This window comes from Parasteatoda tepidariorum, chromosome 1 (assembly GCF_982258835.1).
Source record: "Parasteatoda tepidariorum strain Cologne lab strain chromosome 1, Ptep-v5.0, whole genome shotgun sequence".
Lineage (NCBI taxonomy): Eukaryota > Metazoa > Arthropoda > Arachnida > Araneae > Theridiidae > Parasteatoda > Parasteatoda tepidariorum.
The window spans coordinates 80337147-80625504 of record NC_141755.1 but is presented as its reverse complement, the minus strand read 5'-3'; the positions used below and the strand labels follow the sequence as shown (position 1 = coordinate 80625504).

General features: G+C 28.9%; 3 protein-coding genes across 4 annotated transcripts; 1 reads left to right on the top strand and 2 right to left on the bottom strand.

Annotated features, from left to right (window-relative positions):
* Positions 1 to 11996: 11996 nt before the first annotated feature.
* On the bottom strand, positions 11997 to 19881 carry Fsn (F-box synaptic protein). Of its 2 annotated transcripts, none has more exons than XM_016067573.4 (3): positions 19264 to 19881; positions 14892 to 15164; positions 11997 to 12981 (listed from the first exon to the last, which is right to left on the bottom strand). In XM_016067573.4, exons 1-2 carry the CDS (start codon positions 19843 to 19845, stop codon positions 14943 to 14945), a joined length of 804 nt encoding a protein of 267 aa, XP_015923059.1. In that variant the 5' UTR covers positions 19846 to 19881; the 3' UTR covers positions 11997 to 12981; positions 14892 to 14942. The 2 variants fall into 2 exon arrangements, with proteins under 2 accessions (XP_015923059.1, XP_015923060.1); XM_016067574.4 differs by having other exon boundaries at positions 14892 to 15128.
* Positions 19882 to 20062: 181 nt separating this feature from the next.
* PolE2 (DNA polymerase epsilon subunit 2) lies at positions 20063 to 42607 on the top strand. The gene is made up of 11 exons (XM_043050750.3): positions 20063 to 20278; positions 20367 to 20594; positions 22322 to 22595; positions 26575 to 26631; positions 29126 to 29247; positions 31760 to 31901; positions 33071 to 33191; positions 33956 to 34070; positions 35079 to 35274; positions 37060 to 37236; positions 42446 to 42607. Exons 1-11 carry the CDS (start codon positions 20217 to 20219, stop codon positions 42539 to 42541), a joined length of 1590 nt encoding a protein of 529 aa, XP_042906684.1. The 5' UTR covers positions 20063 to 20216; the 3' UTR covers positions 42542 to 42607.
* Positions 42608 to 105422: 62815 nt separating this feature from the next.
* On the bottom strand, positions 105423 to 282393 carry LOC107451469 (uncharacterized). Its single transcript, XM_071179648.2, has 4 exons — positions 282211 to 282393; positions 127192 to 127388; positions 121391 to 121526; positions 105423 to 107172 (listed from the first exon to the last, which is right to left on the bottom strand). Exons 1-4 carry the CDS (start codon positions 282260 to 282262, stop codon positions 107084 to 107086), a joined length of 474 nt encoding a protein of 157 aa, XP_071035749.2. The 5' UTR covers positions 282263 to 282393; the 3' UTR covers positions 105423 to 107083.
* Positions 282394 to 288358: the final 5965 nt, after the last annotated feature.

Genomic DNA, 288358 nt, shown 5'->3' with positions numbered 1-288358 from the left:
AATTGTTTGATCTATTTTTCGTAAACTTTTCTAATTTTTTTCATAAAAAGGATATTTCTCTCTATATGATAAAAATAAGTCTTTTTACTGTTTTACACATACCCCCCCCCCCCAAAAAAAAAAAAAAAAAAAACTTTGGATAAGACCATTAGTAATGGTCTTATCCAAAGTTTTTTTTTTGAATTGAAGTATATCCAGACATTTTTGTCAACAGTATAAAACTAATAAAAGGTTATTTGATACTAAATATGACATTAATTCTTTATTTAACGGAAAATAACAATAAAATTTAATTATTATCCCTTCTCATTATTATTTCTTTTTTAAATTACAATTTTGATTATACCTTAAAATAAGGACAATCTATCCCTACTATAATTTAATTATTAATGTGCTTTTTAAGTTGAATTTTTATTAATCAGGATTCATTGGTCTTCTAAAATAAATTAATAGTAACAAATTATTCTAAAATAAACAACAAATATTACTTACTAATCTTAGGATTGTGGAAGAGAAGCCAAAGGATAGGAAATTTCAGTTCCTTACGGCGTTCTTCTTGGGAATGATAGTGAAACTAGGTTTCACTTTTAAATTTTCCGTGTACCGGCACTTGCTACGTAACGCATGCGAGTGAAAGTGAAACTAAACTATTATTTAAGCAGAGGCTCAAGAATTCAGTGTCGTAAGCATTTTAATCCTACCTCCATTTTGTCTTCTTCTGTTGGAAAACAAGTTTATTATGCTGCACAATTTTTGCAATTATTCTTGAGTTAATTTTTATAAAATAAATTAAAGCGAAAATTTTGTATTGTTTTATCTTATTATTCGGAATTAATCCAAATAATTCTAAAGAATCTCAGAAAAAAAAATGTTTTAAGTAGCAAACAAGGAGTTAATTTTTATAAAATAAATTAAAGCGCAAATTTTTGTATTGTTTTATCTTATTATTCGAAATTAATCCAAATAGTTCTAAAGAATCTCAGAAAAAAAAAATGTTTTAAGTAGCAATCAATGGGGGGGGGGGGGAATTTCGACACTTTTTACATAAGTATTTGTAGTTTATTTTTCTTCGAAGGAAAAAAAAGTGTTAATTAAATTTTTTTTAATAACTTTTGTTATTTCTTATAGCTCTCTATCAGGATTTGAGGAGACGATAAATTTATACAGGTTTAAATCTACAGCATAAAATAAGTATAAAAATTATTTTATTTTTGCCAAGAATATAAATCGCAATAGTGTTTGCTTAAACTGTGAGCTAAATAAAGTTTTTTTTTGTAATTAATAAACTAATTTTCTGTTTGGTTGCAGAGTTTTACTACGTAAAAGCTCAAGAAATGTTAAATTTTTTGGCTGTTGCGTAAAAAATTGAGCACAGAAGAAATTTGCATTGAACCATTTATATGGAATCCAATATTTGAAAGAGTGCCTTTTTCAATATATCAATTATGCTATTATAATCCAATTTAGGTTATGGAGCATTTCTTTAAGGTGAGAATTATTTAAACAAATAAAAAAAAGATCGTTCAAAAATATTACGTAAGCTCCTGTAGAGGGAGTAGTTAGTGATTTATTTTTGCTAATTAGGGGGAAAAAGGAGTATGAGCAATGCTAATATAAGACACTAAAATTTTATTATTTTAAACTACTTTTAAAAGCAAAAAAAAAAAAAAAAAAAAAGAAGTTACAAAAAATTAATTTTAAAGAAATTTCTAACTTGAAAAAAAAAAGTTAAATTTCTGGGCTGAAAAAAAAATTGGATTTTTTTTTTTTAAAGCGTTTAAAATTTTTATAACAATAATTTAAGCGTGTAAGCGGTTTATAATTTACTAATTTTTGCTTACAAATGGAGAGAGAGCGTTCTGAAGAGCTAAAACTAGGAGTATTTTTTTTTTCATTTCGTAAAATATGATGCATTTCCTTGTCATGTTTATACAATTTTTAATAGAGTCTAATTACTTCTTCTGGTGGACATTTTTATTACGAAGATGCATTACCTCGCCATGTTTACATAGTTTTGTTTAGAGTCTGATTATTACTTTTTCTGTTGGTGGACATATATATATATATATTTATGTAAAATTTTAATGACCCCAAACTAGAGAAGTTTGAAAGAATAACCAGAAATAAATTATTTTTTATTGATAGAATGAAATTATCTGATTAATCAATTTACATATGAAACTGCATCATTATAACTTTTTTGATCCAAAACAGCAAAAAAAAATATTTATATATATATTGAATTGGATACGAAAGTATGAATGCTACGTTGACTTTTTTTAACAGTTATAACTCATTGTTTTGCTTTCTTTTTTCTTCTAATGGACATTTATTTTAAAGAATTTTTTTGTTTTGCAAATTAAAAAAAAATGTACAATTTTATTTAAAAAATCTATAATACTTGTATTCCTAGACAATACGGAGATAAATTTATGTACTAACTTTCTTATGGTAATTACTCAAACTAATAAATCATTTGATGGCAAAAAAAAAAAAAAAAAAAAATTAAGGATTTCCACCTACTTTAGTAAGCCGTCAAACGCCTTGATAGAACTCCTAAAATGTCATTTTAAAATGGCAAGATCACTCTAATTATAAAAGCAAACCTGATTTATTTCCGAAATATTTGCACTATTCAATAAAATAATACTCAGAGGTGAACGGAAGGGGGGGGGGTGCTTGGGCATGACGTTGACGAAAGGGGAGTAATTACAATTATAGGTGATGTTTAATGCATGTAAAAAAAGGATGGGGTATAATCTGTGTTGTGCACACTAAATAATAATAAAAACAAACATGAATGAAGCACAAATGAAAGGGGAAAAAAAAGGACATAATAAGAACCATCCGCAGTGTCGAAACACCAAATGACAGTTGCTAGGCCTGATTTAATGTTAGGCCCAACCCCAGAATTTAAAATTTTTTTTCTCCTCAATATTTTAACTTCAGCGTTATCTATTAGAATTATAAGTTAACAAAAATTTCTTTAAAATTAAGTCCAAATTAACTAATATATCATAATTTATTTCAATTACAAACAGCTTAAAATCATTTTGTGAATGAACAAGTTAATTTATTTAAAGTTTCGACAAGGGAGACCCCTAATTTCTAGATCAGTCTCTGGATAGTTAAGAACTAGAGAGATAATCATGTGTAAAGTGGTTAAAACAATAGGGGCAGAGGAACATGTTTGAACAAGATAATCAAAGAGAGGTAGATTTAGATTAGAGAGATTATCCAAGCTATGTCCGAATTCGTTTTTTTTTTCTTTTTTAAAGTTTAGAATACTTTTTAACTTATCAACAACTTTTCTAAATTTCTGAACCAGTAGATCTTCCGGATGAAAAGATGCCAGGTTATGCAGCAGAAGAAATAGAAGACTGGTGTCGAGACACTGAAAACGTCCCAGAATTTCAAATGAGGATGAAACTGTTGCCAAAATTTTGAATGAAATTCGGAACTCCACAGACGAAGAAGTAGGTGATCAAGTTCAAGATAGTGGACCTTTTCATATAGAAGAATACAATGCATTAGATATTGCAATGAATGGGCTAGGACGTCAAAATGATGTTGATCCAGTTCAATTGATTTATTTAAAAAGAATAAGGCATATGGCTGCCCAAAAAAGTGCATCTTCTTTGAAACAAAAGTCTTTGCTGGATTTCTTTTGCAATGAAAAATAAAAAAAAATGTGGTAAAAATCAGTAATTAACAAAAAAAAAAAAAAAAGTTGAAATATGATAAAAAAATTCTAAATAAAAAGTTTTAAAAAAAATAAAAAATAATTAAAAATTGAATAAAAAAGAAAACTTTAAAACATAGTTATTTTAGACAGTACTGCTATTCCTAAACCTGGAAAAAGTGCGAAGGGAAGTTAGTGCATAAATAATAATCATTTAAACTAGATTTCAAACAACTTTCCAATTATCCGAACCACGTTTGGATAATCGGCGCTCTACTGGATTGTGAAATGGCGGGATACTAGAAAGATCATTAACGGAATTTTTCAGAATATGGAAGGATTCCCAGAAATCAAGTTTGGTAGATTAAGAGCAGTTTTGAATGATTTTAGCAGAAGAAAACTCAAATCTGTGATTAGAATTCCAAATATGGTTGTCTCTTCTCCGATTATCTTATTCAAACTTGTTCCTCTGCCCTATTGGTTTTGCATGTGCTTGTTTCTTTACTTCTGAATTATCAATTAGGGTTTAGACGCTTATGAAGGTTTTTGTTTATCGAACTCAAACCATGGTATATCCATTTCGGCATTTCATTTAGTTTAATGCATGGCTAGTACTGGTTTCCCCACTGGTCTTTGGTAAAATCTACTTTGGTAATCGGAAATCTACTTAGTTTTAATTTCTACATCTTTGGGTGGAGCGATACTTCGAAGTACATTTATCACTCAACCTTAACCACACTTTCCCCCCCCCCCAATCTTTTGTTGTTGGCTGATTTGTTAGAACTTGTTCCCCTTCCCTATTCACACACCTTTTTGCAACTTGTTTGTAATTTGTTCTGCATCTTTGTGTTGCTATTGAAAAAGGCAATTCATTATAATACCAAACAATCATGTGCCCATTTTTGTGACTTTTTTTTCTTTTTTTAAAATAAACATGAACAAATGTTTTCTTCAAAATTTTAATGAAAGGGTAAAAAAAAAAGTTAAAGACAATAAATAGTGATCACAAACTCACTGAAGGGTATGATACACATTTTATGTAATATAACAGATCTGAGAGCAAACCTAACAACTTATGGGATTTTATTTCAGGGATTAACAGCTTTCTTTTTAAATATAGATGTGTATAAAGATTTTTCTTATCTACAGTTATAGCATAAATAACCATGTAAATTTCAATTTTGCAGAAGTGAACATGAAACACTTTCCAAAAAAAGAAAAGTTTATAATTATTATGATCCTCTTAACTCATTAATAAGTTTGTTAAAAATAAACTGTCATTTTATTTTGTCGTGCAGCCGTTAAGAGCCAGCAAGCAATCTAGTAATATAAAAATATTGAATTTAAACAGTCAATATGTCGCTATGATAATGTGATATGACTATGTAAATATTGTCGCTATGATAACTTAAAAGGCAAACTTTATTTACCTCTGGCTCATTTCATGTTAAACAACCCAAAAGATTTATCTTTGTTCCCCTCCCAGATGAACAGGCAAATTTAAAAGACTCAAATTTTTACACAAAAATATTTTAAAAAGTTTCAAATGTTTCTATAACATTTATCAGTTTAACATTATTTTCAATGTAGTGTATTTCAAGAGAGGTAGATAATTTTTTTTTTAAAATTGAATTCTTAGTTTCCGATTATTTTAAAATTGCTATTTACTATCCAATTCACAGCAAAATTTTCACAATTTTGTTGTTGTATAGAGATTTATAAAACATGGTAATAAGCAAACTTAAAAATCTTTTATAGCAAACAGAGGCCAATCTTACCTAAGGCTCACTTAAGATCCTTTAAAAAAAACAAAAAACTGCAATGAAATTTGAACGCATAATTTAAATTTTTTTCAGGCACAAAAATCAAAAATACATGTTAAAAGTTTGGTTAAACATATGTCAAAAATTTGGGTTATTTAAGCTGGAATGAACCATAAATATACTGACTATAAATATAATATTTTAAATCAAAATATTATGAAAGATGGAAAAATATATTACACAGAAATAAAGCCTGCTTTAAATAACAAATTACAGTAGAGTCCCAATTATCAGAGTTTCCCCTTTAACCGAGGTATCAAATATTTCAAGGATTTTTCCGTTCTAATACATTTTTTATTTTTAAAACTATCACTAAAAAAGAATTTTATCTTCCAAACACTCAGCAAAACAAGCTGACAGGACAACACGAAATTACTGATGAAATGATCGTTAATATCGTCAATAATGAACTTAGCGAAGATGATGAAGACAGTGACGATGAAAATCAACATATAAAAATCTCCCACATAGATGGACTAAAAGCTATCGAAAGTTTTTTGAAGAACAACACGAGGGGACATCAGCCATCCTGTTATTCTTAAAAAAAAAAGAAAAAGACGAAACATTGTCGCAGAAAAGCGCCCAAGTAATGCAAAAAAAAAAAAAAAAAAAAATTAAGGATTTTTTAAAGCAAAAACTTCTTAATTCTTGTAAAATATGCTCTTTCAGTGCTTTTAAGTAAGCTTTTTTAATTATAATATGAATTGTAAATGGTGTACCTGTATAAATTTTGTATTTGTTAGCATATTATATTTATACCTGTCCCGCAGTCGACTGATCGTTAAGACACGGTCCCAGCAGATCAACGAAGTCAAGCATCACTGGCTGCGGCCAGTGTGGGGGTGGGTGACCACTTGGATCAGCCTGCGTAGGGACCGAGGGTGTGCGGTATAGGTCCTCGTTAAACTGTTCTACCGTAAAGTGCTCAACTTCGCGTGCAGGTCGTCGGGCTACCGGAGCAGGGGTATCACCCCCTCTGCAGAGGATGAAAATTGTGATGGCATGTCTTCGGATCATCCTCAGGGATGCTTCCCAGACCGTCGCCAATACCCTATTGTGCAGCTCTAGTGCGACGGAAATGAACTACAACAACATTATACCAACCCTTTTTCTTTTATACTCTTTGCTTTAACCGAGTTAGTCGTGGTCCACATTAGCTCACAGAATCGGGACTCTACTGTATATAATACATATGCAAGGGCACGATTTGTGGAGGGTATACACTAGAATGCTATATTGTAACATTTCAGAACATAAATATAATAATGAAAAAACTACTGAAATGACTAATTGAAGTTGTGTGACTAATATACTACCAATAATAATGACTAATTGAAATTTGAAGTAAGAAAAAATTATGAAGCTTTAGCATCCACGACATGATACCATTCCGTTCTAAATGGGCTGTATGAGGAACTATTTTTTTTTTTTTAATAAAGCAAGAATATAAAACATATCTTCCAAACTGGTTTTATATTTAAACTTATGATATTTCTATATAACTGTAAAAATTGTACTGCAGCACTTGCTGCTTTAGGAAGTTACATTACAGTCAGTTTCAGAATATTTCTTCTTACAAATCAGGCCCCAGATATGCATACATAAAATATTAAATTTTGTTTTATGTAATTAAAACACATTCTGACTTGCAATAGATAAAATATGTAAAGAATTTAAATGATTAACTTGCCGCTACCTTTCGATGCATGGTACAGTTTAATAAAATAACAATAAAAATAATCTTCTCGGATGGAAATATAAAAATGATTAATTGAATAAATATTGAAGATCAAAAACATATCTTGTATAAGTTTAAAATACATTCATATGTAAGTGCTTCAAATGAAAATTAAATCTACTAAATATTGCACTTAAATTATTACTTCAAATGAAGAAAATAATTTAAATCGCACTAACAAATGTATCCATTAAGCTTATAAATCAGTAGAGGATATTACTTTGGCGTTAACATTAGTTAAATTTAATTGCTAGAACATAAATATAATTTCAATACAAATTTCATTAGGAGAAATTACTTTATTATTGTCGTATTTTATTTGGAGAAATCAACATTATGCTATGAAACAAAACAATTTTTGCTCAGAAAACCATAAAACACTTTTTTCTTTAAATGAAGAAAAAAAAAAAACTTATAACAAAGCACGTATGAAATAAGCATTTTTAGATGGTTAATCTTATGTTTTTTTTATTAGCTGGAAAATAAAGCAATATTAAACAGATTTCTCCACACAATATAAATTACTTATTAAGAAACTAATTATACAAGTTGTTTTAAATCTTAGTATAATTCTTTTTTATTTTAGCTTAGCCTCTTGATAATATTTGAGAAACAATATTCCTTTAAAAGTACAAAATGATGAAAAACCTAACACAACTATTCAATCTTAAATACAAGAAATGTTTTTAATGTAATGCAAGACAACAATTATTAACTAAACAAAAATTACTTATTGCCTTAGAAATTTTGTTCTCTTATAAAACATTTATAATATCAAATATTTAACTCATAGGGTGAAAAATTTGTAAATATAGTTTCTTAGAAAACTAAATGTCATTAAAAAAAGGAAGGGAAAAAAAAAAAAAAGAATTTTTATTATTTTTTTTACCAGCAGCCTTTACTACTAAACATCGGCTAAATCTATTGCATTATGTTACGAAAGAAAAATGTGAATTAGGTCAAGAAAAAAAACAATGAATAAATCTTTGAGAAATGCTATAGCATATCCACTCTACTGTTTTATTAGTTCAATGAATGTACAGGATAACATGAATCAACAAAAGTTCAAAATTCTTATCAGGTACTTGATGTTTGGCAGTGAAAAACTTAAGTCAAACTATAACAATTTAAAGTTCAAAAAGTAGCATATCAACAATGAAAAGTCAAATGGAGACATTAAACTAACTGCTCCAACTATAATATTGATCATAGAGAATATAATTTGAGTAATTTTAAAAATAGCTATAGAAAAAACTTGATAAAACAATGTAAAATTGAAAAACAAACAATTTATGTATTAGGTTGATGCAAAAGTTTAAGAGTTCAATTAATCTACAATTGTTAAGCACTATATTAATGATCATCTGACAATTTTAGAATCTTAATTTTGTTAGCATGATAGTTTGAAGAAGACATTATACCTAAACATTGTGGTTGGTTAATTTATCTTGTTATGATAATCAGTAGTAGGAATTGCAAGGGCATCTGTTACCGGGATATTTAGCTTTAAAATACAGCTAGTATTAAAAGGAACAACTTCAAGGTACAAAATAGACTTCATTTCATTGCTCTGGTCTCCAGACCCCAATCTTACAGAAATTTTGTGGGCTAAAGTTGAAAGAACCATCCGTCACCTAGAATCCCAATCATAAAGTCTGCCACTGTCGGAAAGAGCCACAAATGACTTACTAAAATTTTGTAGATTCCATATTAAGTGCAATCAATTTTGTACTAAAAGGAATTAAAGGGAGCATAATATTTAGGGGGTATTTACTTTAAGTGTATGGCATCTTTTAATTATTTTATTTCAAACCAATAACAAATAAAAAGTGATATTTTAACAACTTTTTATCACTGCTCAAAACACAAAATGTCAATTATGACCAGTTAGGTAGAAGTACAAAGAAAATCTGTACTTCCTATAGCTTATTATTAGATGTGAAGAAGAACTTTTCTAAATCTGCAGCCTTAGAAAAAGAACTACAGCTTAGTTTTCCATTAACTCTTAGTAAAATAACCAAAAGATTACAATGCTAAAAAAACTGGTTCACCAGCTTAAAAAATATTTGCCCGATAAATGACAAAAAAATGTCTAACAATTACTTTTCTTTTCCCAAAACATTTTATACAAATACATTACAATTAATTTTTAATGCATTAAATAGTAATCTTTATAGGCAGTTTAGTCACATTAATTATTTCCTAGTATAACCTTGTTAGTTATTATAATTTCAGTTGGATCACTTTTTCTAATTTAGTTGAACCTAACGGCTAAACTCTGACAATAACTAGTTTCCCTTAACATTATTTAATAGTTTTGGATGAAAGTTCTCTTAAATTAGATTTATTTAAACGTTTAAATTAATATTTTTAATACAATATCATGATTAATATCCTAATATGAAATTACAAAAAAACTGAGATACTTTTAATAATCATCAAAAGTTTATTCCACAAATTTATGCATCAACCTAATATTATAGCTACCATGAATATGCATTGAAAACTTATTTCAAATCACATTATTTTAATAAAAAGTTATAAATTGTCACATAAAATAGAATAAGCCTTAGTTATCTAACAATTTATCATCTATTTAAAAAAAAAAATTACCAAAAAAAAAGGGTTGGTTAAAAATTAACAATTCAAGAACTTCAATAAATAGAACAAAAAACTTTAGGTAATCAACGTAATGTTTTTTTTACATAAACATTTTAAAAAACTGCAATTATTAAAATTAACTAAGTAGTAAAAAAAAGAAAAAAATTATATATAATTTTATAATAATTAATAATTTTATGATTCATTGATTTTAATCCAATAATGAGATAGCAATAAGCAGGATGTAATAGTAATAGGTAAAGTTATTTATAAAAAATGCAAAGATAGTAACATCTAAATTTATGAAAGTGAGAAATTAACTGTGCCTATTATTATCTCTGGGTAAACTTTCTTCAACAGTAATATAGTTAGAAGCATTAAAATACGTTTAGAAACAGCTTATACTTTCATAAAGGTGAAACTCAATAGCTCCCCTCAAAAAAGCTTTGATGCTGAAAATAATAAAAAAAGCTTATGATCCTTAAATTCATTACCATAGAAATTTGATAAGTAAAATAGGTAATTGAGCTTTCCTTTACATAAAATGACCAAATTTCCAGAAAGCTTGAAAAAAATTAATACAGTGGCTTAGGCTATTTGTCTCATAATTAGTGAAAGGTACTACTAGCATTAATTAAAATACAAAAAATGTTGGATCAAAAATCTAATTTTTTTTTTTGATTCCTAAAATATATTTCCAACTCTGCATTTGTATTTGCAAAAAAGAAGAAAAAAAAAGGATGTTCTATAGCACACAAGAAACAAGAATATTAGGATGAAAAGCTAAAAATCAGGACAAAATATTTTTCTTCAAGAAAATCAGGACAACTACGTACATTGCAAACATTAATTCTAATTAAGGCAGTTCATGTAATAATTCTTCAGATGGATTTTAATTCCTATGTAATAATATTTTTAGTTTTTATAATTAAAATAAATCTTATGAATCAATTAAAAAAAACATTTAATAACTACCACAGCACTTTTTAAAAAAGTAATAAATACTTTAAACATAGTCTTATAACTTAAAACAGTACCAAGGAATCATTTTAATATTATGCCTAATCAATCATTTCATATTTCAATTAAAGCTTTAGAAATCCATAATATACTAGATGAAATATATATTAGAGGGAAAGGCATTTCATTTGAATATTTTTTTTGTGTAATTACCTATACTTTTCACTGTATATATAATTGTATGCCAGCTGTTAAAAGTCAAACCCATTGGACATACCTTATTTAAGCATAGCTCAAGAAAAAATATCTTAAAAGAATATTTTATTTAAATATTTTGCAAACTATAGCTCACAACCCAAATTCTCTTGGTCTTTAAATAATTTATTATTTTTTGTGTGAACAAAATTGCATGCATACTTTATGAGGCAGAAACTTATGTGAAGCAATTATTCAATACCAGGTTTCTAACAGATTAATTATTAATTAGCATTATATGTGCAAAACGATTCTACAGGATGCTGTTTATCCTGCCATGTTCATTTCCATTCTGTTTGAATTTTCTATCAATTAGGGGAGATTCATTTTAAATTTTTCCTTCGAAGGGATGAAATCTAACTCATGGCCATTGCCACACCTTCATCAGAGCACTCAGATTATTAGAGTATCTACAGATTATTTTTCATGTAAGTTTTCTTTTTAAAAGTAAACAAAGAAATTGAGAAAATGGCTGAGACTCCTTTTTAAAACACCTTTAAACTTGTTTTTAAATTAAATTAAAAAGCTGATTTGAGCGAACACTTCAAAGAACTAAAAGTGGAAATTTTTACTTGATTACAGGCCTAACTTTATAGGGATTTATTCCATTTTTGTTAACAATGTAGTAAAAATTATACTTAAATTTAAAGACAAAATTCTTATGCATAAGAACCTTACACTCGCTAATTTTTCTACATATATGTTAGATTAAACTGAGTTTTGTACAATAATCAGTGTTGAAGTTGCAGCCACATTTGAATTAATGAAGATTCTGCTACCAGATGTACACTATGAGAACAAAGCACAAAATTTTTTTTAACTCTTTGGCTGTTAAAACTTAGCCACTAGTAAGCAAATGATTAAATACTTCTTTTTTTAAAAAAGTGCAGATATTGTCTTAAGTAAAATTAGTTGCTCAATTAAATAAAATGTCTCCAGAATGAATCATATTTTTATAAGCAGAGGGAACTGTACTTCACATTAAGAAGATATAAGATATACTTTTAACAATATCGAAACACAAATATTGTTTTTTAATGCAAGAAAAGTCATTAGACATAAAATTTTTTAATATTAGAATAAATGAAGAGTATACTTTATGGATCGCATTAAAGTTAATACCATTATAAATTGCAAAAGTCTAATATAATTTATACCTAGGGATTTTATCAATCATAAAGTAGGTTTTATATTATTTAAAATAAAATTAAAAAAGAAAACTTATTGCTTTTCTGTCATGAAAATGGAGATTTTTAAAATTCATTATTAGATTTTCAATTTAAATCATCAATCACAAAACACAAATGAGAAAATTAAACCAGAGATAACAAACGAGTACATAAGTTAACATCTGTACTAAAGGAAGTGATAAAAGAGATTAAAACAATTTCATTTGTTTAATAAATATGGTTCAAAATTCGATTCCAATTCATAAGAGGAAAAAAAAAAAAAAAACAAAAGCTACTTAAGACATAAGTAAATTCATAAATAAGAAAATCATACACAACACAAACAACATGCACATTTGGAACTAAACTGGAACACAGATTTTGAGCAAATGGAATGGTTTTGCTTCCTTTAAATGCTCTAACAATAAATATTAGGTAGTTCCATTTACAAAATAAATATTTTCATATTTAAATATAGACTTAGATTCACATTTCCTTATTAAATTTAATCTCACTCACTCTTCCTAGATGCCATTTAAGGATTTAAATTACCTTACTGATGCATGGAATAATATACATTTGAATTCACAGACATGAATAAGCATGATCAAGTGAATGAATTCTTACATTCGTCAAAATAACCAATAATTTAACTCCAAACAACCTTTTCAAGCATACTGAAGACAGCATTTGGTATCAAACATGGCACTGTGAAAGCAGTCTTAGTTAAAAATCCAAATTATTGGAGTCAACCTGTTTGGAATAAAAGGTAAAAGAGTATTATTAGTGATTTTTAAACAAATGAGTATCTTCTAAAATTAACTAAAAATAGGCACTCAGGTTAAACTTATTTAGGTAAAATATAGGATGGGCTTCCTTTTATTTTTAGAAAAACGAGTCACATGGAGTTGGAGAAAAATTCTTAATATTCATTAAGTTAATGATGGCTTATGGATGGGCTTAATTCATTAAGTGGCACCTCAATTATAAGTAACTTCCACTGAAACTTCCATTAGGGCCGATTCAGTTACTAGTTACTAGACCGAACAAGTACAACAAGTTTTATATTATTAGATACTACTATAATTATGATATATATTATATATCATATATAAAGAATGTTGACAAAATTATTGAAATTATTAATGGTTTTTCTAATGGTAATCTTAATACTTTAAGAGCCATATTATAACTATTCGTTTTATATTACAGATTATAGCTATGAGTTTTTAATTACTATCAATCTAAATATTAATTTTAATCCTTTTATTGTTACAGGCAGATTTTTTTAGATTAAGTAAAATTAAACTGTTTTCCAATAATTGATCTCAATGTACAATTTTTTTTTAATTGATTCTCAATATATGTAGTTATTAATTATATTCAAGGGAGCAGAATATGTTTAACCACCTAAACAAGACTTTGGAGTAAATTCTGGCAGTCATTGGGAAATTTTTGGTCTAAAAAAAATTCCAGAACATTTTTCTGCAAAAAATGTGTCGTTTTTCAAAACTTTTTCTTGTTAAAAAAAAAAAAAAGCATACATCAATTTGTATATTTATTTCTTTAAATGGAAGATAGTACGTAGGACCTTTAATTTAATAAATTATTACTATTACAATATATTTTGAGTTTGATTATTTTTATTCTCTAACACATATGCTTGTTTATTCAAGAATTGTGTAAAATCGAATGAATTTTTTACGATATAAACTTTATTTTCAAAAATACTTTGAAAACATTATTTTACTGGAAAAAAAAAGCTAAATTTTTGAGGAAATTTGATCCAAAAACAAACTTTGTTCACAGGGAATATTAGCACTGTGAATTTTCTGCAATCTCGCTTACATGTACATGAATATTTCCAAAATTAGTGAACTAATCTTACATTAATGTATAATTAGTTCACTGATCAGGAAATTAATTTAAATTTATAAAAAATATAAATGCTTGTTTAAATGAGTTAATAATTTTTCAATCACTCAATTTAAGGGTTTAACTTAATAGCTATTAATATTTAGTACAGTTATTAGAACAAATTTCCTAGTTACATGTTATTTAATTATGTTTAGCCTTAGTATGTCAACTCTCTAGACCACGCAGCTCAGCATCAATCGAAAGAATAATTTCAAAATTTGGTCTTAGTTCTTTTTATTCTTCTGTAATTGTATGCTTTAGGGGAAGGAGAAGTCAAAATGGGAGTAAATGAAAATTGATTTTACATATGATGAATGAGATGATTGTTGAGTGTCTCTTACTAAGTTGTTTTTGCATTTTTATTTTCAATAATTTAACATATGGGATAAATTTAAATTTTACACATTTTCATGCACAATTATTTAATATTTTCTACATTAAATTTTTTTTTTACTGTAATTGTCAAAACAAAAAGATACTTTACTATCAAATTAATTCAAGAACATGACTTGTAATTTTATATGAATGTTTATAAATACTATAACTATACTAAGTACAAATACTATACTATATTTATAATGGCTAATAACTATGCTTACACTAAAACTTCAGGTTCTTGACGCTTGTCAAAAAAGTGGTTTTTTGACATGACAGATAAAACTATGTTTTAAACTGTCAATTGTGTGAGGAGGAGTTAAATTAGGAAAGGAGGGGTGAGAGGGATAAAAGAAAGTAGCAGACATTACCACTAATTTGGGTTCCAAATAGAAATTCTCCTAAAACTAAGTGCAGTTTTGTCAGCCATCTAGTGGATTGCCAAGGTAAACCATAGATACTTCGGTGTTCCCATAGACAGCAGAAATTGCAGGATATAGTTTCTTGTCAGGCAGTCCCCGAAAAGCAACTCCCAAAAATTCATAGTTTCTTTCAAAGGCAAGCGTATTATCTTCACAGTCGAGAATCACACGTATTCGTTCTCCAACCTGCACAGGCACCATGGGAGCAAAATCCATGACTTGCTACACAATAAATGAATGCACAGTCAAATTTCAGAGTGCCTCACTAAAGATAGTTGCAACAAAAAAAGCTTACTGTAACTTTTTATTCTTATGCTACATTATCTGATAACAAGAATGAAATACAAGCAGTTATGATAAAGTAACTGTTCATTGAATTAATAGTTTTTATTTTTAGCATATTTTGGGAATAAAAATACAGAAACATTTTAAATGCAACGATCTTTCTTACAGACACCCTTATAGAGAGTAAGATAACTCGTACATATTTTAAGTATTTAAATATTATTTTGCAATTAAGTTACTTAATCGTAAAAATAACAGGTCTTGATATTTAGTTTATTTTATTCTCATAGGTAGAAATTATGATAAATTTTAAAGTTCCAATTTTTTTAACCATTTGCTTCTGAGTTACGCAATTTTAAAAACTCATTTTATTTTTGCTGTTTTTAAACAATTTCATTTAATTAACATGAGAACTAATTGACTTAAAGAGTTAAATTTTATGCCTTTTTGCTGAGTTTTAATAAAATGCATAACATGGCCAAATTATTATAAAAAATATCTTAATCTTTTCAAGCATTGTGTGCACCAAATTTTCAAAAGGTATTATTATGAAAGAAATTCTTTTATTTATTTCTCATTTATGAGTGACGAATCATGCAGTAAAATCCACATCTACTATTTTAAGAGCAATATTAGCAACAAAAAAAAAGTTGCATATTTTTGTTACATGATTAATATTTAACAAGAAAATATAAATTGAGTACCTTAAAACTCATGGTACATACATATGGGGAGATGGAAAATGACGAAACAAGCATTAATCGCCCTACAATCCATGGTCAAAACGAAAGTCATAATGCACTAGAGGACGCTTCCAAGCAACTGTCTTAAAAAGGCTTAAGGACATAGCAGCTGTCCTCATTCGCTCTGTGGATTGCTGATGACACAGATGAGCACTCTAATTAGAAGGCCGAGATGCATTACAAGTACAGAGAATCCCAGATACTGCAGCTGTTGACACCACAAGAGATGCCCGGTGTTTAAGTCAATGTATGGAGGTCACTCCTTTGATGGTGTGATGCCCTTGTTAATGCAATTTCCCAGCAACTGCTTTAAAGAAGTTGCTCACAGCAGCTGCCCTCATTTGCCCTGTGTATCACTGTTGATATGGATGTTCATTCAAATCAGAAGACAGAGATGCATGACACGTATGGAGCATTCCAAATACATGCCCAGATATTGGAGCTGCTGACAATTTAATTTTGTTGATTAAAATGTTTCCCTTCATTTTATCCGTTTCTTCTTTGTTGGGTTTCCTATCATTCCGTGCTCTGGCGCTTTATGACTTGCACTTCGATCATGGATAGTATGGCGATTTGCGTATGTCTAGTCGTCCTCTATCACTTCCTAACATATGTACAATGAGTTTTAAGAGACCTGCATATATTTTTCTATATGATCCATAGAAATAAAACTAAAATTTGGCACAGACATTGCAAAAAAGAAGTTAAATTAACTGTATTAATTTCAAAATATTAAAAATGTTAAATTAACACTGCCATGCTATCTATTTTAATGACATTAAACCATTGAATTCTGAGTCATGAATTTTTAAAATTTGCGAATTTTTGACAGTTTTTAAATTGCTATAACTGAGAACTAATGATTAAGGGAGCAAAATTTTGAGTTATTTTGTTTAGTTTTTAACAACATTTTATAAAATAACACAGCTAAATATTAAAATATATATATATATATTTAATAGTTTTACGGTAATGTTAGTCAAATTTCAGATGGTACTTTATGTAAAACAGAGAAGAAAAAAAATATTTCCATGTTATACATTGAGCTAAATCATTACATGAATATGCCAAATATCCATCAAAATTGTTTTGAAAATATCACAAAATGTGTAACTGTTGAATCAAAATATTATTTTTTCTCTATATGATCCCATAGGAATACTATCTAGAAATTTGGCACAAACATTGGTAAAAAAATATTAAATAAGTTAGTTGAATAATTAAACATTTCAATTTGATTTTTTTAAAATTTTAATCTAATTATTTAATAAAAACATTTTTTATTATTATTTAGCCAAGTTTTACAGATTTTATAAAATGCCATTAAAAACTGAACAAAAATAACACAAAATTTAGCTCTTTAGGTCAATTAATTCTCAAATTATAACTGATTAAAAATTCCAAAAAGTTTGTTAATTTTCGAAATTGCAAGTTTGAAAATGTAAAAATTCTAAAATTTCCTTATTTTTTATTTTAGAAGTAGGTTTTAAACATGCCAAAAATAATTGAAATAAGAAATGTTGACCCAAAAATTCTTTTTTCTTATTGGTTGATTTTATTGGGATTACCCTGACCTCCTTTAAACTCTGTGGTAGGTAATGATTTTTTAAGAAAACAAGTCTTTTAAGTGCAAACCTAATAAAATTGCTTAGAACTAATATAATCTAATTTATAACTGAAATTTCAGACTTGTCACACACTGAGGAAGTGAAAGAAAATAGAGGAAAATATGATCACCATATGTTTGCATAGTAAGTATGCAGGCATCGCTTTTTTCTTTTTCATAGCACACTTGCCATAAAAACATAACAGGAATCAATATTTATATTCTTTAGTATTTCTTTCATTGTTCAAAGGGTGACTAGCCTCATAAGAACTACCATCAGGTGCCATTCATTGACAACCAGGCCTTTCACAAATCAGTAGTTGTCAGTAATTGTTAACATCAAAAGGTTTATGTACTATTAATATTTTATAAAATTTTTTTTTTAGTTGTTTGCCCATAAATGACTTCTAGATGGTCCTTTTCCATTTATATAATTTTTTTAAGCTTGACGCAAGCCACCTTCTCTTCCTGGTAACTTTATAGGTTTGGTGCAGTTACCTACAGACCTGCGAATCTTCTTCCAATGAATTATTAAACATTTTAAGCACTTGTTTTTACTCTTTCATGCAAAGAAATGAGCAAAAAAATAAAGTATTCTCTCTGTAAGTTAAAAAGATTATAGAGGTTAAGAGCATGCCAAATCACGGGAGAAACTTTTTGTTGTAAATTTTCTTTCACCTCCATAATAACTAATTTAAAGTAATAAATAAAGTGAATTCAAACAAATCAAGAGTAAGCTATGAAGTCTCAAATACTGAAAAGAAATTTTGAAAATATCAAAGATATATTTAAATGAATTACAAGAAGATAACTTAGGATTATGCAATGGACGGAGAAGTTCTCTTCCAATAATTTATTAGCATCTTGATATTTAGACATTTTTTTTCAGCAATTGAAACTTTTTGCTAGAACACATTTTCTCTCTCTTTTAAATTCGTATTGGAGGTGAAAGAGAATTTGCAACAAAAAGTTTCTCCCACGGCATGGCGTTCCTTAAAGCTCTTCAATTTCTTGGCCAATGGCAAGATTGTCAGTAAGCAATATGCACAGGCCACTTTTACGTTGGAACCTATGGATCTGGAAAGGCTGGAACCTATCTATCTAGAACCTGGGAGGGTATGATGTCACCCCTGAGGATCAAACAAGGATCCTTCAGCTCTTTAATACATTATATGCAACATAACTTAAAATAACACTGATAACAGCCTTCAATAGTTAGTCATTGTAGAGGGATTTGTGTCTAAACATTTTCATAAAGACTAGCTAATTAAGGGGGATATTTCCGTATCGTGATCTGTCTCGTCAACTACAAATGCCAAATAGATTTAAACTTGCAATTTTTTTAAAAAAAACATGAGATGTTTGCCTGGGGGTGGCTATGAGTTATACCTTTCGAGTTGATCTCTTTCCGTGATATTTTTTTTTTAGTTTCTAGCAGGCCACTACCCGGAAGTTTCCAAGACTTGGCAGTCATTCTGCCACAGATCACGTAATTAAGCAGGTCATACGTAATGTAAGCAGGCCTTCTAGAACATGTAGGCAGATTTAAATACTCACTTAAAAACCATATAAATTACATACATATTTATAAATATACAGTAACGTAAATAAGTTTTCTCTTAATCGACAAAATTAATCGCAATAGACAATTCTGACTACTTTCAATTAACCTCACGTTATAACAAACCTGATATTTTGGAGCGTTATTAAGTTGAGGATAGTTTCCTTGGCTATCTCCATTATGGAGCAAATGATTGTCCACCAAATTCCATCCCCAACTTTCAGAATTTGATCCTAGAAGAGCAACATATCCTGGACATTGTACAGGAGCTTCTTTAGTCGCTATACCAATGACAGCAACAGTCCCAAGCGGTCCTTCCCACCACACTTCCCAGCAGTGCCGACCAGTCCTAAATCCTATTTTACCTTTGGCAGCATCTGTACTTTGCGCTACTGGATTTCTGTGCAAAGTAAAACCGTTCGGTTTAATATAAACATTTCGCGAACATTCGTGTGGGTCCCAAGCGTGATAAAATGCTCTAAGTTTAGCTTTATAAGTTGGTACACTAGAAAGAATGTCAGATCGCAAAGCTTCCTCTGCGAGTTTGCGGACGCAATGCATTCGCCACACATCATTGTCCTCATCATTTAGGAGTTTATACCAATTTTTACAAACCAGCGAACAACCACGTAAATCAGACAAATCAAGATAAGAGAATATTATTTCTAAAATATTGTGTGTCAAACTTCCCCATTTGCTTTCCGCCATAGCGGAATAAACAATTCCCCCATTACTGAACGTGCTGCCAAAAAATATAAACATATTCTGGATTTAATAAATAAATTATGATAAAATAAAAGTTAATTAAAATCAAATTTCTTTTATTTTTATCAAAATCAAAATTTTTATCTAAAATTCAAAAAATATGTATCGAATGAAAACAATAAATTTTTAATAAGCAAACTACTTTTTTTGTTAACTGTAAACTGCAAAAAGTCGATCGCGCCAAAATTCGTCTGTTTTGTTTATTTTAAAGTCTATTTTATAATTGTTTTAGTTATCGTGTTGTTTAGCAATTTTTAGTTTTAGTTTGATTATATATAATAAATTTTAAACGTTGATTTAATATTTAAAACAGGATGAATTCTTTTAAAGCTAAAATTATCTCTACTTTCAGTATGTATGGTTTTACGCTTCGAAGGTTAGTCTCTTTAAAGTGTGTTCTCTTTATTGACATGGGCAAATTATTATATTTTATTATTATACTTGTATCTTATTTTTCCCTATAGCGAAGCTTTGAAATATATTCATGAACAACTAGAAAACATTAACGAATCTCAGATAGATGAAGTAATCCAAAGCATAATAGATCAAATAAATTCACAAAATCTAACTTGTTCATTGATTGAAAAATCTCATTTAGAAGAAGCCTTTCAAAATCTTGATTGTACTTCAAACAACGATGGAGACTTATTGAAAATTTTTGATGCATTTTCCTTGATACGATTCACTTATAAGTAAGTTTGCAATTATTCATACTTTTATTTATTAAATTCGTAAGTGTGTCTCCCATTCGTGGGAGTAAATGATTTAATATATATATTAAGGGATTTTTACATTCAATATTTTTTATAAGAGAATATAAGATTTTTGATTGTTACAAAATTATTTTGATTATTACAAAAATTAACTTTTATGTGTTTTTTTTTGGGGGGGGGGAAGGAATAAAACTTATTTGATGTTTTCTATTAGTGCTGGGGAAAAAAATAGGTATATTAATTTAACAAGTGATTAAAGGAAGAAATGAAATATAGTTATTGAAATTAATTATTTATATGAATAAAATCTGGAAAAAAAATGATATCACACCCCAATGTTACGCTTGTAAAAAATTTGACGCTATTCCCCTTCCAGGGGCTGTAAAGAATCACCTATTGTTGATGCCAATGACATTTTATTAATAGGGGTAATACATGCTGTTAGCATTATGATAATAATTATGTTGCACATTAATTTAGATGCAGTGATAATGTATTAATACAGGTACTGTAGTAATGGATTTTGAAAGATTGCCATATCAATACTTTTGGCAGAGTAATTCACAAAGTTTTGGTGAGTTCCAGCTAGTGGCCCACTAGAAACTGGAGAAAAAAAAAATCCCAGAAAGCGATAAATTCTAAAAGCTAAACATGTAACCATCCCATCTATGTATTTTTCTTTAAATTACTCCAAGTAAAACAACCAGATGAATTCATTTGCATCTTGATTTTAGTTGGGTGGAATATATACTGATATAGTAATATCTTCATAGGTTTTTGCGATACTGGAAACAGAATAATATCAATAAGTAATAGGTAGTTTCTAATAATTCTATATAAAAAAAATTGTGCCTCTGAAATATATGTAACATAATTTAACAACATTAATTTAAATTTATGCGATGTCTTGAAAAAATAATTATTGTTTTTGATATTAGTTCAAGAAGATTTACATATCAGCACTTGAGCAATAGCAACTAGAAACTAAAAAGAATGAAGCAAATTCTTAGCTTTCACCTTTTGAAAGCCTATATTTATGTATTTTTTAAACATTTTATTCTGAGTACAACAACAGTTCCTCCTTTCAGTTGGCATGAACAGGTAGTAATAAGGAAGCATCAAAAAGATAATTAAGTTAAAAAAGGGAGATAAGGTATATTATTTCTGGCTATAAATGATTTCAAATTAATGCGATGCTTTATGACATTTGCAACGAAATTTGTTTTAAATATCATATAATGCGATTCATTTCACTGAAGTTGACTGGTGTGTATTTTTTAAAGACTATATTTTCTGAGTTTTATAAATCTCTTTAAATTGTAACAAACATTTTCATCACAGTAACAATTTCTTAATTTTTTTTTAAACAGAGTTATGTATTTTATTGATTTTAAAATAATTGTACAAATTGACCATCTACTTTCGTGGAATATAATGGTGCATTGATTTCCATCTTTTCAAACTGAACTAAAAAAAAAAAAAAAAAAAACGATGGAATTTTATTTCTTTATTATTTTTTTTGGTTGATTTAAGGGAAGAACATTTATATGAAAGTCAAAATTTTTATTTACGTAGACTTTTATGTACTTTCTTTTCTATATATTATACTTTTATGTTATTACAAGTAGGTATATTATAAATTTTTTCTTTGTTAATTACCATGCCTTTTAACTGTTGTACTATTTTTTAATATGTATGTTTTTCAGTATTGATTCAAAAAAATTTCTTACATGGAGCACCCTTCATAAGAAACCAGTTGTTTTGCATGGAAATCCAGACTCTAAAGCTGATATGCTGATTGAGCGTTATAAAACAGTACACCAAAGAACAGCTCGACATCGACTTTTCTCTGCTCAATCTATTGTTAGCAGTGCAAATCAGTCCCAAAATTATACTCTCAAAGCAGTTGAACACCTTCTTGGATTGTCCTGTACTGAAAATAATATAATTGTTTTGGGAATGCTAACTCAACTTAAGGAGGTGAATTATTTGATGAATTTAATAGGATGCAAGATTTTATAAGTTTTTCTTCTTTTTTTTAATCAATACAATTTTGTTATTATCTCAAAATTGTGTCGTTTGATAAATTCATTATTATTTGTTGCATTTAGAGTAACTTTATCTTAGATAACTCTTTAGATAACTTAGTAAGTTATCTAAGACAAAAACAAGTTTTAAAACTAACAGATAGTTAAAAATATTGTTTATAATATTGTACAATATTGATAAAAATATTGTACAAGTTTTATTGCTATACTGGAACATCATCTTCAGCACACTATCAGATATTGAAAAAAGATAAAGTAAAACACTACAAATTAGAATTATAAAATAAATTAAATATTAAACTAAATCAGACTGTTAAAAAAGTGGAAGTTTTGAAGACTTTATATGCCAGTGATTCTATCTCATTGGTGAAAAATAGGTGGTGATGATAAAAAGCTCTCATGTACTTGACAATATTAAATTTAAAGACTAAACATTTTAACTAAAGATGTAGGGTTATTGATAATATGATATGCCTCATCGAAAAGTACACTTTTGAATAATTGTTTGTTGACAAAAGTATTTGTAATTTGTTATTCTTTTAAGTCAACAATCAGGATTTGTTCATTTAAATCAGCTTGATTTAAATCATGATTTAAATCAAATGATTTTTTTAAAAAAATCATTGATTTAAATCAATTATTTCTTTTTAAATATATATATTGATTTTAAAAGTCAAAAATCAGTGTTTTAAATTATTGATACTTCTATTATTTTGTTTTCTTAGTTTTAAAATTTATTTTAAATAAATTGCTGCATTAATTAATTTTAGTTAACGAAATTACTTTCGTTCTTGGTGTTTGTTAAATCCCAACACATTTGAAATTACATTTTTAAAAATGTTTTGATTCTTGAGATTGAAAGTACAGATTAAAGTAAACATTTAATGCTGTCTTAATATAGACTTGCATAGCTGTAGAAAGTAATTGATAAGCATGATTTTTTTTCAAAAAATAATGCAAATAATGTTAATTAAAATTCCACCTTTTGAATGAAAAAGTGTGGAATTAAAATTTACATTAGATTTTATTGGTGGAAAATGTATATTTCTGAAGCTTGAGGTTGTATTAAAAAGAAATTACCCTAATATGCCAAAAGTGAAAAAAAAAAGGCTGATGAATTCAGATATTTTTCTCCTGATATAGTGTCATTCTTCTCTTCAAAGTTTATTTGAAGCAGTAGGGTTATGTTAGCAGTAGGGTTATAATATGTTTACAGTATCTTTGACATTATCTGATTTTCTATAAAGAAATTTTGTGAAAAAAATTCCAATGAGTACATAGAATTAAAAAAAAATTTTTTTTCTCTTAACTTATCTATTTTGATATAGAATTAAAAATAATTATTTTAATATAAAAATATATAGATTAAATATTTATTTATTTTTTGATGAATGTCTACATTTATAAACACAATCTGTTACATTTATTTTGTCAGTTTAAAAATCAAGAAAAAAAGAGAAGAAATCACAATTTTAAATTAAAATTATGGTTTACTAATTGAAACTTTGTTTTAATAGTTAGTGGTACCTTCACAAATTCAACTTTAGGAAAAACGGTAGAATAATTTGACAAAATACTTTTCTCTTAAAATTTTATTTTTGTGTCTCGTAAGAAACGATAAATCCATATTTTTACCATATTTGTGTTAATTTTTTTATCTGATTTTTAATTTTCACAAATTATGTCTGAATTTTCACAAAATAGGTATACCTCTCAGAAAAACTTAGACAGACCCCTGAAGTATTCTTTAAATTTTCTATTTCATCTACTCTTTAAATTTCAATTATGCATTTATTTCAGAATGGTTGCTATGCATTCAAAGCTATGTATTATAATGAAAGATTATTTTAATAAAAGTTAGAGCTTCTAAAATATTGTTATAAATATGCTTCTAAAATATTGTTTTAATATTAATTTAATTTTGATTAAACATTTACAAAGTTTTTTTAATCATAAATGAAAGTTCTTACAGTGTATTTGAATAAAAATCAAAAAAATCTGATTTAAATAAAAAAAAATCTGATTTAAATCAAAAAAATCACGAACCTTGTCAACAATGTTATGCAAAAGGTGACTGGTGTAATTCTTCATTTTTGACATAATGAAAATTCTCTTTTAATTTGAATTTTTGTTCGTGCTTAGTTTAACAAATATAAAACAGTTGGCATTCACAAGAAATTTCAAATTTATTAGATGCTTTAAATTTGGAAAAGAGCGCTTCTTAATGTTAACCTTTCCTATTGAAAGAATAGAAAATTGTCCTATGCAATATTTAAATTATAGGTTATTTTGTTAGCTTCATATCGATCAGTATTCTTTCAAGATCGTTCTTTAGCGTGATGGTAACTAGAGTCATTTTAAAGTTAACTTCCTGCCTCTCAAAATTTATTTTTATAACTAAATCTGCTTTAAAATAGATTTTCCTATGGTCAATAAACATGGAGTTGAAATTAAAGGTGATATAAAAGCAAATATGTCAGTATTTATTATTATACTATTATTGTTATGCATATTATTTTTATATATTATTATATACTATTATTTATTATTATTATTCATTATTACTTTAACTTATTTCGTAAATCTTCTAACTGTCATGCCATGGACAGGCACTTCTTAGTATTTTGGAGTCACAAAATTCTCAGGCTCTTGACCATTTTGCAAATCACTCTTTAAACCCTTACATAAAACCCCAAATCATCTAGTGAATAGATGATCCTTTAAGATTGCCTTGCATGAATGGTTCTCATTAATTTTAGAACATAAGAAGTTAGAGAAGGACTTGTTATGTGGAGCTAATAACACATGGGTCTCAAGCATATTAAAACTAGAAAGAGGTGTTTTTTTAGTGCCTTGATTTAGGCTTATTAAATCTATATATGAAATAGAATTTCTCATTGAAAAATTTCTCGTTAATGTGCTTCTTTATGTAAGTAAATTACAAAAGCAAATATGTGAATCATTTTTTCCCTATCTAACTTATTTTGAATGTCTTTCCCCATGTCAATAATTCATACAATTTTTTGAAAACATAAAATCAAGAACATAATCTGAATGGAAAGGTTTGAGATTGAATAAGCCTTATTGTTAATACTATGCCCATTTATTGTTAATATGTTTCTAATTATTATAACTTCATTTTACAGTTTATTCTAAAATTATTAATTAGTAATTTACTTACATAAAGGTGGCACACATTAATTTCTCGTTAATATGTGCCTGTAAGTAAATTACAAAAACAAATGTGTGAATCATTTTTTTTCTTTCACCTAACTTATTTTGAAAGTCTTTCCCCATGTCAATAATTCATACAATTTTTTGAAAACATAAAATCAAGACCATAATCTGAATGGAAAGGTTTGAGATTGAATAAGCCTTATTGTTAATACTATGCCCATTTATTGTTAATATGTTTCTAATTATTATAACTTATATTTTACAATTTATTCTAAAATTATTAATTTGTAATTTACTTACATAAAGGCACACATTAATTTCTCGTTAATGTGTGCCTGTATGTAAGTAAATTACAAAAACAATTGTGTGAATCTTTTTTTTTTCTTTCACTTAACTTATTTTGAAAGTCTTTTGTCAATAATTCATACAATTTTTTGAAAACATAAAATCAAGAACATAATCTGAATGGAAAGGTTTGAGATTGAATAAACCTTATTGTTAATATGTTTTTAATTATTATAACTTCATTTTGCAATTCATTCTAAAATTATATCAGTCAGTCTTATGGAATAATCTCTTTCCAAGATAGGATCAAATTTAGTATGTATTTCTATAAACATGCCGATTTTTGTAATGTATCACACTTCTAATCATTTATAGTACTTGATTTATAGTGATTAATTTGTTATATTTTTAAATATTTTGTCTCTATTTAAATATTTTTATGTTTTTAGGGCCAGTTCTTTCTTGAAGATCCAACTGGAGTTGTACCATTGAATTTAAGCAAAACAGTATCCTTTTGCAAAATATGTGACAAAAAGAAAAAAAAAAAAAATAACTGTGTTTTTTTTTTTTTTTCAGTTGAAGTCCCTATGTCTAATTAAATGTTAGAGAACTGACAATTCTAAAGTGTATTGTTTTCTTTTATTAAAATTTATTAACTTCACATTAGGTAAGATTAAAAAACTTTCAAGGATTTTTAAATTATTTCTTAACTTCAGGATAAAGCCTTATGATTTTTGAAGGATGAGTGAATGAAGTTACATTAATTAAAACTGTATTCAAGGGCAGAGAGGTTGAAACAACTGTCCTGGGCCCGAGTTTGTTGAGGGCGTAATTAAATTCCTTGCTGGAAATAAAACGTTTTCAGTTAATATTTTTTAAAAAATTACTAAATATTCCTTTATATATATATATATATATATATATATATATATATATATATATATATATATATATATATATATATATATATATATCTATATATATATCTATATATATCTATATATATCTATATATATATATATATATATATATATATATATATATATATACACAGTTGGACCCCGATTTAACGAATTCATCGGGACCGGAAATTTTATTCGTTAAATCGGGGTCATTCGTAAAATCGGGGTTTAAAAAAATTGTTTTTTGTACATATGTATTATTAAAAATTACTAGTTATAAACGACTATCTAAGATAAGAAAGGAATTTCCTGTTTGACTCATAGTCCACGTGACAAACCCCTGGAAAATGACCTTGCAAGTGTAATATGTCTTATTGACTCTGCTCACCTACCCGCGACGAATTTTGTTTTTCCCTGTTGCGAGCGTTTCTTTTGTTTGAAACGAATATACTTTTTCTACTTTATTCCTCCCAGGAAAGATTTTTTTCCATTTTGAATCTGCCAATTACAAAAAAATGCAATATTTTTCTGATCAAAATTAATGAAAAATATTTTTTCCGGATGCTGAAATAATTCGTTAATTCGAGGTTAATTATTCGTTAATTAGGGGTTTGTTAAATCGGGGTCCGACTATATATATATATATATATATATATATATATATATATATATATATATATATAATGATATAAACCCGTTAATTTTGTGTGGTTTTCATTAGAAATAATAAAACAAGGCAAAGTTAGCATTTTAGAATATTTGTGAAAGTAGATGTTCATAATAAAATCAATGTGAAAACAATTTTGAAAAGGAGTTTCCAACTATCTTGCAAAGTATGTGAATAAAACTTTTCGTGTTTCTCAGAAAGGGCTCCAGAGCCGTTGAACCTGTGCCTGACTTTGCCATTACCCCTCAAATCATTAAGTCAAATTGTGTAAATTTTTACAGAAAATTCCTTTATAAACACTAGTTTGTTTGACAGGAAAGGATGTTGCTGAGGCAATGAAAGATGGTGGACCAAGTGCTCATAAGTTTAAAGGCTTGTTGAAGTCTTATAAATAATTTGTTTTATATAATGTCTTGTTAGCTTTAATTTATCGTGACCTTCAATTAAATTTTTTTTGTTAAAAAAGACTCCCATTAAACAAGTGTACTATGTATTACAGTGGTCAGAAATTTTTTTTTTAGTTAACTATAACTACTTTAAGTGTAGTTAGCTACAACTATTTTGTTAAATGTAATGATTACAATCTGCTTTCAAAATGCTGTTATTAGCTCATTACTTTTTGGAGACAAACTTTGCTTTAAAACTTGTTTTTCACCCGTCAATGTATAATTAAAAACCATTTCACCAAAATTGTTTCTAATTTATTGACTTATCTAAACACGAGGAATTATTGAGAAATATTTATTCATGTTTACTTGAGCCAGTTTGTAATTTTAAACAACTTTTTATGAGTTTGTTCTTTTAACCTTCAACATTTTATCCCCTTTTCAAATATTTAATTTAAGAAATACTAGGAAGCTATCAAATATTTGTAATTTTGTTATTTGTTTAGTGCTCTTATATTTAAAGTACAGCAAAAATATATTCTCTTACATTGAAATAATATCTGGAATTCTTTTAGTGTTGTGAATACTCTCATTTGAAGGTATGGCTGAATTGATAAATTAGTTATTATTTATAATGTCTAGTTTGAATGTTAGACATAATATATAGTGTCTAAAAAAGCACTGCTCAGGAGCATCTAACATAATTTTTATTTACGCTTGGTCACAGGGGGCATTCTTGTTACGTCCATTGACAGAGCCAAATTTGTTATGTTTAAACCTCCTTACTTTACTTAACTAACAATATTTTTCTATTACTAAGTATTCTAAACTGTGAAAAGAAGCATATAAATTTCAGTTGCTTTTTGTATTAAGTTGAAATGAATTACAAAAGATCCCTTGTTTCAGTTTTACAGAAAATTTTGTAATCTGTAAAAGTATGGAAAATTGTTTAATGGATCCTTTCTTATTCCAAATACCTCAGTATTGTTAAATTTATTTACATAGCATATTATACAATTTATTATATTTCCTGATGACATATTAGGTATATAAAGGAGGCCTTTTTACAGAAAACAATATTGTTCTAGTTGAAGGTTTCAGTGACGATAAAGTTTTCCATGTGACTGCAATGGGTTTTCCTCCTCCTGAACCTGCTGAAGAGACTTTGTAAGTAAGATGTATAATTTAATCATTTAAAATTAATGTCTGAATAAAACTTGCGTATGAGTTTATAAGGGTTTAGGGTTGCCCTTTTTCGACACCACGAAATTAGTACCTTATAAGAAGCAAACAATGCTACATAGACATCCTGTTAATTTTTATCCTTGCATAATTATTTTACATTTGCAAAGTCCGGCTACTAAATGTAAAGTTAATTTTAAGAGTGGCATAATTAGATGTTGAATAATAGGCAATGATTATTTTACAATTGCAAAGTCCGGCTACTAAATATAAAGTTAAATATAAGAGTGGCATAATTCGATGTTAAATGATAGGCAATGATTATTTTACAATTGCAAAGTCCGGCTACTAAATATAAAGTTAAATATAAGAGTGGCATAATTAGATGTTGAATGATAGGCAATGATTATTTTACAATTGCAAAGTCCGGCTACTAAATATAAAGTTAAATATTTTTTTTTTAATTACATGCATCATTTGCTCTCTCGAGCATGAGAAGTCTTGCAGTCCAATATAGCAAAGAAATATCTCCAGGGGTGGAGAGCGTCTTGAAACTAGAAAAATTGCGGGCCTCCTGGAGGGCTTAAGATAAAGACGAAGGCTATAACATATTTAGCGTTATCCAGGGTGCACCACGAGGAGGCCTGTTACACTACACCCCATAAAGTTAAATGTAAGAGTGGCATAATAGGCAATGATTATTTTATAATTACAAAGTCCGGCTACTGAATATAAAGTTAAATATAAGAGTGGCATAATTAGATGTTGAATAATAGGCAATGATTATTTTACAATTGCAACATCCGGCTACTAAATATAAAGTTAAATATAAGAGTGGCATAATTAGATGTTGAATAACAGGCAAAATGCTAACCGTAAAATAAATATTGATGATTAAATGGATAAGTGACACAGATAATGGTCATGATGTTATCAAACCAACAATAAGTGAGCTTTAATGAACCCAGAAATATCAGCATTATTAGTGCTAAAGGAAATAAAATGATGAACAGTAATAGCTCATATTATTGAGGTATTTATGTTTACAAGTATATTTGACATGACTGCCTGAGTGAACATCTCCGTGAAATTGGTATTTTTGACTCCCCTCTTTGTTCATTATGCGATTGGGAGAACCTCTGAATAGAGCTCACCTGCGTCGATGCGGGGCACTTCGTGACTCTGCCGACTCCAAGACCGCCCTGTATTGGAGAGCTAGAGAACGCCTGAGGCTTTAATAACTTCGGTCAATATTTGTAATTGCTTGCTCATTGTTTCGCAGTGGCTTGTTTTTATAAATGTAATATGCCTTGCCATTGGAAATTAAAAAAAAAAGTATATTTGCTTATGAAAATGATTTCTTTTAAACAGTATTTCCTTTTATTACAGTTACTCAAGAAATTTCAATAGATATGATTCAGTTAGAGTTTCTGTGGTCGAAACTAGCATAAATGATTTAGCTTAAGCTTTCTATACTAAAAACCTCTGAATGCGCAGCAATTAGATTTTTTATTCATACTTATTCTTTTATTTCTAATTTTGGAATTTTAAATTGAGGTTGTGATAAATTTGTATAAAGCAAAACACACTAATATTCTTTTTCCAACAAGTTAATAAAAAACAATAATGAAGAAGAGAATGTCTTTTTTTTAATATTTTTCATTACTTTTATTGTTTTCTTTAAAATTTTCTATAAGTTTCAATTTTCTAATGGAATTTCTGCTGTATTGTGCAACTTTCCTTTGGAATTGTAGTATTTAACTGCTTTACAACATGATTTTTGATTTCTCTTTTTATTAATAAAAAACATTTTGTTTGAATTCTTATTCTAATAGTTGTATAATCATTATATAATATAGTTGTTATATCTTATTTTATCTAAAATTATAAAAATGTAATTTGATTGATTTGGGCTTTAAATAATAGTTTAATTTTTTTTTATTTAAAGATTTTTAAATCACCTTTTTTATTTAACTTTTTCAAATATTAAACCTAAATATTTGATTGTGCATTAAATTGCGAGATGTTGGCATTGTAGTGTTTTTCCGCATTTTTCTTTTTCAAACTTGGCAGTTGAAGAAGGATTGAAAAGGGGGCCCAGCTACTGTTAATAGAACAACATCTGGAAAAAAAAACTCACAATGAGAGTCATACAAGACATGAAAGAAGGCAAACACTGACTTATTGGTCTGACAGAATCTGATTCATTCACCGTATTGTACTATATGTACTGTATTGTACTATTTGTCATTCAAAGCGCATCAATCCCTATTCATTTTAAGGACTATTTAAAAAAACGTATTTACAAATTTTAAGCAATATTGACCAATACATAGTTTTTATCTAGGCTTAACTGAAATATAAGTTTTGTTAAAAGTGAATGTAATTGGCTTTAACTTCATGTAAATCAAAAATATAAGCTTAATACCATAATATTGTTAAGCTTAAACCATAATATTGTTTTGTATTATTCTAAAAAAGTAAATGTTACTTTTAGATCATATTTTCCTAATTTTTGTGCGACTCCATGCCCAACAATAAATTCACATAGACTTTCTATAAAGCTTAGAGAAATTGAAGAAGAAAATAGCAATGCTATGTTTGTATTTTTATCTGACATTTGGTTGGATCAATTCAAGGTAAGTAAGTTAAACTATTCTAAAATTTCAGTTTTTAAAATTTGATTTTCAAAAGAAGTCAAATCTGTCTTTTATTATTATATCAATTTAACCCTGTTATTCATGAAACCTACTGACTGTTATGTTTCGCTCTTATTTAAATTATAATTGAATCGCATAATGATATTTCTATTGCTCGTTAGCAGCTTTATATTTTGTTTTCAAAAGCACTGAGCAATATTATTATATACAATAGAGTTCCGATTATCTGAACCCCAATTATGCAAGTTTCGTCTTTAACTATGCTATAAAATATTTCAAAGATTCTTTCGTTCTGGTTTATTTTTTATTTTTTAAACTATCGCGAAAAAAATCTGAATTTTATCTTCTAAACAATCAGGAAAACAAAATCCAACAACTTGATCTGATGACAGCATATTAAAATCGCTCATACAGCTATCACTAAAAGCTATCGAAAGTTCTATTGAATATATAGAACAGCAAGAAGAGGCGACACCAGCCTTCCTGTTATCCCTAAAAAACTGGTGAAACATTACTACAGAAAAGCGCTAAAGTAATGTAAAACAAAAAATGATTTAGAACTTTTTTAAGTAAAAACTCTTTAATTCTCTTGAAGATGCTCTTTAAGTGATTTTAAGTAAGCCTTTTAATTATAATAAGAATTGTATGTGGTGTACTCATATAAATTTTGTATTTGTGAAACATATTAAATTTGTACCTGCTCTTTTTCTTTTCTTTTTTATGCTCTCCCCTTTAACTGAGATTTTAGGTTATCCGAGTTAGTTGTGGTCCACATTAACTTGGATAATCGGGACTCCACTGTAGTTGTATTAAAGTGCAATAAATAAAACTAATTTTATTTAAAATTAAGATATCAATCCTTTTTTTTTCTTTTTGATCATGATATGCATACTTTTTCTTAAAATTTATTTCTATGTCTATAAAATTTAGATCTTAATAGAACATAGTGACTATAAAATTTAGAATCTATGCACTTTGCGTGCTAAAGTCTGCTATTTTGGCCCATTCGTACCAGCTGTAATCAAAATTTTTTTATTAAATCTAAGAATTATGGAATTGTTTATTCATTTTTTCCTCAATGATTGGACTTACTGATTTTTTGTATGTTTTATTTTTCAAGTGCTAATTTATCTGTAATTTTTTGTTAGGTTATGCAAAAATTACAAGTTCTGTTTGCAGGCTATTCTCAAATGCCACCAACTTGTTTTGTTCTTATAGGAAATTTTTTATCATTACCTATAGTTGGTTCTCAAAGCAAAGTTTTTGAAGGTATGAATACTGTTTTGGATTGTCATAAATATTTACGTTAAAGTTTCCAATCGTAATTAATATATTTAACAGCTATATATTTTAACATTGCATACTCTTATTTATCCAAGAAACTTCCTAGTTTTCACAAACCTTTCCAAAACTCTTAAAAAAATATTCATACTAATTATACTTTTTATAAAAATTTTCAAAAATTCTTAGAAATTTTTTAAGAATTCAATTTAAGATTCTTTTTAAAAAAACTAACTATATTAAAATAACTATTTAATAATTAAAAAAGTTTTTTCAAGCTGAAAATAAATATGCAGTGAAACAAAAATTTTCTAAGCAACTTATTTTTAAGAATAGCCAAAACGTGTTTTTATTGCCAAAACTATATCTATTTTATTTATTTGTAATTTATATGTTGTTGATTTTAAATTGCTTTAATTTTATTTGTATTTCATTATTATAATGTATTATTATATATTATTATAATATATCATTATTATAATATGCATACATAATATATTAAAAAAATTGTACATATTATAAATATTTTTTATATATTTCTAATTGAAAATTCTTTTATTACTTACATAATTGCAATTACTGTTAAAACATTAAAATTTTGTTCTAAAAAAAGATGTCTTTAATTTGAAAAATTTCTTTATATAGATTTTTAATAGTAATTTAGTAATATAGAAAACTCTTTAAGTGTTATTGTTAAATGTTGGTACTTATGTATTATTTTAGCATATTCTTATCACCCTTTCTTTTTTCAGATTGTTTTTCTCAGCTTGGTAGTTTAATCAGTGAATATCCTACCTTGATTGAAAACTCACAGTTTATATTCGTTCCTGGTCCTAACGATCCTGGTCTACCTTACATATTACCAAGGTTCTTATTGTACAAATAGATTATTTTAACTATATTTATCGAACTCATTGTTAACGTTTAGTCCGCGTTCATAATTTTTTTTGCTTAACTTTTTATTTTTATAATTTTTTTTAGGTTTCAACTTTATTTTTCACATTTTTTTTAATTACACTAATGTATGTTTTTTTTTGTGTGAAATTACTGTATTAAATGTTGGGCTATTAAGTTGTCTCTACAATTTCTAAATGTACCATTTCTAAATGCATAATAAATGTACCATAATACCAAACTATCTCCTTTAATTATAATTACATCATGATTTAACAATTAATAAATTATTAACAGTTTATCATGATTTAGTAGTCTAACAATTATCAAGAAAAAAAATTTTTCAATTTTTTTTTTTTTTTTTAACATTCAATTATTTGGTAGTTAGTATTTTTATGCTCCCATTTATTTTAAATATTGTTTTTAATTATTTGTAATGAAGTGAAGGTATGTTTAAGTTTTTACTATTTCATATAATATTAAATGTAACTATATAATTTTTAAATAAAATAAAAAATGGAGAGAATTTTGCAAAATTTTTGTATATTAGAAAACTTATTTAAATATGTCATATTAAAAATTCCAAGTTTTTTTTTTTAAGTGAAGGGGCAGAATAATATATTTATCATTTGATTACTTCTTTATTTGAAATATATTTTTGTGTATATTGCATAAGTTCTATTAAGTAGTATCTACATTGCCCCATATTTGAGCAATGTAAATTGCAATCTAGTACATTGAGCAATGTTTAAAAAAAACTAGTTTTGTATTTAAAAAAAAAAAATTAAAAAATGAACAAGTGACAAATTGATAAATGGTATGTTATTAAGCTTGATAAAACTCTTATTTACGTAATAGAGTTATTTTACATAAATAAGAGTTTTATCAAGTTTATATTATTTGTTTGACTATAAAATTATTTTATTTTTATGTTTAATATGTTTTTTGCCTTTTAACAATGTTATTTTTATTTTTTATCAGGCCACCAATACCTGATACGTTTCTTGGTGACTTCATGAAAAAGGTTCCAAAAGCAATTTTTACTTCAAATCCATGTCGAATACAGTATTGTTCTCAAGATATTGTTATCTTTCGGGAAGACATAATATCTAAGTTATGCCGTAATAGTATATATACTCCCTGGGAACATGAAGAAAAAGTTGATATTCCAAATTTGGTAAAATGCTTCCTGATACTTTTTTTCCCCGGTAAAATTAAGAGTTATACTGTTCCTATAAATTTAATTTTTGTTATATACTAATCATTACAACAATGTATGGGTGTGCAAAAAAGTTTTCAATAATCCTAAAGGTTACTAGAAATTTCAAGACTTTATGTACTACAAATTATGAATTATCCAATTAGTTATATTAGTTCATTAGTTACAGAGTATGAATACTATTTATGTTTCTTATTTCTATGAAATATGTAATATTTCAGTTATTTTATCTTTATTTGCTGTTAAATTATTCTAAAGTTAATTATTATAATTACCTCTTTGAAGGGAATAATTCAGATACGCTATCAGACTTAAGTTTTCATTATTTGTTTTAATATTGGCTTTTAGTGCCATGCTTTTTTATTTCATGTGTATAATCAATAAGTAAAACGCAGTTAGTTTGTGTTTTAAGGAACATGTTGAAATATATATATGTGTGTGTAAATTTAGAAGGTATTGACACAATACTTTGGCCGTGTTTGTTCTTTTTACATGCCACAAATATTTTCCGCTAATTATAATATTATTTATCTTAAAAATTTTCTATAAAATAGCAAATTATTTGTATTGCTATTTTAAACCTTTTCATTTGTTAGTTTATAAGCTGTGGTTTCAACTAATAAAACCAATAATTATTATTTATCGAATTTTAATTTGGGTGAGAGTTAGAAAAAAACTGGAATACAACACTTTTAACTAGGTTACAGCTGCCTTTTTTCAAAAACCACTTGAAACTTGTTGTAGAGAAGCTCCATGTTGTTTGGATATTGATGAATGATAGTGTAGGCTATTTATTTTGCTTCACTCAATTTATACTGTAATTTTTAGTAGTTTGAAATTTTTCCAGGTGATTTCAACATTTTATCACACTTGTTTCATTATTATTCTAAATTATTAAAACTAGTTTTCATCATAATTAAGACTTTCTTTCTTTTGTTAAATGTCATTATTAGATAAAACCTGCACTTGGTCAGTCTGGGTTGTACCCGATCTTATCTATTTGAAGCACTTTTGGTGAAAATGACTGGTTAACTTAAAGTAACAAGTTTTCTTTATTAATGTCCCAAATGGAAATCAGGCATTTTATACAAAAAGGCCTAAAAATTGAGAAGCAGAGTAAGCAACTAGGAAAGACAGTAATTCTCACTTCGTCACCTCATAAATTAAAATTTGTAAGACAAGAAAAATCGTAGTACCAGTAAAGAACTTAGTGTAGAATCTATGTTAAGCCTCCTAAGTGAAAGGTCAGTCCAAATCCCTGAAAAGTTGAATATAATATCTCAATCTCAAGGGATGGGCAACTGTAGCAATGCAGAAGAGCCTGTTTAAACTTTTATTTGTAATATTTGCTCTTAAAACTGATAAATTAACTTTATCCGCATATGATAAGTCTCAAATACTAATAAATACAAAATTATTTGGTCATTGATTTTTAAATTCATATATATTTCTTGTATATGAGAGGCACTGTATTAGTTAGTAATGCACATTTCAATTAGAAAATAAATTATTTTCTTAATATTTATTATAGAAATACTTGTTTTTACCTGGTTAGACCCTGCCTAATCTGTAACCTGTAGGTTAGATATTTTATGGGGAATGTATGTTTATGATAATAGTATTATTTTGTTGCAACATGAACTTGAGAAATAAATTTTATTGATTTTTGTATCTTCATTATTAATTTTTATGAAATTTATATTTAACAATAATTTTTGCCTTTTTTTAAAAAAAAAATTTTAGTTTGTGAAGACTGTTATTGCAAATGCACATCTTATGCCTCTTCCAAATAATGTTGCTCCTATTTACTGGGAATATGATCATTCTCTTTGGTTATATCCTCTACCGGATGTGGTTGTTTGTGCTGATAAATATGATCCATACACAGTTAAAAGTACCAGCAGTATATTTTTTAATCCAGTAAGTCAGTTTTCTTTTTATACCTTGAGTACTTTCCTTACTTTTCATACCTTACTTACATTGTAAATAGAGGTTGTTCCGTAATAATCAAGCTTGATGTATATTTTTAGAAGCTTTGACAAAACTAAAGTTGAAAAAAATGCACTTTAGGGGTAACATATTAATATTTAAGCAATGATAAAAACAAAAATGCCATCAAAATCATTACTGTGAAAGAGGGAACTGAAAGCTTCAAAACCTGTTTAATTGCCATATGAAGTAGGAGTTGAACAGTGAGTATTGGAGTTTTAATCAAATTGGCTTTGATATTTTTGCTCTTGCCTTTCTCATTAGTGATTTTACTAACAGATTTTACTAACATTTTTTTCTTTCTTTCTTAAACATGGTGCCTAGCGTTTTTAAAAGGTGCTTATTTTTGATTTTCGTTATTTAAAAGCCCTTAAAGGTGCTTTTTTCATTGATTGTTTTTAAAAAGTGCTTAATTTTCCCTTTTCAAAAATTAGAATTTTTTTCGTTACCATATCGATTTTCGCCACGTATTATGCAAAAGCGTGCTTTTCACATTGTTCTATTCAACATTTTCACAATACATTTCGGCGTACCGTCGGTCCATAGCGTATGAAAACGCCAAACATTTTACGTGTTTGATGAAATACTTGTGAGTCCATATGTGCGTCTACTGAGCTGGGTTTGGTGAAATTATTGCCTTCTCATGTGCAACTGTGCTGCATTTTTCAAGATATTGTCAATTTCAGACTTCATTTTCCACCCTCTGATATCAAACCGAAAAATATCTCGATCATTTTATAACGGCCAATATAATCAAGAAAAGAGTTCTTTGTCAGAAACTAGTTCTTTTCTCATGTTCATCTAAAGTCTTTGAAAATATTTTGCATTTTGTTAATGTATATAGTGCTTAAAAAGATTTTTTGAGTGCTTAAAAGGTGCTTATTTTTTGTTGAAAGATTTGGCTTCTCACTCTGTTAAATATTAATTTGCGATTCCTAAATTTCATACTCTTTTATGCCTTTTTTTATGATAATTCGAAAATATCCTAATTAAAAGCACTCCTTATGGAACATATACATACATTAAAGTCAACTTTAAAATGATTTTCTAGAGTGACAAATAGCTATTGACAAATCATGTTTCTTGATTTAAGAATACTTTGTTTGAACATAATTTTTTATGCTTATAACAAACAAGTGAAAATTTAAATGCAGAGTATTGAGTATTTTCAAAATGTCTCTTAATATGTTTTTTTGGGTTGATGTTTTAGTGATCTGTTAGTTTACGATATGCTGATAATTGAAAATAGAAATTTTTTTAATTATTGAGTGGGAAAATGTATGAATTGAAGTGTAATCTTATGTTTTTATAAAATATGCAGTATGTGTTTTAAATTGATATAATGTGTTTAAAACTTTTTTTTGTCTAAGATAACACTACACATTTTGAGATGGTTTTGATAAATATTAAAAATAAATTCTTTAAAAATATTTAAATTCGATAAAGTGCTTCCCTTCCTTGACATCAAACATTAATTCACTTTTCAAACATGATAATTTATTTTACAATGAAATTTTTAGATAGCTAAATGAACAATTTTTATGCACAATTTTTATTTACCTAAGAATTTTCATGTAAATGAATTGAAATAATTTTAGTTTATAAAACAGTTCAATTGTTGAATAAAATTTTAGTACCCTATATTTCGAATCTTAAGTGCAAGTTTATCAACCAAGAGTTCACTTTTCTTTGAAAATTTACAAAAAATTCAAAATTCCTACGTAAGCAAGGGTAAAATAAATAAATAAATTTAAAAAAAGGCACTCTATCTTTGTGGGTAACTTTCTATTTCCTTTTCAAGCTTTTTAACTTTGTCTAGATTGAGATCTTAAGCAGTTCAACTAATGTGATGTAAATCAGATGTTAACATTAAGAACTGTCTTAATTCGTAAGCTAAAAAATTTAACTTTTTTTTCTGCATTCGTTGTTATTTTAAGAAGAAAAATAAGTGATAAAAATAAATTGTATAATGTAAATTTTAAACTACAAGTAATTGCATATGCGAAGAATTATGACAATAGCCTGACTTATTTCGTGTATTTTGTATGTTCAGTTTCATGATGTTTAACAATCCAGTGCTACTGCTCGATTAACGGAGAAGTATTTATGTTGGTGGTATTAATGCAGAATTATTCAGATTCCAATAAGTCAAACCCTCACAGCTTTCAAATTTTTCAGAAATTCCTGAGCTATATTAGAAATGAAATAATACAGCAGTTAAATAAAAGTTTTAAAAATGTTCAAATTCTTTCGATAAAATTATCACATCACTTTATTTTAAAATTGAAAGCTTCTAATTTAATATCTAGATGCCAAGCATCTAGTTTCCTTGAATCTAATGAAACTTGTATATAAAGTAGCTTATAATACTTACACACTTTGTACCTAATTTTTATGCATAATGTACTTTTGCTTTTAAATTTGTCTTTTTGATTGTTTCTGTTAATTGTATAATTTTAAATCCTATTGTTTGATATTAGTCTAATAATGTTTTAGGAATCTAAATCTCAGTTCATCTGATGTGCCAAACATATATGTAGAGTTAGTTTCTCACTTTGATTCAAACTTCATCTCATCTATATAATTTCCAATTCACAAACTTTGGTGTCATGCATTATTGCCTAATTTTGTACTTTGGGCATACATTATAAATTACATGATAACAAAGCTAGATATAGGATCTGTTAATCTTGTTTGTAACTATTGGCCCTGAGTTCATTTTAATGGACTATAACGCGAGGCCACACGGAGCTCTTCTGGCCGTCGAATTTCTTGAGATTGAGGATATTCGCCAAATAGATTGGCCAAAGGCCATGATAGCCTGGTTGGTAGGGCGCTGGGCTCATGTTCAAGAGTTCGTGGGTTCGATCCCCACCGGCCGAAGACTCCCTGTGTAGTAAATGGTGACTGATGCACGTTTCATCTGTCGAGTTGCAAAGTCCTCCATGTTCCCATAACAAATCAATACCTCTGGGGGTACTGATCCAGGAGTTTCTTTGTCTTCTGGATTGGTTCAAAAACAAAGCTACGGAGTTGATCATTAGTAGTCGTAAACCCAAAAAATTGGGTCGGCTGTTCAGCGACAGATATATAAAAAAAAATTCCAAAATAGTTTGGCCAGCCAGATCTCCAGACCTCATCCCTATAGAGCATGTCTGGGATGCTCTGGGGAGGGCAACTGTAACTCGTTATCTCCTCCGAGAATGAAAAGAGCAATGCTGAACGAGTGAGACCAATTGCCACAGGAAATGATAAACTGCCTTATTTCAAGTATGAAATCACGTTTCAAGACCTGTGTAACTTGCTGCAGTGGATAGTTTTTGATGGACAGTTTTACAATGGATAGTTTTTGATGTGTAATCACATATAATGATTTGGGTTTTATAAGTCTTTAAAATATAAATCATAATGTCCCTTTGAATATTAATTTTGCTGAATGTTTTAATATTGTTTTAATAATTTTAATGCGGTTGTTATGCTGAAGTATGCATAGCTTATTTCCTAACATTTAAAAACAAAATAATTATCTTATTTAATCCTTTCTCAATAAATAAAAATCATTAATATAATATTTAATACCACAACCTTGAATTGAGTGCGGAATAAAATCTATTTTCAGAGATTCCCTCTACATCTGCTTAACATATTAGCATAGAATTCAAAATACTGTTATATGTTTGCTAATGTTTTGACTTCATTAAAATTGGCTATTATTTCTCAAACTTCCTTTTCAACACATTTGAATGCATAAGGGTCAGAAAAAGAGCCTTGGCAATAAATAAAAACAATTAATAGAAAATACGTGGATTCCTTAACTTTCCTTGGCGAAAACTATGCTATGCATTTTTGATTTCATGGTGAACGGAGGTGCCTTGTGATGCTTAGTCTTTGCAGCCCTGTTCTCCAGGCCATTTTCCAAATGTAGTATTTTATTAATTAATATGTACATAAATAAGAACATTTCTCTTTAATTTGGAGTTCCATATATTTCTGAAATAAAAGATTTTTGTTGTTAATCATAATTTGATTCTTTATTTAAGTAATTTATGGTGTTTAATGAATAATTGCTGGTCTGTATCACTCTCGAATAAAATACGAACAATTGGAAATACATAAATTAACATCTTCTTTAACTAATAGTAAATACATCAACTTTTTCAATCACCAAATAATTCCTTGATAGTGGTGTAGCTTTTAAACTTAATAATTTAGTCATTTATTTAGTAATCAGTCTTTTTAGAGTTATTTATAAATAATTAAAATAAATCGGTTTGTAGAAAAAAAATGTATCTTTTAATTTTGAGGTAAGTTCTATAAAAGAAGACATCGAATTTAATTGTTTATGTGAAAAAAGCATTGAATTTAATTGTTTATGTGATCGCTAGTCAATCACCACCCATTTGAGCGTTAATTCTGGCTTTTCCCAAGCTTTCAGCTACTGATTAACCAGTCATAAAACCAGTTTTTGTGCTATGTTATTTAATAAAAAAGAAGTATATAGCCATAGCAGGGCATTATTTTGACAGGGGCTTTGCTTGGAAGATTAAAAAGAGCTGTCATAGAAATAATTATCATTTATTGTATAAATAATATTTTTGTAGTAATAATTGTCATTAATATTTATTTTAGAAATAATTATACTTATTATTTTACCAAAAATATGGGTGTTTTATTGGAATGAATAAAAAATCTATAAATTTAAATGTGATAATATTGTTTTATAGTGACTGGGTAAAACAACACAGTAAAAATGTTTTTAAAATTTTAGGAAAACTTCTTAAAACAAAATATTCTTAAAAACATTGTTCTTGAAAAATTGAGCCCAAACATTCCTTGTGTTTAAAACCTTGAAATAGTTTTAAAAGAGCTAATATGGATTGTTTCTGTTTTAAAATTTTTTTTTCAAGTAAGTTTTTTTCCCATTGTTTTGAAGCCTTTCTCTAATGGAGAAAAATTCACCTCAAAATTTAGTTGTTCCAACATTATGTTTAGTTAAAATGAAAGGTTAGGAATGTTTAGCTTCCTTGGGCTGATTGACGATAGCATAAATCTTATGATGTTTTCAGTTACAAGTTTGATCACAATGATGTTCATTTACCTCTAACTTTATTAAATCTTCTTCTTCTTTTTTTTTTTTAAGGGATCCTTGCCTCGTTCAAATTATTCCTTCAAAGTGTATTTTCCAGCTTCTAAAGAAGTAGAAGACAGTGAAATATCTGATGAAGCGATGAATTAATTAAATTTTTAATTTATTTTGTTGTATATTTATGTAAATATATTTTATTAAAATGTTCTTTTGAAATTTTTCTTGCTTAATTTTATTGATTGTATCTCATTTATTAATGATGTTTAGTCTTGGATTTCCTGTTTTCAATTATTTCTTCTTGTTTAAGAATTGTTATGAGTTTACAAGTTTTTATAAATCTATATAAACTAGTTTTATTTTTAAATTCGTTGATTTATTCTAAGACTAGTGTCTAATTTACTGTAAAATTATACCCAAAAATTTATTCCTCCAAAGTGTGTATGGTATACTCAAATTTTTACTTTTGGAAAATTGTTTTGATTTGAGCGATTGCATCTTAGTCATAATGATTGTACACTTTAACCCACTGACAGTTCTGCACGTAAAAAGTCGTACTTTAACCTACAGTCTTCTCGGCATAGCAAACCTGGTTATTTTATGTCATTAGATAGAGAAATAGTGTATTGGGGGGAAACATTCTACCAATTTTGCCCATTTGCTAAACAGCTAGTGGGTTAAAAGAAATAGCCCAACAAATGTTAATAAAATATTAATAATATAATAATAATATATTATTAATATATTAATAATATAAAATATTAATAATATAAATTACAAAAAGAAATTAAGTTTCATTTCAATTTTTCATAAATGAAAAAAAAAAAACTTTCAAATTATCTGTAAAATAAAATAATAAATAAATAAAAATTATTTAAATATAAAAATGATATAAGACTTAAAAAGAAGCATAAAATAATTTCTCATATTGTTCTAAAAAAGAGTGTAAAGATTTTTGTTTAATAGAAGCTTTACTTTTAACTATTATTTTCCAATTATTATACTTAATTATAATAATTTGTGCAATAAAAATTAATCAAGCAGTCATGTAAGTACTATATCAATTTATCATGTAAACATTATGTATTCTATTAAAACTTATTTTTTGGTTCAGATAATTTTCAACTTATGTAGTTTTGTTTTTCTAAACTAATAAGGCCTTTGAAGACATTAATATTGCTCTTTTAAATTATCATTTAAGATATTGTTTTTTCCTGTTCCATTGTTTAAAAAAATAGAATTGCTCATTTGTAAAAGTTTTGATATTATTTTCATGTGTGCATTAAGTTGTTTTTCCCAATAAAATTTTTTTTCTCATCAAAACAAAACTTTTTATTCTTAGAAAAAAAAAATTCTAAAAATAGCTATCAATTTTATTTAAATTGTTCTGGCAAATTTAATTTAAGCTAATAAAAACATAAGTTTTTATTTTATAACCATTTTAAAAATTACAAATAATTTAATTACTTTTGATAAATATAGTATGGTTTTAGAAATTGTTACTATTCTGTTCGAAAGATCAAATTTCAAATGCAATAAACTTTGCATGCATTAATTTGAACTTTTTCGCTTAGCAAAAAGTAATCAAAATTTGTATTTACGATAAATTCTAATTAGCGATGAAATGTTTATAAATAATTATGCTTGTAGTGGTTAGAAAACAATTGAAACTTAAATTATCAACGTGCGCCGAATTGAGGTTTAACGTGTCCGAAAGAAGTCAAAATTTTAATTGCAAGATTTTAACCTCACAGAAACAAATAAAAAACCTTTAAAAATGTAGTAAAACAGAGTTTCGATTTCTATCTCTCATGTTGTATTTAAAAACACAAATTTTGTGTTGATAATAATAATAAAATAGTTTTGAAAATGCACCATGCAAGTTTGACATTCATTTGCTTACCTAACTTTTCCCCCTAGTGTCAAATTTGCCAAGGATGAGATATGTAACAAAAAAAGGTAATGTTGATTAATTACTTACCGATTTAACATTTTTTATTTATTAATGTATGCATCCATATTGTGAGCTCTTTCACTAGTTAAAATCTAGATTGTATTGGCTGGTGTTATAAAATCCTGGTGTATAAGAGTTAATACATTTCTGAAAAGCTAGTGTTACAGCAATTTTAGGATTAAATAATTTTCTTATTAAAAAATTATCCTCGTAGGGGTCTAGGAAATATCGATGACGATGAGGATGTTCTAATTCAAATTCCTGTAGATTTCTACTAATACCACAAGAAATTTCTGATGTGTGTGGTCTAGTATTATCATGCAGTTAGATAGATATCAATTTTTCAATAAATTAGGTATAAATTTGTTAATAAATTTATTATTTTTAATTTTAAGTTTTTGCATCATTCCTTATATTTAATTACAATATTTTTCTGCCATGATAGTCTGATAGTTGGCCAATTTTAATATTGTACTTTAGTTCATCATTATTAACCTTTGATTTTAGGCAATCATTTCTCTTATTTATGAAACTTAAGTTACCTGTACAAAATTTGGAGAATCAATTTGATACTCTCTGCTGTGTTGTAGCACTAGAGCCAAATGAATTTTTAATATTTTTGTGAAGCCGTAATTCTATGTACGAGTTCTTATTTCAAAATAGTGTAAATTTCTGGTCATTCCATTTTCAACAAAAATAGTTTTTTTTTTTTTAAAAAAAAGAAAAAATTTTTTTTATAGCTTTCTATGATTTTTTTGAACAGGTAAAATGTGTAATTTGCGAACAAAAAAATAAAAATAAATAAAAAATAATAATAAAATAATATAATAAGCTTACGTCAAATAATTAGCTGTTAAAGTTGACAACGTCACTAATTAAAAATTTCATCCTTTCCAACATAATACTAATAGAATAATTAATGTTTTTGAAGTAACAAATTTATAGGTTGTGAATAAGAAATAGAAGTGGTTGTAAATGAGTAGATATGAAAGAATTAGTCGACTTAAACCAATTTCTTTTTCAGAAATTATTAAACAAATTTCTTTCGATTACTTAAAAATGATTAGTTTTAATTCATATATTCATCATATTTTCTTCATTTTTTTTAATTTTTTGTTCGAAAATTTTCAATATTGAAAAATCAGATATATTTCAACATTATTTCTTAAGCAATAGATTTTATGGTATTTTAAAATTAAGTGTAGATTTAAAGTCTTTATATGTATTCCTTAACGAATCTTCTAAATATTTTTAGAATCTTTTATGCAAAACGTAATAAAAAAGCTATGCATTATTAGGGGTTTAAAAATAGTGTTCAAGTGATTTTTATCGTCAAGAATATTTTTAAACAATAGTGTAAAAAATTATCTTTACAACACTGCTTTCCTATCTTAAATAGTTGTAATTATTTTAATTCATTAGTTAGCTGAAAACAAATATGGATGAAATGCATTTAAAGTGAACTATAACAAATTTATTTCTTAACAAAATAATGAATAAAATAATGAAAAAATTGAAAAAAAATTGCCTGCCTAAAAATTGAAAATTTGGACGATTTAAAGTTTTTTATTACCTCAACCTGTAAGTTAAACATTAATATTTTACATATAAATATTAGAAGTTTAAGAGCCAACTTTGATAATTTTATTTCACATATTTCTAGCATGATTGAAAATATAAGTGTCATAATTATGTCGGAAATTTGGATTTACCAAAATGAAACTAATTTTTACTCAATAGATGGTTATAATTCATTCTTTAATTGCAGAAATAATAATCGCTCTGGAGGTGTTTGTGTTTTTATTAAAAAATGTCTTGATATTTCAGAGTTAGCTATACATTTTGTTTCCGCAGAATCTATCTTACTTTATTGCAAATCTTTAGATTTATTATTTCTATCTATATATAGATCTCATGATTTTACTGTTGATTTTTTTAATACTGAACTTAAAGTAATAATCTCTAAGCTTAAATATCCTAATATAATACTGATGGGTGATATAAATATTGATATTCTAAGTGATGATTTTATTACTCATGAATATATTAATTTATTATGCCAATTTGGATTTCAAAATTACATAGACAAACCAACTAGAGTAAATTCCTCATCAACTTGCATTGATCATGTCTTCGTAAAAACAAATAAATTTTCAATCAAATCCGGAATATTCATAAATGACATAAGCGATCACTATCCAACCTTTTGCAGTGTTCATTACGATGAGGTAAATAAAATTAAGGAAGCTGAAAATAAAATTTCAATCAACTATAATAAGCTCAATAATTATCTGTCAAATTACAAATTTAATTACAATCCTCAAGATTCTCTTGATCAACAATATCGAAGTTTTGTTTTCAAACTCAATAATTTAAAAAATAATTTTAAATATAAGCATAAATCAAACAAAAAAGCCAAAAATAACTGGATGACTAATAATATCTTGATTTTAATTCGAAGAAAGGAAAAACTATTCAAAAAAACTAGAAAATATCCATGGGATATTATTTACAAAACAGCATACAACACTATAGTTTCTGAGCTTAAGAACTTAATTAAAACAGCAAAATCAGAATATTTCAAATTCAAATTTTTAAATTGTGATTCAAATAAACAAAAATGGGATCTTGTAAATGGCATTATTGGTAATCAGAGCAAATCACTTACTTTACCTGATATTTTAAACGACTATGAATCTTCTGATCAATTCAATAAATCATTTGCAAATGCCTACAGTACCTCAAACCCAAATTTAAACAGTTTGCAAAAATATATTTCACCAAGTTTAACCTCGTTTGTTTTCCTAGAATTGAATGATTGTGAAGTACTTCACTTAATAAATTCTCTTTCTAATAAAAACTCCTTTGACTATGACGGTATTAATGTAAAATTAATTAAACTATTTGCTCTCAATAATATAAATTTTATAACTAATTTCATCAATACCTCAATCAAGTCATCCATATTTCCAACTTCTTTAAAAAGAGCAACCATAACTCCTATTTTTAAAACCGGCGATAAAAATTGCCTATCAAACTATAGACCAATTTCAATATTACCTGTTTTTTCCAAAATCATTGAAAAAGCTCTAGCTGATAAAATGTACAATTATTTAAAACATACAAATTTTTTCTCTGTTAATCAACATGGATTTATTAAAGGCAAAAGTACAGAAAAAGCTCTTTTGGAATTTTCAAAATTTATTCATAATAGTATTGCTGAAAATAAGATAACAGTAGCTATATTTCTTGATATATCAAAAGCTTTCGATAATGTCAATCACAATCTTTTAATTAAAAAATTAGAATTTGCTGGTTTCAGAGGAATTATGTTAAATTGGTTTGTTTCATATCTTTCAAACAGAGAACATAGAGTTAAAATCCGAAGTAATTTTAGTAATTATATTTTTTCAAACCGTGGTGTTCCTCAAGGATCTATTCTAGGACCCTTATTGTTTATTATATTCATCAATGACTTTTGTCAACTCAAACTTTTTGGTAAGATAATAACGTATGCTGATGATTCCGTAATTTTGTATTCTTGCACTGATTTAAATCAACTAATTTTTCAAATTGAATCTGATTTACGCATAATTTCAAAATGGTTTACAATAAATGACTTAAATTTAAATCTAAATAAAACTAAATATATTTATTTCAGTTTAAGAAAATCAGAATTTAACTTAAATTTAAAATTTCACTCTCTCTCCTGCAAAAGTACTAATGAAAATTGTCAATGCTATATTCTACAATCTGTAAATAATATCAAATATTTAGGACTGTATATCGATTCTAATTTAAAATGGAAAACACATATTAACAATTTAGTTAAAAAATTGCGTTTCGTTTTAGTTAAATTTTATCACCTTAAGAATAAAATTCATTTTAATTTTGTGAAAGCACTCTATTACTCCTGGTTTTATTCTTTAATTAATTATGGTGCGATAATATATGGCGGTGAATATAAAACTAATTTACTTCCCTTAATCTCAGTTCAGAATAAATGCTTCAAGATTATTAATTCTCTAAATATAAATAATTCAAGTGTAACTACTACCAATATATATACAAGAATTAACCTATTACCATTTCGCCATAATGTATTTTTTCGTATTTTACTCTATTTACACAACAATAAATTAATATGCAAGTTAAAAACTAATGTGTCTGAAAGGAGACCAACTGAAATGTATGAGATTCCCCTCTTTACAAAAGAAATTTCACGAAAACAGTTTTTTTACTTAGCACCTAAATTATATAATAAATTACCATTTCAATTGCAAAACATCAAAATATATTCTTCTTTTAAGCGTGCTTTATTTCAATTTATGATGAACATTGACGATTTAGATCTCTATTTTTCACTTTAAAGGAAGCATTTGATTTTTTATACCAGTCTTGTGCCAATCCAAATGAATTTCTTATGTTACCTTTGTTATATTTTTTTATTTATTTATTTATTATTTTTTTTTTATATATATATAGTTTCATGCATTTTTTTTTTTGTTTTCTATTATTACAGTGTACAACAATATATGACGTCTTATGATGAGCAAAATAATGTATGATTCTTTTTTTTTTTTTTTTTTTTAAATTTCTATTTTAAATTTATTGTATTACTTTTCTTTGTCGCCTGGACAGGATTTTCCTCTTGACGACGAATATATATTCTTTGTATTTATGTGTTTTTGTTCTCAATAAAGTTATATATTTGTTTGTTAAAAAAAAAAAAAAAAAAAAAAAAAAAAAAAAAAAAAAAAATGTTAAAATTTTAATCTTCACTAATAAAGAAAATCGAAAATGATAACTTTAATTGTTTTCAAACTGATGATGACAGCTAAAGATATTTGGATCTTCTTTCTTGTGATTTGCTTGCCTATTATGAATAGTTAGCACGGATAAAAGGATTAGTTTTGATACCCGAATTACCGTTAGTACATATAAAGCTTAAATTGATTGGATAATGATATTTATAAATTGTCAATTAATCATTATGGAAAAGTTATTGTCAATTTCTGAGTAAAACTGGGTAAAAATGTTTACATTTTCGACCATGTTTTTATTAGCTGGCTTATGTGCTTGTGAGGGAATCAAACTTTCATCCTCTTTCTGATTAGATAGAGCACTCAAATCTCTAGTGAAGCATGTCTAATAACAATGCAAGCATTAATCTTTCTTGAATGCAACAAGCAAAATTTAGACCAACTTTGTTGCCAAAAGAAATTTAGCGACGTTCAACATTTTGACCACTTTCCGACTGGCTGGAATGCTCCAATTTTAACTGGAGGTTTGTATTGTATGACAATAAAAGTTCCATTTGCTTCCTGAACGCTATAAGAAGAATATATTTCGCCAAATGGGAATTTATCGTCAATCAAAATTCTGCCCGGTTTCAAAATTGGGCAATATTTAAAAATTCGAGTTTTAAATTTCTGTCTTTTTTTCATTGAATAAAGTCAGATATTTATTCTTTGATTTCGCAGGAATTACTTGACCAATTTAGTTCAAGTTTTTTTTAAAGAAATTTTTTATTGTTAATTACATTCTTTAAAACTATGTAAAAATTTGTATTAAGTAAATCAAAAATTAAAATGAATAAAATAATAAATTATTAATAAAAAATATTTTTTGCATGGATTTATCTTAGGATAAATGAATTTTATAATTGAGTGCAAACTTTTTTAATTCGCTTAAAATGGTCTCGAGATATGGCGATGTACTCAAAAAGTTAAATTAAGGTTTCAAACTTTCGACCGTTCTCCTGACCAAACTATTGGGATCATACTTTTCTGATTGCGGCTACATTTTATAATTTGAAGGCAAGAAATCAAAATCGGTCGAAAAAAAGTATGTTTATATCAAGAAAGTGCGTTTTTGTGTCTGATTTTGTAACTTAAGATATCGTCTGCACTAATTAATCAGCTTATTTGACTCCACCTCAAACCATTAAGAATGAGTCCTAGTACGGTTGTTTGTAATGTTTATAAGCATACAAATATAATAATTAAATATAAAAACTGCTGATAAAGATAAAATTTTTGCGTTTTATTTTTCTCACGGGAAAAGAGGAAAAATATATGCTATAGTGAATTCGTGGGAAAAATCTTGTTACTCTAAACGTGATAAAAAAAAAAAGTTGAACAAAAATAAATGGCAATTTTTTTATTAATATTTTCCTTCTGTCAAAATGACTGTCTATGCATAAAAATCGAATGTCATAATTGAATCCCCCCCCCTCGCTCAAATAAAGGACATTGCTGTGATTTGGAACTCTGAGCAAACACTTCGAGCTCTCACAGATTCGCAAACAATTCAAACGGGATTTGTTCCCGGAGTCCAGAGGGCGCAACTGTTCTCTTATCTTTTTTTCTTCTTTTCTCAACATTCCATTTCAATTTCACGTGCTGACTGTCTGAAGAGTCTACAGCTTTTTTTCCTCGTAAAATTTTTACCATCTTGCACGCTTTTTTTCTTCTTCATTCTCTTAAAGCACTTTCCTTCCTCTATAATGAGCACCTATGGGATGGACGTGGAACTGTTTCTGCAAGAGCGCAAGATTTCTGCGCTCTTTTCCAAATAAAAAGCTCAAGTACAAACATGCTTGCCAGGAAAAGTTAGCCCTGCGGCTAATACGAAGTTGAATTTGTTATGAAGTGCGAAAGTTGCAGAATTCGGACTTGAATATATATAGCTTTTTCTCATTTGCGTACGTTCATTGGATTATTATTATTTTTTTTAAACATAAGATTCTTTTGCTTGTGGTCACTTTTATTTCATCGTTCTCTTTCGAATTATGATTTTTTACGATCTTAAACACTTTTCTCATTTCAGTTTCCCTTCAACTGAAACACTAAATCAATTAGAAAGGAAGTGGTATAAACCATATTTGATTTTGAATATTCGGGCATTGTATTTAACTTCTTGCGTAATGACAATTGAGGCATCAATTATTTCTTTAGCATTACAAGCGGAAATTATCGACGACCGAAGTTTGTACCACTTTCCAACTAACTAGAATGCTCCAATTTTAACTGGAGCTTTGTACTAGATGACAATTAAAGTTCCAATCATTTTCTGAACGCTACAAGAAGAATTTTTCTTCTTCCCTAAATGGAATTCATCGTCAGTTAAAGGATTGCTCAACTTTTTGGTTGGGCAGCACTATATCAAGTCCTCGTAGTTAAAAAACCGAAGTTAAAATAGTAATTGATTTATTTAGAATATTCGGGGCTGTATTAGGGCCTATAACTTAACTACCATCTAATATTCGTGTCCTTGCCTTTTTTAACGACATATCTCCTTCAAAGCAAAAAAAAAAAAAAAAAAAAAAAAAAGCTAAGACCATAGAAAAAGTTTACTTGGTAGAATTCTTTTGAAAACTTTTCGAACGGACAATTTGAGTTTGTTTAAAGGGTTTTACATAAAACGTATTAAAACTTAAAACTTTACAGAGTGTTCTGTCCCTTAATATGCACTTTTAGAACTGTTTTCAAGAAGGAAGTCAAGGGGATTCGAACACATCTACTATATCTCTTGCGTTATAAGACTTTTAAAATTTGTATTAGTTTAAACTGACATTTTTATAAATAATGCATGTCTTAAAATACGGTAGTTTCGGAAAGTTATTATTTATCGGATATATGAAAAGAAATAAGTTAATTTTTTTGCAAAAAAGAGAAAAAAATTATGTTTCTATTTTGTGATAGATAAAAATATTATGTTCTTATAATAAATGTTGCTTTCTTCCCATTTACAAAATCAAAAAAAAAAAAAAAAAAAAAAAAAAATCAAGAATTCTTTTTCGCTGTTCAGTTTTAAAATATTTAAAATGTGTGTGTTTTTCGCAAGAAAATTAAGAGCACTTATTGATATAGTTTATAATATGTGTTTTTTTTTCCCAGATATCTAGAATGAATAATATTAGAATGAAAATTTACGAATTATGATCGAGCTTCCTTATAAATAATGTTTGTTTTGCGGCTATGAAAATACTAACGAAAGAGAAACTACTAATTATGCTGAAAATATTTAATGTGAAGGATAAAGTATTTTTTATCTTTTTATCAATTTTTGACTTAAAATTAGGTTTTATTTCAAGCAGCTAAATTCACAAGTTTTGAGCGAGATTTAAATTTGTTCTGCATTTATACATAATGTATATATTTGTTCTTGATGTATTTAATGAATAAAATAAGCTAAATTATGGTTTTCGAAAAAGAACTGTTATAAGCTTTGAGAATGATCACCGGAGAAACTTAACTCGCTATTCTTCAAACTCGGTTATTTTATTTTAAATTTAGTTGTTACATTTTAAACAGAAAATTTCGATGAGAAATACTTTCGGAATTTCTCATAAATGGAGATGCATCTCCTTTTCGTAATTTATACAGTACATTGTTATTGAAAAAGAAAATCATTATTTTAAATTCGGCTATTTTTTTATTGGCATTTCACTAAATAAATTTCATATTCAGAATTTACTAAATAGAAAACATTGCACTTAGCAAATTCCTAACAAACATTCCTTAACTAAACAAGTACAAAAACATTTTACTAAATAAATTTCATATAAATAACTGAAATATTAAACTAATTATTAATTAGATATTAGTCTCATTACGAGACTTAAATTTGTTCCTGATTTATACGTAATGTATACATTTGTTCTTGATGTATTTAATGAATAAAATAAGCTAAATTATGGTTTTCGAAAAAGAACTGTTATAAGCTTTGAGAATGTTCATCGTAGAAACTTAACTCGTTATTATTAAATTTAGTTATTTTATTTTAAATTAAAAATTTCGATGAGAAATACTTTCGGAATTTCTCATAAATCGAGATACATCTCTTTTTCATAATTTAGTCAATACATTGTTACTGAAAAATAAAATCAATATTCTAAATTCCGCTATTTCTTTTATTATTGACATTTTACTAAATAAATTTCATATTCAGAATTTACTAAATAGAAAGCATTTCACTAAACAAATTCCTAACAAACATTCATTTACTAATCAACTACAAAAAAATTTTACTAAATACATTTCAAATAAATAACAGAAATATTAAACTAATTATTAATTGGATATCAGTCTTATTACAATTACATGTTTCAAAAATCGTCAGTGGTAAAAAAAAAAAAAAAAAAAAAAAAAAAATTAACGGTCAGAGCTCATGTGATCATTTCATGGCAAGCACCGTATAAAAAATCTTTTTATTTTTTTTACGGTATATTATCAGTCTTATTACTGACCAACAGTTTAAGAAAGTTAAAATAAAAGTTTTGAATAGTAATTATATCAAACGAATGATTAGTGCCAGTTTTCATAATTATTCTTCAATCGTTAATAATTTTAAAATCATTTTCTCGTCTACTGTTCCTTTCCGTCCTTCTTTTTTCATGTAAGTGAGGAAAAATGTATTTTTCGAACAAAATTTTCAAAGGGAATTTTCTTCTTTTGTATGAATACCGTGAAATCATTCATTTGAAAAGAAAATTTAACTGTTGCATTGAAACGGGAAGTATCAAAATTGAGTCTCCTTCTAATCCAATTGATTCCTTTATTCTGCGAAGAAATATTTTATTTTCGAAAGCGGGAGCTTAAAGGTTTCGATTTTCTATTTATATTTTCGCGAATGATATAAAAAGGTTAAATATTCACACTTTTTAGTATTTATTTTTCTTCAAGAAATTTGAGTGATTATTAGCAGTCACATCTTTCTTCTAATAAAGATAAAAACTTGAAGGAATAATACTTGGCGATCCACAGTGGCGTCATCACTATGTATTTTGCAAATTTTTCCGTTCTTTTTATAGTAGAGTTCACTGCAACATTTAGGGGAAATAATTCATACAATTGCCTAGAAGAGTAGACACTCCTCAATTTCTCATTTAGTATCTCTGCTATATTTTTGTTTACTTCTTACTTCTTTTAATTCTGTTAATGTTCTGTCTATGTCTGTTTAAATTTCCATGATAAATTCTACTACGGATAGATAATTTCCTTTCCATTCAGATCTATGCCTAAATTGAGGAAGTGGCCACACGAATGAGTACTGCTGCCATCTATCTGTGGGGTTCTGAGCTAACACGTACTCTCGCCCTTGCGGTGCTCTCTTCTTGTCAACGAAAAGCGCACCTTCCTGACTTAATTTGCAAATTCCCTATGGCTGGCGAACTTGGCTTGGAAAAAAATGCATAGCATTTTTACATACACTAATATTAGAGTGGAAACTATGGGTAACAGGCAATTGTCCAAATTTCCTATGATAAAAATGTGAGATTTAGTATATACATTTTAGGCAAATTACAACTACAATGATAAAAATTTGTTTGAACCCAACACAAAGGCGTATTTTTATAATAAAAATATATGTACCAAATAGATGAAATTCTGTGACAATTGAAAACTGAAATATCAAGCAAGGGAGCAGTCATAAGCATGAAAAAGAAGATATGACTTTTAAATTTAATTGTAAACTATTTCTGGTGTTTAGAATGGATTAACTAGATCTAGGAATTTCTGGGGGGCATTCTTATAACCCATTATTTAATTTATTTTATTTACTCATGTTTCATTTCAAGTTCACGAATTCACAGTTGCTATATGCTTATTTTTTCCCCATCTTTATGCTACTTATGTTAAATGACGTTACTTTATTATTAAATTTTAATCAAATTTTAATTTTAAGGCGTTTTTCCATTCATTTTTTCTTCCTTTTTTTTAATATCTTATGACAGAAATGTAGATACTATTCCGTTTGTCGAGTCTGTAGAAAATCGCCATTATTGGCACCAATCATGTTTAATTATTTGTGGTTATAAGTACCGCTGATACTATAGTAATAGGTACCTAACATATTTATAGGTACTATGATACTTTTTTATGGCCAAAGGTTTTAAGTTACAAAGGTTTCAGGGGACGTATGTGTTTCATGTTTTTATAAGTTTGTTTAAACAGTATCGGGCCCATATGGGGATACTAGACTAAACGATTCTATGAATTTAAATTCTTATTCCTGTTCTCTCATCAATCTCAAATTTTCGTTTTCAAGATGTCACTAAAAAAGCAAACAAATTCTGTATTTTATATTTTCTGTAAGAAATATGTTAAAATTAGTTTTTAAAATTTACAACCACGACCATTTGCGTTCGTAGGATTTGTTCCCAAAATGGTGTTTAAAAGCATTTTTAGTTTGTTTTACTCCCCCCTCCCCCCGTCTCTCTTACATTTATCATTTATTATTGCTTTTTATTTATTTATTCAATTCTTTTAAGTTTTTATTTTATTTTATTTATTTATTCAATTCTTTTAATTTTTTATTTTATTTTATTTATTTATTTCTATCATATTTTTTGATAGCATGCTAAGAAATTTTTTTTTTTGGTAATGGATTATTCCATTACATTATTTTGTAAGTTTGGAAAATTCCGAAAACTAATTTTAATACATTCCAGAAAAATGCTAAAATTATCTTTCAAAAATTTACAACATAAAAACTATATTTAGAAGCATTTTTTTATAACCCAAAAAGTGTTTAAAAGCACTTAAAATTTTTCCTCCCCAGAAAATTATTTTTTACGTATCGCTTTCCTGACATCATCATTTATATAATTCCAGTTCTAAGCAGTTGTTTTATATTTCACAACCTACTTTATAGTTCGAAGAATTTGCTACCCAAATGGTGTTTAAAAGCATTTTAATGTTTATAAAAAGAAGAACCTTTTTTTTTTAAGAAAACTGTTCTATAAATGGAACTTCTCAGTAATCTTGTATTTAATTTCAGTGTTAATATTCCTCTACTTTCTTTTTCTCCTCAAATGACAAAAGAGACACCAAGGCACTTTTTAAAGTAATAGGTTATTCTACAAAAATATTTTGGCAAGTTCTGAAAATAATTTTAATAGGTTTTGCATCGTAAGTATCAAGTGACAATAACACATTTGCAACCAAAGATAAATAATATTTTGCAAGAAAAGTGGAACTCTTTTGGAAAAAGTGAACATTATATATCGGTGTATAAATAGACCCGCTATTTTTAATATGGTGATACCAAATTCCTGAAAAGTAATATACCCTTCATGGATAATATTGAATCTTCTTAGAATGGATGGTTTAAGGAAAGTGAAAAAGTATAATGAAAACGGAAAACAGGAAATATCCGCTCTGCTCCTGTTGACGCCGCGTGCAAACAAATAATATTAGACGCATGGCATAATGTTGATTTAAATGTTATTATGAAATCTTTTAAAAATTGCGGAAATTCGAATTCTTTGGATGGTGGTGAAAACGATTTTTTGAAGTACTCTACAGATGAAGATGAAGTAAAATCCATTGCAGAGAGTGATCTGTATGACATCTGTATCATAATGTATCATCTGTATCACAGTGATCTGTATGATAATGTTATCCGACACAGATAATGTTTTGGAATCTTTAAATTTGTAGATTTATGAAATTTTTTAAAAGTTTTCATTGTGTTGCACTTTTTTAAATACTTTTGAATAAATTATCTAAATTTTTTTGATTCTAAATTTTCTTCCGAACGTAATCTAAAGTATTGTTTCTAAAAAACACCTTTATATGTAAAGAAAATGTGAGAGAAATTGCAAAATGAATTGTATATAACTTATTAAAAATAGTTTTTGAAAGAGTAAATTGATACAGAATTATTCAGATCTATATCCTTCGATATTTCACGATTAACGAATGTTCGATTTTATTACCCGGGTATAAGTCGACCCCCTAATTTTCGTTAAATTTTGGGGATTAAAAAAGTCAACACCGATATTCACCGAGATAAGATATCTTTTATGCAATGCAGTAAGAAGTCCATGTATAAAGTTCTGTCCATGGAAGAAAGTAAATCCCGTAAATATCGCTAAAAAATGTATACCAGTAGAAGAAAGTAATACATGTTATCAAATTGAGCACAAATTTCTCGTAAATACCGTGAATATCGTCAAAAAATGTACATCAGTTAGAGAAATTAATACGTGTTATCAAATTGAGCATACATTTCTCATAAGATACTTCTGTAAATCCAGTGAATAAATTCAAAAAATGTACATCAGTAGAAGAAATTAATGCGTTTCAATAAATTGAGCATAATTTTTTTATAAGATACTTCGGTAAATCCCGTTAATATCGCCCAAAAATATACCTACGTAGAAAAAATTAATACATGTTATCAAATTGAGCATAAATTTCTCATCAGATACTTTTCAGATACTTCTGTAAATCCCATGAATATGGTCAAAAAATATATATCAGTAGAAGAAATTAATACGTTTCAACAAATTGAGCATAAATTTCTTATAAGATTTTTCGGTTAATATCGTTGAAAAATGCACATCAGCAGAAGAAACTAATAAATATTAATTTTCATAAATTTCTCATAAGATACTTCTGTAAATCCCATGAATATCGTCAAAAAATATAGACCAGGTGACGAAATTAATATATGTTATCAAATTGAGCATAAATTTTTCATAAGATACTTCTGTAAACTCCGTTAATATCGTCAAAAGATATACCTCAGTAGATGAAATTAATGCATGTTATCAAATTGAGCATAAATTTCTCATGAAATGCTTCGGCAAATCCCGTTAATAAAGTCGAAAAATGTACATCAGCAGAAGAAACTAATAAATATTAATTTTCATAAATTTTTCATTAGATACTTCTGTAAATCCCATGAATATCGTCAAAAAATATAGACCAGGTGACGAAATTAATATATGTTATCAAATTGAGCATAAATTTATCATAAGATACTTCTGTAAACTCCGTTAATATCGTCAAAAGATATACCTCAGTAGAAGAAATTAATGCATGTTATCAAATTGAGAATAAATTTCTCATAAAATACTTCGGTAAATCTCGTTAATAAAGTCGAAAAATGTACATCAGCAGAAGAAATTAATACATGTTATCAAATTGAGCATAAATTTATCATTAGATACTTCTGTAAATCCCGTGAATATCCTCAAAAATATCAGGGATGTCATAGGCGTCTAAAAATGGCAGATATGGTAAAAACTCAGTTATTTTTTTTATTCATATAATTTATTTAATTATTCAATCATAACTACCATAACATACATCGCAAATTATTCATATTTAAAACGAAAACTCTTTTTGCAATCACCTTCAATGTTAAACTGAAAGAAATAGGCTAGAGAAAGTTACTAATTTTAATCTCATTTAATAGATTTTTGCTTGTTATTAATCTCCACTTTTTACTTTTTAGTCACCTGTGGCATTCCATGAAAATTATACATCAGTAAAAGAAAGTAATACGGACTACCAAATTTCGCATAAGATACTTCTATAAATCCCTTGAAAATCGGCAAAAAATGTACACCAGTTAACTTAATTTAATATCTCCATTACACTCTTATTATTCAAGTTTTACTAAAAAGCCCAAATTAAAATCTCAAATTGCTTTTCTTTAACTCCAACCACTGCCAGATAATGATTACTCCACTATTAAAATCAACTGCCTTTCGAACGCCGTATAGAACTATTGTTACATAGTCTCGGGGCTATTCTAAGAGAATTTCTTCAGTTCGCCATTTCGTCAAAAAGGAAGGAGAATCTTTTCAACTTCAATTCAATTTTGATGAATGGTCCCTTACATCATTCATTCGCTCCCAAATCAATAAGGTGTCCGGTTGCTAAACTAATTCAATAATCACTTCTACTTCTACTTTTCTTCAAGAATAAGGCTGTAAAATATCGTTTTTGGAGAGGCACTCTCATTACTGTTCGAATCCCCCCTATTACAATGCTCTTTCTCTCTCAATAAAAGCCATTCGGCAACTTTTAAATCGATGCCTAAAAATTACTTTGTTGTTACTATTACGCCATGTATGATCCCAAATTATGCCCCATCATCATTGTTAAATATTTTTTTCTGTGTGTTTTTTTCTACGTGCAGTCTCATTGCTAGAGTAAAACATCAGCTAATCAATATTTCATTATTTTATTTTTTTTCTCTCAATTTTTTCCCTTTCTTTTTTTTATTTTTCCTGCTTCCCCACTCCCACTTTTCCTGGAATCCTTAATGTGTTTTCCTGCAAAATCGGAATCATTTGAGTCATGATAAATTATCGTTCGCATTTGAATAGGTACCGGCATTTCATTGTTTTCCCGATGGTGATGGAAGGGGGATGGAATGTTGGAAAAGGGAGGGGTGCTCTACCATCGATCCCCCCTTTCATTATTCTGCTCCCCCCTCTCTACCTACCGATCAATGAAAGGATAGGGACCGAAAAAAAGGGGTCTGTGGATGTAAATTGTTTTATAACCTCAAATGAATGAGATATGTCTGAAGCTTTCGCTCTTCAACATCCATCAAAAATTCCGAAACACCTTAGCACAATCCCCAAGTGTTACTGCTTGGAAAAAGGTGCGTTTTGCGTTTTTTTTAAACTAAATTTTACAACGTTTAAAAATAGACCTACTCTATTAATGAATTACGATTTCTTATTTTATTAAACGAAACACCACTTTTTATTTTACGTAGTCATTATTTTTTAATTTCTGATTAATTTATCATTCAGAAAAATATATGAAGAGACAAGATTTACTGAATTAATTAATTACGATTTTTTCTTTTACTAATTGAAACATCACTCTTTATTATGCGTTGCCATCATTTTTAAATTTCTAATTAATTTTTCATTGAATTTTCAGATAAATAATGCGAGGATGAAATATATATACTCTATTATTAAATTACAATTTATTCTTTTTATAAATGAAGCATCACTTTTTATTTTACACAGTCATGAATTTTTAGTTTGTGATTGACTTTCTATTAAATGTTTAGATAAATATATGAGGAAGAAATAAAACTACGCCATTAATGAATTACGATTTCTTCTTTTATTAAATTAGACAACACTTTTTATTTTACAAATTATTTTTTTATTTTTTATTAACTTCCCAATGAATGTTCAGATAAATATATGGATATGATATAGACCTACTCAATTAATAAATTACAATTTGTTTTTTTATTAAATGAAGTACAACTTTTTAAGTTTCATAGTCGTTATTTTTATAATTTTTCATTAATTTCAAATTGAATGTTCAGATAAATATATGAGGAAGAAATGGACGTTCTCAAGTACTGAATTATAATTTCTTTTTTTAATAAATGAAACATCACTTTTTACTTTACATAGTCATGAATTTTTAGTTTGTGATTGACTTTCCATTAAATGTTCACATAAATACATGAGGAAGAAATAAAACTACACCATTAATGAATTACGATTTCTTTTTTTATTAAATTAAACATAACTTTTTATGTTTCTTGGTCGTTACTTTTTTAATTTTTCATTAATTTCAAATTGAATGTTGAAGAAATTGACGAAGGAAGAAATTGACGTTTTCAAGTAATGAATTATAATTTCTTAATAGATATCTTTCTTAATAAATGAAACATCACTTTTTATTTTACGTACTCATCATTTCTTAATATCTTAACAACTTCCCATTGAATGTTCAGATAAATAAATGAGGAAAAAATAGACCCACTCAATTAATGAATTGTGATTTCCTCTTTTATTAAATAAAATATCACTTTTTATTTTTCATAGTCACTATTTTTTAATTTTTGATTTACTTCCCATTGAATGTTCAGATAAATACACGAAGAAGAAATAGACTTACCCATAGAGTTACCATTTCTTCTTTTATTAAATGAAACAATACTGTTCTTTTTACATCGTCATTAATTTTTCATTTCTGCATAAGTTCCCATTGAATGTTCAAGTGAATGTATAAAAAGTTTCCTTTCATGAGCAGCCAAATCAATATTTAGAAAATTCAGTCATTTGAATTTGGGTAAATATTTTCTCTGTTTTTTTTTTAAAGAACTAAGGTCTATGATACATTTAAATAAGCTCGATCTTTAAAATTTTTTCTCTTTTTTTTCACAAAAAAATGTTGGTTGGAGTTAGTAATGATATCAATTGTTTTTATTTGTTAATTTTGTGGAAAAAAATTAACGGAGTTTACCTCAAGATTTTTTACTAATTATTTCGTCCAACTGCCTGCATTTGAAATAAATAAATAAATAAATATCAATAAATAAATAAATAAATATTCCCACGAATTGCTTTTTGGAAAAAAGGCGTATTTCTTATTGAAGTAGTTTTTATAACGGGCACGAAGTAGATATACTTTTGTAAAGAATTAAGTTTTTTTCCTTGAAGTAAAATTTTGCTTAACTTTTCTTGAATAATATGTCCAGTCTGACAGCATTTCATCTAAAAATATTACCAACTGTAAAACCATGTAAAAATGTAAGACCATTTGCTTCTAAATGTCTATCGTTTTTCAACAATCACTATTTTTTAAATGACATGTAGTTTAAGTATAATACTTTATTGAGAATTCATGATCTGTGGTTCCAGTCGCCAATATGCTGTTTAACTAAATTTTTCATTCGAAATCTTCTGTTTTGGAAATAAATAAAAGATACATATTTTAAAATTTAACGCATTCATATCCTATTTTTATACTTCTGAATAATTTTTCACTGTAAAAAAATGTTGTTAAAACATTTTATAGACGTGCGCAGTTTGTTTAGAAGAAGTTTGATTTCTTTTTAGAAGACGGGATTCCTTTTAGAAGTTTTACAGTAAATGCAAAAATATTTCACATGAAGGTATTTAGATTTGGGTAAATTTTTTTTTCAAGGTTTACAATTTACTTAAGTAGCTGTGATTGAGAAAAAAAAAGTATTTTTTGAAAATAAACTGTATTTTTAGTTCACGCTTATTGTGATATTAATTTTTTTTTGTTTACTTAAGTTTCGTTGCTAGGAGAAAAATCAAAGGACTTTTTTTTCACGATTTAATGAATGCAACGAAACTGCAGCAGTTAATTCAAGCTAAAGTAATAATAATCAGGAAAGACATATATTTATTTAAATTAACTTTAATCAAATATGGACGCCCGGTGGCTGAGCGCTGTCGTGCCACAGGTCCCTGGTTCGATCCTCTGGCCGGGCAAGATTGACTCAGCCTTTCATCCCTTCAGTGGGTCGATAAATGAGTACCAAGCTCGCTTGGGAACTAAACACTGGGGGTTCCGCGTTCGGCTGACCACCTAACCTAAACATCTGCTCCTGCACCCCAGAGTCCAAGGTCAAGAAATCTGAGATGGTAGGCCTTGGCCCTCTATGAGCTGTCGCGCCACTGAGTTTAGTTTAGTTCTTTAATCAAATATGAGGTTTGTTTAGTAGTTTTTATTTAGAGAAGAACAGACTGAAAAATGTTTTAGAATCGTTCATTGGCAACCTAATACTACATATCTTTCATTGTCTTTGTATTCAATCGAAATAACAATAATAATAAAATAATAAATATAGAAATAAGATAGCTGTCATTTGCTGTTTAGGGCAATGTCATTTGTTGCAAAAGGGTTTAGTTTGTGCACAAATCCTAATATTAAATCCAATTAACAGATAAAATTTTGAACTTACATTCGCTTGAAATAAGGTATATTTAAGATCTGAAGTAAGTGTAATAATTTTATTGGAGTAATTAAAATAATGCCAATAAAATAGTTACATTTTAAAATTATTTCTTTCACTCTTTGAACTGATAAACTTCTTGTTATCTTGGCCTTATCTGGGTCTTCCGAATCTCTTAAAACTTTAAAGGAAGTTTCGAAGTCATACTATTTGTACTGAGAAAACAAGTTCAACTAATTAAACAGTTTGTTTTACGAACAATTACATTTTCCAAATAAATAAAAATATCCCGCGATTCTGAGCCATTTAAGCCTTTTCCTTCCTTTCGGTTTATGGCTAGTTCGCATGGTAGTGCTAGATGGCCAAACTCATATCTGAAAGGCCATTTCGAGAGCTAAATGCTGGCATTTTAAGCACTCGTATCTCACCTTCGATCTTCCCGATGAGAGTAGTTAAAGTTAGCGAGTCTATAAATTTCCTCAACATTTGCATGAGTAGATTCGAAAAGGGTTGCATATTGTGTTTGGGGGAAGAAATGGGGGTTAAATAAGCGTTAATACAGTAGAATACAATTTATGCTTTGTGACTTAATTTCAGATTTTGTCAAAATTTCTCACTGTAGGATGATGTTTATGTTTTTTTTTATTGTGTAAAAGCTTTCACACGGAGAAAAAAAATCTGGTAAAATTTCCGTTCTATATGAAAATGACATTTGTTGGAAAAGGAAAACACAATTCTGGTAATGAAAATCGAAGTATGCAGTATTTAAACTATTCATTTGGTAATTTTTCCGCTCATATGGTAACGGTTTACCTGAAATTCTGGTTTTTTAAACTATAGTTCTTATTTCCACGCTTTTAGTAAAAAAATACAAAACTGAAACTTGAATTTAACCTGACAAATAGTTTTAGTTGCCATAGATTTTAATAGCCATGCTCTAAGGCAGTGTTTCCCAAAGTGTGGTACGCGTACCCCCAGGGGTACGGGAACAGTTTAGCGGGGCTACGCGTTCTTATGCGAAATATCTTGCAACAAACGAAAATTTCAAAAAATTTTATTTAAAAACAAAGCTAGCCATGAAAATTTACGATTACGTATTTTTCTGTTGGCTATTTTTTGCTGAGTTAACATTTAATAATTAGTGGGGCTAGCAGCCAGTTGCGATTTTTAACTTTTGAGCAATTTTTTTTATAATAAAAAATGCATTCATTTTTTTATTAGTGGTACACAGCGTTACGAAAAATTTGGAAAGGGTACACAAAAGTCATTAGTTTGGGAAACACTGCTCTAAGGTATCATGTTCAAATTGCCAAATTTCACCACATTTACCAAATTTTATCATGCTTTATAAAACCATATTTTATTAGTAGTTTTGGCAAAATCATTGCCAATGCTTTTTGGTAAAAACATTCTTTCGGTGTTTCCATAGAGCAAGAAACATATTTTTACCATATTTTGGTAGTTTTGATCACCCTTTTTTTCTCAGTGCAGATTAGAAGGTATTAAAGAATCCTAAGCAAGTGAATACTCGTAAGAGTTGGAATTGACAACAGGGATTGCAAATTCCGAAAAGTCTAATTGATCATTGTAGAAAATGGATATTCAAAATTCTCGAAAATTTCCTCGTCGTTTCATTCTTTCGAAGTTGCATTCTTTCTAAAAATGTATTTTACTGCATATAATAAGTAATGTCACGTAGAACAACAACAAATAATAAAAAAATGTAGTTATTTTAACTTTTAATTGTTACAGTGTATGCCATTTGTGCATGATCGAATTGTATTTGGTATGAAAAAAAATTATTTTTTGATACATGAAGTGAAAACACAAACCACTTAATTGATTAAACTGGTGGTTAACAATACTCGGTAAAAAATGAAAAGTTGTAATTCGCGAAATTTTCTTCTCATTAATTGATCCCTTTTCCTGGGAAATGCTCCAAGTGTATATTTCGTCAACTTTAGGAAATTATTTCAAAAGCATTAGGTTTAATGCTGCACATCGATTAAGTTGATTAGGAAACACGACTTAAAATAAAATGAGTATGAGTACTCATTCATACCCAGGAATTAAACGAAACACAGTTGCTTGCTAAGTGAGTGCACTAACATCTGTACCATCCTGTTATGCTAAGCAAACGATTTTAAATTCTAATAAAAATCGCAGAAGAGTTTCCCTCTAACGGTCACTGAGGTAATACATGAGTTGGGAAGCATTTCCTTCAAATATTTGAAATATTTCCTTTAAATATCTCACATTCACACGATTTCGTTACGAAATAAAGGCCAAATACAACTAAATATCGCAATAATTAAAAATGAGTTTTATTTCTGAGAGTAGAGAAGTAATATTTTTATTTTGACGTAAGTCTCTCAAGATCACATAACAGTTCATTCCAAACGAAAGTAGCCATGACAGACCCATACCTCCTAGAAAAGAGAAGGCCTCAGCACGGGTCACCACAAGAAATTGGACCCTTTAGTAGTCCAAACTTAATGACATTTTTCGTATTTACCACCACTGCGCAGCTTAGTAAATCGAAAACAGAGACATCTTTCTTATTTTCACCCACTGCGCAGTTTATGTTCGCTACGTCGGACTACTAAATTAATCCGTGCTGAGGCCTTCTTTCTTCTGAGAGGTTCCGGACAAGCACTATATCACAGCTCATGATAAGTCTGTCGCATCAAAGTACTGTCTGGCAATCGCGAAATGAGACCCGATGTCATTGAAAGCAACCTGACTGAAAGTTCATTCCATGAATAATAAAACTATATAGGCATTAGAAGTCACTCACCTTTAAAAAATAAATTGTACTAAAATAAAATTGTGACGAAATTATCAAAGCGTCTTTTATTTAATTTACTTGCATTGATTAGTGACTTTAGGGCTCGAACTTGAGACATTTTTCGCACGCTAAATTAACTCTTTTCTCTAAATGTGAAATGAATATCAATTTTTTAATGTAAAACATAAAAAAATATTTAAGTGACGCAGATATCTTCATATATTTATTAAAATTATTACCACATGAAAGAAGTTCAGAATTTTTGATTTTGGTTTTAATGCCTTCTACACAAACTTCATCCTTTTACTTATAATACGTTCATTTACATTTATTTGGAGGTCTGCTATTTAAAGCTCGTTTATTAAAGCGTTACGCATACATCACACATTTAGACATTTTCACTTTAATTGTTGTATATTTAGCATGTTGTAAGTTAACCCACCCCAGAAATAATTCGAAAGTGTTAAAAACTATTTAAACAATCCTACATTTGACTTCGATCTCCCCATTAGCACCCAAAATAAAGTTTCACCATCATCGTCCAATCAATATTTTTCCATTTAGGATTCGTCCAATGCTTTGCAATGGCCCCAACTCTTTGATCATCAAAATAATGAATCAAAGGCTAAAAGTTCAAGTGGCCACAGGTGAAGTGGGCGGTTAGGGAGGACAGAATGTATTCGAAAAGCGTCCCTAATGATGTGTGGTGTTGGTCGGCCTCCCACGATATGCATCTGACAACCTTGATTTAGGGAAAGGCCACAAATAAATCGATAGCCGACGGTCAAGCGCAGAGTTTTAGATGAATTGCATTCAAGGATGCTTGATTGTCGTTTTGTGGTGTTCTGTAGCTCCAAAATCGATTGCCCTTTCTCATACAAACACACATACACAGGGGGCATCATTGAGGTACACACACAATATTAATCTCGAAGATGTCACCGATATTTTGCTCTCTCCGGTGGACCGGAAAGTTCCGGGAGGTTCCGATATTGGCCGGATCCGCAGTTGACCGCGAAATCAATCGGGAGGCAACAGCAGCTGCAACTCCGCCCAACTCGACAGCTCTGTCAACAAACTAATTCACGCCGAGATGGGTGGCCCGAATTTTGTAAATCCACCAAATTTTTATCTTTTTCTCCCTCCCTTTTGGGTCTTTGAATTAATGTGGGATCATTGAGGTGAAACGACAGCAGCAAGATGATCAGGCATTGCTCCCTCCAGGAAGGACAAACATTAAAAAGATGGTTTAAGGGAATGGAAAGAAATAGAACGAAATTTTTTTCGACCTTGTCATCGAATATAACTGGAATCATTCTAAACATTTCCTTAGATACAGTTAAAAAAATTTTACACATGCATTGGACTAGAAAATTATATTTTGCGTTCGCATAGTTTTTATTTAGTAATATTTTATAAACTGCGTAGAACAGCCGATCCACTGTTGAGTTTACGACTATCAATGTTCAATTCCATAATTTTGTAATTTTGAATCCAACCCAGAAGACAAGGGAACTTTTGGATCGAGCATTGGGGACGAGCTATCCTTTCTTGAGGACTATTTGAAGGAACTAACCGGCATCTGCGTCACACGGAGAGGAAAAACCACGAAAACTTCCAACGGTTAGCATGACGGCAATGGGACTCTAACCCATGGACTGAGGATATTTTATGTCAGCACTGTGGTCGGTGCGAGCCGAGTGCAGAATTCGAATAGATCAGCCACAGCTGAGATTCAAACCCGTGTTACTTGCTTTGAAGCTGTACTATTAGATGAGTAGGATTCATTGCTGCGCTTGAGAGCAGGCATCTGTTTAGAAGGATGGAAAACCTTTAGTGGTTTCATTTGATCATAAAAGGTTAATTCCAGATTTTTTAGAACTTTATCATCGTCAATAATTGGCTTTACTACGTTTACCTGAAGAAAGCCGTAAAAACCCGCAACATTAAAAATCGTAAGCGATGCCGTAGCCGCTCAACTTTTTTCTATATTCTGTTTTGACTTTCAAAACTATAAAAGCTGAACTGAAAAAAAGCGCAGGTTATACGATAAAAAAAATTAAAATTTCATAATTAGTTCGGGGATGGCTTAACTTGGGTATACAAAAATGATATTCTACACTTGTAATTTGACGTGCAGAATTTAAGGAACATTTTTATTTATAAACTTATACGAGTTTTCGAAATTACGATTCGTTGAAAAGTAGTTGCAATTATAAATGATTTTTTCTCAAATTTCCCACTTTTTTTGCTTTAAGGTTTTTATTTATCTTTTTTGCTGAACAAAAACTTTAGAAGTTAGAAACTTCAACGAAAGTAAGTAGACTACTAGGAGTATGATGGAGAAAAAAAATTTACATTTAAAAATTCGTTCAAAAGTTATTAACTATTAAACTTATGATAAAAAATATCATGCAGACCACTATGTCCACAGAAATGAATTAACAAAGTTAAGATTTAAGGTGCTAAAAGTTCTATTTTTATTTACGCTTAACGTGGGGTTTCTTTTCTCAAAATTCTAATTTGTTTGAAAGTGATTGCTTTTTCGCAATTTTTTTTCCGTTTGTTTTGCTTTAGATAATAACTATTTATTAAATGAAGTAGATAATTTTTTCTCTCTCAAGACCTTTATCTTATAAGCTCACATTTGATTTGATGCCAAAAGTAAAAAACAACAAAAAAAAACTACATAAATATAATAAAAATCAAATAATTATGATAAAAAATATGAGAGTGAGAGATTAGATGTAGCTAGACAAAAATCTCAACATTTGTATCAAAATTTTAAAAAATATAAAAAGTTCAAGAGAGATATAAACTATTTCTACTTTGAACTGTTATATGATATAAGTCTATCGTTATATATTGTTAAAAAAGAAAACTACGTACTTCCTTATATTTATAACTTCCTTACGTGAAATTCCAATTTACTCAAAAGTTATTGCAATTTTAAGTGCTTATCTTCGGAAATGTTTTGGGAATTTCAGAAACTTAAAATTAGGAAAAAGTGGAGAAAAAAGAATTTTGAGTGATTAAAAAAAATTGTTATTAAATAATTAATTTGAGAAATATTATTTGTTAAATTTCCACTAAAAAATAACTCGAGGCAGCTCTGCAGCTCGCGGTAATGCAACAGTAATTTATATATTAGACAGACTGAAAAGGCCATCTTTATTTGTGAACATAAGGTGAGTTCATTTCAAAATTCCAATTTTTTTCGGAAGTTATAGCAATTTTATATACTTTTTTCGAGAGTTTTTTCATATTGTTTTGCTATTTTTTTAATTGGATGAAATCGAATAAAAGCTCTATCAATTTTTATATGCAATTTCAAAGATTATGAATTCAAGCCACGATTATTATAGGTTTCTTTAAAATTTTATATAAAGGGAAGCCAAACAACGATTATCACAGGTTTCATTAAAATTTTAAATAAAATGAAACTTAACGATTATTATATAGGTTTCCTTAAAACATTTCAGCAAAACATAATCCAACCTACAATATTCATTTCTTTCTTGTGAAACATATAGTAAAAAATACAAAACTGAAAAGTAAATTTAACCAAATAAACGGTTTTTAGGCCATGCTCTAAGGTATCATGATAAAATCTTCAAATCTCATCATATATTATAAGATATATTGTATATTTTATTTTATTTCATAACCGTCATTGAACAGCCGACTCAATTTCGGGTTTACGACTACTAATGTTCAACTCTGTAATCTTGAACTTAATCCAGAAGACAAGGGATCTCCTGGATTAAGTATTGGGAGAATTTGCCTTCGTGGAGGACTTTTTGCAGTGCCTAACCGCATTGGCTTTGCATGGAGTGGAAAACCACGAAAACCTTCAACGGTTAGACTGATGTTAAGGGGACTCTAACCCACGATCCTTCTACCACTGAGGATATTTTTCGTCAGCACTGTGGTTAGTGCGAGGAATTTGTATCGAGGAATTAGTATCGACCAGCCATCGCTGGGATTCGAACTTGGATCACCTCATTGGAAGGCGTGCTCTCTATCCCCTGTGCCACCACGACTCCGTATTCTATATTACAAAAATCGTTGCCAAAGCGCTTCGATAAATATTACTTGGCTTATTTTCGAATAAAAATAGTTTTTTTTTTGCTATATTTTTTCGTCGTTTACGTTGATTGCTCTATTGCACGGCAGTATTGAGTAAACATTTTTCATTTTACTTATTGAAGAGGGGTGTATTAAATGTGAGCATTAAAAGTGGTAAGCTGTATATGCTTTTTACTTATTCATTCATTAAATTAAAAAAAATTTACTAATGGGAAGAAGCTAGAAAATTAAGGAATTTTATCAACTTATTCATTGCATATAAACATTTTAGATAGCCGAAAAGTTTGAGCTATCTAAGACATAATTATAAGAATCAATATTTTATCTTGGGCACGAAATGTTTTGAGACTTCTACTGAAGTTCATAAATAATTAATTAAGTTTTACGAATGACGTTTGTCATGTTTTGGAAGTTTTGGCTGACGATAGTAGATGGGTGTGTTTGACACGATTTTTATGAAGACAGTAAAACGAGTGAAGTTTTGTCGGGATTTTGTCCAATATTAATATTTATACTTGTCTTTTTAACTTTCAATATAAATGTACTATGAATTAAGTATCTTCGTTTAATGAAGTATTATTTTTATTTTCTTTAAATTAAAATACTTTCGTAACATTTAGTCTTTTTTTTCACTGCAATTTGAAAATAAATTTAAAAAAAATTGAAATGTAAAAAGCACGAAAATTGTTTCATGAATGTCTTTAAAAGCGACATTTAATTTTTTTAATAAAGCTAACTAATTTAATGAAACTAACTTTTTTAATAAAACTAATTTAACTTTTTTACATTTATTCTCAACAACACATATACTATTTCTTATGGCATGATTTTGTTAAAGGTTTGGTTTGATATCGATTAATTATCATGAAATACACTATTGAACTTAGAAAATTTAGTATTTATTCTAGGTTTTGACACACACGGCGAAAAAAAATTCTGTTAAAATAACCGTACAATATACATGTTAATGACATTTCTAATTATAATTTTAGTTAATCAAACCCAAATATACGGTATTTAAACCATTAATTTGGTAATTTTTCCGTTCATATGGTAACGGCTTACGAGAAATTCTGTCTTTCAACATTATAGTTTTAATTACCACACATTTATTAAAAAAATTCAGAGCTGAAAATTATATTTTACCTAATTAATTGGTTTAGATTACCAAATTTATCAAATTTTATGACGCATTATAAAATAATATTCTATTGTTAATTTTAACAAAATCATTACCAAAATTTTTCGGTAAAAACTACCGTAGCTTTTGGAGTTCCCAAAGAGCCGAAAGTAGGGAAAGTTTTACCATATTCTGATAGTTTTTATCACACTCTTTTCTTAGAGCACACTTCCTAATTTAGTTATTTTAGTAAGACCCTACTAATAGTTGGGTAAAATTGTAACTATTACAATAACTTGTAAAATGCTGAAATATATAATTACTAAGAATAGTAGGAAGTTAATGATTACCATGTAAAAGCAAGTTTAAATGAAATAATAGATTTATTTCGTATTTAATGATATGAAATTTATAATGCAAAGTTAATAATAAAAGAGAGTGAAAATGCGCGTAATGTATTTCAATGGAAAAGTATAAAATGCAGGCATTTGAAAAAATGCCTAAACAATATATAGAAAGCCCGGCATTTGCCAATTCATTTTAGACTTCGAAGATTTTCTTTTTGTCACTATACAGATTTCCGATGGTAGGTTGGTAGTTTATTTACGTCACAATAGAGCTGCACAATGGGCTATTGGCGACGGCCTGAGAAGCATCCATGAGGATGATCTGAAGGCATATCATCACAATTTTGATCTTCTGTAAAGGGGATAGCTCCCCTTCTTTGGTAACCCGACGACCTGCGCGCAAAGTCGAGCACTTTATGGTAGAAGACTTTAACGAGGACCAATACCACTCACTCTCGATCCCTAAGCAGGCTGATCAAAGTGCTGACCCACCCGCTTACTGACGACAGCCAGAGATACTTGACTTCGGTGTTCTATTGGGAATCGTGTCCTTACAATCAGTCCTCGGCCGGACCAGATTCCCTATGAAAAGTCTTAAAGATTAACTTTGCAATCTGATTTTTATTTAGGTTTCTTTCTTTATCTATTTTATTGAATATCAGAATTCAGTAATTTGACCGTACCACAATTGAAGTAAAACTAAAAAATGGCTCAAAAGTTATAATAATTTCTAAACCAAAAATTCACATCTTTTTTACGGTATTATAAGTTATTGAAAATTTCACAAAAAATATCTAAATGGGTAAGGATTAGTGAATGAAGCTATACAACGGTTACAAAAAAGCACATAACATTCAAATATGCACTTAATATGCATACATTATTATCAATATCACTCTTCTGCTAGAAGTTTCTATAATTTTTTCCATAATATCTAAAGTCTGAATTTTTTTTCATAATAATACAAATAATAAGAAAGAAATAAAGCTGTGGAAGAAAAAACACTTTTTTATGATAAGCAATTTTAACTACTTTTCTTCGCAAATGTTTTCCTATTTTTTTTTCTATTTGTTAGTTGGATGATATGGAATAACATTTATATTTATTTCTATATGCAGTTTTATGGATTATGAACTCAAGCCACAATTATTATACGTTTCCTTAAAATTTTAAATAGGGTTCCGTAATTTTGTTTTATAATAATACAAATAACAAAAGCGAAATAAAGCTGTAGAAAAAAAAGACGCCAACCCTTGAGGTAAAATCATTCCTCCATTTGAAGCAATTTTAATTTTTTTTGATAATATGTAAAGTCTGCAATTATTAAATAATACTAATAACATAGAATGAATCAAGTTAAAGAAAAGGGATCCTATCTTCAAGGTAAAATCATTCTTTCTTTATAAGCAATTTTAATTTTTTTTGATAATATCAAAAGTCTGCAATTATTAAATAATACTAATGACATAGAATGAATCAAGTTAAAGAAAAGGGATCCTATCTTCAAGGTAAAATCATTCTTTCATTATAAGCAATTTTAATTTTTTTAATAATATCTAAAGCCTGCAATTATTAAATAATACTAATAACATAGAATGAATCAAGGTAAAGAAAAGGGATCCTATCTTCAAGGTAAAATCATTCTTTCATTATAAGCAATTTTAATTTTTTTTGATAATATCTAAAGTCTGCAATTATTAAATAATACTAATAACATAGAATGAATCAAGTTAGAGAAAAGGGATCCTATCTTCAAATTAAAATCATTCTTTCATTAAAAGCAATTTCAATTTTTTTGATAATATCTAAAGTCAGGAATTACTAAATAATACTAATAGCATAGAATGAATCAAGTTAAAGAAAAGGGATTCCATCTTCAAGGTAAAATCATTCTTTCTTTATAAGCAATTTTGATTTTTTTTGATAATATCTAAAGTCTGCAGATATTAAATAATAATAATAACATAGAATTAATAAAGTTAAAGAAAAGGGATCGTATCTTCAAGGTAAAATCATTCCTTCATTATAAGCAATTTTTAATTTTTTCTGATAATATCTAAAGTCTGCAATTATTAAACAATACTAATAACATGGAAGAAATCAAGCTAAAGAAAAGGGATCCTATCTTCAAAGTAAAATCATTCCTCCTATATAGTTTTCCACTAATCCAACGCATAATAGTTTCTCCCAGAATTTCTAGGTCTAATAGTTTCCGAAATCATTGGTTCGCACGCTATGGCCAGAACTGAAACGTGGTTTACCCTGGACACGTGGATCGAACTAGAAATGGAGGGGGGTGAGGGGAGACTTGATTAAAGTGCAATGAATGTGAAGTTGCGACTAAACGAGGGGGCAAATGCGTCTTAATTGAGGTGTAAAGAAAACGCCCCATCGTCCATGAAATGATTTGGCACCCACTATTCCATGTAAATGAACTTTTCGTGCAAGATAACAGTTGTTTGCTTTGTTAATTCATTTTGCAGATGGGTCTGCTGGAATTCTGGTCGTATAACTACCTGATTTGATTGGACGGATTGCAAGGAAAAATCGATTTAGGTTTATTTAGTTTATTAAGTTTGCTTTAGTTATTCTGTAATATAAAGAAGCAAGTTTGAAAAAAATAGCGAAATTTTTAAAAATCGCTTAAAGAGAGACAAGTAGAAGTTTTCGATCGTGTTTAGCCATAACACCGTACAATTTTTACTGGAACCTTAATATCGTCCTGAAGGGAACCATATTATCGTGTTCTTTGAGTTGATTTACATGATAATACGGTTAAATTGAACAGGAACATGGTCTAGATTAACATCTTATGAAAGTTATAACATAATTTGCACCATATCATCGTTCAAGGAATTGATATTAAGGTTCAATAATGAAAAGATTTTTCTAAAAATTTAATGTAATTAAGTATGATGGGTTAAAAATCAGCAAAATCTACCTTTTTATAAAATTTACTTTTCGTATGTTTGCTTGAAATTTTTATTTATTTATTTATTTTTATTTAATTTTATATATTTCACTTTCTTTGCATTTTTTAGACATCTTAAGTAATTCTACTTTAGACAAAAACAGCTTTTTTCCTTAAAAAAACTGTTTTCACACTTGTAACCAATTTTAGAAACAATTAAGATAAATACGTGAAAAATAATAAATCAAACTGTTAAACTATCATTATTATTTATTCATTTGTAGAAATACAGCACAATCAAAACAAATTCTAATGAATTTTTTTAATTAAATTTCATTCAATTCCGCATTGATTCTATCAAAACCAGTTCATTCAATTATAGTCTAAAAAACATTCAAGTTAAAATATTTTTGATGGTGAAAACAATGAATAAACTATTAAAATAATACTAGTTGATTGTTTCCTTCGATAAGTATTAAAAAAAAATGAATGAAATCTTAAAGTCTATGGCTATATGATATTTTTTTTTCTTCTCTCTTATGAAATTTCCAAAAATTTGCAAAATTGATGAACTGATATAAATACTGTTATAAACGTTAATATTGATACGAATGTCTTATAAATGCGAAAAATAAAAAAAGGCAGTGAATAGGCAGTGGGAGGAAAACAATTCAACAACAGGGGGCAAACAACTCAACTAAACTCAGCAGCAGGAGGCAAACAACTCAACTCAGCAAGAGGAGGCAAAACAACTCTACGCAAAATGGCAGCAGGAGAGAAACATCCCTATTTATAAAGAACTGAGACAACTTTTTATTTTTATCTTTTAACAAAAATTAAGTTTAAGAAGATTAAATAAAGATTAAAACCAAGAAGATAACCTATAAATAGTCGATCTATAAATAGCGATCAAACACAAAATAAATAAGTGAAAGCATCATCATACATTATTGGTATACATCAGGATTATATATTAAATAATTGGAATATTACAAGTATACCAAATAAGAGAGAAATCAACATATATTTTTGATGTGTTATAATCAAATAAAGGAATAAATCATTTGATATTTTTGAGACACATAAGGATCGAGGAAATATAATGTTACATAAGCAACATATATGTAGAAATGCATCACTATATATTCTTCTTCTACATGGAATAATATATTAAAGAATGCATAATGAAATATTCTTTATAAATATAAAAATTTAATAGAAAGTGAGGCAAGTTAAGAATCGAAGCCCTGTTGAAGATGAAATGTTCGACCTATAAACTGTCAGATTTATTCAAGATATTCATTGTTTAGTTGTGTATAATATAATATTCTTGAAAAATTATTGATGTATTACTTTTTTCTGAATTATTTTTTCAAGAAAACGTCAACTACCTGGTCTTATATCACTAGTGGTTTAAAACCAGGTATATGCAGTCCCTTGTCAGATTATTAGAAGCACTGTAAAATTCTATGTAAAATCTTAATTATCAGGTGATACTACACGGCTTTATTGTTTTCGCTCGGCTGAAACCGGTTTGTACTTGTTCACGTTCGTGTATCAATTGGTTAAATTAGACGATATATAATATGAATTCGACAATTGGATAAATTAGACGATATATTATATAAATATCGAATATTTATTATATCAGGTATTATAGCAGTATATTATAATAATTAGATCAAATTACTGGACGCACTGTAGTGTTTTAATAATTACATGTTTTGCACGAGTTTATAGGCAATACTTTTATGTTTAAACATGCATGTAATGGATTTCATTCAGGAGATTTTTTTTATATACTTTACCTATACCTATATTATACCTATATAGGTATAGTATACTTTACCTATACTATACCTATTTGTATTTATTTTTAACGTTACAATGTTAATCAACTGATACCCAAACATAAACAAGTATAAACCGGTTTCAGCATCATAAAACAATAATGCTTTATAGTATCACCTGGTAATTAAGATTTTACATAGACTCTAGTGCGGCTAATAATTTGGTCAAGGACTGTATGTTAACTTTATGGGAAATTTCGAAATATTAGAATTTCTGAGAGAAAGTGGTAAACATTTCTATTTGTGACAATTAAGGTCAAGAGTGTACTCAAGAGGAGAAATTAGTCCTGGGTCAAGGGACTGTTGAGGGCCTGAGCAGGAAATCTAACGAAAAAAAATATTGTGTTGATTATTTATTTTTTTAAAAGAAAATGTAGAAAATTTCCTCAGATCTATATAAAAACTACCATTTTTTATAAAGGGTCTTCGAAAATTCTAAAAATCTATCAATATATTAATTAATAAAAAGCTTTCCTCTAGAAAACATAACTAATTTTGACACAATCCAGGTAAATTCTCTTACCCTACACTTACCTTTGAAGGAATTAGAATGTAATAAGTGCATAGAATACGAAATAGATATTTGATTAAAATAAGTCTTCATATTCATAAAAAATGACTGATGAAATTGTATTTTTTTTAAAAAATTTGACTTCAAATATAGAATAGTTAATTAATTGGAGAAAATATATATATTCTCCACGTATAAGCATGGACTCGTTTGTAATAGTATTGATCAAAAGACTTATTACAGAAACCGTATTTAAAGATTGCATAGACCGGGTTGGTTGCATTATAAACTATACAAGACCACTTATAACTGGTTGGTTATTGGTATTCTCTTCATTCAACTAAGAATCAATAAATTACGTATCTTCGATAAGCATTATATGAATCAAATTTAAGTGCAATTATATATGATTTATGTCTATTGATTAAAAAATTCAAAGAACTTGGTTTCAGAGCTGCTTTGTAAGAAAAGAGTTATTCAATTTAAACATAAATAATTTAGCACATTAAAAATCTAAATCCATATACTATACCATTCCTCTTTTATCTGGAAAAATAATTTCCTTTTTTTTTTTAAAGAAAATTAATAATTTTTGGAAAAGATTGAAAATAGTAAAATTGTGCCAATAGTTAAAATATTCTCATTCTAATTTGTTTGTGGGAAATGGAGTCAATAAATAAACAACACATTTAACTGTCATTGGAATTCTTCTCAATTTAAATGTGCGTCTACGTCATCGGTCCCCAAAAGGTGTTCCATAAAACCCAAATGTTTTGTGAGGGTCACTTAGAGTTCCGAGAATCAGGATTTTTTTTTTGTGACCAGTTATGGTTTTCGAAACCTGGAACTAAATTTTTATTCAATTAATTATCCATTATTTGTTGATTACTTTCATTATTTTTATAAAATCATTTTATAAAAATACTTGCGTAGAAAAAACTCTCAATGACAAATTATTGAATGAATGATGAAAAGAGTATCCTTATCAATCATGGCATGTTAGCCTAGGGTAGGCCAAGGCCTTCTAAACCAGGCGTTTTCAGTCACTCCTACTAGCAGTCAAACTCTCCCATATTTGAAAAATTTCATTAGTATTTTGTCTTGGTTAAACAACAACGATGAAGAACCAACAATTCGACAGTGAAGAACTGTGTTTCTTCGACGTTTCACTTTCAACGTTTATTTTCGTTCTTTTTCGTCTCCAAATCTAAATGCGGGCTCTAAACCAGTAAATTCATCTCTCTTATGTGAAATAGAATTTTAAGCCTAACATTGATGAAACGATACGATGAAAAAATTTCGTTCCTCATTCCTTCATTAAATATTTTTAAAATAATTAACAAAATTTCAGACACTAAATAGTTTTAGAATAATTAATTGTATTTCGTTGGTTAATACGTTTACATTTGCTTATCAAATCTATTTATTAAGCCTCGGGGATTCTGCCAATATCAAGCCGATCACTTAGAGTTCCATGGCGAATAAAATTGGGAACAGCTTTTCAATGCTATTAGAATTTAAATACAAATTTTTTTTACAAATGGAATTTAGTAAGTAAACAGAATTTATTGTTGAATTTAACTTTAAGATGAGAAGATTTCTGCTCGTCTTTAATGGAGAATTTTAGTTAAAAACCAGGGTTGCTTTGACAGTGTAAATTTCGGTTTCATAGGACTGATTACGCCTATTTCCTGTTACAGATCACGTTGTATCTTTAGAAAAGTGATTAGGAATCTGACTTAGTTAATTTTGCTTGTTGGAAAAGCTCTTGATGTTTTGCTAGAGAGAATTCTTGAGCTGCAAAATTAATTCCCTTGCCTAATACAAGCTTGAAGATAATTCAAGAATAGAATTTCTGCCTTTAACATGTAAATGTTAGCCAAGAGTATCAGAAAGAGCTTTATCAAAGCTTCTTTTTACTGTACTCTGCAAGTCAGTCTTTTCAAATAAGTTACAGAACACGTGAAATATCCTCAGTGGTAGACGGATCATGGGTAAGAGTCCCCTTGCCGTCAGGTTTTCCTCTCCATGTAACGCAAATGTGGGTTAGCTCAATCAAAAAGTCCTCCACGAGGGCAAATTTCCCCCAATACTCGATCCAGGAGTTCCCTTGTCTTCTGGATTGGGTTCAAAATTACAAGGCTACGGAGTTGAACATTAGTAGTCGTAAACCCATAAAATTGGGTCGGCTGTTCAACGACGGTTATAAAAAAATGAATTAAAAAAAGTTACAGTTGAAAACAACTCAAAGAAATATATTTATGCTAAATACTACTTGCTTTGTGAACTCACAACACTGCTCTGTGCTTTAAAAACGTAATAAAGAATAAAAAAACAATTTCAGATGTCTCATTCAATTGAAATTTCCTATCAAAACGCAGCTTAGTAATATAAATATTTTTCTTTTTCCTTTTTAAATAATTGAAATATTTTAACTTTTTTTCCCCTTAGTTATTAGTTTGGCTGTAAATAAATCAATAAATCATTGATGCTGATCAAAATTTTTTTGGCTTTTGTTGTTTAGTTATTGAACCATGCTAAGAAATAAGTAAAATCTGGATAAAAATAATTAATGTGCATAGATGTTTTAAGTTTTGGAAAGGGAGGAGTGAGGAAGTTGTGAAAAGGGTGAATGGGTTGATGGGAAATAGTTTGAAATAAATTAAAAAAGAAGAGCGATCATGAAAGTGTTATTTATATCAAATCATTTACTCATAGGAAATTAAATCATATATTTATGTTTTTAAACCTAATTTTCAATAAAAATAAACTAAATAATTTTTTAATAAAAATAAATTGAATAAATATAAAAACTTGTTAATAGGAGGTTAATGTTTTAAAAGCTTTCCTTTTCAAAAAAGTAAAAATTTAAAATTTATTCATAAAAAAAATTAAAATTTTATACATGCTTTGACTTGAGGAGAGATATTTTAAATCTTTATTTTTCAAAGCTTTTTTATTCACTTACATGTTTTATTCACTTACATGTTTTATTTATTTATATATTTTATTTATTTACATATTTCACAAAATATTTAATAACTATAATTTTTTCAATGCTGTTAATAACATCTCCATTAAGCACTCTTAATTCTCTTATAAAAAATTGTGTCTTTATTCAAGTTTTGTTAATTGTGTTTTTATAAATAGAAACCTTCTCAAGCTTGTCCCGCCGTGTTTCCTTGTCGGGTTGAGTTATGATATCTTCTTGCGTCCACAGATGGCGCTTGAAAGTGGTCCTTCATATATAAAACTGATGAGGAAAGAAAATGTCTCGAAGGAAAAGAAATGATAGAAATGGAAACATTAATCAGCTGTAGAATATTGTTCCATTCTGATAAAAAATATCAAATACGTAAAGTATTGTCATAAATACAAGAGAAATTGATCTGTGTCTCAAAAGAAATTGTGAATTTTTTATTTTATTTCCCGCAAAAACACCATTTTTAATCTTATAATGAAAGCTGTACCTAAAAATTTTAGGGTCTTATAAAACAAAAACTCTCAAGTTATTGTAATAATGAATGTAATTGCTCAAATTACACATTACTAATTATGAAGTAGCATGTAATATTAAAATTTATCTCATTGTTTTACTTAAGTGGTTTGGAATTTTTTTTTAAAAAATGACTATTTGGAAAAAGTTTAATAACATTTATTTGGAAATGGTTAATTATTTATAATAATGGTTGACGATTAAATACTTATAATTAAAATGTATTTATGATTTTATTTTAAATTTTTTAAGACAATACATGCTCATTTTGGGAAGCCTTTTGAAATGTTATTGTGTTTATAAACGTATTTAAAAAATTAACGTTATACTATATTTAAACATTTTAATTCGACTTTTTTTCGTTCTTTTGAACTATTTTGTATCTTTGGACCTAACAAATAGCACACTGTAATAATTCCCAGATCAAATTACGATAAAAAATATCAGCTCTCAGGTAGCATATTGTAATACCGTCATACTGTAAAATCTAATTTTTCCGGAATATGTTACGACACTTAAAATCTGATATACAGTAAGCTTTACAGTAATTATTACGGTAAAATGACTGAATCACTCTTATTAAATAAATATTACTGTGAAAAGTATGGTAGGACACTTGGCGGTAGAAATGAATTTTGCGGTAAAATGGATTTTACAAATGATGCACAAAGAACCGGAACTTTATAATGCAATTTGATCCAAGATTTTTTTCAGTTTGCAAAAGAAATGATTTTTTTCTTTAAGAATCTTAAAATTACATGAAATTTTTTATTATCACTGTAAGTATTCCGTTTTTCTGTAGATGATGTAAATAATTAACAGTACTTTTTTTCGTATGAGCAAAACTTTTATTCTTTACGATAGTTTTTAGCAAAAGTATCATACAGTGAATGGTTTAGCCAGTTTGAAAGTAAAAACTATTCACTATAACGAAAATATAACCAAAAAGATATCCGAAATTTAAATCACATAAAGAGAAACTTTGAGCAACAATATTAAATTTAGAATTGTATTTTCCGATTAAAAATATTCAAATAAAATTAAAAAAAAACTATTTTATTTAATAATTTCATTTATTTCCTTTAATATTCGATAGAATAGATATTTTTTTACATAGTAAAACACGAGAGAAAGAGAAATGGAGAAGAAATTTCCTCAATTACTTATGAAGTCTTAATTTCGTCAAATTAATAGATTTTAAAATCGAAATGTTTTTAAATAACTAAACTATTAAATTCCGCTGGGCTATTTCGTTTGAAAAATTAGAGTACGGAAAGTCGGTTCACGACATTCACACAAATTATGTGAATATTAGAGCAGAACTTATCTTTATGTGATGATTGAAGCTGGATTTGATATCTAAATATTGCATTACAATGCATTACGGGTGATTAAATATTGAAACAACGAGGTAAATGGCAAACGAATGACAATGGAGAACACAGAAGTCTATTTTACCACATTTATGTGGCCTACGAAATTTGTGCCGTCATGGAAATAAATGACTTTAGTTTTTGTTACATAAAAATTTTGACGTTCTAAAACTTCAAAACGTGTATGGATTTTGGAATGATAATTAATATTCATTGAAGTATTAAGTATAACGTTTAAATCGCACTGGTTTTTAAACACTTACATTTATGATGAAAATTGCATGTTCTACTTAAGTATTAGGGGAGAGTCGGGTTGCCCCGCCCAGCGTCAATTTCATAAGTATAGAATATTTTTTCAAGTCAATGGGCCATCGGACATTAATTTTTATATTAAAAAAAGATTATTTTCAAAGCTTCAAGTATTTATGCAGCTGTTAACATGGTAAACAATAGTTTTGAAAATATGTTGAATACAGTAGTCATGAAATTAAGAAAAATTGGTTGAGTGTTTCGATTAAACCTCATTTTAATACTAAAAAAATAATTTTTTCTATACATGCAGCATTAAAGTATGTAGTCTTAAGTTTAATTTGCACAAAGAAAGAAGTCTATATGTGAAAAATTGTTCGAGTAATTACAAATTTACAAAAATATTGGATTTCGGGTGGCCCTGCTCACATGAATGTCGGGTATCAACGACCGATTTTATTTCGTCGATAAATATACGGTTGCAAAGATTATTATTTTATTGCTTCAAATTTGAATGTTAGATGCATTCTTAACAACAAATATTGTTGTTATTGAATGATTGTTATTAAATGATAGAATTCACTAAAAGTATATAAATATGTAATAAATAAAATAATTTTGTGATAAAAATGATAAACGAGGTTTACCTATTGTCAATACATTGGTCATTTTCATTTACACCTGAAAAAACAGTCAAAAAACGTAATTTTTGTAACTGGGCGGGGCTACCCGACACATTTTGAAAAGAGTTGAAAAACATGTTTTTTTAAATTTCTATTTTTTTTAAGTTAAACTATTATTTTTTTGGTTTATTCTTTTTGCATTGTTTAATTAGATGACAAAACAATAGAAACATACAAAAATATTGATTATTGCTCAATATTATACAGAAATATAAGCAATACTCCTTAAGTGAGCGGGGCTACCCGACTCTCCCCTACATTGTTTCGTGGGTTTCACTAAAATTTAATTTCTAAAATAAGAGAACTAGAAAAATAATAAAAAAAATTGATGGAAAAATTTAAAGATACTTATCAGAATGCATTTGTTTAGGACGGTGAAAGAGACGTTTCAAAATAATGAATAATTATCGGATGATAAAAATAATTTTTTTAATGCTGCTATGCCTAAAAAAATTCAAAAAATGAATTGTAAATGAGTTTAAGATGAAAGAAGAAAAGTAGAAAACATACTTACCGATATGAAGTAAAATAAAATATGAAAAAATCCATGTAAAGCTTATGAAAAAAATTGGAAAATTTAATGAACAAAACCCTTAATAGATAAAGAAGTTAATAAAAACCACAAAAAATATTTAAATTGTAAAATCCTGTCAAGTCTTGAAAATGGGAACCTATTTTTGAGTGCTTGAAACATGTCGACTATTTTTTCCAATCTGTATATTTTTGAAGCGAAGGAAGTTTTTAACCTATTAATATCTTATTACTACTGTGTTTTGAGATTATTTATTTAACATTCCAAAACGGTTTCTTCTTTTTATTGAAATCATAAACGTTAACAATTATTTTTAATTTTCCCACATGGAAACTGCTAAAAGTGCAGGCTTTGAAAAAATGTTCCTTTTTCTTAGGAAAAAACAACTCTCTAAAAATTATTCTTCATTTTTAAGGTTATATGGAATATATAACCTCATATATTCCATATAACACAGCAAATATGGAAGACTTACAATATAACGTATACTGGTCTAATGTTATAGTATAAGATCTGTATAGAATATCTAGGGTCTGCATAGAATATGTTCTAAGTTGTGAACGGATTCCCTAATAGAAATCCTATGTAATGATTAAAGCAGTTGAATAGATATCAGCTCAAATTCCAAAGATGATTTTAGAAATTTCAATGAATTCATTCCGATATCGGCCCAAGCGTCAATCCTCAAAACCAGTCTTTCCCCTGGAAGCTATTAGAATTTTAATAGACTTCATTCGTCCGAGGAACTGAATTATAATTCACAATTTTGGGAGCAGTATTGATAATTTGCACCAAAAGCAATATTGCGTATACAAATATTTTATATAGGCGTCGCTTCTTGTTTTCTATAACCTGTTTAAACAATGATGTAAATAACTTTTTTTTTAAAAATCGAACCAATCACAATAAACTCGTACATCAAAAAAAAAAAAAATTCTTTCCCATCTTTTTTAGTTGAATTACTTAGTCTGTTTTGTTGTCTAGTTTTTTTTAAAAAAAATATTTAAAATGTGTTTTTAAAAATTCTAAAAAAACAAACGACTAAATAAAAAGAATAAATTTAATAAAGAATAAATGAAAATAAAAATAAAACTAATATAGAGAAAGAATTAAAAAAAGACCGACTTCTAGATATTTGATGAAAAACTACAATCTAAATTTCCATCAAAGTTAAAAATAAAATTAGTTTAGTCAACGAGATTTAAATTATCCTTTAATCAATCCTTGATATTTACATTTCTCTTATTTTTAAATTCAGTTTTATGTACTTTAAAACTTATACGCCAAATTTTAATGTTTCCTGAATGGAAAAGGGTGTCAGAAATAAATCAATGATAGCACGATACCATTCAGAGTTATAAATTAAGGTAAGAAAGTGCGCCGCAGACTGCATAAAACTTATTAGCCTGTTAGCATGAGAACATTTAAATTGAGTGTAAAGTCTTGCTAAACTGGATGCTTGCAGAGTAGCGCAACGTGAAGTAGTATGAATTTTAGTTTTGCAGAAGCTGATTTCCCCAATCTTTCACCCAAGTTAAACGCAGCACATATGTCACGAGACGTAACTCATCGAGTATCTCTTATCATATTTATCAGCAACACCGATATAAATCTAAAGACATTATGGCATTCGATTGCTCTTAGCATTGCCAGATCTAATATTGATGTGCGCCTTTCACGAAGAATTTTACACCATTGCTAACAGCCGTTGGTCTTAGCGTTCGTCATAAATAGGAGTCATTCAACAGTACATTTCAGCATTGTACTCACTTTTATCCACTAAAAATTATACTACTGCATATTGCTCTGTTCTGGACACATCTATCTTAGTACGACTTTACATTCACTTTAAATGCTCTCCTACTAACTAGTTAATCAGTTATCACATGTTTCCTTCTCTTATCATTATATATAAGCCTGAATAGTGTAGTGGCTACCGCTATTGCATTTTTGATACTGTCACAGGTGTCAAATTTGTAGGCTGGCAATCCTTGTTTATCTATAGGAGGTACCTACGTGAATCCAATAACTTGCCTATAAAATTGAAAGAAAATTTAACTATACTTCTAACAGAAGTTCTGTATAAATGTCGTTCGAATTCTGTTTTCCTTTTTTTGTAACTGAAATGTATAATTTTAAATAATAAGATAACAACAATTGATAAGATAATAATAAAAATAAATTCCTATTTAGTTATATAATTGCGTGCGCTGAAAAAAAAATGCTAATGTTTACAGGTATTTTAAATAAGTACATTTCGAGAATGTATATCTTTATAATCTATGTGTATAAGCTAATTAATTTTTTTTTAAATTAAGGAAAACTTTAAGCACTTAAAGTTCTTTGAGAGTTTGCTTTTTTTTAATGAGAGTAGACTCTATGGGAGAGGGTTTATGTATGCAATATTAATAGCTATTAATAATTTTCATCAAGGTTTACAAGATTTTGGATGCAATAGTAGAAGCTTTTTATTTTACCGTTTAAAACACCTTTGACCAGAACTGATTTGACCAAAAAATTTATTTACTCTATAACTATATTTGATTGAAGCTATGCAAAGCAAACCTATTGAAAAGTTAGCAATAAAATATAAAACAAAATTGTAGTTTAAAAATCAATTAACTTATTAATGAAACAACTATTAAAATTCGGTAATGTCTCTAAAATTTATTTAATAAAAATAACTATTGAATTAAAATACTATTGAAACTATTGAATTGAGCTGGTTTTGATCTTTCCGTCATAAAGTGTCCAAAACTAATATTGAAGAGCAGCTAATATTCAAATGTAAGCGACGCAAAAAAGACAAAACAGTGACGGAAGATATAGCAAGTAAGAAAAATAATAAAATATTTACTGAATAAAACTTTTAAAATTATTTCGGGAATTTATTTTTAAAATGTATATTTTTGTTTCTTTTTTTAAAAAAAAACTTTAGCTGCTTTTGTTTAAATTATTTGAAACTATTATCAATCTTAAATAAGAAGTGTTATTAATATCATTTGAGTTTAATTTAGTGATATCTCTAATATAATCTTAAAATTATAATTGTCCAGTAGTGGACTGATCGTAAAGACACTGTGCCCAGTAGAACACCGAAGTCAAGTATCACTGGCTGCGGTCAGTAAGTGGGTGGGTGTCCACTTTGAACTGCTCTACCGTAAAGTGCTCGACTTCACGCACAGGTCATCGGGCTACTGAAGCAGGGGAGCCATTCTCAGGATTGTTTTCCAGACCGCCGCCAATAGCCCATTGTGCTGCTCTAGCGTGACGTAAATAAAGTACCAACCTAAAATTATAATTAATTAATACATATAATTAAATACCAATAAAGATGCAACTAAATTTATGTTTTTATATGAAATAAGTGAACACGTTGGACAATTTTTTTCTTAGAATTATAGTTTTCGGACATTATAATATACGTATTGAACAATAAGTGAACACGTTGGACAATTTGTTTCTTAGAATTATAGTTTTCGGACATTATAATATAAGTATTGAACAATACGTATTGAACAATAAGTGAACACGTTGGACAATTTGTTTCTTAGAGTTATAGTTTTCGGACATCATAATATACGTATTGAACAATAAGTGAATACGTTGGACAATTTTTTTCTTGGAATTATAGTTTTCGGACATTATAATATACCTACTGAACAATACGTATTGAACAATAAGTGAACACGTTGGACAATTTTTTTGTTAGAACTATAGTTTTCGGACATTATAATATACATATTGAACAATAAGTGAACACGTTGGACAATTTTTTTCTTAGAACTATAGTTTTCGGACATTATAATATACATATTGAACAATAAGTGAACACGTTGGACAATTTTTTCTCAGAATTATAGTTTTCGGACATTATAATATACGCATTGAACAATACGTATTGAACAATAAGTGAACACGTTGGACAATTTTTTTCTTAGAATTGTAGTTTTCGGACATTATAATATACGTATTGAACAATAAGTGAACACGTTGGACAATTTCTTTCTTAGAATTGTAGTTTTCAGACATTATAATATACGTATTGAACAATAGTTTTGAACAGTAAATCTTGTATGTCTAGTTCAAAATTAGAGCAGAAACGTTACTAATCCCAATTTGGCTTGTCATATGTAATATTTTATTTATGCATTCACAAAAAAAAAATCCTTCAAAAGCATTTGAATATGAAAGCAATTCTTAGATTTACATTCTTAGATTTCTTCTTAGATTTAGATTTACCAGATTTTATCTTTGACATCATTAATAAGATGTTAAGAATAAACATTTGGCACCTGTCGAAAAATCGACGCGCACAAAAGAAGCAAATATTGATTTCCGTTAAACTGCGCAAAAAATATGTTATTTAAGTGATAGTTTAAGTTCACGCCGGGTCCTCTCAAAATTTCTTAATGTTCGATTATCTATAATATATTTCATGAAACTGTGGAAAAATTTAAAATTATTCTGCTACATTTTTAAAATGTTTAAACAAATTGGAGGAAGAAAATTCCTCAAAGTTTCAACTTAATTTGCCTGATACAGGGTCATTAGCCTGCTAATATTTGAATATGATTGAAATGAAAAATAAAGAAGTAGGTAAATAAAACAACTTAGGGTTCAAAATTTGTTGATATGAGTTCCTTACAGGCCAAACTGTAAAAGAATTTTTTCTGAGGAAAAAATATGTAACAGTAATGTATGAAAAAAAAATACAAAAAGTATTTTCTGTTAAAAATCATTTTTTAAAAATTTATATGGAGTGCCTATTTTGGTAACTTTAACAAATAATTGTGATTAAACATAAAATATTGCTTTAAATTAAGTATCTTTGATTTCTTAAATTGAATTTAGCTTACTATGGTTTTTTCGAACAACATTAAAACAATTTAATTATACCATGTATTTAAATAAACCATAATAATGCATCAATAATTAAAATATGAAATATACATTAATATATTATAGTGGTATTATTAAATTAGTTTTTAGACTTCATATCAAGTATTAAGAGTCACAAACAATTACGTATACAAATTAAATTGTATTTTTATTGAGAGTACTGTGATAAATATTAAATAATGATTTTTGTATTCCCGTGTTTGATTTTAATAATCAATTTAAGAATCTTCAGAATGATATCGGCTTATAAATCACCGAAAATGTTAATTGTTAACTACTGATCTTGCTAAATTCATTCTTATACTTTTCTTTTATATAATTACAATGAAAATACAGATAATTTATCAAAAAGTAACACATTTTTTACCATCCTTTTCCAAATATTGTAAATTTACAAAGCCTAAAGAATAGAGCACAATTATAAATTAATTATTTTGAAACTAGCTATTGAACCCAGCGTTGCTTAGTCGTTTAAAAATAAAAGTCACACATTATTGTTCAAGTACATTTTTTCACCTATATACAGCATATAATTAAAAAAAAGAATAAGTTTGTGGGGTGTTTTCGTTTCTATTTTATAGTTTTATTTAGTAAATAACTTTATTTTCCTCTTCCTAGGGACTTCACATTAGTAGATTTGTCAAAATTCATTTCAGAAGGGTAATTATTATAGCTCAAAAAACATGCAGTAAATCATAGTTATCCCAATACTAAATCGTAACAGCGAAGATTTGTCATAGGACGTAAAATATGTATTACTATAGCACCTTTATTAGCTACCTATATGACCAGAATTAATTAAGAATTAATAACGTTAACTAATTGTTAGCAATTTTCCTGCTTCCCCGGTGCGGATTAGTATTATTATAATATAAATACGGGATGTTATCCTTATATGTTATCCTTATATGTAAAGAAACCAATGCATGAGATTTTACTTGTGTTGTCCTGTGGAAAAGGAATCAATGAGGAATAAATATTAAAAAAACATGCAATTAACTTTCAGTGAAACTCATTTTTGATTAAATAGAGCTGTAGGCTAGTAAGAATTAACCATACTTGCTACTTAAGCTCTTCCCTCAGTTAGGCTCAAAGGCATCAAGCCTATTTCCTTACGGTTGTCGGTCTTTGGTTTGGGGTCCGGTTTACTCTAATCCTTTAAATTTTTATCTTTTACAATTTGCTTTTATTTGTCGCTGCCATAAGTTATTTTTGGTCTTCCTTTTTTCTCTTACCGTCAGGGGCCCAAGAACGAGAAGCATCCTCTCAATACGTGTCCTGTCTATATCCACTCTCTTATTGATTTTCAAAAGACTGAAAATTTTTCCGAGACAGTTATATTAAAAAATCTCAAGTTTTTTGGATGTCTGACTTTCTAAGGAACCTTGTTTTAGAGTCATATAATAAAGTTGTTCTGACTATTGTTTTTATTGATATTTGTTTTTGTTCTGTATTGAATGTTTGTTGACTTCTAGAATTCTTCGAGACTTCTAAAAAAATCATCCCATTTTTGATTCTATTTTTAATTAGAAGTCACAGACATCGTCTTTGAAATAAATCAAAAATTAATGGTGTAATCATATCAGAAAATTCATTTTTTTTCCTTTTTTTTCGTGTAGTATCTTTTAATGTCCTCGTGCTTCGAACTATATGATTGTTATTTACATATAATGTTGCTGCTATATGTTATTATTTATATAAAACATGATTATGTTTTATGTATTCTTTTAAAAACTTTTTTTAGTTTTGTTAAGGGTTTCTTTGAAATTTGTGCTGTTAAAATAATTTTAACTCCAGATTAAAAGTTTATTAAATAGATTACTGATTTTTGTCAGTTGGTTCAAATTAAAATAGAAATACTTCACAGCATCTTCAATAATTTTAAATTTTGTCTCACATCTATATTTTAATCGGGAGGTAAAAATATTTTTCTGAACTGACGCTACTTTGTTAGACGCAAATGAAAGAGATATAAAACTTGAAGCGTAAGATTCGAATGATTTATAATACTGATTCTATGAAAGTAATACTGATTTAAGTTTAGTTACCCAGGTTTAAAAAAAGTGAAAATAAATCTGCACAAAATTTAGACGTCATGCAGTTCTTTTATATTCAATTTCGGATAAAGCAGATAAAAAGATAAAAAGAATCTAGAAATCATATTTTAAATATTGACATCAGTAGATTCAAACAGAAAGTATGTTAAATAAATAAAATAAAAAAAATCGACAAAAGCATGAAGGAACTTTTGCTTCTACTAATAAAACGCAAAAAATGAGGATGTTTTCCTGTATTTTTAAATTTACTTTTGCAGCATTTTGAGCGTCGTATTTCAAAACAATTGAAAATGTGAATACTTTTTAGTATTCCCATTTTCAATTGTTTTATGGTGAAAAGGCTCTTACAATATTGTATATTTTTAACAATTTTTTTCCTTATGATAAACACAGTCATTCTTCGTAATTAGATTAGAAACCATAAGCAAAAGATAAAAAATCGCTGTTGGCAAACATTTTTAGTTTTTGTTGACTTCTAACCATGTAATTTTCCTTGTTACAATAAACGCGAAAAAGATATTGTCAGATAACTAAATAGTTTAAAAGTTTCAAATTAAAAGAGTCACTAATTTTCTCTATTTTTCAAGATACACCTCAAGATTCACTACTTAAATTTGCAATAACATAATATCGTCAACAACATGAATGCATACTGCAAGAGTAGTTATTCAGTGGTATTAAATCATATGGGTTAAGAATCAAATTAATCTTACATACTTTAAGTATTTTAAGCCAATGGTTGTTCATGGACTTCATTTTTTAAATGTTCTGAAATTTGTTACTACAGATGACGGTAGTTTTAACTAAGGGGAAGGACATGCATCGACGTGGCGTATTATGATGAAATTTCAGACAGTCCTGATGTTACAGTGTACACAGTATGCCATTTTAATCTTTATTAACTTTCTATTATTTATTTCTAGGTTATCGTTTATAGTAATAACCTTACGAATTATGAGCATGTGTTCGTTTTTAATTGAAATTAGCTCTTGCTCGATCTTACATAAGCGTTATGTTTCTTTTTTTTAATTTTGGTTAAAACAATGAAATATTGACGACAGCAATATTAAAACAATTTCTTTTCATTTGTTGGCTTTCACGCAGTAACATTGGTGAACGGATCATAGGTTAGAGTCTCTTTGTTGTAAGGCTAACCGTAACTAATCACCCTTAACACAATTTATTCGGATCATAGAATTTTTTTTTTATAAAATGTGGCATTATTTTCTTTGAAATATGCTTAAATTACATTCACTAAAACCCAAAAATGTTTAATAATTGAAAAATAATATACTATTTATGAAGTAAAATGATACGCATAAGCACAATAAGACAAATCAATGGACATACCATCTAGTAGAACACTAGTTTCTTATGAAATTTATTTAATTACAGAACATGCAATTATGTGCCTGCACTTTAAGAAGAAGATGATGATCACGGATACCCAGACACGTGACTTATGACATCACCGAATTTATTGAAATAGAATTCTTTCTTGTTTACGTATCTTACTTAACTTGATTTATTATTTGTGTAATCGTTATATATTTTTGTTTCGCGTACCTGGAAACTTCGATGCATTAGTTTGTTTATGTTTTAGTACATGGTTTCATGCCTTATCTTTGTGCTAAGTAAGATAAATATAGTGAAAGAATTGAAATCTTTATGAAAAAAATCTTTGTCGGAGAATATAGAATGTGCGACTTAAGAGAATTGATAGTTGACGGGCTCGGCTTACTGGAAATATAACGTAAAGAATAGTTGCTAACGTAACGCCATGTTTCTACACCCAATCAGGATCGAGATAATCACACTACGTCGTTTGCAGGCATCCCATTTTAATCCACTATAAAAATATATGATTAAACTCAAATGGAATATTTACCCCTTTAAAAAAAATTGAATTTGTCACTAACTGACCTAAGAAGCTAGCACGGTTTTAAAATTTCTCAACGGAAAGTATTTATTCCAATTTCATTGCTAATATTTTATAGATGCCTTCAGAATCCTTGACAACAGCAGAAAAATAAAGTTAGCGACAAATATACGTCACTATTAATGAAAAATATTTATTGAAATAGTGCATCTTTGGTCAAAAATGGGTTAAGAGATCATTCCTGACTAATGCATATTGCTAATTTATTTGATTGGTATACGTTAATTTAACCCCGTGATAAATTTACTCCTTTGTTTCTACTTTTTCTATTAAATCTTCAATTTCCAACCCCAACCATGAACGTAAGAAAGTCTAAAAGCTGCCTATTATGCGAAGAATCTGAACTCAGCTTTCGTAAAATTGGCGGCTGATGTGCAAAACTTGGCGACTTTTGTAACGTGTGATCGAAAGGTTTGAAATCTTCAACAAATGTGCTGGAAATTTTAAACTGCATTTGTTTGAATGAAGCAAAATAATGCAGGAATAGAGAGCTACAGGATTTAAATCAAGAATAAAAAATTGTAAATGGGGAAGAGGCTAAGAGGAGGGTTAAAAAAAATGTCTAATCGTCACACCATCGACCCTAAAATGTCACGCCAATAAATAATTAAAACTCAACTCGCTTCATCTTTAGCGAAATAATCACGCACGTGGTGAGGCAAGATTAATCGGAAATTGCGTTAATTTGATATCGAAAATGGGATTTCCTGCGCGATAAATTATTCTTTTTTAATTGATTGAGGTGAGAGGGGAGGGCCCGATAATTCTGGTAGTGTGGCCAACCCTGCACCGCTCTTTCAGAAATGATCATTCCGGCCAAGTGAGTTGTCAGAGATGTTCGATTTCATTAGCGCTTCACGTTTGAAAGTGGGGGCCGCGTAACTTTGTTCGCATTAATTACCATATTGTTAGGAATAGATGGCAATAACGGTTATCCTTTTGCAGGGGGGGTCGGCGAGAACCTTATTCTCTTCAGGTTGACTTCCGCACGGTAATTTATTCCGCAATGTAAATGGGGCAAAGAGCGGAGATTGATTTCGTAATTTTGAAAATCTGGTATAGGGGGTAGTGTGTCTATAGTGTTAAAATTCTGGCATCCTGCTTGTCTTATCTGAGGAAATTTTCTAAAGTTAAATAATCTGCTTCAAAATAACGCATATGCTTTTCAGACTATGAATTAAGGATTCATCTTTTAGTCTGGAAAAATGGAGTGTTGTTGTGTTATGATCGTTAGGGAATTTCGATTTTTGATTAGTTCGGATCGATTACGGTTCAGATTTTTATTATGGTACTGGCTTTTCAAATCGGAGTTCTTTAATGATCGTATGATTGAGTTTGAACTATTTCATTGTCATTTTCCTTATAATTAGTCTCATTGTTTTCAGTCTATTATTTCTGAAGAAGACCAATAAGAGAGAAATGAAATGCATTTTGATGTAATCGATTTGTCTGAACTGGTGGTGAATTCTTTGATTATTTAAGATAGATTACCGACTATTCTGTTCATTTAATATAAGAGTTTTAAAAATAATGAATAAATTTAGTTTCTGCAGTTGCGGAGTTCTTTTCCTCAGAGTTTAACTAGAAGAAAGGTACCACGCAATACAAATAAATTAAGGTTTGGAATCTAATCGAATGTAATTTAACTGGTGGCATTAGATCCTACAAACTGATGCATAATGGAGTGGTTGAGGAGTACTGTTCGTTGGATGGGAAATTAATATCACGATCGGTTCTTCGTTCCAAAAAGTTGTAGTTTAATGTTAGTATGTGCAAATATTGTTCTCTGACCATCATTAAATATGAATTCCAAATTGTCATCAACAGTCCATTAGTGCACAGTGTGCGAAATAAAATTCGAACCACCTTGAATAACTTTTGATCTAATGATCGGATCTTCACGTTTAGGACTCCTTATAAGGAGTTCAGGGTTCAAGAGGGGGACCTTAAATATGCTAATTAATTAGTGCAGACTAAATTTTAAGCCACGGAATCAGACAAAAACGTTCTTTCTCTGTATAAATATGCCTATTTTTATTCGGAGGACGGATTCGGATTTCTGACAGTTTAAATATATCTTATTTTATAACCGTAGTTGAACAACCGACCGAATTTGGAGTTTAGGCTACTAATGATTAACTCCGTCAACTTGTAGTTTTGAACCCAATCCAGAAGACAAAGGGAAAAATATTGGGAAAAATTTTGACTTTGTGGAGGACTTTTTTGATGGAACTCACCCGCATTTGCACTACATGGAGAAGGAAACTATAAAAACCTCTTACGGTTAATCTGACGGCAAGGAACTCTAACCCGTGAACCGCCTATCACTGAGGATATTTTTACGACAGCACTGTGGTCTGTGCTTGCTTGAATTCGTATCGACCAGTTATTGCTGGGATTCGAACCCGGTACACCTCATTGGGAGGTGAATGCCCAGAGCAGCCACGACTTCCCCGAAATATAGCGGTCAGTCGCAATCTAAAAAATATGGTCTCAATAGTTTGATCGGGACATAGATTCATTTAGTTGTTTACTTTTTGCGTATTTCGCCATATATAACGTTATAAGCGAATCGAAAATCTTTTGAACACAATTACAAAGTTCGTTTATCTAAAGATTACGAGAAATAAATGTTAGAGAATATTTATCATTTATTATTATTTTTTTTTATTTATAGTCAAACAAAATTTGAATTGTATGGTACCCGATTTTTACGTCATTTTAAAGCAAGCAATTTTACATGGCAAAATACAAAATTTGACTAAATCGAATTTTAATTTAAATAAATTTCTTTAAAATTCGATCTTTCTTGAAATATTTAATCGATTTGCTTTTTGCCATGTAAAATTATATGCATTAAAATGACGTAAAAAATTTTATGCCTTACAATTCAAAATTGTTTAGACTATTAATAAATAAAATAATTAAAAAAATAATAAATATCTTCTAAATATTATTTCGAGTATGGAATTATCTTTAAAGAAACGAATTTTATAATATTGCGGAAAAATTTTCAACTCACTTAAAAAGTTATTAATTTATGGAGAAATAAGCAAAAAGTAAAATTAATATGAAAGGGTTTAACCTTTAAGCTGCTCTCCTGATCAAACTATGGAAGCTATATTTTCCAAAAGTACGTTTTTGTGTCTGATTTCGTAACTTAAAATATCGTCTGCACTAATCTCTCGAACCATTAGGATTTTTTTCCAGAACGTGAAGATTCTATTATTAGGATCAAACGTTACCCACGATGGTTCCCTTTTTTTCCGCACTGTACATTTAGTGCAATGTTAACAACTAAAACAATTCATTAACAACTAAACTGCATGTGTTTAAAAATAGCAGTTTATTTTAATATTTTTCTCTTTCTAATGAGGTGAAGCGGGTTCAAATCGCAGCGATGGCTGGTAGTTATGAATTCCGTACCCAGCTCACACCGACCACAGTGCTGATGTAAAATATCCTCATCGGTAGACGGATCGTGGGTTTGAGTCCCCTTGCCACCAGGCTAATAGTAGGAGGTTTTCATGGTTTTCCATTCCATGTAATGAAAATGCGGGTAATTCAAAAGTCTTTCAAATTTCTCCTAATACTTGATCCAGGAGTTCCGTTGTCTTCTGGATTTGGTTCTAAAGTACAAGGCTACGGACTTGCGGACTTAAATATTAGTAATCGTAAGACCAAAATCGGGTTGGCCACTTAACGACTGTTATAAAATAAACTATTTTTTTTCAATACCCCGAAAAAGGTATTTAATTAATTTTTGTCTAGTTTTCACTAGTTAAGTTGTCTGTAATTTGTTATTTAAGATATTCTGAAAACAATTGAGATTTATCAGTTTTTTTATCACTAAAATACCTTGAAAATAAAATTTAATTTTTAGTAGATGTAAATTCAAATGACATACAAATATTTTGCTTCAGAATCTTATTTAATTATAGAAAAAAAATAATTCACGTTTTCCATATAGTATCGATTTTAAATAATGTTATAGTAAGGACATTAAAAATCAAGCTTTAGAAAAAATAATGCACTATTTTTTCCCACTGAAATACCTTGAAAATAAAATGCAATTTTTAGTAGAGGAAAATTCAAATAGGATACAAATATTTTGCTTCAGAATCTTACTTAATAATGAAAAAAAATAATTCACGTTTTCCATAAAGTATCGATTTTAATTAAAGTTATAGTCAAGACAATAAAAATCAAGCAATAAAAAAGAATGTACTATTTTTATTACATGCATCGGTTAGTGGAAACCACAGTTTACCAGATACATCAACAGATTCAAAACAATGTAGTTTTGAAGTATATTTACATAATTTTAAAAGTGTATAACAATTGATAGCTCAATAAAGTAACAAACTATGAATTAACCATCATTAGCTTCTTTTACAAACTCACATTGTTACATAATTTATATATCTTCTTTTTGCAACAACATAACTTTCTACTTTCCCAATGTTTAAATTTGGCGAACTGGGATAATAATCCAATCCACAGAGCACTGATTATGAATGTCTTCTGTTTTTTTTTACACACTAAACATAACCGGTTATACATATTTAACTAGTGAGACTTTTACCGATGAGTCAAATCCTTGAGCTTTCAGTTTTACCGCTGCACATAAGAATTTAAGAAGTAAAACTCAACTGAGGTACACAAACATTCATTCCACATTTACTCTTAACAGAATAATTCTAATTTTTAAAGTGGATAATAAATTAACGATTGGTTTAAAAATTTGGAATTGTTTAATAGTTTAATAGTAATAATTGTTTGATAGCTATTTTAATGAATATTTTGACAATAGCTTGTTACTTAAGTGAACTGTTAGGCAATTTTTGCAAAACAATGACATCATCACAAAATATTTAATTTGTAAAATTGCCTACTTTTTAGCCATAAAGTCATATAAAAAAACATTCTTACTGAAATTTTTTTTCCACACAGCCGAGGTATTTTTATGACTTGAAATAAAATGTTTATTTAAGAAATTACGACAATAATATGTTATATAACCAAAAGGAAAAATAGAGGCATTGTTTAAATGGTTCTTTTACTCAATGATGTGACCACTGTTTCAAGATCTTCAGAGTACTCAAACTCATCTTAAGTTCTGTTACTTGTTTGCAAACAATAATTTACGAATAATTTTTATTTTTATTTGCTGTAATTCAAATTCAATTTTGCTTCGAATGATCCCTTTGCTCCAAATCACTCCAAATCAATATTTTTCCTTTTGAATTTTACCAAATAATCTCGTACATGTTTCAGAAATTGGATTGTTTTTGCAAAAAAAAAATATTTTAAAACTTAAAAATAAAATAGTTAATTATGGTTTAAGTTCGCATTAAAAATAAAATGCTTGCTTAATATTAAAATTTAGTTTGTCTTAAAAATAAAATTTTTATAGAACTTAATTTTGAATTATTATTTAATTTAAGGTAAAGTAAAACTGTTATACTTAATGTATAGCTCCAAATTGCTAAAAAAATGTGTAAAACTACACACTATAAAAAACTTCGGTAAAAAGTATGAGCACTCCGGTGCCGGATTTTTTTACCGTAAAATCCATTTTTACCGGAACATGTTGCGGAACGAAAAATCTTATATACTGTAATTTTTACTGTCATAATTAAAGTAAAATAACAGAATCACTCTAATTAAATAAATATTACCGTAAAATTACAGTATATTATATTACTGTAAAATGGATTTTACAATTACGATTATGGAGAATACAAATGATGCACTCAGAGCACCGGTACTTAATACCGCAATTTGATCCCAGAATTTTTTACAGCTATTGCAATTTGTTGAAAATTTCTTTTTTTAGAACACACTGAACTTTCAGTCACATCACTGAAATTATTAAAAAGATTAAACGTGTTAAATAGCTTAGCGTTTCTCTTTTTATTTTCTTTAAAATTTAGTCTGATTTTAATTTGCTTTTTATGATACGTTTGAGTTTGCATCAGTAAACTCTTTTATTTTCATCATTAATATACAACAAAAAATAATTAACCAAAACTTCTCTTACATAAAAGTGGGTTGTTTCTTACATAACAAAGTTTTCTTACATAAAAATGGGAAGAGAGATAAGGACTTCAGAAATTTTAATTCTTAAATTATTGATTTATAACATTTGAAGCACGAAAAAGTCTTAAGAGTTCACCTTGGCGGGAAAAATGCAAACTGTCGCCAATCTATTATTACTTCCTCGAAACAGTTTTATCCATCACTTCTAACATATATATCCTCTTGCAGCTATTTATTTAAAACTGTATTATTTTCCTGAACTTATTTTAAATTGATATTTTTCCTTTATTTGTTTTCTAATGGAATGAAGTTATTGACATGTACACAAATAAGCTAGTTAGTACTTAAATGTAAAAAAAGTTCCAATAACATACATGCATCACATATTTATCAAATGAACTATGGTCACAAACATAAATATCTCACCGCATGTTTAATAACACATTCACAGAATGCATACTCTCAATATTTCTGTTGAATGATTCCCTCCCTTGATACATAAACCATTGATATATGATACATTAAACATCACAGAAAGTGTTTGATGCGAGCTATAAGTAATGATTTTTAGTAGTATTATGATGCGCAGGAAGAGCGTGTGCTAAAAGATGGAAACAGGTATTCCCATAATTTTCATTAAGTTACAGCCTTCACACATGTATTTCAAAGAAAGAAAAGACAATGAAAATTGACAACTTTGTTTGAGGAGAGTTTTGTAAATTGTTGTCAAAGAAATCTCTTGTGATTATTCCAGACTTGAGATTGTTCTTGAACAAAATTTTATCTATAAAAAATGTTATTGTTGCAAAACTTCATTGTAACAAAATATTAATATTATTAATAATTTTGGAGATTCTTATCGATTTCGTTCAAATAAAGCTTTTGTGACTGTAATCGAAGAGAGATTTGCTTTGGATAAAATTTTATTTATCCCATTAATTATTTGCTTTTATTTGCAATATTAGTTTTCATCAAGTGGAATTTAGGAATTTCTAAAATTCGGTTTTTATTCATTTGGGGTAGTTGTTTGCGTTTTTTTACTGCATTTCGAAGGCATTTAAAACTTTTAAGGTAGTTTATACACGGATAAAACAATTCTGGTTAAATTACATTACTGTATGGTAACAGTATTTCGATTAAAGAAAAAACCATAATTCTGGTAATAAATACCAAAATATAGGGTATTTAAACCGAATAGCATGTAACCGAATGGGTGGTTTTTATGTCATGCTGTAAGGCATCATGATAAAATTACTAAATTTTACCACAATTAACCAAATTTTATCATATATAAAACCATTTTTTATTGTTAATTTCAACAAAATAATTCACTAAGTGCTTCCGTAAAAATTAACGAGTTTTTCAGTGCTTCCAAAAATCCAGAATAACTGTAAATTTTACTATATTCTGGTATAAAAAATTAATAATTTATTATTGGTATTTTAAGATATCTATTGGAAAGAACGCACACTTAAATATCGCTTGCAAATTTATGTTACTGTTTCTTTTTATAAAAATTTTGAAAATAAATTTACAAAAACATAAATCTAAACGCAAGTGTTGGTTTAATTTTCGTTTATTTACCTTAGCAAATGTCATAACAGTTTTGCGATTATTTATTTCTTCAACTACGTTTTTTAACATAAAAAGTGTGTTAATATTAATATTTCTTATGTAAATAGTCTCCAATGAATGCACAAAAATTTTATGAGGAATACCTCTAAAAAATTTCAAAAACTGCAGACTTTTCAAATTTTTTAAGAGTTTTATTTGTATAATAATTCAAATAAAAGCAGAACATAATAAGAAATTCAAATAGTTTAATTAATATTTATAGTTAAATATTGAAATAAATAGGGAAAATTAATCACTTTCATTAATTAAAATTAACACTATTCTCCAAAAAAAATAAAGTATTGCAAACTAAAAAGTCAAATAAATCTCATTCATAAAAAAAAGCTAAATGGCTTTTATTTGCTTGATTTAATTCTTTTTTATGCCTGCTTATTTTAATCCCTTCTTGTTTATGCAAAGAAAGATATCATTTCTCTTTTTCAACGATGACATTTAAATAAATGCCTCTCCCTCTTTTTATAACAAATTGTTTTACTTTTTACAAGATCATAAGCTTGCTTCAGTAATATATTTTATTTGATAATATCGAGTTATGTGTGATAATATTAAGTGTTATTAAATGCTTTTATTAAAGTTATTTACAAATTATTTTAATCGCAAAGACTTTATTTGACAGAGGACAAATAAAAATGGAGAAGTAGTTGATTAGGAAATGAATTTATGATTTTTGTTCAGAGGCATTTCAACAGTTCTAATTATTTTGCATTTTTATTCCTAGCATTTGTATTTTTATATACAATTATTTTAATTAATATTGTACATTCATATAATATTAACAATTTCGGGATACATTAAGTCTTTAAAATCAAAAAAAGAAAAAAAAGTAAAAACAATTTGAGAATATTTATGTAAATGTTTTAAATTTATCTTTAAACCACATATTCCTCATTTGATTTTTATAGCGAAAGAATGTATATAAGGTTTATGGGATTATACCAGTTTTAAAGCAATCAATTATTATTTTTTTTTTGAAAACTAAATTACATTTGGTAAATATAATCGCCTTTTTTCACAATTTGATTATTCAGTTAGCAAGTTTTTACTTACGTTTTTTAATTTTTTAGTTAAAATTGATGTTATGGGCAATTTTTTTCCCGAACTTTTGCAAAGGTTTAACCTTTTAATTCAAGAATTTCTGTTTTCATTATGATTAATTTTACCACAAATAGAATGATTTTAAACACAAACACATGATTTTAAACACATGGTGACTGATGACATTGTACATTGAGAGAAACACTCGGGTAAAATTATTGTACAATATGGTAACAATATTTCTGATTTAAAAAAACAATGTAATTCTGATAATAAAACAAAAACAAAAAGGATATTTAAAAAATTTATTTGGTAAATTTTCTGTTTATATGGTAAAAATTTTCCTTAAGCTCTGATTTTCAAAATTATAGTCTTTGTTACGACTTATTTAATTTAATAACTAAGCTGGAAAATAAATTTAACTGAAAACTGGTTTTTATGCCATGCTGTAAGGTATCGTGGTAAAATTACTAAATTTTATCACATTTACCAAATGTTATCCCATATTACCTTTTATTTTATTGCATTTCTTAGACATTGAAAAATTTTATTGCAGTTTATATATGGAGAAAAAAAATTCTAATAAAATTACCGTACTGCATGGTAACAACATTTCTGGTAAAGAAACCCATAATTTTGGTACTAAAGACAAAAATATATGGTTTTTAATCCATTCATTTTGATTATTTTTTCGTTTATTTGGTTATGGTTTACTGGAAATTCCAGCTCTTAGTACCAAAAATGCAAAGTACAATGCAAATTGAATTAAAATACAATATCGAAAAGTAAACTTTACCAAATAAATGGTGTGATAAAATTCCCAAATTTCATTCCATTTACCAAATTTTATCACGCATACATAATTGTGTTTGTTAATATCACCGCTTCGCGCTTCGATCAAAATTACCGAGCTTTTTTGCTTTCCCATAAAGCAAAAAACCGGATAAATGTTATAATGCTTTTTCCTCAGTATACTTAAGGTATACTTAAGATAGTGAAAAAACTTTCTAAAGCTATTTTGGGAAAAAATTAGAAATAAACTGCCATTTTTAATAAATGCAATTGGATGCAAATTTAAATTAATGCAATTAGAGTTTTTTTTCCCGTTAAAATTTTTAAAACTTGCGTTTTAAAGATTCAATTCCCACTTAAATTCCCTTTCCCACCAAAAAGTTGGAAAACTTTAGCAACGAATCCTATTACCTTGTGTAAACGATTTGAGTTGTTTTAAAACTAAAATTTAAACCCATAGTGTCTCTTAAAATTATTTTCTTTTCCAAAATTAATACACAATTGTCATTAATTTATTCATATTATGGGAGACAGATCACTTTTCTGGGTTCATAAATTTATTTAAATTCAAATTCAGACATCTTTATAAACTCATTTACATTCTGCGCTTGCCATACTCAGGGGAAATTAGTAAATAATTCATTTACTAACTTTCATCTTTCCTTATACGGAACTCAAACACATCAACGAAACATTATGCAAATAAAATTCTTAATTTATTGTCTACAATGAGATAGATATAATATAAATTAATGTTTAGACTAGACATTTTAATTTATAATTCCCACAAAAAATATTTAGGTGATTTTAAATAAATAGGTTTAGAAATAATTTAATGTTAATTAAGTTCGAAATTTATTATAGATTTTGTTATGTTGTTTTGTTTTATCTAAAACATAAAGTTAATTTCTAAGAATAAAAAAACGCGTTTTGTGTAGTTTTTTATGCGTTCAAAATGTACCAGGGAACAGATAGTGTGTGTCGGCATTAATTATAATTATATATCTAATTATGTATGACTTAGAAATAAAGATGGTAACAGTTTTTCATCATTTGCATATATCTTTTTAAAGGGCGTGCATTTTTAAAACGACTTAATTTTTTTTATTCATAAAGTAGCAAAAAAGCCAATGGACTATTGATAAAAGTATATTACCACTTGGAAATTAGCATTTAACCGTTCCTTGACCTTTAATGAAAGGCAAATTCCAAATCGATTTTTCCTACTTTCTTCTATGATTAAGAAAAATGAGTATATCGGTAAAGAAAGGGAAAACGTTTTCTTTTGCATAATGAAATGAAGTGAAGTAAATGGCTCTAATGGCTGAAAAATGTGAAGAAGTATTTTTTAATCTTATCTCTGGTGTACGTTTAAGAAATGTTAAGTAAATGAACCAAATATTGTTAAGAGTTTTGATGGAACTTTTCTTATGTTATTTCAACGAGTGCGTATTCATTCGAATTAATAGAAGTCACAATGGATCTTGAAATATTTCCAGCCATTAAAAGCGAAAATTTTATCTTAGGATTTTGATTTTATTTTGTATTATTTTTATTCACAAAATAATTTAGATCTCGAACAGATTTTCAATAAAAATAAAACAAATAAATAAATATAATTAAATAAAATGAAAATAAAAAAAAAACTTTAAATTTAAAAGCGTTAAAATCAAAACTCTTCTGTTATTAAATTTAAGGAAGTTATGAATCTTGACATAATTTTTGGGTCTATCTGACAAAATTAAATATTTAAATTAAATTTAATATTAAATTAATTTTAAATATAATTATTTATTTAAATATTTAATATTTAAATTAAATTTAAAACATAGAATAAAAAAAGAATAACCAATTGCTTTTTCTGAGAGGTGTGCCTTGGCACATTAAAGTGGCCATGCTTTAGAAGATTAGGCTGCCTCCTAGTGAGAAATTGGAAAATTAGTATTATATCTAAAAAATGGTGCGATATATTTATTATGAATAGACACCTTATGGAATCAATTCTAAGAAAAGAACGCGCATTTATTTATTCGGAATTTTTTTAACGTTAACGACATGATGAAACAATCTTAAGGAGAAAAAGATCACTAGATGGTCCTTTTATTTTGAATTTTTAAACTTTTTTAAGAGTTATGCATTGAAAATAGAGATATCAAGTGATAGCCAGTTTTTTTACTTTTTTTTATAAAATCATTCCGTTACAATGCAGGATATTCTGCAAGAAGCCATGCCTTTTTAGGCATTTTTTTATCATTAATGTTTCCTAGTACAAAGTCAATATTCTCTAACTTGGTAATTTACCTCGTATCCCGTACCGTTTTCGAGATAGACACTCTAAAACCGTGTTTTTTCCAACAGGTGGTAAACAGGTAAACAGTTTTATATTATAGAGCACATGGGCAAATCCCCCCCTCCAAGGCTAATGGGAACATACAATGCAAAACTGACGCATCTAACAGTTGTGATGTACACTTTTCAGTAAAAATTATATCAATTTAATATCCCAACCTTTTCAGGCTGTTGACCCCGAACTTATTGTCATTATTCAAACGTAACTAGATATTTAAAAAAAATCATTTATGTACAAGAATTAATTTGAAGAGTGCGGAAAAGAATTTTAAAGGTTTTTATTTTTTAACTAAATATATCTCATGATAGTATACCATATATTATATATCAACTAGCAATAATCTTTCAGGGTATTAATCTTATAAGTTAAATCTATTTACAAAAATCATGAAAAACCTTGCAATGTTTTTTTTTGTTCACTTGTCTAAAAAATATTATTTTTATCTGATTAGCATATCACAATACGAAAAGTGTAATTTTTGGTATTAGAAATTTTTTTTCAAAGCTTTCAAAGAGTATGAAATAAAAGTATTAAAAAGTATAAAACCTGAAACGCTCCTTTTCTCACACAAACTTCATTCTAAACCTTGTGTACTAATTAAATTTTAAATAATATTTAATTAATTCATGAATATTTCATTAATACAAATTTTATTAATTTATAATATTTAGTTACTTCACACTGAATTTTGCGTCGCTAATTTTTTTATGTCGTTTTTTTTATTACTTTATTTATTGTTGCTGTTTTTTGCAGATTATGTTTCCAACGCTTTTTTTCCGCTCGACTCTAACAATAAATACTCTAAAGCATGACTGGTTTTAATAAGTTGTGCTCCTTTTTTTGCTTATTGTCATTTCAGCAAAACAATGCGTAACAATTGCTGTTCACAATTAATAAAATCTTAAAGCAACCGAGAAGCAAGTGACTTGATTAAATAAGTGAAGTGGTTCTATAAAACATTTTGAAACCCACAGGTCTCTAATTTGCTTCCAAGTCGTAATTTTATTTTCGGGATTTTTTTTCTTTTTTTTTTAAATCATCAATGCTGTCATTATTTTTCAATTCATTGTAAACTGATTCCAAACAATTTAAATCTTTAAGCGAAATTGACCCATAATACATTTAAAATATACGAAACTTGTTAACCCTGCAGTTTCAAGAAATTAGGATTTGTTGCTTAAGAACCTAGACTCCAGCATCTTCTTCGTATAAAGATGTAATAAAACTTATTTAAATAATATCTCTAGTAAAAAAAGCACTTCAGAAATAAGAGTGTCGCTATGAATTTTTTGGGGCATCCTATGTATATAAATGTAAAGTTGAATTCACGTCTGTTATTTAAACTTTGTAAAAAATTTGCAATTGTAGAAGTTTTTTTTACGCCGTTGTTACCAGTCACTTTGATACAAACAGCCCTTTAATATCTTTTGTTTTCATCTAAAAATTTCTGGGGGCCTCCCTGGCCGAGCGGTATCACCGGTCAAACACTGTGCAAAGCGTGGAGGTAGCGGGTTCGAATCCTGCCGTAACCCTGGATGTATTCTTCGTGATGTCCTTCTTGTTCTATCTGTCGTTCTACTTGACAAAAGCTGATAAGCCTAAATTGAGCACACAAGCCTGCAAATGTATGTAATTTCAATAAAGCAATAATAATTTCTGGAAGAAAAAAAAACGAAAAATTGGTAATTAATTTCTGTTTTTTTTTTTTAAATTGCAGTTTTTCCAAATGAGTATAGATTTTAAAAAATTATTAATGATCATCCATATATATTTTTTATCATCATGAACTGTTGTTTGTTGTTATTCCCACCAATCCTATAAGCATGCTTTAGACATAAAAAAATTCATTCATTTTGTATTAAATTTTTTTTTAAGCACAGCTCCTTTTTGTAAGAATGTACTGTTTTTTAATGAATTTATTGCACGTTTTTTTTAAAAAAAACTTTCAAATTTCAAAATCACATCTTATCACCATCTGAAGATATGATATTGTTTGAACCCCATCTGGCACTATTTTTTAAAAACTCCTTCCCATTAATGGGCGTCTGTATTTAAAGAACCTAAAAGCAAGACTCAGTCTTACGCTTGTTTAGTTTATAGTCTAAAGTGATACGTTACGATATTATTTATTACAACTTTTTTCTTGGATGATATACAAAGCGGTAATTTTCAACTTATTATTAGATGGTTATTTAGTGCTTTTAACTTGAAGTACATTTTGAATTATCCCGTATTTTTAGAAGTAGCCATTTTAAATTTTCCTAGAGCTTTATTCCCACAATGCTTTCATTTCATTAGAAACTGGATTTTTTCACCAGTATGTAATCTAAAACTTGCAATCTGTAATCACAACCACTTTCTTTTATTCAAAATATCTATATCAATGTTTATCTTTTCAGGAAAGTAATGTTCCTCTTTAATTTTATAATGTTTTCTTTTAGTAAAATATCAGGACATAACATCATGTTGAACCAGATTGTTTTTTAAATATACCAAACATGAAAAATTATTTTAATTTATTTTATTGCGATGTAACATAAGAATTTTACGGGTGAAGTTTCGTTTCAGTAGGTCAAGAACTTTATCTTCCTGCAAAATATTATGAAGGAATTGTAACACAATTAGTGCAGCTGAAATTTCAGTGAGTAAGGAATTAGACTGTTACTTTTTGAAAATGTTTGATTTTAGATAGGTAATATAAATTATGTAGCAGAGAACAAAACGGGAAAGGAAGAGTTAGCAAACCGAAAATTGCTAACCTTAAAGCACAGTACTTTCTTCTGGAACTAGCTTTTTGAAAAATAGTTTCTTCCAACTTTGAAATCTTATTCTGCTTCGGCAATTAAAAAAACACTTTCTTTATTCTATTATTAGATATCAGGGAATTTAATAGTTGCCCTTAAAGTTCCTTTTCCTAAACATTTTTATAAAATAAATGAAAAATGTGCTTTGAGAATCAAGAATAACATGTAAAGCGATGTTTTCATATTCCGATAAGATATTTGCGTAAATTATATAATTCAATGCGTGAGTTTTAAATATTTACACAGAGTTACCAACTTAAAATTACGGATTTAAAACTTCCATTCAATTGATAGCAAACATAACTTCTTTTTGGTCCATGATTTGTAAAATAACTTTTTTTTTAGTTACGACTATCAGGAACTGTGAAACATTTATCAAAAGTTTATAAATTCGAAACGATAAAAACTAAAGCCACGAAGGAGTCTTGAAGTGTTGTTCTGAACCAGAGATTAGGTCTTTTGTAATAGATTACACACACCACAGGATGCAGTCATGAGCATGGGAAGTTTTTGATATGATTTTTTGCAAGAGTCATCTCTTTAACTTTACGAACGAACTATCTCGTCCTCGAGTCTTCCTGTTCGTAAAGACGTCCTTAAGCATTCTGTGTATGAAGGCCACTTTGGAAGTTCCAGCAAGAGAATGAGATGCACGCACACACACAGACGGTGGAAAAAAGTGTTTTTTTTCCAGTCCCCTAAAGAAACATTGTCCAAAGTCTGGATGAGGTTGAAAGTTCATCACCAGACGGTGAAATGGCACAAGAACAGGAGTGTGAAACTCGCCGCTAGAAGACTGGGGTCTGGAAGTCGTGCACTGTCATTTACAACTGAAAAAAAAATAAATAAAAAAACACATTGTTAAATATATATCATGACATTAAATTATAAAGTATAAAAATCATGGTGAACAAAAATTTTTGATTTTGTAGAGAAATGACATGTGATATAACAAAAAGTTAATTCCGATTGTAACCTTTTAATAGGGGCCGGGATAGCCTGGCCGGTAGGGCGCTGGGCCCATGTCCGAGAGTTCGTGGGTTAGAACACCGCCGTCTGAAAACTCCCCGTGTAGTAGGTGACTGATGCACGTTAAAATTGTGTCGAGTAGCAGAGTCCTCCATGTTCCCATAACAAATCAATACCTCTGGGGGTACTGGATAGGAGATCGATCATTCTCTGATTCAGGTCAAAATTACGATTTGTGGATAAATGAATGGATGCATGAATGGATCCGCCTTATAAACAGGTGCGGCGTATGATGTGGCAGAAGTCGAATTCTTGGCCATAGATGCCGCCACTGAAAAACAAGAATCACACACTCTGCCTTAAATTTGCTCGGTTTCACCAAGCAGGCTTGCCCATGTGGCAAGTGGCATTAGAACCAACCAACCACCTTTTAATGGTCTTATTAGAGTGTAAGGTATTTATCACCTGATTAATTGCCTTACTTTATAACCGCCAATGAACACCCGACCAAATTTTTGGGTTCACGACAACTAATGTTCAATGCCAGAGCTTTGCCATTTTGAAACCAATCCAGAAGACAAGGGAACTCCTGAATCTAGTATTGGGAGAAATGTACCTTCGTGGAGGACTTTTTTTATGGAACTTTGCAGTGAGGTGAACCGCATTTGCTTTACATGGAGAAGAAAACTACGAAAACCTCTCGCAGTTAGCCAACGGCAAAGGGGACTCTAACCCTTGATTTGTCTACCATTGAGGATATTTTACGTCATCACTGTGATCAGCGCAAGCCGGATGCGGATTCGTAACGATCAACAATCGCTGGGATACGAACCCGGTTCACCTCATTGCAATTCGAAGGCTCTATATTCTTAGCCATTACGGCTCCAATTGTCTTATTTTATTTTATTTTATAACCGTCGTTGAACAGCCGACCCAATTTCATGGGTTTACGACTACTTACGTTCAACTCCGTAGCCTTGTAATTTTGAACCAATCCAGAAGACAAGGAAACTCCTGGATCAGTACCCCCAGAGGTATTGATTTGTTGTGGGAACATGGAGGACTTTGAGACTCGACAGATTTAGCGTGCATCAGTCACCAATTGTCTTATTAGAGTATAAGGTAGTTAAGGAAAAATCATCGGTCATGAATCAATCTATATTCGAATTATATTCAAAACCCTCAACTATATTCCATGCATGCCAAAACCCACAAAATTATGCAAAGAAAATTATGCACTGGATATGCAATGAATTAAGCAGGGAATTAAGAAAATTATAAAATTATGCACGAAAATTATTAAAAAATTTTTTTTTATAAAAAAGAAAAAAAAAAACTTTTCATTTCTAAAACAGGTACATACAACATGATTAATCTATTTCGTTAATATCAAATATTATATACTATAAGACGCAGCCAAATTGAAAATATTATTCTGTTTAACTCTGTACTGGACAATAACACGATAGTTAGCTCCGATTGTCTCCTTCATAATAATTATAATTATTTTTGGTGTACTTTCAATTTATAACAAATTTAAAATTCGATGTAAATGTTGCTTTAGTTTTAAAATTTTTAATTTTTTTTTTTATATAAACAATTATCTTAAGCAAGTCATAATATTTCTTTCGTTTTCATTATTAAAAACATCGTTTGTTAAAGATATTTTGTGTGCTTTTTTTTAAATATGAAATTAAAATTATCTTTTACGTGATTCATTAGTCTTGTTAGTTAAAAAAAGCTATCATCGAATTTAAATCTAAAAATATACTATTGTGAGAAAAGAGCTTTCGACAATGCCAACCTTCACCAATCAAAACTTACCCTTAGATAGAATCGAGTTAGCATGTATACTTGTGAATTAATATTTATTAATTGTAGTGGTAAACACTCTACAGCAGTGTTCTCTGAGACCTTCTTATCACAGCGGACCTGTCAACGTTTGATAATTTTACCTCGGCCAGCTGGAGGGGGGGGGGGCGTTGATTGTTTATATTTTAGATTATTTTAAATTATTAATTTTAAATTAATTGTATTTAAACATACCTTCAAAATAAAATACAGTTGCACCAAAAATAAATATAAGATGATTTAACATTTTAACTTACTAGAACGTTAAATCAATGAGAACTCTGAGCTTGTTTCTTAGCAATGAGACTGTTCCATTTGGGGGTAATCGGAGACAATGATACATTACAAACATTAAAAAATTTATGTCACTACCTTCCGGGCCCCTTTCTTTAAAGAAATAAAATTTTAATGGACCACAGATATTTTTAATTTGGGGTATAAACCTAGGAATTTAAATTAAGTTTAAATGAAATGGGCGGCCCGGCACCATTTGATCCACGGACCGGGGCTTGGGGAACACTGTTCTACTGTACTCCCCCACCAGAATTTTATCTGTGCTAGAATTCAAAAATTGGATACCATACTACTTGGTTGATTTATTGCTGTTTTTCGTGAGAAGTCGTGAGATCTGTATTAAAATCACCGGGTTTTGTATGCTGATTGTGAGAGCTGTATTAAGATCATGGTTGTGTGCGAGATTGCTCCTGTGTTGCTATTAGCAGTCGAGAGCGTGCAGGATTCCGTTGTGTGTGGTAGAGACTGAGTAGCAACCATGGGAGCTAGAATGCCGACGATGTCAACGTTCATCTATCAAATGGTACCTCAAGATAGAATTGAGTTAACATGTCTTATATACAAATGAATTAATGTTTAATAATTGTAGTGAAAGACACTCTACACTATCATGGTTAGTTTTGTAAAGCGCACGAATAACATCTAGTATTTAAAGTTACTATTATCTTTCCCTTATTAGCCTTAGGAAAACGATTGTCATTTTCTTGATAGATGGATGGAGGTTTCATGTTCAACTTTGACTCGATCCAATTAATCGATTAGATCCACTTTAAAATAAAGAGTTTTAAGAATGATGAAAAATAAGGTCAAAAGTTAAAAAAAAGCAGATCAAAATTTTAGAATTTCTTGGAGTTGATTGTTTTCTTAAATTGAGTTCTTCTCTTTTATTTTCACTAACGCGTATTTTTCAAGTTAACATTGATTTAAGAATTTCTTATGTTCTTTTTTTACTTACTTATTGATAATTACTGTTGTCTTGGGGTGATTTTAATATAAATATGAATTCTAACGAAGGAAAAGAATTTTGTGTCATGTTGAAAAACATATATTGTCTGGAATTATAAGCCATTCAAGCCCATTGGGGGACAAGAGAGCAAATGTACGTCACTTGCTGTTTTTAGAAATGTACAATTCGCTAAAAAACGGACCTCCCAGAATAACTTTTGATCTAATCACAAAAACGAACTTTTTTTTAAAAATAAACAAACCTTTTGTTCAATGGATTTGGATCTCTAACCCCCAAAATATAGAGGGATTGTACTGGGAAATACGGTCTCCATAGATCGCTCCAGGAGAGCGATCCAAAGTTTGCTCCTCTTAATGTCAATTTTACTTATTATTTCACAATATTTCGAGAACTTTTAAGCGAATTGAAAAATATTTGCGAACAATTATGAAAATCGCTTATCCAAAGATAGTTCAATGCAAAAAAACAATCAATATCAGAATTTCCAAATTCACCTACAACACTTGTGCAACAATTCAGTTGTAATATCGCGTTAGAAATATGCAATATCAAACAATCTATTATTTAATTAGGTCAATAAATACAATTTTGAGCAACTTTCTCATGTTTTTGTAACTTGCAGTTAACTATTTAAACATAAAATACATTTTTGAAACTATTATCAATAAATTCCGTGGTATTGTCATTATAAAAATATCTATACAATGCATTAATAATTTTCTGAAGCAAAATTAAACAAACTTATATTATTTATCAAACAAAATTTATTTGCACAAATAAGTTGTTAAACAGGCAAATATTGTTTACAAGCAAACACTATTTTATTAAACAAGCTATTATTTATCAACCTGTTTTTAAATAATTCTTTTAAGTTTTATATTTTGCTTTAAAAATAATAAATAAGAATAACATACTTCATAATATATTCATCTTCATAGTAGTATAACATACTTCATAAAATATATTTAATCAAAATAAAAAGCATTTGAATTAGTTTTTTTTAAAAATAAATATGTCTTAAAGTTACAAATTTTAAAATAAAAATATAATTTATACATGCTATCTAAACTAATCCCCTGAATCTTTTCATCATTTTTCCGTTTTTGATTTACATTCAAAAACTATAAACAATAACAACAACTTTGATTTCAACAGAAAGGATAGAGTAATAAAATACTTCTTAGAACTTAATCTCCCCGAATGCAGATTTTTTTCTTGCTAATGCTGCTTTACTAGTCAATTTCGAACCACGAAGCAAAATTAATTTGCAATGTGGATTACAATTTACCGCATACAAATCACGAAACACTACCTTAACAATCTATATCTTTTGTATTCAAAGGAACGATAATTAAACTTTTAGAAAAAGTGCATTAAAATTTAATCAGAAAATATCCCTTTTTTCTAAAAGTGACTAAAGAAACTATTTATATTTTAAATTATTCCGATTTTATCTCGAGTTTAGTATTTATAATCTGTTGCTTAAATCTGTGGTTGTTTTTAAAAAGTGAATACTATATTTAAAAGGAATAGTGCATGTATTCAAACATTTTGTAATTTTATTAACCTTGAAATAACTCCCCTAAATATTTTTGAATTCGATTTTGGAGAATTCTTGAGAATAAGCATCACTTCAAAAAATGTTACAAAACTATACTATATTTTCTGTGAACAGCACACAAAACCAAATTCGCAACGCTTCAATAACTCTTAATTAAATAATTGGATTCTCACTCACTAAAGTACCACCTTAAAGGTTAAATAAATAAATAATAAATGAGAATAAATAATAAGTGAGAAAAATAATAAATAAGAAAAAATAATATATAAGAATAAATAAGAATAAGAATAAATAAGAATAAGAATAAATAAGAATTAGAATAAATAAGAATAAATAAGAATAAGAATAAATAAGAATAAGAATAAATAAGAATAAGAATAAATAAGAATAAGAATAAATAAGAATAAGAATAAATAAGAATAAGAATAAATAAAAATAAGAATAAATAAGAATAAGAATAAATAAGAATAAGAATAAATAAGAATAAGAATAAATAAGAATAAGAATAAATAAGAATAAGAATAAATAAGAATAAGAATAAATAAAAAGGAACAGACGTTGAATATAGTAAAGTGATCGATTTAGACACTCAAACACGCTTAATTTTCTCTTTAAAATACTATAAGCTACAATGGATTGACAATCAGAAATAACAATTTTACTCTTTTTTCATGAATATTTACGAAATTAATTTTTATTTGGCGATGATTAACGCTAAAATTATTTACTCATAACCAGGGTTTGTTGACATAAATCAGCTTGATTTAAATCAAATGATTTTTTAAAAAAAAATCATTGATTTAAAATCAACTGAGTTTTATTTAATTATGCTTTTAATAAATTATACTTTTATTAAATTATAGTTTATTAAATTATTACTAAATTAATACGCTTTAATTTCAAATCACAGAATGAAAATATCCATGTTATTAAATTAAATAACCCAGAATTACAATTGAGCTGTCTCTTTTATCAATAAGTATTTTTTTCTCATAATATGTTTACAGTATCTTTGACATTGTCAGATTTTCTATAAAGAAGTTATGTGGAAAAAAAATTCCAATGAGTATATAGATTTTTAAAAACTTTTTTAACTTCGATATAGGAATAAAAATGAATATTTTAATATAAAAATATATAGATTAAATATTTATTTATTTTTTGATGAATGACTACATTTATAAACACAATCTGTTACATTTTTTTTGTCGTTTTAGAAATCGAGAGAAAAAAAAAGAAATCGCAATTTTAAATTAAAATTATGCTTTGATAATTGAAACTTTATTTTAATAGTTAAAACATTCTTTAAATTCACTACTTCATACAGTCCTTAAATTTTAATCATGCATTCGTTACAAAATGGTTGCTATGCATTCAAAGCTATGTATTATAATGAAAAATTGCTTTTGGTAGTTAGAGCTTCTAAACTATTGTTATAATATAGTTTTATTATTAATAAAATTTTGATTAAGCATTTATAAAGTTTTTTTAATCACAAATCAAAGTTCCTGCAGTGTATTTGAATAAAAAAAATCTGATTTAAATAAATAAAAAAAATGATTCAAATAAGAAAAATACGATTTTTCTTGACTGAAAAAAAAAAGGCACTAACCCTGCTCATGACTGCATTCTAACTAAATGTTATTTTTAGTAAACATATTAATTAATTTCATTGACTCACATGCTAGTTTAAATAATGAAATTGTCTTTTAAATTCAATTTGTTTATTGCATTGTGCATTTGTTAATTGTGCATTCTTTTATTTATTGCAGTCAATACAAGGAAGGCTTTTTCTTAAAGTTATTGTTACCTAAATTCAAATATTGTTTTCAATGTTTTTAAATTCCTTTTTGCGAACAATTTGAATAGTTAGTCTTATATACTGCTGACATTTATCTTGATAGTGTTAGCCGAGAATACAGACACCTACTTTTTCTGGAATGTTACACGAACGGTCAACTGAACATAGAATTCAAACCAAAAAAAGAAAAAAAACAGATCTTTTCAAAATAAAAACTTGACATAAAACTCAATTTTGAATTAAGCAAAACATTAATGATAACACAATAGTAATATGTAATAGCACTGATCAAAATATTCCATTACTTTGAATCATTTGGCAAGAAAATTCTAAAATTATGAGCTTTTAAAATTACATTTTTGAAACTATTATTATAAGTTAGGTAATAAACTTACTGGTTGTTAATTTCGATTAACTTTGTTGATAAGCTTACTTCCATTAGTAATTAATTGCTTAGTAAATTAAAAATAAATTTCTACTTATACTTAAAAAAACTTTAATAATTAACTTTTGTATCGATATCTATTTTGACTGAAAAATCAATTATTGTAATCTCTTACATGGAAGATGTATAGCAAAAATGATTTTTAATTAGGTAAAATTTTTAATGAAAAAATTCTCTTGAAATTCTGATAAAACGTATATATGAGGAATCTCAGTTGAGGTATAAAAGCTAAATCCATGAAATGGATCATTGGTAAATGATGTGTAATACTTAATAAGGAAAACTAACTTCTAATCAGGAAATGGTATAATTAATCCGATTTCTGATTTAGCTGATACCTATGTTTCATAAATTGAAAAATAATATTTCAATTTTATGAAACTAAGCAACAATTAATTATTTAAAGCTATATTTTAATTACTGCAATTTTAACAACTCTGGGTGCAATTAATTAAAAAATTTCAATCTTCAATTTGGGAATGAAGGAATTTAAAACAATAATGGTTAATTATGTAGTAAATGCTGAAAATAATTTCTATAAAATTTCAAAAAAGGCTTAGTTAATATCAGTTTTTTGTCTCTTAGTTGATTAAAATAATGCAGGTTTTGGTTAGGCAACTTGGTCAAGTAACATATTTTTAATATTTTGAACTGCTTATACATATATTTTTAATAATTGGAAGCTTTCGAAAAACCTTACAATCTAGAAAAGCTATAAAGGATCTCATAGATTCTGTATCGTAGTTGAAGTTCTTTATAACTTGAAAGCAAACCGAAGTATTTTACTGATGCAATTAACCTGAACTATGTAATATTAAAAAAAAAAGTTAAATTTTAGTCACATTTATCAGAATCCATCTGAATAAGGAATTCGCTTATAGTGATGCAAAATACAGATTAAACTCTGGTTAAAACTTAACTTGGAAAAAAAAGTAGTTAACTGTTTGGTTTTAATAACGATGACCTAAAAATTCAATTTTGTTATTTTTCTCTTAAATTTAAAATCATTCAACTCAATGTGGGAGAATAAAATTTAGTTTTGTGGTTAAAAATTTTAAGACATGTAACTTAGTTAAATAAAATTTCTAACTTGAAAAAGATGAAAAATAATTTTTTTGAAATCGAAATCTTTTTTCTAAATGTTCACCTATGGAATTTTATTGAAAAATATTTTTGATAAATTTAATTTCGGAAATGTTAGTCTATCCAAATTTTGATTTTTATCATTTTATGCGTGAATTAAGACAAAACTGGGAAATAACGTATCATTAATAGATATTTTTTAAGAAAATTAAGATCATCTTAATTTATGTTAAATATATTGCTATATCGGAAATATTTTACACTTTCTGAATAAACAAGATAAGAAAAGTTCTTATCTTGTGTAAAAAAAACTATAAAATTTGTATTGTAAAAAAAGCTATAAAATATTTTTAAAAAATACATACTTTAAAGGAATTATTTGCATCCTGTAGTATCTAGTAAATTAAAATTATGACAAGCTCCTGCACATAAACAGATTCGAAATGTTTTGATAGTATCATTTTGTTTAATAAACATGACCAATTATGAAGATAGATGCAATTTTTTTCAAAATCTGAAAGTTTTGGATGTCATTTAGAGAATTCAACAATTGAAATGGCATGGCATCGGCCATTTTGTGAATTTTATGAACAATTTCTGAACCTCAACTAATTAAAGTATTTATTTGTAACCAGTGGCATCCTGTAAATTAAAATTATGATTATCTCCTGTATATAAAACCTATTCAAAATGTTTGGATATGATCATATTGCTCTATGAACTTGGTCAAATTCTAAAGATATAGTCAATTCCTCTCAAAATCTAAATGTTTTGGATGCCATTTAGAGAATTCAACAATTGAAATAGTTAGCGGCTGGCCATGAAGTTTAAGAATTTTATGCACAATTTCTAAACTTCAACTAATTAAAGTATTTATTTGTAACCAGTGGTATCCTGTAAATTGAAATTACGATAATTTCCTGTATATAAAACCGATTTAAAATGTTTTAATATTATTATTTGTCACCATAAACTTGTCTAATCCTAAACATCCATGCAACTCCTTTCAAAATCTCAAAGTTTTCGATGATTCTCAAAATTTTCCAACTAAACAATTAGAATAGCATGGAGCTTGACATTAATTTAAATAGCTTGCTTAGCTGTTTTTGAACTTGTAGCTAGTATTAGCATGACATCACGCAACAGCGAAAATAAAAATCTTTATGAAAATCTAACGAATCATTAACAAGAGAGGATGAATTAAAAACATCAAAACCTCTTTTATTGATAGAGAAAACTTAGAGGAGGTGATAACATTGTGATATTTTCTTACTTAAATATTGATTTGCTACTGTATACATTTAGACGTATACTCATGTGACTTCCTAGTTTAAAATGGCTCTTAGAGTGGTTGTTACGGAACACCCAGTTAAGAGATAGCTAACACACTATAGTGAGACATCTGTAGTGAGCAGTTTATTCCGAAATATTATTTACATTATCCGTAAAATGAATTATTTTGAAGTCAAATAGAATTATATTTATTAAATTCATTCATTATTATCTACAATCAAGGAAAGAGAACCTAAGAAATATCTACAATAAAATCATAATCTTTTGCTTCAATAACCGTAAAATGAATTTGTGCATGGAAATAATTGAAAACATTCTGACAAATAGCTAATTAATTTTCAAAAGTGTTTATCATTTGTCAAGCTTCGAGCTTTAAATTTGGAAGAACAAACAGCATTATTATCGAATAAATTTCTCTTCTGTTTGTCCGATTCCCACTTTGATCTCTACAATCTCACCAGAGCATCTTTGAAATTCCACTAATCGATACCATAATTGCCTCGTTGCAACAATTGATTCCATTATGTGGCCAGTACCATCTGTAATCCTATAGTAATAGAGGAATTGTGTCCCAAATAATACTATGGGTAATAATCTTCTTAACGATTTACTGCGAAAGGGGCACACGAGCAGATTACCTGTCACAGCGAACATTTTCCGGAAAACCCACGCCTAGGTTTAAATCTAGTTTTGCAGAGTAATTGGGAGAGGATGTTTATTAATATTTATCAGATATTTTCGGTGCTCAGAACTAAAGTTTTAAATATTTAAAATGCTTGCAGTGTGAATAGTCAAGAATGAGATAATAAGCATCACCCTCTAATGAAACATCTCATTTCAGCATTTGCATCTGATTTGCACCATGAAGTTATGTGCAAATTCAAGTTGTTAGCTTAATTAGAACAGATCTAAATTTTATGTACACTTTATTCTAAATTACAATATCTTTTATTGTAGTTAAAAAAATTCATTCTGTTGTAAGTAATTAATACTAATTGTTTTTTGAAACACAGGATTTGTCTTAATTAATGATTATGCATGATTTAAATGGATTTTTAAAATAATACGTATTTTCATGGAAAATTGATCTTGTTTGTCGTTAGCGTAATCACAGGATATTTATATTTCAAGTACGATTTATTATAAATAACCTTTATTGTAGCACCTTTATTATAGTTTAAAAATGGTTATTTCTGCTGTTAGAAAGTACTACTAATTAGTTTTTATAATAGTGTGATTAGTATTTATTGTTTTACGATGATACATAACTTAAATGACTTTTTAAAATTATACGTACCAAATTAGACTCATACTTTTATAGAAAGTTCATTTATTTTGTTGTTGGCATAATCTGAGAAGGTTTAATTTTCGAATATGCCTTAAATACAAAATAGCATTGTTTAAAACATTTAAAAAAAATTGTTAATTCTGCGTTAGTCAGTGATTGATGATATAATTTTATAACGATAGAATTGATGTTCATTTATCTATTGTATGCAAAACTTTATTAGGTTCCTTAATATCAGTTTATCAATTCAACGCATATAATGAAAACGGGTTCTATGTACTCTCTGCTTATGCGCAGTTTAAAAAGCTTATTATTTTTTCATAATTACCTTTGTAAATTTCTAATTTCTAAATTTGTAAATTTCTAATTTGTAAATTTCTAAATTTCTTTCTTCAGTTTTTTTATGTTTTTATTGTGTTACATATAAATATATGAACCGTGGTGGCTGAGGGCATAGAGCGTTCCCCTTCTAATGAGGTGAACCAGATTTGAATCCCAGCGATGGCTGGTTGATACGAATTCCGCACCCGGCACGCACCGGCCACAGTGTTGACGTAAAATATCCTCAGTGATAGACGGATCATGGGTTAGAGTCTCTTTGCCGTCAGTCTAACCGTAGGAGGTTTTCGTGGTTTTCCTCTCCATGTACCGCAAAAGCGGAATAGTTCCATCAAAAAGTCTTCAGCGAAAGCAAATTTCTCTCAATAATTGATTCAGTAGTTCCATTGTCTTCTGGATTGGGTTCAAAATTGCAAGACTACGGAGTTGGAGTTAGTAGTCGGTAACATAATAGTAATACAATAGTCCATAATAGTCGGTAGCATAATAGTCGGTAAAATAATAGTAATATAAATTAAAGCAGGAAAAAAATAAGGAAAAGGTATAATCTCGTTGTCAGCTCATATATATATAATTTTTAAGTTACAAAATATCCCCTCTTTGCCAACTTATAGGATTCAGAATAACTTGGTTTTTGTTAAGCGATGAATATAGTATTAAATCCTTAAACTATGTTCATAGAATTTTAATATTTTGCTTAAGTTAAAAAGTATTTTTAATTCGACTTTTGCAGGATTTCCTCATTCTTATAATTCATAAATATACAGTGAACGGAATCATCTTTACAGCGGCAAAAATAAATTTTTAAGCCAGTCATTGTATGCTGTGCATCATGAATACATATTTTAAACTTACACATATTTGCATACATTTTAAAGAAACTTTCACTCTCTATAATGTTGTCGCAAGACGTCAGAATTTCAAACAAGATATAAACACCACTATTCAAAATATTACTCCATAAAATTTATCACTCATATTAAACATTTTGTTTCATAAAACCACCATCCTTTGCTTAAAATCTAAAGAATATGTATTAATCTCTCAATCTTTAAGCGACTCGTCCAAAATGAAATAGTCTCATTTGGAACTGCTCATAATTGTGTTATGAATTCAACTCGAATTCGTAAGTTATTCATAATGAAATAAAATCAAAATAATTTAAAAGGAGTTTATTTATTGTGAATACTTTCATTCCGCGAGATATTTCGGCGAAGCAATTCTCGAAACCTTTCTTATTCAAATATTTATTTTTATAGAAGCGTAAATTTATTGTAAAATGCAAGAATTAGTATTTCGGAAACGTACATTCATTGTAGAAAACGAAAAACATTTTTTTACTGCCGTTAAAAGTTCTATATGTTAATTATTGCCATACGTTTGATACAAAAAAAATTAAGTCAATGTCTTTCTTTTCAAATTTAAAACAAAATCTCAACATTTGTTCATAATCTTCTATAAGGCTTACAAGGGAAACTAGGGAAGTGTGACTCGCCAATTTTGAAATAAACTAGTGGGATGTATGCCTTATGAGGAACAATTTTAGGGGGCAACATTCGTTTCGGCCCATAGAAGGTCTTGTGAGAGATAAAAAATAATTCAATATATGGAAAAATCGGTATTTTATTAGTTCAATGCAGACAATTAGTTATTGTAATTGTCTCATAATCCAATTAATTTGTAATTAATTGTATAATTAATTAATTTTTTAATTAATAAATTAATCAGAAATTATTAATTAATTAATTGATTTGCAATTACATACTCCAATTAATTTGGAAAGTTTTTTAAAAAAAAAAAAAAATTAAAAAAAATTTGATGTCAATTTTTTTTTTTCAAATTAACCTAACAGTTTTTTCTAAAAAACTGCAGATACATAAATTTTTCAAAATTAATTTTAACAATAAATATGCATTATATAGTACGTGAAAGTAATTAATTATCCAATTAATTACAAAGTAATTGGAGTATGAGACAATTACAATAACTAATAGTCTGCATTGAAGTAATAAAATACTGATTTTTCCATATATTGAATTATTTTTTTATCTCTCACAAGACCTTCTATGGGCCGAAACGAATGTTGCCCCCTAAAATTATTCTTCATAAGGCATACATCCCACTAGTTTATTTCAAAATTGACGAGTCACACTTCCCTAGTTTCCCTTGTTAGATGTTATGAAATTTATACCTGTTTTTGAATGCGAAATATATTTTACATATGGTACTGAAGTGCATCTACCAGTACAAAAATACAATTCCAATTCACTAGTATATAAGACATGTTAACTCGATTCTACGATGGGGTACCTTTTCATAGATAAAAGTTGGCATTGTCTATAACTTCTCTCCCCGCAGTACTAATTCAGTAGTCGCAGTACTTGTCTATTAGTACTAATTTAATGGAATAAAATAAAACAACTATTGCACGAGGAAGTTATGTTTTAACTGAAACGTTGGCACTGGTAAAATATTCGAAACGAGAAGAAAACGATAAAATTATGTAGAGATCAATCTAATTATTGAGAAGCAAAGTACAGTGTGCAAAACAAAAAACGAACCACTCTCAATAACTTTTGATCTAATGATCGGATCTACACACTCTAGGACTTAATCTTGATAGTTCAATAAGATGATCTCAAATATGCTAATTAATTAGTGCAGACGATATTTAAAGTTACGAAATCAGACTTAAAAATGCACTTTTTTTTAATAAACATAGCATGTTTTCGACAGATTTGGATTCCAAAATTGTAGGAGTAGCCGAATTCTTAGAAATATGGTCACAATAGTTTGGTCAGAACAGCGGTCCGGTTTTTTTTGCGTATTTCGCTATGTCTGTAATACATTTTAAGCGAATTGAAATTTTTTTGGACACAATTATAAAATTCGGTTAACCAAAGATAATTCCATGAAAAAGTTCACTTTTAGCAAATATTTAGTAAGATGGAACAAAATGAAATTTTTCTAACGCTGCTGAAAAAGATCAGCTCATTTTTGTAATGTAATGCAGGTACTTTGACATAGCTAATATTTGATTTATGTTTCGTTAAGTTGATTACATGAATAGTTGTATAATCAAGTTATAGAGCATATTTTTACTGAATTTACAAGCAAAAGTGAACTCTTTTTACTCAGCCCATAGTTCTTCTCTTACCTGTTACTGTGAGCGTCTTTTCCGCAGATACTGTTTGAAAGGATGGTAAATCTGCAGATATTTCACATTTGTAGTTCCCTGCCGTTGTTTCATCCACTCCCTTGATATAAACCGTTCCGTTACTCGAGCGACCAAACTGCAAGGAGAGAGAATAGAATAGAATTAAGTTTCGAGAATTAGTCCCGCTAAATCGAAAGCTATCGTGACACCAAAGTTTCGTTTCTGGGATTCCAGATATTGCAGAGTAAGTTCCCACACGAAAACCCTCACGGTTGGTCGCACGATTCAATTACGTTGCATCTTCGAATGAACTTACTAATTAGAAAGTTTGATTTGATTCTCGCTATTATTCCAGGATTAAATCACATTTGCAATAGAAATTATGATTTCGAGACTGTAGAGATTAGAAAGATATTTAAACTGATTGATTGCAATTTCTTGCTTTGTGTCAGGTTTGCAGTTTTAACTTGAAGGTTCTAATGAAGTTTGTAATGTTGTCCGACAGTTATGCAGAATCGCACTAAATTTTATTTTGATAATTCAATCACTGCTTACTTATATGCTGTTTCAAAAGAGCAGACCATTTAAAATCTAAATAAAATATATAGAATTTTAATTCTAATATTTCTGTTTAATAATAATTCAAAATGGAAATAGAGAACAATGCATCAACAGCTCGTCCATCAGTGCATTTTGGTGACAAAGCTTTCAAACGTGGTTCGGTCTTAAGTACAATCCTTAAGAGACCATTCCTGAGGCCGTTAGACTAAAACTATGGCTCTGCAATTTAGAAAAAAGTGAAGACGGGCTAAAGGAAGGCCACACACTGAGGAAATGAGCAATAAGAAAGTCGCATATTGGTTTTGAATTCCTATATTTGTATTAGGATGCGCAGAGGTGATGTGCGCTTGCTAAAGCAAAAGTATTGTAAACTGTCTCCCGTATGCTTCTTACTTATCTCTCGTTCCCTTAGTGTATGGCCTGTTTATGTACTTGCTGAGTTTGCACTTGAAATGATTCAAATGATTTTAACTCGCTGTGTGACAGTACTTTTCATGAAAGAGGTGATAAAATAATGTAAATCGAGCATTATCCTTTCCATATATTGCTGTTCTGATTGTGATGAAACATATAGAGACTGATCGTGAAAGGCCGTTCTTTGTTGACATTTCGGATTTATAGAAGAGGAAATAATGCAATAATGTATTCGGAAGCATTAATAAAGTTCATGTAGGTAATCAAACCGAAGCCCCGGGTAAGTTTTATCGCAGAGGATCACATTCGAAATTACTTCAGAATAAATTAAAGAAGTCTTAGGGGAACCAAATCTATAGTCAAAACATTCCACCTGTGACATCCACGTGTTTAAAAAGCATTGCGGTAGAATAGAAGAATTGCTTTCAAGTGAGAGGCGTAGTCTAAGTTCCTGTGCTCAACCGGTCCAAATAACATTAAAATATTTTTATTTATTTATTTTTTTCTTAGTAAAGTGGCGTAGATAGACAGGAAAAAGGCCTAATTAAATGTGGATAATGCTTTTGAGTTGTGTTGTTGTTAATGTTGACAAAAATGTAGACTAGTTATTTATTCGCTATTTCTGATATGCTGGAAGGATCTCAGTTACAGATTTTCTTTTTAATCTCCTTTTTCATGGCTTGGGTGGTCACGAGATGGTTGATTTTTTTAAGAAAAAAGGTGTCTTGAGTCACCATCAAAGCTTTCATTTTTGAACAGGTCATCTTAATGGTTTAATCGATCAAATAAACACAATCAAATAAAATGTTTTAAACAAAATCCAAAAAATATAAGAGCTAACTTTCTTGAGAAACAAACCGCTCTTTGTTTGGTTTTAAAAGTTTCTGCTTTTGTTATGCAAATTTGCAATGAGTTTTTAAGTTCCTATTTTTTTTTGTTTCGAAAAAATATGTAATATCTACCTTTTCTTCTGAAAAAACTGCGTTTTGTCAAGTGTTTAAATTTTCTGCTCTTGTTATGAAAACTTGCAAAGAATTTCTAAGTTCCTTTTTTTTGTTTCGAAAGAAAAAAAACTGTTCTTTGTTTGGTGGTTTGTAAGTTTTCTGCTCTTGTTATCCAAATTTTCAAAAAATTTTTAAGTTTCTATTTTTTTTTGTTCCGAAACAAAAATATTAGATATAAATTTTGCGCATACTTGTGATATTCTTTATTTCTTGTAAGCAATAAAAACTCTTTAAGTTTTAACATAAATATTGGTTAAGGCCTTAGATTGTATAACATGTACGTTCTCAGAAGATTTGCATGTTACGAAAAATATTAGTGTTACCCCATCGGTTGAAAATCTTTTCTTCACAAAAAATAGTTTTTAAGCAAAAAGTTATAAAATTTATTAATCTAATTATGAAAAAAGTAACTCAAATGACTTGAAAAATTGTGTTTTAAAATCCCCGAAAATAACTCTTTGATATATTCACCGAGGGAAGAAACTTTCTTGAAAGTTTCCAGCAATTTAAAGTTATTATTTAAGATATTATTAATATGTCTGGCTTGATATGTCTGCCCTGAAAAACCAATTTGAGACACTGAAAACATTTAAGACCAGAGCTTTTCAGTAATATGAAATGTTTAGACATATTTTACTATTCAAAGATCAAAATAAAATGGTTTATGAAAAAAAAGTAGTGATCTTAACTAAAATAGATTTAAAATTGCCTTCGCAATATAAAAGTTAATTTTTGTAGCTTTTCGCTCTTTTGAATTTATTTTCGATCGGTATGTTTTTAAGTAATACAAGGTTTAGAAACATGTTCTAAGAGATATTACTGTAGCGATTATCTAGCATATTTTACTATGAGACTTATGGTATCGCATCTCATACGCATTAAATACGCAATAAAATAAAGAAGACTGATAAATCATATATTTCAAGCTCTTGCATGAGGTTTAAATTTAACTATATGTCTCTTGATGTAGAATGTGAGATTAATTTTAAAACTTTCACTTAGCACAGGGACATTTAACTGAAGGGACTTCAATTCCAATTTCGGATAGTTAAAATAAGACTCCTGTTTTTTGATTGAAAAATCTAAATTGTCAAAGGACAAAAAACATATCTGAAATCTACAAATTTCGAACTGTAACTGGAACAGATGTGGTACCAACATTAGTTAACTTCTCAAACAGAAGTTAGATGGCAAAGAAACGAATGGAGCATAACAGAAAAAATTATGTGAAATTAAAATTATAAAAATTACATGATGTATAAAATAATGTGTGCATTATTTTAGCTTTAATGTATTCTTACGCAGGTATATTCAAAAGTTACACTGAAAATATATAAATCCGATTGACTTAAATAGCTCATACACATAGTAACATGATTCTTCTGCATTAATATCCATGTGAAAAAAGCTTCTTAATTAATCAGCTAGAGTATTTTCAATACAATGGATCAGAGGTGATACGATTTGGAGGAGGTACGATTTGAGAAACTCTTCTCGATTCCTATTATTGGGAGTACATATTAGTTCAGTTCGTTTTTTTTGTGATCAAAAGTGCATTTATTTCAGAACAAAATGAATGAACAGATTAATCAAAGTATTGTCTATCGCTGGCTACTACTTCCCCCCCCTCTCAGGCAATTCTCGAATTCCATCTCGAAAAAATGTCTCGTCTTTTGAGGCGATCCAAGTTAGGAGCCAATTTTTGATTTCTGCAAAAGAAGTGAACTGGTGACCTGCCAAATCATGCTTCATCCGTCGGAACAACCAGTAATCAGAAGGAGCAATGTACAGCGAATACAGCGGTTGGGATAAAATATCCCACTTGAGCGTTTCCAAATAATTTTTTACGACTTTCGCGACTTTAGGCCGACCGTTATTATGCAGAAGAATAACTTTGTCATGCCTTTGCTCGTATTCCGGTCGTTTTTCTCGTAATGCACGACTCAAACGAATCAATTGTAGCCTATACCGATCGCCCGTAATAGAATCACCAGGTTATAGCAGCTCATAGTATACAGAACTATTCACCATTCTTCATTCACCATTCTTCATTTATCATTCACCATTCTTGAAAGGTCAAAACCATTCCCTACATGATTTATCAGTTGGAGCATTGCCACTATAAACTTCTACAAGCATTCGATGCGCTTCAGCTGCACTTTTCTTCAAATAAAGCAGAGACATAAAACCTCCCGCAAATGGTGCTTAGTTACCACAAAATTTGGCATATTCGACAAAGTAAACAACAGGGGTTTTGTATGACGCTCAAAGCGATATAAACTGATTATTATTGACAGATGTTTAACCTCTCTGAAACCATCGAAACCAGCTGTCACTATGAAACATTCATAACAGCAGAGTCCTCTCTTAAAAATGGACAGAACTATTTTGTACTACCAATGTAAATATCGGTTAGAAAAATCTAAAAAGTGGAATATGTATATGTATATATATATATATATATATATATATATATATATATATATATATATATTTGAAATAGTTTAAAAGCAGTTTTCGAAGGCTCTGTCGTCACTTAAATAACACATTTCTGCGAATTATCTAGTACTTTTTTTTTTTTTTTCCAATGGCAGGCACAGAATTTGTATCTTTGCCTATACTATGCCAGAATTGTTGCTCATTTCGCGTTACCCAGTGGGCACATGTGAACCAAAGTCACGGAGGCGAGCAACGTTGCCCATGCCACACTGTCACAAACCCGTTTATAGGGTGGGCCACATTCACACATCATACACACACACAACAGAGGGCAGCACAAAGAGAGAGAGAGAAACATCCATGCCCAGAGCGGGATTCGAACCCGCAGCCTATGGCTTCGCAATCAGGCACGCTAACCGCTCGGCCACCTGGCCGGCCTGGTACTTTTATAATTGCTGTTTGTTTGCAACAGTTCATGACTCACGTCAGCTTAATCCAGAACCTTCAACGCTAATTCTGAAAATGGCTCAAAAAATCCATAGAAAGAGAAGTCACAGTTTTGTGAAGAGAACAGAATTTCTGATCTGATTTTTTAATATATAAAAAATTATTCCACTGTTGCATGATCTGGGATCATAAAAATTTAAAAAAATTAGAATTATTCGTGGATTTAGGTCACCTTTATCCAAGCAGATATTGGAGGTGTTTAAAAAAAAGGTTTAAAAACGTTTGAATTATTATAGTCCATTCCACAGCCCAGATAATTCTTAATAAGACTATAAATAAAGTTCAAAATTCTAGCTTTGCTGAACTGTTGATTCTTTAATTTCTTTGGAAAAAGAACTTTGAAAAACACTTTCAAACAATTTTCAATTAAGGTTTAAAAACAAAAACCATGGACTAGATAAAATACCAAAACTCACGTTTATATCTAATCCCTGCAACGGGAAGAACTGATTAGGAGGTTTGTCGCTGCTCAAATAGCTCAAAAAATCCATATAAAGAAAAATTACAGTTTTGTGAAAAGAACAGCGTTCGTGATTTGACTTTTTATTATTTAAAATGTTATTCCACAATTGCAAGATCTGGGCTCATAAAAAAATTTAAAAAATTAAGAATTGTACGTAGATTTAGATAATTTTTATTTATTCAATCAGATATTGGTGGTGTTTAAAAAAAAGGTTTGCAGACTTTTTAATTATTCAATATTATTTGCCCATTCTAATGCCCAAATAATTCTAAATAAGATGGAAAATAAAATTCAAAATTCTATCATGGTTCTTTAATTTCCTTGGAAAAAGAGCTCCGAGAAACACTTTTAAGCAATTTTCAATTAAGGTTTAAAAACAAAAACCATTGACTAGATAAAATACCAATACTCACGTCTATATCTAATCCCTGCAACGGGAAGAACTGATTGGGGGGTTTGTCGCTGGGCACATATCGGAAGAACTCCATGTCGTCTCTGTACCATTTGAGTGAGTAAAGTGTGTCGTCTTCTAGGTCAAAGACGCACGTCAATGTCGTCTCTTCTCCTGACACCACGAGCTGCGGAACCTCCAGAGCCATTAGACGCAAGCCTGCAACGAGGAAGAATGTATGACTCGTTATTAAAATCGCATTCCATCCTGCCTGGTCAATATCGCGAAGAATGTTCTTTCTCTGGTGTGAAGCCGCCTGATTAAATGGATATTTGGGGCTGGATCATTATCTATTAGATTCTCGTTTGTTACTGAGATTCTCTGTTGTTTTAATAACGCCATTTTGTTTTTGTGAAAGACTATCTCTGGTATTTTTTTTTCTCCCTCTTAATTTAATGAAATTTGGGTTAGTTGAATGATTTCTGTTTGGACCTAAACTTTTCAATTAAATGAATGAAAATAAAATAAACAATTTAAAAAAAATATTGGAATTTAAAATGCAATTAGTTTTATTTTTTGGAAATAAATTTAATGTTGAACGTATGGTAACTTAATTTTAATAAAGATTTGAAATGTTCTCTTTTGTATTAAGTGTTATTTGAGTCTTGAGGGATTTATTATTCATTCGAACCTTTAAAAAATTTTTTGATTCATTTTTAAAAATTTTATAACATGGTAGGAAAAAAATTCTATAAAAATATTAAAATTTCTACAATAATTATAGTAATATATACTGCAAAGAAATGTTAGAAACTAAAAATATTTGACGATTGTTGATTTTTGTGTGATATTTTACTGATTTGTCCTAAGGTTAACAAGTTCTTGACAATTGAGCGTTTCATCCGGTTTTAATCGTCAAGAACCGACAATTATCAAAAACTCAAAATTTTGGTGCAGAAAATGATTATTATCCACTATAAATATGAAGTAATTATAAATAAAACCTCATAGTAAGTTGTAAATGATCAAAACAATTATATTCTTTAATCATTTTGACATAAAACTCCTTTTTAATTTTAACAATTACTGTCAAAAAACCAAAGTTTTTGCGTAAAAGTTATGATCTATTGTAAATATTAGATAATTATAAATAAAAAAATTATGTAAAATTGTCTTTTTCTTTAATTATTTTTAGTAAAAATACAGAAATAATCATCACATAAAAACACTTATTAATCATCTTGCTCATTATGTATAAAATCAATTTTCATTATATTCCCATTATAACTCTTACTTTCTCCGGGGCATTCGATTTTTAAAAAAGAAGATCTTATTATTCGTAGTTCAAGATCTTTATTTTGAAGATCTTTGTGCTCAAAGTTTATTTTTCAGTTTTGTATACGTAAGACAAATTCATAAAATATTCCTTCGATTGATGCTGAGTTGTATAGACTAGAATGTAAGCGGACAAAATTGTTATAACACAGTAAAATTAACATATGTTGGAAAGTTTATTCTAATTACCGTTATAAATATTAGTAATTAACTTAATAAAACACTTAATTGATTGAAAGTAATTGATTAAATTTTTGAAAAGATTGATGGAAAAAAACTGATTTAAACACACATTTATATTTTTATAAATTACAATTAATTCAATTAACAGGGAATATACTACGATCATGATTTATAGATGTTTATATCAACATTAACAATAAATATTGAGAATCGAATACAATTTCACAAGTTGAGACCTGACAATTATTGGTGATGTTAGTACTTTAGGTAAACAATTTACCCAAATTAGGGCGTGAAAAATTTAAAACAATATTGATGAAAATTAGCACTTCCTATTTATTAGTTGCAATATAAACTGTATAGTTATAATATAGAATTAATTATCTGAAGTATTGTGCCATTTTATTGAAAAAGCAGTTATTAGTTTCAATTTTATGCATGATCTATAATATAAATCATAATTATAGTATAATTATAATGTATATTGTACTATTGTATATTGTATGTAATTATATTGTGCATGATTTAAGTTGTTAAATACTTTAATTTCTAATAAAATTTTCCCAATAATAGAGAAGAATATTGAAACAGGTTCTTGACAGTTTTTGTCCCATTTCAACAGTTTTTAATACTTTTCAAATAGTACTCGCCAATTCAAATCAAAAACCAGTTTTCGAATGATTTTTGTTTTATTTCATTCATTGAAATGTGCTCTATTTATTAAATAATTCTAAACTTTTGAAGCGTTTTGAAATTTTTATAAACTTAGAATTTAAAATTTTTTGATCAATAAAACACATTAAATGAAAAGAAAATATCGAAAATTATTAATTATGAAAAAAAATAAGGTAATTCTAGACACATAATTTTCCTTAGGTTAGCATGGAGAAAGTTTGTCTGAAAGTTGTACCTTAGATCGGAAAAAAGCTAGAAAAAATTTAACTTGGAGTTCTTATATTTTCTATTTTTTCAGTATTAAAGGGTTGAATAATATTAATTGATTTAATTAAATTGAGTAATTTTCAATGCAGTAGTTAAGAACTTAAAATAAATCAGCTGCACAGTTTTCCGAGAAATAATAATTTAAAAGGTGGCTTTTATATAATTTTTTTTAATAAGGCTTGTTTCTGAAAAAATTATTCAAATATTTTGTTCTAAAATTTCAATATAAAAACCAAATTAAAAAAAAAAGTCAGCCACGTGAATCAATAAAACCTTTCAAAAGATATTGCAGAAAGTTTAATTCGCAACAACGGTTTTAAAGAATAGATTTTTAATTTTTTATTGAGTGCAAACTACGCCACACAGTGAGGGGTGACTAATTATAAATATTTGCAAACTGCTTAAAAGAAAGAAACCTAAATCCCGTTCTCGAGAAATTGAGCCACGCATATGCACACACATTCCGACAGTTTTCTTATTTAATATGAAAAGAGAATAAAAAGGTGTTTTATAAATAATTTGACAATCATAATATAGCATACAAAAATTATTAAAACTTGAATTTGCTTGTAAAAATAATAGGGCAATTTGAAAGATATAGATATTTTTTTAATAGAAATTTAAAAAAAAAAGCTTGTTTATTTACAAAACATTTTCCTAAGTAAAGAGTAGCAGCTTATGAAAAACCTCATTCAAATTTGTCTGTAAACATAAAAAACAATAATATATCTACTGTAGGTCATACAATAAGAATACATTTTTTTCACATTTCATGAAATGTCAATTAATGCATGAAAATAACAATATCTGAGTAACTTTTGACATAATAATCGGATTTTTACTCGTGCAACCTTAATATTTCTTGCAACACATATTGAAGATGTAAATTAATTAACGCACACAGATATTTTAAGTTACGAAATTTGTCACGCAAAAGTAATTTCTTCAAATAAATTAGCATTATACAGTTAAATAAAAATATAGTTTTTGTCTGTTATAGAGTTTTAAATTGTTTTTTTTAAAAAAACGCTACGTGTCAACGACATTCAGCTGTGTAACGTGATCACTTCAACTATCATCAGCACTAATTGATTACAGGTATGCTTCTTAACCATTAGGACTGAAACTTTGCACATGAAAATCCTGTAAAAATAGTTTTTTTTTACCTATAAAACGAATACGATATTACAATAAACACGTGTTTCTTGTAGCCGTAAGCGATAATAATGTGATTTTTCTTTCTGATTCATATTTAAAAAAATTAAAGCAAAATAGTAGGAAAATATTCAACCAAATATAATTAGAATTCTTATTTAATTAATGACTAGTTATTGTGAAACTATAATTAGTATTTTAATAAAATTTAATTTTAATTACTGTCAAATAGAAACAAGCTTTAAATTGTACCTTACTAAAATTCACTTTAACGCAATGCATTAATATGACTCATTTCTAATTAATTACAGATGAAAAACTTTTCTACAGTATTCTACATTGTACAAAAATTTAGAAATGAAAAAAAATACAGGTGGAAATAAAAAATACTATATCTCTTGCAAGTCAATTGTAGTCAAAGATGCATTATTTTGATAATTATTTTATTACAATTTAAAAAATTTGTTATTGTAATAGAGAAGTGCAACGAAATCATGAAAACTGAGCTTAATTCAAGTGCAAACAATTTCATAAATATATTAAAGCTTTTCGTTAGCTTATTAAAAATAATATCTAATTACAGGAAGAGAAAGGATGTTGCTAGAATTAAAAACCAATTTTTATAGAGTCCAAAATTGCCTACATTGCAAACAGCTTTTGAATTAAATTTAATTACATGAAATAGATTTTTAAGACATCTATTTAAATAGGATTAGATATTTCCATAATTTCTAATTTATTTCTATAATTTATACTCTATTTCTCCATATAGATTAATTTTAATTTTCTTTCATATGTTATATTTCTCATTAACTTAAATATTTTACATCAAATCGTACATTGTTATTTAAAATAGAATTTAATATTTTTAATAACAATTAATCAGAGTCAAATGCGTAGGTTTGAATTTTTATTTTCTAATAAATTTAATTTGGAAACAAACCTTTTTCAACTACGTAAGACTACAAGTATTTATAGTCCATCAATTGTTGCAAAAAAGTATTTCTATAAAAAAATACTTTTTTGCTTATATAATTAGATCATATCAATATCAAATATTTTTTTTTTACGTAAAGCTTTGTTATATCATTATTGTTGATATTTAAAAATTCTCTGCTCTCCTTAGTAGATTTGAATGAGACCAAATTCTAAACGTAAGACCAAAACGTTTAGAAGTTATAATGGTTTTATGTAGAAAAATACACTGTAAAAAATTCCTTAACAAATTATTGTATAAGGTAACGGCACTTTGGTGGCCATTCGTAAAATCCAATTTGATGTAAAATCCATTTTTATCGCAAAATATTATACCATAATTTTTACAGTAATATTTATTTAATGAGAATGATTCAGAGACATTACGGTAATTATTACTGTAAAAAATACTGTATATCAGACTTTTTTGTTCCATATCATGTTTCGCTACGGCAATGCTGATATTTTTTAAAGGAATTTTTTTACAGTGTACAATGCTTTTACGCATTGTGACTGACTATGACTACACGACTTGTACGCATTTACGTACCTGACACTGTTATCTGAAATGTGAAGCATTGTTTTATGTGTATTTTGGCGTTACATTTAATGCAACCAACCACGAAACACTAGGACTATTAGTTGGAAGGGTTTTTAACCATTTCTCTATCAGCGTCCTGTCTCATACTATCAGCTTTTTTATGCCCGTATGGTCATGATGTGCCCATGCAACGAAGGTAAAAATTGCATTGAAATTGAATTCGTCGCTACTTACACGTCACTTTAAATCCCGCGATTACTTTTGTATTTCTGAATATTGCTGAGAGATGGCGCAACGAGTCACACTTTCTTCACAATTTTCACGGTGAGATTTCCCGCATTGAATTGAAATCAAAATCATTTTGTACTTTCTGTAATTTCGCTTTCATTAGTGTTATCGTTGCATGTTGTATTCAGTGAGTTAGTCCGAGGACAGTAAATGTATTATCTCTCAGTCGGAAGATGATAGTTCTGATATATTAAGTGTAGGGTTAAAAAATACATTTTCCAAATATTTTTCACTCAATTTTAATAGTTATTTTATGCAGATAATTATCTTAAGGCAATAGAGTTGATGAATATGTTAACACAATGTATTTTTTAAAGATAAAACTTGATTGCATTGCAGTGAAAATTGGAGACCAGAGGACAGGAGATCACATCTTTTATCACCAAAAGGTCAAGCAAAAAACTGCTTGCTGACAAAAATGTTTTGCATTTTCGAATTTAGGATACAGCATATATTAATTTTCAGCAATAAAAAAAAAGCCTTTTTTTGGTCGGAAAATTGAAAAAAAATCCGACGGAAAAAGGGTTTACTGTTTTCGACATGTACAGTGCACAAAAAAAAAAAAAAAATAATAAAAATTTGGATCAGCCTGAAGAACTTTTGATCTAATGATTGGTTCTTCACATTCTGGGACACATTATTAATGGTTCGAAGGAGTGACCTAAATTATGCTAATTAATTAGTGTAGACGATAAAGTCACGAATGAAACAATATATATATATATATATATATATATATATATATACACTGGTTATCATAAATTAAGGAAAAATCACAAAAATAGCGATAACTCTTTCAAAAGTAAGCCAAACCGTGCAAAATTTGCATATGTTGTCCACTAAGAGTAGCTGAGTAAAATTGCAATATGCAAATTAGTGGCGCTGCACTCGGCTTACGTCATCTGCCTGGAGCATAAAAGTCCAAGTTTGAGAGAAAGCACACAAATTTTACTGTGATTGCGACATTGAAAATCTGAGATAGCCAATTCGTAATAATGACCTCTAGGCATCATTTGCCTGAAGAACTACGATGGAGAGCCATCGGGAGACTAGAGGCAGGGCAGAGTCAATCAGAAGTGGCCAGATGGCTAAATGTGAGTCCATCTGTGGTTCATAGACTTTGGAGGCAATTTCAAACCACAGATTCGGCATCTAGGAGGTTCAGTCAAGGACGGCCAACTGTTACGACCAGTGCCGATGACCGATATTTGACATTAAGTGCACGCAGGAATAGAACCGCTACTCCGACACATCTTAGATCCTCTCTTGCTGCAGCCACCGGAAGGTTGGTGTCAACGTCAACTGTGCGCAGAAGGCTCCACGAAGGTGGTCTGTATGCGAGACGACCAGCCATTTGCGTGGGCCCGACAACATGTCCACTGGACGTCAGATCAATGGAGGCCTGTTCTCTTTACGGATGAGTCCAGGTTTAGTCTAGAAAGTGACAGTAGACGTTATTTGATATGGAGAGAACCTGGGACCCGTTATCATCCATCAAACATCCGTGAAAGAGATGCATACGGAAGAGGCAGTGTCTGTGTTTGGGGAGGCATATCCTTAGGAGGGCGCACATACCTCCATGTCTTTCCAAGGGGAACCGTGAATGCTCAGGTTTATCGAGACAACATCCTTGATGCTTATGTGCTCCCATATGCCGGGGCAATTGGTGATTGCTTCCTGTTACAGGACGATAATGCAAGACCACACAGAGCTCGCATTGTTGATGATTATCTTCAACAGGAAACAATTACTCGCATGGAGTGGCCAGCTCGATCCCCGGACTTGAATCCTATCGAGCACGTTTGGGATGCTCTAGGGAGGCGTGTATCTGCCATCAATCCGCCCCCTCAGACCCTTGCCACGCTTGCAACTGCTTTACAAGAGCAATGGCTCTCACTTCCTATTGAACTGATAGACCGCATAATTGAAAGCATCACACATCGCTGTTTGTGCTGTATTGCTTCTAGAGGCAATCATATTCCATATTAAAGGTACTTTTTCTATTGCAAACCGATACTTCCAATTTGTTTATTTTATACATGTGCTAATTTCTATACTACTATTAATGTCTGATAATTTCTTTTTATGTTGTTTAATACCTTACTATGTGTTGTATATTGTGGGTAAGTTTCATAAAATTCCATGTGTAATTTCTTGAGTTATCGCGATTTTTGTGAATTTTCCTTAATTTATGATAACCAGTGTATATATATATATATATATATATATATATATATATATATATATATATATATATATATATATATATATATATATATATATATATATATATATATATATATATATATATATATATATATATATATATATATATATATATATATATATATATAATAATTATTGTTTTTAAAATTATCGTTCTTATTATCACACATTTAGTAAAAATTACAAAACGGAATAATTGTTTTTTTTGCGCTGCTTTAAAGTATCCTTATAAAATTACTAAATTTTACCTTATTTACCAAATTTTAGCATGCATTATAAAGCAACATTTTATTGTTAATTTGGCCATAATCAATACTAAAGAGCTTATGTAAATATTAACATGCTTTACGGTGTTCACATGCAGATACTAAAACGGTAAATTTTTCTAAATTCTGCTAGTTTTGATCATATTTTTCTTTCTCAGTGCAGATATTATTTATTAATTTATGAGAGGTATATAATTGTACAACAGTACATTAGTGTATTAGTACATAACAATATATATTAGTATGTAATCATTTGTATATAACAATATATTAGTATGTAACAATGTATTAGTATATAATATAATATTGTTACATGCTAACAGTATATTAGTATGTAACAATATCATTCTTCTGAGGGAAAATACTAGTTTTACTGGACTGTTATTAAAGCGTAGCACTGAAATATTTTACCAAAGACTTTTTTTCAACTGATTCAATGTTTTGTTAATTTTTTAATTTGTTAATTATATTTTAGATGTTGTTTTTAACGAATTTTTAAATATTTTTTTCTTTGTTTAAAAATAAATAAGTCAATTTTATTCACAACTAATATTTATAGTATGACAAACTATTACAATATTTTGGTTGCTGTAGTTTTGATAAGAAACTAACTATTGCTTTCTAAAAATTGTTTTGATGCAACGAAAACAACAAACTGAAAATCAAAAATATGAATTTAAATTTTCTTTTTAGCATTTAGCAACACAACCATGTAATATCAATTTTTCTAATGTATATTTCATGCGTACTTTAAAGTAAACATCACTAACTGAGAAACGAAAAATTCTGAAAACATAAACGCAACAAAATGTAACGAAAAGCAATTCATCTACACATAAAATGTTCTTTAACGCGATCGCAATATAAGCATAACAAAAGATTCCCTCGATATGAGCTTCAAGCTGGCGAAGCAACTTGTATACTTGAATGTTTTGTTAAACATGATGCATTCTGGGATTTGGCGAGCTAAGGAAAGTATGTGTCAATAACTTCTACTTCTGAAACCTCGCGTGAAGTATTAGAAATAGATAGAGGAACAAACACAGATTTGAAATTTTGAAGCCAGACCATCAAGCGTGTTTGAATAAATCGTAGTTATGAATGTTTACATGTTCCATACGTTGACTTCAAAAGCGTCAGAAGAAGTTTGACTTCTACATTCGATTTTGCATTTTGTTCTAATGACTTCTTCGGGTTATTTGTTGGCTGCGAAAAATTCTAAATATGTTGTATCTTTAAAAGTGTTTGGCGATGAAGTATTCTATAGAAACCATTTCTGAATTAAATGTATTTTTATTTTTAAATAATATATTAATAAGGAGGATTTTTTTTCTTACTATGCTTTTCTGTACTAAAATATCTATTAACAAACGAGTGATTTGGATCGATAAAAAATAAGTAGTTAAATATATTTAATTTCTAGTAGCAATATCGTAGAATGAAAATATTGAATATTTATAAAAAGATTTTTTTATTAAAAATCTCTTTCTAAAAACTTTTATTTCATTATCTTATTGAAATAAAACAAGAGGCATCTCTCAAAACACCAAACAGCTCGCTGATTCAAAAATAATTTATTTTAAAAAAATGCTCGCAGCTCCCAAACTCTACACATCCAATAAAACTGAATATTAATTTGTCAGTTTTCATTTTACTTTAAACTGGATAAAAAAAAATACAAAATACAAACTATAAATTAAATTATAATATAATATAAAATATAATAATCAATGAAATTTAAAAATAAATTTAATTTAAAAATAAATTCAATTTTAAAATAAATTTAATTTTAAAATAAATTTAATTTATTTGCTTATTTCATTGCTAGATTGATTTTAATTTTTAATGCGTTTAATAATAATACTGATTTGCAGATTTATAATAAATATATTTGTTCAAATTTCATTCAATACCAAATATTTTTTAATGAAATTAATTTTTAAATACCAAGCAAATAATAGCAAACTCAATACTTTTGCTTGGTTACATGAAAGCTACCTTGGAATTTAATCGATTATTAATAGTATGAGATTGAAAACCTTCTAAAAAATTAGAATACATAATTCTTTAATAATCCACATTTAATCAGTTAACATAAATTCTAAAATTACTATGATATTTTTTAATATAAACTTGTTAAGCAATAGAAAATACTTTTTTTTGACAACTTAGACTGAAACCTCTTTAAAATTCAGCAATTATGTATGATATTAAAATCTTTTTTATAAATCGGAATTCTATAATAATTCGTATTCAGAATAATTTGGAATAATTTTTAATAACTTTTTTTCAGTATATAATTCCCAACTTATCTCAGTGTTGTAATACATTTTATTTTTTGCAATTTTGTTAACGTACATGGAATAAAAATCACTAAAATTACTATTTTGACAGCCGAAAAAACTTCTTTAGAATTAATTAATTATGTATGAGATATTAGAACATTTTAGGTAAAAATGGAATTCCATAATTATGCGGATTTGATCCGTTTAACCAAAGTGTAATATTCATATTTCTGTACCTAATTCCCAACTTCTTTAGATGTTTTGCCATATTTATTTGTATTAATTTAAAATGCCAATCGGGTAATAGAAAATGCTGAATTACTATATTTATATAACTGAAAACCTTCCTTAGAATTTAATAATTATGCATAAGTTACTCTTTTTCTAGTTTTTTTTCTACTTTCTTTTACTAGTTTATGCATACTAATTATGTATAATACTTTTTTTTCAAATCAATTATCAACTTAATTGTTATAAATAATTTAAAACACCAAGCAAGTAACAGAAAATATACTAAAATTACTATTTCGAGAAATGAAAACAATAAAATGTAAACAATTGTGTATAAGGTTTGACATTTTTTTATAACCTTGGAATTCTATAATGATGTGGATTTTGTCAGTTAATAGGAAGAATTTGCAACGCTGTGTTTTTGCATTCAATCAGTATTTTGTTATAATTTTAAATACTAAACAAGTAATATGAAATGCTAAAAATTCTATATTGACTACTCCAAAAAAGTAATAGAAAATGTCAAAATTACTATTTTGACAAAAGAAAACAATCGAATTTAATAATTGTAAATGAGATTTAGAATTTTTATATAGCACTGAATTCTATAATAATACGTATTTCAGAATTTATAATATTTTTCTCGTATTTAATCTCAAACTTCACACAGTATTGTTCTATGTGTTTTTGTAATAGAAAATGTAAAATACTAAAAAAAGCAATGGAAAATGCTAAACTTACATTTTTAACAATTCAAAACCGTCTTCAGAATAAAAAGATAGTGTATGAGGTTTAACACTTTCATAAAACATTGTCATTCTCTAATAATACAGATTTAATCAGTTAAAAGATGGAATTTTTGATGCCCTAATCTAATCTCAAATTTCATTCAATGTTATGATATTTTTTTATTTGATATAGACTCTAGAATTTTTACAAACTTCCTAAAATGAATACATAGATGCATGCATGAATACAGACGAGCATACTGAACAAGCTGCATATGTAATGTTTTTAGAATAGTATCACTAAAAAGAATTTTTTTATTCTCTTGAAATACTCGAGGCTTTATTTCGAAGAAAGATATTTTTGAAGAAAATGTGAACCATGTGAAAAAATTTCCTATTTGATTATAAAAGGATTAATATTTTAGTGGATGATTTTTTAATGTATTCCTAAATTGAGTTAAGGATTAAATAATAAAGAATATTCTCTAATATATAAGGAATAATTTTCTTTTATAATCACCCATTCAATTAAATTTTATACCTGTTTCAATTAATTTTAATATTGAAGAAAAAAAATATGCCAATAACTGTTTTGAGCATTCCTTATTCAATATCATCGCTTTGAAAAATTTTTAAATAATTGTTTTTGCAAATGCAATATTAGTTTATTTCATTCTATTTGCGAAGCAAAGAAATTTGCGAACGAAAAAGTTAAGAAACATACTTATAATATCTTAATGGTTGCGAGCAATGCAATGAATATTCTCGGTAGTTTAAAAGCTAATTTTGATATGCTAGATAAAAAGCATAAAAACCTCAGGTTAAATTCGTCTGCTATATGAAATGTTACACGAACATGCATTCCGCTAAGCTTAAGGTTTAATTGGAATGAATCAAAATCGAGAATATTGCATTTTAATCAATTGGAAGAAAGTTACGAAAAAAAAGAGGAAAAAAAAAACTATGACCATATACATTATAAACTAGTCAATAAAATGTTTTTACATTGAAGGAATATAAAAAAGGGCACAATTGGACTATTGGAGGCATGAATTTATTCAGGTAAAATCAGTCTACCAATAGAATTAGGATTATTCATTCTATATTAAGTATTATGTTACGCATTATGGTACGTTTTGGAGTTACGCATTTACCAGAGTGAAAAAGGTGTCATTTGGTGGAATACAAAGTCCAACTCATCAAGATTTATTAAACTTTACTACTAAAATTTCGCTATTTTTCAACAATACTTTGTTGCTGATACTTTTTGGGTAAACTTGATTATATTTTTCCTGAAAGATTGAACTGAGTTGAATTCAGTTGTTTAAGCAAGCGAATAAATGGAAAAGTAATTTGAGAAATTGAACCACGAGAATTTTAAAACTTAAAAGAGCTTTATACAAATTAGATACCATCAAATCATTTTTATTGTGCTTCTTTAAAATATTAAACTATTAAACTATGCTCACTGTTTTGTGAACTTGGGAACTTATCTGCTCAGAAAATTTAATTTGCACAAATATGAGATAAGATATAATTACTTACTTTCTTACTTACAAGAGCCTTTTGTAACCAGCTTAAAGGCCCTTAGGTCTGAATTGCGACTGTGGTCTAGTCTAATATAAGTATCTCTAATCTATGATTATCATAGTTAAAAATTAAAAAAAAAATTATTTTTATTTCCATAAGCTTTAGCAAATTCAAAAATTTTGAGAAAATTTTGGATCGTTTAATGATTATTGTGATTGGAGAACTATACTTGTTGATGTTTGTTGAAAAGTATGTATTATTTTCGGGAGCAAAGATCTATTACCAAGGAGATATTTATTGAATAAGTAAGTGTATAATTAATTCAAAATAATTTAGTTTTTCTCAAAGCAATAATAACTTGTTTCCATGAAATTGCAAGCGAGCTCCTCTAAATTGTCATGTTCCTTACATATTTTTTCAAGAATGAATGTTTTGCTAGAAAGATATGTTTAAATTTCATAGTTACGATCGTCATAATAACGATCGTTATAATAAACAGTGCTGGAAGCCGAAGATTTTCGAAATTTATTAGATCAAATATTTATGATAAAGTGACAGGTAGCAATAGCCACGCTGTAAATTAAGCAAACCGAGCCTGATCAATGATAACGAATTATCTATTTTAAAAAAATATGGCGAGAGAAAAACTATAGCGACGTTTCAAAATTACGTTAAACATACATCGGTCATAAATATTTTTATTGATGGTTTGAAGTTAAAGAAAATAAAAATTTTAAAGTAGAATTTGGCAACCACTTTTCTGCGACTAGAGCAATAAGTTAAATATTGTTTCCATTGGATAAATATTATAAAATTTAATTTTAATTTAAGGATCAAATGAATTCAGATAGCTAGAAAACATGTAATGTCCATAATGGCACTATATACTCTACTAGTCACCATATATGGCAGTACTTTTACTTTCGTTACTTGTACCGCCGGTACAAGTAAAAAGTACGTACTTTTACTTGTACTTCGTTACTTTTTAAATTTAGTACTTTTACTTGTACTTTCGTTACTTTTTTAGAGTACAAGTACAAGTATTTGTAACGGAAATATCGAATAAAATCGTTACTTTTTTTGTAAAACTCGGTAAGCTTTCTTAAAAAAAAAAAAAAAAAAAAAAAAAAAAATTATTAAATTAAAAAAGATGCTTATGCTTTTTTAATTTATGAAATTAATGTGCAATATCTATGCATTCACAGGTATCTTCGTATTTAAATACCTTCTGTTTCAACTTATTCTGCACATTCAATTATTTTTTACTAGCTCAAAGATCACAAAGCTATCTGAAACCCCGTGTTTGCGTTGTTTATGTTTGTGCTTTTAAAACCCGTTTCTAAAGAGTAAAACAATTTTAAATCATTGGTAATTTAAATAAATAAAAATAATAAACTAAAAATTAAAAACAATAGATAAAATTTCTTCTTCGTGCAAATCCATAAAAAGTTTGATATTAAAATTATATTTGATTTTAAAATTATATTTTACGATTATGTTATAAAATTATATTATAATATTCTTCCGAATTTAAAAATAAATTAATATCCATAACTTTCAAAATTACAAATAATTAAATAAAATACAACAATTTTGCAAAAACATTAAAGAACATAAGAATATTATTCAATAAAATTTTAGGTTACTTTGAATTTTCGATTTCCTAGAAATGTACTTTTTAATCGTTACTTTTTTTGTTTAGTACTTGTACTTTTACTTGTACTTTTTACTCGTTACTTTTTAAAATAAGAACTTTTTACTTTTTACTCGTTACTTTTTTAAAAAATACTTGTACTTTTACTCGTTACTTTTTAAAAGTAACGTTGCCATATATGCTAGTCACACAGCAAGTCAGGTCTCTACCCCTAACTTAAGAATCCCGATATATTTTCCATTCTTAATTTTCCGTTACAGTTATCTTTATCAATTCAATTATTTCATGTTTAGATTAAATATACTCACATATCAAAATGCCAAAAATTTCGATCAAATCCTGCCACACAGGAGAAGATGTAGAATAAGATTCTGTCCAATCCGGAAATCGAACGTTGCGTGCCGCGTAACAGTAGCGTACATTAGAACCCGAATTCGAACAAAAGAGTTTTAAAATAACCTTCCATTTAGTGCAGGACACGGTTATTATTTTAGATCTCCTCATCATCAATATGCACCAAGATCTTCATCGTTTTCAAGGAAGGCTTGCCTTTTACCCCGAAGTCATTGCCTTCCCCTCCTTTCCCACCTCCATCTCGAGTCCCTTCCACAATATCCTCACACGCCCCCATCTCTTTATTGTCAATGCTTATGCTTACCCATTCCATCTCCTTCTCCCCTACCACCCTCTATAATCGATGTTCCAACCCATCTTCAAATTTTATGGAGCATGATCGCAGTCGCTCAAAATCAAATCATATTCTCTACTGCAATGAGTTCTCTTCTTTTTGCTCAGCATCTTTTTATTTTTTTTTTTTTTACTTGGAAGGAATATACATTTTTTATTTCTCAAACGAAAGACAGAAAAAACTTTTTGAATAAAAAAAACTAAAAGATTTTTTTTTTCGGAGGATATGACCGAGAATTCGCGTAATCGTTGGAGGATTTTCGCAAAAATTGTGTGTTTTATGTCCTTCTTCATTGTTTGAAGTGGTCGAAACGGCATGCTGAAGTTATTTTGTTTGATAGTTTTATGTATATATTTGTACGGAGATATTTATATCTATATTACGGTTCAAAAAGCTCCGTATAAATGGATCTTTACATTGAGAGTGATTTGTAGATACTTCTTTGCTTTGAAACTGGGAATAAATTTTTTCTAGCTAAATTTATGGATTCTTTAGAATGATTATGTAAAGAAAAAAAATAGAGAAATGCATTTTATTATCTAAATAAGTAGTGATGGAATTAAATCTTTCATTGATTTTTAGATACGCTCTCTTCATCATATTTAATGTACTTAACGACATATTTCTTGCGTTTTATATTGAATAAAATATTTATGGAGGTGGTAAATCAAAAGTGGAATTATAATTTCTCTTTCTTCCGAAAGTAAGTAGAAATCTTAAACAGCCTCATAAAGGGAAGCTAAAAAAAATCTAAAATAACTTCGAGAACAAAAGTAAATGAAAATCTAAAATAAGTCTTTTTTGTTTTTATCCATAAATTATGAAAACCATTTATTATTATAAATATTTAAAATATAATTATGGTTAATTGAGTGTCCGTCAAAAATGAAAGTATTGCATAAAATATTTATATTTTTATCGATTTTATTGCTGAATAATTAGACTGATAAACAAGTTATAGATATCTGGTATGATGTTTATATTTTCCAACGTAACTTGTTTTGCTGATTTCAAATCTGAAAACCGTTTTTCTCGATCAAGTCAGGTTTTTATGACATTGACAAAAATTAAATTTCATGAAAAACCATTTAATTTTTATAGAATGTAGTTTAAATTTCATTAATTTTAATGGAATACTTTTTAAATTTTATTAGTTTTAATGGAATACTGTCTAACTTCATTAATTTTAAAGAAATACTGTTTGCATTTTATTAATTTTAATGAAATATTGATTCAATTTTACTAATTTAATGCATTGTCTACAACGACTACATATTTTTGCCACAGACACCAAGAGTTGGTGAATCTCTTTGGCATGAGTGACACTTTATACTAGAAGCCCCAAAAAAAGCGCTGAGGAATGAAGCTCTAGAAGAAAAAGCAAAGAAAAAGAGCATTGATAAAAAGCATCGGGAAAAAGAGCACTACTTCAACAATTGCGTAAATTTAATGACCGATTTGATTCAGACTGTTCATCATGAATTCAATATAATTAAATATTTATTCGATTTTAAACAGATAAATTAAAATAAATCGATAATAAATAAATAGGTAGATAAAAAGCTTGAAGCTTGCGGAAACTTGCATTTTAATGCATATTGTAATTATGTTAATTGCACATTATACAATTGTATAATATACTTAATAGTTGTACATGTATAATGTATCAATTAACAATCAGGGGGTAAATGTTGTGATAAGTAAAAAATATATAGATAAAATTAGGAATTGCTTTATATTAATACAGCTTTTCTTTTTTTTTTTTTTTAAAATTCCATCGATAAAGCAATTTTATAACTCAGTTAATGTAATTATTAGAAATCATAGATCTATTTATTTCAGTTGTTCCATTTATTCCAGGAGAAATTTTGCTAAGCAGTATGAAATTAGTAAAGTTCCTTCCACGAACTTTAAATCAATCCTTGAATTTCAGATATTTTTTTGTTAAAAAGTTATCTAACTTCATTTCATTAAAATAAATATACCATGAACATTAAATCTATCTTTGTATTTTAGTTATTTTTTGTTAAGAAATATCTAATTTCATTATAATAATTATTTAATTACTTTAAATTTGGCATGAATCTGCTCAGCCACCGAAACGAAATTGGACGTAAATTCATTAAAGTAAAAAGTTTTTGGGCACTTTTAAATTTGGCATGAATCTGCTCAACGGCCGTAACCAAATTGGACATAAATTCATTAAAGTAAAAAGTATTTAAGCCCTTTTAAATTTGGCATGAATCTGCTCAACTGCCGAAACCAAATTGGGCGTAAATTCATTAAAGTGAGAAGTATTTGGGCACTTTTTGACTCCTTTAGGGCTTTCATTCCGGTATTTTTAGGGGGTTCTTTTCGGTGTCTTTTTGCCAATGCTCTTTTTTTTCTTTTGCCATCAGATATAGTGTGGACTTTTAAGATGTGTACAACACTGAAGTATACCTTATATTAAAGATGTACTTTCATGTGTGATGGTATGGATTTTATGCGTGATGTATTTCAAACTAGATGTTTCTGTACAGTATATATAAATTTGATGTGAATATTCATGATGTGAATTCTCATCTGGTACTTCGCTTGACTGTTCATCAATGGAAATAAAAATAAAATATACCGATTTAGAAATTAGTTTTGGACTGGAGAAAAAAGATCAAATTACCATAAGAAATGTTTTAGATCTTTGTTGATCGGGACGAATTAATCTTCCAAATAAAAATATTTGTTCAATTTTTGTGAGGGCAAAAATAGTGTTAATTCTTAGTCATGCTAAACTGAAACATAAATTTGCATATTATATATACATATATAAATCCGTTTAAAAAATCCATTTATAAATATTTAAGGGTTGTTATATTTAGAGAAAAAATACTACTTGCAGAGGAGTCAGTTCTCAGAATTTCCATAAGTGTGTTCTCACGTAGTATTTGTAAAGATTTTCCCTTTGATAGATTTCATCTTTCAGAATTCATTTGTGTCCTAAGTGTTTTAAAATGAAATTAAACACCTAAAGTACAAAATAATGAACTTTTTTTATCTTTAAAATCTATATTCAAAATTAATCTCGGATATTTTGGAAAAAATAATAATTTGACCTTTATTAAAACATTTTAAAGGAACACTTTCATACGCAACAATTTTTAAACATAACGTTTAAAATTCGATACTCAACCTTATTTTAAACCGATCCAAAAACGAAAAACCATTCTTTTCAATCAAAAATGACTGTTGACTATAAGTAGCAGAGAAGGGCGATTGAGTTGATTCTACGAACAGTTAATCGTTTTCGAATGTGTCAAAGAGGAGGAAATGTTCGGATATCTGAACTTTTTTTTCCCGATCATTTCCCATGAGGCGTCCCGAGGGCAGCTTTCTTTTTGCACATTTTTGCCGTCAAGCCACTCAAAAGTGGCTAAAGCAATTAACTATCTCGCCTTCACGTAAACGCTAACAAATTCTTCCATTTATTTCAGTACATCCGAAGAGAATTGAATTTGATGCAGTCAATAATAGCAGCCGGAAATATATTTCGCCGTCTTCTTTTTCTACTCTTCTTTTATATCTTTTGCGTGGCTTTTCCAAACGAAGTGAGCTCTTTTCTGCCATTTTCCCCCCCTTCTTGTTCGTCAGGTTCCTTTTTGGAAAAGCGGGTTCGGAAATGGCACTTGGCGATGAAATTCATTTCTCTTTATAGACGCTCCTGAATCTTATCAATGCCACTAGTTGGAATTTATGTTCCAAATGGGTACGGATGAATCACTGTCTTCAGAGAAATGCTTAAAAAGCTTCTCCTCTCTCCTAATCTGTTTTCGTTCCTGTTGTTTTTCGAATACGGAAATCAGCGGCAATGGAGATAAAAAATGAATGGGTTGAAGATATTTATCCTGGAAGAAAATGCCTTATTTCTCTTTTATTTCTTCGAAGGCAAAAGACTCATGTAAAACGTTATTTCTAAATAGCTTGCAGCATAATTATCACTACAAATGAATTCTTCAGTGCGTTTTATCGTTATGTAGATAATTAAATCTCATAATGATATCATTCTATGCATTAGTAATAAATCTTCAGGATCATACATATGTATCGTTAGGTAGATAATTCTAAAAAAAAAAAAACTACTAACGTTTCAATTACTAAACCGTCTGCAGAGTAGATTCAGTATAGCGAGTACTTTCGCAGAGTTGAGGGGACATCATATGGATTGAAAATAGCTTAATAACCCAGGAACGAAAATATTATCATACGCCGCTAAGGGTTATTCTCTATTATGAGATATATTCAAAAATTCCAATCGAATAGGATTAGAAATAGTTGTTTCATCGTACTCTCATAATTTAGTGACCAACTTAGAGAATCACCAAATCATTTAAATAACGACAAAACAATCGATTTCGGACCCTATTTAAAATGCAATTTTTGAATATTATTAAAAACAAAAACATAATGTTAACAAAAAATAAAGATGGTTTGAATAATTAAAAGTAACAACCCAAAGGCACATGGCGATAACTTCAAAACAGAAAAGCGCCTCTTGCGGCGTAAAATTACATTTCTGGCTGCTAGTTTCTGTACAATTCTCATTCCTTATGATGTGACCTACCTCCGCTTTAACACTAAATTGCCCAAGGAAGTCATTTTGACTGCTTTTTAATTTCAATTAAAAAAACAATGATGTATATAATGACACAATTTCTTAGAATTTTGTGACTTTTGTAATTATTTTCATTGTTGATATTTACTAGTAACTTGTTTTATAACTGAAAATAACATCAAAAATATTAAAAATTAATTTTAAACAAATTTCTTTATACATTAGTTATTCCTTCACAATGCAGTCATTTTGACTGCTTTTGGGCAATATAGGTATTTCAGTTTTTCTAGTGTTAAATTTGTAACCATTTCAGTGAATCACTCTGTACATACGGTAATATCTAAAAATTTAGAGACGAACTTTGTTACCAATCATAGAAATTATTTCTTCTTATTTCAATAGACAGGAAAATATTTATGTTTTGATAGCATAACTAAAAGCAATCCAGAAAAATATTAAAATTAAAAATTTTATCCTACTTTACTTGCCTTGATGCATATGCGCAAATTTCGAAGTGTGTTATCCTATTAGTTTTTTAAAAGTAAATTTTTTTAAGTCTGCAATTCTGAAACAAATGTAAGTTATAACTATTATAATATTTTGAACAAGCGAAGATGACGCTGAGAGTACGTCACAATGAAAAGAGAGTGAACGAAGATTGTATAAAAGATAGTGGTAGAGAAGAGGTGTAGTTCACATGTGTCCTGTAAGCCTTTCAGTGAAGAGCTATGAAGCAGAAAAACGATTTTTAAGGGTCCAATCGTCGGCCACTTGAAATATTGGCTGACTCAGATATTGGTATCCAAGGAACTCGGAAGTGCGCATAGTGTCATCTCTAGGTCTTGTCAACGGTTTCAAGAAGATGGAAATTTCAAGATACATATCATCACAGGTCGTCCCGAGTTAGTGACGAGAAACCACCGATATTTAACAATAACGGCCAACATCAACGCAGAAGAGCATCAGACCTGTTCCGTTGTCCGACTTCCGCCAGGGATACCACGCAGTTTCGAGGAAAACTGTGCGTAGACAGCATAGTCTATAAGCTCACAGGCCAGTCAGATGTGTTCCACCCATGGTAACTCACTGCAGTGGGCAGATGGCAAGGTGTAGAGATCATGCAATCTGGACACCTATACAATGGACGTGTGGGGTGTTTACCCACGAGTCCAGATTTAGATTACAATTTGATTCACGTCTGACATCCATATGGAAAACTTTAAGGTCTCGTTACCAGAGACATTGAGCACCATTAATACAGTGGTACTCGTTTATGATGGAATCATTTTTGTTTCGGACTGCATATTCAAATCAGAACCATGACAAGCTATTTTTTTGGATTATTAGTCTTATTTATGAATCCCATGGGGTCAGAATTTACGCTTACGGATGACAACGACCATCTTTACCGAGCAAACATCGTAAACCCATGCCTTATATCTGAGTATATCAACCATTTGGAATGATCAGAGTTCTCACCTGATTTGAATCTGATTAAACAATTGTAGGGCAAATGCTTCGACAACGACTTGAAGCTCGTCATTAAACATTTATTTTAGGCATATACTGGATCTTCGAGCACATTGCATGGGGAGAGGTGTTAAGCTCTCTAAGATCGTCTAGATAAGTTGATACGCAGTATAGTTTATGAACTGAGTTGCACGGGAAAAATACATCTTATAGTTAAGCAATAATTGTGAATTGGCGACTAGAGGAAAAGTTTAGCAGAACTCATTTTATAGGTTGGGAGAGTAATAACCATGTACTGTAAAGTCTGGTAAGAATAATTATTTTCCAATTGCTATTGAGATCATACACCGTAGTTCTCATGACATGTATCATCCTTTTTGCTCGATTTCTTTTGTTTCATAAACGAGTTTTATGTGTATGTCTGGGTTTGTTTTACTTTTGAGTTATTTATTCGGGTAAACTGGCATTTTCTTTAATTTATGAACATGAGTGCATTAATTTATTTAATTCACTTTTACTTAAAAGATTTTCTCTTTTCTATCGAGCAATTGCACACCTCTTTATTTCACGTAAATTAAACCTCTCCTCTTTCTTGGTTACATGTATATTTCTAACTTTTTCAACTTCATAATTGGAACAAATTGTCTTCTCCCGTCTCAATCCAAGCACTCCAATAGCTGTTTTTTATATCCAGAATTCAATTCTTAATGCCCCAAATCCAAACCACGTACAGTAATTGGAAGTCGACATTTAGCATAATGGAAATTAGCCAATTTTCAAGGTAAATGGAAACCTCTCAAATCGTGAATTTTGTGACAAAATCACTTCTCTGAATTTTCTTAATTGCTATGAGCTATCTTACTTCGCTTCCGCTTAAAAAGGAAACGTAGATTGACAAATATCATTATTAATTCCCTTATCAGTTTCCATTGAAATGAAAATTATTCTTTTTTGGCAGTCTTTACTACACTGTTAAAATTTTCATTCTAAAAATTATGGTAAAATAACTGGCAGCTGTCTGTCCATCCGATTAACCGTAAAGTTTATGGTAAAGGACATTTTTCTCCTTTATGGTTTTGAAGCCATTTATAAAAAGTATGGTTATAAAATCATGAATACAAAACTATACGGTTTTTTTTTAAATTTACAACTAGCATTTCTCAAAAACGTAAAAGACAGTAATTATTTAACTAGACATAGGAGGTCGGCATGGTAATGGACATTAGAGAGTGCCGAACACTGGAAACTCTTCATGTGTTGAAGGAAAGGGAGGAAATAGTATGGTATCAACACTAGGGCTCGAACTCCAGTCCTGTCGGTCATGAGATTGACAGATAAGCCCGCTCGGCTATGATATGTACACAGTTGAAAAGAACTAAGTAGATTCATTAGGTGGTCCTAGTTGATGCGATAAAATTCTGGTTGTTTAACCGTATTAGGTGGAAGCAGTTAATAAACAGTTTTTCTCAAATTTAAAAGTTTGATTACCATTTGATTTATGGTGATTTGACTGTTTTGATTAAATATGGTAAAATAACCATTCAATAAATTGCTATCTAACCATTTTTTTCCGGGAAATTTCTAACAGTGTACTTTATCACTATACACGACCTTTACTGAACTAGTAGTCCAAACCTGTTACAACAAACAGTATTGATTGATATACAAAATTAAACTTTCAGAGAGACTTTACTAATTATGGGAGAACAGCTTCCTGTATCGTAAATCACACTCATATATGCTAGTCGGAATAATCGACGAATTTGAAAATGACCATATCTGCGTCTAAGAATCTCCCAGCGTTTATGCATCGTGACGCCTCTCTTTAAATTGAGGCTTTACGACGCACACAGACCCATAAACGACTGCGGTCTTTATCCCTGGCTTCTATTTTTTTCTCTTTTTGTTCACTTCCTTTTCCCTACTGCGGTGCCATTTTTGACTTGGAGTGGCAACCCAGCTGACTGTTCCACTGTGAGCATGAAATGAAGTGGAGTTCTCAAAGTTATGGAACGCGGGCGATAAAATTCTTTTTCTCTCTTTTTTTTATAACTATATAAAGATGGGCTGAAGAAAAAAGTAAAGCGCCAGTGATGGAACAGTCAGAAGTTTTTATTTTCAGCCATTTTAGGAATACTTTAGAATGAAATGAGTGTCTCACAATTTACACAGGGATGTGGAAGGAACACTTAACTGGTCTGTCTTTCGGTGACAACAGGGGGCGCTTAAAAATTTTCCATACTGAAGTTTTCACTATCTATGCGCGTGGTAAGACAAAAATAATTAGTAATTACACATGTATGACAGATTCTTTTTTAAAATGGTATTCTTTAAAAATAACAAAGATTTTTTTAGGAAAAAAAGAAATTTAAATTAGCATATGTAAATTTCTAAAAGTCTTTTATTTTATTTTATACCCGTCGTTGAACAACCTACCCAATTTTGAGTTTATGACTACCAATGTTCAATTCTGTAACCTTCTATTTTTGAACCCAATCCAGCAGACAAGAGAACTCCTAGATCAAGTATTTGGAGAAAATTTCCTTTGTGGAGAGCTGTTCGATGGAACCAACACGAATTTGCGTTACATGGCGGGGGAAACCACGAAAACCTTCCACAGTTAGCCTGATGGCAAAGAGACTCTAGCCCATGATCCGTCGACCACTCAAGATATTTCAGTCAAAACTCTGATCGGTGCAAGCCGGGTGTGGAATTTGTATTGACAGACCATGGCTGAAATTTGAATCAGGGGCACATTAATTGGGAAGCAAGAACTCTATTCCCTGAGCTCTCTCCAGGTATCATTTATTTTTCAATGAAAAAATTAATTAAAATGAATCTTGAAAGTTCAATTTCAATTTTTTTAATTATTTAAATAACTCTAAAAAGTTGATTTTTTTTCACATTAGAAAAAAAAACAATTATTTTTAATTGTAATAATAATTGAATCAATAGTTATAATAATTGAAAAATTTATTTTTCCTAGAAAACATTTAAGTGATACTTTTATTGATGTTTTTATCTTTATCGGTAAAAAAATATGGCATTAAAGAAAGCTTACTTTTGACTACATGTTTACAATAAGTACATTATAGTCTTAATAATATGAAGAATTGTATTATGTTAAATCATTTTTGTTTAAATCAAAATTAATAATAGAAGCCAGTATATGAATTTCGTCATTTTGTTCATTTGGCCAAAAAAATATCGTTTTCTTTTTTAGTTTATAAATATTTTGTTATTTTTATGCATATTACTAAAATTACCATTTGAACGACAACACATAAATTTCTTAATTAATTGAACAAAATTAAATCTAATCAAATCAAAAGGTTAAAAAATATGTAATATCCATTATGGCATGGCGCTAACTTAATCTAAAACCTGTAATGTTTTTAATCTAATTCTCTCATTTGAATATGGTAAACAAAATACAAAAAAATTATTTGTTTATTTATTTTCCTATTATTATAATATTTTATTACTACTTAATATGTTTAAAATATAAAGAAAACAAGGAAAGATACATTTTAAAGAGAAAAAAATATTAATAAATGAAATTTATTTGAAAAATGTTAAAATTTTTTTAAAGAAATAAAATAGCCTGAAAGCAAAGTAAGGAAATTATACAGTCTTATCGTCAGCTCAAACGTTTATATCAGCAAAATAGAACGCTTTAAAATATTGTATTAATATAGCCAAGGAAAAATATACAATACATACTCATATTATTGTAATAATATATTTTGCTTCGGCTCTATTGATTACAATTCATTGAAATATTGAGTTTTAACTATATCAATACTCACACTATTGTATTGATATATTTTGCTTTGGCAATATATGTACAATATTAGAAAGCACTTTCTTTTGAGATTATAATCGTGCGAGCTTGATGACGTGATCTTTTCTTCATTTTGTTTCACATCTTTTTTTAATTCTTTTCCTTAATTTTTAAATAATTTTAAAAAATTATTTTATTCATTAATAAAATTTCCTTTTCTCTTTAAAAATATTTTTTCCCTTGTTTTCTTAATTTTCATCCTTAATCTTTATTTTCTTTAATTGTTTTTTGCCTCTCTCTCCGTATATATCTTTATATATATTAATTTAATTCCTTAGAAAAACTTGCCACTGTTAAATACTTGTGGTATTCAAAAAATTCTAACTCCAGTTATACAAAAGCAAATAAATTTTGAAAAATGATTTTCTAAACTAAATAAAAAAGATGGTTAATCAAATATTCCGACATCTCAGGATTTTTTGGTATGTTTGAGGTATTATGTGTTCATAAGCAAGAGCTTAAGACCTACAAGAACTAAAGAGCCTTCTACAAAATTGACACTCCGTGTCATTGGAGATGAAGTTATCGTCTTCCATTTAGAGATTCAGCTCAATAAGACCAGACAGAAGAAAAAACAAAAGTCAGACGAGCAACAGAAAAGAGTTACAAGAAATATCGGGTGAAAATACATAAACCATGTTGGCCGTGTAAGATTGAAAGTTTAACTTTCTCGTAGAGGCGGACTTAAGCCTTCCTGAGTAAAATTGATTGATATTGTGTATTTCCCAATATTCCTAATGAAATAAAAGCATGTTATTTTCGATGATAAATACTATATAGCAGTGTCTTTAAAGATTCGTATTCTATTCTAGTTCATTTATAGTTTTTATTCGAATAGTGTTGAAGGAAAAAAAAATTACACACCATTTTATTCTGCAGCAACATAATATAAAGAAAATATCATAAATTGAATTTTTTGAATGTTTTCTTTTCTGGTAAGTCCCGCAGTGGACTGATCGTTAAGACACGGTTCCTAGCAGATCACCGAAGTCAAGCATCACTGGCTACGATTAGTGTGCGGGTGGGTGACCACTTGGATCAGTCTGCGTAGGGATCGAGGGTGTGCGGTATTGGTCCTCGTTAAACTGTGCTATCGTAAAGTGCTCGACTTCGCGGGCAGGTCATCGGGCTACCGAAGCGGGGGTGCCATCCCCTACGCAGAGGATCAGAATTGTGATGGCATGTCTTCGGATAAACCTCCGGGATGTTTCCCAGACCGTCGCCAATAGCCCATTGTGCAGCTCTAGTGCGACGTAAATTAACAACAACAGCAACAACAACAACAACAACAACAACATTCTTTTCTGGTAGAAGTGAGCTTTAGGCTTTTCAACCAAAAAAATGATTGATTTCCACATTGCTTAATATTCTTATTAATAGTTGCAGAGAAATATTTACACCGGGTGTTTTTTTTCCTCCTAATAGTAGTCCCATAAAGATAGTAGTCTTTATGGGACTAGTCCCCCTCCGATAGTAATCCCATAAAGTATGTGGATTATAGTTCACCCCCTGTTTTCATTCGAATGTTATTGAAGTTGGAATTTACAAAAGCTTTACATATCATACCACTTTATTTTAAATGGTACTTGTACTTTCACATAGAGACGTACTTCAGGCACCCTGACTAAAATTAATCGTTTTCTATATTTTGGAACATATCTGATAGTAGTACTTAAAATAAAAGCATATGCTTTTGATGAAATAAATAAGCATGGTCTTTAAATATCAGTATTCTATTCTCCTTCACTCTGTAGTTTCCCTTCAAGAATTGCTGAAATTAGATTTTATAAAAGTTTTACATACCCTGTAATTATGTAAAGGCATGATCTAATTAATTGAATTTTTTGAAAGTTTTTCTCAGTAATTCGAAGTATTTTTACGGAATATAATAATGGTGCGGCAATGTTAATACACCACTAACATTTTTTGCATATAAAGCTATTGCTGTGCGGGACATTGTTGTAGCGACGTTTTATCGCATTTTTAAAATTTATTTAATAAAAAGAATTAAAAAAAACAATAAAGTTGTTAAATACATATAAAGCTATGATTACTATTTCTATTTAAAATTTCACTTATTGTAGTATAAACTTTTAATTATTTTTAAAAAATAATATATTTGTTTATTAATATTTAAAAAAAATTATATATACTGCTATATAAATATTATTTAATATATCATAAAAAACTCTTAAATTAATTATTATTAAAAAAAATGAACTTATATTATAATTGGAATATAAAACGCGATATCATTTATAGAATAAAACAATTTTAAGTGAAAAAGAAAGATTGAGGTTTAAGGAACAAAAATAAATAAAAAAATTCTGAAAACCATTAAAATTCTTAGACATGTTTGTGAGACACTTGTAATGGAATAAACTATTTTCAGTTTAACTCTTTAATGGTTTATAGACTAGTCTAGTTTCTTATGTCAAGTTTAACATTTAAAGACTTTGAATATCTAAGTATTTGACTGACGGAAAAAAATCAAATGGCAAATTTTTCTGATACCGGAAAACACTCTATGACTAAGAAAATAATTTAATTCCTTGCACCGTTAGAAATCGTTTGCGTTTTCTTTTCTTTTTGACTCTTCATAATGACGCTCTGGAGAGATGTAATTACACTGAATGAAACTTTCATCTTGCAAATCTGGCAACCGCATTTAACGTCACAAAGTTTTTCTTTTCTTAACTTATATGAGTACTTTAAAAAGATGAAATATGTCCATGAAAAGGCAAAGGAAAAAGAAAGATCTCTTTAAACTTGCTTTCTAAAATAAATCAGAGTAGATTATTTTATATTTTTATCATAAAGTGTCAAGGCTGTTTGGAATCTTTATTGTCTAATATATTTGCCTTCATTAAGGCTTAAATTTTTGATTTTAATAATCTTCTTAAATTTCTTTTTTGGCATTTTAAGAACTTTTATTGTGTAAAAGAGAAACTTTCTTGATTTTGTTTCTTCTCTTGAGATTTAAGTTTTTTTTTCGCGAAAAGCATTACAAAGTTAAAAATGAAATTCAGTAAATGTTACTCTGATTTGTTGTATTTGTATATTTAAATTTAAATTTTTTGTATTCGAACTTTATATTATTATATTGGATAAAGTGTAGTTTGTGTAATTACAAAGAAATTATTATAAATGAACTGATTTGTTTTATATAGGTTTAATGAAAGTTTAATATGTTTTAAACCATATACTTCATAAGATTAGACCATATACTTTATAAGATTAGATAATATTTTAGACGTCTAAATCTACTTTAGGAGGATTTTTTCGTGTTTCCCTTCTCGTTATCATTGCAAAAATCCTCACTTACCGAAAAATAATGCTTAAAAAATAGTTTCAAGAGATTATTAATGAGAAATCAATTGCACCATTTTATTGTTTCACTATTAATTCAAGTTGACCAGTTTTTCCGGCAATCCAGTGACTGATTGGTCCTTACAACCTTGATTTCGGATAAATAGAGTATTTTTCCATGCATATTCAACATATATGCTCAGACTTTTTCAGCTAGTGTAATTACATTTTGAGTCAGAGAACAATTTACAGGAAAGATATTTTTCTGAAGAAAATCGTAAGTTTGTAACGCATGTATTTTATCAATTACGAGTATTATTTAAAAGCTAAATTTGTATATTGTAATGTGAAAGTTATATATTTTTGTTTCAAATTATATTTTTGTTCTCATGTTTGTACTTGCATCTTAGAAAACAAATTCATAGTTTTTGAGTACAGCAATTAAAAGTTTTTTTAAAGAATATATATTTATATTTACATTGGGGGTTTAATTTTATATATATTTTTTATATATGTATTTTTTATATATATTGTTTTATATATATTTTTTATATATATATTTTTATATATATTTTATTTATATTGCAATAAATATTGCGTTATGCGTTTTATAACTCTTTTTAATCTGATTCGATCGATGAATCAGATTATTTACTTTTTGGAAGAAAATCAATATCGAATCAATAATTGATTGAATTCGCGTTCATCTTTGGTATTTCGTTATTTGGTATTAAAAAAAAGAATAAACTTAAGTAGGGATTTGTCTCCGTAAGGTTTTAGTTAATTTGCTTTTCCATATAAACATACAAACTATTACTAGAGAAATATAATTTAGAAATGAATAGGTGGAAAGATTCAACATACATTTCCATATCAACATACAAACTATTACGAAAAAATATAATTTAGAAATTAATGGATGGAAAGAATCAACATACATTTCCATATCAACATACAAACTATTACTGGAAAAATATAATTTAGAAAAGAATATGTGGAAAAAATCAACATACATTTCCATATCAACATGCAGACTATTACTCGAAAAATCTAATTTAGAAATGAATAGGTAGAAAGAAAGTATTTTTCCGTAGCTTATAAGAAGGATAATAGTGATAACATGAACTACATGATAACTAATGATAATTTGAACTTGAAATAAATGTTAACTTTTGATACTACAAACTTGAACTAAATGATAATTAATGATGTTATATTCACGAAACACGTATAAGTTGTCCGAGTAAAAAATGGATTAACTTTATGCTTATATGAAAATGAAGCTCAGTAAAGTGAAAAGAGAAGAAACAATCTCACATAAATAGTAATTTAATAAAAGAAAGGGTTAAATTTTTGTTATATAATTAAAAAGATGTACAACGCTCAGAAATTACATATATTGCCAGCTAAACAAGCATAAAATCACTTCAGCTCTATAATGAAGAATCATCTCCAGATAAAACAATATCCAAGAAGACAAAACTTAACAAGAAAGAGCCGTTTATTTCAAAGTTTCCCAGTGAAGAAAGGGCTCACTTTGTGATGTGTATTATAAAAGTTAACCAACATAAACATACATACTATAGTTTCAATTTTATAATAAAGAATCTCATTCAGGTAAAACAATACAAAAGAAACAAATATTCAATTCTCTTTACCAATAAAGTATTTAAGTGAAATAAGATTAAATTAGTGATGTTATTAAAAATGTTTTATATCGGGGGAAAAAAGCAAATAATGACACATAAGCAAACATATACAGTGGTTTCAATTCTAAAACAATGAATCGTCTTCTGATAAAATAAATCAGAAAATTTCAATTTTTTCTCAAAAGACCCGTTTACACCGAAGTATACTAGTAAAGAAAAAGTTAAGTTTGCGCTGCTTATTGTAAAAATATTATAAAAACTAATCAACGTTAAAAAAATGCAAATAATGTCACGTAAACAAACATACGATCATTTTGGTTCTATAATGAAGAACCCTTTTCAGATTTTGTTTTTTATTGTTGTTTAATATCTGTTAAGTTATTCTGTCACCCCTTGGATTGTTTTTTCTGAATAAGTTCTTCATTCTAGAATCAAAACAATCGTATATCCGCATAAATGACGTAATTGTGTTATTCTTAAGTTGTCTAGCTTAACGTATACGTATCTTTCATGTCTGAACACACAACGATGCATTCTACACTAAAAAAATTATGATCTAAACTACCAGAATATGGTAAAATTTACCATGTTTCTGGCTCCATTGAAACGCCAAATAGCTCAGTAATTTTCACCGAAGCGCTTTAGTAATGATTTTAATAAAATTAAATAATAAATTATGGTTTAATATTTGGTTGTTAAAAGTGGTAAAATTTGGTAACTTATCACACGTTAGAGGCATAACAATGGCATAAAAGTCATTTGTTTGGTTACATTTACATTATAGTAACATTCATAGTTACATTTTTTACTAAATAAAAGACAACAAGAATTATAATTTTAAAAACCAGAATTTCTGGTAAATCATTACCATATGGATAGAAAAATTATAAAATTAATGGCTTAAATACCGTATATTTTGGTTTTATTAACCAAAATTATGGATTTTTTTAAAAAATGTCATTACCATACAGTGCCAAAAAATGCCAAAAAATGTCAAGTACTAAACTTTTTTATTCTGTGTAATAATCTTTTTTTATTTTTGCGTCTAATATATTTTTATAGTATATTCCCCATCATTAATTAAAGGAAAGGAAAGTCGATTTACGATAACTGAATTCAAAACTCGTCAATTTGTTAATACTTTGATTTTTTAACCGAAGCCTAAATAGGATTAAATATGTGTTCAACATTTAATAAAATAATTAAATTTATACATTTAAAAAAATGTGGCATTATTTTTCTATTATGTAAAATTTTTATTTTAATTCTGATTAAATTTCTTACAAGTCCCATTAGACATTGTAAAGATTTGAGTAAATAAGCTATTCCAGTTAAACAAAATGTTTTTTGTAAATCAAAATACTCATTTTGTTTGTCAAAATGACTTTTAATACAATTTTCGGTTTTTGTCTTAAATAGCATTATGTTTTCAAAAAATTAAATAATTAAATTTTTGTTTCGCCATTTCCTCGAGTAGCATTTTTTGATACTATTTTAATTGATTCATTTTTTGTTCGTCTTAGACATCAAATCTTGTCTTCGACTAATTACCTAATAGGATAAATTAGATTTTTCACTTTAAAACATTTAAAAAAAAAAAAAATTAAACTTAGAAATATTTTTTATTCACATATTATTGCAATTTTTCTTCATTTTTTTCCTAATATAATCTCCTTTCTTTAATCATAAACTAAATTTAGCTGAACGATGTTTAAATATAAGCATTCTTTAAATGATAATTTATTCAAATACACTGTAAGAAATTACGGATCTAATTATGGTAAAAAGGGCCGGCACTCAGGCTGTCTATTCTTTTTATTGTGAAATCTATTTAAACCAGAACGGGTTACGCAACAAAAAATCTGATATATTGAAATTTTTACTGTCATAATTACCGTAAAATCACTGAGTCGCTCTAATTCAATAAATATTACTGTAAATTTGCAGTATAATACTTTAAGGTAAAAATGCATTTTACGGTAAAAATGGATTTTACGAATGATGCACCCAAACTGTCAGAACTGTATACCGTAATTTGTACTGAATTTTTCTACAGTGTATATGAACATGTTTTCTTAAATCTACAAATCTCTATGATAAGAGGCTCCGATCTCTATCCCTATGGTTGTCTCTCATTCACTCTTTTTCCCTTAAAAGTTGATAATTTTTTTAATCAAATGTCATTTTGCTTATAACAATTGTAGTTTCATGCAAATATATATTAATATGTTTATTCGTAACGAAATGACCGATTGCCCGAATTTGAAAAATAATCAACTGTACATGAGAATATATATATATATATATATATATATATATATATATATATATATATATATAAATATATATATATATATATATATATATATATATATATATATATATATATATATATATATATATATATATATATATATATATATATATATATATATATATATATATATATATATATATATATATATATATATATATATATATATATATATATATATATATATATATATATATATATATATATATATATATATATATATATATATATACACAGTTTTTTTAGAAAACTGCGGTGGTGCTTGCGATTTTTTAATATATAGAAGTTTGAGTTTTATAAAAGAAGTAGTATGAGTTATTTTTAGGTTAATTCAAACATTATATTTGTGTTACAATTATTTAAAAAAAAACTAAACTGGGCAATAAAAGTCACTAACAGCAAAGTAATTAACAATAATAACTAAAATACAAGCATAGATTAACTAAGATAGCATAGATTCCAAAAATCATGTTTTAAAAATATTTTATACCATATTTAATCAATTTAAAAAAAAACGATTCCATAAAAATAAACAAGAACCAATATAATTTTATTATTCTTTCTCTAAAAGAAAATAAACGAACTCAACGTTCTTAAAGAAAATATTTACTTTATTTTCAACCAGAAATCAGATTCAAAACAAAAACATATTTTGATGTACTGTAAAAAGTCCGTGATGATAAAATTCAAAGTCCTTTTTAAACTTAATATATTAAGTCCTTACTTTCCAGATGAACTCATTTCAAAGTCAAGTAAAATAAGAAAGAACGGGATAAAAAAGTACTTTTTTCCGGCATGTTTTCCTTTTTTTTTTTAGTTTTTCCAGTTAAGAAGATGTGTGGAAAAGACTAGGATTAATGAACGTATTTTTATGGAGCGTTTAATGGCTCTTACATGTCAATTTGTAAATTAAAGAAATGGGCAATAAAGGGTCTTTACTTAAGAATGTAATTGCTAAAGTATCACTCGACTAAGTGTCCTGTTTAGTGCGTCAGTTTTATTATAGTTCTGAAAGGAAACTTTATTTAAAATAAAAGCATTAGAACGGATTAGAAGGTATTCTTTTTCCTTAAGGTAAAAATAAAACCGCTTAAAATTTTCGAATTTTAAAATCGGTTTAAATGTTAAAATCATTTGAAAGCTATATTTTGATATTCATCTTAAAACAAGGAAAAGAAAAGTTTAAGAAAAAAAAAGTTTGTTTAAGTGAATAGAGGGTATTATAGGCGAGTAAAACACAAATAATTACAGAAAAGCAGTCATAATATAGTTCTGATTCAATAAACAAGATTTTTCTCAGTTGTATGAGCTAAGACCCAAAATCAAATATATTATGGGGAATGGAAGATAATGTCTCTTTGTATTTGATATTTGTTATCAAGATTTTATTTTTAATCAATAATGTAATCACCCTCGTTAGCGACAACCTTTCAATGCCGGATCGAAAATGAATCGAAGTGGATAGTAAAAAATGTATTGTTCTTTAAGACGAGCGAATATTTAATGCGCCGAAACGGCATTACTCTCCAGTCCCCCTAATACTTTAGATTTGGTTCTGTTGGTTGGTTGGTGTCGTATCCTCTATTGAATCATATTTCATGGTGTGCTTGAATAGTTTTTGTTATTTCTATGGCATTAAAAGAATACAAATCCTCTTCTGTGGGGTAGTTTAAGAGGTGAAGGCCTGCAGCGACTGCAGGGCAGTTAAAAACATGATATGGTGTCAGTTCCACATTAAGACAGTTGCCACAGATCATTTGATCACATTCGGTTCTGTCAACAACACTATTCCTCGATAATATATAGATAAAAAACTTCTGTTAAGTAAAAAATCGGCATAAAAATAGAAATACTATAGTTTCGGTTGCATAAACAAGAACCTGCTTTAACCTGTTTTAAGGAAGTACGAATAGTGATAAACAATGAGAATAAAGCACAAATAATGGCACAAAAGCAGACATTCTGTAGTTTCGATTTTATAAACAAGAACATTCATCGGCAATGTAAATGAAACACAAATGAAATAATGGCAGAAAATAGACATTACAGACTCTTGGTTCTATGAACAAGAACCTTCCAAAAAATTTAAATAAAGATTAACTACAAGAATTAAGCACAATTAATGACATAAAAAGGAATATTCTGTAGTTTCGATTTTGTGAACAAGAACATTACTCAGCGAATAAAGATTAACTTCAAGAATTGAGCACAAGTAATGACACAATAACCGACATTCTATTGCTTTGAATTAATAAACAAGAACATTACTCATTGATGTAAATAAAACCCAAATAATGGTGGAAGTACAGACATTCTAGATTCTTGGTTCTATGAAAAAGAACCTTCCAAAAAATCTGAATAAAGATTAACTACAAGAATAAAGCACAAATAATGGCACAAAAACGGACAAAATAATGGCACAAAAACGGACATTCTGTTGTTTCGATTTTATGAACAAGAACAATACTCAACAATGAAGTATAGACATTCTAGATTCTTGGCTCTATGAACAAGAACCTTCCAAAAAATCTAAATAAAGATTAACCACTAGAATTGAGCGCAAATAATCGCCCCAAAACATGCTTTCTATAATTTCGGTTAGATGAACAGAAACCTTCTTTCTTGAAACTTGCTTGTCTCTGTCATTCTATGTCATTCTCTGTTATTCTATGTCATTCTATGTCATTCTATGAGTTTTCTTCTGTCATTCAATGAGAAGATAGTTTCTGATCACACAACCGAAACAATAATGCATCTGTTTTTGTATCATTATTTGTGTTTTGTTCTTGTAGTTAATCTTTATTAAGGATTTATTTTCTTTTTACTTTTAGAATCGTGTCTTATAATAAAGGCTATAAACCTCATTTTGGATTTAATTAGTTCTGAACATATGAAATATCATGTGTAAGCAAGTTTCTTATATAGCAATTTATAATTATATAATTATCTTGCTAATAGCCAGTGGTCATGTGTTCCATTTTTATATATTACTTAAATACTCAATAACTATTTAATGCCTTCATCTGTTCTATATTTTTATACTAACTAGTTATATTCAAGAGATCTTAAAGATTCTTCGAAGGCATTTTCCCCCTAGTTTTTGCATTTGCACTTATATCGATTTCGAAAAAGCAGCTCTTTTTTTGTAAATCTTGAGAAATTGCGGTTTTCTCACAACAAATTATAACTTTGTTCAAGATTTTAAAAGTTTAAACGAAAAATGCTTGATCTGAATTAATGTATCTCTGTAATTTTTATCACTTTGTAACATCCCGAACGCGTGGCTAAATCCACACAGGGAAAAAAATCTGGTAAAGTTACCGTATTGAATGATAATGAAATTTCTGGTAAAAAGATCCATAATTCTTTTTGATAAAAATCAAAATATACGGTATTTAAACCATTCATTTGGTAATTTTTTCGTTCATATAGTAACAGTTTTCTGGAAGCTCTGGTTTTCAAAATTATAGTTTTTATTACAACATATTTATTAGGAAATACAAAACTGAAAAGTAAGTTTAACTGAATGAATGGTTTTTCATGCCCTGGTAAAATTACTAAATTTTGCCACCTTTACCAAATTTTATAACATATTACCATCAATTTTATTACATTTCGTAGGTATGGAAAAATTTTATTGTACTATATTATATACGGAGAATGGAATTATGATAAAATTACCGTACTTTACGGTAATTTTATCGGTGATTCTAGTTTTCTGAATAGCTCTTATTATATCATATTTAGCAAAAACTGCAAAACTTTCAAGTAAATTTAGCTGACTAAATGACTTTTCACCCTGCACTAAAGTATCCTTATAAAACTACTGAAATTTACCATATTTATCAAATTTTTTCGCACAATAAAAAACCATACTTCTTCGTTAATTTTATCAAAATCATAGCTAAAGCCTTTCGGTAAAAACCATCGAACTTCATGGTGTTCCCATAGAGACAGAAAAACGGTAAATTTTGCCATATTCTCTTAATTTTGACCAAATTTTTTTTTCTCAGTGTACAATTTATACTTTATTTTCGAGATTACGGCTCTCTATATTTTGAGAGACAAAAATCTCAATCCATCAATAAAAAAAATTCTACCATATCATAAAATTTAACATTAAGTATGGTAAATTCGCATAGTTTTGACTATATGTACTTTTTTTTTCTCAATGCAGTTACTAATTTATTTTATTTTTTACTGTTTCTGATATTTAATACCAATTTTCTCACATTTCAAGGAAAAGAAAAATAATCTAATATTTCATTTCCCAAAGTTAAAATTAATTTAATAGTTAGAGTTAAAATGAATTCATTTCTAACGTTGAACTTGAATAAAATAGTTAACGTAGGTCTTATAAATAAATTTAAATAAACGGAGTTTTCCCAGCTTGAAGCCAAATTATATACGATGAATGAATTAGTTTACAACAAATGATGTTTTCAGTGTTTTAGATGATTCATGCTAAACATTTATCACCATTAATAATTCATAATTCTGGTCATCAACGCATTTATCGGAAAAAAGTATGATCTTTAGCGGTATGATGTTTACGCGTTATGATGAAAATGAAAACATTATTCTACGTGACCTTACTTTGCTATGATCCCTGGATGTAAATTATTTTCAGTTCCTCTCATTTAAATTATACTTAATTCATTGTTTTAAATTATCCTTTCATCTGTTTGCCGCTGTTGTTTCCATTAAATAGGTATAATATTTTGTTCAAATAGTTGTTTCGATAATTGGAAATAATAATGAAGTAAAGAAAGAGGAAGGGAAATTTTTTTAAAAAAATCAGTAAATTAAAATTTTATAAGCGTTTCGCTTATTTTAAATTTTCTAATGTTAAACTTGAGGAATCATTTTACGTAAAGTAGTAAGTTTAAAAATTAAGATTTTTTAACTTTATTCGAAACAGTGAAAATAATAAACTGACTGTAATTTTATAATTATCATTAATTTTTCTTTTAAAACCTTTTAAATAATACAAATGCATGGTGATTAATAAAATAGTAGTATATTTTTTGTTTGTTGCTAAAATTATAAACATTTAAAATGTTTTCTACACAAGCAATATGCAAAGCAAACATCATGTTTCGAAATCATGTTCATCGTAAACTTTCATGTGCTGTCCTTCTCCCCCGTTCTGGGATGGTGATAAGATTATTTCATTGTTAACCATCGGTTATTGTTGTTTCTAATGCCACTTGCCATACGGACAAGCCTGATTGGTGAAACCGAGCAAATTTAAGGCAGAGTGTGCGTTTCTTGTTTTTCAGTGGCGCCATCTATGGCAAAGAATTCGACTTCTGCCACATCATACGTCACACCCGTTCATAGCGTATCAAGTTTGTTCCATTCATACATCCATTCATTCATCCACAGATCGTAATTTTGACCTGAATCAGAGAACGATCGATCTCCAATCCAGCACCCCCAGAGGTTTTGATTTGCTATGGGAACATGGAGGACTTTTGCGACTCGATAGATTTAGCTTGCATCAGTCACTTTACTACACGTCTTCGGCCGGCGGGGTTCGAACCCACAAACTTTCGGACATGGGCCCAGCGCCCTACCGACCAGGCTATCCCGGCCCACCATCGGTTGTAACTACAGAAGGCGACGTTCTTAAACGAGAGTGCACAGTTACGTTAAATGTTATGTCAAAATAATGAAGCCGAAAAATAATCTGACCTTTGTTACTTAATAAAGTTTAGTTTTAATTCCAGATGATTAATTCATTTTTTATGTTGTTGAACGAAACTTACAGTATTGATTGTTCTAGTATTTATCTTATGACAGTTGTAATATTATGATAGGATACATTTCAGATCATGATCGAAATACAAGACCATAATTGATTATTAACTGCAAAATAAATAATCACCTTTCGCTTTCTAGATTCAGATTAAAAAGCTGATTTCAATTTGAATTACAAAGTTAGTTTCATAATGTCCTATTTATTTGAATTTTTGATATAAATTTTTCATCTAAGCCCTTTTTTTGTTGCTTATTACTTATTTCTATAATCACGCATATGGGAGGCCAGAGACCTTTTGTTCAATTTAAATTCTTGATTTAATTTTTGTGCTTGAGGTTTTGCTTTTGTTTTTGTATTTTGTATATTTTATCTCTTTCTGTATTTGCATTTTTCTTTTCTTTTGATCTCTGTAAGGCGTTAGGATAATGTCTGCATCGCCTGCTGTATTGGAAATAAAAATAATCGCGCATAAAAATCAGAGGACTTGATTTCACTATTAAAGCGTGCATTTTTATAAACTATTCCTGTGGGCAAATACTTTTTCACAAATAATCATAGACAACTAGTTAGTTAATTAGTTTAAATTTATCATAAAACAATTGGAAAGGACATTTAAGCATCTGAAAAAAGAGCAATTCTATGCTGCGATCCATATGTAAAATACAATTTAAGAATTTAACGTTAAATCAAATCGCTAAATAAAATGCAGATAAAAAAAATGCTAGCATAAACAATACTAACTGCAAGAAAAATAATCACCCTTCGCTTTCTTGATTCAGATTAAAAAGCTGATTTCAATTTGAATTACATCAAAGTTAGTTTCATAATGTCCTATTTATTTTAATTTTTAATATAAACCCCTTTTTTTGCTTATTACTTATTTCCATAATCGCGCATAAAAATCAGAGGACTTAATTTCCCTACATGATACCAAAGTATCAAAGCGTGCATATTTATAAACATTTCCTGTGGGCAAATACTATTTCACAAATGATCATAGACGACTAGTTAGTTAATTAGTTTAGATTTATTATAAAACAATTGGAAAGATATTTAAACATTTAAACAAAAACAAAAAAAGCAATTCTATGCTGCGATCCATATGTAAAATACAATTTGAGAATTTAACGTTAAATCAAATCGCTGAATAAAATGCAGATAAAAAAAAAATGCTAGCATAAACATTTTCAAGCAAATTGTTCCGAGAAAGACAGATGAAAAGATTCTACCATATTCGTAAAAGAAATACTCCTCCACCCCGAACCATAAGATTCGCGTCATAGCCCAATGAAATGGATCTTCACTCCAACTACCCATTTGCTTCTCCGTAAGATCTTTTTACCTCCTGTTCGAGAAAGATCTTCGAGGGCCGTAAGAAACTCCGTAGATAACTGTGATCGCGCCTAATTTAAAGCTAGAGGTAGGGGGCCTAAAAGAAGCCAATGGAGCATCTAATGGGGGGCTCTCTTGCGGCCAGATTACAGGCCATTACCTCGATGACATGACGAAGGATCATCGACTTGCCACTTAACGCCACTGACCACCACTCCATCAAAGGGTTTAGTTTTTTTTTTACCCCTCTTTTTTTTTTTTTTTTTTGCCAGCCTCGTCCCATCCCACTCTTTTATGCGAGAAGATAATTGCTGTTAAGGTTAACCTAATATAACGACGAGTCATTCTAAATTTCTTTATACGGTAATAGTAGATGGGGACAGCTAGTTGTACTCATACTCTTAAATCCTTACTTGCATTATGATGGTGCATTATATGATGGTTTTTATATGATGGTGCATTATTTAATACACCATTAATATAAAAACCAACAAATTGATTATAAAATAATTTTTAAAATGTCTTATAAAGTTTCGAGAATGTTTCACTATTTTATAATATAAATACGAATGGTAAATATCATTTAACATTATCAAAGAGATTATTTTATTCAGTTTATTTTTTTGGTTATTTTGGGGTTGGTTAGTTCTACTTTTAGAGGTATATAAATTTATATCATGATATATATATATATATATATATATATATATATGTATATATATATATATATATATATATATATATATATATATATATATATATATATATATATATATATATATATATATATATATATATATATATATATATATATATATATATATATATATATATATATATATATATATATATATATATATATATATATATATATATATATATATACACATACTTTTTCGTACACTAAGAAAAAGTATGGTTAAAACTAAAAGAATATGGTTAAATACATCGTATATCTGGCACTATGGGAACACTGAAAAGCTCGGTAAATTTTAACGGAGGGCTTTGGTAATGGTTTTGGTAAAATTAACAACTAAATTTGGTTATTAATTAACTGATAAAATTCGGTAAATGACGTATAGTTTGGTAATTTTATCATGTTACCTTAGAGCAGCGGTTCCAAATTTTCTTCAGCTACGCATCCCTTAATGATGGAGCTTTAATTCACGGAACTCCAGCATTATAAAAAAAAAGTTCATTATTGGCAATGAATATATTAATCAAAAAAAGAAAGATATTTTGGTATATATATATATATATATATATATATATATATATATATATATATATATATATATATATATATATATATATATATATATATATATATATATATATATATATATATATATATATATATATAAAGAGAGAGTGTCAATAAAATTATTGTGGATAAATGTAATTCATGATAATATGATTATAAATAATATTCTTATCAGTCAACAAAATTTGAATTGAGAGTCATATAGTAACTCTAGGGCTGAAACATCGTTTGCTGCTATGAGGTGTTGTGCAATTTCACTATTGTAATGCTACTATGCACCTTTTCGACAATATGTTGCTTCCACATTCACGAGATTATCGAGTGTTGATTTCTATTATAACTTCCAAAATTTATTATAACGCATCCATAATTGAATGACTGCATACAAAATAAATAAATTTCATGATGATAAATACATTCAATTATAATAAAAATGTACGTTTTATAATTAAAAGATTACATGTGTAAATAAGTATATTCCATAAGCACAATTCGTAACGGAATAAGTACAGCATGTAATGGAATGAGTACTTCCGTAATGGAATGAATACTCATTGCGCCTAACAAATTTTGACAATTATTGGTCGCAATAACTGTCAATATTTATCGGTTGCTAATATCCTATCAGTTTAATATCCTTTCTGATCTTTTACATCTGCTACCAATTTTCATTTACTACCAAGTTCCCGGATAGGCTATTATACAATTTGCCCTCCATATTATGCCTCCTACCACCCATAGAAGTTTGTCATTGCCTTTTGATACACTCTATTCATACAGTGCCCTCATTTTAATTTTTCAGCAATCATGAGTTTGACTTTGAATTAAAAATTTCTTTTTATTTTTTGCGAGGCAGAAAAATTTTATCTGAAATTTTACTCAAGAAGCATACGATTTTTTTTCAATCTATGTTTAAGAGATAAAACTATTAAAATTTTAGTATTTTGAAATATTATCACAAATAGGTGACATTTTTTTCGTATTCCACCACCTCTAGAAAGGATAAATGGAAATATTTGAACGGGGTGGGAAAATACTATCATATATTAGGGTGGCAAAAAGTCTAAATCATATTTACCATGTCTATAAGCTATGGAGTTGGCGAAAATCGCAGATCAACAAAATTTATTTTAAGCTTGTCAGCAAAATGTGGCTTTACACACTCTTAGAAAAAAGTTGATTATAGTTTTGTTTCGTTGTTGTTATTTCTTACGCAGCGCAAACTTTCAAATATTTAAGAAAACTAATTTCTTACTCGTGCGTTATCTCAATGCATTATTCTCTTTTTTTTCTTTGCGGAAAAAATGAAACTTTCGCAATGTACGATGGCAGACTTAGAGAATTATTATGACAACTTGCGAACGACATTTCTCGAGTTTAATTCCTCAAAATATCCTACTGCCATTATTTTGTGGTGTTTTATTAAGACACCACAATTTATTTTACTTATAATATCCTACTTATTTTACTTATAATACTCAAAATATCCTACTGCCATTATTTTGTGGTGTTTTATTAAGTCACCACAAATTATTTTACTTATCGTGCCGTATCCAACTTATATTTGTTAATCCATATGATTCATTAACCAAATACTCTTGACTAAATTCTTATCCTCAAACATGTGAATATAATTTTTTCTTAAACTTGAAGATACGGTTGCTTCATAGCATTTACAATGTAACGGTTTCGTAAATAACGCATCCATTTTTTTTCTTCTTATGTACAACATACGTGGCCTTAGATCGAAGAAAAGATTCGAATCCGGAAAGACCAGAGATGAATTGTACTGTCGTCTGAAAATGAGAATTGCTTGCTAACTCGATCAATAAATAATCATTCCCTCCACCCAGTTTGCGAGAAAACATTTTGATGGGTTTTACAAGCGATGGACATTTGGAATCGATATTGCACGGTATTGACGTTATATTTTACAAGAGTACCTTTTTTTATTTAATATGATAAGGTTAATATTAAAGCTTCTTGGTGATCTATAAAGAATAAAAGTTTTAGGACAAGAATTTTTTGAAAAAAAATTTTTTTAATCATATTTTATTAATGTATGCAGATCTTTTTGGAAATGTACCTACAAATAGATCATAAATTCACACCTTATACTTTTATCCCTTTTACACTAGAAAGACTGAAATACCTATATTGCCCAAAAGCAGTCAAAATGACTGAATTGTGAAAGAATAACTAATGTATAAAGAAATTTGTTTGAAATAAATTTTTAATATTTTTGATATTATTTTCAGTTATATAACAAGTTATAAGTAATTATCAGCAATAAAAGCAATTATAAAAGTCACAAAATTCTAAGAAATTGTGTCATCATTGTTTTTCTAACTGAAATTAAAAAGCAGTCAAAATGACTTCCTTGGCAATCTAGTGTTAATTATTATTAAATATTATTTTCTTTTAAGCCACATCATTGGTAGCACGTATTAATACTCGTTTACAAGAAATGGTTGAAGCTTAGTTTTTTAATTAGTAAATTCACATGTATTTTGTTAATGCTTTAGAATATAAAATTGTAAGAATACTTATTTCTTTACAATTGCGAATAACATAACATGAGCCACAATGACTCAGGGGACAGAGCGTTCGCCTTCCAATGAGGTGAACTGGGTTCAAATCCCGGCGATTGCTGGTATATACGAATTCCGCATCCAGTTTGCACGGACCACAAAGCTGACGTGAAATATCCTCAGTGGTAGACGGATCAAGGGTTAGAGTCCCCTTGCCATCAGGCTAACCGTGGAAGGTTCTCGTGGTCTTCCTCTCCATGTAAGGCAAATGCGGGTTAATTCCATCGAAAAGTCGTCCACAAAAGCAAATTTCTCCCATTGCTTGATCCAGGAGTTCCTTTCTCTTCTGGATTGGGTTCAGAATTATAAGGCGACGGTGTTGAACATTAGTTGTCGTAAACCCAAAAATTGGGACGGTTCTTCAACGACATCTTTGAAATAAAGTAAAAGTGGGCATAAATTTAAATTTGGGACTGTTTCATATAATTTTGGATTCCGTCTTTTATTTTTCATTTTGCAAAAAAAATCTAGTTAATTTTAAGGCTTCTAATATTGACATGAATTTTTATTGAGCTTGGATTATTTAAAACAAGATAAGAAGACACTTATAGTAGAAACTTTTAATCGGAATTATTGAGCTAAAAATGTATATTTACATCACAATAAAACTAAATATTCATTTTTATGAGAAGAATAGAAAATAATGCTTATTTTTAGATTAACTGTACATTCGTAGAATTAAAGCAAGTATGGTTTAGGATTAACTCATGAAAATTTCAGGGATAATTAGAAGGCGCAGAAGTCAAATAAGAAATAGAAGCTCAAAAGAAAAAAAAATCTCAGCTAATTATTTTCCTGTAGATACCAAACACAGATCCGTAAATTTGCAATCGGGAACATTATACGGAATAACAAATATGCCTAATTTCTAAATTTTCCTCTCAAAGTCTCAAGGGAAATATACAATAAGTGGCTCCTTACTGCAGGCTACAACGATAATTAGGGGTTTAAATTAACAGGAACTGAAAATGCAAGAAAACGAAATTCTTTTGCTTGAGTAAGCGGCTATGTAGAGGAAAACTCCTAACACGCAATTGGATCGTTTCGAACAGCGGAAGGGGCAAAACCACGTGATGAGAAATTTGTAGCGAATTGAAAATGACGCCTTCTTAAGCATCGAGTGACGAAAGCGGTCAAATTGCTTCCGATAGAATGGAAAAAATTCAGTCATTCATCTGCATTAATAAAAAGCTAAGTTTTGGGTCACGTGCGAATTCCTAAAGGGTAAGGAGAGCTAGTAATTTGTCCAATGGTCAAGGGAGCATTGCGTTGAAAGTGTGTGATTAATTGGAAGAAGGATTGTTGGATACAGTTGAGATTTTTTTTCATTAATATTAGTTAAGAAGAGCTTAAACTCTTCATTGCTGCAAAACCATGCTTAGCCGTCTTTGCTCATATCTGTACCATCTATTTCTTTCTAATAGGCATAGACATGGCAATGTAAAAAATAATTACAATAATAAGACTTCATACTTAATTGTTCTACAGGTGAAAAAAAATTCTGAATCTATTTATTATAAAGTACGAAATTATTTAATCACCTCCTAAAAGATTATGCGTTTATCACAAGCTCTGTGAAGCCACTGTTATTGTGCTAAAATATAAGTGTACTGATTGCAAAAGGAAATTGATAAGTCAGGTAAATCAAGAATTCTTGGATACAAACTAGATCTGGTTATAGGATTTGACCAGATTACCAGGCAATCCAAGATACCTAGGGGTTCAAACCCCAGCGTTGATACTACAATATTTATTTTATTCCTTCAATACAGGAACAGTTTCCAGTTGCACTCTACAATCGATGACTTTGGACCATTAGAATATGAAACAATCATTCATACATAAATGGCGCAGCACCACATAGAGCTCTAGTGTCTATTTAAGTTTCATTTTTATGGTTTAGGAACTATGCTAGTAGTGACTGGTTACAAAACCATACACTTTTGCATTCATGGTTTCTTAACCATACCAGTAATCAGTATCAAAACCGTAAAGGTAAAAATACGTGTTCCTAACCCTAAACTTGGTTATTAATCAGATGGACAGACTGCTGTATGTCATTTTACCGTAATTTCAAAATGAAAATTCTAACAGGGCACAGATATGCCATAGATATACTATGATAATGTTCTGGCTCAGTTTAATCTCTTAGTAAAATTGGTATAGTATAAGTAAATATTTCTTTTTTTTTTAATCCTTTACTTGTACTTCAAACGTAAACATGTTAACAAGCACTAAATTAGCGATGCTTATAAATGGAGTGAAACTTCATTAAATTTTCAGTTTTAAACTTCTACGTTAATACTTGAATTTTAGTACCTAAAAAAAGGGGGAACAATAGTTATAAGAAAAAACGGATGTACCGATACTCTATGTATCGTTCTTTTTTAAAATTCTGATAAATGAGCCAAATAATATTACTCGGGATAAGATAACATTATATAATGAAGTACTAATGAAACGAGTAAAAGTTTAACAAGCGAAAAATTCATTTGTGACAGAATATGCCATGGGACTAAAAATTATGACATACCGTAATTTTTACAGTGAGACCGTAAAATCACTGAATCACTATAATTAAATAAATATTACTGTACCGTAATTTTTACAGTGAAACCGTAAAACCAATGAATCACTCTAATTAAATAAATATTACTGTAAAAATTACGATATAATATACTACGGAAAATGGATTTTCTGTTTATTAAATGTAACAAACAATGTAGCTTATATCAAATATTTTTTTATTTGCACTTATTAAAATGCAATATTAATGATTATTGTAATAGCCACGTAATTAATTGCTATTAATTACACCCAGAATTGTGCACTTGAAATTAATTTATAAAACGAAAATGCAAACATATACAGCTTAAATTGAGTTTGTATTTTCCCACTGTTGCAGTGGTTAACGATTCAGTTCAAAAAGAAGTGATTTTATAAATAGCTATAAGAATTTCTTAGTAAGCACGAATTACTTTGACACAGTTAAAAAAATAAAAACCATATTTATAAATGTTATTAGTGTATTATATTGTATACCAAATACGCATATAAATATAATTTCTTTATACCAAATACGCATATAATATATGTTTTATAAACTAACAAACCACGTATTCTAATGAGTGTATTAGGACACCAAACTAAGTTGGAATACTTAAAAAAAACTAAACTAACTCAGTGGCGCGACAACCCATTAAGAGGGCCAAGGCCGACTGTGCCCATATCAAGTTGGAATACTTATAATAGCTATTAAAGAGCTTTTAGTAATCTCTAGCATCTTCGGTTGAATTAATGGTTATAGTCGATTAACCGATAGCGTTAAATACATCTTGTAATTGATGGTCTCTTAATAGCACAGTATTATTCTCTTCCTGAATATTTATCCTTGACTACTTTTAAAGTAAAATTAAGTTACTTTCAGGATTTTTATTTAGATCGAATGTTGTTGATAAAAATGTAAGTTAAAGTGAAATTTTTACACAAAAATTTGACGAAACAAAATGTTTAAAAACATAATCATAAAAATAATTATGACTTCCTTGGCATTTAAAACGAGTATAAAAGGATATTATATTTTAAGTTCAACGATGACAAAAGTCCCTGAAAAAGGACTTCGTCGATATTGCTGCGTCGGTATCGCTGCGCAGACTTTTCAGTTTGAAAATGTATTGTATTTGATCTCTTTATAGTTTAAAGTTTTAATTTTAAATACATTTATTAAACAGTTCTTTATCTATAAAGCACTAATGCATATTGATACAATACCCAACTGAATTTTTTTCCAAATTGGCAATAAAGTACTGAAAAAAGAAATGTCAAGCAAGTGAGCAATCGCAAGCATGAAAAACAAAACATCTACCAAAGAAAACAATACCAATATCTAGTTCAAGCATTAATTATTTCTATTTAAACATGCGTTTTTGATAACCATAGATGAAGCTTTAATTTTTACTTATAAATTTACATTTGTGTACGTTCTTTTCCAAAATAGCCCATTTTAATGTGATATACAGTTATAAAATTTTGTTGTGTGGTAAGTCATCTGAAAGTAATGAAAGGATAATCTATGTATACATTATTTGAAAATAAAATTTTCAAAGGAAGAATATTTCATTTGGAGATCTCCAGATTTATAAAACAATTAAGCGTTATGATTTTTACAATAAAAAATTTGCTTGTAAATAATTCTTTTTCTAATTTGATGATAGTTCTCTACAGAATCTACGTCTGATTAAGAAATTTAAGACTACAAAAAGGAAACAACATTAAAGTTTTTATTTTAATATGAAGAATCTTTACAATCGTTTTTTTTATCTCAAGTATTCTTTATTTGATATTTTTTAGTTAATAAACAATGATTTTTTATTGAAACTTAAAATTTTTTTGATAAAAATTGTTGTCAAAAACCTTTTTTGTCAAAATTAAATGATATAACATTATGTGCTTCTGTATACTTTCTGCATGATTTTAAGGTTTGAAGTAATATGATACAGAAAAGCATGAATGTAAAATTTAAATCGACTTTTCACACTAAATTATTAAATTTAGTGGAACGATTTCTCCGGCATTAGGCTTTTACTCTAATTACAAGGTTTTTTCCAAATATTTTCTGACGTGTTTTGAATATTCCTTCTTTAAAAAAAGTTATTCCATTTTGTTTTCACTTGTATACGAAAGAATATCATACATTTCTTTTAAAATTTAATAAGCCATAATAAAGAAGAAGCATTACTATGCTACACTGAAGAAATTTCCTGTGCAACTGATAATCCTGTTGTTCTTCAAGCGGGAATTCGTCTCAAATAACAACGCCCCCTATAAGTCGTTGCGTTCGCGAATTTACAAATCTTTGGATGAAAATTCCTTTCTCACGTGGTCAACAAAAAAACTGAAACAAATTGAGCTATAAGTTGGCAAAAATGACAATTTATATGACAAGAGTGAACAATTTATATAAACAGAGCATGTTATTGAGCAATATTGAGTTACGTAGGTTCAACAATAGTTTAAAGTTATATTTAAGTTAAAATGATCTTCATTATCCAAGCAGATGAGAAACTTGTTAAATCAACAAAGTTAACCTGTTTTGCCATTTTTTCTCATTTCTCTCATTTTTTTAGGCTTTAATACATTTTAGAGTTTATGTTCGATTATACGACTTAAGATTGTTGTGGATTCAAACACTAATATTTATAATTACGTAATTAGAGGAATTCTATTAATTATCTATTTTATATCTGAGTACCATGAAGCATTGAAAGGCACGACAGTATGAAATGATTATCAATCAAAGGTAACATAGGATGTATATGTCGCATGTTTTTAGACTAAAATACCTCAGTATCCATTGAGAAAGCGATGCAAGGTTGAATTGCGAAGCAATATAAAAAGAATTGTGAAAGCGATTTCCGGGATTTAGCGAATGCACCGAGCAGGTTGCTGTTGTTGTTCATTTACGTCACAATAGATCTGCACAATGGGCTATTGGCGACGGTCTGGGAAACATCCCTGAGGAAGATCCGAGGACATGCCATCACAATTTTGATCCTCTGCAGAGGGGATGGCACCCCGCTTCGGTAGCTCGACGACCTGCACGCGAAGTCGAGCACTTTACGGTAGAACAGTTTAACGAGGATCAATACCGCACACCCTCAGTCCCTACACAGACTGATCCAAGTGATCACCCACCCGCTCACTGACCGCAACCAGTGATGTTTGACTTCGGCGATCTGCTGCGAACCGCGTCCTAACGATCAGTCCACTGCGGGACGCACCGAACAGGTGTAGATCACCTTAGTAATAAACAAACACTAATGCGTTGTATTATATATTGCCCCCAGACTGATAATTTTTTTCAAGTAGGAAACAAAGAAATGTAATATCAAGCATGTGACAACTAAAACAGATTATTGGATAAGATGTGTAAAGTGAATGCTCTGACTCTGTAAAACATTGAAACTTTGAAAATCTTTGAAAAAAATGTAGTTTAAGTTTTCCAAAGTCTTTTGGCGAGATAGGTTGCGTGTGTTAAATTTTGCATTTTAGATAGGTCAATCGTCGAAGGTAACAAAGAAAAAATGCGAAATTTAAGCATTAATAACAATTTAACAACAAAATTAAAAGCATTCAGGATTATAATCAAACACGTAGAACAAAAAAAATAGACGTAAAGCAAAACTCAAAAAGAGAGAAAAAATAAAAGTCTACGATGTTATGTATACATTTCATTCACTTGAAATTCAGTTCAGTTACGTTATACTTCAGGAAGAAGATTACAGAGAATAAATACATTGAAGCTACATAGAACTTCACAGGTTCGCCAGGTCACTAACTTTGGTCCTTGAACCTAGTATGTTGATTACACTACAGTCTTATTAATATTAAAACAGCAAATTGAATTAGTTTATTAAATTCAATTTTACTTATTTTTCACGATGAAAATTATTCTTCACAATTAATAAGTTATTCATGGTTAACTATACGAAATGTGTTATTTTTCATTTTTTCAGCATCACTTTTTATTTATTTTATTGGATGGCCAATTCTTCGTAATCAAGGAGTTGGCCATCCAATAGCCATATGAGCCACATATAAGTTTATTATTAAAAAAAAATTTCCGTATTTTTTCCCTAGATCTCTCTATTATTTTCTCAAAATATATTGAGTAAATGTATATGAATTAAAAATATACAAGAACATTTCTTGTATTGCTATTCAAAGTGTTTCAATTTCGATTTGAAAGGAAAAAAAACTACATCCATCTATCCTAGACTTACTCTGCATTAATATTGTACAAAGTATAAAATATGTATTTGTACTTTTCTGAGTATATTCACTAACATCTGATCTATCGATTTGTATCCAAATTTCTGGTGCCCAGTATCGGGAATAAACATCACGTTTTAGGCAACAGCTCGGCAAACTAATGATACGGTATAAGTAAATGTTCTTTATTAAAAACACTGTTTCCCTTTTATCTCCAAAAACTTAACTTTTTTTTTAAGATAAAAAATTTGTTATATATACAGGGTGTCCAAAAATATTGAGCATCTGATAAAAAATTTAAATAACTGATATTTTAAAATCACTTATCAATGAAAGCAAACAATGTCCTCTCGCTCGAATACGGTTGCCCTCCTCTATGAGTCCTTACAAATAATAAATATGTCATTAAATAAATTTTTCCCAAAAGCTCCTATTTTTTATTCTATTATTTTTCAATTTGATTTTTAATTATTTGACTTTGATTTGGTTGTTTGATTATTAATTAATTTGTATTTCTCAAGCTATTTCCATTTTAAGCAATTTTTAACCCATTTTCATTTTGTGATTACATCACCATCTTTGAAGCAAAACGTACTGGTAAAACTTTTAGATACTATTATCTGGATGCTAAAAAATGGCAATAAAAAATGGGAGATTTTAAAAACTTTGAGAGAAAAAACATTTATGTAATTAAAAAAAAAATCAACAAATCACATAGTCAAACATATTACCTCTATAGGAAATTTAGAAATACTAAAATTTCAGCACAAAATTAAAAGACATTTCTGCTATATATGACAATTTAAGAAAAGCAAAAAGTAGCGTTTCTACAAAACGTTTACTTTACTTTACAAAAAGTAAAGTGTTTGTTAATATTTTTTCAAAAAAAAAAAAAAAAAAAAAAAAAAAAAAAAAAAAGGTCTCTTTTCAAAAGAAATGAAAGGATGGAAATGAAATTCTTGATATTCATGTAAAAAACCCTTTTTGTATAAAGGGTCTTCGAAAATTCCACAAAACATGAAAATAAGGCATTTAGTGCATTGAGAATGGATTCCGTTATAAATTTTGTCTAGGAGGCCGCAAAATCTTTGTTCAGACTAGGATGTAGTTATCTTTTTCCTCTGCTGCACTGCAGCTCTTATGGGGGCAGCATTGACACACATCAAGGGAGGGGGGAGACCGGACCAAGCAGTATCTGACATTTTCCCGCTTACACAGGTTATCGAAAAGCAACAGATTAGTGCTACTGAACTAGCTAATTCCTTGTTTCGTGTTAGGATATGAATCCGAAGTAAAAGTATAATAAGCTGGAGTAAAATAATTTTCATAACTGTAATAAACAATAAATAACGATAGCTTAAAAGCAAGAGAACATTAGAGAGTTGACGCCTTCTTATGACACCGGGAATCAATCAAGAACAGAATCATATATATATATATATATAGATATAAGCTAAGATATTGAGAAAATATGATGGAAAATAATAAAAAATAATGACAAGAGAAGAAAATTATTAAAAATAATTTTTCAAGAGTATTTTAAAAAATATAATTTTTGATATATATATATAAAAATAAATAAATAAATAAAGCTAAAAAAAAATCCGGAAAATAAAACTTATTAATTTTCTTCCTTTTTTCTCTTTGTTTTTATTGTGCTATGTTATAGTGATCATATTTAAAGCAGCTTTAGCTCTTGATACTATCTACTATTCATTTACTTTCGTTTTCTTTTTGCTTCCGTTCTAGTTCGGTTTTGATATCAAAATTATATATTTTTAAATACTTTTGAAAAATTATATTTAATAATTTTCCTCTCTTGTCATTATTTTTTATTATTTTCCATATTTTCTCAATATTTTAGCTTATTTTATGAGTGCTATATACTTGCAGCTTATGCGCAGTTAATAAAACTTATTAATTTTCTTCGTTTTCTCTTTGGTTTTATTGTGCTTATATATATATATATATATATATATATATATATATATATATATATATATATATATATATATATATATATATATATATATATATATATATATATATATATATATATATATATATATATATATATATATATATATATATATATATATATATATATATATATATATATATATATATATATATATATATATATATATATAAATAAATAAATACAAGAAAACACTAAGAAAGTTAAGAAAAACAATAATTATCTAAAATTATTTGCAAAGCAGGTAATTTATGTTTCTCTTTTCTATTTTATATTTTTTCTTAAATAAACATCTATCTTCTAAAACTATTTATGATCAATTTTTAAAATTATCCAGTATAATATTACCTTGCGCACATCCATTTCGGGCCCATCCTTGGTAACTAACAGATCAAAACTCAAAATAACAAATCACTTCAGCAGTGCAGTAAGAACGACACTTTAAAACCCTCTTGTTACTCTCTATTTGCGCTTTTGTTTTCATCTTTTATTTTCATATTTTGTAATCTGGCAATCTTTCTGCGAAAGCATTTTTAAATCATTCTTGAAAAATATCCGTCCAAGTAAGTTGTTATGATTTTGCTACTCGCTTTATAGTCCCCCCTTTTTAATGTTTTAACTTTTTTTTTATTTTATGATCTGTTTCTACATGTTATTTTTACTTTTTATGATCTATTTTTATGTAGTTATTTTATAAAAATTTTTTTGAGTGCTCCTCACACTATTGTATTAATATATTTTGCTTTGGCTTTATTGATACAATATCAGAAAGCACTCTGTTTTGCGGATATAATCGTGTGGGCTGAAGAAAAGATTATATCTTTTTTTTTTCGGTTTTTTTCCGGTTTTTTTAATTAACATTTCACTTTTTTTTTTTTTTTTTTAATAAAATGTTGTTTGTTATTTTTTTACTTATTATTTCCCACCCCCTTTTTTTCATATGTCTATCATTTTTCTTTGTTTTATTCTTCATTTTGAACTTATATATATATATATATATATATATATATATATATATATATATATATATATATATATATATATATATATATATATATATATATATATATATATAGACGCCCGTGCAACAGTTCCTGGGTTCGATCCTCGGGGGGTCGGACAAGGTTGACTGGTTGACTAAGCCTTTCATCCCTTCAGTGGGTCGATAAATGAGTACCAAGCATGCTTGGGAACTAAACAATGGGGGTTACTACTTGCATTGTAACTAAGAGCAAATATTTATAAATTCTTTACTCAATTTATTCAATATAGTAGTCAATAGTTAAAAAATATTACTTTAATGCACAAGGATAATATAAATTTTCTTACAAAATGTATTAAAGTATGATTATAGCTTAGATTGAACTATTAGTTTATAAATTTCCTGATAGTTGGTCAAAATAATGCAGAAGATAAGTCATTAAACCTAAATATAAAGAAAAATTTATTCATTCGTTTTCCCATATATTGAAATAATTGCACAAAACAAAAGTTATTTTATCATTCCTTACATATTAAACAGGACATAATAAATACATAATCTGTGCATTTCACTTTATTTGATTTCATATTACTCTGAGAGTAAAAATTATTACTTTACTAAGAATAATCATTATTCTGAATAACCAAAATTGATTAAATTAGATCGTAGTCTTGACAAATTTTAACTTTTATTATTACCTCCGATATGAATATTCAGTTTTCCGAAATGAAATCTATTTTATTTTTAATGTAGTACATTTCAGAAAAATGTCATCACATCCTTTTGTACTGCAGAACTAACTTCCTACAAAAAGTAAACAATGCATCTAGGTTGTACTTGTTTGTTCAAGATTGGTTTTCGAACGCAAAATATTAAATATTTTATGTTTTCATTGGTTTAAAATAATAAATATTTAATATCTTCTGCTGCAGCTCATACGAAAGAGAAAAATTTGATTATATTACATTAAATTATATTATATAATTTAAAGTAAGTTTTCCATCGAACTTTATAAATTTATTTATTTACTATTTATTGCTATTTTTGAGAGAATCGATACATTTTTTCCATGTTACTCTTCTATCAATTTAGAAAAAGGATTTCAGTTTTAAAAATTTTTATTATTTGTAACACATCTAATTTTTAATCTTAGTATTTATCTCTGTACCTAATTTTAGTTTGTGTTAAATATTTTTTAATAACGCATATTTTTGGCAACGTGAAAATGTTTAGACGCATAAGTAATAAAATTTTGCTAGTTTGTAAAGCTTATTCTTACGAACAAAATTTACTTTGTTATTTCGTAAAAATAAATTTACTTATTTCGAAAATTTTTATTTTGAATTTCAATAGAGTACACCTTACTTTCTTTACATAAACTGCTCCATGCCTATTTTCCTTACCTTCATTAAGAACTATTTCATAATTATTTTTCTTGTAAAATTTGATTTTGCTATAAGTGGAAATTACAATCAAATGACGATTTTATTACAGTGTTCGAAAAAATTCGTGTCAAAGATAAATTCAGACTTATTATAAAATTTGACGAAAATTCGTCCTAAATAAACATTTAGTTACTGATAAATATATTATATTTTATAAGCTTTATCTGCTGTAGAATATTTCAAATTCCTAATTAAAAAAGTAATTAATAGATATTAATATAGAATGATTCTCAAATGATTTAGTTAAATTAAAAAGTTATAATGTTATCAAATTTTGATGAAATTGAATTCGCTTTGAAGTACAGTATTTATACAAATATTTTTTTAATCTTGCACGGAACGTTCAACTTAATTTCCTTTTAATTTTTTTTTATTTTGTTAAAATTTAAATAGATTTTAATGATATTAAAGGGCTTATAAAGGATAATTAAACGATAAAAAATGAGAAATGGTTGTCAATTTCACCATGTCATTTTATTTATCTTTTTAAATTAAATGTAAATGTAGTGTTGTTTTTTTGTGCACCGAAAATGTTTTAATAATTAGACTAAAGATTATCGGATTTAATTTTGAAATAAAGCTTTTGATATTTACAAAAATCAGAAAAGTATTTTCTCTGACAATTGTCACTAAATTCTATTTTTTTTACAAAGAATTTTAACACACTTTTTTATTGTTTTCAATGTTCAATAAGTCTAACTAAGTAGTATTGAAATTTGCACTAAGAATTTACCATTTTGTTAAAAATTTAAATAACATAATAGTAAAAACTTGATAAAGAATAAAAAGTGGTAAAATACGTAGTGAGAAAAGTAGAAAAATAATTAAACAATAAAATTCCCAATTGATTTTTGCAATAGTTTTTAAATTATTCCTGTTAAAAGTATTTAATTGCATCTTTATATTCTCCACCAAATTAGATTGTGCATTTGTAACTCATTACAGAAAATATTATTAAAACTTCCTTAGAAAATTTCATTCCTAAAAAATTCACGTTGATATGTTTATTACTTTTGCCGAAATGAATTTCTGAATTCGTTCGACTTTTTAAAGTCAAGAACTATGTATATATCCTTTTATGACTTAGATCAATTTTACACTTGAAATATTAATTAACTTGGTTAATTTCAATTAAGAAAATTATTAAAATATACATCAGTAGTATATTGATTGAATCAATGCTAAGTTTGTGAATTCTTAAGCTTTAGTTCCATGTGATGGCATGGAACCACGTGTTCCGGTATAAGGCATAAACAGCGAAATAATGATGAACAGCGAAATGCATAAGAAAATTGTGGGGATTTATTTATAGACTATGTCAACCTTCATCTACCAAAAAGTACCTCCAGATTGAATCAAGTTAACATGTCATATATACTAGTGAATTGGTATTTAATATTTATAGTGATAGTTATGCCACATTACTCCCCTTCTAGAATTTTATCTGTGATAGAATTCGATGAATGAATACCACTGGTTGATTTATGCAATTTATTTATTTATATCATATTTGCTCATTTTATTTTTTACTTAATTTTTATAGCAGTTCGCTCATTATATTTGTTTGTTTTTATAGCAATTCGCTAATTTATATTTTTTTACTTCATTATTTTGTTTAGAGCATTTCGCTAATTCTTTTTTCTTTGAGCAATATACATTAAGCAAATCAACTGCTTAATGTGGACCATCCATCATGTTGGCGAGTTCATATCACGTCCGGGTCACCATTGTGGGGATTTATTTATAGACTATGTCAACCTTCATCTACCAAAAGGTACCTCAAGATGGAATCAAGATAACATGTCATATATACTAGTGAATTGGTATTTAGTATTTATAGTGGTAGTTACGCCACATAATAAGCAAAAGAATGAGACTAGAGTTAATTAGGAAGTTTCTATCTAAAGATGGAAATTTTTCAATAAAATTACGGCTTAATTAAAAAATTGAGAAATGCTTTCTTTAACGCAAAGAGAATTTTTTACAGTTACAGGAAAGCTCCCTGGATCTTAATTTTATAGGCAATCTGCGATCGCAGAAATTGATTGCAACACGAAAAATAATTTCGTAAGATCAGTGATTGATATGCTATATAGATTAAAAAAAATTTGAGAGCTATAAGATTGAGGAATTTAGAATATACTCTGTAAGAAATTCCGGATCAAACGGTAAATATACGGTAAAATATACCAATATCTAAGGAAACAACACTTTTTACCTTAAAATCCATTTTTACTATAAAATTGAACGGTGGAACAAAAAATTTATCATCCCGTAATTTTTACAATAATATTCATTGTTAAGTCACTGAATCACTGTAGTTAAATAATTATTACTGTAAAATATACTGTATAAAATTTTTAGGTAAAACTGGATTTCCTGGATACTTCCAGGGTGACGGTATTTTTTATTGTAATTTCATCCGTTATTTTTCACAGTGTAAGTCAAAACGTATGAAACTGGCTCTGAAATAGAATATAATGTATATTAAATATCAATTAAAAGTAAAAAATATAAATGTTAAAAATATAAATACATTAAAAATAGAAGTATGAAATATAAATGTATTAAAAATGAAAACATAAAATATAAATATTAAAAATAAAAATATGGATATAAAATATAAATGTTAAAAATGAAAATGTAAATATAAAATATAAATATTAAAAATAAAAATATAAATATAAAATATAATTAAGAATAAAAATATAAATATAATATATAAATATTAAAAATATAAAATATAAATATTAAAAATATAAAATATAAATATTAAAAATATAAAATATAAATATTAAAAATATAAAATATAAATATTGAAAATATAAAATATAATGTAAATAAAAAAAAAATTTTATTTCATAAAGTGTGTCATAATTTACAGAAAGTGATATGCTCGCTACTGTACATATTTCATTACATTTCTTAGTCAAAAATTCTATAAAAAAAACGCAGTTGTTTATTTAACAAACATTTGTGTAGTATTAGAAAATAACACAATAAATTTCAATTTCTCCAATCGTTCATTATTAGCAACAACCCTTTAGCATTCCGTTCTTCAACTATCCTTTACAACTTGTGCCGGACACTTCGGAAAAAAAAGCGAAAGAATGAAGGGAGAGAAAAAAAATGAATTGGGAGTAGAATTTCGAGTTAGGGTGGTGATGAGCATACAGAATGAATTCTCGTAAATGATCTTTTGAGAGGAATCACGTTCCACGATGGAAGAAATAAAGAAGAAGACCGAGAAAGAAAAACAGTTTTAGAAGAAAAATAAGAAGGTCCTATTGCCATCACACTCCTGGCTTTTGTCGAGAGTTCATTTCTCAAGCATGTCACAATTATTTTCGGGGTGGATGTACCAGAGGACGTTTTCTAAAAAGAATTCGTCCCAATTCCGGGACTCCCTTTCCCACAGTAAACATTTCTTTTCTGAGTAAAAAAGAGTGTTTTTTAGCGCCTTTTAAAGAAAATGTTTGTTCTTTTTACTTTGTAACCAATTGATTTGATCTTTCAAGGATTATTTATCGAGTAACTGTCGATGAAAAGAAAAAAGGAAAATATCTCCCACGGGAAGTAAGGTTTGTAAAATAAAGGTTTCCTCTTATGATAAAAGGAAATATTACTATATTTCCCCATAGGCTGTGATGACTATTATGTTATTACGAGATATTCATTAGTGAGATTACTATTTATATTTTGACATCTTAATACAAATAGAGAGAGGTATGTTGTTTTCATTTTAGCGTAATTTATAAATTAGAAAAGCAGTAGACGAAGACTAATTTAATTTCTTTTTTACACGAATTTCAACTCTTCTGTAACCAAATTGAAATATTTCTGCAATGTTTATTTATTTAATAATGAAATCAGGAAACAGCAATGATTCTAATAGATAGAAAAAACAAAACAAAAAATCTGATTTATAAAAAAAATTAAAGGTAGAATTGGTTCTCAATTACGGCAGCTTCCACACTTAGAAAAAAGTATGGTCTAAACTACCAGAATGTGGTAAGATTTACCATGTTTCTGGCTGTATGGGAACATCCAAAAGTAGAAAAGTTGGATAAATTTATCATGATACCCTAGAGCATGCCATAAAAAACATCTATTTTGCTAAATTTACTTTTCAGTTTTGTATTTTTTAATAAATGTGTGCTTAATAACAATTATAATATTGAAAACCGGAATTTCCTGTAAACCGTTACCATCAGAACAGAAAAATTAATATTTAAATGGTTTAAATATCGCATATTTTGATTTTTATTACCGAAAATATGATTTCTTTCACCAGAAATATCTTTGCAATAGAGTACGGTTATTTTATCAGAATTGTTTTCACCATGCAGAACATTAGCCTTTTGTGGAGCCCTAGTGATTCGTTGAAAGATCGTGGGCGTTAGAAGAGTTAGTTTGTTTTAACAGTAATAAGTATATTTATATCTAATCAATAAACAGCAGATTAATTTTTCGAATGGTTATAGGAACTTATTTATGTAAAAAAATGCCTATGGAAAAAAGTAGTAAAATTGGAAGAAAAAAAATCAATTGTAAAAAAGTTAGAATAGATAAGTAAATTATGATAATGATAAGCATTTATAAAAAATTCCATTCACGTATTTCGGGATAGTTTATTCACTGCCGCTAATGAACTTTTCGTAGTGGCGGGTTTTTACCGAATCAAAAGAAACTCAATCATTTTGGTTTCCATAACTGAATATAATTGGGAACGGCTGCTTTATTCAACCTTCTTTATTTAACCTTATAAATTTTATATGCTATAAAGCAAATTTGCTCAAACTTTGCTCCTTAATCCTTAAAATTTTCAATTATTAACATGTTTATTAGATACATCTTCTATGTGTACAGAGCATCAAAAAATTGACCATCCTGAATAACTTTTGTTCAAATGATCACATCTTCACATTCTAGGACTAGGATTTGAGTTGGTGATCTTGAATACACTAATTGATAAGTGAAGATAATAATTTAAGTTACGAAATCAGGCACAACAATGATTTTCTCTGAATAAACATACCTTTTTTTTTAATGGATTTGGATTTCTGAACTCCAAAATATATGAAATAGCCGCAATATGGGAAATATGGTCCCCATAGTTTAGTTAGAAGATCGATCCAAAGTTCAGGCCCCTTTTCGTTAATTTCACTCCTTTTTTTTTAATTTCGCCATATTTCGAGAACTTTTCTAACAAATTGAGAAATTTTTGCTTACAATTATAAAATTCGCTTATCCAAAGTATTAGCTGTAGAAAAAATAAATTTTATTAAATACTTAATAAAATTAAAATGAAAAGTTATGTAAGAAGAAAAAGTAATGCAAAAAAGCTACGTGAAAAAGATGCAAAAAATAAAAAAGCTATGAAGATAACAATTGAAAAATAACGTTATTGTTGTGTTAGAATTTTTATGTTAAGGATATTGTTATGTAAGAAAAAGCTATGTAAAAAATAAAGTTTATTAAATATTTATTGCCTTTTATTATTTAATTTCATGATGGTTGAAAAAATTTTTAATTGTAAGGGATGCAATTTCTTACATCATTTTGAAGTTCTTAAATTTACATTGCAAAATAAAAAATTTGAACAAAATTAGTGGAACAGTTTCTGAGAAATAAGATTTTCAAAAAGTCGTGTAATTAAAAATTCGATTTCTCAGGAACTATTTGATTGATTTCGGTCAAATTTTTTATTTTTCTATGCAAAATTACATACTTTAAAATTATGCAAAAGTTTATACCTTACAATTCAAAATTTTTTCCGAATATAATATAAAATAATATTGAATAAAATAATAGAAAATAAAATAATATTAAATAAAATAATGCAGAATAAAATAATAAGATATAGAGATAATAGATAATGAGATATAATCAGTCATTGTAATTATATCTCTTTAATAGAATATAATACTTTGTAAACTTTAATTTTTAATTCAAAAATTAATTCAAAATTGCAATTAAATTATATTTATTACGAACTAGCCGCCTAAGGCGGCCAGCTGTCCGCCACTCTAAAGGTTTTCACAAATAAAGTTTTTTAAAACATAGCAGGAAATCTGAAGATTAGTGGACAATTAAAGTTGTCTTGTCCTGCAATTTTGTCTTCATATCCTTGGGCCCTAGCACTGCTAGTAGAGACACGATCCTCTTCCAATCTTCTTTGACGTTTCTCTGATATTTCTCGGACCCTAGCATTGCTAATTGAGACACGATCCTCTTCCAATCTTCTTTGACGTTCCTCAGGTGTTTCTCGGGCCCTAGCATTGCTAGTTGAGACACGATCCTCTTCCAATTTTCTTTGACGTTCCTCAGGTGTTTCTCGGGCCCTAGCATTGCTAGTTGAGACACGATCCCCTTCCAATCTTCTTTGACGTTCCTCAGGTGTTTCTCGGGCCCTAGCATTGCTAGTTGAGACACGATCCTCTTCCAATCTTCTTTGACGTTCCTCAGGTGTTTCTCGGGCCCTAGCATTGCTAGTTGAGACACGATCCTCTTCCAATTTTCTTTGACGTTCCTCAGGTGCTTCTCGGGCCCTAGCACTGCTAGTTGAGAGACGATCCTCTTCCAATCTTCTTGACGTTCCTCAGGTGTTTCTCGGGCCCTAGCATTGCTAGTTGAGACACGATCCTCTTCCAATTTTCTTTGACGTTTCTCAGGTGTTTCTCGGGCCCTAGCATTGCTAGTTGAGACACGATCCTCTTCCAATCTTCTTTGACGTTCCTCAGGTGTTTCTCGGGCCCTAGCATTGCTAGTTGAGACACGATCCTTTTCCAATTTTCTTTGACGTTCCTCAGGTGTTTCTCGGGCCCTAGCATTGCTAGTTGAGACACGATCCTCTTCCAATCTTCTTTGACGTTCCTCAGGTGTTTCTCGGGCCCTAGCATTGCTAATTGAGACACGATCCTCTTCCAATCTTCTTTGACGTTCCTCAGGTGTTTCTCGGGCCCTAGCATTGCTAGTTGAGACACGATCCTCTTCCAATCTTCTTTGACGTTCCTCAGGTGTTTCTCGGGCCCTAGCATTGCTAGTTGAGACACGATCCTCTTCCAATTTTCTTTGACGTTCCTCAGGTGCTTCTCGGGCCCTAGCACTGCTAGTTGAGAGACGATTCTCTTCTAATCTTCTTTGACGTTTCTCTGATACTTCTTGGGCTCTAGAATTGCTTGTCAAAATTTGGTCATGTTCCATCCGTCTTTCACGTTCCACAGACGTTTCTTGGGCCCTTCTTCTTTGAGAATCTCTTAATATCTTTTTCTTTGACAAAATACAAAGTTTTTTGGAAGGCGGTTCTGCCATGTCAGTAATCGGGTTTTTAAGAAGTCCGAATACTTTAGAACATTAATTACTATGAAAGCAAATCATGAAACTTCAATATTAAAATCTAAGTGCTTACCTGCAAACTGAAACTTTTCTGAAAATAACTAATTACATTTAATAAAAACTGTTAAAATAAAGAATAGAAAAACCAAAGAGATCCAAGGTAAGTGTGATCGTTCCTTCAAAAATAATTAAATTCCTATTTTATATAGCTACAACGCTTAAGAAGAAAAAAACTAAAATGCTAAATACATGAAAAGAACATGAAAACGAATTAATTTTTTATGGTATCCATTTCTATTTCTATATAATTTTTATGGTATCAATTTCTATTTCTATATCACTACAAAAATTATCGTCTTCGCTTAAGAAAAAAAAATAGAGCGTGGAAAGAAGAAAAAAAACTTATTATAACAATTATGCACAGCGACAAATAATTCAAAGCGAAGCGTTCTATTTACGGATCGAATATGTTGCCACATTTTTAATACAAAAGTTAAACTTTTATTCACTTAAACTAATGCGAACCTTACAATTAAATTATTAATTCCTTCGTATATCATTGGTTTAAGTTGTCGAAAATTAACATTTCAATTGTAAGGTTCGCATTAGCATACGCTTATAAGAGTGGAGAAAAGTATATGCATTTTTTAATAGTTTTCTGAATATGGCTCTTTGAAGAAGAAAAAGCATAGATTTTCTTACAAAATGACTGATAACTAAAAAACTAATCCAAATTTTTGAAAAAGAAAAAAAATACTTCTTTATTATGTCAAAACACAATTATGTGCCGAGTTTCGTGCCTGGGCGAGGCTTCTGGGGCGATATATTGTGATTACAGACACACACACAGCCGCGTTTATTAATATGTATAGATTAATTTTTAATTCCAAATGAATATTTAAGAATTACAATAGAGAGGAATAAGAAAAAATAACTATTATAAAAAAGTAATTTCCACGCTCAATAGACGAAGGGAAATAACTTTCTGTTTCCCTCGTTAACAACAATTAGTTCCTTACCACCCCTCCATAGCGCGTGGCCTCTTCAAAGCAATGTATTTTACCTTGATTTGCCTCTCTCGACCACTGCGTTTTTTCTTGCTCTGTTTTTCATCTCTTTTTTTTTTATTTAGCCCCGCAGTGGACTGATCGTTAAGACACGGTTCCCAGCAGATCACCGAAGTCAGGCATCACTGGCTGCGGTCAGTGTGACCACTTGGATCAGTCTGCGTAGGGACCGAGGGTGTGCGGTATTGGTCCTCGCTAAACTGTAAAGTGCTACCGTAAAGTGCTCGACTTCGCGTGCAGGTCGTTGGGCTACCGGAGCGGGGGTGCCATCCCCTCTGCAGAGGATCGAAATTGTCATGGCATGTCTTCGGATCATCCTCAGGGATGTTTCCCAGACCGTTGCCAATAGCCCATTGTGCAGCTCTAGTGTGACGTAAATGAACAACAACACCAACAACAACAATCATCTCTTTTTCTCTCTCGGCTATTGTGGATTTTATAGTTTTATTCCCACTTGGATTTTTTTTTTCATTTTTCGCTGGCAACGTTAATCTTTATATTTCAAATCACATTTGTTTCTTCTCAGTCACGTCTTGAAAATGGGTGCCTATTTTTGATCGTTTAAAACATGTCAACTGTTATTTCCAGATTATATTTAAAACGAATGAAGTTTTTAATCTAATAATATTACCGTTTCAGTTTTTTGAGATTATTTATTCTTTGTTCGTGTGTTACAATTTGAGAGAGAGGTTTGCGCTCCCTGTTCACTTAACTCTCCAACCACTGTATTGCTTCTCATTCCGCGCGAATTACTTCTTAAAAGTCTAGAATGTTTCCTTAAAAATAAACATTATGTTAATAAAATACATAATCCTTACTATTTTATGTAAGAACATTTTGTTAATGTAAAAACTTTAACGAAGTAAAAGATAACCTGGATTAGAAAAATAATAAACTTCAGTTGAAACAAATAAAATTAAGAATAAAGAATATGTGAATACGAACAAATAAATGAAAAAACTCTTTAATGATATAGGCCATTATACTCGTTCAATATAGAAAGGTATTTTTTCTCCCTTTAGTTAAATTTTTGGATTTTATTTTTAAAACAGAATTCAATATAACTGTAGATTTGTGTCTAGCAATATCCAATTCATTTTCTCTTCTTTTGTTTGTTTGTTTTTTTAATTCGGCATCAGATAAAACCTATATGAAATAAATATCTCGAAAGAGTTAAATCAAATTTCTTACAACAATGGGTAAACAGTCATCATTCAAATCAAAAGAGTGAAAAAAAGCTGGCAAAAATGAACTTAAAATTGCAATAACTTTGAACAAATAAAAATTAAAAAAAAACTCAGGATAATTACATTTATTAAAATAACTATTTCATCACACGAAGTTTCTACATTGTAGTTGCCTTTCTGTGGACTTAAGTGTAGACCAAGTGGTGTTTTTAATAAGCGTTTCACAATTAATAATTATCTAACCAAATATCAAATGTTAAATTTTTTGTATTACATCGTAATCCTTGTATATTTTTCTACACGTCATCATAATTTTTTCTCTATCGTCAAGTCTAAATCTTACAGTTATTTCGCAGCCAAACAAAATATAATGTAATGTTAAAAAACCAAAACAGGGAAGGTGGCATCATCGGTTAATATAGTCATCTAATTCTATATACCAATCTAGCAGTTTCCTTCAACAGCAAGAAAATATTAAAATTAACAAATTTAATATACATCATATGCATGAGGTCTTTAATAGGTCTGAAAATTAAACTACAAACATCGAATCCCATGAAGATGCATGAACGCGCATTTAACAGTCAAAATGAGCCGCTCAGAAGCCAATGCGGTTAAGTCCATTTTTTGATATTTTCTGATTTTTGGAAATTTTGATGAAATAAATAATAATCTTCTTAGTTATTAAAGGATTTACTCGTTGGTTACTTTTTTCTAGGTCAGACAGCCCTTTTTTTAATAGCTTCTGAATATATTGTATAATAATTTCAGAAGCCATTGTGAATAAGTCCACCTTTTATCAATATTTTTTTGCATAAACTTTGAAATAAAAATTAAATTATTCTTCTTCTTTCGATATTTGTTGGTAACACTGAAAAACAAGAAATTCATAGTAACTCAGGGTTGCCAGACGTAGTATTTTTAATTCTGCGGTAGTATTTTTTCACCAAAAAAAGGGTTATGGTATTTTTCGTAGTATTTTTTTAAAATGTGGTATTTTTAGTTTTTTATTTTTTATTTTTTTTTTTTTTCATTTCCTGAAACAAAGAAAAGTGCCACTCTAGTTTTGAAGTAAAAAACAATTTTTGAAATAATCCAACAGTTTATTTTCTATTAGTCACTGTATCTAGTGATGATTGTGAAAAATAAAAGTTCGTTTATACTAGTAGACTATATATATTTCTTATCTTTTTCAGCTGCCAAAAGGTATAAGTCCTAAAATTTTTAAGATGCTGTCATTATTTCAATAAATACTTACGTTTTTATTTACACATCCTGTACATATCTTGCTTTTTTGCAGTGTTTACACCTCGAAAAAAGACTTTATACACTTTTCTAATTAAATTAATAAACCAAGAATTTTAAAAACTAATGTATCAAAAAACATTAATTTTCTCAATTTTTGTGTTTTGGACTTAACCGCATTGGCTTCTGAGCTATTCAAATATTAATTATTTTCTGTGTAATTACAAATGAGCAACTTTAAAACGAAACACAATATGATAATGTATGGGTTTCATACTTTTTTTTATTTACATGAAATTTAGCCAGCTTTGTCATAAATTTCAAATCGAGACTTAACTTCTAATTGGCCCTTACAAATGTTGGTATTTCAAATAAAACTGTTAAATCTTTAAGCAAACAATTTTTCAAAAAGCTGTTGTAAAGAAATATAGCTTAAGATTTTATGCTTCAACAGTTAAAAAGTAAGCTCTTTTTATTAGAGAATCCCAGACAATTTTGCTGCAGGGTCTCTACATATATTTCACCACATTCTGCAGTTTTAATTTGAATTCAGAATTCTGTCATAATATCAAACGGATTTTATTCGATTGCAATTTTCCTAAGGAGAGATTGTTTTCAGATAAAAAAAAAAGCCCAACCGCCTTGGCGACGTCTTAACGATCTCAAATAGTAGAAAAAACTAGCTTCGCCCAATAGGAACCCACTTATTTTTCTAACCATTTAATATTAAATTAAATTATTTCTTTCCCATTGGATCTTATAGAGATGAAATTTTATGAAATAATATTGTAAACAACTTTATTTTTAATTCTTTCTTTAACAAATGACTAAGTTCCACATACAATGAGATACAATGTGCTTGAATTTATCGTTTTTGAAGTAATAGTCTGTGCTTAAATTGGTACATATTTGTCCATATAATTCATTATCTAAAATTATTCTAAGCATTGAAACTTTTTTTGCATACTATAGAGAGTATAGTGACTCTCTAGTGAAAATAAGCATTATTTTAAAAATAAGACGGGGGAAAAAGTGGTCACTTGCGGCAAAATAGAGACATGAATTTTAACCCTTTTATAGTGTAGGTCTCATGCTGCAACCAAGCAAGACACTTGATTTTGACACAGGTTTTTAAACTATGGTCCAATAAAAGTGATTAGTCAAAAAAGTCATACAGTTATTTTGTGCATTAAAAGGGCAATGAAATATAAGTTACATATTTTAAACATTAAAATTAACACTTAATAATCTTATAAATTATTTCTAATGTATATTACTTTGGCTTGTGGTAATTAAACACAAGCTTTTATTTGTAAATTTACATTTAAGAGTAAAATGATCAGCATGAGAATTTTAAAAAATATGTCATGAAATTTCTGAAACAGTAATTTTGTTTAAAAATTAAACAAAACGTGAAGCATAATCTGTGATATGATGTATGGATGATTTAACTTCCCTGGAGGAATATTTACAGCAATAGTAATCAACTACTAGCTGCCCACATCCTTTTTTTTTAATTTCCGATTCTTTTTATAAGCCATGTTATTTTCATAAATTTACTTTTCACGGAACAGATTCTTGAAAACAACTAAAATTCCTATAATAAATAAATGTTTTAAATTTGTCAGTATAGTCTTGATGAGTACCACAAGTTCAATAAGAAAAACTGGTTTAACATATTAATTTAAAAAAACGAATTCAGTTGTATCATCCGGCACAGATTTCTTAATCATTAACGTTGATTTCATTTGTGATAACCTAGCCTATGAAACCAAAGATAAATAATTCATAAAAATGTGCGATAAAATTTATTTTTGATTGATTAGAGCTGCAAGCTGGCAATTCACCATTTTATAAAATATTTTATAACCGTTGTTGATAAAATATTTTATAACCGACCGTTTATAAAATATTTTATAACCGACCTAACTTCAAGTTTACAACTACCAATGTTCAACTCCGTAATCTTGTAATTTTGAACCCAATCCACAAGACAAGGAAACTCTTGGATCAAGTGCTGGGATAAACTTCTGTTCGTGAAGACATTTTGATAGAACTAACCCGTAATTGCTTTGCACGGAGGCGAAAACCACGAAAGCTTCCATCACTAGTCTGACTGTAAGGGTACTCATGATCTGTCTGCCACTAAGGATATTTTACGTCAGCACTGTGTTCTAGTTCAGACGGGTACGGAATTCGTATCGACCCTCTATCGCTAGGATTCGAACCCGGTTCACCTCATTGAGAGGCAAGTGTTCTATCCCCTGAGCCATCACGGCTCTTTATAAAACATTTATCAAATCTTATGGAAAACTCAATTTTCGTAATATAGCATGCGTAACCGACGCCCGGTGGCTGAGCGGTAGCGCTTCCGCTGTCGTGCCACAAGTCCCTGGTTCGATCTTCTGTCCGGGCAAGGTTGACTCAGCCTTTCATCCCTTCAGTGGGTCGATAAATGAGAACCAAGCTTGCTTGGGAACTAAACACTGGGGGTTCTGCGTTCGGCTGACCATCTGACCGGAGCATCTGCTCCAGCACCCCAGAGCCCAAGGTCAAGGAAAACTAAGATGGGCACAGTAGGCCTTGGCCCTCTATGGGCTGTCGCGCCGCTGAGTTTAGTTTAGTTTAGTTTAGTTTTAGCATGCGTAACCAGTTGTCGGAAGGAGTTTTAACGTTGAAAAAACTTGTCTTTCAACGGATTTACACCGAATCTGGTGCGAATCGGCTCAGAATTACGGATTTGTATACGCCACTACGCATTCTGCTTTATTTACTCAGATCAAAATATTACCGAAAAAAATGTGCGATTATTTAACTAAACAAATACTTATTCTTTTACACATGATTTCCCTTTTTTTCACATTAAGTGTTTTATTTAAAGTCCTTTACCTTAGTTAAATTTTTTTGAATTACTATTTTGCAATATCATTTGATCAGGCATTCCCATTTTTTTTCCTTCAGTTATACGTTTCATATAATATTTGTGACTCACACAAATATGTATATTTAGCTCCAGATTCCAATTCGTCACTTCTCTTCCCCTTTTTTTTCTTCCACGTAACATCGAGTATCGTGGGTCTGGGATTCCGACGAAATCAATCACAAACTAAATCCGTCATTTGCAGGACTTTTGATATTTGTATCAGGGATTCTGTGCAGCCGCCCTTCCATGCATTCCTAAACGCCGTCAAAGAATCTCCCCTTAAGATAAGGCATCGCTCGAACCACTCTGGTTTTCCTATGGTGATAAAAAAAACATTGCAGAAAAAAAGCAACCTCCGCATCTCATCAGGTACAGATTTACCACATTTCCAGATGCGTGCATTTGGATAGGAAAACAGTACATGAAATCGGGGAGGAGATCTGTTGAAAGTATTTTAAAAGAAGTCCAAAGAACCGCAATATTCATCCTAGAATTCAGATTCGAACATAAACAAATAAAACTTTTTTAAAATGATACTCTATAGGAATTTTTATAAGCTGTTGGTCTATCAAGCATATTTTAAATGCCTTTACCTAAAGTTTATCTTAAAGACTGGTACAAAAAAAAATTTCAGCGCTCTATTTTTGGGATTTTTTAGGTAATTTTAGGGTTTAAAATGTATGGTTAAAGGTTAAAAAGTTTATTTTAGGGCGAAAACCTTAATCATTTTGTGGTGAAACTTTTTCGTTAACATAAATAGAGAAGAACTGTCGATAATGGATCGCAATTGTTTTTATTAAAATATTACAGGTGCATGCACACTGTAAGAAATTTCCGATCAAATTAAGGTAAAAAGTACCGGCATTTTGAGTGTATCATCGTAAAATCAATTTTCATCCGTATCTGTGAAATATACATTTACCGTAGAATATTAAAGGTTATTTCAGGGCGAAAATATTACAGGCACATGCACACTGTAAGAAATTTCCGATCAAATTACGGTAAAAAGTACCGGCATTTTGAGTGTATCATCGTAAAATCAATTTTCATCCGTATCTGTAAAATATACATTTACCGTAGAATATTAAAGGTTATTTCAGGGCGAAAATATTACAGGCACATGCACACTGTAAGAAATTTCCGATCAAATTACGGTAAAAAGTACCGGCATTTTGAGTGTATCATCGTAAAATTAGTTTTCATCCGTATCTGTAAAATATACATTTACCGTAGAATATTAAAGGTTATTTCAGGGCGAAAATATTAGAGGCACATGCACACTGTAAGAAATTTCCGATCAAATTACGGTAAAAAGTACCGGCATTTTGAGTGTATCATCGCAAAATCAATTTTCATTTCTCCTGAAAGATTTCCGTTAACATAAATATCGAAGTACAGTCCAGAATGGATCGCAATTGTTTTTATTAAAATATTACATGCAGATGTACGTACACTGCAAAAAATTTCGGATTTAATTACGGCATTTTGAATGCGTTAGCCGTAAAATCAATTTTCATTCGTATCCGCAAAGTAATTTTAACAGTTATATTTTTTTAATTCGAGCGATTCGGTGATTTTGCGATAATTACTACTGTGAAAATTACGATATACAAGTGTTTTTGTTCTGTAACATTTTCCGGTAAAAATTGACTTTATAGTAAAAAGTACCGGCTCCCCAGGTTCTTGTACTTTTTGCTGCAATGTGATCCAGAATTTTTTACAGTGTTCTTTTTATACTATATGATGATAAAGATTCCGAAATAAGTCAATTTTTGATATCACAACAGTTTATTTGAAGCGAAATTTTTAAAATTATGTGATTTTACATTATTGATAGTATGTTAACTGATATTTTTGACATAATTTACATTTTGACTGCAAAGTGAGGTCCATTAGGTACCCCACTACAATTTTCTACTCATATTTCTGAAAAATCTTTTTTGAATGGTTGTCCTTCCTAATATATGCTACCATATTAATGCATTATTGGAATCGTACTTTTTATTATTCTCAGAAATATCATCAGGCATAGTCGTAAAAGTAAAATTATAAATTAATATGTGGAAACAAAGTTTTGACATAAATTGCAGAAATTGCGAAATGCGGCGCATAATGGGCCCCTCGTATAAATAAAGCTTTAAATAGTAAAATATTTTCTCAGAACAATAAAAAGTTACTAACACGTATTCGTTAGTTTAACTATTAAAAAAATATTTTTTTAAGTTAATGAAGATAGAAAATTGAAGTTGGGACAATTACAGCTTCCTTTATGGAGGTTAAGAAACAGTCGTGATCAAACGCTTGTAGCTGTCGTTTTTAATAGACTTTCATATATTAGTGATTTTACCTTTGCCGTCTTCTTATAATTGTTAAGAATTTTTAAAACTCTTATTTCTTTATTTCCTGTGAATAAAAACTATCCAAAAAATTTTTTTCAATATATTTTATTCTTTTTTTTTTGCAAAGCTAAATTTCCCATCCCAAATTTTTAATCAAAAAAAAAAAAAAAACATTTCTAAGGGCGCGAATTATGACAAAAATTAAAATATTAGAAATCGTCAAGTAATTAAAAAATATTGAAATGTTTTTTTATGTCTATGTCTTTATTTTGTAGAGAGCAGGGTTAATTAAAGAAGTGTAAGAAAATTCATATTTGCAACTTTCTATGCTACAGAACAAACCATGAAACACGTGAAGCCAAAATATTCTTAACGCATGATTTCCGATAGCATATTAGCTTTGACTTCAGGAATCCATGGAGCAGCCAATTTGCTGATATTGTCGAGTTGTGTACAAGTGATACCGCTTTGAAAGGTATGTAAACCTAAATTCAACCATAATAACAGTTTGCCCTAATTAAAGCATAATAATGTAACACACAATTCACATAGCTCTAAATTACACCAAACAATCTATTGCCTTCTGTGCTATATTATTAACTGACAGCTTTACCAAAATTTGAAACAATCCGAAGAAAGAACAAACCACCATTTTATTTTCGCTTGCCATTGAATATTTTAAATTAATTTAAAGTTAATTTTCTAATCAATTTCGTTCACAAGACGTTCATGAAAATCTTCATATTCATATTGAATTTCTTTTCAAAATAATTTTGTAATTGCGACAAACTATTTTGATATAAATCTCATATACATATAGCATATATTTAGAAAAGTATGACTTTTGATAATTAGTGAGTAGCTAAACACCGTAAATGAAACACAAATACAAATGCGTAAATCTGCGATGCATAAGCTTATTTCAAAAAGCATCACCCCTTCTGCTTATTGAGCAAGATTTGCTTTAAACAAGAATGAATTCTGCTTATTGATCAAGCTTTGCTTTAAACAAGAATGAATTCTGCTTATTGAGCAAGCTTTGCTTTAAACAAGAATGAATTCTGCTTATTGAGCAAGCTTTGCTTTAAACAAGAATGAATTCTGCTTATTGAGCAAGCCTTGCTTTAAACAAGAATGAATTCTGCTTATTAAGCAAGCCTTGCTTTAAACAAGAATGAATTCTGCTTATTGAGCAAGCTTTGCTTTAAACAAGAATGAAATTGTATAAGGAATTATGGAAAAATGATTTGACAATGAGAATTTAATAATAGAATTGGATAATGACCGTAAATAAAGGACAGATGAAAGTGTTCCTAACTATTTTGATATAAATCGAAGATGCATAAGCATATTTGGAAAAATATGATTCTCTCTACTTAGTGAGTAAGTTTAGTTTTGAAAAACAATTGAATTGAATATGACTGACAAAGTGAATAAATCACAAATAAAAATGCGAATTACTATTTTGATATAAATCAGAGATGCAAAAGCATTAGGTAGACCCCTTTTACTTAGTAAATAAGTTTCAAACAAAGATGAATTGTATAAAGTAAACATACACACTAAATAATAATAAGTATGTTCAATTTTGAACAAAGACGAAATTGAATAAAGCTAAACAAAGCACAAATAAAAGCACATCTAATTATTTTGATATCAATCAGAAATGCAGAAACATTGAACACCTCTTCGACTTAGTGAGTAAATATAGTTATAAACAATGAATGGAAATTGAAGGAAGCTAAACACCGTGTATAAAACACAAACAATGACACACGCGAACAAAAACAGATTTAGTATCAAATCAGTTCCATAAGCAGGATTCTTCCTCAGTGTCGAAACCCAGAATTAGAATTCTTGCTGTTATAGTATTTTATTTTATAACCGTCGTTGAACAGCAGACCCAATTTTTTAGGTTTATGACTACTAATGCTCAACTTCGTAGCCTTGTAATTTTAAACCCAATCCAGAAGACAAGGGAACTCCTGGATCAAGTATTGGGAGAAATTGGCCCTCGGGGAGGACTTTCTGATGAAACTAATCCCCATTTCCGTTACATGAAGAGGAAAAACACAAGAACCTTCGACGGTTAGCCTGGCTGCAAGCGGACTCTAAATAGCTGTTGTAGTGTGTATGATACTTCTGTACTATTACTTGTGCTTTATTCACATTATTTAGCTTATTCATGTGTTAGTACAGAGTATAGATCTGCATTCGCAGGACGAAATTATTATAAACCGCTGTTACTTAAAACAACTTAAGCTGGAAATTACCATTGTAAAATCCTCCTGAATATATGCAGAAGAAAAATATTAGAAACAGTCAAAAGAATTTAAGTTCGGCAATATTTTTCTTGCCGTAAAAGAATTGAACTGAACAAAGCATGTAGCAAAATTTTACGATTTTATTTCAAATACATCACATACAAAATCTGATTTCTTATAATTCCTTTCCCTCTTGTAAAAATTTTTTTGGAAAAAAAAAGTCTTATTCCCCAACCCATCACCTATGACCCCTTCAAGAAGAGAAATGGTTATTGAAAGAAGTTTCTAGAATGCTTTTTTTCTAGTCCCTGGGGTTCGATGGACACTCGACTTCTAATGGCTGACGTTGCCAGGGGACTTAATCTATGTCCAACCGTCCATCCACCCCAACATCCACGTAAGAAAACATAGAATCTTTCTCTTTTCTATTCCTGTTTCTTTAAATATTTTATTAGCCTTGTACACTGCCTCGATCTCTGATGCGCTCGTAAAATTAATAGGATTCGAATTTTAAAGTGTTTGCCTCTTCCCCCGAGTTAGTCTGGAGTGTTCCATCGTTCTATTGGTGATTCCGTTTTCCTTTTCCTGTCTCCTTAAAGGAGAGAGAAGGTGGCATGGTATGGGGTGGAAGGTGAGTTGTTCTTCCTGACTTTGAAATTTAGCTTCCACTTAAAATCGAATCTTAGGGTTTCTGGAAAGCAATTGTCGTTCCTGAATAAAGTACTTCGGTAAGCAAATAGGTTATGTGTAGGGTAAAGGCACTGCCAGAAACGGGACTTCTCCTTAAAAGTTTTGGGTTCTGTTTTGTGGCTTCGTTAAATAGTAGTTGCATATTGTATTAGACTCTAAACTAACTTCGATTTTTATCAAATGCTTCGAGACGCTGAGAGTATTGCAACTGAAATTTCTGCTTCAAACCCAGACAGACGGATCTTCATTTTGCGGATCAATTAAACAGTAAAGAGAGGTATTTGCTTGTTGTCCCAAACAAAATATTTTAAATAAATAATATCTTTAAATTCAATTAATAAACTAGTCAGATGCTTATACTTAATTTGAAGCAGCAATAAAACAAAAGATTTTTTAATAACCATGCGATGCAATTAATAAAATAATTTAGTGTAATAAAACGGAAATTTTTTAAACATGTCATTGTCAAAATGGTTTTAATATTTTTTCTAGTTGAGAACTCTAAATAATAAAAAGTGTTGTTCAATAAATAGAAACACATCAAAATGTATATTTTTCGAAAAATACTTATTAAGCCAGCAATCATCTTTAATATTTACATTATTTCCTTTAAATAACTTGTATAAATGTAAAATATTTTCCTTCCCAAATTGATAAAGTAGGTCTATTTTTTTGTTGAATAAACTTTCAACGGCTGAAATTTTATGATACCACAGACAAAAATATACCTTTTGTAAAAGAAAAAATTCCTTTAAATTAACAGATCAATGAATAAATCAGACACAGTGTCATCAAAATGCATAATAGTATTAATGAATGTCGACAAATTGAATTTCATTAAATTCAGAATTAAATAATTTTAAATGTTTAGCAAAGGCATCAGACTTTTTTCAGACTTTCAATATAACATCATCGATTTTAAAAACGCACATACTCAAAGCTCTAACTTTCCCTGAAAGAAAAATAAAACATTATACACACAGTTAAAATTTGTGCTATCGCACTTTAGCACTGATAGAAAACTGTGTCCGGCAGTTAAGTTAGGTACTGCAAAGAGAGAAAAAAATCTGGTAAAATTATACTGTATGGTGATAACATTTCTAGTAAAAAAACGATTTACCGGAAATTCTGGTTTTTAAAATTATACTTCTTATTACAACGCATTTAGTGAAAAATGCAAAACTGAAAGTAAATGCAACCAAATAAAAAGCTTTTATGCCACGCTGTAAGGTATAATAATATCACCAAATTTTAACGCAATTAGAAAATTTCATCACATATTATAAAACTATATTTTATTGTTAATTTCATTTAAATCATTACCAAAGCACTTCGGTAAATAGTATAGAGTTCTTTGGCGTTTCCATAGAGAAAGAAATATGGTAAATTTTACCATATTCCGTAAAGTTTTAAGCATCCTTATTTTTCTCAATTTCTTACTTTAAGGAAATATGTTTATTTCACGCATTGCTTTCCCGAAAAAGTGCTATAATTCAAAAATTAATAGAAGTATTTCTTTTTTCTTTCTGTTGGACTGAGACTTTACCGTAAAATTCTAGATAATAAATTATTTTCTCGCTTACATTTAGTTCAGAGAGAAACTATCATTTACGTCTCAAAAATAAAATTTCACAGCAATAAAAATTATGTTAAATTAAGTTTTCATTTAAAAAAAATCAGTTAGTAAACATTTAAGAATACACCTTATAACTTAATGCATTTTGTATTGATTGATTGATTATCTTCATTAATAAATCAGTAAATTTTAATTTTTTAAACTGCTACTTCATTGATTAGAAATTTTGAGATCAAGAAATCTTCAATTTAGGTCAAATGTTATTAACAATCTATTCAATAAAAATATCAGTCTTGACAAAATTTTATAAAATATTCTAAGTATTTCAAGAAACTTTAAATGCCACACCTAATAATAATAAGAAAATTATAATTACTATTCATAAGAAAATTATAATTACTATTCATTAAGCTGTTCTATTTTTTAAGAGATGCAGTGAATTACGTTTAGATCGAAAGCAAAAAATAAATAAATATATATATATATATATATACGTAATGCAGTAGTCTTGTAAATTAGTTCGGTTAACATACTAAAGGTTAAAATTAGTTTTAAATAAACATCAAATTACTTTGGTGTGTTTGTTTAGCTAGCACTTTCAAAACGAATTAAAGAAACCTAATACAAATAAGTAACTATGATTAAAACAAATACTAAAGGAAGCATAAATTGCAAATTAAGTTTTTTGACAAATCACTCTTCCGTGATATAATAACACAGAAATTAAATTTAAAACACAAATCAAAGTAATGAAATAAGAAGCTTACTTAAATATTTATATCTCGCTGTTTATTTAATCCATTAATTAAAACCTACTTTCTACTCTTTGCTTGCGCCGACATCATATTTTAATGATATTATCATAATCTTCAGAGGTTTTGATTTACATAAATTTTCCCTCTGAAAGAAAATAGTCTACACACGAGTTTTCTTTAGTGCTTGGAAGGTAAATTAAAAGAAAAAATATGCTGATCGGAGTAGTTTGTGCAGAATTAAAATTACTAATATTTATATTTTTCTTAGTGTATAATATGCGATTTAAAAAAAAAGTATGAAAAAAATTGATCTTCTTATAATAGGTCATAGATTAATTAATACAAGCTTAAATTTTTTTTTTTAAGTATTTGTCAAATGAAACATTTTATAAATATTAAAATTTTATGAGGAATAAGTCTACAGAGAGAAAGAATTTATTGAAATTACCGTACTGTATAGTAATGACATGTTTAGTAAAAAAAAAAAAAAAATTGGTAATAAAAACCAAAATAAACGGTATTTAAACCATTCTTTTGATAATTTTTCCGTTCATATGATAAATGATTAAGAAAAATTTTGAAAAATACAAAGCTTAGAAGTAAAATTAGCCAAATAAATGATATTTATACCATGTTCTAAGGTATCATAATAAAATCACCAATTTCACCACATTTGCGAAATTTAATCACATATTATAAAACTATTTTTTATCGCTAATTTTATTAAAATCTGTACCAGAGCACTTCGGTCAAAATTACAAAGATTTTTGGTGTTTCATTAGAGCCAGAAACACAGTAAATTTTACCATAATCCGGTAGTTTAGATCATACTTCTTTCTCAGTTTCAAAATACTACAGTGCTGCTGTAGAATTTGTAAAAATATTGAATAAGTCGTGGAATAGCTAAGACAAAATTAAACTTAAAGAAGTTTGTTGCAGATTTTAAAATTTAAATAAAATATTAAGTGTTTTAGTGGGAGAATATCGTTTTAAGAGTAACAAGTTCTTATGATTCTCGGAACTGGTAACAAAAAAAAGAGGACAAACCTCTATCTTTGAACACACTAGTAGCCATCACTACATGTTATATTTTACAACTGTCGTTGAACAGCTGACCTAATTTTGAGTTTACAACCATCAATGTTCAACTATGCAGCCTTGTAATTTAGAACCCAATCGTAAAAGACTAAGAGGCTCCAGGATCAAATATTGGGAAGAATTTGCCTTCATTGAGGACGTCTTGATGGAACTAGTCTGCATTTGCGTTGCATGAAGAGAAAAACCATGAAACCTCCCACGGTTAGCTCGACGGCAAAGGAACCTACGAACCATCTACCACTGAGGATATTTTGCATCAGCACTGTGGTCTATGCCAATTCATATCGACTCGACATCGCTAACATTGGAATTTGGGTTAACCTGACAGGGAGGGGAGTGCTTTATCTCCTGAGCCACCACGACTTACTACCTGTTGTATTTTATAATTTTATAACAGTCGTTAAAACAGCTGACCCAATTCTGGGTTTACGACTATTTATGTTCAACTCCCTAGCCTTGAAATTTTGATCCCAATCCGGAAGACAAGGAAACTCCTGGATCAAACATTGGCGGAAATTAACCTTCGTGGACTTTTCGATGGAACTAACCCGTATTTGTGTTGAGTGGAGAGGAAGACTACGAATACCTTCCACGGTTAGCCTGACGGCACGGGCCTCTTACCCAATGATACTTCTACCACTGATGATATTTTATGTTAACATTGTGCTCTGTGCGAACCGAGTGCGGAATTTATATCGAACAGCCATCACTGGGATTCGAACTCGGTTCAGCTCAATGGAAGGCGAAAGCTCAATCCTCACAGTCACTATGGCTCTACATGTTGTATTTGCCTCCACGTGACCGCTGAATGTTGAAATGGTATCGAGAAAAAGGAAATATCTACTCGCATCAACGTGAACTTTCTACAACTATGAAATTTTTCTAAGACCTGGAGAAATAGTGGAATAATTTCACAAAAAATGGATATTATCATGCTTTATGCTATGTTAAGGACATGTAGCACTGATGGACAGCTGCAAGCATGTTAGAGTAATGATTTAACAACTTTACATAAAATAAATAAGAAAGTAATAAAACTCATAGAAATTTGGAAAGTATTTTGCAATTGAAAGAAAAGTTATTGAAAAGTTAGACAGAGTATTATGTTGGAATTAAATATGCATGAATATTTAAATTTTCATGCTTAAAGTCTTGTAAGGGATGACTGTATGTACAGTTTAGTAATTTAGAAACATTTCATAAAGTAAATAATAAAATTTAAAGATGTTTGAAGAGGATATATAAAAAAAATGTTAATTGAAGAGTTTAGCGGAAGAACGTTATTTCAGGAAGCATTTTGTTAACACTGAAGATTTCATGCTTTAAATCTTCTGAAACTAATAGTTCGTAATTAAAAAATAATTCATAAGATAACTAAGAGTGTACTAAAACATACGGAATTAGGAATTGGATCTTAAAATTAAAAATAAGAGAGTGGTATGGAAAATAGCATTAACAGGAGACATTTTTTAAATTTTCAAGATTAAGATCCACTTATGGTCGGCAGCCCGCAGAGACTTGAGCTAAGTATGAAACTTTCCATCTTTAATTTGTCCCGCAGTGGACTGATCGTTAAGACACAGTTCCCAGCAGATCACTGAAGACAAGCATCACTGGCTGCGGTCACTGTGCGGGTGGGTGAGCACTTGGATTAGTCTGCGTAGTGATCGAGGGTGTGCGGCATTGCTCCTCGTAAAACTGTTCTACCGTAAAGTGCTCGACTTCACGTGCAGGTCGTCGGGATACCGACGCGGGGGCTGCCATCCCCTCTGCAGGGGATCAAAATCGTGATAGCATGTCTTCGGATCATCCTCAGGGATGTTTTCCAGACCGTTGCCAATAGCCCATTGTGCAGCTCTAGTGCGACGTAAATGAACTACAATCTACAACAACCATCTTTAATTTCATAATTATTCCTAATTATAATCACTAAAATGATCAAAATTTAAAAAAACTTATCAAAGATTGTCAGGATCTTTTTCTTCAATTTAATACAACTCAAAACAAGCATAACCAAACTTAACCTATGATACAATTTCAAAATAATTTCGTTTTTCGCGTACAAAAGTACGACAACGATCACAAATTATAGTTTAATAGTGTTACTGTTCTGCATTTGTGTATTCAGTTATTGTATGATTAGAATCATCTGCTATTAAAATCCATTGAAGCAACCTCTTTGAAAAGTTTATAAGCAATTTAATATCATTTCAAAAGAATCCAACTTACATTCGATTTTTGCTGTAAACAAATATCATTCAAGAGTAAAAGATTCGAAAAGACCCATTCTCAAATACTCGAGTTTCGGTACAACGGTAAGCAACAACTTTTACATTTTAAGTTAATCTCCCGATAAAATGTATTGGAAAACGTGTTTGTACCACCACGAAATCGAATCGAATCATCGAAGAATCTCCCCCCCCCCTCTTCAAATCGAAGTTTCTCGAATGACAGTCGAACGCGAGTCTGTGATTCGGTCGATCTCTCATGATCAATTTTGCGTGAAGCGGTCGACTCTTTAGGGCGTTTCCGTTCCGCTCCGGTTGTCCAGACGGATTGACCCGGAGGACCTGATCTCGCTCCTCTGAACACTTGAAAAGGGAAGCAGCCACTGTGAGAAATCGGAAGTTAATGAAACTGATTTGGTGATTGGAATAGATTGTACTTCGAGTTGAAGAAACATTGCGAGGTATTAAGTCAATCAAATCTGATTGTTTGTTTTCTAAAGTAAACTTTTTAAAAGTTATCGGAAGGAATTCTTTAAATAATGAAGCTTTATTAATTGTTAGCAACAGCGAATGTAATTCAGTATTTTTCGGAGAATTGCAATATAAAAACCGATTTCATTTTATTGTATATATGTTCAATATTTATGAAAACCTTTAAATTAAGAGGAAATTTAATTTAATGAAGATATCTTTCTCCATTAAATTGTAGTAAGAAGATGAGTGCGCATGTTATTTTTACCCAATCTAATAAAACTATACAAATTTACAAGAAACACTCCAAGTCAAAAATTGCATTTGGCAATTGACAGATAATATTAGAAATTCTATCTTTATTTTTCAAAACTCAATGAAGATAAAGTTTAAAATTTTAATTTATGGAAAAAGGTAGCAAGGTGAAACTGAAAAAGACGAGATCCAATAAAGCATCTCCTTTAAAATAATAAAAATACACAATAAAAATCAAGACATGCTTCTGGCATAGATAATTTTGTAGAATTTTATTTTATAAAACTGGAAAGTAAAGTAAAACTGTAAAAGGCCAGAATTCAACAGGAGATCTTCCAAAACCATATCAAAATTAAAAATTCTCAATGATCTTTTAAGTGCAATGAAGATTTCCACATGAAGGACCTTTTCTTACATAAATAATTTTAATTTATAAAATTATTTTATAAAATTATAGAATTTTAATTTATAAAAACGGAAAGTAAAATGAAACTGAAAAAGACGAGATCCCATCAGAACATCTCTTTTCAGAGTCCAATCAAAAGGAAATCAACTCAATGTAGATCGCCACATGAAGGACAGTTTCTTGCATAAATAAATATTTAGAATTTTATTTTATAGAAATAGAAAGTGAAGTAAAACTGCAAAAGGCGAGACTCCAACAGAACATCTCCTTCCAGAACCAAATCAAAATGAAAAATTCTCAATGATGTTCTAAACGCAATGAAGATTACCACATGCTGAAGGACAATAAATTTTAGAATTTAAATAAATTTTAGAATTTAATTTTATAAAAATAGAAATTAAAGTGAAACTGAAAAAGACGAGCTGACAACAGAGCATTTCCTTCCAGAATCAAACCAAATGAGATTTAACAGTTAAAATTTTTAAAGCGTTTCGTCCAGCGTTACGTAAGGAATTCATTATTTTGGCTACTTAGCTGTTAATTCTTGCCAATGTTATGATTCTATTTTAATATAAACATTGTAAAAGTTAAAATGTGCTGGTGGTATGGAATTAATAAAAAGTATCTCTTAAAACCGAAACTTTAATCAGTTTCGAATATTGAATTAAATGTATTAGCAAAAGAAAGATGAAATATTTATGGAATTTTATTTCCAATTCAATGAAACTACCGAGAAAAAGAAATCAATGATACCATTTATTGAGAAAATGGTTTGATTAATATATGATTAATCTTTAAATGATAAAAAAATATGTCAAGCGTATTTTACTATGATTGACGTGCTTCAAAATGTTAAAAATGTCTGTTTTTCAATGATATACAATTTAAAAAAAATTGAAATGCAGTATTGGTTTGTAAGTGCACTCATTTTTGAAACGCACAAACAGAAAAAGTAAAATCTTATTAACAATATGAAGTTAAATTTACAAACCATATAATTATTATTATATTATAATACAATCTCTGTTATTATATTATGTATTTTTGCGTTCTGTTATTATATTATGTGCTTATGTTAATTTACGTTACACAAACTAATAAATATACTTAACGTAAGCATTTTCGATACTTCAATGGCAAAATTATTATTTGCTAAACAAGAAGATGGAATAAATTTTTATATGAAAAGGTACCTAAGAGAAAAATAATATTGTTTGTTGAAAAAACTGTGACATTTAAAAATACTGCTTTATAAATTTCAGTTACTGTAAATGTTTCGCAAATTTTATCTATATAAAACGATGACAATAATCCTCAACTAGTCCGTCAACTAATTTATATAGCTCGTAATTATTCATTCTAATAGATTGATTGTATTAATCTGATGTAGTATCTTCAGTTTTTATTGAAATTGAAAGAGGTAACTTCAGAATTGTCTCTGCGTTGAAAAGTAAGAAAGTGCTTTATGCATTTTTTGAAATTACTAGTGGTACCAATCGAGTCTTCCAAGTGATTTAAATGCATGCAAGTTATAAAAGTGATGGGAAAAAGTTAGAACGTAGCTTACACTGTAAAAAATTCTGAACCAAGTCACACTATAACGTACTGACATTTTGGCTACATCATCCGTAAAATCCATTTAACCGTAAAATTCATTTAACCGTAAAATTCATTTAACCGTAAAATTAATTTATACCGTAAATATTATATCGTAATTTTTACAGTAATATTTGTTTAATTAGAGTGATTCAGTGATTTCACGATAATTATTACTGTAAAAATTAAAGTATATCAGTTTTTTGTTCTCTAACATGTTCTGGCGAACAAGGATTTTAAGGTACCTTGACTGCTGGTACTTTTTACCGCAATTTGATCCAGAATTTTTTACATTGTAGTTAATAAAATTTAAGTTACAAGGAGATGAGTCGTGTTAGAGAAACTTTTAAATTAAAATAACCCGAAAGCAGTTTTTCAAATTTTAAATGCACTCAACTGTTAGAGTCTTTCAGTTTTTTTTTCTGTAATTAAAAAAACTCTTTGTAGAACATCACGTTACTTTTATGATTGAACTTCCTTTTGATTACTCAAGGTAGTAGACTGAGTGTAGCAACCTGATATATTATCTTCAGTTTTTGCACAATCTACATATCTAAAATTGATTTCTTATAAATAAAAGCATGTATTACTAAAATTAAAAGAGATAAATTCAGAATTGTCTTCACGTTTGAAAGTGTAAGGGTATTTTATCCCATTTTTAAAGGTAGTAATGGCGCCTATCGAGTCTTTCAAATGATTTAAATACATGCAAGTCATAAATGTAAAGAGGAAAAAAAAGGCTCACCATTTTATGCCAAACGTAGCCAAGCTTCAGACATGAAAGAGGTGAAATGACAGTTAAATTAATCGTTGGTTTCGCGGTTAAAACATAAATATTCATTTATCCTGCTAAGAGACATCGTTCTCCAGCTGCGTTTTCTAAGCTTCAGTGATTCGCCATTTCTTTGCGCGAGAGAGCCATTTTACTCTCCCTTTTGAATGTGCGCTGATTCTGTTCCCATTCTGTGGAAAAGCACATGCTTTATCTTGGCTTAGAATAATATATATAAATATGTCTAGCCTTAAATGTAATATGAGTGATTCGGTTTGTGACCTTAGAATATTGTTTCACATGAAAGTGCGATAGCTGAAAGAAAAGCTTCAAAAAATTGCTTGAAATTCTCCAGATTTTCTTTTTAAAGTCGAGAGAAAAGAATTAGAGTTTCCCTAGAATTTTAAAAGTCTTTCTCTCCAAGCTCTTTGATTGATGTAGAATAAGATTTCTTTTACGAGTTGCGCTTATCTTTCAAATAATAGCTAATGATTGGATTAACTTTTAAAAATTTAGGACATTGATATTTGGGAATTACGAGGATAACAATTGCATGATTTAATAAGAGTGGATGTAAGCAAAATTTTGCAAAATCTTATAAATACCTGTAGATAATTTATTTATTTAAATAAATTAAGCTTGGAAAGAAATTATTCTAGATAGATTTTTTATATACGCTGCTAAACAATTGCTAAGGAACAACTGATTTATGCAAAGTAACGTTCTTGACAGCCGACCAATAACAGTACATTCAAGTGTGCAGAGCGTGATTTAACAGTACTCGTTATCTGTATAATAGGCATTCTCTTCATTTATTCGAAAATTCATAATGTTAGGTACTTGACCGAAATAGCACTCTAGGTGTGTTTGAACTTATTTCAATTAAATTCGTTGTGGGGTTGCAATAATTAAGAGCATACTGTTGGAATATCATTTAAGTTCTTACGATCGTGGAAGAGCAGTTAGAGGACTGGAAGTAGTTCAAAATGTTACCAGTGAGGTCGCAGTATCGGCAATGTAAAAAAGTATCACCTCATGATTAAAAAAGACCACTGAAGGTGGAGATGCCATGCGATAGCTTGTCGGTGGTCATTGTAGGAACACCATACCTCACGAGTAAATGTACGTATACCCAGTAGCGAAAAGGAAACGAAGTGTTACTCCTAAGTAGATAGTTGCGGATCTTGCAACCACAACCGGTACACATGTTTCTCCCAGAACCATCTCACGGCGAAATCAAGTGAGCTTGCATGCACAAAAACCTGTTCGATGGACCACTCTCTAACCACGCCATTGTCGAGAAAGATTACTTTTGTGTAAGGAACGTATTGGTTAGTGTTACCAGTAAATGTTCAGAGTGATGTTCTCGGACGACACCCAGTTCGCTATGAAAAGTGATTCTGACTACCAGTTAGAGCGGAAAGAGAGTGGAACACGATGTGCACTACAATTGGTTCGTGAACGTGATGGGTAGGGTTCAGACGTGCAGGTATGGGCGGGCATCAAGCTCAATGGCTGAATACAGCTTCACATATTTGATCAAGGTAGCGTTACATCGCACCAGAGAGATTTATACTGAATCATGTTTATATTTTTAGAGGTGTGGTAGGTCCAGACTTTCTCTTTATGGACTACAATTTACGGTAAAACAGGTGAGCTAGGTATCAGACTCTCTAGAAAGTAAAAACATTGACCGTATGCAATGGCCTGTGTACTCCTCGGACCTAAATCCTATAGACTACTCCTAGGTTGTCCATGTCAGAGGTGTTTCTTTCCAAACCATGCCAGAGCTGCAAAGCCCCTTGGGAGAGGAGTGGAACAAAAGCCCAAAAGGATTCTTCGATAGCTTAGTGGACAGCTTAAGTAACAGATGCTAATGTAATCACACTTCTTACTGAGGTACTCATTTCTGTTTCCTTCTGGCAAGAAGGTCATATTTTCGTGGCTGTTTGAAAATTGTGCAATGAGAATCTTTTTTAATTTTAATTTTATTATTTTTCGATATATCGATATCTGAACTATTTTGCATAATAATAAATGTTCATTGTCTCTACTAAATATATTTCCTCAATCAACGTCCTATATATATATATATATATATATATATATATATATACTAGCTGACCCGGCAAACGTTGTTTTGCCACATGAATTATTTCTATAGTATGAAAATATATCTTATTTATTGTCAGTGTGTGCGTATGTGGTATATGAGTGGAAGAGGCATGGAGCGCTATGAACGATGACGGAATGTGAAAATAACACACCAAATAATATTTTTTTTAATTTATTGTAACTTTTTTTAATAAATTATATATACAACGAATTCTGAAAATATTAGTCAACAATATTAATCTCTTAGTGCAATGGAGTATACAATATTTTTTGTCATTCCATCTTTAGCTAACACAATTAAACTGGGTGGTTTGCCCTCTCGAGAGCATGCCACGTCTGTGTGAAAAACATGGTGTGCTCAAATCTAAGACACAAACTGACATTGTTTGGCCTTGTCATTGCAATGGAAGTGAATACGTTTAAATTGAATTGGCACATCTGTGGGTATCATAGGGATTCGTGGAAGTAATATACTTTCATCCCGGAATTTGTCATTTAAAATAATGACTTCGATGACGTTGTTTATAAATTTTTTAACGGGAAATCGCGTGCCGTTGCACAGCCGTGGTGGGTTCAAATTACGAAGCAAAATAACTGGAGATCCAACTTTGAGTACTAAATTATGCGGTGATATGCCAGGTAAATCCAATGAGTTTAAAAGCTCTGTTGGAAAATTTGCAGCTTCAATGGGATCGCAAACTGCATCAACGGATTTATATGTCACCAAGTTACCTGGCAATAACTGTTGCATCTACAGATTCAATTCGTTGGATCGTTCAATAAAGTTGCAGCAATGCCAGATGATGCAACGGCCAACGCGAAATAATTAATGTTTTGCCAGTTCCACCTGGTGCATCAGGAAAAAAAATCCACCTTGTCCTGCCGAAACTGCGAGCATAATGCGGTCATAAATGTTCCTTTGTTCCTCATTCATTAGTGGAACATTGCGAGTAACGATCGCTGCTATTTCTATCGTATTGCATTGAAGTTCACGATTCATGTCAGTGTTTAATTTTTCAGATGCACTTCGATTTGGCGAAGGCATACCAAAATGACTGAGTGGCAAGTTGGCAATAATAATGCAAAGATCCCCAATAGCAATCAGTGCTTCATTGTACATGGCATCGCTGAATGTTATCGTTAGATCGTTGCAACGTGTGCGATGTTGATACCGTATATCATCAGTCATCGAATCTTTGTGATTATCCCATAACGTTTCTATACAGGCCGGGAAACATGTAGTTAATACTATAGCGAATAGTAGACGAATTTGCTTTGCAGTACAGTTCAATGCTGTTTCAGCAATCATACATTCCCACTGGTTGTCGTCTTCCAGCAAGATGAGTGCAAGGCATGCATCTTTATACGTTGGATGCTGATATCCATCAACTTTACGTATATCTTGAAATGACAATGAGCCGGTGACATTAACCAACAGCAGTTGAAAATAAAAGCACTCAGTCTGCCTTAAATTGACTGTAAATATTCTCCCCAAGGCGTTTGATTTGAATAAACCGGGACATGCATCAACCGGTGTGCCTTGCGTGCGGGTTATCCATTTTTTTGAACCCGTGTGAAAGCATCCGTACGATTACCCAATTCAAAAAATTTGGCGAGTGTAGTTTTCGGTGGATTTGTAGCTCGGTCAATCGCTGTCTCGTTCGTGAAATATACGCTCTGACCGTTTTCAAGATGAACGGCTAAAATGACTAACGGTTGGATCCCGTTCATGAATTGGGAATCCAAAGATACGCCAAACAACTTCATTGGAGCTGATGAACCGGCCTATTTGGTACAGCGTTATTTCGTCGTTGTTATTGGGTATACTATAGCCTACGTCACAGGTTGTGTTATTCCTACTAAATTTAACCCATGAACGGCATTTTCTGCGAGCCTAACTTCAAGCCACAAATAAACAAACGAAGTGTTTGATCGTTTAAATAGCTGCTCGCCAGATTTTATTGCATTATAAAGAAAAGTAATTGATATTCGATTTTTGATTAATAATTGATTTATGTGGATAGTGGCATTTATGTGGATAGTGGCATAGAATTTAGCATTGCGTCATGGTAAATGTTATTCCTACTAAGTGGAAGTAGTTGTGTTTTTATTATATTATACCCAATTCACTGGAAGAGCTGTCACATTGGTAATTTCAACTCGAAATACTGCTATATCACTGCCTTTATACACATACTTGCAAATATATTTGATGCTCTTCCTTTAAGGGCGTGCATAAGTATTAGAGTTTAATATGACTTGTTGCAACGTGCTTGAATATTGTTTTTTAATTGTTATGTTTCCACGTCTAGTTTGGATCCGAATACGATTAAATAAAGATATATTTAAAATATACGTTAAATCTGTCCAAAAAATGAAAAAAAATTAGTTATAAACCTATTCTCAGACCTACTGAATATACATATAAAATTTCATCAAAATCGGTCAAGCCGTTTAGGAGGAGTTTAACCACTAAAACTGTGACAAGAGATTTTTATATATATAGATATATATATATATATATATATATATATATATATATATATATATATATATATATATATATATATATATATATATATATATATATATATATATATATATATATATATATATATATATATATATATATATATATATATATATATATATATTGTACGATACTTTACTTAAGGCTCGATAAGTGCGAGAGGAAGTAGTACAGCACGTAAAAAAACATTGGGTTGAGTTTTCTATTTTTTATTACGACGGAGAAAGAAATACTTTTCATTTGTACCACCTTCTGTGCTGAAACGTCCCAAACACTTATTTCCGGTGGTTTATGTGATTTAATGGCTGCCAGGCAAACTTTAAATTATTATTAAAATTCAATACATAAAGAACTTATGCATTATCGCTCTTTAAAATAGTTAAAATTGAAACCAAAGTACTGCTGTTACAGTTGATATGTTGAACAAGATAATTTTGTAAGTTGACCAAGCTTGTTGCCAAAGGCAGCTAGCGTATTGTAATTCAATAAAAACTTCTTACCAAATATTTCAGAGTAAAATTTAAATTCGAATATAGTATATTTGACGGAGAGAACTATTGATTTTTGGGAATTAAATTTAGAATATATCAATCATGTAAGACGTATGGTCATATATTTATGAAACTGGTTTCGAATTTTTTATTTTTTTTTCCTTGAAAAAAATGTACGTTGATAATATTTATGTATGTTTTATTAAACCACTGATTATTATTTTGGTCCGTAATTATTTTGTTAAATTTCTAATTTAGTGGTTCAACTTATATATCATATAGTAAAAAAAATTTATAACACATTTTACGAGTTGACAAATGTATAGAAAATGTTAACTTTTTTTTGTTACATTTTTAAAAAAAAGTACGCGCAACATATGTTCTGAAATTACTTTCGGAATATATGACCCATACCCTTTAAAAAAGAAGTAATAAGAGTTTAATATTAAAGTTGTGTCTTCCACATTTTTCATTTTAAGTGTTACAAAAACGAAAAGTAATTCCTTCTTTTTAGTTTACCTGAAAACCAAATTCTTTCTTGTGTCATTATTTTCACTTTAGTTTACTTCGGTTAGTTAATGTTTTAAAGTTATTAAAATTTAAATAAGTTCGAAATTTTATTTGACCATGAAGTTGTGATCAATTGCGGTTATAGTGATCCAGAAATTATTAAAATTGGTATCGTTTTCCAAAACAGAGATAAAGTTTAAATTTGGGTAGTCTAGCTATTCCTAAATCGATTGCAAGTTTGATTGGCCAAAAATTCTGCAAGAGTGTTCAGAGGTCATAGTGAAAATTATATCGCTATTCGGTGCAGAATTCTAGTTAAAATTTGAATACTCCAGCCAGCCGAAAAATGGCCAAATTTTGATTCTAATGATCACCACGTGTGAACAGTCAAAAGGCAACTTAAGTTGAACTTGATGGTATAAGAAGACATCATTTTATGTAAAGTTTTTGAGTTGCTCTAGAATGAAAATCATGACCATAATTGATTCTGTTCTGATTTTGCGTGAACTAAATTCATAATGTTTTATTGAATCAAATTTAAAAGCAGTTGCATCTTTTAAGTTAGCAAAATCCATAAAATCATATTTCATATGGATCAGAGTAATTTATACTTGCCATTTCAATTTCAACAAAACTTTGTTCGCACGGACCTATATATACAAATCAAAATGCACAAAGCTTCACAGAATAAAAACTTCAAATTGAAACAACAAGAACAGCAATAGTATTCCAATATTAGTAATAGGAAGCATGACTATGATGAAGAAGTAATTATGATTTTTAAAAAAATAAGCTTAGCTTTAAAGCACACATTTGTGATAAATTCACATATCAGTTTATTTTAATATTTTTATGCACAACGTGTTTCGAAAATATTTGAATAAACATATCCAAAATGATTGATTCGATTCAATTAAGCAATTATGGCTTTCATATTTAAATCGGCCGTTTTAAATTTCAGGATGGCTTCAAAAAACTTACTAAATGTAAAATAAGGGTCAGGAATCTGGATTCGTCAACAAAAGAAAAGGAATGTTTCTTCAGAAAAACTACATTTCTGTGTCTGAAAATATCATTTGCACCAATTAATTGGCATATTCGTGGCTACACCTTTAAACCATTAAGATTGAGGCCTAGTACGGGAAAATCCAATCATTAGGATCTGATACCATTCCTTTTCTTTTCTATCGTATGTTTAGCGCACTGCATATGCGAATGATCAAATACGTATGGACTGATTCTTCCGGTTTCTTGATTGTCCTTGTATCATGCAAATGATTTAGATGGAAAAAAAAATTTTACATTTTATTTGCAGCCATTAAGGGTAAATAATAACATTCTGACCAAAGCGAGCACTGCTCACCTAAAAATAAAACAGCTCAGTTACATTTTTTGTAAAAAATCCCAGATCAGAAAAGTGATGAACACACACACACGGGATATCCATCAAATTTTTCACCAAAAAATTTGCAGTAATAAAAAGAAATTAGAATCACACGAAAATGTATGAAAATAACATAAAAAAATTGGAGCATAAAGGAAACTGAATCTGTTAAGACATTATACAAGCAGCATAAATTAAGAATCTTAATTATTTAGGTGTTATTTCCCCTTATATTTAGGCTGAAAATTCTCATTTTCCATTAATATTTTATTATATATATTAACTAAAAATTATTTTAATGGCAGACGAAGGAGTTTTGTTTAAATTTGCATTTAATTACATCTTTAAATAAATAGAGTACGAAACTCTAACTTCTAAGATGTAATTCAAGTATCAAGGAAATAATTGCCTGAAAATATCAACTTTTACAGAGAAACTCTTAAAACTTTATCCAGATTTCTGCTTAGTTTTCCCACCCTTTAAACTCGAGTTAAAGTTTAACGAAATTAATAGAACAAGTATTTTCTCAAACAGACTGCAGTTAGCGATACCAGCATTAAATTTCGTTTACAGTGTGAATTTCCTTTACCGGCCTCGAAATTAATTCCAAACAACTAAACACCACTGAACCACTTTAATAACTGCAACTGTGAAGAATGTACGGACGCAGATATTGCTTCGAAGTTGCGCGGAGCGTTTTTATTGTGCAAAATGTTTGTCTTGTTAACAATTTGATTACCGAAGAAAAACCTTACGATGGTATTAAACGAACGCCCTTAAAAGTTTCTTTTTTGTTTTTAGTTTGTTTATGTTTAAAACAAATCGAATAAAACAGAAACCGTATTTTTCCCTTTAGAGATGCCTGGGTATTCTCGAAACCACTTCAGTTAATTTTGTACAGTAAAAAAAAGCAATGATTTATTGCCCTATATTGTTAAACTAATTATTATTTTTCAGAAGATTCTATTCTGCATAATTAAAGCTTACTTTCCAAAAACGCATTGGCTGTTTTATTCAATAAATTTGTTTAACTTTAAAATTTCCCCGGATTCTCTCTCTTAAGCAAGTTTAATATATAAAAACAGTAAGAGATAGATATAATTGAATATTCAAACAATTTTATTAACGTTTTCTGATGCGTTTTTTATTGTGAAATTAGTTTTATAACTGGAAGTAATCTAAATTATTTTTCGAAAGAATTTCCGTAACCTTTTGGAATAAAGTAATAATTGAAAGTAAATATATTTGCAGTTTTAAACTGCAAATAAATTTGCTAAACTAATGTTTGTGAAAAATGCAACACCTTGAAGAAATTGTCAGAAATTAATGAAATTTTTTTTCCGCATATTACTAATAATGGTACAAATAAACGATCAAATTACAAGAAAAAAAACAAGAGCGTCTAAAATCAGCATTCTGTTTGTCTGCATCACTGAAAGATGAGAACTTGGACACGTCGTGGCATTGAATAAAACAGGTCTTGAATGTAATTTGGGGAATGGCATTCCATATTGCTTCGAATTGCTGCTAAAGTTCAGTCTTACTGGGTGCCCCACCAGCTATAAGAGCTAGTCGCCGACTGATGAAGTTCAAGACATGCTCAGTGACTGATATATCCGGGGAGTAAGCGGGCCATGGAAGAAGCGATATCTGCTCTGTACTGAAGAAGGCTTGTCCCTCAAGGTATTGTAATTTTCTCAAACATGAGAGTATAATCATGTCGAGTTTCCTTCTTTGTAAGTAAATAACTTCAACCACATGCACTGTAAAAAATTCGGAATTTCTTCGAATAATAAACGGTTTAAAGCCGTTTTGTCAATGGTTCAGATGCTGAAAAATGGTTTTTCACCATTTTTCTTCTTAATACGTTTTTTACAAACAGTTTAAAATTGTCAATGAAGTGCTAGTTTTTGCCATGCAGTTCTACGTTCCGTAAAATAACTTTACCTTTTCTCCAATCATTTATGGGTTTTTTTCTATACTTGCTCTTATTTTCAGAAATTACTTTATGGCTATGAACATTTATCTGACTTTTTAGTCAAATTGATACAATATTGAAGTGAAATTCTCACTTTCACTCTTTCTTCAAATTAAAACAGTTGAGCTGCAGTGGCTCATGGAACAGGGCACTTGCCTCCTAATGAGGAGGTCCAAGTTCGAATCCCGCCGATTACTGGTCGATACAAATTTTACCGACATTAAATATTCCCATCTGGTGTGAGTATAGACTTGATTTGTAACTTTCACAGTGAAAACTTGTTTACATATAGTAAAAGTCTGTTGAGACAGCAGTTTTATTTTTATTTGTAATTTTTGTTGAAAAACTTGTTCTTGATAAATATAAAACCGTCGAGGCTCCGAATTTACATCGTAAATTTTACGTTTTTGCACAACTAACCCAGCTGCCGATTAAGAACCCTAACTTTTACAGACATTTTTTTAGACAGCGTAGTGTGACCATATTTCATCTGTCATAATGGTTAGAAAAATAGAACTAACATTTGAAAATTTGAACAAAACCGAATTCTTTCCTCTTTTCGTGCAAAAACAGAGGTGAAATAATTTGTGTTATTCGAAATTAGCAATTCAGAGCTAAGCAAGGCCTGATTTAAAAATAGGAGGGGCCCTAGGCACAGAACTGTCAGAGGCCTCCTGATCGTTTCTGTAAACAACATTTACAATTTGTTTAAATATAAAATGTTTTTAAAATATTTATAACATAAGTAAATTACGATATATTAGTACATTTGAGCTTTTTTTTTTCAATTCATGTTAGCTTATAAATCTAACAGATAATTTTTAAGGAGAAACATAATAAATTATTTGCATCATTTAGGGGGCCAACATAAATGTATCGGCTCTAGGCCTGGGCCACTAAGGGCTTATGATAAATCGCACAAGGATTAGGTACTTGAATAATTTTTAGATATAAAAAATCCCATTACAATAAACAAAAGAAAATATATTTGAGAGTCTTAAAATTTTTTTGAGTGTTTATAATGCTTTTTGTTTCGTTTCACTTGAAAACAAAGTAAAAAATTTTTAAAAATAATAAAATTATTAATTTTTAAAAATAATGAAAGATAATTTTTATATCATGCAAATATGATGCAAAGTTAGTCTTGTTTCCTAAATTTAAAAGTTTAATCAACCATAAGAAAAGTCAATTTTCATAGTAATGTAATTCAATTTATTGCCTTTTTAAGGTTAAGGTTATTATGGTTAAGTATGTTGAATGAAAAGACATAAAGGCTAATATTTGTATATAAAATTTATCTTAATAAAAAGGCTTGTTCTTCAGAATTTATTATTATTAAAGCCATTTACAAGCTTGCTCTGAACATTTCATATCAACAAGCAATTTTTTTACAATATTATGTACAAAAACAGTAAAAGAAAAAATTAAAAAACTTCATTTTTCCCAAAAGGGATTTTTTCATGATTAATTATCGTAATGTTTTTATGCATTATAAAACTGATTTCCACTCATCTACTAGCATATCACTTCACCAGTTTTTCTACTTCAGTCTAATTTGACATTGTAATTTTTATAAATGAAACGTTGAGTTATATAAAAAGGCCATAACCTGGAGAATTTTTACTTTAAAACTAACGAAATTTAAATTTTGGCAAAATGAAATTGCTAAATTATTCCGTAATTAGTAAGATTTAACTTTAGTTAGTTATCTTTGAAACTAATACACCATATAGTCACTTTCAAATGAAAATTTGCTCTAGGTTACCCTTTAAGAGGTAGGAATTCATATCCCGATGCTCAAAAACAATAATCTGTATATAATTTTTTAATTAAAATAAACAGTTACGAGTACAATTAATAATTGATTGTAGACTTGAAAAAAAAGAGTTTTTAAGTTAAGTTAAGTTTTTATTTTAAGAAAAGGAGCAGTAGAATTACTTTTTTCTTTCTTCAAAAGTTATAAAGAGAGAAACAATTCTAATATCTTCTTTCTATAGAAAGAAAAACAGTTTTTAAACAGTTCTTTGCTCTGTGATAGCATTCCATTCCAGGTAAATTTAGCTTTAGTAATCAAAAATCATGAAATCCTAAAATACTACAAGCAACCCTATAAGTCACGCAGTACTGTAACATTTTTTAATTAATTCTTCACCAAACGTATCATTCATATTATAAATTATTCAAAATACGTAATTTATGTCGTAATTCATTTCTATTTTCATTATAGTATACACCAGGGGTGGCCAAACTGCTGCTCGCGAGCCACATGCGGCTCTTTGAAGGATTATTTGTGACTCTCGATAAATGTGCCCGAGTTCCCTTTTCATTTTTGTGCTATTTTATTTTGAAAAAATTATTATCGTTCTGTAATGTGTTTCAAAATGTCTTTTAAATTACTGACAACAAATATGATGCAACATTGTAACAAATTTCATTTCCGTCCAAGGAATGATATAAAATCGAAACTGCACATACATCGAAAACTGCACGAACGAACATAAACAGTGGCGTAATCGACCGACTCCAGACAGATTAACCACGATCTGCCAATAATTTAGTTCTTTTTTTTTTCTAAGAAAAAGTAAGCTAGAAGGAATATTGATGTAATTCTGATGATTATTCTGATGAATAATATTGATGTAGGAATATTGTTGAAATATTTTAAATCGTCTCTTGACTTTTTTCGGAATCCATTTGAAATTAACATAATTAAAGGTGAGTTTTTCATTTCCAATATAATTATGACCCAAAAAGCATCTGAAGATTAGAATTAATAGAGATGCAAGAAGATCAAGCTCTACAATTAGAATAAAAGTCGATGTTGATTACTGAATTTTGGAAATCTGTACTAGAATCGAAGTATCCTGAATTAAAAAAAGGCTGCTTGTCGAACTATTCCAAGATTCGGAAAACGTACCTAAGTGAATCATTTTATTCCATTTTAAAATTCGCGAAATCCAAACACCGATCAGTATTATCTTAAAGAATTACTGAGAAGTGTTGTCACCAATTATTCACCAAATTTTAAAGAATTATCAAGAGAAGTAAAATAAAAGTGTTTAATTTTTAATATTTAAATTCAATACACATATTTTATACGTTTATTTATATGTTTTCAATAAGAATAATTTCTGTAAAAAAAACCTTTAAATACGTATTTAATTGCGACTCGCGAAAAATTTCAAATTTTGAAAAATGGCTCGACTATCAAGAAGCTTGGCCACCCCTGGTATACACTATTAAATAAAGCAGACATGTCTGACCTCGGAAATCAAATTTAACAATAAACCACAATGATAACAGTCTTATTTCTTGATTTTTTTTAAAAATTTGTTATCTTTATTACAAACTATTTGAACAGCTATTCAAAGAAGCGCATTAGTGGTGTTAAGAATAAAGCATTTTCAAATTTTATGTGTTATTTTATTAAACGTGTTAATAACTTAAATCACAATTCATTCCTTAAAAATACAAAATATTATCATGCTTCAAAATAATCGAGATTGACTTTAAGGTTGAAAAAAATAAATAAATAAACCATAAATGAAATGAAGAAAGATTAAGACTCTCTTTAAAATGATTGCTTTAAGAATGAGCAGCTCGCTACTATTCAATACGTCATAGCAAGGACCTTCCACCTTCGACGTCTGGAATCCTTTTTCAGCAAGAAAAAGGAAAAAAATCGTCTGCGGAAGAAGAGTAGAAGTTAAAGTGTATGTATATTTATATATTTTTTTTCTAGAAAAATAGCCAAGAGCAGCCTTAATGCACTTGCTATGTAAATAAAGAAGGAATAAGGATTGAGAAAATATCGGCTTCAACCGCAAATCTATTTAACTCGGTGGGCTAATTCATCTTTTCTAACTGCTTTGGAAATCGCGATAGTCGGAATTCAAACGACTTGCGTTATGGTAGGGAAACACCATAAAATGTTTAAATAGGGACTTTTTATTTTTCCCTTTCTTTGTGTCCGAGCTTGCGGTTACTGGCATATAAATTACAATTTCTTTTTCTAGGTAAACATCATTTTTCATAATAAATTAAGATGATTTTATTTTTGATGTATTATCTTAAAAGCGTTTCGCTATATATTTCTGGTTGACATAAATAGATAGAAGTGTTTATAAAAGTAAATGGTATAATATTTTGAATTTTTTTTAAATGTGTTATGCAGTGTTTAATGAATCTGAAAGCTATCGAATTTTTTTAAAATTATAATAATGGCTGAAAGCAATCAAAAAAAATTCGAAATAAATATTTTCGGTACCAAAAAATAAGTTTTAGATATTTCATTCTTAACAAGCAGATAATGAAAAAGTTTTATGGGATTCCTTTTTACTTGTCTTAAATGTTGTTATTTCCTTATATTTACAAAAGTATATATGTTCCAGACATGTTTATGTTATTTTTTTAAAAATAATATTAACATGTCTTGAAACAGAACCCCAAATAAAAATAGAGATATTCACAAAATTATTTCATGAAACTGTCACATATTTATTCAACTTTTGTTAAATCATAACTATAATAATGCAATTGTTACACAAATGTTTCTTTTACGTCAAATAAATTTTTATTTTCGAGAGTATTAAAAAAATATTTTTCATTAATAAACATATACTTATGCTTCTCTAGTGGAAATTCCAAAATAAAAACAACTTCCATAATTTTAAATACAAAAACTTTTTTCACTAGTAAAATTAAATCAACCATTTGGAGAGCAAAATAGAAAAGCTTATAATGAAATCACAAACTTGATTTAAAAAAATCTTAGAAACATCGAGATTCCTTTCCCAAAATTCTTTTGAATTTAAAGCCATGTCATTTAAAGATTCGATATTCGATTGTAAATATTTCGTGTTTTCAAACAGACAATGTTACATACTCCATCAATAAGCTGTTTTAATAATAATAATAATAATAATAATAATAATAATAATAAAAGAAGAAGAAGAAGAATCGTCTAGTGTTTTATAACGATAGTATACTTATTCTATAATGGTTAACCGAAAAGAAAACTTTTACTTCATTCATCTAAAAAACCACTTCGAAATACTAGACTATCAGCAACTAGAAACAAATGAAAATATGCAAAATGTTTTAATAAATCAAAAAAAAAAAAAAAAAAAAATTAAAAAAATTAAAAACTTGTTCAAAATACGAAGTAAAGTACTTGAAAACTGTAAAACAGTGAAATAAAGTAGAACTTTTTTAAACAGTCTAAATCAGAGAAGTTTATTAGAGATTCCACATTGCAACAGATAATCAGTCTTATTATCGAATTTACTGCAGCTATATGAGTCGAAAGCTCACAGTCACAGTTAATTCAAATGCCCCAACATAATATGATAATTTTTAGCTTTTAGGCATGATATTTAAGAACTATCCAAGTTTCTTGAAGTTTCTCCTGGTTCAAATGGCAACAGTACAATCGAGCAACACTGAACGGAAAGGTTTACTTGATTCAGTACATGTGAATAATTGACAATCTTCGGTATATAATGTAGTGTCTCTATTACATTTTTGTTTAATTCTATCTAATTACATTTGTAGTATGAATATAAGAATAATTTGTGATTTACTGTTCTAAAGTTGAGTTTTTATATCATTCATTGCAATCAAAATTATTGAATTAAGATTGGATTGCATGAATTTATGTACGTGTTTCGAATTTTTTTCTTATTGGGCATTTATGTGGAAATGTAAAATTTTTCGAATCAACCGCACTTCTTTCATTTTGCATTTTAATTAAATTAGTTCTGCCATATTTTTATTTACTGTTGTTTATTTCAATCCTTCATATAATAAGTTCCACTATAAGCAAAGAAAAAAGTCTAGAATAATAACGCTTTTCGCAATATTTTTTTGCTTATAAGAAGTTTATTTAGAATTTAAATACAAATTTTATTTTGTATTTTAATTTGTACATATTATTAAAATCAAATAAGGTACAGTAAGGTAGAGACTAGTGCAGAAACATGATTTTTTAAAAATGAGTTTACTATAAAATTAGAATCCCTGTATTCTTAGCTTTCTAAAAATAATTTACTTTTATTTGTACTACGATTGCTTAAAAAGTTGTAACAGTTTTTCAACAGGGAGATAACAGTGAGTAGACTAATGTTTTTAAGTCTTTAAATACGTTTATCTCAAAATCAGATTTTTTTCCTATTTCGCACCACCTTAAACACAATATCTCATGTTGTTTTCAAAATAATTGTCTGCAATTTTTCATGATTGTTTATGATTATAGCACGCAAGTTTTGAACTATAAATTAAAAGTACAAAAGTAGGATTTCATCTTTCATGTATATTTTTTCGCAAAGACAAGTACGGAAATTTTTTTAAAATTTGCTTTTTTAGCTACATAAATCCCTAAGTCAATAGTATATACACCTGCTAAGGTAATAATTCAAAACATAATTGATAGCTTTCTGAATTAAATCCTCAAAGGATTTTCGGTTTTAGGAGATAGAATTCTCTTTACTATCCTTAGCGTATATGCAAAAAAAATGCCTTATTTTCACGCGAAAAATTTTAAAAAAATAATAAAAAAATAATTTTTTTGGCTAGTTTTATGAGCTTTTACACATAATAAAACAAGCTGGTTTTTTAAAATTTTATATTAAAATTATTAAAAAAAGTTGGCGAAACTAATCGGATACTCTAATTTTAAGCCTCGAAAATTAATAGTAACAACGCTATTTAATAATCATTTTTAGCGCGCTTAAATCGTACTTATTTTGAAGGGCCGTAAAAAATTGCCAAACTATTATTGACGCCTGTGTGAAGTAAATATCATATTAAATACTATTGGTATTTCTGTTTTAGATTTTGTGGTAATTAGACTCTATTATTTTAATATAAGTACCTAATATAGTAGTAATAAATACAGATACTGCAATATGGTAATATGTTTTTTACCACCCTCGAAACGCATTAGAAACATAATATTATCATATAAAGCATACATACACACATATAAACATTCTGATTTATTTATATAAATATACGTAAAAATATATGGCTTCTGTAATTATTTTTAGTTAAAACTTACTAATAAGCACATTTGAGTTGTAAAAGAAGAGCAATACGAGGGTTGCTATTTATATTTCTGGCCTAATAATGAAAAAACAAACATGTAGGATTGAAATTGGTTTTATTGTTTTTCAAAATATTCTCCATGATGATCAATACACTTTTGCATGCGTTTGAACCACTTTTCAAAGCACTTTTTCCAGTCCGATTGAGGTAACTCCAAAACATGCGCTTCGAATGCATCAACCGCTTCTTCGGGGGTCGAAAATCGTTGTCCACGTAATTTATTTTTGATGTGTGGAAATAAGAAGAACTCATTGGGTGCCAAATCAGGGCTGTACGGCGGATGACCCATCAGTTCGATCTTTCGCTCCGTCAGAAATGCTTTTGTTTGAGTCGATGTGTGAGAGCTCGCATTGTCATGATGAAGAATGATTCGCCTGTGTTTCTGCTTTTTTCGAATTTCTCCGATGACTTCTGGCAAACAAATGGTCGTGTACCATTCAGAATTGACCGTCCTGCGTTGCTCTACCGCCACTGTTGCCACATGACCGTTAATGCCGAGGAAACAGGCAATCATTTGTTTCGATGTGCTTCTTCCTCGAACAACTTTTGTTGGTTTTGCCTCGACTTGAAAGACCCATACAGTTGATTGCTGTTTTGTTTCCGGCTCATATGCATAGATCCGTGATTAGTCACCTGCGTAGATGTTATACACAGCCTTTGATGTACCTTGAACGTATTTTTCCAACATTTCCTTGCACCAATCGACACGAGCCTTTTTTTGAGCGTTTGTCAGATTATGCGGGATCCAACGCGAACAAATTTTTTTTACGCTCAAATGTTCATGCAATATTTTATTGATGCTAGTCATACTAATGTCCAAAGACGCCTCTATCTCACGGTATGTCACATGACGATCTTGCTTTATCAGTTCACGCACAGCATCGATCTTTTCTGGCACAACAACGAACTTTGGGCGACCTGCACGGGATTCGTCCTGGATCAAACATCGACCACGATTAAATTCGTTATACCAATTTTTCACAGTGCTGTAGGATGGCGCTTTATCGCTGAATAAAGAATTAAGTTCATCGAAGCACTCTTGTCTTGACAATCCACGTCGAATGTTATGAAAAATAATGGCACGAAAATGTTCACGATTCAATTCCATTTTTTAATAGAGAAGAATTTTTCAATTTACTGTCAACAACACAAATGAAGCTATAATGGTAAATCGTCTGCTGAGTTTATGTTTAAAAATATCAAACTTTCGATTAAAATCGTCTGCGGTCGCCTAGCAACACTTACTGTTACCAAGGCCAGAAATATAAATAGCAACCCTCGTATATGAATCAAGAAAACTGATTTTAAACTTATACTATGACAAGCACTCGGAACTCAAGAGACAGCTAATTTTTGAAAATAAAAAAAATAAGTTGACCAATAAAAATAAGATGTTTAATTAAGAAAATACTAAATTTAATTATTTAAAGTAAAACAGCAGAAAGTGTTACATTCTGAAAGGTTTCCCAAAATGTTTAAAATAATGAGTTCATTAAAATGTGCAAGATCATTAAAATTATAGTGCAACAAAACACTTTCGTATTAAGGGTAATTAAAACTAAATGATTAATTTTCTACAATCTCCTAAGTAATTTGATATTGATTTGTAGGCAGAAGCTTTACGTTGTCGTTAATAGAAACGTTTGCATTTCTTGCGATTTTTAAATTTTTAGAAGTTTTAGAATTCGACATAGTAACACCATTGTAAAAATATAAATAACGATAAAATCAGGATTAAATTTAGGACTGAGCATTATTTTTTGAATTATTAGCAGGAAATGTTTAGTTTCCTTCGCATTTATACAAATTGATAAAAGAATTTCTATCAAATTAAGGTATTAAAAATTAGATTTTCAGCTATGGTGAAAAGAAAGTGTTTTAAATATGCTAGCAATGCTTTTCTTGTTTTTATACCGCTGAATATTCTAATTTACTCCAAGTAAATCACTAGAGTAACATCTATTAACAACGTAGCATCAAACTTACAATATATTGAATAGCTAACTTTTGTACACTAAGAAAAAAGTATGGTTAAAACTACCAGAATATGGTAGAATTCATCGTGTTTTTGGCACTATGGGAACACTGAAAAGCTCGGTAATTTTTACCGAAGTGCTTTGGAAATGATTTTGGTAAAATTAACAACTAAATTTGGTTTTATAATAAATGATAAAATTTAGTAAATGAAGTATAATTTGGTAATTTTATCATGATTTCTTAGAACTGCTATTTCCAATTTTTTTCGGCTACGGAACATTTTAATAATGGAGCTTTAATTGATGGAACCCCAGCATTATAAAAAAAAGTTCATTATCAACTATGAATATATTAATCAAAAAAAGAAAGATATTCTGGTGTTTAAGTTTGCCAAAAAAAATTTTTTTAAGGGAAAAAAAACTTATATACATTGAGTAAATACGTAATTCTTTATTTCTGAAATTAGTTGTTTTATTTTAAATTGAAAATCTCGGTGAGGAATGCTTATTAATTTTTTTAAAAATGCATAATTTTTTCACAATTTATTCAACATATTGATATTGGAAAAAATACTTTTTTTAAAATTTTGCTATATTTTAATTGGCAAGTAAATTATTTCATATAAACAATCGAAATTAAGTAAATTATGGATGGCTAATTTGATATATATATATATATATATATATATATATATATATATATATATATATATATATATATATATATATATATATATATATATATATATATATATATATATATATATATATATATATATATATATATATATATATATATATATATATATATACTATAACTTATATATATATATTATAACTTTCAGAGTTCTTGTAATACTGCCACCGAACCCCAGGATTCCACGGAACATTTATTGGGAACCGCTGCCTTAGAGTGTGACATAAAAACCATTTATTTAGTTTATTTTGCTTAATTTACTTTTCAGCTTTGCATTTTCTACTAAATGTGTTGTACTAAGAGCTATAATTTTGAAAACCAGAATTTGTGGTAAACCGTTATCATATGAAAGAAAAATTTACCAAATGAATGGTTTAAATACCTTATATTTTGGTTTTAAGAACCAGAGTTAAGGTTGCTTCTTTTTTTTACCAGAAATGTTATTAACAGAAAGTATAGTAATTTTTCAAGCATTTATTTCTCTATGTAGTAGTTAAAAAGTGCGGGAAACTTCCTGAAATGAACATTCTTCTTCACATTCTATTCTTGCGACAGAGATAGAATGATGTTGTTTATGTAGGGTCCAGATCATCGCAACATGGCCTACAGCTTTTGCTGTTCGTACGTTGCTATAATAAAACCCGACTCTTCATTCATTCAAAGGTATGTTGTATTATTAGCAAGTGGTGTCATTAGCTGCTGATGAGTTGCAACACCTTTTACTATTTATATCTTTTTGTATTATTGCGTATTATATACATCTGTCCTAATTTTTGTCGGCAGTTTTTGCGTGTGTTTATTAGAATATTATGGCTTTTTATAATTTTTTAAAAATTTCCAATTGCGAGTTCATTTACATTTATGTTGATTTGTGTGATTTAATGACTTAGGAACTGATTTCAAATTATTATAAAAATTCAATACATAAAGAATTTTTACAATATCTCGAACATCTCTTGAAATTAGTTAAAATTAAAATCTCAGTACTTCTGTGAGAGAAAAACCATGAGCAACAGTTAGACGATGATATGTCTTTTAAAACTAAGTAAGTTGCTATGATTGGAGGAGGAGTTGAAGAATTAGAAATATTTAAATGCAGTTAAATAAACTCTTCTACCCTTACAATATAATTTTAAAAGGCGATTAAGCTGGTTGCCAAACGTTGTTTATTTTTCTATTTTTCTTAAACGTTTATATTTTGTGTGCGTCAAAGAAGTGAAATTACCTCTTTCCCTCCATAGAATATTATATTTCTAATTTTATATGTTCTCAGCTTTGGCCACATTATTCTATTTTGTAATTTTACTTACTAAGTTCAATTCACGAAATACTCACAGAAATATTAAAGATTATAAGTCAACAGTTGAATCTTCAAAATTCCGTAATTAATACCTCTCGCCACCAAATTCGTTATCAAACTGCAATATTCATAACCAAAATAATTAAATAAACCGACATTAATGATATAGGATGGGTAATCTTTGTGCTTCAGCTTTTCGTCTTTTCTTTGTGCAAACCAGGTTTTCTCGTTCACGACTCAATTGAGTCTCCATAAATTCACGGTGTTAATTAACAATTTAATGAATGGGCTTTTAAAGGAATCCATGGAGAAGTACCTCCCAACTTCGGTGAAAATCTCCCACGAGAACCGGTTCCACGGGAATTACCGTGGATTTCTCCTCATGCACTTCCTTTGCGTTCTCCTGGCAAAGGCGATGATTACAATGAAATGAATAGGGACGTTCGTAAAGTCAAAACTGATTTGTGCGAGTTATAAAGGCGAATATGGGTTGCATTGTAGTCCTCAGTTAACTTAATAGAGTGTGAGAAAATGCACACACATTTGGTATGTGTTGTTAAATTCAATGTTTTGTTATAATTTTAGGTAAAAGATTGCATTAGCATAACCCATACTTCTGTGTGTTAAGACTAACAGCAAATGAAAAATATGTTTATTAATTGTTTTAAAAAGCACGGATTAGAATTAGAATTTTTTCTGTAAATGCCATAACGACAGTAAAAATGTTTATGGTTTTTTCAAAGATAGATTAAAATAGGGTATTTTTTTCTTCTTATTTACTGCTTTACATTGTGTTTACATTGGGAAACTGAGATGAAGTGTGCAATTGGAATGAAGAAATTAATTCAAGTGCGCAGAGGAAATGTTAAAATCAAGTTTGTATAAAGTTGAAATTTTAAAAACCTTATTTTACTTTCAATTTAAGAACATGTTATAGTGTGATGTGATCATGGAACTTTTTTAGAATTTTCGTCACGTATTAAGTGATACTCAGAAGGAAAAAAAAATATACCTTAAAGATGATGTTTATAATTTCTATTAAATATCTCCTAACATACTCTACTGTATAGTCCTTAACTTCGAATAAATGCTTTGCAAATTACAGTGTGTTTCAAAACCTTAAAACATTCCATAAAAGAGTTGCACATTCAAAAAATGAGATGATCTGTTTATCTTATACTTATTTTTTTCTTCATAACGGGCGTTGTAAAAACTTCCCATTTTTGGGCTTACGACCATCAGTCCAACTCTGTAGCCTTGCGATTTTCAACCTATCCCAAATGACAAGAAAACTTTGGGATGAAACTATGAGACTACCTAGTCTTTGTGGAGGACTTTTTTTAAAAACTAAACCACAAATGCGGTACACTGAGAGAAAAGCTATGAAAAGCTCCCACGATTAGTCTGAAAACAAGGATATTATAATTCACGGTCGATCTGCCACTGAGGATAGTTTACACCAGCACTGGGGTCAGTGTAAGCCGTTTCTATTCCTATCGACCATACAGCACTGGGATTCGAACCTGGGTTACTTCAATGGGAGCTCTGTCCCTAGAGCTACCATGGCTCTCTTGCAACTAATTAATCGTTTTATACATATAGGAGTAAAAATACTAATAGTCATAACTCCACGGCCTAATAGAACTTGCCAAAGCAAACAACTTTCTCTCCACCATTTGGAGTCAGAAATCAAAGGGTAATCCACTTAGAGAAACTTTCTTTAGGAAGGGAATTTACTTTGGCATAGCCTTTCTAAACAGATACTTTGACTTCGTTGTTTTCGTTTCTTGGCATTTCAGATCATATTTTCTCGCTCTGGCAACATATCTTTTTTCCTTAAAGACATCTACAAAAGCATTATCAACCAGACGACCATCGAAACACAAGACAACATTGTCGCCCGTCTTATTTGAGTCATAGTTGTCTACAATATTCAAATGGCAAGAATCTTTCAAAGCTTGAGCGATTTCCTTTGTCATCGATGTGAAGCTTATATGACAGTTGAAGGTCTCTCAACTGACATTTATTGCAAAGTTTTCAGTAATAAGTATTCTTTGTCTTTCATCACTCGTCTTAGTATTTCATTATTTGGCACAAATTTCTGATCACTCATCTTCATCATTCCCCCTCTGACGATTGACACTTTGTTTTCCGACCACACAGTGTTGTTGTAAAGCACACATATTTTAGCAATACAAATCGTTCATTCCAAATGTCAATATTTTCCCACTTGATAGTGCTACTTTTATGATAATTACGCATTATTTACAAGTTTCAATATTCTTTTAACCTTTTAACCTCATTCTTTGAATATATATATATATATATATATATATATATATATATATATATATATATATATATATATATATATATATATATATATATATATATATATATATATATATATATATATATATATATATACATATATATAATGAATACTCAAGTCATTTTGTCCTATAAGTGGTAATTAAGGGTTAATTTTAGTAAACATAATTGATAAAGGGTGAAATAAAATTTCACATTTTTCATACTTTGTCACATGAAAACATAAATTTCTCAAGCTAGACTATAAAAAATATCATGAGTTTAAATACTGACTTAATATGCATCAAAGTCAAAGTATTGACAAAAGCAAAAAACGACGTAATTAAAGCACAAATGAAAGTACAGAAATGGACAGTACATATCATAGTTTCGGTTCTATAAACAAGAACCTTCCTCAGTGTCTAAACACCAAATACACTAAACACCATACCGTGCACACAATATGATCCATGATTAATGATCCATATAATCCATGATTAATGATCCATATAATCCATGATTAATGATCCATATAATCCATGGTCCATACCAGGGTCAATATAGGATGTTAAACACAACAACGGATCATTTGGTGTTTAGACACTGAGGAAGGCTCTTGTTTATAGAAACGAAACTATAATATGTCTTGTTTATTTCTGTACTTTTATCTGTGCTTTATTCACGTTGCTTTTTTTCCGCTCTAGTCGAGATAAAACAAAATATACCCTATCCTTTTTGGGCATCAATATTGATTAATACAATTAAAAAAAGGTGTACAAAATTATAAACAGTTAAAGTGTTTTTAAGGATTTAACATTAGAAGGCAATTAGTACATATATATAAGGTGGTAAAATCTGCACTAAGGTTACGATAGTAATAACGTCGCCAATGAGCTATTGGAGACTGTCTGACTTCCATAATGGTCCAAAAATCAGCACTGGCGCATGCGTATACTACTCACATGTTCCTCAATCATCAATCATGCCCGGAATTTCACCTGGATCGCCTGGGACATTACATTTGAGAGGATTCTATTTGAATGGATACTAACACTAAGGAGTGCTTGGAGAAAGTGCAGTTCAACTCAGCCTTTTGCACAGGGATTCAAACCCCAACCCAAGCAGTGGTAGACGAAGATAAAATTCACCACACCGACTGTCTGGCACAAAAACAATGAACATAAGCAAGTGTAAAAAATCAAATATGATTTCTAAAGAATCAGTAATTTGAAAATATTACATTTTTGTTAAACACGTGTTTAAATGATTGGATCGAATAGAGCTATAATATCATTTCAATTTTCTGCAATTTTAATAAGGCACCAAGTTCAATCATATTATAGTGACATTTTACCCTTCTTAAACTTGGTTACACGTTACTTTTAAGAACGAATATAATTGTGGTCCAATTTAGCATCTTATTAAATTGCAGCAATCTTAAAACTTAATAGTTTAAAGTCCGTTATCGTGGTTCAAAGATGACCTGATTTTTATGAGAAAGTACTGTATTGGCACTATACCATAAAATTACAGAGGTAATATTTTCCAATTGACAATATCTGTACACAGTTATATAATGTAACTATATACAGGGTCTTTATAATTAAAGTTCCACTTTGAAATGGCTATAAAAATAAAACTACCCGACCAAATGTCATCAAACTTGGTAAATGTCTATAAGAGGTTATGGGATTTTAGTTCCCGTAAAAAAAAAAAAAAATTTCAAAAATTCACCACCAGTGGTGAATGGCGCTGTATGCAATAAGGTTAAACGAAATAACAGGTGCAACAGATAACAAACCTGTGGCTTGAAATTTTGCCATCATTTTCCGTAAACCTTGCTGTGTCATTGGACCTCGGCGTTTTCCTCTTACAGTACGGAACTTTTGTAAAGCCCTCCGTTCATTGCTGTCGCATTCATAGTAACATTTCATGAGTAAAGCACGGTCTTGCATGGTAACAGACATTGTCGACTCAGAACACTGACAGCTCAGACAAGGCGCCTCACTTTTATAACTGCAAAGTCACATGACGTGTAAAACAAATTTGCATATTTCACATTTGTTTAACACTATTGCATACAGCGCCATTCTCCGCTGGTGGTGAATTTTTGAACGATTTTTTTTTTGCGGGAACTGAAATCCCATGACCGCTTGTAGACATTTGCCAAGTTTGATGACATTTGGTCGGATAGTTATATTCTTATAGCCATTTCAAAGTGGAACTTTAATTATAAAGACCCTGTATATATATATATATATATATATATATATATATATATATATATATATATATATATATATATATATATATATAGCACAATAAAAACAAAAACAAACGAAAACGGGAACAAAAAGGAAACGGAATAATTAATTAAACTTATTAATTATTTTCGTTTTTCTCTTTGTTTTTTTGTGCTATGTTATAGTGATCATATTTAAAGCAGCTTTAGCGCTTGATATTATCTACTATTATCTTACTTCCGTTTCCTTTTTGTTCCCGTTTTTGTTTGGTTTTGTTTTTATTGTGCTATGTTATAGTGATCATATTTAAAGCAGCTTTAGCGCTTAATATTATCTACTATTAGCTTACTTTCGTTTTCTTTTTGTTTCCGTTTTTAGTTCGTCTGCTAATTTCGTGTGTTTAGGGCATTGCTCTTTGAGCCTAATTTTCGGACTTCTGCAGCAATAATAATTTGACTCCTGCTAAAAATCAATTCAAAATGAGTAAATCCTGTTTTTTTTGTTTTTTTTTTAATAGTTGTTTTAATTTTCAAACTTTTTAATTACAAGCTTTAAATTATCCTGTATTATACTATTACCTTGCGCGCATCCATTTTCGGGCCCACCCAAGGTAACTAACAAATTAGACGCGCTTCAGTTTTGCAGTAAGAACGTGCCATAAGATATCACTTTATTTATGCTTCTGTTTTCATATATTGTAATCTGGCAATCTTATTACGAAAATATTATAAATCATTCTTGAAAAATTCCGGTACGCGTAAGTTCATTTAATTCGCTCCTCACTATGTAGATTTCTTTTCGTGTACTGATCTCTAATCTCTTTACATTTTATTTTCAGTTTTTTGCTTGATATATTTCTTTGTTTTTCCGTACATATTTTTTACTTAATGTGATCCAATTTCGTTTAAAATTTTGTGAGTGCTCCTCACACTGTTGTATTGATATATTTTGCTTTGGCTATATTAATACAATATTAGAAAGCACTCCTTTTGCGGATATAATCGTGTGAGCTGATGAAGAGATTATATCTTTTCTTAGTTTTATTTTCCAAATTTTAATAATTTTTTTTTTTTTTTTTTTTTTTTTTTTTAAGGTATTAAAAATTATGATCTTTTAAATTCTTTTAAAATATTATTGCTAATAATTTTTTTCTCTTGTCATTATTTTGTATTTTTTCCCATATTTTCTCAATTTTTTAGCTTATATATATATATATATATATATATATATATATATATATATATATATATATATATATATATATATATATATATATATACTAGTTTGAAAACTAGTTGGGTCTTACAACTCTTTTAAATTCCCCTCTTTAAATAAAGAGCACTCACAAAAAATTGGTTCAACCTTCAACCAAATCATCGGTACCTTAAACCATATTGCAGTGTAAATTTTCTGCAACGTATTTATGAGTTAAATTGAATCATAATTCCACTCAACTCAAATCGAAATATAGTGTAATCAGGTTTAAAAAAATACTGTAATATGGTTCAACTTAGCATCACATTAAAGTTGCAGAAAATTTGGACCATGATATTGGTCAACATGCTCAAAATTTTTGAGCATTGAACAAGCAAAGTCGTAGGTTTATCATAAGACAGACTTAAGTTAACGTTCCTGAACCTACCCAGATATTGGCATGTTCCTTTGGAATAATATTTAATGCTGAAGTATTAAACGCATGCTTGCTGTAAAACGATAAAACAATTACACTTAGTGTATTTGAACTAATAAAAAACAGAGCGCTTTTAGTAATAAATTTCCATCAACTACTACAGATATTCAAAATTCAAAAATGAAACTAAAGTACTTTTTATGTAATTTACACTAGATCCCTTTTTAATTCCCATTTTCATTCCACTCAAAATGTATCTCTTTCAGTTTCATCTCTTTTCCTGGGAGAGCGAGCATGAAGAGCATTCCGTCCAATACACAACTGGCGCAAGCCAAATTAATGAACAAGAGATTACAGAATGTCTATTAATTTATGTAATTAGCTCGTTAATAAGCGCGGGGAATGGTATATTTAAAACCAGCCTCTAAACGAATGGTTCGGGGGAAGTTAGTCACAGAAGAAGAAATTTTTATTGGGTCTAATGCTTAATGTCAGCAATTTGTCTTTTGCTGGTTTCTGACGGAGAAATCTTTCGCTGATCGATCTCCTGCGGGGACATCGAAAAGAGATACAACCGAGGGTACGTACTTCATTTAAAGATTTTTGAACGAGTAAATATTTCAGCATAAGATGGAAGATTTCGTGACCCTATCCATTACAAGATGGAAGAAAATAATCTCAGGCTGCTAAGGACGCGCACACGAACCAAACATATTAAGGGCTGTTCCTTCCATGCTTAATTGCGTGTGTGCCAGCCTAATGCTGGGTGCAGCAGCGCTTGGGCTTGGAATATCCCTCGAACACGTGCATTTCTTCATATGAGAGAGTTTTCAGTCATCATGTCCTCATGAGATGTCCTTAAAAAACCGCCCTCTTTTATGTTTTTTTTTTATTTTATTTCATTCAAGTATTCATTTTTCTTTTGATGTTTATTGTGCCCTGAAAAAGACCATATGATTTATGACATTTCGGAGAGAAAAATTGATGACGTTTTATTGCTCAGAAGAAAAAAAACAGATTTAATATTTTTATTGTTGTTTTACATTTGGAAACTGTGTATTAATAAAACATTCGGTAAAAGGCTTATGCCGTTTTGGTTAATGCTTGTCATAAACAGCAAATACTTTGTTTTCTTAAATCTGTTTGAATATTATTTTGAATAGATTTTCAGCATTAAACAATGAATTATTATCTAAAAATTAATGAATTTTTTTTCTAAATAATAAACTAAGCAAACTTATAAATGTGGCTCAGAAATTCAATGAAGTAATTGCTAGATAATGAGTATTAATAAGTTGAGATTATTTTTTTTAAAAATATTTTAAGCTTAAAATTGAAAACTTTTTGAAAAGAAAAGAAATTATAAAATATGTTAAAATAAGTACTTAGAGAAATTTTGCAAAACGTTACGGTTTTTGCGTATTTCTAGCATCAGAGTGCATGCCCCAAAATGTACCAACAATTCGCAGAATCGCTAAAGAGTAGAAAATGAAGTTGTACGATTAACGTGCTAAAGTTTTATGGTTAATGTAAGAGAAACCCTATGCGTAATCACTCTATTTTTTTGCCGCACTTATCTTGAGCTTATAACAGAGCAGCTCTCAAAAGGTGGAACCAAAATACAGATCTAAATTTCAAAGCTTTGACATCCATTCGGTTTAGATATAATTCACACTAAAACGTTAGCAAATTTACCTTTCTGTCTAGTGACAGGATTATTGAAAACGTTTTCTGTAAAGATTTTCGAAAATTATTCTTTTCTAATCAAAGGTAAATATTTTGGACATTCATGCATCAGCCAGCTTATTTAACTTTTTTTAAGAAAAAAACAAGTTTCAAAATGTTTACAAATAAAAATACTCATTAAAACGATTACTTGCTAATCACTTTTTCAAATAGTAGCATTAGCTAAATTATGTTTTACCGTGTGCAGGATTGTTTAGAAAATGTATTCTGGAGTTTTCATACGTGTGGAAGTATAACGATTAAAGCAGAGATATTATTTTAGCGGAAAAATGATTTTAATTTTAGTGATTTATGATTTTAATTTTAATATAAATAAACTATTTACTTGGAATTCTAATGTTGCTAGGAGCATCTATTTGAATACCACTTTTAAGGAAATGAATTAAAAGAATATGTAGTAATATTTATTTGTCCAAAAAACAAATCGATAAACTCTTTCAAAATTTGATAAAAAACAATGGATACCCAACTATAGTAATAAAATTCCACATAAAATCATTGAATTAATCGTATATTTTTGTGGATATATTTACTAAAAATTCTCTTCGTTAATTTATATAATTTTCCTACGTTCAAATCCATTTCGGGCAAATCCATGGTCAAAATTATTTACTAAAAAATTCCTTTACTAAAATTTCCTTTGTTAATTTATATAATTTTTCCATGTGCAAATCCATTTCGGGCAAATCCGCGCGGCTAAAATTATCTACTAAAAATTTTTTTATTTGTTAATTTATATAATTTTTCGATGTGCAAATCCATTTCAGGTAAATCCGTGGCTAAAATTATCCACTAAAAATTTTTTTCTTTGTTAATTTATATGAGAACCTGCATTCTCTATATAACTCCTGTCCACAAAACGACATCAAAATTATTTTGGGTGACTTAAATGCTAAAATTGGAAAGGAAGCTGAGCACAGGCCCACTATTGGAAAATACAGCCTGCACGAAACAACAAATGACAATGGACAGAGGCTCATTCACTTCGCTGCAGAACATAGCATGGTCATATCCAGCACCTTTTTCCAACACAAGAGAATTCACCAAACGACCTGGAGATCACCAGATGGAGATACCGCCAACCAGATCGACCATATATTGATAGACTCCAGACATATGACGGACATACAAGATATTAGAACCTATCGTGGGGCCAACTTTGACTCAGACCATTACATGGTAATGAGCAGGATCAAGGCCAAACTATCTAATGCACGTAAATGTCATGGGAAACGTCTTGAGAAATTTGACTGCGAACAATTAAAGACCCCTAGAGTCAGGGATGACTTTCAGTCACAACTAACTATGAAGCTTGATGAAAAAGCAATCGAAAATATTGATTGCATAGATGGAAAGTGGACTTCTTTCAAAGAAGCCCTATTGGACACATGTGATAATGTAATAAGCAAAATAAAAAGAGCTGAGAAAAAGGATTGGTTTGATACAGAATGTCGCAACGCGACCCAAAGAAAAAACGATGCATATAATATGATGCTCAGTAAAAAACACTCAAGAGCATCAGTAGAGAAATACAAAACTGCAAGAAGAGAAGAAAAGAAAGTTCATAGGTTGAAGAAAAAGTTTTTTCACGAAGACCTCTTTAAGGATGTCGAACATCTCCGAGGGTCTAATGAGAGCAGAGCTTTCTTTCGTGGCATTAACTTTGGTCGTCAAGAGTTCAAACCTAGAACTAACCTTTGCAGAAATAAAGATGGAGATATTTTAAGCGATAAAACAGACATTCTCAATAGGTGGAATGAACACTTCGACAACCTACTTAATGTAGAGTGCGTTCAGACAGAGTCCTGTTCACCAAACGTTAACCAAGAGTGTATAGCACCTCTTTCAATGATTGAGGTTGAAGAAGCAGTTCAAAAACTTAAGAACAACAAGGCTCCTGGCCCAGATTTGATATCACCAGAATTCTTAAAAAACTCAGGACCAGATGGGTTAAAGGCCATACATAATATTCTAACATCAGTATGGGAAAAAGAGATACTCCCGGAAGAATGGAAACACAGCACTGTTTGTCTTATACACAAAAAAGGAGACATTCTTGAATGTTCAAACTACCGGGGTATCAGCATGCTCTGCACTGCATATAAAGTCTTTTCAAAAATTCTATTTAACAGACTTAGCCCCTATGTAGAAAACATCATTGGTGAATACCAGTGCGGCTTTAGGAGGGGCAGGTCTACAACTGACCAAATATTTTGCATAAGACAGATTCTGGAAAAGACCAGGGAATTTGGAATTGGTACCCACCACCTATTTGTGGATTTCAAAACTGCTTACGACAGTGTAAACCGGAAGCGACTCATTGAAGCTATGCGAGAATTCAATATCCCGGACAAGCTTGTACGACTCACCACACTTACACTGTGTAAGACCATGCAGAAAGTTAAAATCCAAAATGACTTCTCGGAACCAATGGAGGTAAAAAATGGTGTAAGGCAAGGCGATGCTTTGGCATGCCTACTCTTCAATTTGGCATTAGAAAAAATTATCAGAGATTCAGGAATCAATACCAGAGGACATATCTTTCATAAGTCTGTCCAAATTTTCGCTTTTGCCGATGACATTGACATCATAGCTCGAACACAATCTGACTTAAAGCAAGCCTTTCTATCCATGGAAAAAGAGGCAGAAAAAATGCATCTCACTATTAACCAGGAGAAAACCAAGTACATGCAATGCACCAAAATAACTGATTCTACAACTCACTTGCAAATTGGTGAATACAAGTTTGAAAAAGTAAACAGTTTTGTTTATCTTGGTTCTGAAGTCAACGTTAATGGCAATATCGCACCCGAAATACAAAGAAGAATCAATAGTGCAAGTAAATGTTTCTATGGATTAAAAAAATATTTAAACTCAAACCTACTAAAAAGAGATACTAAACTGTTAATTTATAAATGCTTGATCAGACCTATCCTAACATATGCCTCAGAAACTTGGACAACAACACAGAAAGATGAGAATTCCTTGGGAATCTTCGAACGTCGGATCCTAAGATCCATTTTTGGGGGCAAACAAGTTGATGGTACTTGGTACAGACGTTCAAACTCACAACTCTATCGGGCCCTTAGAGAGCCTGAAGTTGTCAAGTACGTAAAAATTCAAAGAATTAAATGGGCTGGTCACATCATTCGGATGAACAGAGAGCGTCCGACAAACATAATCTTTTCGGCTCAGCCCATCGGATCAAGGCCCAGAGGTCGACCAAAGCTGAGATGGGCCGACTGCGTGGAAAGAGACTTTTCAGTCTTAAAAGTCTCAAACTGGAAGACAACTGCCAGGCAGAGACAGGCCTGGAGGAAGTTGATTGAGAAGGCCAGGGCCCACCCGGGGCTGTCGTGCCATTGAGGAAGGAAGGAAGGAATTTATATAATTTCTCCATGTGCAAATCCATTTCGGGCAATCGCATAACGATTGCAACGTCGGTAGCTTTTCTTATGAACTTATAGCTTAAAAATATTTTATATCTTAAAACTCAATTTAAAAAAAAGGTTTTATGAGTTTAACTTTTTTTAAACTAAAGATATTTTGCAAAAGGAGCGTATATTTAGTGCATAATACATGAGTATTAAAATCAACCATAATTAACATTATAGCCCATAAACAGTTGTAGTCAGGGGATTCCTTAACGCTACTAGATGCTAGACTTATTAAGTTATTGTTCAAAATTTTTTCATGTACAACTATTTGTACATTGTACTTATTGCTAGTATAATTTAGTAACATATAGTTACGTGCTAATTTCAACACAAAACACGTCGTTGTAAAGGTATTATATTCATTCTTAGGTACTAGTCATTACGTTAAACCAAATGTTTTATTTCAGAGTAAGAAAGAGTTTAGCTCCTCAAAAAAATAATATTACTTACGAGTAATTCTATTGTTTAATTATTTACTATGAAACGATAAAAAAAATAATAATGCTCCAAAACGTGTTTGTTTAAGTAAGATGAAGTTCTTATACAGGGATGATTAAAATTTCAAAGGCCTTTAATGTTTTATTCTTGCAATATAGTAGCTGCATGTAACGTACTAATCATTAAAGTGTTTTACTATTTCTTAATCTCATCGACAATGCGCAAAATAAAAAAACGTTTGATCTAATGACGATATTCACGTTACAGGACTCAATCTTAATGATTCAAGGGGGTGACCTTAAATATGCTAATTAATTAGTTCAGACGATATTTTAAGTTACGAAATCAAGCACAAAAACCTAATTTCTCTGAATAAGCATATTTTTTTTTCCAGCGAATTCGGATTTCTGTCCCCCAAAATATATTGGCTAGCCACAATCTGGGAAATTTTGGTCAGGAGAGAGTTTCAAAGCTTGAACTTTTTGCGTATTTCACCATGCCTCGAAAACTTTTATGTAAATTGAAAAAAAATGTGCCTTAAAAAGTGTCAGATTCAGATTTGCACACTTGATATTTTTTAGTTTAAAGCTTGAATTTGGAAACAATATGAACATAATTTCAAAACGTCTCACATCTATCACACTATGAAACATTTTGAATCAAATTACAATATGAAATTACTTTACGATACAATTATTAAAATATGGAATTACAAATTACAATAAATTGCGGTTCGGATGAAATTATAGTAAATTACAATTCGGATCAAATTACAAATTGCAATAAATTACAATTCGGATCAAATTACAAATTGCAATAAATTACAATTCGGATCAAACTACAAATTACAATAAATTTCAATTCAGATCAAAGTACGGGCACCTTGAGTGCCGGTACTTTTTACCGAAAAATCCAATTTTACAGTAAAACTTTACGGAACAAAAAATCTGATATACCGCAACTTGTTTACAGTAATATTTACTGTGAAATCACTGAAGCATAGTAATTTAACAAATATGACTATAAAATTTACGGTATTAAATTGCACTATAAAAATGAATTTTACGGAAAGATGGAATTTGGATGCGGCATTCTGAGTGACGGGCCAATAACTTCTACTATAATTATGATCCAAAATTTTTTTGCAGTGCAGTGGATAAGAAACCAGTCACTTAATATTTTTACAGTAGTTTGTAGACTTAAGACGAATAATATAACTTGCTATGTCATTACTCTTATCATAAATTTATTATTATTTAAAGGTATCATTTAACGCTTAATATTTTTTATAAACTCAGATCTTCAAATTTCTTCAGAATCTGGAGGGGAAAAATATCTTGACTTAACTAATTTTGACTTTTTCATGCAATTGAAGATCAAAAAAATTAATTCTATACTTCATAATTCATTATTAATTAGTTCACTCCCATTTCACTAAAAGCTTCAGTACCCCCAAATTAAGTATTTTATTCAAAATATCATTTCAAAAGATCTGGGAAAGTTATCATTTAACAATAATTTCATTCAAAGAGAGTTCTCTTCTAGTTCATTTATTTAATACCCGACACCCTTAAACGTAAGAGAAGAAAAAACAACAGCTAAAAAAGAAGGACTTTAACTTCTCGTTATTTTCAAGTGAAAGGGGGGAGTTTGATGACGATATCTGTAATAATAATCGTAATCGAAGGGTGGGAAACGTAAATGAGTGGCGGTTTTCCGATCTTTTGTGCAGCGTTTGCTGTCAGCTGGTCGGCTTCCCAGCCTAGCCCACAAAGTGATTAAAAAAAGGACACACCACGCTCTCCAATAATGAAAAAAAAAAGGAAAAAGCTGCTTCGATCTTATAATTATCATCGGTTTAAAAAATCGATTCAAGCTCCATTCTTTTCATTGTTATCGAATAAAAAGAATTCCAATGCTTTCTTCGTTCGAGTATACATATTTTCAGCTTATATTTGAGCCTAAAGAAACATGTTTTCACAACAATTTCATAAACAATTCACTACTACATTCACATACTCATAGTTCATATAGAATTTATCGATTTTAACTCGGTTATTTTAGGTTGAAATTCAAATCTGTTGTTGCTTTTAATATTTAAAGTTTTTATTTTTTTTAGTTATGAAAGGAACTTAATATTATCTAAAGATGAAACTGGTAGATAGAATAATTATCATTGTTGTTGTAACATCTGATGTTTGTATCAAACAAAATTAACTATAGCCTGATGGAATAATTTTACAAATGCTTGAAATGACCTAAGCATTCATCTTTCATACCATCATTATTTTGAAAAACCAATTTAATATAAATAAAATATAAATGCCCTAAAAATAATTTGGCATGCTAAAAGTGTGCTAAAGGAAAAGCGGTAATTATTTTTTTAAGTAATAAAGTAGACAAGGAAAAAATTAACAAATATAGAGCTTATGTTTTTTCTTACGATTTTCTTACGCTTGAATTATAAATCAATACAATACCTAAAAATATACAGTTGCATGATAGTTGGTTAAATTGTTCTTAATGCAAAGATTTTTTACACTGCAGGTATTTGGAAAATAAATATTTACAAATTAAATAGCTGAAGCTTTTCATAATACCGTATTGAAAATTATGTAACCGATAAAGTATTAATAAAATAATTTAAAAATAAACAGTACAAAAATTTTTTCAACAAGGCATTTTAATTTCAAATAATATGAGTTTATCCTGCTAGAAAAGAACATTCTACATTTTTTTAAATTCCCATTTATCTGACCTCGAAAAAAAGATTTTGCAGAATTATCATCAAGTGAGCAATCAATTTTATTATGCTTCCCAGTACGTTGACATGAAGGAGAAATACATTGTTTTTTGTCCAATGTGCTGGGGCAAAGTATTGTTGAAAGATTCAAATTGTGTCATTACACACTGTTAGAAATTTCTTGAAAAAGTGATACAATAATGATCTATTGAAGTGTTATTTTACTATAGTCAACCAAAACAGTCGAATAACCATAAAAACATTGTATTAAACATGCTAACTGTGATAAAACTACTTGTTTTAACCTACTACGGTCAAACAACCATAATTTTATCCACGCTAACTGGACCTGCAGCCAATGAGAATCAAGTATATCGCTGGTTCAAGACTAAAACGACACATCTGCAGGCATAATACGTTTGCAGATGTGCCGTTTTAGTTTTGAACCAGCGATATGTTTTTCGAAATCTGGAAACTATAACGTGTCATAAGGATAACGAGTTAAATTTTTGATTTTCCATCATCGGATGCCTGATACCCTAATATTACAACGGGTGTCGAATAATGTTATTGTAATAGGTTTGTGGTTAACACCTTATGAAACCATTTAGTTCCTAGCAGCTGAGTACATGCTTAAACCTTGAGGGCTAATCAGGCAAACTCATGACGACTGAATGGCGGTTCGATCCCACAGTTTACACCAAATATTTTCTCCATTCCTACAATGCATCAGAAGATTCCATAGTTCTGCTCTCCTTAAACAATGGCCCCGGACTGTTGGAATACGAAATATTCCTTCACCCAGACATGGCAGTACCACAAAGCTGCTTAAGGCCTAAAAAGAGAAGTTTACACCCTTTTTCATGATAGATGGAACCAGTAGGTAAACTAACTAATCTACATTACATGGTTCACTTGACAAAAGAGAACTCAATCACAGCCTAGGTCCACTGTTCGTTACCGAACAAACAAAAAAATAACGTAATCAGTTAAATTTCTTTTTTATGGTTTTGAAACCATATTAGATGCAAATTGTCCCTGAACCCTGTAGTTCTTTATTCACAATTTTTTAACAATACCAGTTTTAACGATTTTAAACTTGTAAAGATAAAGAAATGATCCTAACCATAAACGTTCCTGTTAATCGAAAGGACAGACTGATGTGGTTATTTTATCGTAATTTTGGAAAGAAAATTCTATCAGTGCCCAGATCACCAGCACAGAACCACTGAAAACACATCAAAACGCAATATGATGCGCAATCAATTTGCAAGGCAGTGTTTCTCAAAGTGTGGTACGCGTACCCCCTGGGGTACGGGAACAGTTTAGTGGGGGTACGCGTTCTTATGCGAAATATCTTGCAACAAACGAAAATTTCAACAAAAAAAATTTTTGAAAGCGAAGCTAGCCATAAAAACCGTCTTAACCGTCTTAACAAACAAATTGATAATGCCTCAGTTGATAATGCTCAGTTTTTGGAAATGTTCTCTGGTTCATTCTTAAAATCAAATAATGCGCGTAGCCACTCACTCTAGGACAATCTGAAATCGAAGAAACAGATGGTGTTAATCACTAGTCTCTATGGCACTGCTTTACCACTTAAAAATGAAGCTTTTTTTCTGGCTTTCAAATCCACAGCCAATTATATTACGTTATGGTGAATTAAGAGCCATTAGGGAACAAACGGAGGAAATACAATCTGACTACACATTCCTCCTTTGACAAGGAGAATTGAAACCCATTGATAACCATAGATAAATCATGGATGAAAAAACGGATTGATAAAGACTAGTTATAAAAGTATTGTTTTGTTTTTGTAATAAAGAAAAAAAATTTGTTTAAAAGAGAACACTAAGAAAAGCTATTCTGTCTAATATATATAATCTATATCTATTCTGTCTAATATATATTACGCTTAGAAAAAACTATGGTCAAAAATACCAGAATTTGGTAGAACTTGCAGTGTTTCTAACTCTATAGGAATACTAAAAACCTCTGTAATTTATACCGATGTGCTTTTCTAATGACTTTGGTAAATTTAACAATGAAATATGGTTTTATAACATGTGATAAATATAGGTAAACGTGGTATATTTCGGTCTTTTTATCGTGATTCTTTAGTGCATGCCATAAAAACCATTTTTTCGGTTAAATTTACTTTTCAGTTTTCCATTTTTTCTAAATGAGTGGTAATAAGATCTACAACTTTGAAAATCAGATTTTTTGCTAAACCGTTAACATATGAATGGAAAAAATACTAAATGAATGGTATAAGTAACATATATTTTGGTTTAATTAACCAGAAATATGTCGTTTTTTTAATCCATGACAGTACGGTAATTTTACTAGAATTTTTTTCTCCGCTTACTCAGTGAATTTTTATGGTTACATTTCTATTTATGAAATTTTTAGAAAAACTGTGTTTTTCTTCCATATTCTTATAATATTTTACATATAATCCAGGGAAAACACATGATAAATTTCAGGTTTCTAGATATTTGATACTTTTAAAGTAACTTTTGCTCAAAATTATTTAAACTACATACATTTCATTTTAAGTATTAGTGTGTTATTTAAAATTTATAAAGAGTTTTTTTTAATTATTATCGGAGCTAGAAAAAAACGCTAGAAAAAAAAGGAATCTAATTTTTAATGAGCCGGAAATTATTCACTTGTATGATTCGGAGTATAATTGTTAATGTGAGGCAAAACTACAAATAACTTTTAGATTTTACACTCGTAAACTTTTGGTCCCTTGTCCATTACAAAAACTAAAATTTGTGAAAACATTTTATTTCAAAATATTTATGCAGGAAAATATATTGCTTTTCCAAACTAAAACCTAGCTCATCACAATTTAGTTTAATAAAAATAAATATCGAAAACTTTGCGTCAAAATTTTCTCGTATTTCTTAACTCCATATCAATAACTAATGAGTATAAACATAGTGCTATACATTTTAATGCGCATTATGAAGTTCTAGTCAACATACTCCTTTCCATGACGGTGAATTTTCCACAAAACTGAGAAACATATAAAAGAGGCTTTAAAAGCCAACTTAAAATGCTAATTTTCTATTCCTTAAAAGAGGGAGTTGAAATAAAGAAAAAGCAAACGAAAGAAAAAACATTCTTTTTCTTAAGAGTGGCTGTTTTCATTTCGTTTAGACATTGCCAAGCCGCAGTCAAATATGCAAATGAAATGTATACAGTTGAAAATCCTCTGGGTAGATAAAGAGCTTGCGAGCAGAAGTTTTTTAAACGATAAAAACGCTTTTCGGCAATTATTTCACTGAAGCGCCAGAACGCCTTTTTCGACTTTTTATCTCTTATTTTTTTACTATACTGAACGGAGAGAAAGCGAATTTATAAAAAGGGGAAATGTTGTGTTCGTTTTATTTTTGTAAAAGTCGACCACATGCACGAAATTTTAAGAAATCACGAAAGACAAATTATTATGAAAAAAGACCATAACTGTTATTTTTTTTTCTTCGCAGTTTTTGTGTGAATCTGTAACCATCCTCAAGTTTTTTTTTTCTTTTATGTCTGCTTCAAAAGCTGAAGTGGTGTAAGTTCGATAAAACTGAAATCTTCTCAACACTTCCTGCATAGTTTGTATTTTATCATTTCAAAATGATTTTCGACATGACTTACAAATGAAAACATATACATTATACATAAACATTATATTTTTCTAAAACATGAATTTTTTGAAAAAATGAAAACTTCAGTTGAGACATTTTCAGAATCTATTCCCCATTTTAAATATTTTCCATATACATTACACATCTACATTTAACTAAGATTATGTTTTTTTAAAGCCTGAATTACTTTTAAAAAAACTTCAGTTGAGACATTTTCAGAATCTATTCAAATTTTAAATCAAGTATTATTTTCAAAAAATATGTACCATATGAAATATGAAAACATATATATTATGCATATATTATTCAAACATTACTTTATTTTAAAGCATGAATTTTTTTTAAAAAATAACTTCAGTTGAGACATTTTCAGAATCTATTCCAAATTTTAAATCAAGTGTTATTTTCAAGAAATATGTATCATATGAAATAGGAAAACATATATATTATACGTATATTATACAAGCATTACTTTACTTTAAAAGCATGTATTTTTTTTTAAAAGTAACTTCCGTTAAGACATTTTCAGAATCTATTCCCAATTTCAAATCAAGTATTATTTTCGAAAATTAAGTATACAATTATAAGTTATTATAACCATATGCCAAGTTTAAAATTCAGGCGTACATTTTTCTTCTACTGTTTGATTACATATTTTTAAAATAAACTAGGTATCAACTTTTGAGAAAACTCAATGCAGTTCGCGATATTGTCTCAAACGTCATAATTGTAAAATTTAAACTATAATATGACAAATAAAAGCCCCATTTGTTAACAAATCCTAGTCAAACTAAAATATTTCTTCACTGACAGGACATCAAGCGCAGAAGTTTTTAAGGGATGAAACAAAGGGAAGGGGAAAAAAAAAGTTTTCTACCTTCGATTCATTTAACGTTGCTCATTCATCAAAATCGATCTTTCTTTTTCTTTTTTTCTTTTTTTTTTTTGTTTGGAAAAAAAATGGCGAGTTTCTTTTGTTTGTGATTAATCGGATTTTTTCCCGTTGTCTAATTATGAAGATTCTGCACTTAAAGATTGCGTTCTACATTTTTGCCACAAATATTTAATGCATTTAAAACTTAGATAAGAGTTCGAGATTTCTTCTCATTAAGTGGGCAATCATTGTTTTCTGAAAATTTCTTGCTGTATAGATTCATTTCAACATCATTTTACTTGAACAAAAATGAAATAAAAACATAATTTGCGAGGAAGAATTATTCTTAAATAGATTCATTATTTTCTGGAAGAAAAAAAAATAAACGTGTGTAAATACTTATTTACTGAGTTACTTAATAAAAATTGCTTAGATTTTTTCTTCCAAAAAATTAAATTAAAAAATTAATTATAAATTAATACTTAAATTAAAGTCTAAATTAATTTTTAAAAATATTGTTTAAAGTTTTGTAAAAAATGCTGAACAAAAGCATACTTTTTGGGGATTGCAAACTAATATTCAAACAAAAGGAAAGGAAAAGACATATCGAAATCTGGTTTGTAATTGGAGTGAAAGACAGGATAAAAATATATTAAATCCATATTTATTGGCTGAGGAAACTTTAAGGCATTTTTAATAACCATCTTTTCACACACCTCATTCCTTCTACAGTAAAAAAAAACTCCAATATATTATATAGATAGCTTCTTTGTTTTTGCCTTGCTCAAATGTTAATTTAAGATCCTATTTACTTTTATAGTTTAGTTTTTGCATGGATTCAAAAAATGTGTATTAAGAGTAATAGTTTTGGAGCGCTCAGTTGTTATTCTAAGTTGCAAAACTATGAAAAAAATATTTTCACTCCAGTTTTTTTAGCAGAACATTTTCATGTTCGATATTAAAGGTTATTATCAAAGCTTTCGAATTGTTATATTAATTTACTTTACACACGATTTATGAGAGCTGCAGTTTACTTAAAAAACATTGCATTTGTGTTACATCATAACAGTTAAAAATTGCAATTGTTGTATTTGTCGCATAATAGGCATCTTTGAAAGATCTAAAAATGTATTTGGCTTATTTTATAAAAACGATAGTGCTTACTCTTAAAAAAACAAATATTTTTCACACAGCTGTCATTTCAGAATTGACTCAAAGAGTTTCATTTCTAACCGAAACTATAGTCTGCTCAAAATTCGTATGAAAATAATACTCTTTCATTTAACTTTTCTCATTTATCAAAATCGATCTTTATTTTTTCACTTTTTATTTTGCTTGTAAAAAAATGGCGATTTTCTTTTGTTTGTGATGAATCGAATCTTTTTCCGTAGTCTAATTATGAAAATTCTGCTCATAAAGATTACGTTCTATATTTTTACACAAAAATTTAATCCATTTAAAACTTAGATAAGAGTTTGAAGATTTCTTCTCATTAAGTAAATAGTCTTTGCTTTCTGTACATTCCTTGTTGTATAGAGTCATTTCCCCAACAATTTGCTTTCAAAATGAAATAAAGAAAACATTATTTAATAGGAAGAATTATTCTTAAATAGATTCATTATTTTCTGAAAAAAAAATATCAACGAAAAATATTTAAATATTTATTTACTAGTTACTTAACAACTAACATTGCTTAGATTTTTAAAAAAAATCTTAATTAAAAAATTTATAATAAATACATTTTTCAATAATAAAATTAATAATAATAAAATTAATAATGAATTAGTATTTAAATTAACATATAAATTAATTTTAAAGAATATTTTTTTTAAGTTTTTGTAAAAAATGCTGTGAAAAAGTATATTGTTTGAGCACTGCAATCTAATATTTAAACAAAGGAACAACAAAAGCGCTATCGAAATCTGGTATATAATTAGTATGAAAGACTGGATGAAAAATATCAAAACCAGTTTTTTTGTCTGAGGAAACATAGTGGCATTTATAGTAACCAGGTATCCCTTCCCTGTTTCCCGCTACAGTCAGAAAAACTCATGTTTTCAGTTCTGCTTTCCTCAGTAGTGCTGGAGATTCATTTAATTTAGATAGCGTCTTTGTTTTTGTATTGCTCAAATGTCATTTTGCGATCACAAATGTGAATACTCTTACAGTTTAGTTAGTTTTCACACGGATTCTAAAAATGTGTATTAAGGGCAATCTTTATGGAACACTCTAAGAAAAATATTTTCCCTCCCTATTTATTTAGCAAAACAATTATGTTCGATATAAAAGTTCGTTATCAAAGCTTTCAAATTGGTATATCAATTCACTTTAAGCAAGATTTATGCCAGCTATAATTAGCCCCTAAAAACACATTGTGCGTTACGTTATAATAATAAAAAAATTAAAACCTTATGTTTTTGTCGGATAATACGCATCTTTACTGGATCTAAAAATGTATTTGACTCTGCATTAGTTTTATTTTCGATTTTGTATAAAAACAATCGTGTATAATTAACTTACTCTAAGTAAAACCAAATATTTCTAAACCAGCAGTTATTTCAAAACTAATGCCGAGGATTTCATCTCTACACGAAATTATAGTCTGCTCGAAATTCCTATAAAAATAATACTATTTCTAAATACTTTGATCTCTAAAGTCTGTGTTTTACTATCCAAATAAATAAATAAAGCAGAATATTCATGTGCATGTAAGTATACAAATCCGCAATTCTGAAACGATTCTAAACAAATTTGGTGTATATAAGTTCGAAGACTCTGCAAACTAAATTGTTTACTTTTAAACTCCCTCCAGTCACCCGTTTGCCAGCTACAAACCAAAGAAAGAGTTTTCCTTAGGATTACAATGATATTTTATAACATAAACGAGTTTCTAAATTGTCTCTCTGATAAATCAAAAAATAGTTTTATAGGAAATTTTTTAAATTATTGTCTTTGATTTCTCTATGTCATGTTATAATAAATAAAATCAGCGTTATCAATTTTGTGATTTATGGTGATGATGTCACCTATTTCGTATTTTAAAAGGTATGTGAAATCACGCGTTTATGTTACTGATACTTACATTTTTAAAGCATGTCTCTATAAACTTAATAAAAAAATAGAATGCTACTTGTGCACTCTTCTCATTCTGTTAAATAAAAAAAGAACATAACCATTTTTAAATTTTCCGTTGTTTAGCAATAGTTCTTAAACGCCCGCCTTAAATGAGTTTTCTGTTGCAAACGGGTATTCCCAATATCATGAAACGTTCAATGAAAGATCTCGATTTTGTATATATTTTAAAGACAAGTATTGAAACCGCGTTTCCATGACTTAATAATAAATGCCCAAGGCCATGAATCTTTAAAACTACCAGAAATTCATTAGAAATAAAATCATATTAGAGATCGGAGACAGGTTAAACATATTAGCATTCTTGGAAGCAGTTTCCACAGATGCTGGAGTTTCATTTGAGAAAGAAACTCTTTCAATTAAAACCGCATGGTCAACAGGTCAGGTAAGGAAGCTTAAAAAATCCCCAAATTCAAGAAATTGAAACTACATTTACATCCCCGAAGCATGTATCTTTACACTGGAATGGTAAACTGGCTCTAGAATTCAAAATAGAAATTAAAGAAAGATTAGGGCTTGCGATATATGGTACACCAAAAGTTAAAGAAGACACAGAGTTCTTGTAGTAGTTAAAAACACGACTGCGATACATTTACCTTTGCAAACTAGTAGACATTTCAGACAATTTGAGACTTTGATACTACAGTTTCAACCTCAAGATAGAAAACTGGAACTATTATTCGGCTGTAAAACGTATATGAAAGGAAGTTATTTATGCTGACTTTCCAGCATTAAAATTTAAGAAAAATTCTTAATTCAATTCACTAAAAATTGTCTGATGCAACATCAAGTCCTAAAAATACTCATCTCATGAAGTTCAAAGACTCTATATGAATAGAAATTGTATCTGATAATGTTACTACGGTTTAATGATTTTTCAAACTATAATTTTATGTATTTTTAATAAGATTTCTTACAGTATACTCCGAACTCGTGATAAAAAAAACTATATAATTTTGCGCTAAGCAATAGTTATAGAAAATCAATACATCAAATTGAAACTCCCAACATTGTTTTAAAAATACCCTATAGGAGGACTTAAAAACTTGCTAGTTAGCTTAAGTTAAGTATACTTGAAGTTTGTATATCGATCCTTAATACACACTCCAATAAAACAGCGTAATAATATCGGAATTATCTAATGATTCAATTTTTTTTCAACTGACGAAATTTAAAAAATTGGAAATGTATTAACCTCTTTTGTATACTGCTACATAAAATTCCTACAAACTGAAAAATTCCTTAGTGTGATATTTCGATTTTCATTTACCTTTTGTCTGATATATGTTGAAATATTCTTTTGAATGTCGGCACTAAACACAAACATTAACTTGTCACAAAAATTTTTACAAAAACTTTTTTTTTAGAAAAATGCGCTTTTATTATATTTGAAGAAAAAAAATTAATAATCTTTCCAACTTCTGCCAAATGTGTGTCTCAATATGATTGATCGTTCTTAACTTAGAAGATCAAAATAAATAATAAAAAATGAAAAGAAGGGGTTTCCTTAAAAAAAAATATATTTTCGTTGATGTAGAAAAAGAAAAGGTGGAAGAAAAAAAAATTGAGTTAAAACTGCGAAATGACCTCAAAGATACGAGGAAAAATGCATTAAAAAATTTCACACAGAGACGAACGGTTACAGTTAAGTGTTTTGTGCTGCCGTAATGTCACGGAATTCTGGCTCTTTCACTAGAGGCGTGGTTGCGAAGTTATAGAGACAAAGCTGTGGAACGGCACCCGTTAAATTATGGATGCCACCGCAAACGATAGAAGCAGAAAAGTCTCCTTTCTGCGGATGGATTTTTCGAGCACGAAAACTTTTCCAAGTCTTGTTTTTAGCTACCTTAATGTAGAAACGACACGTGAGGGCGAAAACTCGAAAAAGACATCACACAGTCGATGACGTTGGAGAGAAAAAAATGCGATCGCTGTTATTTTTGCCCTTTCCTTTGGGTGTGAAAGAACATGCATTTTGTCCCCGTAAGTGGCAAATAATACTGGGAAAGGAAAAAAATTTGCAAGTTCTGTTAGCACTTTGTATTTAAAGTTTTGTTTTATTCATCGTATGACTTAACTGTATTTTGTTTGGGGATACCTTACTGTGAAATTCGTTGTCACTTAGTCTATTTAGTAAATATTCAAATTATTTGTAAAATTTCATTTTTCAGCATTATTTGATGGAGAATATTGAAGAAAATTTCTTTTTTAAAATAGTATTACTTCTCACTTACAGAAGCAAAAGTCAATTATCCTTTTCCCTCTCCTACATCAGCAAATATCGACATTCAGCAGGCACTAATGGTGAATGTTGAATATCTCACTTGCACCAGTAAAAGACGATTATCTTTATTTCTCTCTTACAGCAAGAAATGCAAGTTATCATTATTTCTATCAAAAAGCAACAAATGTCAACATTCAACAGGCAGGGATTGTAAATGTTAAAGCATTACCCGATGGAGAATATTGAAGATAAATCTTTATTAAAATAGTATTATTTCTCTCTTACACTGGCAAAAGTCAATTATCCTTTTCCCTCTCCTATATAAGCAAATGTCGACATTCTGCAGGCACTAATGGTGAATGTTGAATATCTCGCTTACACCAGTAAAAGACACGATTATCATTATTTCTCTCTTACTGCAGCAAATGCTATTTATCATTATTTCTATCAAAAAGCAACAAATGTAGACATTTAACAGGCAGTGATTGTAAATATTAGAGAAAATTTCTTTGCAAAGTATCATTATTTCACCCTTAAACTGGCATAAGTCTGTTGTAAAAGCTGTTGCTTGTGTAAGCCTGTAGTTTGTGGCAAAAGCTATGTTCAGCCTACACTGATGAAGGAATTGGAACGAGAAACTAATGATAAATAATAATAAATAAAGTAGGATAAAGTAGATATAAGATAATATATAATGAATATTTCCGAAGTTTACACCATAGCAATTTTGTCAATGTTAACCTCATCTCTTTTCGAATTTGGAAATTTCGAAAAGTGATGGAAATCTCATATTTTGGAAATTTCATGGAGACAGATGATATATAGGGTTAGCCTTAATTATTCACCCAGTTTCAGAAATGTTCATTTAAAAGTTAACGACGTACAGAAATCGGAAGACAGATGAAAAGATACATAAGCTTAGAAGTTACTGGTATATATTGCAGTTGGTTCAGTGTGTGATTTCTAGTTCGTATTGAAAGAACATTATGAACCCGTTCCGTTCATAACTTAAATAGCATGTTTCTGTCGAAGTCCATTACATCAGCAGCTATCCGTTCCTACAGTTTTGCATCACATCTGTTCCCAAAATTGGGGATAAAAAATCTTTGTCTCTAACAAGTTGGTATTGTAAGTAAACTTTATCCTACATTGGGAATACATAAGCTTTGTCTTTAACAAGTTGGTATTGTAAGTAAACTTTATCCTACATTGGGAATACATAAGCCATAAGCTTTGTCTTCAACAAGTTGGTATTGTGAGTAAACTTTATCCCACATTGGGAATACATAAGCTTTGTCTTTAACAAGTTGGTATTGTAAGTAAACTTTATCCCACATTGGGAATACTTAAGCTTTGTCTTTAACAAGTTGGTATTGGAAGTAAACTTTGTTCTTAACAAGTTTATGGTAGCAAAATGTAAGCAAAGATGCAAGAACGCCTAACCATGTTAACCATGAGGTGGTTGTGTATATTGACCGCTTGTTGTAAGTACCAAGAACTTAGTATGTGTGCGTACCTTTCCATGCATCTCTGGTTCTTGATATATAAAAAAAATTTTGCATTCATTTTGCATACATTTTTTAAATCAGCACATTGTAGTGAGATAGTAAAGATATAGATATTAAAATGTGAAAATAATTTAATTTTCGATAGTTGTCTTAAAAAAAAGGCATCGTAAATAGCTTCATGTAAGAATAAAATATAAGATTAGAAATGTCTGAGTATTATTTTTAAAGGTAAGTTTCGAAATTTTTAAGCAAATTTAGTTTTGTCAATACTTTTATTACAAACTACCGACTGCGATACAGCTTACACTTTTCCCATTACATCACAATTCATTTTATGAGAATATTTTTTCATTTATATACTTAAAATAATTCAGTAAAATAAGTAGATATTTAACATTTATGAGTAATAATATTTGACTCATCATTTTCAGAAACTTATTCCGACTAAATATGTTTTGACTGGTTTCGTAAATTGCTTCCATCATCAATTTTTAATGACTTTTTATTTACCTTAAAATTGAATAAATAGTACAATGATATAGGATATTTTCTCTTTCAAATTCATGTTTATTATTAGAGCATTTAATTTAAGTCATTCATATGAATAACACTCATCATATGAATTTTCAGTTCAAGGTTGCATTAAAAATTAGCGTTGGTACAGGAATATACAATATTTTCCCTTACAAATAAAACTTTATTATTAGGACATTTAATTTAACTCTAAGTTATTTGTTGACCCGAATATATATGAATGAACATATACCCACTGTCAGATGTTTAAATAGCATTAATTTTTTTTAAACTTTTATGTGCGTCAACAGCTTCAACTGCTTTAACAATTGAGAGGCGTGCTTCACTATCTCCGTGTTACAAAACCAGTTGAATATTCCGATATACTAAATTAACTAAACTAAATACACAATAACTAAAATTGAATGATCTACAGAAGTTTAACAAAATCAATCAAAGTTATTTGACCAATTCATTAAAATATAAAGGATAAAAATTATTAATATATTTACAATAATCACATATAAACATATAATTTTGATCAACTTCATGAATATATATTAACTAGAAATTTTTTACAATTTTAAAAATCAATTTATGTTACTTACATTTTTTTGTATCAAAAATAAATATAAAGAAACAAGCATATTTATTTTATTTCTATGCGCTGAGTTTCATTTCCTCTTATTAATGAAAGTTATCTGACCAATTCATTCAAGTATCATGGACCAAACTTACAAGTTTATATTATAAAAATACAAAAGCATATAAAAAAAAATTTAAGTTTTCTGTCAAAATAATCAATACATAATAAATCAAGTTAACTAACCAATAAATTTAAGTATCAAAGACCAAACTTATCAAACTTAAACCATCAAAAGTCAAACACATAATTTTGACCAGCTTCATAGGGATATAAATTTAATAGAAAATAATTTTTAAATTTTCAATATCAATGCTAATTATTTACAGTTTTTAGAATCAAAAATATGTGTAAATACATGAACAAAATTATTTTATTTCAATATATTGAGCTTAATTTTCTCATATTAATAAAAGCTATCTGACCAATTAATAAACATTATTAATCGATACAAATAGAATCAAAATTATCTGGCCAATTCATAAATTATCAAGGAAAAAACTTATAAAACTTAAAACATTAAATATAACTAATAAATCTTACAGTTTACACCCATTTCATAAGCATATTAATGAATGATCTAGAAGATAATGTTTCAATTTTCAATTGCAATGCGTATTATTTACAAGTTTTTTAGTATCTAAAATAGACGTAAATAAATAAACACATTTGTTTTATTTGTATGCATTGAGCTTCATTTTCTCATATTAATAAAAGTAATTGGAACAATTAATAAAAATTCATTAACCAATACAAAGCAAATCAAAATTATCTGCCCGATTCATAAATTATCAAAGAAAAAACCTATCAACCTTAAAAAATCAAATATAAATAATAAATTTTACAGTTTAGACCAACTTCATAAGCGTATTAATGAAATATCTAGAAAATAATATTGCAATTTTCAATTGCAATGCGTATTATTTACAAATTGTTTAGTATCTAAAATAAACGTAAACAAATAAATACATTGGTTTTATTTGTATGCATTCAGTTTCATTTTCTCATATTAATGAAAATTTCTGATTAATTCATTAAACTATAAAAGACCAAACTTATAAAAACTGTAACATCAAAGTTTACAGTTTTGATCAACTTTATATGCACATAAATATAACAGAAAACAATGTTTCAATTTTTAGTATCAATGCCTATGATTCCTTGTTTTAGCATGCGAAATAAAAGTAAAGAAATAAACAAATTTATTTTATTAGTATGCATTTAGCTTGATTTTTTCATATTAATAAAAGTTTTATGACGAATTAATGAAAATTAATTAATCAATATAAGACAAATAAATGTTATCTGATCAATTCATAAACTATCAAAGACCAAATTTATCAGATTTAAAACCATTATTCTTACAATTTTTACAAGCTTCACAGCCGTATTAATTTATTATCCAGAAAATAATGTTGCAGTTTTCAATAGCAATGCATAACATTTACATTTTTATTAGTATCCGAAATGAGCATAAATAAATTAACGTACTTTTTTATTTGCATGCATTGAGCTTCCTTCTCTTAACAATCCTTATCAATCAAATCTCATCTAATCAATTCATTAAACTATCACAGATCAAAACTTATCAGACATAAAACACCAAGGATCAAACTTACAATTTCATACATATAATACAAACTTCACAGACACAAAAATATAATACAAAGTAATGTTGTAAATTTCAATATCAATGATTCTTTATTCCACGTTTTAGCATAGTTCCAAACGGTTTAGCGTTGTTCCAAAATAAGCATAAATAAAAAAATAAACATTATTATTTTATTTTTAAGCATTGAGCTTTATTTTCTTTAATACATGTAGGAATTTCTGATTAAACTACCTATTCTATTTTTATTTAAAATATAATGTACTTTAAGCATAAAATAAAAAAATTACTGACAAAAACAAAATTTAATTTTTTTCTTTGTTTATCTGGGAAAGGGAAACACAATGAGAATAACGGAAACCTGTAAATCAATAACAGTTTTCTCACAGATATCGAAAACCTCCTGGATGCCACGGTCCTTTATCGATATTGAATGATACTCCCGAAAATTCCATTGATCAAATGTATCAACGTAATCTGTGTCCAAAAAAGAGATGGTGCTCTTGTTTTGCATAACTTCTTTAAATGCGTAAAATTCCTGTGTACAGTGCACAAAATAACATAATTTTGACATTAATGAACGAATTTTCAAGTATTGAGATACAATTTTAATGGTTTGAGAGAAATATGGTAATTAAATATACAAATTAAATTCGCTAATTAAATAGTCGATAAATTATTTTACGTTAAAAATGAGAGATACGAAAACGTAATCTCTCTGAATATACATATCTTTTAATTTCAGCTTCAAAACATAAAGGCAGCAGCAATTTGCAAAATATGGTCCGAATAGTTTGTTAAGAAAAGCGATAACTTTTGTGACATTAATATTAATTTAATTTTTGCGTATTTCGTCATATCTTTGCAAGTATTTAAGTGAATCAAAAGCTTACGGTCCCCAGTTACAAAACTTATCTTTAAATGATAATGATGATAATGAAATGATTCACGCAGAAAGATAATTGTGACAACCACTCACTAGAATATTTTTTTCCAACTCCCGCTTGGAGAATGACCTTTCGTCAATGCAGGCAATTGAAGGACAGATTTGTTGGCCACTATTTCAAAGATACCATATTAGGTGGGCCAACGTTGCTCCCACAGTAAGGACAGATAGTATAGAGAATGAAAGAACATCCATGCCTTGCCCGGGATTCGATCCCAAAATCTTTCTGATACAAGGTCAGTTTCCTGACCCTTACACAGGCCAGTCGGCCTCATTAGATTATAAGTTGTTCCATTTTTTTAATGTTATATTTGCATTGTATACTTTTAAAGTAAAGCGATAATGTTCATAAATAAAGTAATAAATTATTCCAATAGCTAAAAATAAAAATAAAAGATATTTCATGATTGATTGATAATTCTCAACAGAAGAATATTATCGGTTTTGTAATCAGTCCTAAATTGTAATGAGCTGGATTTTAATATCAAAGACCTTCTTAAAATAATGTGGTTTCCTAGTGATTATAAACAAAATAAGGAAAGTGAAATATTTTTACAATATTATTTCAAAACTTGATATTTATAAAAAGACTTTTTATTCCAATTTACACTGAATTAAACGAGAAGAAAGTTTCGTAGACTCGATGGTCAGAAGATGTAAGAAGTTAAATTCATTCTGCACAACTTCCCATGCTGAAATCGAAATTGATTTTGTTTCCTACCTTGGGAGCCAAACTTCGTAGAATAAAAAAATGTAATAAAAAATATCAGCTACATTTTAAAACGAAAGAAAAAAAATGTTTGTCTTGGATAAAAAAAAACTAAGAAAGACAGTGGAGAAAAAAATTACTGAAATTTCCAAAACGAAATCAACAATAGAATCCCACCATGCAATTCAAAAAACAATGTAAGCGACAAAAAATTCAAAATTAAGGTTTTTATACATTTGGCCTCTTTATATGGCAAAAAAAATTCAAACATAAATTTTGATGCATCAGGTTTTTGAAATTCTATTGGCAATAGAAGAAAACATAGTTCATAGCATTAGCAATAGAAGGAGAAAAGTTATCCAGCCACTTTTATCGAGGAAGGAGATGCTCAAAGTATTTGAGGAATTCATTAATCTTAAAATTTATGACAGCTTTATTTGAGCGTTGAACATCTTTTTGAACAACAAAAGTCGATTTGTAATCAACATTTATATTTTAGCAAATAAATTAAGAGGCTTTATTTGTAGATTTTATTAGAGTATTATGTAGAGATTATAGTAGGCTTTATTTGTAGAAAATAAGAATTATCAAAACACTAATTTAACTATAAAAAAAATTTACTTAACTCCTTAGTTAAACAAACTTGTGCAAACTTAAGATTATGATATAAATCTTAAAAACAGATGTAAAATAATTTAAAAATAATAATACAAACATTATTCAAGTTCTTTTGAACTGGGTTAACTTCAAACCATGAAATGATTACATTTTATTTTATTTTATAACCAATCCAATTCTGAGTTAACGACTATCAATCTTCGACTTCGTAATTCCTGCAATTTTGAGCCCAATTCAGAAGACAAGGAAAGAAGGACCGGGCAGTGGGACAAACTATCCTCCGTGGAGGACTTTTTGATTTAAGTAATCCGCAATTGGTTTAGATGAAGAGAAAAACCACCATAACCTCCCACGGTTAGTCGGATGGCAAAAGAATTCTAATCCTTGTTGTGTGTATGCCTACCGCTCATGATGTTTTAAGTAAGCAGTGCGGTCGGTGCAAGCCGAAAGCATAATTTTTATCAACCAGTAATGCGAAGTTATTATAAGACTAACATTTTACGTCCCGCAGTGGACTGACCGTTAAGACACGGTTTCCAGCAGATCACCGAAGTCAAGCATCACTGGCTGCGGTCAGTGTGCTGGTGGGTGACCACTTGGATCAGTCTGCGTGGGGACCGAGGATGTGCGGTATTGGTCCTCGTTAAACTGTTCTACCGTAAAGTGCTCGACTTCGCGTGCAGGTCGTCGGGCTACTGAAGCGGGGGTGCCATTCCCTCTGCAGAGGATCAAAATTGTGATGGCATGTCTTCGGATCATCCTCAGGGATGCTTAAATGACCGTCGCCAATAGCCCATTGTGCAGCTCTAGTGCGACGTAAATGAACTACTACAACAATAGCAACTAACATTTTAAACAAGAACCAAAGTACCATAAATTTTTAGAGAAGATAATTGGCATCAATTTTTATTTGAGGGACTTTTAAACCCAAAATATAAATCCGAGGTTGACATTTCTAGATATCATTGCGCTTTGTAATCCTTCATTGTGATTTTTGTAATCTTGTAAAAGAAATTTACCAAATTTGAAAATTTCATTACAAAGCAACTTGTATGATTTCGGATTTTACATAAAAGCTTTTGAGGCTGGCAGCTTTTTCTACTTTTCAAAAGTTTTTAAGGATAATGGATATACTTAAAACACAATTCTTAATTTACACACTTTTATACTTCGTAGTTTTTATTACAGAAGCTTATAATTTAAAATTGCATATTAAAATCTCAGCACATTTTTTATGGGTTATAGACAACAATAATTTAATATGTGGCATTTTTGTTAGTTAAAAAAATTCAGCCAGAATTATCACATAAAATAGAAAATTTGGCTCCTTTTTGTGGGGCATAAATTGCGAAACATTTGCTCTTATCAATATTAACAACCACATTATTCTTGAAAAATGAACTAAAATTTATTTTAGAACAAAAATTATTAAATGAAATAAAAAATATTTGAAAATTACGAATATGAAGTTGACTAAAACGAAGAAAATCTAATTTTCCATAACGCTGAATTGTGCTTGTACCACCAAGAAACATTTAAGATTTAGATTGTCAAACACAAAATAACTTCAAAGCAGAAAACGTGTGCTCTCTAGATAGTCGAAAACTGTAAGAAATTTTGATTAGGGATGAAATTGCAATAAAATCTATTTGTAATATCCAAAAAGCATTAATACCTGTGGTGCCGCTCATCTCAGATTTCCAGTTGAAACATTAATGTTCTAGCTACGCGGAAAAGAACAAAAAAAAACTTAAATTATAAAAATTTTCATTTAGTGATTTTATCATGAAAAACTCGATGTTTCTTGTGTGTGAACTGTGATGACTCTTAAAAAAACGTTTGAAACTTGTATTGTCCTTCTGTACAGTGCTCCAGATAAAATTTTAGTAATTTTAGACAGAAAGTGTTCGTAGTTTTGATTAACTGTGAATTCTACTTCTAGCATTCAGGGAAGACAATAAAGGTGTGATTTCATTTAGGACATAATTTCAGGTTGTCGAAAATTCGATTGACGACAAATTCCTGGTGGCATCAATATCTAAATAAAATATGCTCTCTTCGCGTAGCTTAATCCAATCAAGGTACATCACAGTATTGTAAAATTTCTAAATATTCTAGCTCCTTGACACCAAAATTATTCAAATTTCTAAAAATTAAAACTGTTCTGTGATATACGAAATTCGCAATTTCTCTAAGCGGCATAAATTTTTAATATTTTAAGTATTTGAAAAAACTAATTAATGGAGATAAATTTTAAAGTTAAAAAGCATTAGCTTAAAACATAACTCTAAGCTAATTTTCTAAAACTTTGCATTGGATGCTGAAAAAAAAATATGTATATATAAGAATTAATGATACTTAATCGATAATACCGTGTCTACTTTTTAAATAAAGAACAAGTAACAACAAGCAGTATATTATCAGTGATGAAATAACTTCAAAAAAATTTCAAACGAAGTTAAATTTTGCGACACTTGATAGAAAAATAATATACAAGTAAGACTTCATTTTGTCGTCACAAAATTGCAGAATAAGAGATAATAAAATACCTTAACTTTTCTTTCTCTCTCTTTTTTTTCTGAAAAACTCTTCACAAACCATTTTGACACTTAACTACTTCAACCTTTGTTCTGAAAATTCCCGTTCTTAACCTATTTATGTCATCAGAACCATTGCCACTAGGAGAATATATATATAAAAAAGTAAAAAAAATCCTCTTTAAGCCTAAACGGTGTCACATAATTACAAAGAATGCTGCTTCGATGTTAGGGGTAATTTCAACACTCTTTGAACGAAAATGAAAACAAAAGTGAGAGAAGTGTAGGTTGCTTTTTTCATGGTGGAATTTTGAGTAGAAGCCCTATTACGTAATTACCTACGAAATGTGAGAATAAAAGTCGTCTGCATAATGGAAAGGGGAAAAAGATGTCACTTCTGTAAGCTCCGTATTGATTAAGTTTGAGCAGTCTTTTTATTTTTATGCGTTTGTAATAGTCGTCTGCTCAAAATGTATCAAACGATCTTAAAATCCAATTGTTTTATACTAAAGAGTATAAAAGTACACGGGATTATTTTTCTTTAAATAAATGCTCAGAAAATACAAAAACAAAAAAATTGTCTTTATTAGCGTTGACCATAATTTTTAAATATTTTTCCGATTTCGTTACATAACCTTATTCCTTCTTTACTTCATTAGAAAATCATTAAATATTCGATTTATTCATTAAGCTTCCAAGCGGATCATAATGGAACGCTTTAAAGTATTGAATGATTTGTGAAAATCCAAATCATCAAAGTTAGCACAATATTTGATTTCCTTTCCAGCTTTCTTAAATATTTTCTTCGTTGCTATCAATTTACCTATAAATATCTTTGAGTGTTATAAAGTAATTGATATTCTTTTTACGTTGTTGCTGAACACCATTGAAAGTTAAATTATAAGTGAAAATTATTTCCATATAATAATTTCGTTTTTTAAAACTAATTTTTTGCAGTAAAATTATCAAAATTTTCAAGTAAAATTTTCAGTAAAATTGAACAAAATTATTGTTTTAATTTAAAATTAATAACAAAATTATTGTTTTAAAATTTGAAGAAAAATTTGTTAAGAAGTGTGCAAGATATAAGTATTTAAAGTAGTTCTTTTAGACTGACAACCACGGAAAAAATTTTAAATTATTTTTTCATATTTTTGTAATCAATTGTATTTGGCAACTAATGAAAAAAACATATGATTTAAATATCTTAAATGAGTTTAGTACTTAGATTTAGTACTTTTTAAAAAAAAAAAGAAACTCAAAACGATGAGCTGTTTTCCAGTTATTTAATTTTGCTTTTTCTGCCCTGTTATTATAAGGTAATATAACTTGCTATGCTACATAATAAAATTTATGGAAAACCTCTGATTATTTTGAGCTTTCTTTTAAAAAGTATTGAATCTACTTAGAAAATTGCTAGAAATGTTGTACATTTTTAAGATATTTAAATCTTTTTTTCAATTAGTTGCCAAATATGATTTATTAAATTATGAAAAAAATAATTATTTTATGTTTTTTCCATGCACTTGCAGTATTAAAGAAGTACTGTGAATAATCATATCTTGCGCATTTTTACAAGTTCTTTTTTCTCAAATTTTAAAACAATAGTTTTGTAATTAATTTTAAATTAATTACAAATAAAATTTGTTTAATTTGACGGAAAATTTTTAAAGTTATAGCCAAAAAACAAAACGAAATAATTTGTTTCTTTATAAAAATGATCATAAATACATAAATATTTAAGCTAGATTTATTAAATTTTAAATTGCTCCAAAAATTTTGTTTCATTTTACTGAATATTTTTAATTTATAGCAAAAAACAAAAGACAAAAAAATTAGCTTTTTAATAAAAATGCTCATATCTCCATAAATATTTAAGCTATATTTACGAAAAATCATGTAGTTTTTGCAAATACCAACCAAAGTAATTAGTACAAGTTACAAGTTTATTTTCTAATGTTTCAACAGAGGGTGTTCAAAAATACTTGTTTTCTTTCTTACTTTACTGTCGATCTCTCAAACCTCTCAAAGCTTTAAACTTTATTGCAAAGAGGGAAAAAGCGTACAAACTAAATACTTCTAAAGTTCTAATCTAGTCCATTAAGTATTTTTTGAGAAATTTAGAAAAATATCAAAAACTAAAAGTGTCTCTTCCATTATTGTGTATATGTCATTGAACATTACCATATTTACCACTATTGTGCTAATTCATATCTTAATACAAATGTCATAATTTTATTGCTATCTATTCAAAAGTATGCATATAATTTCTATTTGAAACTTCAATACTTGCATTAACACTGCACATATTTAAAGTATATTTCATGATAAAATGGTTCAATGTTAAAACATAATATCATTAGTTTTAACCACAATTCCGTGTCTGAGATCTTACCATGTTTTCTTCCGACTTCTACCGTATAATCACATGATCAAGTTAAATTCCATAACATTACGGTTAATCTTTCACAACTTACATTCACCAAATTTGAACCATAGCACTACACTATCCAAACTGCCTAATAATGTAAAGGTATAGTAACAAACATTTTTATCAGCAAATCTAAACGCTTAAAATAAATTCATGTAATATGAAAATATCTATAATTAACAATTCAATTTCTGTTCTCATTTACTTTGGAATAATAAAGGGGGAATTGTTCTTAGTACTCATACAAAATTAATTATTGACTTTATCTATTTGAATGTTTTTTTCTTAAAAAAATCACTCTTTTGATATAATTTTGTTGCTTTAAAACTTCAACTCAACTTTTTATTTATTTACGTGGTTCTAATTTAATAATTAACTGTTTATTAATTGAGTAGAAATTACAAAAGTAATATTTTTTTCCAAAAAAAAATTTGCAGCTACATTGTCACGTGATCTCTTTCTTTTGCTCAATTTTTTACTCTTTTAAATTAAAACTTTTAATTGAAGTATAAGAATTTCCATTCAAAAAAATACCTGAAATAAAAGAAAAGTCAAATTTGCTTTTCTTACGTTCTTGAGACGTCGGAATTGCTAGGGGTTTTCCTATTATTAGCAAACAATAGTAAAACAATAGATAGTCTAGACTTGGTCTAAGTAAGAAATTAACAAACATATTCTAAATAATTCAGTTTAAAATTAGGTTAAGAAATGAGCATTTTTTTAAGAAACTCCAGATATTTGTCTTAAAGAAAAAGTGAAAAGAAAATAGAATGATGAAAACATAAGAAGCCCTCAGGACTAATTGTTCTGGAAAGAACTTCATTAAACTTATTATTCTGATTACATACATTCGAATATACTAAGAATACTGTATTGATATAAATTTTGTGGGTATCAGCTTGATATGATAAAATATTAAAAACTACGCCTGAGCTATTTTTTGAGCTCATTCACATTTTAGAATCAACCAAGCTCAACCAAGCACTAAATACTATTAGCCTTTTCTTAAACGAGTCTAAATTAAATTTTTAATCTGTATCGAAGTTTTCTCTAATTGATACACGAAATTTTATTCAAAATCATGATTGTATACATACATAATTCATATGCCTAAACAAGACTTTTTCAAAAAATATAATTTTCGATTTCAAAATATAATTTAACTTAAATTAAAATCAAAGTCTTTACATTTCAAATTAATTACGCTATCATTTTTGTGAAAAATAATTTTTTTAATATCCACTTATTTATCTAATAAAAATGGTTGAAATATATTTTTTATTCAGAAACTTTAATGTGGATCTAAAATATTTCCCTTTGCATTTCCTCATTCAAAAGTGAAAGGAAAAGGGCAGTCATCAAATTTTCACTCCTAACTCTTATTTACGTACTCTGATAGAGTTTTTCTAAATTTAAGGAAAAAATAACCAAAAGCTGTCTGTTCATACAATTAAACTTTAAGTTTAGGGGGGGGAAACATTTTTTACCTTTGCGATTCTGAAACGTTTAAAAAAAGTATGGTTTAGAAACCATGCATTCCAAAACCATACGTCTTTTTAACCATTTACTACTAGCATGGTTTCAGATCCATAGTAGCAAAAACAAATTGAACTGGAATTGGCGATAGTTTAGAAGCTTTATTGGGCTGCCATCTATGCGTGAAGAAGAGTATTGTATTCCAATAGTTCAGGGTCACAAATTGGGAAGTTCAGAACACTGGAAACTCTTCTTGTGTTGAAGAGGGTGGTAGAAATATTGTGGCGTCAACTCTGGAGTTTGAACCCTCGTTTTGTCGGTCAGGAAATTAGCAGATTAGCCCTCTGGTCTGTAATCTGTACCCATCTGGAAGAAGCTAGGTGGCTTCCTTAGGGGATTCTAGTTGTTATGATAAAATTCTGTTTATTTAACCATAAAAAACAGTTAATAAACGGTTTTTCTCACAGTTAACAGTTTGAAGATAATCTTATTCATGATTATTTGACTCTTTTGTCTGAATATGGTAATATAACAATTAAATAAATTTGCTATTTAACTATTTCTAATTTTGTATTAAATTAATTCAAATGCTGAACCATTTAAGTTGACCAACAGAACAAACAATTTTTAATATAACACTATCTGAGGTAAAAAAAATTAACATAATATAACAAGTAAAATTGAGAGTACTTTTATTAATAAACAAATTTAATAGCATATTCACGTGCTTCTGAACAGGCCACTATGTAAAAGCGTCTCTTGTCGCATAAGACAAAATATCCGGGTATGGGTTTCTATGTAATTTAAATCCTGGTGACGTATTCTAACTGCTTATAAATTTGTCTCAGCATTTACGTCACTTCCTGTCATATATATAAAACGAACCCTTACATTTCAACAAAAAAATGCCCTTTAAAAAGAAATCTGTAGCTTTAGAAGCAAAACGAATTTTAAATATTCGAATTCATTAAAATTTGATTTCTCAGGAACTCAACTGATTTTGTTGAAATTTGTACTTTACCATGTAAAATTACCTTCTTTATATGACGTAAAAATTTTATACATCACAGTTCAAAACTTTTTCGACCATTATTTAATAAAATTAAAGAAAATTACTGAAGGTGTGCTAATTTTTTTTAATGGAAATATCTTTGGGTAAACAAGTTTTATAATTGTATGCAAAGATTTTTCAATTCGCTTAAAAAGTTCTCGAGATATGCCGAAATACGCAGAAAGTTAAATTAACATTACGGAGTCCAAACTTTGGATCGCCCACCTGATGAAACTATGGGGAACATATTTCCTAGATTGCGGCTGCCCCCTGTAAATTGGGGGTCAAAAAATTCAAATTCTCGGAAAAAAGCTATGTTTATTCAGAGAAAGACCATTTCTGTATCTGATTTCCTAACTTAAAATATTATCTGCACTAATTATTTAACGTATTTGAGTTCACTCCTTCAAACAATTAAGATTGAATCCAAGAAAGTGAAAATCCCATCATTTGATCAAAAGATATTTAGGGTGATTCGTTTTATTATATTTCCTTTTGGTGCGCTGTACAATTCATGGAATACATTAGTGAAAAATATACGGATGTAAAAAATAACAAAAAGATGGGGTTTTTTAAGCAATGCAATAAGTCACAATTTTTATGAGAGAATGTAAACAATAATCGGTATTTTTCGGTTAACCGAGTTACAAGCGAACAAACAATTACCGTTACCAAACAATTTAGACCTCCACCAACTTTTTTATTATTTTATTTATTTCTTTAACACATAAAATTAAATTAAGTAAATAAAATAATAAAAATAATAATTGAGTTTCCTTGTGCCCAGCTAATCCAAAAGTACCCAATAATCTTTCGAGTAATAACAATAAAAGACTCCCTTGAGTAAAACTGCTGAGCCTTACAAAAAAATCATCAAAATTATTAAAAAAAGAAATGATGTGAAATGAAACATAGCATGATAAATTTTAATAATAATTACCCAGAAATTTAATATTAATTTAAAAGTTTCAGTTCAAAGTTTACTCAGAAAATAAAATTATGGTAAAACCATTCAAAATCGAAACAAAATGGATGTCAATTTTACAGACAGGATTTAGATGAGCAAAATGAATAAAGATGTAGTCTAAAATAGTCGTATTTTGTTAATATAAGTGTTTATTAATGATCTAAAAGAAGAAAATAATACTTTAATAGCTTTCTAGGTAACAAATATTATTTTCCATTAAAGTTGAACATAAGCTTTGTAACTTGAGCAATAATATTAGCTTTGTATCCAATAAATATGATTAAAAGTGTATTCTTGCGAAGATTATAGTAAAAAAAAATGAGCAAGCATTTTCTAATGAAATATTATATGTATATATAGTATTATCATTGAGTTAAAACTTGGGATTACTTTTTAAATTTCTTTTATTATACAAAATTATAGATGTATTCCAGAAATGAAATTGGGAATATAAACAGCTATTTTTATATCATAAAAATTTTGATCAGTTTGTTTTTGAAAGGAATATTCTGAATAGTTCAGATATATTTATAGATTTCTGGGAAATAAATTTTAATTCCAGTCGCAAGAAGTAATCTCTCACTTAAATAAGAATCTATAGAATTGATGAGTAAATGTGCATACTGAGAATAAGAAAATAAAAAGAATGGGGAATAAAAGATGCATGACTATGTATTTTGAACTAAATTGAGTAATTTAAAAAAAAAACATCTACCACATAAAGAAAAAAAAATCAGGTAAAATTATGGCACAGTATAGTAAGGACATTTCTAATTTAAAAAGAAAAATAAGAAAAGGAAAAACTTATGTTTTCTAATAAAAATCATTAAATAAATGGTATTTAAGCCATTGATTTGGTAATTTGCACCGAAAATTGTGATTTCCTAAGGTTTAGGTATAATAAATGGTTTTTGCACCAAAATATATGGTATTAAGCCGATTCATTTCGTAATTTAGCACCGAAAATTCTGATTTTCATAATTATAGGTTTAAAGGTTTTTAAACTAAAATCTATGGTATTTACGCCATTCATTTGGTAATTTGGTACCGAAAATTCTGATTTTCATAATTACAAGTATGAAAGGTTTTTAAACTGAAATATATGGTATTTACGCAATTCATTTGGAAATTGGATACCGAAAATTCTGATTTTCATAATTATCAGTATAAAAGGTTTTTAAACTGAAATATATGGTATTTACGCCATTCATTTGGAAATTGGATACCGAAAATTCTGATTTTCATAATTATAAGTATAAAAGGTTTTTAGACTGAAATATATGGTATTTACGCCATTCATTTGGTAATTTGGTACCGAAAATTCTGATTTTCAAAATTATAGTTCTTATTACCTCACCTTTAGTAGAAAAGTACAAAAATTGAAAAGAAAATTTAACCAAAAAAAATTGTTTTTATATTATTTACCAAATTTTATGACATGTTGTAAAACCCTATTTGATTGTAGATTTGACCAAATTCCAAACCAAAGCTCTTCGCCAATAATTACCAAGCTTTTTAGTTTTCGAATAGATCCAGAAACACAGCAAATTTTACCATATTCTAATAATTTTGATTTTCAATTTGAAATCTTGTTCAGACCTAATCACAGAAGCATTTAGTTGCCATGCAAGAGTAATAATTTAAAGTTATGAAAAAAGTAATTGTAATGAAAAAATTAATAGGATCGGACTGCTTCAAGAATACAAGTAACAAATTCTGGTACTACACTACACTGTTAAAATTACCGGTTCAAATTACGGTAAAACGTACTGACGCCTAGGGGGATGCTACTTTTTACCGTAAAATCTATACATTCCGAAAATGTTTATGGAACAAAAATCTGATATGCCGTAATTTTCGCAGTAATATTTGCTGTAAAACCACCAAATCACAGTAATAAAGTAATATTGCTGTAAAAATAAAGGTATAAAATTTCTCCCGTATTCTAAGCTCAAGATATCACTACTTTTTACAGAAATTTGATGCAAAATTTTTTACAGTGATAAGAAATGGCAAGAAACTGAACAAAGAAATGGCAAACTAATCCTCAGTGGTAGATGGATTGTGGAATTTTAAGCAGTTGTTAAAATTGTGGTACATTTTTGCGTTTTTCTCTCAAATTTTCTAAAAGTTTCTAAATTCTGCGATGTAACTATTCTGAGTAAAAGTCCAAAAGTAATCTTATATATGTTTCTACAAAAGTGATAAAACAATAACGCGACACAGACGTGTTGAAATAAAAAAAATATCTTACGCTATTCCACATTGCACACTTCAATTTATTTCAGCTGCTTACAACCTTCAGTCAGAGAGAACGAATGGCAAAAGTAAACAAAATCTTGCACTCGGCAATACATTTAACTGATTGGTACCAAGATTGAGAAACAGCACTAATCTGCCTAGCAGTCAATATGAAAAAGAATTCCCATTTTGCAAGAAACCGGCAGAAGTCGGCAATATTAGCGATTTACTGTAAACTATCTATAGAGTGAGCAATGCAATAGAGTGATTATATTCTAGAGAAGCTTCAGGCTGGACAATCATCTATTAGAAATATAAAAAACAGAAAATCCTTAATAAATTTTTACCTAATGATTGGATCTTCACGTTCTATGACTCAATCTTGATATCTCGAGGGGTTGACCTCAAATATGCTAATTAATAAGTGCAAACGATATTTTAAGTTACGAAATCAGACACAAAAACGGTCTTTCTCTGAATAAACCTACCTTTTTTTCAACGGATTTGAATTTTTGATCCTCAAAATATAGGGTGTAGCCGCAATCTGGGAAATATGGTCCGCATAGTATAGTCAGGAGAGAGATACAAAGTTTGAACCCCTTAATGTTAATGTTACTTTTTCGTATTTCTCCATATTTCGAGAACTTTTTGAGAGAATTAAAAAAATTTTGCACACATTTATAAAATTTATTTATCCAAAAATAATATAAATATTTATCGTTTTATTAAATAATTTTCGAAAAATGTGGAACTGTAAGGTATACAAATTTTACATCCTTTTAAAGTATGCAGTTTTACATGGATGCAGTTTTGTATGCATGCAGTAGAGTATGCAGTTTTCATTCCTCTTATTATTTGCTAGTACGACCATGCAACCAAACTAAGCTGAATAAACCCTGTTATCTTAATGTTTTTTCCATGCATACGTTTAATCAATATACAATTTCATTTATGCATTAACTACCCTCGTTGATTAAATTTTCAGTAACCCCGAGATATGTTGAGAATTAAGATATCTCGATACATAAATGTATCATTCTGGAAGAATCTATACATAGTGATTATGTACAAAACACTCCATTTCAGATACTATCTCATTTTCTTGCTCTAATTTTCCACTTCTCTTTCATTATGACCATAGTTTGTTAGAAAAAGTTAAATAAAGATCTTAGTAATCTAATAAATCTGAATAAATTGACGATGTTTTCTCTGGCTCAGGTTTTCTCAAGAAACCGAGATAATTCGCTTTTATTTTGCTTAACACGAAACTAAGAAAAGCGTTGCCTCCTCTGCGTTATAATAAGAATTAATCATCCCATTATATCATGCCGATAAAACTCATCACTGACGTTTATCGGCGCCATTCACGCCTCTATCAGGCGTTGGGATCTCCTAAACGCCCCTTGAGTGCGAATGACGTTTAGCCGATATTTATTTTTTTCCACATCTTTAGCATTATTATTGAAATTTGGAACTGGCTCCGCAATACCTCGTCCAGCTGTTAGAATGGGAGAGATAAAGCAAGCAAAAATGCTTTAAAAGAAGCCAGGAGAAGCGATTCTTTGTGTTCTGAGACAGAAGAATACGTTATCTTCGCGTAACTGTACTTGGTTGACAAAAATCTGATTTTTTAAAAAAAAGCATCTAAAGTAAAAGCCTAAAGATTTGTGCAAACAAGTTTTGAGAACTTTTGAAAATTTCTAACAAATGAATATATTTAAATGAAAATTTGCATGAAAATTAAGAATTCATTTACGTATTTCGAAAATGGGATTATCTTTTTCACGCAATGAATTTAAAGTCTTGAGGGGAAAAAAATGCTATATAGCTGCATCATTTTTTGAGACACTTTGTAAATATTAAATACTTTCTATGTTACATAATTTAGATGATGCTTTTAACATTAAAAGCATATTTAAATCCTTATTTTATGTCACAAATTATTACTAAATATATTATAAGATTAATAATACATGCTATAATAATAAAATTCTTTTAGCAAATGACACCTCAGTTAATTTTTCAGATAGTTTTACCTACGCATAGAGGGTAATTAATGATGTAATTAATAATAACGTAAAAATTGTCAAGAATATTATCATACTTAATCGTTTATATTACGCAAATACTTTTATTAAGTTGGACCTTTAAAAAGCATTTTAATGACATTCAAAATGAAACGAAGACACTTGTTAGTAAGATAAGTTCCTACTTTAATTTAAAAAAATTTAATCTATTTGTTCAAAAGAATAGTTATGAAGAGTTAGGAAAAATTTGCGTTTAACGTGTAAATATTAAAAAAATATTTAAAACATATCTTTATAAATTATGTGAAGTTCAGGTTCAATTTTTTGGCATTTCATTAATTATTAGGGGGTTTCTAAACACGAAAAAAAATATTTTTGGCAATTTTATTTCGTTTCCCTTTTTTTACCATCATAAGCACTAGCTATTATGAGACTATCTTTGAATATTAATATCTGAATTAAATTTTATTAATTTCCATATTATTATAGACATTATTGCTAATTGTGCACAAAGTAAATGTATAGTCAAAACTACCAGAATATGGTACAATTTACCACGTTTCTGGCTCGATAGGAGCATTAAAAATCTCGGTAAATTGTACAGATGCACTTTGTTTTAGAAAAATTAGCAATATAATCTTGTTTTATTATGTGGGATAAAAATTGATAAATATAGTGAAATTTGATAATTTTATTATACTTTAGAGCATGGCATAAATTTACTCTTTTCAGCTTTATATTTTAAACTAAATGTGTGGAAATAATAACTATAATTTTGAAGACCAGAAAATACAAATAACCATCATAACCATCTGAACAAAAAATTACCAAATGAATGATTTAAATATCCTATACTTTGATTTTTATTATAAGAATTCTGTTCATGCTTTTTTTTTACAAGAAATATCATTACAGTACTGTACAATAACTTTACCAGAATTTTTTTTCTCTGTGTATCTAAATCAAATTTATAGATTGAAAAATGAGTCATTCATTCGTTTTGTACAAGTAATTAAAAAATGAATAAACAATAAATTTAATTTAATTTCCGCTTTATAAATAAAAGAAATACCTAAAGTAAAATAGAATAAAAATTTAGATTATAGTTTGCGAAACATACACTTATATCACTATAAACTTGATAATTGCAAGTGCGCTGTCAGAATAACTACGCTTAACACTAATTAACAACAGGATTTAACTAAACTAATTAACTACTCTAATTAACTACAACAAGATGCTATTGAAAGTTTTACGTAAATGTGAAATGAAACAAATAAGCGCACAAACAATATTTCTGCGTAATGTTAGAAGACATAATTTTAATTTAAAAATGGCTAAAGTACTTTTATAGGCCATAGTTAAAGCTTTCATTAATGATATCAAGAAAGCTATCCAAAAAATTTACAACTTATTTATTATCCACAGAAACAATCATGTTTTTATTTTTATTTTCGAATAATAAAATTTTTTTTAATAGTTTGCTTTTTTGTAAGACGATATCCATGTTTACAATCTGGTAATCATACATTTTGAAATACATGAACTTTAATTAATTATTTTGGTCCAAAATAATTCATATTATTAGAATCTTCCTATTTATAGATCTCTGTTTAATTTCGTTTTCCTAATTAATAGTAAATACAAAATAACAGAACCATTTCATTTAAATCCTAATGTTAAATGTTAATGTTACCTATGTCATCAAGAGAACAGCTCTCATCTATGGACACGACAAGAACAACTACCGAACCATTTATATAATTTCTGCTTAGCGAATGTTAAAGTAAAAAAAAAGAAAATATATAATATTTTTCCGGAAAAATATACTGCACTGTTTGAAGTTACTGAGAAAAAATTGTTAAATAATAATTTGCTTGATTATTTTACCATATTCCAACGACAACAGTCAAATGAACATAAAAAGAGGATACTCAAAGTACTAAATGTTAGTATTTGCTTATCGTCTGTTTCCACCCGGTAAAACAACCAGAATTTCATCGGTACCAATCAGGCAAACAGCAAATGAGAACGTTCTTCGGAAGCTGGAACAAAGCCATATAATAAGGATTACAAATTATAATTTCTGTTTTCTATCATCAGAGCCTAACGGAACAGTGCATGCCGAATACTCTTATGGTAATTAGTGTGTGGGGAACACCCTATGTAGTCACATACTTCCTTGTAGCTGGGTTAGCCAAGAAATTTAATCTGTCAACCTCATGATCGGCTGATCGGGAGGGCAAATTCTAGCCTTGCACCACAATATTTCCTAGATTAGATTCTTTCAACACATGAGGAGTTTCAAGTTCCTGCCCTCCTCTGTTGGTGACCCTGGAGTATTAGAAAACGAAGCTCTCATTCATGGATATATGGTAGCTCTATAGAGCTGTTTAACACGAAAAGTTTAATGATTCCAATCTCTCATGATAGATGACACTACTAGATAAAATAATTAAACCATATTTCATACTTCACTTGACAAAACACAACTCAACCGCATTCTAACTCCGTTTTCTAAACCTTACGAAAAGCTTAGCATAACCAAACACTAATGTACAGTCATGTTACCTTTTTAACGGTTCTAACCCACTGACGGTTTAGCAAATGAGCAAAATTGGGAGAATGTTTTTTTTCCTAATACACTGATTCCGTATCTCATAACATGAAAAAACTCGTATTGCTATGCCGGGAAGACTGCTGGTTAAATTATGTCTTTTTATGTGCTGAACCGTCAAAGAGTTAATACTATGCTGTAGTTGTAAATGGGTACAAAACTATTTAGTTTTGTATTCACGGTTTTTTATTCATATGATTTATGAACTATTTCAAATCCCAAAGTAAACGTAAGTAAAACGTTCCCAAATATAGACTTTACGGTTCATTTGATTTACAGATCATTACCACCTATTGTAACGTAATTTTAGAATAAAAATTCTCACAGTGAGAGGCAAACTGTCCCTTTATAAATGTACAATGCGTTCGTTAGTTCGCTAAGTTTTGTAATGATCATATCTGCTAAATGAATTCATGCGAACAATAAATTATGTTGGATTAGCAATCTTGAGTTAAAAACACTAAAGTAAACAAAAAGGAAGAAAATGTGGCTTAAATAATTTCTATAAAACACTAACCTCATACATAAAAAAAGGAAAGGCACTAATTCTTTATATATAAAATACAATTTTTAGAGAAGGTTTTAGGAAAAGCGATTCTCTCCAAGTTCAATTCCTTCTCCTCTATTTCATAAATACAAAGGTATTTTATAGAATTATTTCAAAGTTTCCAACCAAAATGTATCCGATCAATCAATTCATGAACTTAAAAATGTCAAGTCTCATCAACTTCAACTTTGTAACTTTGAAAATACTATTTTTTTTTTTAGAAAACTACGATGAATTAAAGCTTTCGGTCAAAACTATTTAAAGTTTTATGGTGAAAGGATACGTTTGGTGAATTAAAGTCTTAAGTGATTTTATGAAAAATTAATTTCAACGGATTTCTCTGAAAATTAAGTACGATGTGTATATTGTCATACCCATCCTAATACAAGGTAGTAACTAAATTGTGTGAAAAGCGATATTTTCCATAATGCTATCAAACTTGATCATATGATGTACTTGGAGCAATGAAATGATTAACCACATTTCCAAATAGTTCAGAACAGAATTTTTAATGCAAAAACAAGGACTTCACGATTCAAGGAGATTTTTCGATATATTTTGCTGTTATATAGAAAAAATTTCGAAAAATCTCTATGTACTAATCTCCAAAAAGTAGTACAAAGCAGCTTGATGTAAAAGTCTTACCATTTAAAAAATGGTCTCTCATCCCCAAATGCTCCAAACTCTTCATATATATATTTTTGTAAACTACTGAATAAACTAAATAAACATATTTTAACATCCTTGCTCTTTTATCACAAAAAGTATTACTTTATTAAAATATTACTTTTTACTGATTGAAACTCCCTATAAGGCTGATATGCATTACTTTCTGTTATAACGTTTCGCAAACATATTCTTTTGAAATGTATTGTTTTAATATGCCCGTGATTCCTTTATTTAAATCTTTAATTAAACACCACTTCCTTACAAGTCATCGCAAAATCAAAAATTGTTTAAAAAAATTGTTTAGCTTGAAATGATTTTTTAACTATATGCCATTAAAGCCAAATTCTTTATAAACTAGGAGCTGTAACTATAAAGGACGAAGTATAATAACTGTTATGAATGAAGGGTGCGTTTTTTTCAGGGATAATAATTTCGCCTTTTTTACGGTAAAAGACCACTATTAAATAGTAAAAAAGACGTTTTTTTATGATAATGAAAAATTAAATAAAACCTGTTTTATTAAATTAGAAAATCTGCTAGCAATGTTTTTCCTTGCCAATATAAAATCAAATTTTTAATTAATTAAATATTAAATAGTTCTAGAAATTTTTTCGCTTTTTAAAGAGAGAAAGAAGAGAACGACTATAGAATGGCTCTACCTTTAAATTTGAAATTAGTTTACTCTTTTATAAAGTAGGAAAATTTATTGAGAATTTATAAATGATTCTAAACCATAAGAAGTTAGTTCCCCTAAGTAAGACAAATTGAAATTAGTTTAAATCAAATAGTTATTCATAATGAGCATTATATAAAAGATTTCTTGTATTTCGGTTTATGAATCGATTTAAGGTGCTACTTTAAATTTCTTGAAGAGATCTAATGTCAAATGAAATTACTGTGGGGGCTAATATATTTTAAAGTAACCTCCACCTGATGTAATTTACTTCTGCACTTGAATATAACAGTTTTAGGAACAGCCTGATTATTTTAGCAACTCCTAAAACGGGGCATGATAGTATATATTATTTTTATTTATGGTCTATAGGTCTGGTTTTAAACTTGGTTACTGGACGAAAATATAATATCATAAGAATAATTATTTGATAAGCTAAATCAAAATGTTAAAGGAGCTTTAAAGATCGATTTGAAATTTTTATTAGTTCAATTTTAGATAAAAAATTCCACAAAAAGTTTGTCATTCCCTATTAAACTTTCACATTTGGAATGATTTTTAATTCTGATGTTGGGATTTTCATGTGACTAGAAATCCGTATGCATTTTTTTCACAAGGAAAGATAGCTTTTGGGAAACTCTCTTGCAAACTCCATGTTTTCAAGCAGCAAAAATTAACTAAAAGAACAAGGTTAAGGGCAAAGACACTAAATTCATCAGTATTGAAGAGTTTTGACAAAGCGCCAAAATGAAAATCGTTATTGAAACTATAGCAAACGAATAAAGAAGTGTCTTTTTAAATTTTGTAGAGGTTACTACGAAACTTAATAAATGAGCATGTAATCAATTTAATTTATTTACAAGAGTCATTAGATTGTTCTCTAAAATTAATAGCTGCACCTAGTGTTTTTGCAGATTAAAGACGACTGCAGGCGAATCTCTAGTCCTCGACATTGCTAAATTTGCTAAAGTAACAAGGTTAGAGACGTCGAACTCAATAAGAACATCAGAATTTAAGAGAATTGACTAAAACTCAAAATGAAAGGACTTTGAAAGTTGTTTTTAAAATATCTGCGAGTTTGTAAAAGAGTACCTTTTTTAACATAAGGCGGAGGTTAGTTTGTAACTTATTAAATGAGTATATAATTCATTCAATTCAACGAGCGAGTACTGCTAAATGATTATATAATTCATTCAATTTCTGCAAGAGAGTAAAGGAATACCTTATTTTTTTACATAAGGTGGAGGTTGGTTTGTAACTTCTTAAATGGGTATATAATTCATTCAATTCTACGAGCGAGTAATGTTAAAGAATTATGTAATTCATTCAATTTCTACAAGTGAGTAAAGGAGTACCTTTCTTTTACATAAGGTGGAGGTTAGTTTGTAACTTATTAAATGAGTATATAATTCATTCAATTCTACGAGCGAGTAAAAGAGTGCCTTTTTTTCACAAGGGGGAAGTTAGTTTGGAACTTATTAAATGGGTATATAATTCATGAAATATTTACAGGAGTTATTAGGTCTTTATCAAAAATTAATAGCCACGCCTTGTATTTTCGCAAATTAACGACAATTGTAGACAAATCTCTTGAAAACTTCATGTTTTCGAAACTGAAAATGTTGCTAAAGGAACAAGATTAAGGACTTCGAAAATATTAAGAACGTCAGAATTGAAGAGCTTTGACTCAGAATGAAAATACTTTAAAAGTTATTTTTAAAATGTTTACAAGCTAGTAAATGAGTGCCTTTTTTTTTACATAAGGTTGACTTAAGGCGGAATTTGCAACATTTCGAAACTTTTTAAATGGATACGTAATCCACTGAACACTTTTAAGAGTTATTTGATCAATCTTAAAAACCAATAGCCGCATGTTGATTTGGTCGAATATTTCTTTCATCTTAATTTCGATTAGCAGATATTCTATTTTTTTAGAATATTTCTAATAAACTGTAATTACAATACAAAATGTTTTTTCTCACTTTCATTATCCAGACAACTGCCTGCAGACCCCTTAAGTGATATTTAAGGGACTGACTTAAGGGAGCTAACATAATAACATGTTTTTCATATTACCACGTTTTTATTTAATCAAAATTTTGAGAAAGTACCTAAGAATTTGGCATAAATTAATCATTAACTTAACATTTAAACATTTTTTAACATTAGATTGTTTTTATATAATAAGTTATACATATTTCATAAAAAATTACGCTTTGCAATAAATTAATTTTAATAAATCTTCAATGGTCTATGAAATTAATATTCAATCGTGGTCAATAAAATTTTTTAAGTTTGATTCTTGGTTATAATCGGAATAATTTAAACTATACTTAATCACTATGTAAATAAGAAAATGATATATAAAAAAAGCTTTTTAGAAATTAGTTAAATAAAGTTTTAAGGTAAGTCTTAAATTTTATAAATTATATCATCCCTTTTTGTATATGTTTCCTTTTTTAAGAAAATATCATTATTTAAAATTAGAATAGCAATAATAACAATAATAATAATGACTCTGCAAAATATTTTGCTAATTTAAAACAATTTTTCTGCCTGATAATTTTTATTTTTGTCTGCAATCTGTGATATGCTTTGCTAGATTAAATACATCATTTAAGAAAATTATTTTATGGAAAGATTGCAAAAATTATTTTTGTACTTTTAGAAAGCAAAACTTCGTAAGGAAGTATTACAGAGAACGGAAGTAAGTGATTAATAGCTTTCTTTTAAAACACATGCCAGAAAGTCAATGAGGCCGCATGTAATTTTGAAGAAAGGTATTTCTAAGTAATTAATCATTTAAACTAAATAAAAACAAAAACAATGTTAGACTTCATTTTTCGGCAATGCATGATCTTTTTAGCCGCGCTTGAAGCTTGATATGATATAATATATTATTTTATTAATGACTTATATTTCTGCTTTTAAACGTCGATATTTGGGGGGGGGGGAATAATAGATTACCTTTTAAACTTGAAATACTAATTACATATTAATGAATTAAGTTCTTTAAATATAATGAGAATCATTATTTGATATGTTGAATTAACATGTTAAAAGAGATAATTTCAAACATCAATTTTTATTAGTTTTTCCCACTTATAAAATAAATAAAAGAACATCCATTGTTTTAAGCGAAACGCCAAAAAAAAAAATCTGTTTTCGTACTTTCCTTCCAAACTCCTTAAGTTTAGAAACGTACTACTTTCAACTTTAACTTTATTAACTTCAACAATTTAATTTTCAATCACATAATTTTCAAAAGTTTAAATAAATAAACTTAAAAATTATTAACTCTAAAATTCTTATCGGTTTTTATCATGCTTGGTTTTTCTTTTAAAAAAAAAGAGGTTTTAACAAAGCAAGTTTTTAACTCTAGGGAATTATTTTAAGCACCTAAATTTCTATGTTATGTGATACTATTCACAATATCTTTTTTTATATCATTGCAAAATACTATTAAGGAAATGATGAAAATTAAATTATATAGATTTATAATTTTTAAAATTTTAACGATAAATCTATACGATACAATTTTCATAGACTCATTTTAAGTATTAAAAAAATTACAAAAAGTTTCGTTGTTTATAAGCATAAAAATTTTTAAAATAATTTATTTTGAGTATCTTCTATTTTAATTGTTTAGTCTAAAACTAAATTTTTAAAGCAATAATTTTTTTTGTGGAAAAATAATTCGTAAGGATTTTAAGAATGTTAATTTAATATATTTTTGAAAAACTAAATATTCGATTATATTGCAAAGTTTGCTTTGTTTTCAAATTAATTTCCATGCATTACTAAGGTCAATGGATTGAAGTTAAAGTATTAAAGAATGAATTAAAGTTAAAATTTAAAAAAAAGTTGCATGCCTTTGCAACGTATGTAAGAAATTAAGATGCTCAATTTAAAATAATATTCTTTTACCTTTAAATTAAATATTTGAAATGATGAAATTAAGAGTTCTGTTTTTAATAACTGTATAACATTACTTAAAAAAATGGAAATGATATGAAATATAAATAAAAACCAATGTATGCATTTTATGTAAAATATAAAAGACATTTAAAAATAATATCAAATAAAAAAATTGCTACCTAAGAAAAAAATTTTATGCAATTTTTGTGTGTAAAAAGAAAAACATTGAGTCAACCAAACTTTTTAAAAAGTTTGTGAAAGAAAAATTGAAATAAAAAGACGAAAAGAAAAACTTACCGTCTGCTATGTTGAAGATGAGTAGGAGAGCTAAAGCCGCTGCGGGCAGCATCTCTATACTCCTCACTCCAGGTATAGGGGTGGGCGAGCCCTGAGGGGTGTTCCGAGCCTTGACGCGGCCCGATCTCTTCTGCTTCCGTCCAACTCCCGCCCGAACAACGGCAGGGATAGAGGGGGCGCGCGCTGTCATTGATTCCGGGCCGTTCCGCTTATACGATTGATCGGACCTGTCGTTCTCCGAGACACGTGTCCCTCCGTCCGAGCCTTATCTATAGTGACCGCGTGGGAGTAAGATCTCGAACTCGGGATGAGAAGAGATGAGGATGGGGAGGCTCAAGAGAAGAATTTCGAAAAAGAAATCGCGTTCTTAACTTTTTTGTTTGGAGTACTCGGTTTCAAGGTGTGTTTTCGTTTCTACCCTGTTCGTATGAATATTTCTCTATAATAACTAAAATCCGATAGTTGTTTCTTTCCTTTTATTTTGATTTTGCTGACTAATTTGTCGTCAACCCTTCAATTGCTTCATTATTTTCATTATCATTTTCTTTTCTTTTTTTTTAAATGCGCAAATTAATGCGCGATTAATTTGGAGCAAGCATTATTTTTCTGTGAAATGCGCATCTAAAATTACAATAAAATGTACACCTATGATACTTTAAGCTTTTCTACAACTTATATTAAACTTGAAAGCTTTATTTTTCCGTAACTCGAATTGAGATTTTTCAAAACAGCAAAAGAAATAAAAAAAATCAGAAAATATGAAGTTGAATTTATTTTCTTATGGCTCTGCTAGCAGATCATATGTAAATTCATTGTTTGAATCATGAAATTTATTTTTCTTCTACTAAAGCTGTTGCATAGTTACACGTAAAAACGAGTTTTTTTTTCTTACTGCAATGTCTTAAATTTCCATTCTTATTTTTCAATGGAGCATATTTTCCTCCTGGATTTAATTTATTATGAAGTGCAACAGCCGTAATGAGAGCATATAAGCACAAAAATTTAACTTAGTAATCATATTTACCTTAGCAATAAGAGAAACTCAATACTATCAGTAATATTTACTTACATTTTTTAATGTTCTTCTACTATGCAGTATAACAAAATAAGAATTAAAGGGTGATTTTAGAGAAATTAAAAGGTAGCTATTAAAGGTAGCTATTAAAACAATATTTTTTTAGAATTAAAATCCCATATATAAACCAATATGGGATGCCAGACATTAATTTTTATCCGTAAACAAAATGACGTGCATGTTTTCATATCATGTATCTAACATGACTTTGCTAAAATTAATACAAATATCGGTAACAGGAATTTATGTTTAAAAAATTCATCAAACCTCAGTATTTTTTATACCTTAACATTTTATTGCCCAATTTTTGTATTTTTATTATTTTAATTAAAGTACAAAGACAAAAATAATAACTTTAATAAATTTTTGCACCTTTTACTCAAAACTCTAAAGCTTATTTTTAGTTGAGTCACTAATTATTTTTAGCATTAAATCCAATTTTGATACGGAGCATCTGAACTCTGATAAATTGAAATAATTATTACACTATTTTAAAAAGTTTAAGCCTAAATTGCAGTGACAAAATAGAATAAAGAAAAATATGACATTCGAATATCTTTTAACAAAATGAATGCACTATTACGCTAATGTATCGTGTCATTCACATTGAAATTGCAACATTTTTGAGGTATGAAGTAAAAGTGTTCTACGATATTACCTGTCATAATTTAAAATTCATATATTTTAAATTTGTTTCCCCCCCCCAAAAAAGAAAAACTTTCAATGGTTTTTTCTTAAAAACATTTTATACAAATTAATTACTCATTTGTCTATAGAAAATATTTATATTTCTTCTGATGTCTGAGTGTCGGTTCTTTGGAGGATATGGAATATTTTTTTTTCTCAAGCGTTTGTGCTCTTTATCTTATTTAAAAAATATCATTGAATAAATTACATCAAATCCCTTTGGAATACGAAATTAATCTGCAACACTAGTTTATAATTTAAACAATGTTTTGAATCCAATTTAATAATTTTTTCTCTGTATAATGAAAGGGTAAACACTACTGTTTTGGGTGTTTAACTTAACGTTATATTTTGCTTTGCTGCACAAAAGCTGTAATACTTGAAAACTTGAAATCACTAAAGTATGTAGAAAAGTGTACAGGGATTAAGTTGGCATAAAAAAATAAACATTCCGTAACTTGTTAGAAAAAGAATCATACGAGCCACTCTGCAGACCACAGAAATGCAAGTACAGAGTTGAAATGCTGCTTGCTGAAAGGGACATATAGGTTTAGAAACTTACACAGAGCTTTTTTTTCTAAGCTCTAATTTGTTCAAAAATTATTAAAAGTTTAAGTGCTTTCTATGCAGATTTTTTTTTGCTTTACGTTACATTTTGTTCCTTATTTAAATCTGTAAGACTTAGAAACTTGAAATTGGGAAAGTGTATAGAAAAGTGAACAAAGAGTTCGAATGGAATTAAAAAATTAAGATTTGACTGTTAGTTCGAGAATTATTAGCTGTTAAGCTTGTAGTAAAAGAACCATGTTCGTCGATCTATTGTCCGTTGAAATGCATTTACAGACGCTACAGAATTTTATTAGCTGGTAAGACCATATTGTATTATAACTTAGAAATTTTTAAAAATTCCCATTTGTTTGAAGGTTATTGCAAATTTAAGCAATTTATTGTTATTTTTTCAGCTTTTTTACCTTAGATATTGACTATTTATCCATAGTCTTAAAAAATTCCTTTTTTCCTCACGAGATCTTTTCCTTATTTTATAAACTCGCACTCGAGTAGATGTCAATCAAAATTATCAAAAAGAGAGAGAGAGAGAGAGTACGTGTTGCCAGATTTAAATATTTTGTCATTAGAGTGAATTTTTTTTTAAAAAAAAACTTATAACAGCTATAAAAACCATTTCCTATTTGAATTTTATAAGTTTCGTCAACGCGTAAAATTAATTTTCATTTATTTCTTCTTATTGAGTTACACATTCTGCGTACTAAAGGTTGACCTTTTCGTTCACGTTTAGATGATTATTTTCCAAATCCAGGTCTCACGGTCTAGAAATTTTTTCACTGTGGTAGCAAAAGTTAGATAAATTTAGCTGTTTTAAGCATTCTTTGACAATCAAATTTAAAGGAAGTATTCATGGGTGTAAAACATTACTCGGGAATAATTTCGTAATTCACGAAAGAAAGATGAATGTAAGCATTTTTCAGTAGTTTTGAAAATTCTTACCTCCAGTTCATGGTCCATTCCATTCTGATTAACATGTTAACAAAGTGTTCTTACATAAAGCTAAAATAATTGTATATCTTGAAATCAAAATATTCTGTGTTTTTTTGTAGATAATACTAACGTTACGCAGAAATAACTCCAGCAGCAAAATAACTTGGGCCCTCATTGGATCAATATTCATGAATCTTGACTCAATAAGAGTTGAAATAACAGTTATTTTTCCGATATAGGCCCCATATAGAATTTTCCGATTCACCCGATATTTTACAGCCACTTTACAACCAATATCGGTCCTATATAGTATTGTCAGATTCACCCAATATTTTACATCCGAGCAGCGATGGCTCAGGGGATAGAGCGCTCGCCTTCCAATGAGGCGAACCGGGTTCGAATCCCAGTCGTGCGAATTCCGCATTCGGCTTGAACCGACCATAGTGAGGACGTGAAATATCCTCAGTGGTAGACGGATCATGGGTTAGAGTCCCCTTGCCGTCAGGCTAATCGTGAGAGGTTCTCGTGGTCTTCATCTCCATGTAACGCAAATGCAGGTTAGCTGCATCAAAACACATTTCTCCCAATACTCGATGCAGGAGTTCCCTTGTCTTCTGGATTGGGTTCAAAATTGCAAGGCTACGGAGTTGAATATTAGTAGTCGTTAACCCATAAAATTGGGTCGGCTGTTCAATGACGGTTATAATATAATTATAATTATAATATAATATTTTACATCCAATTTTTAGCCAATATAGATTCGATATTGGCCAATATGGACCCTATATAGGCCATTCTAGTACCATTATTAGAAAATCCAGACATCCCAATATTGTTCCCTCAGTGCATGTTCATATGGGACTCATACTGAGCCAATTTTGAGCCCAACTAAGGGGAGGGTAAGATTGTCGCCAGGGAAACAGTGAAGAATGAGAATAAATTACGAGTGTTTGTGAGCGGTGCCTCCTAGTTTTATTAAAAAACAACCACCGAATTTTTAATTACTTTAGAATATATTTAGTAATCAAACAATAATTGATACAATCGCAATGAAATTTTTAAGTCACTTTGATACAGCAATCATTTTAGATACATTCAGAAATCTTAACGAGTTTCTAAAATTATATTAGTTCTGAACTAAAACTATTTAACATATTCTGTTTCTAGAAAACGTGTCACAGACATTGATGCGTAAGTTTAATCATCGTGTACAATAGTTAACGCATTCTAAATCACTAAAAGAATAGATAGCATTAACCGTACTTAATTTTTCATGGTTAAGAACTGACAAGATTCGCTATATTTTCCGTTGGCTACATGAAAAATACAGCTTCTTTTCTATTACAAGCGATAGGATCGATTATATCTCAGTGACAAGCCATTAATTTCTACTTTCCCAGTCTTCTCTGTTTTTCTCGGAAGTCTAAGTAATTATACACTTTTTTTACACAATCATTATGAATTTGAAAGTGGTTTTATCGGTAGATTAACTAAAGATTAACAATTGAATGTTAGCAAGAGTAAGAAGTGAGATTGTATTTAATTTTTATTTCCATATAAATGATACGGAGCATTAATAAATATAAGGCTTATGCCCTTTTCAGGAGAAATAGAATTCAATTTAGAATATCTTCTTGATGTCTTGTCTGTTTTTATGGCTAAAAAATTAACGCTATAGTTTCAGTTTAGGACTCCTTTTGTAGTGTATGTAATACTGGATGTTCAAACAATGACGGATGATTTGAAAAATCAACTGGACTGACAAAAGAAAGCAAATGTGTTAGTTTTGCCGAGTTCTGTTTAGGAAACTAAATTATATGCTCCAATTAAATTTTAAAATTAGTTATGAAATTCATTACAAATGGTTTTGTAACTAGTTTTAGGATAAACTATACTATAAACTGTGATTAAAAAAACAAACAAAGCAACAAAGTTTTCTGATCTTTGTCAAACTATTCCAACTGAAATAACTGCATCAGTATCAGCTAATCTATTCCTATCTTAGCTCTATATCTAGTCCTATATTTCACATTAATATATATTTATAATTATACTATGGATATTGAGAGGATTTCGTTTAATTACTTTTTTAAATTTTGAGATGCAACCTTATGAAGCCACTTAGTTCCTTAAAGCTGGGTATATGATTGGATGAAAGGGTTGATCTGTCATTCGCACTTCCAACGCCGATGACACATATTTTCTTCATTCTTTATGTACACGAGCAGTTTCTACTTCTCACATTCCTCAATTTATGAACCTCAACTCCTAAAGCAGACATAGATGGCAGCACCACAGCTTTTCTCCTCATCATCCGACTCACTAAAGAACAAACTATAGTACTTTTTATATCTCACTCTAGTTAGTACCAATATATCAATTAATTTAGTCAAATTTTATGGTTTCAAAAATGTAGTTTGAAAAAATGCCACAACAACGGCAACTCAAAGTTGCTGATTACTCGAGATTGCAGACTTTTATTGGGAAGTTTCAGAATGATTCTCCAGGATAGTTCTAAGTTAATTCCAATAGGGTTATTTACTTCTAAGATTTAATTCTTAAAAGCAATTTCCTGATTTTTTTTAAGGAAATGTTTTTGGTATGAATTTAGATGTCTATAATATTCCTCCAAGAGTATTACTGCAAAATTTTACACCGTAAGCCATACCGTTTATCTTTAACTGAGGTTTTCAAAACGTCGGAAATTTTTGTGATATCCAATATATATGCATGCGTTCCTTACCCTGAACTATCAAAGGTGTGATTAAGGATTTTGTCAAAATTTGCAGAGCAATGACCTTGGCGAAATTAACAGTAAATTATTGTTTTATAAGATGTGATAAAATTTAATAAATTTTTTAACATTTGAACATTTTATCATAATACCTT

Coding starts and splice junctions, on each gene's coding strand:
- Fsn (XM_016067573.4), bottom strand. CDS start 19,845: ATGGCGGAAAGCAAATGGGGAAGTTTGACACACAATATTTTAGAAATA. Junction 15,165..19,263: donor ATAACGCTCCAAAATATCAG/GTTTGTTATAAC, acceptor TTTATTGTGTAG/CAAGTCATGGATTTTGCTCC.
- PolE2 (XM_043050750.3), top strand. CDS start 20,217: ATGAATTCTTTTAAAGCTAAAATTATCTCTACTTTCAGTATGTATGGT. Junction 26,632..29,125: donor CATTGAATTTAAGCAAAACA/GTATCCTTTTGC, acceptor ATGACATATTAG/GTATATAAAGGAGGCCTTTT. Junction 29,248..31,759: donor GAACCTGCTGAAGAGACTTT/GTAAGTAAGATG, acceptor TGTTACTTTTAG/ATCATATTTTCCTAATTTTT.
- LOC107451469 (XM_071179648.2), bottom strand. CDS start 282,262: ATGCTGCCCGCAGCGGCTTTAGCTCTCCTACTCATCTTCAACATAGCA. Junction 121,527..127,191: donor TGCAGGGATTAGATATAGAC/GTGAGTATTGGT, acceptor CTCTCCTTGCAG/TTTGGTCGCTCGAGTAACGG. Junction 107,173..121,390: donor AAAGACGCTCACAGTAACAG/GTAAGAGAAGAA, acceptor TTTTTTTTTCAG/TTGTAAATGACAGTGCACGA.